The following is a 241,940-nucleotide window of genomic DNA, read 5'->3' on the forward strand; positions in this document are numbered from 1 at the left end:
AATAAATCTTTTACTTGGAAAACATCCAGTCTGGGAATAAAAAACAAGAGTCTAAGAGAATGAGTAATTGGATGGAGAAAGATTGTCGAGCAGATGAGGTCAGGGCATGCAAGGAGCACAAAGGAAGGACCACCAGCACAGGAAGGGTTTGGGAAAAGCCATTTTTGGGGAAGACAGGCATGCTCCAGCTGTCTCACCAGGATCATCTTTTGGAGGGGAAAGAACAAAGCCCTGTGCTGCCTCCACTTCGCACAGACCACCCTCCTACAAGAGGAGGAACCAGCTCCATTCTTCCCTGGGCTCTTCCATCCTAAAGCTCAGCAGAAAGCCAGATGCCAGGCAGGAACTGGGAGCTACTGGTAAAGGAAGCCCAGTGTGGAAGATATGGAAAGTCACTGAATCTGGGACTCAGTTTGGAGACAGCTACTCCACACAGTATCCTAACATCACAGAGTCCACCTCCTCTGAAATGCCCCAGTCCTTCCTTTTCTATCCTCACTCAGTCCCACCTGAATCACATCCTCCTGTGGCAGCAAGCACCAGCACAGGAGTAGAAAGGCACACCCTGTTTGCTCAGGACCATTTCAAGCACACATCATTGCAGGCACATTCCCATCTACTCTTCCAGTGCCCCAGGAGCCACCAGGAGCCAACACACCATGGCAGGAACAGGATGCTTTTTTGCCCACCCCAGTCCCAAGAAAGCATCACCATGCTTGATTAAAGCGCCAGACAAACAACGATCCAGGCCACGCAATCCAGCTCCAGACAGGCTTGCCAGGGATATTTCCCCATTACTGCTTCAGTGCCATGTGAGAGATCTGAGTCCTGCTGCATTAGAGGTGGTTGAAAATCCAATTTCTTTCCCCAAAAAATGAGGCATGTTTGCACCCGCCTCAACCCCCCTGCACCTTGCATAAGGATGGAGAGACCGGCTGAGCAATGAGTGCAAAGCCCACATGGCATTAATCCTCCATGTTCATATCAGAAATCCAGATCTCTAATTTACTTCATCCTGAAGTCACTTAAATGTAAGCATCACTCCTGGTCCTACTTCTGTATTTATTTTTCTGGTTGCAGATATAATTGTTATACTAAGGGTGCCTTAGTTGTGACTATAAACACCCAAACTCCCGTGCCTATGTATGTGCAGGCACGCATCCACACACATTCATTCTTCTACCTCTTGAGAAATGGGTCTGTTCCGCTTTCTTCTGCTACTGATAAAATATTGATTAGGGAATTTGAAAATTTGAAATGATTTAGGAGTCCCTGGATGGGAAACGTAATGTACTATGCCAGTCGCATTATGAGCCATCCATCACCTGTCAGCAAGCAGCAAGAAAGTGACAGAATCAATACAAACGTGTCTGAAGATGGGTTTAATTCATTTCCCTTCCCCCTAAGGCCACGGCTGGTGCATCCCAGCCGGAGGAGGAAGAAGCTCAGTAACACCAGCCCAACCTCAATCCACCCAAAGTGCAAGGGGGTTAACTTCTTCCTTGGCAGTCCAACCACACCAGGGCCGAGATGGGTGACCTTGGCCACATTCCCAAGGGAGCATGGCCAGGCCAGCCAGCCAGGAATTGCTAAATCAGATCCTGAGGGCAGCATTCAGCTGCCCTTGTGCCCTGGGGTACCTGCAACATCCACGTGGGTCACAGCACCTGCCCAGCTCTTACTAGAAGCTGCTTTGATTGACTTGGGCAGGTTATTATTTGTCCCTAAAGCCTCCCCATGAATGGTAATTCCAGTCTGTCCCAGCACATTTTATGCCATGAAACACTCCCACACATTAGTCTACTTTCAGGGGGACCAGACTGGCCAGCAGACAGTGTGAATCTCTCCTTGTTTCCCTACTTCCCTTCTGCATCACCCACCTTTAGTCAGCATGGCCTGATCCAGCTCCTCGTTCCTCAAGCATTTGTTCTTTTTGCTCTCACCAAGAGTTTTAAAATAAATTTTTTTAAATGAAAAAAAATTAAGGGATGATCAGAATCCATCCATAGGATGATACATCATCCTCCCACATTTTGCAGATGGATTCAATTGGCCTGTGATCCTATTTTGCAGATTCCCTTAGAGCACAGTAATTCATCCTGCAAGGCATTTCAAATGAGACTGGACAGAGCACCAGAGAAATGACAGGAGTCAGGTGCCCTGCCATGCTCCCCAGGAGCAGAGAGGGCGAGCAGGCAGGCTATTGCTCACGTCTGATTAGAGCTAATTATTCCAGGGCACACCACAGGAGGTGATGGCAGCACAAAGGCAGCTCAAACAAGACCAACAGAGTTCCCAAAAGCTGCTCCTTAAGCCAGCCCACTGTGGGCTGCGATAGGCAGCAGCACTAACCCTGGCTGTAGAGCATACGGTGTGGCACAAGGGATGTTCCACAGCACAAAACTTTTGACCTGCCAGCTGTGGGTGGAAGAGCCAACAGCCTGCTGGGTGGGAAGAGGAAGATCTCCAATCTTCCACCTTGACGGGCTCTTTGTCCTGACAGAAGCCTGACAGACATCCCTCCCCTCTTCCTGACATCTTTCAAGGCTTCAGGAAGGCAGTGCAGGCCAATGGATACAGGAGCAAGCACTCCTCTTCTGGGCAGCATGTTTCTCCTCTGTTCTTTGGCTGATGATGTGGCTGCAGGTAGGACTACTTGGACAAAACTTCCTCATTCATTTTGATTTTAATTCCATTATTTAATAGACTGCAAAATCCTTAATGTGGGAGTCTCAACTACTGCGACTATGCGATTCACTCCAGATGCATCCCCTCTACCTCACCATCCCTAACAGACTCAATAAACGGTTTCCAAATCCAGCAAAAGTGCTCTATTTGCTGCCTAGTATACCATATAATCTTTTCCAGAGGTAGTATTGATCTTATTAAACCTGCAGCCATTGAGTCCTCAAATGTGTCCCAGCATTTGCTTGCCTACAGCAAAGCAAAGTACCTCTTCCAGCCCCACAGCAGCATGCAGATGACAGCACCAGCCTACACTGACCCGGAGACAAGAAGATCAGTGCATTCCTGAGAACAATTTAATAGTCTGCAGAGCCATGGCTTTAGGGTATTTAGTCAGAAGCAATATCCCATCTCAAAAAGAAATGTCTGAGTAATTTTAACTGTAAGGGACAGAAATTAGGGACTAATTCAGGCCATAACAGGTACTGAATGCTGAGTCCAGAAGCAGCTCTGCTTGTGGCTAATGGATTTTGCACACTGAGACTGGCTCAGGGCTCTCAGCTCATCCCTCCAGAATGCTCACAAGATTCACTTGCAGCCTCTTTGCCAAATTTTCCTCACCCATCCATAAAGGGAGAAACTCATGAGATTATTTTCACAGTCCTCTCCAAACAAGAAACCCTTCCCACAGCACAGAAGCTGGCTCCAGATGAGAGAGGAGAGGCTGTAGGAGGCTGGGCAAAGAAAGCAGCATTAAGATGCAAGGCACAGAGTTGGAATTCTAAAAAAAACAAAACAGATATATAGCCACATCTGTATCTGCAGGTACATACAGAAGCTCACCATTTTGAGGGAACGCAGCACCACAGTGTGCTGGGAAGGCAGAGGCATAGAGCACAGTCTAACCAGATGTTTGCCTGACAGAGCCTCAGCACTGGGTTATGTTCCCAGGCTGCCCTGGCAGCGACATCCAAGGAGAGGACAGATGGCAGCTCCACAGCACAGCATTAGGACCATGACTTGTGTCTTTCTTCTAGACAAGGCTCTGGTGCCGCCAGCTTACAGCAGGCACTGAAGGAAGGGGTGATAAGTGGCCACTGTCTGGCCCAGAGGTGCTGGGGTGCCAAGCAGAGGGGAGAAGGAGGCCCAGCTTCCACCCCTTTGACATTGGTGCTGACCCAATTGTGTCAGCCCCGCTCGTCAGCCCATCCGTCACCCTGCTGGCTCCTGCCGGGGCCTCAGGACCTGCAAAGGTGGCTACACGTGTTGGACTATTTGTCTTCTCAGGTTCTTGGGACAAGGGCGCTGACAGCCCTATTAGTTATCTCACAAAGCAGAGCCCTAACACATCCCCAGAGAGGAGGACAGGGAATAACCCCAGGGAATGAGAGAATGTCAGAACCACATGGCTCCAAGTTTCCCAGGGAAAAGCAAAGTACCAGTACAGCCTGAGAAATTAAATCCTTGCAAGAAGTATGTGGGGAAGAACCCTGGAAGCTGAAGCTCTCACTCATCACCTACCATCTTTCCTTAGACAAAAGTAAGCTGTTTCTGTAACAGGCACTTTCAACACTGACCTATTAATCCTTGTCCTAGGATGTGCCCAGGCTGGGAGACCTAAACTACTCCTGCACCAACCCCAGCTAATCCTGCAGTTTTCAAGAAGGCACATCATTGCTCTGGGAACCAGCCACGCACTCACACACACTGCTATGAAGAGGAAGAAACACTGATCCAACAGCCCAAAGAAGCCAAACAAACCAACGTGATGCCCAGACATCCTGGAAGCAGCAGGTAGGGCCCTGGACCTCTGTGCCAGAGGAAAACCAGGATATATGGTTTTCATATATCACAACAACAGCTCATCAAAATGCTGAAAGCACCAGGCACAGAGGTCAGATGACAAAGAATTGTATTACAAGTCCTCGGAACACATCAGTGGGATGTCACAACATTTTATTCTAAAGAACAGCTAAAGAAGTGCCCTGCTCCCCACATTGCCAAAGCAACACTCCTCCAGCCAGTGCAAGTATTTCTAGTGCACACATACACCCAAGCCGTGCATCAAGGCAGCTCCTGACTTCCCTCATAAGCTGGTTTTTAGGTAGGGATCTCCATGTGAGTGATTATAGCCCAGCTTAACACTGTCACCCAAAGCCGCCCACCTGCCCTGCCAACACCTCCAGCAGAGCAGGATCCCAGCCTGCACCAGTTCCAGGATCTTCCCCAACCGTTCAAGAAAGAGCCAGAAGGCAGAGCCTGAGCCAAGGCTTTGTAAAATAGAGCATGCCATAGGTGGAGAGGAGGGGAGACAGCTCTTTGAGCAAGTAATTTCAATTGCCTTGAGAAAACAGGTTGTTAAAATGATAGAAACAAATGGGTTGTTTGAGCAACCTCAGAAATACTTTCAGAAAAAGCTTCCAGGCAGGAACATTGATTGCAAATACTTATTAACTGCTCCTTCATTATCAAAGAGATGTGATACATATGTTTACAAATTTTTATACATTTTTATACTTAACTGTTTGCTTCTCTAAACCTTCCCAGATGAACTGTCACCAAGCAGCTCCCTAAACACAGCTTCCATTTCTGCACAGGAAGGAGTGGGCACTGCAGGAGTCACTCAAGCATCTGCCTGTACCAAGGAACAAGTGGCACCAGTGTTTGACCCAAAATGGCCCTTTCGATCCCAGTCTCTCAAAAAAAAGAGGCTCTCACTTGAAGATGTGCAATAGGGTCACTCACCCACCTTTGTCCACTCGTGAAAGCCATCGGCCAAGAGATTGTAGGTCCCTCTAACTCAGCCTTGTCTCCCACAGAAACTGGGCTTGATGCTAATGGCAAGAACTGAAGAGAAGGTGGGAGTGTTTTCCCAGGATGATTCTCCAGATCCTAGCAGCCCAGCACTTACAAACTCCCAAGCTGTAAATTGCTTCAGGGTTGTGTTTAGGCCCATCATCAAGAGTTATCTGCCATGAAATTGCCAAATTCCTTTTTAAAGGTTCATGATATTTCTTGGCCGCCACAACATCCCAGGACAACACATTTCCAAGGCTGAATTAGGTCCCCACACACACACACACAGAGCATGTAAAGCTGTTTGATTTAAACCTGAAGTCCATTATTTTCTTATCCTGCAGGAAACAAAAATTACCTTCTTATCTTCTTGGGTGATTTTATCCACATCTCAAGTCCTCCTTGCTGATGCTTTACCCAAGCTGGTGAGTCCTGACCTAGGCTACCCTCAGAGGGAAGCTGTGACACCAAGTTATATAAAGCACGGCTCCTTGCTCTTGCCAACATCTTCTCCAGCAGCAACATCAAGTGTGAGCAATGCCCTGTGCTGAGACAAGTGTTCTCCTCTGGGGCTCCTCCCTGGAGCTTCTCTTCCAGTGGAGAATCTGAAGGTCTGTTTATTTTAAGCAGGCTAGAGAGGCACAGGCAGAAGATGGGTGAGGAGGATCCCTGACTCAGGTCACTGCTTCAACAAGAGACAAGATTTCCCTCCGATAAAGCCTGTGCCAGAGGGATGCACAGATTGTCACCTCCTGGCTACTTGGGCAGGAGTTTCTGTCCAGAGAAGAGGCATCGTGCTGATGGCCAGATTCCTGCAGGCTTCCACAGCCTCCATCAGCCTGTTGGAAGAAGGGGGTCCCACCAGCCCTTCTCCAGTAATCCTGCCTGAGGACTGCAATGTCCCAGCCAGAAACAATCCTCTGAGTACACAAGAAGCACAGTGATGCTGGTATGGTCTGCAAGAGCTCCACCTGCCACAGAGATCACAGCCAGTCCACCAACACATTTTGTTTTCAGAAGCTGAAAACCCTGGTGTGCTGCCAAGTCACGGATTCTTCATCATTAGCACCTTGCCTAAGAGCGCTTACAGCATGGCTGGGGTTTGCAGGAGAAAATGGGAAATATCCTCTCTCCACATATGGCTGTTAGAGAACACTTCATCACAACAGAAAACCCAGCAGGGCCCAAAGCAGAGACTCACAGGTACAAACCAACAGGCACAGTACACCCCATGGCCTGCGTTCCCCAGCAAACACCTCCTACCAGCTCAAGCCCTAGAAAAGCAGTTACAACTTTCTATACCCATTGCCTCGGTGTTGTGATTTTCATACCACTAAAGACAGTGGTGTATTTGGGCCTTCTGCACTGCTGCAGGGTCACAAAATGGAACCAAACTCTTTGCCACAAAAGCTCAAGTCACATAGAGGGCCAAACCCAGGCTTACGTCTCAGCCACACACCTTCCACAGGCATCTTTGCCAGATAAGGCAATTCATCAGTCTAAGAATGCTATACCCTGCATAGTTCAATCCTAATCCAGCACCTGCAAATCCCACTGAGGGGTGGAACAGTGCATCTCTGTGACCAGCAGTCAAGCACACACAAAGCTTTGGGCTTGTCTGTACTGCCCAGGCATTATTTCCCCCACAGAGAGAATGCAGTGGAAGGGCTTTTCAGACACACAGACCTCATCCCTCCCTCACTGCAACTGTGTGGTCCCAGGGGCCTTAATTATCCAGGATCCTTCTTGCAGGGAGCTGCTCTGTGGGAACATTTGCATGTTCGACTCCTCTGGACAAGTTCTGAGGCAGGCAGCTAATCCTCTCCCAGGTCTCAATGTCATATCAATTTTCCCATTCGAAGCTGAGCTCTCTCCATCAGGGGTTTTAAACTAATGAGACATACTGAGGCCTTCAACTCTGGGAATATCAAATGCAATGGGATTCAATTTCGTTTGATTTTCCTGTGGTTTTCCCTTTGTAATTAACACCAGACAGCATGCAACTTCTCTTCATCCTACCACTGGATACCCTCTCCTCTCAAGACAAACATGCCAGGAAAGGTGATGCTTCTGCCCTACACTGCCAAAAGCATGATTTTTTTTTTTTTTTGCTTCCTTCCCCCCAGCATGAATATAATCCACATCCTCAAGGTACTATTCAGACCCTTAAATCTCCAAGAGCAGTGGCACAGATCCCTCAGGGTTCACAGCCCCTCCTACTTCTTACTCATATAGATTATGCTCCAGAAACACCGGTGCATGAGCACAAGCTCTGAAAGGATTTAATGGGACAGTCTTTCTTAAAATCCTTAGAGGGCTAAGGATGTCCAATGTGCCCTAAAATCATGCTGTTCCTTTGCGTATCTATAACAGCCACATCCCACTTCTTATAGGGATTTCCATACCAACAGCCCAAAATGACCATTTCAAGAGATGTTGCATTGCATCTGCCCTCGCCCCAGTTCCACCTTGGAAAATATTTATGTTAGGAAATATTAGATTCATTAACTGGACAATTTGCCACCTGAAGCTGCAATCAACAAACTCTCCTGTACCTGCAGCACCCCCATGGATTTTTCAGGGATAACCCCTCCCCTGTCAATGCTCACAGTGCTGTGTCCCTGCTTTGGAAAACACCAGCCCAGCCTCTCACTGCTGTGCCAGGAGCCTGCAAGCTCCAAGTGTCAAGCAGCACCTCAGAGCAGAGTTCAGCAATGCTTTATTATCACTTAATCACAGAGTTCCCCACACTGCCTGGCAGCTCCAAATGAGCCCTTCACGCCGTGACAGCACCAGGACCACCGAGGTTTCATCAATATTCATGTCCCAGTGGCACTCCAGAGAGCAATGGAAGCTCGTTTTCACCAGCAGATCATTAAACAAAGGGAAACGAGTGACCTCACAAGACCAGCTGCGTCACTGATGTCACCAGGAGCTGAAGGGACAGAGACAGGGTCATCACCCAGCACTTCTTCTAATAAATAACAGCTCTAAATGAGCATGGCCTTGCCATGCCCAGCGGGACCCACGTGAGACTGGAAGCATCAGGGACAAAGATGCCCAAATGGCAATGTGCCTCCTCTCAGCAACCCTGGCCAGGGGGATGCTGTTGGAGAAAGCAACATCCACCAAAACAGGGCTGTAAATCTGAATTATATTGCTGTTTCAGGCACAGTTAGCCCAGTGCAGGGAACACACACAACTCCCTCCAAGGGCAGTAGCATTTAGGAGCACCCCAGGGCTTCCTGGAATGCTTTATCCCAACTCAGGGTGCTTAGCAGAGAGCTTCCCCAGGCTGCACTACAGCACTCCACATGCAGAGACTGGATTACAGACCCTAATTGCTGCCATCCGTCACATTAACAATTAGCATCATGTTAATGCATTTCCACTGCTCTCAGGAGAGGATGGAGAAGGAAAAAGGAGTCTTAGTCCCAGTTTACCCTGAGTTCACTGGGAGGCCACAAAAAAGCAACTCACAGGCAAACTTTCCACATACCCAGGTTCCTTGGGATATTCCCAACCTCTGAAAAAACCAAAGCCCCACCCATTGGAAAAAATCAGCTCCTTCAGCCCTCCTAATCCAAGCAGACAGCTGCCTTATCTCCATGTTCCCACATAAAGAAAGTAGCTAATGGAAAATCATCCTCCACCAAAAATGAGACACCCTTGGGTAGAAGATGCCACAGACTCTTTTAATACACAACTCAGGTACATCAGTTAAGGCTGATGAAGCCTCTAAACTCTTCTATGAGCCTTGATCTCCAACTGTCCAAATGTGGTATCAAGAGAGCCACAAAAAAGCAAAGAACCTTCTTTACCCCACGTGCATGGCTGCACAGCGAGTCTAAGGGGATTTGCAGCACACTCAACTTCAGAAAAGGTTTTCTATTTGACTCCTTACAACCTCAGGGGGGATGAAGTGCAGAAGAGGAGTAATATTTAATATATGTGCTTGAATGGCAGAGACAACCCCAGATCTTGCCCTGAACCCTTATGTAGCTCCGGCAGTGAGTGCCCAGGGTCATGGTTTATGGGATAGAAGAAGAGTCAGAAACCAAAAATCTGTGGAGCGAATCTAAAATCACAGAATTTATTTCTAAAATTACTTGCCAGATCTGCAACTTCCACAAGCAAGAAGTCCCCTGTATTTATCATTTTCCTCTGAAAAAGAGATTGCCTGAGCAACAGGATAGACTATGTTCAGACTTGGAAGAGCAGGATGTCTAAGCCCTGAAGTGAGAGATTTGCACACTCACACCCCTTTAAATCAACTCAAAGGACCATATGGCAGCAAAAAGCCTCTGCCAGGCCAAAAAGCAACACCCTGATTCCCCCCAAACTGCTGCCCAAAGCATCCTCCAGCTGAGACTGAGGGACATAAAGGTGTGTGGGTGCACAGCACACAGAGCTGTGAGGCACCCAGCAACATGGGGGTCCCTCCCCCTGCACCCACAGAGGCAGAAACATCCCAGATTTAGGTTTCCATCCTCAGGAAACCCCTTGGAGTGTGTGCTGCAGTCAACCAGACTCACCACGGGGCAGCATCCTGGGCTCAGCCAGTCACTTACAGGTCCTGGGAGCCAAGCAGCTCTGGAAGAAGAGACAGCCAGGAGACAGCACCTGGATCTAACCACGCAGGTGCCCCGAGTTTAAATCGGCCTTGATACCATGATATGAAAAAAAGGCAGCAGTCCCTGCGCTGTGGGTCTGGGGCGTTAAAGGCATCCACCGGCAGCCCTCGCAGCACCTCCCTGCAGGGGAGCCTGGGCTCACCGCACAGCCCGTCCCCAGAGGGCTCCAGCCCCACAGCCTGCCACCAACAGGGCTTGGATCAGTGGGGCACGAACCCCACAGACAACCCCACATCCCTTCAAGAGGGGATCCCCACCCACAGCCCATACCAGACAAGTTTTAGCCTCGCACTCCTTCAGATGGAGACCGAGTCCCCACAGCCCGTCCGGACAGGTTTCAGCCCCACCTCAGGCACAGCCTGAGGGTTTAAAATCAGGCAGGAGGCTGGACACCAAGCCTGGGTACAGCGTGAGGGGGCCAAAGTCCATGGGTCCCCTTCTTTTCTTCATCTCCTGCTAGTTTTGGAAGAATATCCCAACACTTTTTTGCTCTGGGACTGTAGATCATTCTCTACCAGGAAGAAATTTCCAGGGGAGGTTCTCGCTCCAAGCCCTCAGGGATACGTCGCCCTTAGGAACTGGCTAGGTCTAGGATAATCACGTCCGCCCCACACGTTCGTGCCCGCAGCTCCCAACGCAGCCCTGAGGCAGCGGCTTCCCCCCCACCATGAGCCTGCGCTTTAACCCTCACACGGGACACGCCCTCAGCCCCTTCCGACCAATGGGCGACTCTTAATCAGCATATAGTCGCGATGCAGGCTGGGTAGAACCAACAGCTCACTCTAAGTTCGAAGAATCCAAGTCAGTGAGCCTTTATATTGTGAAGGAAACGCACTGCGTAGTGTCTGGGGGAAGCTCACTGCCGAGGCCACCCACGGGGTGCGCGTCACCCGTGCCCCGCCTCGGGGAAGGTCTGAGGGAAGGGCCGCTCGCGGCCCCAACAGGGCCCCGCCCGCGACGGGCGGGTGAGCCACCAGCAAGGGGGGGCGCTGTGCGGGCCGGCCCGGGCAGGAGAAGCCGCAGCGGTTCTTTCGCGGAATCCCGGCGGATGCTCGTGGCCCCGCGGTGCTTTGAGACAGACTCACGGCCGGCGCGCTGAGTCCAATGGGTGAGGTGGGGCAGCGCCCCATAACCCAATTCAGACTACTCTCCCCCGGACACTCTTTTTTACTTTCACTTTTTCACCATTCTTTCTACCCTCCTTACCTTTACCCTTCTTCCACCTTCTTCTTTCCCCACACACCTCCGTGTTCCACCACCCCTACTTATTACTGACTTCAACCAACCCATACTTATTACTGACTTCACGGCCCCCCCCCCCCCCCCAAACCTGGAGCCCAGCAGAGGGCAACAAAGATCATTAAGGAGCATCTCACTTGTGAAGAAAAGGTGAGTGAGTGAAGAGAGGGGACTTCATTAAAATATCTATGTATAAATACCTAAATGTTGGTAAAGAAAGGTAAAAAGAAATACTGGACTAGACTTCAGGAACCACACATAAGGAATGACAATAATGAGGTATTCAAACCAGACCTAAATTATGAGAAAGAGGAAGGTAGAGGCCTGTGTTCCCATCTGAATCAACCAATTATTCACCAGCCTCACACCCCCATTTACTGACTTTTAAACTCAGGAACCTCCTGCTTATTTTACAACACTCTCCACCAAGCACGCCCAACCATTCCTACCCCATCCAAAATAACCACAAACACCATTTTGGTTAAAAAAACTGTGTAATTAGTCTCTGCCGTCCCCCCCTCACCACCTCACAGTGGGTTGGGGTAGCGATGCTGGGAAAGCAGCCTAGGTTGGGTTGGTCGGGCAGGAAGCTGGGAAACAGAGAGAGAGGTGGTGTGAGCAATGGGCTGTACCCCAAAAGTTTGATTTGCCATCATCAGGATGCAACCACAACCATCCTCCCTGTTTCGCCCATTCATCACACCCTCCTATCGCTGTCCCCCACCACTGATTTACTTATAAAAAACTCTTACTCCCACAACTGGTATCACCTAAAACCCCCTTCCCATAGCAGGTCACCTGAAATCTGGCACCACTCCAAAATCAGAAGCCACCCCAGGTCTTATACAGCACCACCCTCCTAAAAATGCTCTCACCTGAGCGACCTGGGCAGGGTTGAAGAGAGGAATTGAAGCCAATGGTGGGAGAGGTCCAGGGTAGCCAGCCTGGAAGGAATAAACAGAGAGAAACTTAAAAGATACCTCGAGCAAAGAGGTGTCCTAGACACCCCATCACACACAGATACACTTCCCTCCCCTCCTCACCTGCTGTCCTGCTGACTGCCTTCCATCCTTCTGCCATGAGCCCTTCACCTCTGTGGACACTGGACGAACAGCAAAGGTGCTTTCACCCTGCGTTCCTCCTAGGGTCAGCAAGCAAAAACAAAAGCCAACTTAAAATTAAGAGGAGAACTTGTGAAAGGGTGATGGGGGAGAGAGGTGAGGGGAACTGTGCGGTATTTACCAGGATTTCTGGAGAGAGGCTGAGCCAAAGGGTTTGTCCCAGCTGCCAGAGGGGCAATGGGTGGGGATGGTGACATCCGCTCCTGAAATCACATCCACCCATTTAGAGCAGAAGCTCCTTGAGCTGGGAGAAGACCTCTGCACCAGATACCACACCAGGCTTTTGGGGTACCCATTCTGCACCCTGCAGAGGTACCCCAGGATCTGCAGGAAACACGGCTACTGAAGGGCTACAGGGTCAGGGCAAACAACTCGGGCACAAAGCTAAACCAGCCTGAGGCTTCAAAATCAGGCAGGAGGCTGGACACCAAGCCTGGGTACAGTGTGAGGGGCCATGGGTCCCCTTCTGTTCTTCATCTCCTGCTAGTTTTGGGAGAATATCCCAACATTTTTTTTGTTCTGGGACTGTAGATCATTCTCTACCGGGAAGAAATTTCCAGGGGAGGTTCTCGTTCCAAGCTTCAAGCCATCAGGGACAAGACGCCCTTAGGAGCGGGCTAGGTCTGGGATGACCACGCATGGCTGCTTCCCCCTCGCTGCTGCACTTCCAATTAAAGAGGTTTTCCCTTCCCCGCATCTCCTAAAACCTGCCAGAGCAGTGCTGCTCACAGCTGCGGTGTTCCGCTCCAGCGGAGGGCGAGGGATCCCTGCAGAGTTTGCCAAGGGCTTGGATGACCTCATGGGTGAAAGAGGCTATATGAATTTACAGTTATTATTAATCAAGGATTCACTTCCAGGCTAAAAGTGCTCCCAGTTCCCACCTGCCCCCACACAGAATGGCCATGGTCCCTGCATGAGGACAGAGGGAGAAACAGTGGGTGATGGGTAGATGTGTCACCCATTCTCACAGCTGCACCCTGCATGTCACCAGGGACAAGATTGCTTTTTGTCATCTACCTGTGGTCCTGATGTGGGAGAGTCTGAGTCTGTCTCAGACTCAGCTTTGGGAGAAATTTCCTTGGTGGGTTTTGACCAAAACCAGCCAAACCACCTGAATCCAGAGCTCTGTGAAAGAAGGAAAAGAGTGGAAAGGAGTAAGAAGGGGCAGATGCCAGGTCCTCCAGGTGCCTGCTGGGAGTGGGCACCATTTTTCCAGGGGCAGAGCTGGCATCAGGGCCAGGCAAGCTGGTGATGGTTCTGGCATGCTTACCTTGTCCTCCTCTGGCTTCATAGCCTCTGCCTGCTCCTCAGCAGTGTCCTCACCTGCGCTGTCCAAGGAGGGCTGGCTGTCCCCCAGGGAGACAGTGGAGGTCTCCGAGAGAGTCCGAATCCTGGCTGGTAACTCCTCCTGCCATCAGACGTGGAAGCTACCATGTGCTGTTCCCACAGGAGCTGCACTGAGCACGGTCAGAGCCCCCCTGGGACTGCTCCACACCCACATTAGTGGGAAGCATCCCCAGGTGTTGTATTGCACTAAATAGTTAGACACGAAGTTCTTACACCTAGGGACCCCCACGTGCCTTACACAGCAAGAGCACCCACAGTGAGGCACAGCTTTCACCCAAGGGAACAACTGGCACCATGATGGGGAGATTCCATGCGAGTTCAGTGCATGGAAGGATGGGTCAACACATCCCAGATCCAGCCAGGACTCTCAGTGGGATGGTTTTTCTGGCTCTTCTGACTCACCTGCTCTGGGGGGATGGCTGGCTGCACCCCTCCAGGGGACAGCCTGGCACTCCAGGGCTCCTCAGCTTCTCCTGTGGAGCAGAGGGAAGGACACAGTCAAGGTTTGATCTGGAATTATCCATCAGAGGTACTTCCAGAGCTTCTACCATGCCCCTCTCCAGAGCACAGCCATCCATGTGGTGGCCAAGATGTCCCCCTAATAGATGCAAAAGGCTGTTCTGGTCCCTGTCCCTGCCAGCACCAGGGAGTAAGTGGTGAAGCTGAACTGGTGCATCTCAAAGGCAACTTCTAAGGAAGAAATTCCTTGCTGTGAGGGTGGTAAAGCCCTGGCACAGGATGCCCAGAGAAGCTGTGGCTGCTCCATCTCTGGAAGTGTCCAAGGCCAGGCTGGATGGGGCCTGATCTAGTGGAAGGTGTCCCTGCTCATAGCAGGGGTTTGGAACCAGATGATCTTTAACATCAACATCCTTTCCCAACACAAACCATTCTGGGATTCCGTGATTTTTGCAGAGAAACAAGGCTGCAGCACTTACGTGCTGGCAGAACTGGCTGTGGAGGGGGCTCAGCACAACCCCCTGCCAGAGAGGCAGGTGTCTCTTGGCTGAGCACAGGGGGCTGTAGGTCTCTCCCAACACTGGGCAGCGGCGATGCCATGACCTGAGCAGGTGCTGAGGACCTGAGGGACACATCCTTCTGGGAGCTCGGTCCCTGGAATAGCACAGGCTCAAACCACTGGTCATACTGGTAGCTTTCACTCTGGGGAATCTCATTTCCAGGCTCTTCATCTGCCAAAAAAAACACCACAGCTCAGGAGTTTACAATTTTTGTAACGTTTTTAATTCTATCAGGCTGTTGCACAGATTTCTCCCCTTTTCCATTAAACATCAGCAGGAGCTGGGGGAGTGAGAAAAGACTTCAGGGACCAGGCAAGGGAGGAGGAAGGACACAGCACAGCAATAGGAACCTTCCAGAGGTTTCAAGGAAGGTGGGCTGGGAAAGACTGGGGAATTATTTTTTCATCCTGGGAATGTACCTGAGGCTATAAATGAACTCAGAAGGGGAATGCTATGGAAGTAAAGAGCCCACAAGCAGCATGCACCAGCAACTCAAAGGAGGCTGAGGTCTCCAGCCTCTTCCCCCACTCCTACTGCACACCATAAGCAGGAAAGATTCAGCAGGTAGCTTTCATTCCTGTTCCACAGCAGCACCCACGGATGAGTTCCTTGCTTTAGGCAGATTTATTCAGGGTTGGGATTTTTTTGTTTGAAAGGCAAGTTGGGCGAGCAGGATTGGTTTTATTTCACACACACATTGGTCCCAGGTGTGTGTCCTGCTCATTCCAGCTCAGCAGCCTCCTGGCAGAAACACCGGGCACTGGGAAACTCCTCTCCCACTGCTGTGAGACATGGCAGGCCGGACCCAGATCCCATAGGGAAGGATTAGGGCACTTCTTGATGCTATCAAACCCTTTGCCTTCCTGCCAGCATCACCTCCAGCCCACTCAGGATTGGCTTCACACCCATGAGCTGCTCCCACATGGCCTGGAGATGCTCAAGATCCACAAGGAGGAGGATGGATGCTCAAACTCAAGCTGCCTGGCAAGCTCAGCTGGAACAAGTCAGGAAGGACCACGTGGATCCCAGCTTGGCACCTGATTTGGGCTTTGTCTTTCCAAGATGGATGGATTCAGCACCAATCCAGCTTTCTCTGCATGCAGGTCCCTCAGGTGGTGGCTCTGGATGGCCTTCACCATGAAGGGAAGGGCCAAGCACAGGGAAGGTGAGCTGTGGAGACCACATGGAGCAGACCTGGCTGCTCAGAGAAGCCAAGCCAATGGGATCATCATCCTTGCAATTTCCATCCAGGGAAGAAAGATCACAGTCTGAGTCCTGATAGCAGCAGAAGGCAATCAGGATTGATGATCCTTTTTACTGCCTGGGAAAGCTCTTTGAAAAGGAATTTGGCAGCAGCAGGGAAAGCTGATAGGAAGAAACGGCTTGAAGGAATTAGTTGTATTTCATCCTGTCTGCACCAGCCTCTGCTCTCTACACTTCACTGCCAGCATTCCCAATCAAAGGCAGATCCAAGGAGCAGGGGACTGTGCAGGAGCATCCTGCTGATGGAGGTGGATGTGAAGCAACACTGCCTCTGACCTCCTCAACGGGACATCCCAATGGATGTCTGCCCAGCTGGGAAAGCAAAGCCCCCCTGCTCTTCTCTTGACACCAGGGGATGATTGTTTCCCTCCTCTTGGTGTGTCTGGGCCCTCTGGGTGGGCTGGCACAGGAGGGGACTCTTGGGGTCACCAAAGGGTGAAGCAAAGGGATCAAAGAGGCAGCAGAGAAGGAGAAATGCTGAGTCTTCAGCAACAGGCATCCTGCAGCCTGGCACAGAGCAGGATGAGCTCCTTCCTGAATCCTTTGCTCTCTAAGTGTGAAATCCCTTTAGTTTAGCTCCAGTTTGCACCCTCAGAGGACTGCCTGGGAATGGGGCTGTCTCCCCTGAGGCTCATCCAGCACCCACCTCCAGCTCCTCTTCCCCTCCCACGGCACCCAGAGGGACCCCAAAGCTGTGGTAATTAGGCCCAATTACTCAGACTCTCTACAGAACCCTCGCTCTGCAGCCCATGCCTGAGGGATGCATCCAGGCAGGAGGAGCCTTTGAGCTCTGGGGGGATGCAAGGAGAGTTGCTGCTGGTAAAAACTCCAGGGATTGGGAAGCTGCTTCCCAGCCCATGGCAGCACAGTTCCATGCAGGGAGAACCCACTGGGGAGACCACAACCTGCTGCTTTGTTTTATTTACCTGCTGTTGGTAGAACAGCACAGGGCAGCTCCAGCTGAGCGGGTGCCACCTCTGGAGGAAGATCATCTTCCACCTGCAGAGGTAAAACATGGTAAAATGGATAGGAAAAAGGGTGAAACAGGACAAAAACTAAGGAAACCATGAGGCCAATGCAAAAGAAAGCACAGTGCTCGTGAATTTGGGGCTCATAGTCCACCCCATGCTGCAGGAAAGACCCACACCAGCATGGACACAGCTCTTTCCCAGTAAGTGAGAGGGGCTGTAGTACCCCTGAGAGCAGGCAGGAGGGGAAACAAGATGGAAAAGGCCACAAAACCAAAAGCAGGTGTGAAATCTGAATGAAGAGCATACTCCAAGCACCAGACCCTAGTTAAAAGACCTCAGAGTATACCTACAAGGTGACACCCCACCAGTGACTTCTACAATGTCCTCTCTGAAAAGAGAGACCATCACTCACCCACCAGCCCCTGCCTGCCCTCCTTGAGCCAAATCAGAGAGTTTTGCCCTATGTGAAGCTCTGCAGCCCTCAGGCACTGCAAACCCCTTGCTGCCACTGAATCTGCAGATCCCAGAGCAGAGGCCCCATCTCAGAGCTCACAAGCCAAAGAAGAGCAACAGCTTTTGAACCTCTATCCCCTCGGATTCAGGGAAGAGGAGGAGATGCTCCTGGAGATAAACCACAACACAGAGCCACTGTCCCACTGCCTCTCCTTACCTCCCACTCCCAGCAGCAGGCTCGGAGCTGCTCCAGCCAGTCAGGCTCCAGTGCCTGCTCCTGCTCTGGCATCTCCAGGAGCAGTGGGTCACAGAGCTTCAGCCTCTCAGCCAGCTGCAGGGCCAGGGGGACAGCAGGGATTAGTACATGTGTCAAATCCACAGGGATATGTCACACACAGCTGGGCACAAGGGCTTGGGAAAACAGCATCACTTCATAATACAGGGGTAAAATAACACCAGCCTCTTGTGCAGGATTTATTCCCTCTCCCACACCCCCACAGAGGTCCTGGCCCATCCTATGCCCCACAGTCTCAGCAGGGCTGGCTCAGCACCTCCACAGAGATGCAAAAATACTGTGTCAAAGATGCTCCTCGCATCAAAGAGATAGGTAAATATCAGCATCCCTTTTCCCCCCTGAGGAAAATGAGTGGCTTTAATCAACCCCCTAATAGGCATCCTGGGGCACTGGCAGGTTTGCAGGACACCCCACCAGAAGCCCTGGAAAGAGCCCAGCTCCCAGGGCAGCTCATAAGCTCCTCACCTACCCCATGAGGATGGATGGGAGCTGGTGTTTATCTGATCTGCATTTACAAATCTCTGAGATTTCACAGCCTCCCAGGCTTGTCCTGATGCTTGATGTCCTTAGAGCTAAAGAGTATTTTCTTAATATCTAAGTGAAATCTTCCCTACTGCAAATTAAGTCTCTCTATCCCTGCTCCCATGGAAGATGTGAGAGGAGCCAGCCAGCATCCCCCACGAGCAGCCTCCTGCATGCTGGAGGGCTGTTATCACATCCCTCATACCCCTTTCTCCCCCACCATATCTTGCCTAGAAGAAATAACCCTCAGGCCTCCTACAGAGGTCATTTCCCCCTCAATCTCTTATCACCCCAGCTCTCCACTCCCACACTCACTCTAATTTAGCCCTGTCTCCACATGCAGCAGCCCAAACAGGCCCCAGCCAAGACCCCTGAGACCCCAGCACGGGGGGATTATCACCTCCTTGTCTCAGATATGACAGTTGTACTCTCACAACCCAAAATAACACTATAACATTGTGGGGTTGTTTTTTTTTTTTCTTTTGTAACAGCATCCTGTTATGCTGCTGCTCAGTATTTTTTCCATGCTCCACTATCTCCCCCAGGTCCCTCTCTGCAGTATTGCTGCTGTGTGTTTAATTTCTCCTGCATAAGAGGGGTCTGTGCTGCCCTGCCTGCAGCTGACTCAGCGACTTGGGGCTCCAGCTCCCATCAATGGAACAAGAGGCTCTTCCAAGGCTACCCAGGAGTCCAAGGTGAGATGCAGGGCTCCCTGCAGAGCTAATTCCCTGTCTGAAGGAGGTGCTTAGATGAGGATCCAGTTTTAAGACAGCTGGGTGAGGGGACATGGCACTCTAAACACCGCTCTTCATCCACATCTTTACTGAATTTTCTCTTGCTGATATCAGCCCCTGATCTAGTGGAAGGTGTCCCCCATGGCAGGGGAGTTGGAACTAGGTGATCTCTAAGGTCCCTTCCAACCCTAACCATTCTAGGATTCTTGGGGATTTCTAAAGTTTCCTCTGGCTACTTCATGCTGCCTTATCTTCAATGCATTGCCACAAGGCTGCCACCTTGAGGGCCACCAAAAGCCACCCAGAGGTGACTTTGCAGCTCAGCCACCCTCCACAGCCACACAAGACTCAGCTGTTCCTTCCTGCACCAGTCCTAGCAGCCATTTCTTTCTATTCCCGAGCTTTTAAAACACAAACTCTAAACCAGCACAAAACACACTTCCCAGGTCTGTGAGTTTACAGCAAGGCAGGACCTGCACAACCGGACCCCAGCTTGGGACTGGGACTGGCCAAGAGAGCAAAGTAACCCTGCAGCCAACCAGGAGCCTGCACTACCTACTGTCCCATCTCTTTACAAACACACCTATGCTCATCCTAAATCAATCACAGGAAAAAGGAAACTATAAGCATGATTACTCCTAAACAGGGGAATGTTTAATCCAAAAGCTTATGTGCACTTTGATCCAGTATTAATGAACGAGCACCTGGTTGTATATCGTCCCCAGCTTCAAAAGAGGGGAAGTCTTAATCAAACACTAATGTGTATCATAATTTGTAACACAGTCTAGAACATCAAAGACAAGAGCATCTACGAATGCACTAGTTTTTCAGATGAAAGTGTTTTCTCCCAGGAGAAGCATTATCCCCGGCCGAATGGCAGATCTAAAAGGCTGTCAGACAGCAAATAGGCTTCGATGATGGGGTGAGGAAGCAGTGCCAGCCAAATTCTGGGTGAACTCAGCAGTACCCACTTCAGACAGGCATCTTGCTGCCCCTCACCTCACAGCACCATGGTTTTAGTGCCTTTCATAAAATCACAGAATGGTTTGGGGTTGGAAGGGACCTTAAAGCTCATCTTGTTCCACCCCCCCTGCCATTTGCAGGGACACCTTCCACTAGACCAACCAAAGCCTCATCCAACCTGGTCCTAAAGGCTGGAGGAAGGTGACAAGCAGCCTTAGCACTGCCCTGGTCTCATGAGAGCCCCACCTTCCCAGGGGACCTGGGACACTTGGCCTTGCCCCTCTCTGCCCCAGGCCCCTGCTCAGGAAATAGAGGGGCTGCACTTGGTGCTACAGGTTGGGCCATGCTCCCTCTCAGTGTCACCCCAGAACACACCCCTCAGGAGGTAAAGAGAATTGTAGAAGATGTGCTGGAGGGGAAATGTGCACTTAGATTTCACTTCTTAAGTCTGTGACATTTAGAAGTTCAGAAAACCCCACCAGACTTAAAAACATCCTTTGTTTCCAAATAACTCTGCTCCTACTTGGCAGTCAACATAAAACCTTTGTTTTCTACCCGAAATCCACAGGGATTAGAAACCCTGTGGAAGCTTTGGCTTTGCTGTACTAGAGAGCAAACCCCAGGGAGATGCTCAGAGCTGCCATCCACTCCCACTCCAGCAGTTCCTGAGTGGGTATCACACCCTGGTTGGGATGCAGGAGGTGCAGACTCACCCTCACCACTTGCTGGGCCAGGACGGGGTGCACGGCGGGGTCGTGGCGCAGGAGCGTGGTGGCCACAAGCTCACAGTACTGCAGGGCCTGGGCTGGCAGCCCGTGGTCAGCCAGGCGGGAGGCGTAGAGCAGCTTGTACACCTTGGGGGAGGGAGGCAGAGCAGCCACGGGTGGGAGCAGGCAGATGGACAGGTCTGTGGGTGCCCTGTGCCGTGGTACATCCCCCCAGTGTGGCTCAGAGCGCCCTGGATCGCGCGCCCAGAGGTCACTTCCACCCATCCCCATGGAGGCATCCAGCCCCCCTCCTTGAACCAGGGAGCTTCATAGAATCCTGTGCCCTGGATCCTGCACCCAGAGGTCACCTGCAACTTGGGGCCACTTCCACTCATCCCCATGGAGGCATCCAGCCCTCCTTCCTTGAAGCAGGGAGCTTCATAGAATCCTAGAATGGTCTGGGTTGGAAGGGACATCAAAGCTTATCTAGTTCCAGCCCCCTGCCATGGCCAGGGACACCTCCCACTAGACCAGGTTGCTCCAAGCCCCATCCAGCCTGGCCTTGAACGCTTCCAGGGATGCGTCCATCCAAATCTATAGTGCCCAAGGCAGCAGCAGCTGGGTGCTGCTTTGAAAACGGAAAAACTCACCTGTTAACCAGAGAGCAGGAAGGCAATGAGAGCTGAGCAAGCACTGATCAGACATACTGTGCACCCCAAAATCTGCCCTGAATGAATCCCTTGGCCAAGGCAACCTCCCCATCATTCCCAAAGCCCACTAAGGGGACAAGTCTCAAGAACAGCTTGAATTCCAGGCTTCAGGGAGATGGGTGCATGTTTTGGGGCAAGTCTGAGCTCTGCACGAGATGTAGTTGAGCATTTGCACTACCTGGAAGGGGAGCAGGAAGGATTCGGGCTGTTGCAGCTGCCGGCAGTACTCGAAGATTTCCATCCTTTGGATGGCCTCTGTCCTGGCGAACTGGGAGAACGCCTGGCTGCGGGGAGAGGGGCGGGGTCAGCGAGCTGGAGCAGAGCTCCTCCCCAAACAGCCCCGCACAGAGTGCACATTAGCAGTAGGAAAAGCCCCGACCAGGGATTGCTTTTGCATCAAAGTGAGATGCCAGGGATGGGGAAAACATGGGGCAGGTGACTCTGGCAAGAAAGCCAGCCTGCCGTGCTTGCTCACCGGTGGCTGCTGCCCAGCAGGGCCATGCGATCTGCCTTTGCCCCGAAGTAACCAAAGGGAACATCTGCCATCAGGTAGCAGAAATGAGCTGCTTCCACTGCTCCTTTGCTGGCTGGATGGAAAAAGACAAACAGTTAGTCTGAGACATCACCACATGGTCAGCTTTGCTTTGGAGGCCCCCAAACTCACCCATAAAATACAAACCCAACTGCCTCGCTTTCCTGGCCATGCAGACCCTGATCCCTCCCTTGTCCCTCTTGTTTGTCTGTTTTCCCCAGTTGCTGCTTTTTGTTTCAGGAGATTTCTGTTCAATGGTAGAGCTGGGTGAGCCTGAGCAAGGCCAGCGCCAACCCTTGCAGGGTGCATAAAATCCCACCACTGGGAGCAAGGCTCAGTCCCTGCAGTTACCTACACCTTCTCTGGGCCCAACTGCTCCAGGTGTCTTCACAAGAGGCACCTGGAGCCCCTGTTATGGCTGCTCCCACTGATCTCAGCTCACCCAAAGTGTCTCCCATGGTGACAATGGCTCGGTGGTTCAGCTCTGTGTCTCCAACCTTGTTGGACAGCATCACAGCCAGGTGGGGCCTCCAGTCACCCCACGTGGCATCCCCGCAGCACTGGAGGGAGAGGAGGAGAGCCAAGGTGAGCAGAGATGGTCACCAAAAGGTGGGTGTCACAGGCAGGTGACAGCCAGGGCCAGGCTCTTGCTCACAGACCAGAGCTGCCTGAGGGATCCTTCCTGACATCAGCTGGAAGAGGGTCTGCAGTGGGTCATTGGTGGCCAGTGTGCTGGTGAACCTGTGAGGAGACAGCAGAGAGGGGCTGCACCCCAGGACCCCAAACCTTCATTCACCTCCCAGAGCACAGCCCAAATGCCCCAGGAAACTGATGTCTCTAGGGGTTTCCCAGAGAATCCAAGAAGGGATTGAGTGGGAAGGGACCTTCTAGTCCAAACCTCTTTCCATAGGCAGGGACACCTTCCACTGGACCAGGGTTCTTCAAGCCCAGTCCAACCTGGCCTAGGACACTTCCAGAGATGGGGCAGACACAGCTTCTCTGGACAGCCTCTGCCAGGGCTTTACCATCCTCACAGGGAAGAATTTCTTTCTAACATCTAATCTAAATCTACCCTCCTTCAGCTCAAGCCATTCCTCCCTATCCTATCACTCCATGCCGTTGTAAATAGGAGGCAGAGAGGATCATCAGCCTCTGGGGGTGATGATCTGTATTACCTTCAGAGAAGGCAAGTCTCCAGGACAACACTGCATAAAACCTCCTTAAAAAGATTTGGGTTCCACAAGACAGAAAATTTCTGCTTAACTCTCCCTGAAGGGATCAACCCAATCCAGACTAAGCACATTAAATTCCACAAGAAAATGCTCATACTAGTGGGATGAACAGCTGGGACTAGACTGGATCACAGTGAAAATGGCTCAGCTCCCCCTGCCCTGTAGCTGTCTGCTAGGGCAGCATGGGCAAAGCCAGAGACTCAGAATAAATTCACCCTCCATCTCCAGGGGATGGCTTTCTTCCTGCTTTCCAGCCCCCCACCTGGTTTCTCCTGTCCAGTGGGAAGCCTGAAGGACTCAGGCCTGTTTGGATGGATGCCCTCTGTCCCCTTTGCCCCTTCTGGAAGGGCTCCAGCTGGAATCAATGCTCTTTTCCAATTCAGGGGGCACTGAAGGGATAGCAGGTTTGGAAAGCCAGCCATGGAACATCATACCCTGCTTGAGCTTCTCCAACTTACCCAGTAAGGACCCAGCTATACGTCCGAGGGTCCATCTTGCTAGAGAGGAACAGGGCGTGGCCCCACAGCTGGTTTCTCATGGCCCAGACCAGAGCCTCCTGCAGTTGAGGGGGAGAAGAAAGAGGGTTTGCACCAACTCTGCTTCCTCCCTCCTCTGCTCCCCCAGCTCAGACAAGAGTCACAATAACTGCTCTGGTTTTAACTAGGATCCTCCAAAAATCTCTTCCAGGTCCATTTGTCTTTCTACCCTGAAAATTTATGAGAACGTGGACCTTCAAAGCAATATTGTGTCCCCTAGATTTCCAGGTCTGTTAGCTGCCTGTTAGCCCTCAAAGCCATGGGATCCCAGTCTGGGTACCCAATCTGCAGCCCTCCTCTCTCTTCTCCTTGTGCTTTAGGTATCCTGTGAGATCACGTAGCTGCAAATGGGTTTGGAACAAGACGAGATTTAAGGTCCTTTCCAAAGCAAGCCATTCTAGGACTCTATGAAACTAAATGTGGTAGAAGTGCTGGTAAAAGCCTCTGCATCTCATCTTCACTTGGGTCTCCCATCCCAATTCCCAGCGGTGGGAAATCACTGCCATAAGTCCTGCTGTACCAACACAGCTTGGAGGGTTGATCCCACAATGACAAGTCACTTCATGACCACCCTTCCCTTTAAAACCTGCCTGAAGAGGCCAACAGGTCCAAGAAGAACAAAACCTTCAGCCCCACATCCTGGATCCCACTCACCACTTACTTTCTTCCTGCCATAGTAGAGGAGCTTGGTGAACTTCTCCACGATCTGTGCCTGTGTCTCCACGACGGGAGGGAGCTCCCCAGTGATGAGGTCCAGCGCACCCAGCTGCCGCGACGCCCACTCGTCGTCGGCTGGGCCCAGCAGGTTGGCTGCAGGCTCCTGCCTCTTGTACCTGTCCTGGCGCCTGCAGTCCTGCATCAGCAGCTCCGCCGTGTCCGAGCCCACCATGGACTGCCAAAGGGAAGGAAGGAGCCCCCTGGAGGCTGCCCCACTGTCAGAACCCAGGACATTCCTCTGGTTGCCCTGGGTGATTTGAGACCCTGGCAGGGGGCTCAGAGACCTTGGCACAGTGTCAAAAACACCCGTGCCTTTGATTTTAGCCCATGGAAAAAGTTACCAGCTTTGTGTGTAGATTTACAAGCCACAAGAGCTTGAGTAGGATGATAGTTAATTTGTCACAGGGTGAAAAAGTAGAATTTTGGGGATTTAGAATGGGGGTTCAAGAAGCAAGATGGAGGAATCTAGGTGTGTCCTGTCCTTCTTCTTGTCCTCTATCTTCTGCTGGGATAGTGACACTGTTTGATTGGTTTAAAATAGAGACAGACTGTCTAACATAGGTGATAGGTATTGGAAAATTATTGTAAATAAAGTACACGTAGTTCATAGTATAAAAAGCTAACACCACCCCAAGGGCAGTGACTGTGCCACAACCTGACCTGCTGGACAGATCTCAGCAGGGCAGAGAGAGAATGGAACAGATAAGAGAAAATAAACAACCTTGGAAAGCAAAACCAATGAATCTCAACTTCTTCTTCAGTCACAGGGCTGAGAAAAACTTTCTAATACCTCAAGAGTTATTTCAACCACAGAAACCTGAAACCCCATGTGCAAAGGCTGACAGCACTTCCAGTCTGCCCCCTTTTACACCTGCATCCTCGTCCCAGCATGTGGCCCAAACAAGATCAGCTTTGGCCACCAGCAAGGGGAGTTGGAAGGAAAAGGACTCAGCACAATTAGCAAGAGCTTCACAACACTCCCTCTGACGACCTTATCCACCTGCTACCAACAAGCAGCTGCAGACTGGATTGGGTGGATTTCAGTGGAATAAGGGAATGGCCCCCTTTTAAGTGTAAGTGCTGGCTCCTCCATCGCTGTTGGCCATTCCCAAGGACAAAAAGCAATCATGGAGAAGGATTTGCTACAAATATCCAGGCAGCATCAAACTGAGGAATAAAAATCAGATCCTCTTAAGGTACACCCCTTCCCCCCCAGAATAGCAACTGGATCAAGAGGCACCTAAGACATATTACTTGTCTCATGTCCAAGAGAAAAAGGGTCATCCTCTTCCATGGGATACCTACCCCATTCTGCTGGCAGAGGAGGACCAGGAGTTTCCAGAGGAGGGAGGAATCTCTGCCCCTCTGTGTTGAGAGATCACAGCCTGTGCTTATCTTCTGCTGGCAAAAGGTCATCACATCCACCTTGTGCAAATCTTCCCTACAGCAGCAGAAAGAAGCATCAAAGAAACCCAAGGCAAAGCAACCTAGGGCACCATTCAGGCTCAGTCCCCAGGTTCACTGATGGGGATGCTAAGGATTCCAAGCAAGAGCTGGAGGAAAGAAGATCCCCAGTACCAATGACTACTTTTAAATTCAAACACACGCAAATTTATTGTGATTCTTAGCAGATCTCTGCGTTTCAGGGACACAAAGTACATTTCAAACCCACTCTTTGCCCTCCTGATAATATTTTCCTCCATCCATCTGCAAAGAAACAGTTTGGATTTGCTGTGCTGCCATTACATCCATGGATGTCCAAGGCTGCAGAAGCAGGCACAATCTGTTGTGGAGGCAGAGTGGAGGGTCACTTGTGTGACCACAGAAACCCTTTGGGACTGAAATAGAAACCCTTAAGCTATGTGCAAGCCAGGCAGAACTGCTGCCATACAATAAAATAACCATACAGTCAGAAAGAAAGAGTGGATGAAACAGAAGAGAGAAACTGCAAGTGGAGATGTTGATCCTGACTCAGTCATTCCAACATATTATATGGAGATTCCCAATGTACCCCTTGGTAACCCAGAATCACAGAATGGTCTGGGGGTTGAAAGGGAGCTTAAAGCTCATCTAGTCCAACCCCCCCTGCCATGGGACCTTCCACTAAACCAAGGCCTGTCCAATTTGGCCTTGAACACTTCCAGGAGTAGAGCATCCACCACTTCTCTGGGCAACCTGTGGCCTTACTACCCTCACAGGGAAGAATTTCTTCCATATATCCACCTAAAGTTCCCCTCTTTCAATTTGCACTTGCTGCCCTTTGTCCTGTCTCAACAGTTCCTGACAATGGGACCATCTCTTTCTTCCTTGTAGCCATTTCAGCTACTGCAACGTGCTGTGATGTCTCCACACAACCTTCTCTTCTCCAGCCCCAACTTCCTCAGCCTGTCTGCATAGGGAGGTTTGTCCAGTCCCTTTATCCTCCTCTGGACTTGCTCCAACAGTTCCATGTCCTTCCTGTGCTGGTAGCACCAGAACTGTTTGCAGCACTCCAGGTGGGTCTCATGAGAACTCACAGGAGAAGCTCCAGATATTGCACCCAACTTCTGTGTATGCAAAGCTCTTTGGCTTGGTAAATGCTTTTTCCTTTTCTCTCCCTGTTTTGGTTGGGAGTGGCCAGAAATAGAGACAACCTGATGCAGCACCCCTGATTCAGCCCCAGGCTCACGCTGGATGAAGGTATATACTGGGTCTGACCCTGCTGTGGCTCAGCCATCTCAGGGGACAAAAACTTTAGGAAAAGCTAAGCCACAGGTTGACCCGGGGCTTCAGACGTCCAAAGAAACCCAAAAAAAAATCATTTTTCTGAGACAAAATGAGTACAAAATAAGGTCAGATGTACAAACCACACTAAACCCACATCCTATGAATATTCAAAAAAACCATGTTCCACAACCCAAACCAACCCAGACTGCATCAAAGGGGCTGGGCTCCCAGCCTGAACTTAGACATGGTCTTTGTAAACAACTCAAAACCACAGGTACCCTCTGAGTCTGCCTGGAGCTCACGACTTCTCATAAAGGAGAAAGCCAGGAGAACACAGCTCCTGGACCTGCCAGTGCTGCCATACCTGGCCAGAGGCCCGGGGAAGGCTTGCAGCTCCTCCAGCTCTTCTGTGCCATGAAGGACTGCCTAAAAAACAAAAGCAATTTCAGCAGCTGGCCTCCAGCAATCAGACCAGCCCCAGCTGGGCTATTGGGAAGCCAGTGCCTTGGCCAAGGATTCAACAGTGCCAATGAACCCTGTGCTGTCTTAAGGTAACCACAGAGCACAGACCCTGAGCTATCACATGGACTCCAGTGCTAAGGTCCAGTAAAGACATGTCTGCTGAGATGGCATCTGCCTCCTTCTGGAGGTAAAACAGGAGACTGGAATGCTGTGGGAGACTCAGGGCATGGACAAGGCCTCTGTATTGCACCTCGGGAAGATGAGTGGAGTTGTCCTTTGGAGAGGAACAAACCACGTCTGTCCCCATGAGAAGGAATCACTATGAGCATGTCACAGGTACCAAGGGTTACAGAGCTGAAGGCTGAAAGCACCACCCAGGCACAGGCTGGCATAATGGAGACTCAAAAGTCCAAGTGGGATGGACAGAAGATGGGAGCAAGGAATGGGAAGGCTGCTGAGGAGGCTTCTTGGCTTATGAACCATGTCTGCATCCCTCAGGGTGAGAGGAGCCACTCCAGGGAGGGGACGGGGGGGCCTGTAGGGCCAGCTGTGTCCTACCTCCAGGCTGTGCAGCTCGACACGGGGCAGCTGTCCCTCAGCAGGGTGGTGGGGACACACCAGCACCAGGTGACCCCCAGCTCCAAAGCACAGTGCTGTGTGCAGCTGTGGGAACTTGAGGGGGACTGCTGGGGTCAGAGTGGACACCGAGGTCTCCCCTGCAATGACACATAGGCCACTGTGAGCCACTCACACTGATCACACACCACATCCACTGTGGAGGACTTCACCAGTCCCAACCTTGTCCCCCAATTTAAGTGGCCCTTCACTGACCCCTCTAAGCAAGAATTGTCCCCCAAAGCAGCAGATGTGCACAGCAGCTGCTACACCTACCCAGGCAGAGATCTTGGACCATTCACCCACCCTGCAGCCCCCCAGTCATGCCTTGTGCCTGCACAACCTTCTCCAGGAGAGGACCCAGCTGAGAGACAGCCATTATCCTACCACCAGCCGTTTATTCCCTTGCTTCCCCCTTGTCAGAGTCCCCCATTCCACCTGACCTGTTTGTCCCACATTCCAGGACCCCATTCCAGGGTTGTAGTCATCAGCACTGTCACGAATGTACTGGCTGAGCTCATGGCTGCTGGAGCTGAGGCCTGACTCTTGGTACTGCAGGAGAAGGCTGGGCTGGCCCGAGGGCTGCAAGGGAGGGAGAGCACACAAACCTGGCTCAAAAACTAGGAACACTGCTGACTTCCTGCTCCCAGGCAGCAGAGCAGGCTCTGCTGCTGCAGGGAAGTGCCCAGCAGGAACAGCACAGCCAATTCCCATCCAAGCAGCTCACACCCTACACCAGCTTGGGTTCACCCAACAGCTTAGAAAAGTAATTTACATCAGCCACAGCTGTAGTCTGACAGCTTTCCTAGCCCTAACATGAGTTCCTCACCACAGCCAAGGAGATGGGGCTTGGAAACCCAATAAAGCACCACCCAGGAGCAAAATCACCCGAGCAACTTTGATTTGATCTTTTTATTTTCTCTTGGCAAAACCCAGCAGTCAGGACACAAGTGTGAATGGAGCATGACTTGGTGGACACAGAGCTGACAATGACAATCAGCTGTCAGCTACCTAGGAAGGCTGGAATCATGGAATCATGGAATCATTAAGGTTGGAAAAGCCCTCTGAGTCCTACCATTAATCCAGCACTGCCATGTTCACCACTAAATCATGTCCCCAACTGCCGCATCTGCATGTCTTTAAAATTCGCCCACGGATGGTGCCTCTACTACATCCCTGGGCAGCCTATGCCAGGGTTTGACAACCCTTTTGTTGAAGAACTTTTTTCCTAGTATCCAACCTAAACCTTCCCTGGAACAGCTTAAGGCTGTTTCCTTGTGTTCTGTCACTTGTTCCGTGGGAGAGGAGCCTGATCCCCAGCTTCCTTTCAGGGAGTTGTAGAGAGTGACAAGGTCACCCCTGAGCCTCCTTTCCTCCAGGCTGAGCCCCCACAGTCCTCTCTGCCTCTCCTCATCAGGCTTGTGCTCCAGACCCTTCCCCAGCTCTGTTGCAGAACATCCCACTAAGCCTGGATTTCTGTGCTGCTCCTGGGCTAAGCATGCAGCCCTGCACCTGGGGGAGTGACAGCCCAGCTGATGGAGAGAACACAAACACTAAAAACCCACTGTAACAATCCCCAGGGACTGTCAGGCACCGAGTGCAACATAGCAAAGGGGCCCTTTTCTCAGCTGGAGGGGGACACATGGATTGTTCCCAAATCTCTGAGAGATTCTTGTCCTCCACCCCTGCCCATCCTGAGGTTACCTCTTTGGACCAGCCACCAGCCTCCCCTGAATCACTGCTGAGGGCTCCTTCCCCTGTCCCTTCCCTCCTGGCAGTCGAGGTGTAGCTCTCCTCATAAGAGTTGTAGGTCTGTGTCCTGCAGGTGGGAGCAAAGGGAGACACACTGAAGGTCTGAGATTTTTGAACCACCCACAAACCCACTCATTTTGCAGCAGGTGGTTTCACAGGGCTGCACAGACTCCCCAGCTTTACCTGTCGTGCCCTGGGGGGCCCGTGGCCAGGTTTGGGTGGTAGCCCCTGTAGTAGTGCTGGTCCCGGTAACTCTTGCCATAAGACTCTCCCTGCCTCAGGTCTAGAGAGAATCAAGATTCAGCATTACCTCTCCAGAGCAACAATGAAGTTGCAGAAGAAAATCCATGACTGAGGCAATTTGCCATGCCCACTTGGTTTGCTTCCAAATGATCCCAACACACTGGAGATATGATAGTAATGCCTTGTGCACATTTGCCAACACACCACTGATGTCCTTTTCTCTTTCTCCCTCCTCTTCTGTTCAGTCCAGAAACAGCAAAGAAGAGGCCCTGGCCATCCTGATCACACAGCACCATCAAACTCAGGCTGGAACCAGGAATGACACAGGTTTTTAGCCGTGGTAATGAAGATCAAGCATCCCTTGGGTGCACCAAGCTCCTGCTCGCATTTCCTAAATGCAGACAGGGAGCCAGTTCTGCACAAAGCACCCACCACCACCCAGGAGTGTGGGCAGGAGAGAGCCCTGGATGTGTGCAAGCCTTGGGAGAAGAACCCATCCTGGGGAAAGCATCACCTCTCCTGCAAGCTGCCTCCATGTCCAGACCCAAAGGATGAGCCCATACCTCTGTCATCCTGCCATGCCACTGGCTGCCACTGGTGACTTTGGTAGGGGTAGCCATCCCTGCTGCCAGCTGCAGGATACTGCCAGTGGGGGTCTTCATAGCCCTGCCTGGAAAACAACACAACACACTGATCTGGGGGAGAAAGGGTTCCAGGGTCACATCTAGGGTCCCTCCTGCTTGGGACCTTTGCAGGCAGCAAAGGGGATGGAAATAAAGCCAGGTCCCCCGCTCTGGCAGGGCCAGGAACTGGTCCAGCATCATACCTGGAGGCAGCAGGAGGAGGTTTGGATGCTTTGCTGCCCCAGCTATAAGAAAGCTGTGCACTGCAGTTTTAGGTGATGCCCAGTTTTATAGAATCCAAGAATGATTTGGGTTTCAAGTGACCTTTAATGGTCATCTCATTTCAACCCCTGCCATGGACAGGGACACCTTCTACTAGACCAGGGTGCTCCAAGCCTTGTCTAACCTGGCCTTGAACATTTCCAGGGATGGGGCAGCCACAGCTTCTCTGGGCAACCTGTGCCAGAGCCTCACCACCCTCAGAGAGAAAATTTACTTCCTAATATCCCATCTGCATCATATGACCTCAGCACAAAACCCCACGTACTGACTCCATAACTCACTGAGGGCAATAACTCAGGCAAATCAACCCAGATTTGCTGGAAGCTCTTTCTGAGCACTGAGAACATCCTCCAGCCCACATTTTATCTGTCCACTCCTCACTGTTTCAGCAGCTGAGCTTGCAGGCTGCCTCTTGCTCCTATATTACCATTTGTATTTTTATTGTTCACCTTGCACTTAGGAAAAAGGAACTGCATTTAATCAAACTTGTAAGAAAAATGCACCTTGGGGCTGAGACGGAGCTTGTCAAACAGCAACCACAGAAGCCACAGTTTTAAGAAGAAATCAGAGCTGTATATGCTAAATATAGAAGCCTTAAATATAGAAGTCATGGGGCTGCTTGAATAGCTGGACATCACCTCCTGACACTCTGTGTCCCTGTGCAGTCACAAGGGCAGGACCTGTGAGCAGTGCAATGGGCAGTTCTTATTTTAAGAAGGTTTCCAGGAAGAGGGATCAAAAGGATCTCACCTGGCGTGGGGCTGGCTGGGGTAGCTGCTGTCAGCACGGGAAGACGGCCGGCGGGTGTCACCATGGGGGTGGTGGCCCTCATCCCAGGGGTGACCAGGGCCGTGTCTCCCGTGCCAGGAGCCGGGCCTTGGAGCCTGCCCTGCCTGCAGGAGGCGCCGCCGCAGCGGGGCCAGGGGGCCGGGGAGCCCCTCTGCCCATGAGCCCCGGGCTGCCAGCCTCTCCCGGGGCTGGGGCGGCTGGGCAGGGGCCCAGGGCTCCATCAGCAGCTTGCCAGCCAAATCCTCTCTGGTTTGGAGGAGCTCAAGCCCCAAATGGCTTTAGTGGTCTGCAAATGACAAGTCACAGAGTGTCTGATCAGCAGCTTTTCAATCCCCTCAAAGCCCCCTTTGAAGCCCATTGCCAGCTACTCTCTGCTTTTCGGGAGAATCCTGGAAACCCAGGATGCTTTCCAAAATACCCAGAGGCAAGGAAAAGTCATCTCTACATCCTCCTGAACGTGAAGCTCCCCTTAAAACACCAGGATGAAATGGTCTGCCTTTGAGAGCAACAGACATCCATCTCCTCCCAGAACAAGAATCTCAGAATGATTTGGGTTGAAAGTGACCTTAAAAATCATCTAGTTCCAAACCCCTGCCATGGGCAGGGACACCTTCCATTAGACCAGGTTGCCCAAAGCCCCATCCAACCTGATGTTGAGCACTTCCAGAGATGAGGAGTTTCTCTGGGCAACCTTTGCCAGGGCCTCACCACCCTCACAGGAAAGAATTTCTTCCCAATACCTAATCTAAATCTCTCCTCTTTCAGTTTAAAACCATCACCCCTTGCATTATTGTTGCAGGCCCTGCTATAAAATGTGTTCTTACCTTAAAAAGCCCTCTTATACCCAGGTAGGATCGTCCTGCACTCCCAGCTGCAAAGCACGAGCACTCACAGCCCCCTCAAGGTGTGAGAGGGTGAGAAATCACCCTCCCCTCTGTGACAGGCAGTGAAACCCCATTTGATATGCACTAAGGGAGAGAACATTGGCAAAACTTTGGGCAGGACAAGGAGTTTTGCTCAAAGAAATGAGGAGCAAGGAGAAATGGAGGTTTGTTCTTATGAGCTATGGAATGGGGTGGAAACAGGGATTTCCTCCTGCCTTTCAGCTGCAGCAAGAATTCCAGGCAGGCACCAGATTTGGTTATAGCAGTGCCATGCAGTGGAGGAAATCCTGAGGAGAGCCCAGGGTGGCACATGGGTGAAGCCCCAGCTGCCAGGGGGATGTCACCCTCAAGCCCCCCACGTCTCCTCTTGCAGCATCAGTGCCCCCACCACTCCAGGCCTCCCCAACACAGGGAGATGGCCAGATGCTGTCTGAACCCCTCCTCACTCCTCCCCCTCAAAGTTTAGGGCACTTTGGGGTTATTTCAGAACTGGAAAACACACAGGTCTGAACAGAGGTGGCTCAGTTTGTGGTTTTCTAGGTGACATCCAGGTAAACCCATTGCCCAAAATAGCCCCCAGCCACAAGCATCCAGCCACCCATTATTCCAGTCCCACCCAGGGCCCACCCCAATTTTTGGCCAGGGGTTCCCACCACCATCCTCCCCCCCCAGCAGCCACACACACCTGCTCAGAGGCCGCCGGGGCCCTTCCTCTGCTCCCTGTTGTCACTTCCAAAGTCCATTTCCACATGGGCCAGGGGGCAAAGGGCAGCCCCTGCTCCTCCACCCCGCGCCGGCCACGCGCTCGGCTCCCGGGGGGTTCCTGCTGCTCTTTGCATCCTGAGGGTCACCTCTCCCACCACTTGGGTCTCCTTCTACCCAAGGTAAGGAGCACACAGCCCTCCAAGCTCAGAAAAAGCCAGATATTTCTCCTGGGGAGTTTTTTAATGCCATGAAGTAAGTAGGGGCTGATAGTGAAAGGACAAAGGTGAACAGCTTTAGGCTGTAAGAGCAGAGACTTAGATTAGATGTTAGGAGGGAATTCTTCCCTGTGAGAGTGGGGAGGGCCTGGCACAGGGTGCCCAGAGAAGCTGCCCCTGGATCCCTGGAAGTGTTCAAGACCAGGTCGGAGGGGGCTTGGAGCAGCCTGGGACAGTGGAAGGTGTCCCTGCCCATGGCAGGGGGTGGAATGAGATGATCTTTAAGGTCCCTTCCAAACTTAACCATTCCAGGATACTATGAAAGGTCTGCCCTGATACATCCTCTCATCTCCTAAATAATAGTAATAATAATAGTAATAATAGTAATAGTAAAAATAAATAAATAAATAAATAAATACTGATTGGTTTCATTCAGATCCAGCCACAGGTCAAGCAAATAAGATCCATCCCACCATATCCTGCCCAGGGCAGAATTTGGGCAAGATGGAGCTGGGCTTCACCCCAACACTGCCTCATCTCAGTCATTACAGCACTATAATGGCCTTGTTCTCAAGTGACCAGAGATTCCTGTCTGGAGCCCCTCTCCTGAACTCCCCATGGCTCCTTGAAAATGGAGAAAATGAGCAAATTAAGGCAAATGATGTCATAGAAAACCACATTAAAAGTGAGATATAAGGTCCATCACCTATCAGCCAGCAATTTAGTGATGTCTACCTTCTTCCCTGTTCCCAGAGCCTCCAAATTACCCCCACTGTAACATCACAGCACTGACTGATTTGGGATTCACAGGCAGGAGAGTTTGCTTTGCATCATGGTGGCACTGTCAGAAACCCCCTCCTTTAATGATGTTGAAAGACTACATATATTATAGCTTCAGACCTTGAAATTTCCACCCTGCTGGGAGAGTAAGAAATTTTCCCTGGTGATCCTGAGAAATAAGCACTCAGTCTCTGCAGAATTCAAGATTTCAAGTAAAAAAAATATCCTTAGCACTCAGCCGTACAGAAATCCGACTGGGAGAAACACAAACCAGGGCAGAGCTGTCTTCGTGCTGCTCAGCTGCTGCAGTAGAATAAAATTAAGCATCTCCTCTTCATTTCACAGCTGCCCTTCAAAACTTCAGGAGGTTTTGAAGTAAAAGGTCTGTCATGGACAGATCAGGGCTCAGGGGAAGCAAGAAAGGATCCCTAGGAACTATGAGAGTCACACTTTAAAAATACACAAATTGATAGGATATTTCATAAATATAAATAACATAATTTCACTTGGTTTCTGGCTAATAATGTTAGGGGTTTTAGCCAAGAGGTGGCTGCTGGATGTTTGCAACCTGTTTTCTAGCAACAACACAAATCTATAGTGGGAGCCTGCAGGGCTCAATCAGCATCACATAAAGATGCTGAAAAGGGGAGTCCATTTAAATTAGATATAAGGAAGGAGTTTTTTACAGTGAGGGTGGTGAGGCCCTGGCACAGGCTGCCCACAGAAGCTGTGGCTGCCCCTGGATCCCTGAAGTGTTGAATGTCAGGTTGGATGGGGCTCTGAGCAACCTGATCTGGTTAAATATGTCCCTGCTCACTGCAAGGGGAGTTGGACTGGATGACCTTTAAAAGTCCTTTCCAACCCAAACTACTCCATCTCTGTGATCCTCGGGCTGCTGTTGCCAGCCTAACCTGGGAGGTTTGGATTACAAGGAAGATTTGGGAGCTTGTCTTGCATAAAAGCAGCTGCAGTTTGTGATGCTTGTGTTTGAGATGTGTGGAAACTCCATTCCTGTTCTTGCTAGGGAAGAAGAGGTGAGAAACTCTGCCACCAACACAAAGCTTTGAGCAGAAGTGGTTTAAAATGGATGGGGAACACCAACTTTAAGGCAAAAGCAGGAAAGTGCACTGGAAAAAGAAACAGCCAAGGAAAGGATCTGGGGAATGAAAAGTGACAGAAGAAAAAACAGAGAAAAAAGGCTCAGGTGAGCTAGAAAGAGGAGAAGAAAAGGATAACCTTTCAACGTCATCCCATTGAGCCCCAAAATGACTGTTTTAAAGGAGTCATAGCTTTCTTGGAAATGGAAGCCCTGCGCCCTAGGACTGCCATCAAGCTTACAGGACTCTTGCAATGCAGGCAGCAGATAGCATTTGTCACAGAGCTGAAGGGACACTGTTATCACGTTAAAACATCACATTTTTCTGCTTTAAAAGATTTCACTGGTGTTGTTACAGTAACAAGATTAGGTGGAAAACATTTTTCTTCATGCCCTCTGAGTGTTTGTGCAGCTCCTTGGGGCCCTGATTACAGACAGCCCCAGGCTCTCAGGTCAGTCCCCCACAGAAAACCCAACCTCATCTGAAACCTTTGTAACCCAAGAGAAGAAATTTAGGTGGCTACAGTACCTGAAGCTATTTTGAGGTGATTTATGTTGTTTCTACTTGGTTCTGAGATGAGGTTTATTTTTTTTCTAAGCAGAATTGATAGGAAGCTTTGTTAATCTCTGAGCTTCAGTCCCCTATAAATGTGAAAAATATATGCATGTAAACAAATGCTTTTTTTTTTTTTTTGGAGACATCTTGAGCATCATGCAGGGGAGAAATACAAGTTTCAGATGAGCTACATAAAATGTGAGAACTCATCTTAAATATTGTATACAGCAAAAAACACCAGCCCTGAACGCGCTGTCAGCTTTTGGTGGCCTATTTCATGTCACACAGAGCAAGAAAACAAAAACCACCCAGGCTCAGGTTCCCAGACAGGTGAACACCTGCACACATGGGGAGAGCCCTCATCCCCAATCAGTCTCAATGGCAGCTAATTAATAATTAGCTTGATCACCCCTGTCAGGCTCAAAGGGAAGGAGCTGTGAGAGGCCTTGCTCCAGCTAGGGGGTGGCATTTGGAGCTTCCTAGGCCACCGGCATGCTGGTGGGAGGAAGGTGGTGTCACCTAAAGCAGCTGAGATGGGGTCTGCTCCTACCTACAAGCCTCAGCACCATCCTGTGGCTGTGATGTGGCCATTGTGGGACTCTCCCTGTTCTCCTGCAGCCACTCTGTGAGCTCCAGTTCCCACCCATGCTTTTGCACCTTCCTTCCCCACGTGAGGTCGTTTCCAGCTTGGATGGACTAAGCTGTCCCTCCCCAGCACCCCCCTGCACACACACAGCCACGTTCAGCAGCTTCCAGACACGCCTGTTAATTTTTGGAGATTTAGGCAAGAATATTAATTGCATTCCAGAGGCATTCAGCATATTAGAAAAAGCATTTTGTACCCTGCCTTGTGTCTGGTGAAGAAACAGAGCTGCAAAAAGCTGTTATTTGTAAAACTCAAAACACATCCCCAGTCTGGATGCACCAGAGCCATGACCTCAGCCTTGTGTGGGAGCTCCTGTTACAAAACAAATCCCAAAAAACTTCCTAATCTTGGTCTTCATTCCCACTTCAGCCAACCCTCCTTAACTCTTGGCTGTGAATACTAAGTCCTGGCTACCTGCATCCCCCACCCTTAAAGGAGAGGCTATGCTGCTCCTGCATCCCTTCAAGGCTGGCTTGCAGCACCTCACCAGCCTGGTCCCACCACAGGGAGGGATTGGGATGCACATGGAGAGACAAGAGCTAAACCCAACAGCAGGGAGGTGGCCAGAGAGTTTTCAGTATTCAGGTCCTCTCGTTTTCCTGTGCAACACCCCTTATGTTTTCCCAGCCATAAAATTGATGTTTATCTCAGTTCTAACTGCCTTACAGAGATCATTACACATTGCAAATGCAGCCATTTGCGGATAAAACGAGCACAGGCAGCCTGGAGACTGTCACACCACCCCTTCCCGTGCCACATTGCAATGCCTTGCAACCTTTAAGCTGAAAATTAACATATAATACCAAGGGACCCAAGAAATATTTGTCAGGCAAATGCAAAAAACAACAACAAAGCAGAGGCAATTCTTCCACCTGCCCCACACCACCCCCTGCTCAACCAGGGAAAATTAATTTTTAAGTGGGACAAATCCTGCAGCTATTCTTGTGGCATTCAGTAAAACCAAGCCAAAAAAAAAAAAAAAAAAAAAAAAAAAAAAAAAAAAGCCAAGAGAAGGTTGTTATTCCTTGTCTAAAATCTCCTTGCTCTTAAATGTCCTTCCAGATCTGGGTCTGTTGGAAGGTGTGGAGGGCACAGAAGGCAAAGAGGGGATGCAGAGATTCAAAGAAGAAACCCCAGTGGCCACAACTGTTGCCACAACACCTCCTGATGTGTGTGCCATGGAGAAGCTGGGCAAAGGTGCCAAGCTCTGGGAAGCCCAGGCAACACCAGCCCTCCTCGAGCTGGTGCCCCCAGAGACTTCCACATCACCCCACCCATCCCCAGGCTCCTTTCCTGGTGGCCATTGAGGGAGGGACCAACCACAGACCCTTCCCCAAGGTCTCCATCAAGTGCCAGAGCAGGGAAAGCTGATCAGCTGGACATCTTCAGCCCCGGGAAGCTGCAGGGTGTCCTTTTGAAAACATTGCCATCTTGTGTCTCTCCAGACACCTGAGCAGTGCTCGAGGAGCTTTATTGCAGGCAATCAGGGGCAATAAAGCCCCGTGACAGTTACAGATCACCTGCCTGTGTCCTGTTCCTACTGCTGCCTTGTAAAGTTGGACACTAACGCATTTCCCTCATTTTTTTTCATCTCAATTTATGACTCCTCTGCCATGAAAAGCCACTTATGCCCTGCACAGTTACATACACCATATCCTCCAAGGCCACTAAATCACAGTCTCAAGTCATGTCAGATTTTGTGAAATAAAGCTAAATTGCAGTTGTATTTGAAGGCAAGAAGCTGCAAAATTGAGAGAGAACAAGCTCTGTTTAAAGCCAGAAACCCTGCTGGCAGCCTCCCATGGCTTGAAGAGGCAAGGACCACAAAAACCCCTCAGTGAAAGAGAAAATCGTGACAACAGGGAGCCCACAGGACCCTCTGTGCCACCCCAGGCTACCTCTGTAGGTCTTCTGTGGGATAATCCCAAGATTTAAACAGTCCAGACTCAGAGGATTTCACTCTATAAACTGAGCTGAAGTCCCTCACAGTCAAGACACCGGGAGCAGGACAGAGCCAGGCTCCAGCAGCATTTATTTATTGAGGCTTGGTCCTCAGCCTGAATTTGGGCTTGGAAAGAAAACTGGGAAGCTGATGGGGTCATTGTTTAAAGTTTTGGGGTTTGCTGGGGGGTTTTTTTGTGCAAACAGAAGTTAGAGAAGTACTAACACAGCAGGGCTTCACTCTGCTGAGCCCATCTGGGCTCACTCAAAATGCTGGGCACTGCACCAAGACCTGGGGAAACTGAGGACAAAAACACTTGACCCCAAACCACCCTTTACATTTTTCAGGGGCACAGTGACTTGTCTTTTCCCTTCTGCAGCAGAGTTAAACTTTCATGAAAGCTGAATTAACTTGGAGAAGAGCCAGCTCCAGGGACAGATAGCAACATGATGGAATGAGAGCAATGAAGACCCAGACCACTGCTGTTCCTGCTGATTCCCCTGCCTGCATCACACACTAGTAATTTCCAGGGGGCTCAGAATGCTCCATGCACTGCAGCTTCTCCATCTCACCATGACAGAACACCCAGTCTTGCAAAGGCACCAGGCACCTCTTTCACCATTTCTCAGGAAACCCTTGCAAAAAAAATCCTCCAAAAAAAAAAAAAAAAAAAAAAAAACAAACAACAACAACAACAAAAAAAAAAAAAAACAAAAACAAAACAAAAAAAAAAAACACAACCCCACTGCTATTTTGGAAAACAGGGTTTATTCCACAGTCTCAGCTCAGCAGCCTTCTTCACTTCACAAGGTGACCTCACAGCCCGTTGCACAAGCCCAGAACACAAGCTACAAGCTCTCCAGGTGGGAGAATGCCTCCCCAGAAAGAGAAAAGATCCAAAGTATACACACACACACAAAAGAGGGAAAATAATGAGCAGCCATGACAGAGACAAGGAAAATCACAAAACATCTCATGCCAGAATCTCAGCTGATAAAAACCCAACGTGCATAGCACACAGCTTCAGGCTGGGATACACTTAGCCCTCTCTGAATGTTTAATGGGAGTGTATGCATCAGTTAATCAGCAGCACAAGACACAAAGCGTTTTGTACCTCCTCGCCACGTGTTGTGCAATTAAAAGGCTTCTCATTCAGGCACAGAAAGAAAAGTCAAGGGACTTTGGCTGTGAAACATCCATTATTCAAAAGTATATCCATTATTCAAAGTTTTTCTTAAAATCCCATTGTCAGTTTGAAAGGAAAAAGAAAATGAGTTTCTGAAAGCTGTGCTCCGTTGATATTCCACGCCAATTTTTGCTGATTGTAAGTACTAAAACTCCAGACATTTTGAGGAACTAAACAAATCCTTCACAGTTGCTGAAAAAGGCAACACCCTGTGGGTAGTCACAATGTTCCCCCCCTCAGTTAACTCTACCTAGCAGGGGTGTGAAACACCCGGGCCAACAATGCCCCTTCCTTTCCCAAATTGCTCAGCGACCCCAGCGTGAGGCTGAGGAGCAGCTGTTTAGGAGGAGCAATAACAAACTGCTCAGCAGGCAGGAACAGACACCTCAGAGCTGACTGCACCCCTGGGAGGCACAGCCTTCCCACAGCACTCAGGAGCTTCCACGTGGGGTGCCAGGGCTCAGCCGCAGGAGCTCAAATGGGAAACAGATCCCAAGGGTGCCTCCTGCCATCCAGATGTGGGACAAGAGAAGCATCAGATCCCTCAGAGCGCCCCCCCCCCCCCCCCCCCAAGAGCCCCTCAGCTCTACCACAGCCCCTGCTGCCCTCAGGGGAAAAAGCACTGGGACAAACAGCACTGCTCCAGGGAAGATGCCACCCAGGAGCCACCTGGACGGTAGAAAATATTCAGCAAGAGCAACAAATTGTGATAAATTGCTGGCATTGGAATATAAAATAAGTAGCCAAGGTTTTACCTCCTCTTGGAGCTGGAGGAGAGAGTGCTGAGCATCCCTGAGAATGCAGGCATCAGGCACCTCTGTAGGGATCAAACAGGTCTTAAGTCCAGGTGGTCAGTCAGTCCCAGGCTGGGATCAGGTCCAGGGAAAGAAACATGCTTGGCCAGGCCCAGAACAGCAGGGTCTAAGGCCAGGCTGACTGCTGAGCTGAGCTGGAGATTAGTGTTGCTACTCAAGGCTTAGAGAGCAGAAAAGCCCTCAGGCTGAGCTTATTTAGAGCCCCAGCCCAAGGGTGGGGATGCACCAGAGGCACTTAGGGAGAGGTAGAGCAGCCAAAGGCTGCTGTGCTCTAGGGCTGGCTGCTGAAGAAAGAGCTGAACTGAAATTATTACTGAAGTTAGATATCAGATGAAGAAGTAGCGGCTAAAACCTGAAAAAAGAATCAAGAGTTATGAGCCAATAAAGGTGCTTATAACTTTAATTTAAATAAATATGTGAGAAAGAGGAATAGGAGCCTTAGAAATGCTTCTCTGTCCTTGAAAAGGTAAGGCTATAACATGTAGTAGTCTCTCAAGGCTCAAAGATTCTTTTAGGTGAGCAAAGGAAGAGCAAGCCAAAAAATGGCAGAGGAAAGCAGAAATCCCAGATAAATACTTGTTGTAACTGTAACACTATATAAGAATATATGCTATTAGGTATGCTTAAAATCTGCTTATTTGGGATTTCTGTATGTACAGTGTGTAACTGAAGTGTGGAACCTCCAGTGGTGTGATCTGAGCACAGCAAAGACTCAACTCCACCAGAGCAGATTGATGGAAGTGTGATGACAGACAACTAATAAATGCAGTAACTTGGGTGTAACCTATTAAAGCCCTTTAGCACTGCTGGAAGCTCAGTGGGTGCCACAGGGTCAGGGTCCTGCTCTTCCACCATCACACTGACTATTTTTCTGCTGTCAGACTACCAACTTTAGGTGTTGCCAATAACTTGGGGAACAATTTGAGTGTATAAAATGAAGGCATTATTCAGCAGCCTGTGCTGACAGCTATCTTTAAGCAGCACATTTATCTAAAGTACAATGATGCTTCAATAGTGGATACCTGTAGAGTGCTTCCAGGGCACTAAAATGAGCTGGATTTTATCTGCAGGAAGGCTATGGCTCACAGCTTATTTGGACAAATTCTTTGCTGCAATAGACCATTTTCTGCTATTACCTGTGAAATAAGCTAAACACCCACTTCTTTTCTTCCACAATGAGAAGCTGTGCGTGATGTGATGAATTTGCAAAGCTTTTAAAGGATGGATGGGAGTTAAAAAAACTTCCTCCAGGGTCTAAGGCACTGCCAGGCAGGACTGGAGTTGCAAAAGGAAGCCGGGAGGGGTATTGCAGCACAGGCAGTGCTGAAGTAGCTCGCGGAGCCAGAGCTGCTGCGATGCACGAACAGCAGGGCACAGCACAGACAAATTGAAGCACTGCCAGATGAAATGGTCTGACTGTCGTGACTCCACAGCTCGTTGTAGCTCAGGTTTCTCTCGTTAAGCTTCAAAGAGTAACAGCCAGCTCGTTAGTGGCGTCTCAGAGTCCCTTTGTTTGCAGTGGCTCTTTCAGAGGTAACAGCGTCTGTAATGGCCCCTCCTGGGACCAAGCTGGGCTGATGCAGGGTCAGGAGCACACTCACTCTCCCCAGGCAAAAATGCCTGGGAATGTGGCAGGCTGTGTGCAGGGAGGGCAGGAGAGCAGTGTCCCTTCCTTGCTGGTCACTGCTGGTGGCTGGATGGATTTCATTCCCTGTTCAAAGCACAGAAACCTGTGCCCTGCCATCTTTCTGATTTTGAGCCTCATTTCAGCTCAGACCTTTCTGTGCAGATGCTGATGGGACACTGCTCTGATACACAATCACTGAGTGGTTTGGCTCAGAAGGGACCTTAAGGCTCTTGTCCTACCCCTCTGCCTTGGGCAGGGACACCTTCCACTATCCCAGCTTGCTCCAAGCCCTATCCAACCTGGCCTTGGACACTTCCAGGGATCCAGGGGCAGCCACAGCTTCCCTGGGCACCCTGTGCCTCACCCCCCATGGCAGTGGCTCCCAAATGGGCACCAGTGGGACCCTGATCACCTCAGCTGCTCTTTGTCCAGCTCAAACTGGAAGAAGCAGCTGGAAGTGAATTGCTGCCATAGCCACTGACTGCAGCCCAGACACAGAACTGGGCTGCTGTCACGGGGGGAAAGTGGCCCCGAGCCTTGTGATGGGGCTGGATAAGCAGTGTGAGGAGCTTACACCTGGAGATGATGACCTTTCCTGTGGCCTTGTGCTGGAGCAGATGGTTGAAGGCTTCATTTAGCTGCAAATTCAGTCAGAGGTGTTTGTGGTGATGGCCATGAGGCTTTGCAGGGAAGGAAGCAGCAGAATGGGGTGTGGGAAGAAGTCTGCAGCTGAGTCTGGGCTTTCCACTCCTGGGATCCACTGTTGGGGTTGAAATAATGCAGGACCAGACCAGCTCCTGGCTATTCCTCTGCTCTACATCCTTGAGTGTGCTGGATGGTGGCTATGTAAATATTTGTGGGGAGCTCAGCCATTACCTAAGGATTAAAATGTCATTGAATAAGTTAAAAAAATTATTCAACACCTTCAAACGTGCTCCAGGGGGGAAATGCAAATGAAGGTGCATCAAGATCCACTAATCCACTTCTAAGGCATTATCCCAACACATTATTCTTTAAGAACACAAGCCCTTTGGTATGGGAATGAGTGGGTTTTTATGACATTGCCACTAAGCACATCACAATTCTGGCCTTGCAGTACCCAACCAGGAGTTAATGACTCCCTGGCTCCAACCCAATGAAAGAAGATTTAAAAGGAAAATGGGAAAATGAGGGATAAATGGCTTTCTTCATTTAATATTTTTGTTTCTCAGAGAACCAGGACTCTGATGCTCCTGTTCCAGGGGCCTAAATGCTCACAAAACTCTGTTTCTACCAAAAAAAAAAAAAAAAAAAGAAAAAAAGAAAGAAAAAAAGGGATATTTGCTAGAAGAATTCTGATAATTCTGAGGAATCTTCCCCATGCTTACCCCTCCTAGTTTGGAGAGTGCTCCAACACGGAGATGGGTATTACTGGGAAATGGAGAAGATAAAGGAAAAACTGGAAGAAACATCTTCCTGGCAGGGGCTTGGAATGCTCCCAAGGCACAAAAGGTTCTTCAGAAGCAGAAGATTAGGGGAGGAAGAGGAGGCTTTTTCTTCGTGCAAAACCCACTCTCACGTGAACCTGCAAGGAGAGTGAGGAAAGAAGATGCACCAGAGGTCTTGCATGTAGTCTTGAGGCATAACCTACATGCTGAGGAGGGCTTTTACTTCAGTGCAGCTCTCCAGAGCTTCCTTGAAGATGCTTGGATGGGATAATGGGAAAAAAATCCTTTACTGTGAGGGTGGTGAGGCCCTGGAACAGGTTCCCCAGGGAAACTGCAGATGCCCCCTCTCTGGGAGTGTTCAGGGCCAGGTTGGATGGGGTTTGGAGCAGCCTGAGAGAGTGGAAGGTGTCCCTGTCCATGGCAGGGGTGGAATGAGATGAGCTTTAAGGTGCCTCCCAACCCTTTCTGTGATTCTGTCCCCACTGATGGCCTCTGTCACTGTCATATTTTCTGAAAAATCCCTTCACCAGGATTTCTTCTCCTGGGAAGCTGAGAAGCCTCAGAGAAGAATGAAAACCATAATTATCTGATTTGCTTCTCCCGTGTTTTGCTGCTTTGGAATGTGGTTGGAGATTGTTTATCCAACAGGTGGTTGTTTGATTGGTTTCATGGGAATTGTTTAGACTGCGTCAGGACTGTGGAAGCAGTCATGAGTTTTTCTTTAGTATCTTCTTCAGCCTTCTGTAAAGTGTCCTTTCCCTACTTGTTAATATAGTTTTAGTATAGCATAATTAGAATAGAATAGAATAGAATTAATATAATGCCTTCTAAGAACATGGAGTCAGAGTCATCATTTCCTCCCTGCCACGGGGGACCCCAAAAACACCACAGAGTGGCATGGACCAAGGTATAGAAGTGATTCCTGCAGCCTGTCCCCTCCTCTGCTGCTGTCTGTCTGTATGAACCTCAGGACATTGCTTCATTTCAATGGCTTTGTCTCAGGATGTTCCCATCTTTCAGAGGAGTGGAGAACTTGGGATTTCAGCTGGCAGCTGCTGCTGAATATTGCAGGAGCTGGACACCCCCACTGCAGCTCCCTGGTGAAGGTTGAGTGCACAGACACAGCTGCTCACAACCAGAGCTGCTGCCCTGGAGCCCATCAAGGGACACTGAGCTGCTCTTTGGTGAGACAGCTTTGTGACAGGGCCAGCTCAGGATGCTCCCCCCGAGGGGAATGGGGAATTAACTCACCACTGCACGTGGCCTGTGGTGTTTCAGCACTGAACAGGTTCACCAGGAATGTCACATTCTGGGTGGGAAGTTTGTGCTGAACAGTTCTGAAGTTTGCACTGTGTCTGTGTGGGTTTGGTTCCTGCCTTTCCTGCAGCCCCTGACACCTTTAGACTGTTGTAATTCAACAGGTTGGGGCTGCTGATTGAATTTCTCACTGGCTGCATCTCAACTGGACCCTGTGCAATCCTCACCTCCTGGGGCCTGCATGCTTCCCCCTGCTTAGAGGGAAGGAAAATCAAGGTGCAAACCTGAAATGATCACCTCAGCTTACACAGATAGTGCCAAAGAGACAAGATGCCTGGTTTTTGGACAAATTTTTGACAGCTGAAATACCCAGTTGTAGGGTTGTGCTTCATGTGCTACCCCCTGAGCATCTGCTGCTGTTTGCACTGATTAAGTCCATGTCCAGTGGCCAAGAACCAGTGAGATTGTGCCACAGGTTGTTGGCAATTGCACCATGTCCTCATACTACACCTGCAGGAATCTGCTACAACACCTGCTTAAAGGGCTGTGACACAAGTAATCCCAAATATTATGGGGCCAAAGATCTGTTGAGCTGAACCCATGGTGGGGCTTGGTATTTGAGCCTGTTAAAAATACTGTATTTATACTGAGCCTGTAAAAATACTTGGTATTGGTAGTTTTTTTACATCTTTTAATAGCCCACAGTTAGGATAAACTTCCCTCGAACATCACACTCTGCCAAAAATGACAGGGTAAGGGAAAAAAGTAATCTGAGGATTGCAAGGCAGCAGTTCAGGCAGAACTAAAGCCCTGAACAAATGGGCAAAAGTCTTTGCAGTTTTGGAAAACAATGGCTCTGTATCCTCGCCTTCTGATCAACGACATGCTCTGCTGCCACAGCTTTAGTGGCAGTCACACCACTCACTCTGCTTCCCTGCCAAAAATCCCTCATTGGATGGGTGTCAGGAGAGAAATCACATAGTCCTGCTGTTCTCTCTGAATTAAACATTTGATTTCCCTGTGTTTTCAGGAAGAACCGTGAACAGCTCATGCTGTGTCTAGTAACAGTCCACTTAGCAATATCATTAAGTGAGTGTATTTACCCCCTTCCTCTCCTGAGTGTGGCTCCTGTGCCTGCTACATGGGCAGAGCTCGGCATCCCTCACCCACAACCAGGGTGCCAAGGCTTGAAGGGGGCACACCCCATGGCACACCCCCGGATCTCCACCCACTCTGACCGATGAGGGAATACGAGCCCGTTCCTAAACCCTTGCATCCCTGCATTTCCCTTACCTCCTTTTCCTCGACACGGGCCAAAAGCTGGGGAAGTTGTGAGCAGCAAAATTCCGGATGGGCAGAAGATGGCAGCAACAGCCCAGCAACAGCTCTGCTTCACTGGATAGGGATTTCCCTTCTTTGGGAATACCGGTGTGGTTTTGCAGAGGAGAGGAGACATTTTCACCCCTTTGGGTTGTGATCAAGGCACGGGAGACACCTGGGCTGGAAAACCAAAGGAGATGGCTCAGCATGAAGAGCTTTGTGTGAGAAGGACCATGTAAGCATTACCCAGGCATTGAAAGGTGTTCTTCCAGCCTGAGTGGATCATTACAGGAGAATTCCATGGATTTTAGATCCTTAGTGCAGGTAGATTTTCTGCATCATCTTCCTGATCCAGGTGATGCTGTCCCGTGGTTGGTGGTGGGAAATGGGCAGCAAGCATTGAGGAGCAGCAGTGCTAGGACAGTTTTGGATGGTTTTTTCTTTTGGTCTTTGATCATTGCAGGAGGCTTGTGTGGATTTTAGCTCCTGGGTGCAGGTACATGGGGCCTTGTGAATTTTAAGCTTGACATCCTCTTTCCCCAGTGGAAATATTTAGGAAAAATGAGAAATTCCCTTTTTTAGAGCTCTGCTTTTTCAAGAAACCAGGCAATTAGATCCTTAGCACTGCACTGTGGTGGGGGTGTAGGCTGGGATGGGCTGGCAGACACTGGAAGTGACATGTGGGAGAGGAGGGAGCTCTGAACATCACACTGCCTTGCATCCTGGATTAAGCTTCCTCTTTTCCTCCATCTTGTACATTTTTTGCAACATGCATGTAACTTTGTTTATTCCTGTTCTTAGGAAGGTTCACTGGGATGGGACTTAAAATAACTTTCAGCTGTGGGGCTCCTCCTCCTCTGGAAGATCTTGGCCGAGTCACCTGTGTAAATTCAGTGTCCACACTTCTTAAAGGGAGCCAAAGTCTCTTTCTTCCTCCTGGTAAAGAGCCGGGAGATGTATCAGTGAAGAGAGGGAACTTTTTCTTACCAATGCAGCATTTAAAGGGGCTGATTTGAAAACAGGGCTTAAGGTGTTGCCCAAATACTAAAAAAAATAAGCAGGTTCTTATGTTAAGGAGGTTTTCAGGGCAAAGGGACAGGGCAGAGGGTTTAAAGAGGGGGGCTGGAGGCACAGTCAAGTTCCCAGAGCAGGGCTTTCTCCAGGCTGTGAAGCTGGTGGCCACTACCCTGTCAGTGTTTGTAGAGGGGACAAGGAGGGATCCAAAGGGAAGGGGGTGCTGGAGGGGGAGATGATTGGAGCTGAAAGAGGGGAGCAGAGGAACAGCAAAGACAGGCAGGGCAGGTACAAGCTGCCTTGAGAAACATGACTTGATTTACTTCCCCAGTGACCCAGTAAGTGCCACACAAGCCTTTGCAGTCATCACTGTACTTGGTGGGGCTTTAGAGGAGGGCATGGGGCATCCCACATGACCAGAAGCTTTGCCAGTTTGGTAGCCTTGAGGATCTCCTCTTCAGGAGGCTTGTCCCAGGATGAACACCAGAGCCTGCAAGAGGGAAGACTCCACTATGCTCTTGCCAGGGCAGTGTTTCATAAAGCTCTTACAACTGAAGCCGAGGAGCATCTTTGGAGTGCTCCAAATGTTGGTATGGGAGCAAAGATCTTCAGTGCTGGGCTTGAAGGGAAAGCAAAGGAAGCCCTGCAGTGGGGCTGAGCTGCAGGCACAGCTTGGGGAGCCAGAGGGTGCTGAAGGGGAGAGATGAAGGATGGGGAAAAGAGAATGAGGAAAAAAAAAGGATGCCCTGCCCCAGCCTGTGGGGACTTGAGAGGCAACAGGGTCACTGCAGCTCCTGACAGTCCTGCTCCCAGCACAGCACCCCAGGGCAGAGCTGTGCATCCCCAGGGGACTGAGCACTGACCAGTGCTTTCAATTTTGGGTAAATATAAAAATTTAGGGTAAATATTTGGAGTATCTAAGTAGATATTTGCAGCTTCAGTAAACCACACCAGATGAAAACTTTGCAGAGGAGCATTTTGGCTTCCAAAAGCTTATTTTTATTTTTTAAATATTTTTTGAGAGAATGTGCCTTTGCAGAAGCCTGTGGTGGTTCTCAGCAGTAAAAAAGGGCCGTGTGATGCCATCACAGTGTGTCATCACACCGGTTTTCCCAAAGGGGAAACAAAACATTCAGGGGCCATGGGTTGAGTCAGAGCTTGCAGAGCCAGGGGATGAAAACCCTGATCTGCTGACTCTCCACCCCACAGTTTAACCACAGCTTTGTCCCTTCCCCTGGGGGATCCCACACTCCCAAAGTTGCACTGCCTCTGTGCGTGATTTTTGGAGAAAACTATTTTCAAAGAAAATAATGTGCTTCTTGGGCTGAAACATCTTATAGAAACTCTCTGTCCAGAAGGCAGATGGGAATGCATGTGGGGGAGGGATGATGTGACAAAAAGTTTAGGGGTGGAGAAATCAGTGTGGCTGTTTGTTACAGCTGTGACCCTAAGAGGAAGACCAGAGCCCATCCAGGACTTACTGCTCCACACAGCAGCTGCCTGACAGACAGCCAGAGCTGGGGATAGGTGTGGCTGTGCCAACGTGGCTGTCCTGCCTGTGTCCTGCCAGGTGTGGGGCAAACTTGGGTGGCTGATTGTTTTGGAGGCAGCTCCCAGCTGGCAGTGGTGATCACACCACCTGTGCATCTTTAGCTGGAGTGAAGCAGCATGTTTGCATGAGAGCACCCTTTTATCTGGCTCTCAGGATCAGGAAGAGAGGTGACCTCCTCTCATAAAATCCTACAAGAGCTCTAAAGGGCAAATGGAAGTGAGAGACAGGATCTGTGCCCTGTGCTCAGTGCCACAGTGTGGAATGCACAGTAAGTGAATGGGTGTGGGATTTTCTGTGTATCCCCTTTTTCCTTCCAGGATTAGCTCCAGTCGGTGGGATTTTAGTAGCTTAGGGAGAGAGTGCCTCTCTTACTAGGGTCATGACCAGTAGCCCTGGTGCCTTGTGGTGACATGAAGGAGAAGGGGAGCAGGCTCAAGCTGAGTGCTGGTACCATTTTTAGATACACCAGGTTGTGACTAGACATCATGCACAACTTGGATTGGAATCCTGCAAAAGGACCATGAACTGGCTCTTCTCTGGGGCAAGTGGATTTTAAAATATCAGCTGTGGTCATAGAAATGCTGAGACTACACTCCCATAGAAAATACAGAAGTGGGAGGAAAAATACCCAGTGCAGCTCCCAGATGGTCAGTATTTCTCTGGCAAAAATCTGCACCCATGCACAGGAAGCCCTAAAGATTTTGGACTGTGCCTGCAGAGAGGAGTGGGCACTGCACCTCTGGACAGGGGAGGCTTGTGGGAGCATTAGCCATGGCTTGGGAGCCCGGGCTCCTGGAATTCAAGCTGTACATCTGCATGGCAGTCAGGGCTCTGTGTACACTGCCCTTCACATCTGCCCTTGCCAGGCATCAGCCCTCACCTGTGAGCTCAAGTGGACAACTTGAAAAGCCTTTTGCTGCACTTTGCCACAGGCAGTCTGTCAGCTCATTTCACCCATCAAATAAGCACACAGCCAGCAGGAATTGCTCCTTGTCTCTGCTGTACAGCCCTGATTAAAAACCAAGGGCACGGCCACCAAGTGTCATCACTGTGGTACTTTCTGCCCAGAGAAGCAAATGCTGCTTCCCACCTGCTTCCAGCTTCCCTCCCATTAGCAAGGAAGGTCCCACCTGAATGTACCTGCCATGAAGGCAGATGCAACCAAATTGAATGTCTGTAAATGACTGTGCCCCTGCCCAGGATCACTGTCTGGGGGACAGACAGGTGTTTCTTGGCTAGCAGTGGAGGAAACAGGATGGTCAGCTCCACCTTCGAAGCAGCTCGGATGCAATTGAAATGAATCCCTTGTGGAACCCTCCTGGCTTCTGCTGACTACTACAGATGGGTCTGGCTCACTGAATGCAGCAAAAGCCACTTAATTACAGCAGTATCTCAATTTGTTTGTTTTGGATCATCTTTATTAGCCATTGCTGAAGCTTGTAATTAAGGGAAGAATAGGGACTGTAAAAAGAGTACCATCCTATGCTGCTGGATGCTGGTCTTCTCCTGTGCTGCAGCAGCTGAGTGTTGCTCCAGTCTGCTCAACACCTTCAATACTCTCTCCCCTCCTGTATGGATAGCACTGCTGTCACCTGTGCTCCAAATTGCCTGCTTTATTCCTGGAAAAGCATGGATGTATTTTTTCCATTGGACATTTGAATTGATTGGGTAGAATATCTGATGCCCCAAATGCCTGTAGGCACAGCATGAGCACCAGGTACCTCCTGGAGGTAAAATAAATACCCAGGTATGTTAGCAGTCTCTCACCCAGTAGGAGAGAGTATCAAAATCCTTGCAGAGATCCTGGCAGGCAAAACAAAGGTCTGAGAAGTGAGACCTGAGGCTCACATGGTGACTGAGGGAGCCCAGACCTTCTCCTCAGGAAAGAACACTGCTCAGAAACACAAAGCTACATCACAGCTCTCATTGTGGCTCTTGTCATGTGCTTAAATCCTTGTGCTCGGTGGAGGTGTAGGTGTTCAGGTGCTTCTTCTCAAGTGTCCAAGATGTTTCTGTGATTTCCAGCCTGCCTCTGCACCACTGTCCCAAATCTCCTCCTCACAACCCTACACCTTGACTGTACTCTTAAGGCTGCAGGGCTGCTGTGACCAGCACCACACAGCCATTTTCCACCATTCTTGCACTGAGACTCAGTTTTGGTTTGTGCAGCCCACTTCTGGAGTTCCTACATCTTATTTTAAAGGTGGCCTGAACAACCACAAGCATCAGCAGAAAGCTTTAATGATCTCTGTGTTTCTAACAGGGGCTGAGTATCTCATCCATGTTACTGTGATGCCTGTTCCTGGACCAGCACCCACCATGGATAAGCTGTGGGATAAGCTCTGCTCCCAGGAGCTGAGTGGCAGGGATGCATCTCCAACGCAGCATCTTTGCAGGTGCCCTCCTAGTGGGACACAGGGCTGGATTTCCTTTGAGAGCTGGCAGCTCCAGTCAAGCACTTTTGTGTGGTCCAGGAGGAAATTCCCCAAACTGGCATCCATGCCCTGTAAAACCAGGAGAAGCTCCAGTTTGTGATGCAAGGAATGTGCATCAACTGTCAGGGTCTGCTCACAGGACAGAGGAGAAGGCTGGATGTTGTATTTGTGTGTGTGTGTGAGCTGTTACAAGCTCCAGAGCAGCGTTTTTCCTTTATTCAAACATCTCAGGGAACAATAGGTTGCTGGACTGGGAAGGGAGAGAAGGAGTTTGCTCCTCCTTTCTTCTGAAGTCTCAGCATCTCACAGTGTCTTGATCACTCCTGTTTGGTGAATGATGCTGTGGTAAATGTGGAAGTGCATTGTGGAGAACCCCAGGGCTGTGTTTGTAATGAAGAGCCATCTCCAGGCTACACCAAGTGAGGTTATTTGTGTGCTGCTACAGCCTTTGTTTGCAAACAACAGCCTCTCTAGGTAACCACACAGCAGAGCACAAGTGCCTATTTATTTGCATCTGCCTCTGCTCACAACAGTGAAGGAAGGGAACCCATCTGTTTGGGCAAGGGAGAACAAAAATACAGCAGAGAGAAGTTGGTTACATTTGTAATACAGGCAGCCCAGAGAAAGAAGCCCATGATTCTAGAGATGGAGATAAATCCAGTGATTACTCTTTGCTCAAAGTTCAAGCCAAGTCATCTAACTGGGAACCTGACAAGAAAAATAGAGACAAATACATCATTCCTTCCTTACTGCCCTCATTTCTTGCTCAAAGACAAACCCCAAACCTCTTTGTCTGAGTTACAGTCCAGTAACTGCAGCCTTTCAGTGCCCCCATGTCCATCCCAAAACCTTTTCTGCACTGACTCATCACAGCATCTGCTGCCATCACCTCCCCAGTGTCCTGGGGACCAGCTTTATCACCAAAAAAAGGACCTGTTCAAAGGTTGCATTTTTAAATGCCAGTCCTGGGCTCCCTGAAGATGATCCAGCCCATGAAGACAAAGCTGGCAGGTTTGTCACAGTCTTGCCTTTGCTTGTTATAGTCAGTTGGAGAGTTTTACAGGTCTGTTCTGAAGGTTGCTGGAGGCTGGTTATTTTGTTTTAAAGTCAGGACAGCAGCAGACTGGCATCCACTATTAAAAGGAGAAATTTAAAAAAGAAAAAATCATTTGGGCTTTAAAGCCAGCTGACTGCTTTTGACAGGCTGGAGGATTTTTTATGTCTGGATATTCCTGACCTGCAAGGTGAGGGGATGTGTTGTCGTGGAAGAGGATTTGAGCAGCTCCAGCAGACAGAGAGGAACCTCCACCTTCTTTAACAAGGGCTCTGTGCTGACTTGTGAGAGCCTTTAATCAGACTTCAGGTACCCTGGCATGGCCACATCCAGCCATTCCTTTAGCTTTGTTTCCAAAGAAAAGTTCCAAAATCAGACCTTTCTATGCCAGCAACAGCTTTTCTTCATTTCCCTCCTCCCCAAATCCTATGAGGAGGGAAAAAAATTACATTTAGTGCTGCATATGCCTTCACATTTGCTTTTTATAAAGGGGCTGGGATGAAGGCACATTTCACCCTGAGAAAATCCTGTTGGAAGGATAAGGTGCTGTTATCTCAGGATGCTCCCTTAGCCTCCTCTGAATAGTTTTGCTTAGGTTGAGCGAACATTTCTCTGCAATTACATAGAAATTGGCTGGTTTGGTGCACTTCTGACACATTTTGCAAAAATATTTGATGTGCCACAAAAGGAGTGACTCAAATGAGGAAGAAAAATGTTTCTCAGCCAGAAAAGTCATGGAAGTGAAGAGCTCACATGGGTTCAGCTGGTGACCCCCTCAGCCTGAGCTGTCCACAGCATCACCAGGGTTTATATTTGGATGATGTTCTCCCAAGACTGAGTCATATTTCCTGCCTCAAGTTGCTCCAAAAGGCTGATGTTTCAGGCAGGGTCCACATTTCAGTCTGATTCACACAATAGGCAGGAGGGGCCCTTTCTGCTGCTTTCAGGTGGACTTGGATTACCCAGCACATATGAAAATTAGACCCGAGCTGAGTAAACAAATATTGATCTACTCAACCTCAGGTCACAGCTGAGAAGAGTGTTCTGAAGGAGTATATTGAAGGGGCAGGATCACATCAGAGGGTATAAATGCAGGGTGAAATTCAACCCTGCTCCAGGGAGTTTGCAACCTTAGTACAATCAATAGGAGCATCTGAAAATGCTGGTCTCATTCGGGTTACAAAAACCACGTGTCTCCGAGCAGTTCCTCCTTTAGCAGCTGAGTGTAGGAAAATAATGAACAGTCCAGAGCTGCTGAAAACAGGAGGGGGAGTGATGCTGAAATAGCTGGGTGCCAGGAGCACGTGGGGCTGTAAGGGGACTGGGATGGGAGCAGAGGCACAGCCTGTTTGAGGGAAAAGCAGGGCAGTGGGATAGACTTGCTTGAGATGATTAATGCCGACCCACACCCCTTCATCATTCAGGGCATGAGCTCCTTTCAGATGGTGACTTGCACTGCTGAACGTGCTACGTGGTAATTTTCCAGGTACTTGGCCATTTGACTTCAGGATTTTTTTAAACATGCTGGATGAGATGTGATGTCTTGTGAGCACTGGAGGGGAGGCAGCAGAGCGGATTTTTCCCACTGTGGTGAATTAAGTAGGACGAGCTGCCTTCCCAAGCAGAGTCCCTGACCTTCCCGTGTCTCTGTAGGGTCACAGGTTATTTGCTAACACCTTACAGAAAAGCCAGACCTGGCTGATCTTTTTCCAATAGTCTGAGCTTTCCTCCAAAATCCATATTGTGATTTCAGAGAAAAATTCAGACTATTGAGGTTGGTGTATTCAAACCAATAAGGCAGACTCACTGCAGGCCTGATCCCTGACCAGCAAAGTCTCTGGGATTACCAAGAAAATTATTTTCCATTTAAAGGATGGTTTGGGTCAGAAGGGACCTTAAAGATCATCCAGTTCAGCAAACTGTCTAGTCAGATGGGTTTTCCCTGTTTTCTCCCCAGCAGGATACAATGACAGGAGCAACCATCCATCAAGGCACACTGTCACCAGGGTGGCAGACAGCAAGCCCCAGGTGTGGAGGGGACAAGCTCTCACAAGCTCACATTTTTGGGCCTGGTTCCTGTTTCACGTGGCAGCAGGGTTGGCCTTGACCCGGTGCCTGCCCCAACAGAGCAGGACACGGCAGCTTGAAAGGGACTGTCGGGAGGAGAACAGCTGAGAGCCACAGCGATCCCGGCGTGGGTATAAATAGAGATGGAGCTGTTATCCTGATGAAATGAGACCAGATGTTTCTCCCAAATCCCTCCTCTATGCTAGTGAAAATTATAGTTTAGCAGGGCAAAGCGGGCAGCAAAATATTTTCAACCAACTAATGTTGGGAAGTCAAAAGGGCAAAATGCCTCACTGAGGTAGGGGTACCATGCCCCGTGATGCTGCAGGGATGGATCGGGCATGGTCAGAGTGGGAACCAGAGGAGTCCCTTGCTGCCTTTGTTCTATTTTTCTGCTTCCTATCCCAGTATTAATGGGCTGAGTTTTAAAGCCCATGCTGCGGCCGCTTTTGTGAGGTAGAAATTCAGTGTCAGCACATGTATCCTGGAGGCAGTTGGCACGAGATGAAGGAGGGACGGCAGCAGCAGTTAAAACTGGGCCTTGGCTCTTTAATATTTAACTTTCCCCAGTGCTGGGGTTTTTTTTAATCAGTTTGTGCATTATCTGCCATCCCCGTTCAAAGAGGGTTTTAGCACAGAGATTTCAGTGCTTAATCCCAGGGGCAGGGAAAGCAGAAGAGTCTCTCTGAAGGTTCCAGGGCTCAATCTGGCCTCAATTACACCAGCCTAAATCAGCAGAGTGGCCACCACGGACTGTGCTGTGATCGCATTGGGCTGCAGGTAACAAAATTAGGGGTCAGTCCCTTATCTCTCCAGGAGAAACCTCTGGTCCCTAAGGCTCCATCCCTAAGGGAGTTCCCAGGAGGATATAAACATTGTCAGACTGTCTCAGAATAAATGTCCACCTTGGGCAACAAGCAGGGCCTGGCTGTGGCCAGCTGCAGATGCTTAGGAAGGGATATCGGAAGAGGGAGACTATAAAGTGATCCTTCCTCCGGCATTTCCTCCTGGCTCCTGGTAATCAGCAGTTGAGGGACTTCCTAAGCTGGAGGTTGCATGAATTTGTGTAATCCCTTTTGTTTTTGATTTTTTTTCCTCATTCATTTATACTTTTGGCCTCCATGACATCCTGTGGCAATAAGTTCCATAGTGTAATTATGTGTTGTGTGAAAAAGTACTTCCTTTTGTCTGCTTGAGACCTGGCTCCTGAACATTTCTCTCCACGTTCTTGTGTTGTGAAGAAAAGGGAAAAAGAATTCCAGGTCCATACCAGACCTCTCCTGACCTCATCAGACTTCTCTGTCTTTATTTGCCCCAAGGTTTTGTTCTTCCAAACTGGAATATCCTTGTTTTTCTAGTCTTTCCTCCTCGTATGGTATCTATCCCATCACTTCCACTGTCCTTACCACCCTCCTCCGTGTCTCTTCTCATTTTCTTATTGCCTTTTTTTTTTTTTTTTTTGAGATAAGATCACTGAAGTGAGACTTGCTCACTTCTGAAGACATGAATTCATTCTCCTGGAAGAAGGTCTGCTCAAAAGCTTTCTTTTCTCAAGCCACACTGGTGTACTTTGAGTTCTTTAACAACACATACACCAGTCTTGGGCTCAATGAAAATATATGTGCAGCTCTCTTCAAATACTTGGATTTAACCTATTCTGAGCAAACCCCCAGCCCTAATTTAACTAGAGTCTGTGGGTTAAAATGACATCCACAAGTCCATCGACTAATGGGGCTGGTTTACACAAAGGGAATTTCATGCATGTGCTTATATTACTGCTCATTTATGCCTTCACAAATCCCCTGAGCACTACTGGTGGAGAAGACACCCAGCCAGAACAGCTGAACTGGTGAGCATGAAACTTGGGAGTCTCTGATTTCCAGGACATCTTTCTTTATAAAATAGGTCTATTTTTGCTCCTGTCATGCCCGCAAAACCAGCCTTCCTATTTTAGTCATCCCTGCTCTTTATTATTGTTTATGTTGCCCTGAACCCCACGAATAAAGGCTGGAGAATGGATTTTGTCTTCTGCTGCCATGTGAATTTCAGAAACCACACTAGCCAGTCCTTCCAGACCTTGCTGTTAGGATGGCTTGATCATACTTGCAGATACAACCAGTCCTCACTTGATGGGAACCAGTTGCTGCTGCCTTGCACTGCTCCTGTATAAGCGCTGTCCCAGGATTTTGTGGCAGCTTTTTCAATCTCCACTTTTGGCAGAAGCTTAGCAGCCACATCCTTCCCTCACTACAGGCCAGCTCCTCTCCTGTTTCTCTAAGCAGCTTCATCCCCCTTTTCCCCGTGTCTGCTTGTGTGAGTTTCCTGCAGCAGGGAAAGAGCCCAGGCTCATGTGAGGGATGGGGATGTCTCTGGGAGGCTGGCAGCAAGAAGGGGGCTGTGGGTAGAGCAGGAGGGGAAAACTTTGAGGAGTTTATTGGATTGTGGCCACTAAATGATAAACTGGGAGAATATGTACATTTTATATTATCAGGAGCATTGGGAATGAGCAGGGGAGAGAGCACGTAGGAGGGAAAACTGCTTTTCCTACTGCTTTACGGTATTATTATGGCAATTTATGCAGATGTCTGCTCTGGAAGGAGTATCCTGCACACCCTCAACTCCCAGAACTTTGGAAACCATGCTGCAGAACATGTTTTAGGGTGGGAAAGAGCAAGGAAATGCTACTGGGCGTCCCAGTTGTGCTGCTTCTGTGCGGAATCACCCCTGTCACAGTGGTGGAGGGTCAAATCTTCACCAGATTTCATCCTGGTTTAACTCCTCCTGGTTAAAAGGGTGGTTTTAAAGACCTTTTTTTTTTTTCCCCAGAGAATTGAGGCTAACACCATTAAACTCACTGGATCTTTCTTTCCCCTGGTCCTGTCTCTTACCTCCTACAACCCCAGGAAGTTCTGAACTCACTGGTTTGTTTTAAACAAAACAAGCAGAGGGATAAAGGTGCAAGAGCTAATCCTGGCTCAGTGAGATCCTACAAGCCTCTCTGCTGAGGGTGTCCATCCACTGCCAGGTATGAATCTGTAGGAAACTGGACAACACCAGTTCTGCCAATCATGAAACCACCTGACATTTGGAAGAAGGAGATTTCTTCACTTTCCAGCTCAGCCTGGAAGTTGCAGCAGGGTGCATATGCCCACCCATCCTTCTCCCTCCCAGCTGGGTAGAGAATGACCCAGCTGTAGGGCGAGATTCAGGTAAAGCTCTCAGTCAAGCATGAGACAGAAACTCACAGAAATGAGGTTTCATCAATTAATCATGGGGCTGGCAGGACCTTCTTCCTCCATTGAAACAGTTAATGCAGCTTCCATCACAGATACAACTATGTGGTGTGAGGGTACTCCAACTCACTTGGACCAGGAGGGCACTGTGCACTCCCAAGAGGAGCTTTTGGGAACTCCAAAGACAAACCTTCATGTTCAGGCAATGGATTGGGACCTGTCAAGCTGCAGAACTCACAGAGTTTCAGTCCTTCCTTTCTAAGTGAAGTTGCTGTTCCTCAGCCACAACTTGCTGTGTAAACCTTCTTATTCTGCTCTGCAGTAAAGCAAAACAAGATGACAGAAATGTGTTTAGAAGGTGTGGGAGCTGTTATCTACTTTAAAGCAGCTTTATGGCAGCATAACTGCTACAGGTCCACACTAAATCAACTGCTCTTTCAATAAAGAAAAAAACTGTTAGTGCCTCTAAGTTGTGTACAGAGGTGAGCCCCTGGAAACAGCCTATGCTAGTGGAGATAATCACTGGAGCTGAGCGCTGGGGTGAACCCATGAAGTCAATATTGATCATGGACAGGCACAGACTCAGTCCAAGAGATTTCAGGGATGGAACCCAAAGCAAGCTGAACCCCTTTGCCCACCTCCCCTGAAAATTAAATCATGGCATTGTGACTTGAAAAGACACTGCAGGATGCATGCTTTATTGACAGCTGTTCTATTCCAGGCTTTTAAAGAACATGTACCTTAAGCAGTGGGATATTCACCAAAATGCAAAAGGGAAATAGAAAACTGAAATATGTTGTACTGGGGGAGGTCAGTAAATAGACATTCAGGACAAACCAGCCCGCAAATCCCCTAAATGAAATGCACTTAATCAAGCCAGTTGCCCTCCTTTCCCTGCAGCACATCTCCCCATGTAACTGAAAGAAACAGCCTGTGTGAGTGCATGAAAGATTTTTCAGTCTCGGTCAGGCGTGCGAGCGCAGGTCTGAGCCTGGGGAACGCCACGGCAGCCGCTGTTTGAGAGGAGCCCCATCACCCGGGCGTGATTGTGAGAACGGGCCGCTGTGAGGGGCACGGGCCGCCGTGAGGGGCATGGGCCGCAGCCGGACTATCCCCATTCGTATTCCTTCGGGACGCCTCTCCCGAGCCGCCGCGAGGCTGAAGGGAGGAACCATCTTGAGTCCCCTCCGGGCTGCCACACGAAGCCCCGCGCAGCGAGGCGGCCTCAGTGGCAGGCGGGGGCTCCGGGGGCAGCAGGGGCACAGGCTCCCGCCATCGCCCCCCTCCCCTCAGGCCCAGGGCGGGCAGAGGCGGGGTTCCGCCCGCGCTGACGCGGAGGGCGGGCAGGGGCGGGCTGGGGGAGGGAGGAAGGGAGGGAGGGATGGAGCCGCGCTAAGGCGAAGCGGGGCCGGGACGCAGCGCGGGCGGTGGCGGCGCCTCCTCGTCCCCACGGCAGCATGGAGGCGGCCGCGGGAGCGGCGGCGGAGCCGGCGGCATGGGCGGCAGAGCCCTTCGCGGAGCCGGAGCCGGAGCCGGGCTCGGAGGAGCTGGAGGCGGGCAGCGCGCTGGACCGCGTCCTGCGGGAGTCGGTCTGCCAGCAGCAGGGCTGGGTCCGCGTCTACGGTAAGGGGCGCCGGGGCGGGGAGCGGCGGAAAACTTCCTGGCCCCAGCTTCTTTCTCCCTTTCTTTTTCTCCCCGCGGCCGAAGCTCCCAATCCCCGCGGCTACTTGCCTCCCCCTTCCCCGCCGGGCTCCCGGAGCTCCGGGCTCGCCCCGGCCACGCCTTCCCCTCCGCCGAGGTGCGGGATGCTCCGGTGCTGGGATCCGCGTCCGGAGCTTTTGTGTGCCCGGAGTCCCGGGACGTGTGCCCGGGATGCGGGAGCCGGCAGGGCTGAGCACTGCCGGATCTAATTAGTATTAATGAGCTGCGAAAGGCCTGGGAGGTGCTGATACCGTGGGTCCCGTCGCCCCAGACTTACTGGTCTGTGTTACATTGGCACCTTTGTAATTTACAAAAAGGATGTTAGGACCTTCAGCGGTGCAGGACGCGGGGTTGTTTCCCCTTCTTTGTCAAACTCTCCCTGGTATGTAACCTTTTAAAATTAGCTTAATTTATGTGGCCGGGCCTCTGGTTTGTTTAGGCTCCCAGCTGAAGTGCAGTCGGATTTTATCTCTCGATCAGCACCTAAATAGTGGAAATTCTGTTTTATCTTTCCCTCTTGTTTGTCTTGGTAATCTGAGGATAATTACTCCCACGTTTCAGAGTGAAGAGTACTGCAGGCATTATTTTGTTTTCCCCTCCTGTAACAAATTTGATGATCCAGCCTCGAAAAGGTTGTGGTGTGTGCATATGTTACCTTTGTCTGATATTATTATTGTTGCCCCTTTCCTGAAAGTGTTCAAGGCCAGGTTGGATGGGACTTGGAGCAACCTGGTCTAGTCGAAGATATCACTGCCCATGGCAGGAAGGTTGGAGCAAAACCATCTTTAAGGTCCCAACCCAAACCATTCCATGTTTCTATGATGTTGGAGAACCTGTAAAAACACTTCTTTATTGGAACTTTTTAACATGTCTTACGCTGGTGATTGTCCCTTTCATCTTTCTCCCCTGTCCTGAATCCCAAGGAGATTGTCCAGGTTTTCCCTGACCTGTAAAACTAGAAGCAAGTGCTCTCTGTTACCCGTGTCATTGATCTGTTACTGGTTGTGTTATTCCTGAAACACAACGATGACATGAATAAGTTATCTGCAACAACTCTGCTGCATTTCTTGGCTGATGGCAGGTAATTATTGTGAGTACCACCAGCCTGAGCCTTCACACATAATCAAATGAGGAAGAAGGTTTTCTGGAGAGCATGGTCTATTCAAAGACCTTTGTGTTTATTTTGGAAGCTTGAAAAGCTGGTGCAGTGGGATGAGGTTGTCTGTCTGCTTTCTGTCTGGCACATCAATGAGCGAAGTTATACTTAGCAGAATTAATTGTAATAGAAGTTTGAGATTTTTAGTAGTTTGCACTGTTTGGCCTGCTGCTTCTTGCTTACCTTGCTTTTGTTAATCCCAGCCTAGAGCTCAGACTATAAAATGCAGCCTTATGCAAAAATATCTCGCTGCTGTTGTCAAGAGGAGTTCCAAAAAAAGTCATTTGTCTTCAGATTGTTTGTTTGTTGAGAATACTTTCTAAAGGTAAAATGAGAATGTACTTAAGGAGAGGATGTCTGGCACCAGCCTATCTGATTGTTACCCAAGGTTGTATCTTCCATGAGTGGAAGCAGGAATGTGGTTTCAAAATTAGCCACAGTGAGGAACATTGCTTGTTGATAAAGTCATATGTTGTGATGTGCTTGTAGTTTGACATTAACGTGTAGATAAATGGGGGGAAATCCACTGTAACAGGGCCCAGCTAGCTCACAGGCTATAAAAACCAGCATGCGCTTCAAGCACATGAAAATACATCTCCTAGCCCAAGGACAATAACTAATTATTCCTAGTCTGTGTTTAAAAACAACTCATTATCCTTCTCCCTCATAAGGAATCTGATGTGCTAGTGTCTTCTCTCCTTCCCTAAGAAATTGCAACCGGATTAGCTATTATTTGTTTCCTCCTGTTTATTAGCCTTTTTTTTTTCCTTGCATGAGCACATCTGGAGAAGTTTGCAGACAATGAATCAAGCTGAAACTGTGCCATGTGCACTGTGTTTGTGCACAGCTAAATATGGGTTACAAACCTATGAGTGACAAGTGTTATTCATAGGATTAAAAGTAAAGCCTTGCACAGTTGTTTGAGGAACCACAGCAGCATAGCGAAAGAAAACAGGAGCAGAAAGCTTAGCCTTATTGTCTGATAAACAATGAGAACACTAACACTAATTATTTCACCATGAATGGCTGGGGGAGGGAAGGAATACCGAGCACATGAAAAGTGGAGAAGCATTTTCTGGCATGGTGAGAAATACAGCTTTTGATGTCACTGCATTTCATTTCCACGTGTCTCTGTGAACCTGAACCGCTGTGTAGGGGTGTTGTTCCAAATGAAAGGTGACTGTCTGAAAAGTGTCCCTAGTAGTGGAGGCATGTATTTTAAAGAAAAAGAGCTCAGCGGCCACTTAAAGACAGACAACTGTTTATTTCTGCGCATCTCTACTTGGCAGTGGTGTGCCATCCACTTTGTCTCTGTCCAAAGAAGTAATTACTGCCATGAGAGGAGCTGGTCTGGTTGCAGAGCCTGTAAAACTTCATCTGCTAGCACAGAGAAAAGGATTTAGCAGTGAAGTCCTGTCATTGCTGGTCTCTGTGGCTTGCCAGCAGTATGACAGTGATGTGAATACAGTAGGACTTTACAATGTCTGGGATGTGATTTCAGTGTGACACTGAGGTCTTGTCTGACTTCACTACGAGATCTAAATCACAGTCTGGCTATTTTTGCATTTCCTGCCTTAGCTGCACTAGTTCCAAGGGTGGCTGTTTCATTCTGTGTTCTGGAGGTTCAGCAGCTTCTGCTTAAGTGAATTAGCCAGGACATTATCATGGAAATACAGTTTCCTTACCCATGGACAGAGTTTGAAATATAATTAGTTTCCTCTAACCTGATGTTTGAATAGTGGACAGGAGCAGCAGATTTGCTTGTCAGAGTGATAGGTTTAATTGCTCGTGAAACACAAATCATGTGAGTGCTGTTAGATGATGTTTCCAAGAACTGGTTTTGACACACAACTAATGTTTCTGTAAAATATGTATCGACATGTGTTCTGGGTGACGGCTTCCATTCAGACTCATGGCATGTCTGCAAGGGGTAGGAGGGGGGAGGTGTCTTGCCTGGATTAATGCTATGATTTTTTTTACTTTTTTCCCTCTCTCTAAAAGTGATAACTGACTTTTCAAAGCATCCACCCATGTTTCAAGGTCTTTTTCTCTGCTCTTTGAAACAGATTTTGTGAGGAGGAGGCCGGGCAATAACTGAATAGACAGCATTTTCAATGCTAACTGTGGAAACAGAGCAATTACATTGCCTGGTGGGGCTGACTGAACATCCATGGATTTTGCAGGAATGAATTCTAAAGCCAGCATCGCAGCATTGGTGTTAAATGTTGCATGTGATGGGGGTAGAATCGTTTTTTGCCTGATGTACAGTCTGTGTCTAAACAGGTTGCAAACTTCTGTGATGGGATTGTCAGATTCATTGATGGTGTGCCTGCTCTAAGCTCACTGCAAAAGCTCCTGTGCTAAAATTGCAAAAGAAGAGTTGCTGAAATACGTGAAAAATAGCTCAGGGAAGAGTCTGTTCTTGAGTGCTCATCCTGCAAACAGACATTGTTGCTCTGGGACCTTATCTGGACTAGGAAATGTCTTTCTCTTTTAGCAGCAGTGCTAAAAGCTGATGGTGGCTGTACAAACTCGAGTGCAGATAGGATGTGGACTCTTTCATCACCTTGTCCTCTAATCCTGCGGGCAGTCTGGGGACATTCCTCACTGCTGGAATGACCCTCCTCGCCCCCCTTTCTCCTGGCAGAAGGAGAAGGCTCTCTAAGCATAGGCTAAAAGGGCTCCATGCCTTTTCATGGATATCAATCTGCAGACAGAGCTTTTAACTCCAGAAAAAGCCCTAGACCCTGTGCAACCAGACAGAAACATCTCTTGGCTGCCTCAGACCTGAGTTCCAGGCTTTTAAGTATTGGCTCTCAGAGAATACCAGACTCATGCTCAGGACTGAAGCCATGGTAATGTGCGTGGTGTCGTGCAGAGATTAAAAAATAGCTGTGGCTTGGGCACTGAGCAGAAGCATCTCCTAATCATGTGAAATTCAGTTCAAAAGCCCAATTTCTGTGAGCTATCTACTCCAGCAGTTTGTCCTCTGCCTTGCTCAGCTCTTTTATATCAATGATTTCAACTCTGTTCTGAGGGGTTTCTGGTTCCTTATGGCCTGCGTTGCTACGACTTTGAAAGTAGCTTTTTCTATCTACCTTTCATTTTTCAAACATTCCACTGTTTACAGTCACATCTGAAAAGACAAAGATCATCCATTTCCAAACAGTCCTACTTTGGATGAGTACCAACAGCCTTTGGTAACGAGTAGCATCTTGCTGTCAGCAGATCCTTTCCTTTCAGCCCTGCTCATGCTGCTGGCCGGCTTTTTCCCGAGATGTGCGTGCGGGGATGGGGAGTGTGAGCTCCTACCCTCCCTGCCCGGGGTCCCGCCTGCCCCCCGGCCTCCAGCCGAGCCCGAGGAGGTCCCACCAGGTGGCGGCATCTTCATTGCGCTGCTGCAGGACCCGCCGAGGATGCCCGGAACACGCGGGGGGATCCGGTCCTCTCCTCTCCCAAACATCGCTCATCTCCACCAGCTCAGTTACAAACTACTCCAGAGGCCTCCTAACAAGGGGGAGGTGGGAACGGTGTAGTTAATGTAAAAACCAAACAAAAACCCCTCGTAGCCAGGCAATCTGCTAGGTGAGATGGCTGTCACCAAGGTTTTCCCCTCCTTGAGATGTGTGCATATAGTCAGCTGGGCTGGGGTTTGTATCACGCTGCCTTTCTGCATGGGTATGGAGCTGCAATTCCTTGCAGGAGAACATTTGCTTTTAGGAAAAGCTTAACAGGACATAAGGTGAAGGTGCAGAGACCCTGGAAAGCTGAAAGGGAGTTGGAGAGCTGCACGGCGTCTGTGCAGCCACTCCTGTGTGGAAAGGAGAGAAGGCCAGTGTTCACCAGCCTTTCTTTCCCTTCTGATCAATAGGCTTATTTTTAACTCGCCCAGAAAGTTGGTGCAAAAGCAGGCTTGGAAGATAAACCTTGTTGGGCCGGGAAATGTCATTTCCTGAATGTTTGGACAATGCCTGCTGTGGTGGCATTTGACCTTATCGTAGCCTTCAGGTACCCAGTGAGGGACAGACGTTGAATGCCGACAGCATAAAGCTTTTGTTAGTTTTGTTGATAAGCAACAATGAATTTTAGTTGGAGCCGCATTGTAAAAGGCAGAGTTTAATCAAAACCAAGGTTTTAAGTGACTGCATTTGCTACAGATGAAAAACAGTCGAGTGTGCTGTGGGCAGAGATGCTGCTTTCCCTTGCCAGCCAGCAGCAGGGAATATCAAAAGATGAGTGAAGTGCTCTTACAGGTGATCTGCTCATGCCTGCTCTGTGACAGCTCCTCTAATAGCCCTTTTTGACTCCGGGGAATTCTTACAAGCACGAAGGGGCTGAATTACAGATCCTCTCTGCTCATTCTCCTGTGCAGTGACAGAGGGGACTTGGAGTGGAGCTGAGGGCTGGACACAGCCTGTTTTCTCCTTGGTTGCTTTACTCTGAAATCTTATTGCATAATCAGCCCTTTGACATTAAAACTGCTTGCCTTTCCTCTTTTTAAGAAACACTGACAGGAGTTTATATATAAATGAAGTTTTAAATTTTTTGTGGGGAGTTTTTAGCTGCACTCCTTCAGCTGGCTGTGTTGTTGCAAGTGTTGCCTAGGTTACTAATTTATTAGGTCACTTAAATATTTGGAGGCATCAACAATACTAGAGTATGCTGGGGAAAATGAGGATGACAGTATTTTAAAACACTGGTTTCCTGACTCCTGTGTTTCAGTCACACGATTTATCTCTGGCTGAACATTTTCATGTGGTGCTGTTTCCTATTTTTAAACAATAGGGGAAAAAAAGGGAAGATAAGAAGGGCATAACTGTGACCCGTTGACTTATTATGAGATCATGGATTCCTTTTAACTGATATTTATAGATTTTTATAAAAAATAGCTGAGACTTCGGTATTTTCTGACATATATGCCTTTTTAGCCTCAGGGTCAGAAGTTAAGATCTCATCTGAATTCTTTCAAAATCCTCTGTGAAGACACATAGTAATCATGGAAATACAAATTGTATCTGCAAGGAAAGTAACCAAGTGAAAAGAAATATTGCTGCACTTTGGTTTGTAAAGTTCTCTCAAAGCCCTTTGTGAGTTTTGGCACCCTCCTATCTCAGAAAACCTTTATAAAATTGATCAGGAGGGAATAGCATTTGTTAATTCTCTTTAATGGGGTTTCCAAAGGTCACAAAAATGTAGAAAAGCTCTTCTCCAAGAGTCAGGATTATTTTCAATTGTAAAGCAAGCTGGAGCAGTGCAAGCGAGGAGCTCTTGGAGGTGAAGGGGTCTTTGCACTTAAGTAAATGTAAAACCAAGTCCTGGATTTAGATCCTTTATTATCTAAAGGGATTTTTTTTTCCAATTGGGAATACCCCATTAGAAATTAGCTCTTACACTGCAAGCACTGGCAGGCACTTAGTTAAACACATTAATTCTGCAAACTGTGGGAAAACGACACCCATTTCAGCAGATGTGCGATGCGTCTGGTGTAGATTTGCATAAGAATGCATATGCTTCTCTGTGAGTTTCTGACTTGATTAAAACTTGCAGGCACCTTTTCTCTTCTTCTATTGCTGTGTCTGCATTCTTGGCTATTAATGGTTTAATTGTAAATACCCCGGGTTTTTCTGTCTTAAGATAATTCATTTTATTTACACAGTGATGCACTGTAGATGTGCTTGGTGCTGTATAGACAGAGGCTGCTTTGCTTGTCTTTTGGAATTTGTAGCCAGGACCAGAGAATAAAAGATACAGCAAACATGAAAAATGGCAAATGTGTTTGAAAGTGGGTGGTGGATTACACGGTGGAGTATCAAGAGCTGGGAGGGGATTGTGAGCATTCAGTCCCAGCTTCCAAGGCGATGTGGGAATGGAAATCGGTGCTGTGATGAGAGGAAAAGAAGTGTTCAGGAATCTGTGACTAAAAATGATCTCAGACTTAATCCCTCCCAGCCTTAGGCTTTCACAGTAACAGTCCGAGAGACTGAGCAGAACCTCTTCACCTTAGTCCTGTTCTCAGTGTGGATGGCATGAAAAGAGTGTGGGAAATTTCCGCAGGTAGATCATACCATTCAGTCTGGGAAAGCTGTCTTAACTCTGTTAGCAGGGGATTGAAGCAAGGTACTGGGAGGCAGGGTATTGAAAAAGAGGAGCATTACTTGGGTTTTGACTTGAAATTTCCAACAAGGAGACAAAACTTCCTAGGAATAAGCATTTTGTGTCCATTGTATCCACGTAACATGATGTAAGAAATGCTGGATGCCCACTACCACCTTCTAGGGCTTCAGGAGGAGATGTTTTGGGTTTTTTTCCTAGGGCTTCAGGAGGAGATGTTTCATGTCAGGAAAGGGAGAAAGCTTAAAGCAGTGGGGTCTGTGGGACAGGCACTGGGTGGCAGTGAGCCAAACTGCAGCAACAACAGCTTCATGCTCTCCTGAGAGAGCTCTGATGTTCCCCAGCTCTGGAATAGCAGTCTTCAGGGTTAGGCTGAGTAAGGTGGAAAGCCTGGAAATTTATGACACATCAATTTTTTGGGAGATCCCTCACAGAAGAACTCGAAGTTACTACATGAAATAGAACAGTAACTGCATTTCTCCTCTTGGGATATACCTCATCCTTTGCTAGTAAGGGCTTGGAGGAAATATAGGTGGGTTTGGCACTTTTGGAGGGATTTCTGCTCCCTACTTGATACTTTTAGGACAGAGTTAAAAACCTGCTTGCTTTTTTCAGGATCTCATTACTTGAGTCAGTGGATTGGCTTGAGATAAGCGGAGGTAATTCACACCCTCATTTAGCTGACTCTTTAGTGCACTGATACTGGTCTCAACAAGACAGGGGACAGATGCTGCACTACTCAGCACAGTGTGTGCTATGAGGCCTCCAGGAAAATGTGTGCAAAGCAGCAGAGGCTGGGAGGGCTGACTGCAGTTCTTGAATCTCATTTGGAAATTAAACGATCACTTTGCTTCAGTTTTCTGTTCCATTTTGTCTCGACAAATGGTGACTGCTTTATTAACAATTCCATCAGGGTTAAACGAGGATCAATTTCACTGACTTGCACCATTCATTGCCTTGCTGTATGAGTGCATTCGAAGCATTAATGGTTTTATTTAAGAGGGCTGCTCTGAGCTGAGAAGGTGAGGAAATGAGGCACAAATAGGTCAGATAACTTGTCCAAGGACATACAAGAAGCTTGGCAACAGAAGCCAGATCTCCTGAGACACCTACAGTGCTTTGCTTGCATGCCTTGGGTTGCACTGCTTTGTGTTTGGGGTGCCTCCAAGCCTGCTGCTTTACTTGGAACCTCTGTAACTATTAATAATCCTCTCAAATACCCTATTAGCTGTCAGATTTGTAGGTCAGCAGGGCAAGATGCCCTCAGAGGGAGGGACTTCCATTCAGGTGATTACATTTACTTGTTCCTTTTTTTTTTTTTTTCTTACTCCCCAAAAGCCAAAGGTAAAGCTTTGTTGACCTTCAAAATAGAATAAACTTCTCTCATTACAGTGATAGCAGGCTGGACCACTGGTATGAAGGTGTTGGATAGCCAGCACTCGTTATCTTTTCCTAATTTTAAGCAGGGCTGGGTGGTGCCTGAATCATTAATTTCAGGTAGGTAACTCCCCCGTGCTGACTAGGAGAAGCAAATACTTCACAGATCAAACCTGGAAAACCACAGAACAATGGTTAAACCCCTTTGAGCTCTAACATCCTTCCTGTGGCATTTGGGAGCCAGTGCCAGTGCATAACACAAGTTTGGTTGGCTTTGCCAGCACTTGACCCATCCATAGTAGTTTTCCACGTTAATTAGGTGTTTTATCTTAGGAGTACAGTGCGCTGCAGGCTCTAGGAAAGAAGAGGAGACAAAATGCTTCCTGAAAAGATGTTTATTTACATTATGAAGTTATACCTCAAGCTGTACAGACAAGCTGCTGCCTTCCCTGCATTTCCTACTTGCTCAAATATACTGGAACATGTACATCACGCAGCAGAAACACAATGTGCTCACACTTGCTAGGAAATCATTAGACTTCCTCATCCAATAATACTAGGTATTTCCTATTTTGAGGTATGTTTCTGTAATTATTTTCCTTTTTTTTTTTTTTTTGTTCAGAATGGTGAGTAGTTGATAGGTATCTTGGAAAATAAGAAGTTGGGAAAGAAAGCAACATCCTTCTAAACCAGGTTTGAGAAGATTTATCTTCTAACTGGCATTGGTTTATGGGGTCCCTTTCTCTCTTGCTCACTGGCAGCACTTTTTTAGGATGTCAGTGAGGTGTAGGGTGATTAATTACCCTGTTGAATAGGTTTCATGGGGTCCTTCCTTAACTCCTTCCATTAGCTCAGGCCTTGCTCACTGAAGTTTTCAAAGAGCCTTAACTCCCTAGAGATAATGAGTTTTATATCCCATATAGTGAAGTAGCAAAAAAAGTTTTATGGTCTTGCCATAAATATTTATGTCAGTTTGCTTCCACATACCCGTGGCTGGCGACTCCTCTGCTTAAAGAAGCTCCTGTGGTTGTTCATGTCCAGTTCTGTAGGTACTGTCAGAGCAGGGTGAGCTGAGGCCATTTCTAATTAAACTCTCCTCATTTTGGTGCCAGTAGTTGCTAATTTCTCAATTTATAGCCATTAAATCATTATAACCATTAAATCAAATTAGGAAGAAAGCCTGTTTTATTTTTTTATCAGCCTAGACAAGCTTTACAGACAGAAGTTAAGCATTTTCTGCTCTAATTTTTTTTTTTTTTGGACTTGCTAATACGGAAGTTAGGAATGTGAAGTAAATGGCCTCTGTTTGCAGAAATGATGAATGTACAGGATAAAAGGAAGGATGATAAAAAGGAAGCAAATATTTTTTTTATTCCAGACCGGTGCTAGAAGTGGGGTATTTGCATGTTGTAAAAGTCAAAATATGTCTAAAACTTTGCTGAAAAAAAATTGAGAGGAATGAAGTAATAATAGTTGAAAACCTTATTGATATGAAAGGGCATTAATCTTTGCAGTTTTGGCACAACTTGCTTTCTGCTGTTTTATTTTGTCAGAATACATTGCTTTTTCCATGTTAAAAATCAGAAAATGGTGAAAATACAAAACTGTCTGAAAATGCAGCATGGCTGTCAATGATAAATATGTTTGCTGTGAGAGCAGCATTCACCTGAATCATCGTGTCTCAAATGTATCTGGATCCTGACTTCAGCGGGGTGTTTGCCCAGTTATCTCAAGTTGTATATTTTTGGTAATTTGGGTTAGCTGGCTCTCTTGGCACCTTTAACCTGCTGCTTATATATAATGGTGATCTAATACTGGCCATCCCTAATTTTTACATTTGGGAGGCAGTAAGCAACTATGAATTGTACATAAGCAACTAGAAGGAGGCTCTCTCCTTAGTCCTATATTTTGTCTTACACATCTTTATAAAATAGATTATAGTCCCTTTCTTTATGAATAATTTGACGAGCAATAGCTGTTAGTATCAAAAGACAGTAACTGTTTTCTTTGTCGTGGTCCAAATATCTTCTCAGATTGGGTTGGAAACCAGACAGCCTGGGACACAGCAAGTGCTCTGGTAGGAGTTAAGGTAGTTTCCCCTTTTATAGGTGTTCCTATAAAAAGGAGCCAAGAATGAAATCAACCTGCTGCTTCTGTGCTGAGGAAATACTTGTTTTGATTACAGATTACATTAGCTTTGATGTTTCACTTAATTTTTGGGGGGGGGGGGGGGGAGGTGAGAGTGGACTGCTGGGCTCTAGTTTTCTGTGTGTTCAGGCTGATTTTACAGTCATCTTTGCAGCATTACCACAGGTATCTGCTGGCCAGGCCATGAGATCTCTTGGCTGACATATGTAAAACTGTAAAACATAACCACCACATCTGTTTGCAGATCAGTCTCTACCTGGATGGCTCTAAAAAAAGCTTTGGGATGAGTCTCAAATGAAAGCTGTGGTGCCAGAGGGGTGTTGGGAGGTTGATACCCAGGAACATAAATCTTTGCTGCCAAGACTGCTATTGTTGTTGATTGAGTTCAGAAAGGTTATCACTAGTTCAGTCTAAAAAGCATGCCAATTAAGTTTAAAACTCAGAGTAGCTTTGCAGGAGTCTTACAGAGGAAAAGCTGTAATGTATCACTTGGAGTGTTGTTAATCTGTTTCATCAGGTTGCCAGTTGAGATGTTCTAGCTGTACTTTTGATTTCCATTTATAAGAACCACCCAATTCTGTAGCTGACACAGTATCCCTCCCTGTTTTGTTTCCAGACTTTATTGATGTGGCTTCTTTGTGACCTACTTTCCCTGCTTTAAGGTTGCTTTTTTCATTCCCTTCCAAAAGGAAGTGCCTTCCATGAGAAATGCTGGAAGCTCACTAGACAGTTTATGAAAACTGGACCAGCCTGAGTGGCCTTCTGCTTACCCAGGGCAGATGATGTAACTGATTTTTGAGTGCTTTCCTTACTAAGTTGCTGACCATTTTGAGACCCTGGAGGTGGGTGTTTGGAGAATTAGGAAAGGAAATGCCTGTGTTTCCTTGGAGCTCTCATTACTCATGATGGAACTGGCCAGCCCTGTGACATTTACAGGCATTGTGTTGGCCTCTTGTCCTTGCAGGGGCCTGCAGTGGGTCATGTGCTTACTACTTAAGCACTTGCACAGCTGGAGGAAGCAACATCCCAGTTCTTATTCCTTTTGCTCGTTCTCGGGTGTTCTTAATTTGTGTTGCTCCTTGTGGTTTTCTCTGTAGTTTCCACTGGTGGTGATTCAGTTTGAGGCTGAGCTGTATCTCTCTTCAATTAGTGGTGGGTGCCTTTGCTTTTAATCTGGGGCACGAGGTATGTGTTTACTTCTTTGTGGGGGCACTTCAAAAACAGTGTGATGCAGAAGTGCAGTTTTCAGCAGATATGTAGCATTTAGCTAAGTCTTTTGGGGAGATTAATACCTCATTGAAAAAAAAAATTCACTCCTGTCATTTCCCAAAGCTGATGCAGCATTTGTAATCATCATCTCATAAAACTGCTTTTCTCCCTGCTCCATTTCACTTGGGTTACCCAAAAGAAAAATCTACTCCACTCCTTTTTCTGGAACCTTGGTGGCTTTTTGGTTTCCAGCAAAGATTAGCCAGCTTTTTGTGTGTGTGTGTGTATGTATTTGTTATAAAATGAGCATGCTATTAATTTTAACTACACAGTTTTTGCTTGGAACAGCAATTCAAGCCGTGAGGGAAATTGTTTTTGTGTGTGTCAATGTCAAAGGAATTTCAACAAAGGTGACATTCAGCTCCCATTGGGGTCTGGAATTGAACTTGTCTTTGCTCATCTGGGGTTGGGTGCAGAGTGCCCTTAAGCCTCTTAGGAAAACCTTTACCAGAAGGAGAATGGAGAGCTTGAACCAAAAGAGATGTTCACCAGTGCTGGAGGAGAAACATGTTCTGGTAGCCACTGCTGTAAGTCAGAGCCCTCCCTGCCTCCCTTGCTGCCTTGTGTCTAACCAGCTGTGGGCTCGTGTGCTGCTATAAACATGAGATACAGTTATGCTTGTAAATGGAGTGCTGGAAGAGTCTGGGGGCTAAAAATACAGCTGAAAGTAGCTGCAGTGGAGTAATTTGCCTCAAAAGGCAACCTCTGGCATTGTGCTGAGTGTTACCAGGGCTCTGAAGTTAAAGGAGCTCCGCGTGACGGGGGAGAAAATGCAGAATTCAGCAAGTGTGGGGGTGCCAGCTGGAGAGACCCAGTGGTTTTCTGGGTACACCATCCATTTCTCCATGATTCTTGCCAGCAGGATGCTGGGTGAAAGTGGGGTGGTGCTGTTTTTGTTGGAAGCAAGCTTGGTACAAGAGGCCATGCTGGTCCAGAGGCATGGCATGTGAAAGCTGTTAGTGGTTTGGGGCTTTTTAGGATGTTCTTTTTCTCTGGTTGAAAGATCCAGCAAAGCAAGTGAAACATCAGCACCCATGAGGGATAGCTACTGAGTTTCATACCTTGGGGTTTTTTTTAATCTCTCCCTTCATCAGCATATAGGAAACAATGACTGCAAATCTGTTCCCCAACACGTGCAGAATATATTTGTTGCTCGGAATCTGAGCTGGGCAGGAGCTCTGAATTATCAGCATCTGATTCCAGAGCTTTGACAATCTGCAATCTCCTTAATATTCTGATGAGCCACCATGGGTATTATTCCTCTGTGGTTTTTTTCACTTTTTTTTTCCTTGAAACTCATATTGCAGTCTGAATGCTGTTGGTTTAGGATTAAAAGAGATATTGGCTGGCTCTGTGCTTTGCACAATTTTCCTGTGACAGCAGAAAGAGGGAGAGTGGTTAGTATGATTCTCTTTCCTCCACAGTAGTACAAATGAAGCCTGAATTAGTAACAACTTTTAAAATTGAAGAGTTATCTCCTGTACATAATTGTCTCTCTAATACTATGACTACAAAAGCACATAAATTATTCATGCAAGGAAGAAATCCTCAGAAATTTTTCCTGGGGAATCACAGGTCTTCCAGGAAAAAATCTTTTTGCCTCTCAAGACACTTAGCAACTCTGTTCTGGATCCTCTGGCAAAAGTATTATTCCAATTACAGCTTATCTTTAGAAATAACTGCAGATTAATTTTAAAAGACACGTGTCTTGTAAAATGCAGCTTGCTTACCCAAATGGCAATTAGATTCATCTTAATGGTAGTGTAAATCTGGAAGTAGCTCTCCAGCCTAAGGGCTGGTCATTTTACTGTCCAGCTGTTTTCCAAATGGTTTATTTCATTTTCCTCTTTAGTTTCTTTGCCTCACCCCTCAGCTTCACTCTTGCTGCTTGTAGTACAGTGAGGGAAGAACAGCTGCACTTAGCAGCTACAATAAATTACTTTATTAGTTAGAATTGTGTCTGCATTACACTAATACCAAAGGTCTTAGTTCATCTTGTAGCCTCTAAAACAGTTTGTCATCATTTCCACACTGCCTCCTTTCATTGGGGGAAGGCAGCTCTGACTCAGCCATTGGATAAATGGGAATGCAGGGAAGTGAGTGCTGCTGCCAGACAATTTGTTCAGACTTTGTCAGTGGCTGGAAATGTCTTTCTCCCTACTTACTGTAATGTTGAGCATAACATGCAGGAAGACCACCTGCTTTACCACAGCTCAGGAATAAGGATGAACTGCCTTTCTGTCAAAACGATATAAAAAAGTCCTTAATCTTGAGGATTGAATGTGAATATTTAGAGGACAGCACAAATGTTATCCTAGGACACAGCAAAACCAATGCTCCATCTGAAACCTGCAAATTCTTTGGCATTCCTTGCTGACAGAAAATAAAATTAAAGACCTTACACTTTTCAGGTGTTCAGTAAACAGGCTTATGAGTAGGGAGTTGCCTTTTTTTAGTTGAGAAGTAGCTCACATTTTGTGTGGCAGGATGGAAATTCCTTGCTGCTTCTCCTGGTTCTCTGAATTTCAGAGCAGTGGAATTACATGCCAAAAGACACAGCAGAGTTCTGTGCCATGCCAGGGAAGTCACGCCTGCAGTGTCCTCGAGATGGAGCAGAGCAAGTCTCAGAGGTCAAACTCAACTCCAAGGTCCATATGAAAGATCTGAAAGATGAGGTGGGGCTCAATGGCTCCTGGAGAGGCCTCACAGACAGACTGCCTTGCCTGGGAGGAGCCTTCCATTTGAAATTCTACCTCTGGGCTTCACTTTGAGGCCTCCCATCTTTTCTTATCTGCTGAACCAGTGACAACTGCTGCTTGTATTTGTCTGGTCTTTGCATCAGGAAAGTCTCTGCAGAGCACTGGAGCATCACCCCAGTGCCCAAGGGGTGTAACTCCCAAAGGTACTAGGAAAAAACATTTCTTCTTCTGCATTTTCTAATTTTGTGTATACTATCTATAGCTTGTTATTTTTCCAAATTAATCTCTCTGCTGCACCTGCCATGGCTCCTAAACAAAATTTAGATGTGCAGCCCTGACAGAATATTAACACCTTTCTCATTTATTTTCTGAAGAAAGGGCTAAAAAGGGAGCTGCTTGGCTCAGTTGTCTTGTCAAACTTGTTTAATGTCAGTACATAAAGTGTTTCACTAGAACATTTCTACCTTTACTCTTAGTGAGTGGATGTTTTTTGTGGCTGGTACATACAAGGTATGAACTTCCATTCACACATCTTTGCCATAGCTTCTTTGCTCTTACTCAAATACCAGTTGTTTCTTTTGAGTAACTTATATAGTGGCAAACAGAATGGGTAGAAAAAATGGGGTTTGATTCTTATCTTTCTGAAGGTGTGCCTTTGTCTTGAAGAAAAGAGAAATTGTTATTTATAAACCAAATAATGTATTTTCAAATGCAGTGTGTGGTTTGGAGGTTTTTTTTTTCTTTCATTTAACTGTTCTACTTTTAACTAGAATTCTGTGGGTGAAGTGCTAGAATAAAACCCAGCAGCAGCTTGATGCTGTGCACCCACTTGGATGGTAAAGCAGACAGAAAAATACCAGGGAAGCTGGGGAAAGGGGCAGCAGCCCTAAAAATCTAAACTTTTCCTAATCTGTCTCTTAATTGTGTTACTGCACTCTCAGGAGTTCACAGGCAGCCTGAAAGCAGAGACCAAAGTTCTTCATGGGAGATTTGACAAATCCACCTGTCAGTGTCACCTGACAACTGATTTATCATCTCTGACAAGTAGAAAATTGCTTTGACTTGTCTGCAGGACAAGTAAAATTTAGTAACAGTGATGGGGCATTTTAAAAATTGTCATGATGATGTAAATCCTGTTATCTCTGTAACCCAAGTTCTGAACTGTAAAGTGACATTAACTTGCTTAAAAACAAATAATTTAAAAGGTCTCATTTTAACAGATAACAGGACATTTTTCCCCCTCAGTTCATTTTTACATCCTGTTGCCTTTCAAAGGCTGGCACTTCTGTCTTTCAGCCCTATTTCTCTGGTAATAGAATATTGAAGATGTCTTTTAAAGAAAAAAACCCAGCATGTAGCTATATCACATCAAAAAATACAAAGGAAGAAAGGCTGCTTAATCTGACAAAGCATCAATGTTTAGGCTATAAGCTCATTATGAGGCTTGTATAGTGGGAGCTGATTTTTTCAAATTAATTTCTATGATTACCATAATAAACATTTTAATAGCCTTTCCTTCCCTCATATCCTCAGCAGCTGAATATTTCAGTAGGTTATCTGGTCTTTCACATCAGCCTTTATCCCAATCAGCAATGCATGATCTGTTTACAAGAATGCTTATAGGTATTTCCACTATAAATTCATGTTCCAGGTTATGCTGCTTCAGCAGCTTCTCTCAGTGCATTTGGGGTGTTCCCAGAGAACACTCGGGGACTTTTGAGAACTTTGACTACCAAATAAAATTAGAAATTCAATGCAAAGAAGTCACATCATATTCTATTTAAATCTTTCAACTGTCTGGAAAACAATTTGCTGTAGGAAACATGCAACACCTTGAACAACAAGGCTGGTGCTGCAGCATTTGGTTTGGTATGTGTGTTATTTGCTGACAATAAGAACTAAAGCCTTATGTTCTGCCCATGCTGTGACTGAAAGGCTGAGGGAATCTAGAAAGTAGGAGTAGAGCACTGTTAAATGGCAGGGATTTGTTGGGATTAGGGATCTGTGCAGAGCTAGCTGCCTTCTGCTGTAGGGCTCCAGCAGGGGAAGGATAAGGACCTGTTGGAGTATCCAGAGTCACCAGGATGATCAGGGGGATGGGGCAGCTCTGTGTGAGGAAAGGCTGAGGGAATTGGGATTGTTCGGCCTGGAGAAGAGAAGGCTTTGGGGTGACCTCATGGTGGCCTTTCAGTGCCTGAATGGTGCCCACGTGACAGATGGAAAGAGACTATTTACATGAGCATGGAATGATAGGACAAGGGGAAGTGGGCTCCAAATGAAAGAGAGTAGGTTTAGATTAGATGTTAAGTAAAGTAAAAATTCTTCCCTATGAGGGTGGGGAGGCCCTGGCACAGGTTGCCCAGAGAAGCTGTGTCTGCTCCAAGGCCAGGTTGGATGTGGCTTGGAGCACCCTGGGATATTTGAAGGTGTCCCTGGCCATGGCAAGGGGCTGTAAGTGACCTTCAAGGTCCCTTCCAGCCCAACCCATTCTATGGTTTTATAACTCAAGACTACTGCCAGCTTCTTGAAGCTGGTGGAGTTTCAAGCTGTTGCACCACATAGGTTTGAGTCTTGCAACTCAGCATTCTGATATTGCTTTTCTTCACTCACAGCTCAGGAGTGCCACCAGAAATGTCAAAAAGTGTTGTACTGCTCTAGGCATGGTCACAGCATACATCCTCTGGGATCCCTCATTTGCATCCAAGACCTGTCCTGGCTCAGTTTCTATGACAATCTTCTGCTCTGTATGTTGCCCATGATTACTCCAAAGCTCCTGCTTCCCTAGTTTGTTTTCCATCAGTAGCTTTGAATATCTGTCCTCGTGTCTGGAGCATTCCTTCTCTCTCTCTCTCCCAAGCTCACTGTCAGCAAGCAGAAGAGTAGCAGCAGTTAGGAGATCTGAAAGCTGTATGGGAGGGCTAGGTGAGCATTTAAGATCAAAATAAAATCTACCAGGAGAATAGTGGCATAATCAACAATTCTAGTGTGTAAAGCTGATTTTTTTTTCTAACCTGTCCATTTTCTGCACAAGGTTCCCCCTCACCTCCCTTTTTTCACTTGCCCCTGCTGTTTGGGCTTTGGGGGTGGGACACCTAATTTTAAAGATTCATTAAATGCATTAGCAAAATTTACTGAGCTAAGACAACAGCACAAGAATAATGTAATAATTGTCAAAACCTCTGTAACAGAAATAAAGAATGGATAAAATGTATGACACTTGTGAAGTAATTTCATTCTCTAGTACTGAGGAGAGACAGCAAAGTCTAGATATTGTTTGATTTTATTATTTTTCTTTTTTGAAACTACCTGGTTGCTGGTAAGTGTCAGCATTATTGCTGTCTTGAGGCTTTTCCAGCGACAGCTTATTAAGAAATTGAATACTCTCAGAACTGCACTATTTTAAAAATAGGGGGTTGGGGATTGTGTGCAAATGAGGGAGTAAACAAAGAGGCTTTAGAATTCCAGTCTGGTGCAGAGGAACAGATTCATTGCTGCAGGAAAAAATGGCTTCTAAGAAACTTTTGGAAAAAAGGAGGTAGAAAAGAGCAGTGCTTAAGCCTGTGACCTGCTGCACACTTTTACAGTTTTTCAACATCAACGTGGATAAAAGTAGTAAAGATGGAAGATAGGAGTAAAAGCACCTCTCATGATAAGACCAGAAGAAACAGGTTTTGCTGTAAAGATGAAATGCTCCTTGCACTTGTATTTTAAGCAATGTTTTTGCTCTTTTAAAAGTGTTTGAGGAAGACAGAGATCAAGCAGGAGACATGATAATTACATGAAGCTCGTTTACTTCTGACATGTCATGCCAACCATTAAATCAGGAGATGTGATGAAAACAGGTTTAGAAGGTTGTTTTGCTAAGCTTGAGCTGTTAATTGTTTTTCCATTTTAGTTTAGTTGCAATTTTGTTGTGTAAAATCAGTGAAGGCATAAATATATACAAATATGATGGCCTTTTAAACTTGCCATGTTTCTAACAAGTGGTGTAGGAAACTGCTGCTGCCTGTTGACCCTGTCCTTCTGAACATCAATAACAATATGTTTATTTTTCCCCATCTCAAATGTTAAGTTGTTGATTTCAGTGGTTTTGACCTTCATTTCTTGTTGGAATGAGGCTTTTCTCTTTTTTTCTGCTTGGATTTGAAGGTTGACCATGAGGAAGTAATATTTTTTTGCTTATTTGAAGCTATGCAACATGTACTCATTCTGTGCTTTTTCTGTCCTTGGTTTCAACTTGTAGTATCTCAGCTTCTTCCTCATTTACTCCAAACACATCCAAAAAAAGGGGCTGTCTTTCCTCTTGCAGGCTCCAAGCCTCTAGTAACACTGATATTAATATTATCAGCAGGCTGAAGTTTATAGGGTGATGCTGAAGTGAGAATTAGAGAGTGTAAAGGAATTGCTTTGTTGTTGTACTCAAAAGATTTTTCTCAAGTGGAAAAATAAAACTCCCTGTTAGAAGTTCAGCAAGATGCTATCAGCAGGTTGGGGTTTGAAGGTGCACAATTAGAAAGCAGACTGACAGTAGGATACAAAGAAGATGCACAGCATCTCTCATGCCTGAAGTTGTACAGATTCTGTTCAGTAAACCTGGTCACTTAAATTTTACCCTAGTTTTACCTGTCCAATTAAACATTTTAAGTAAGTTTTGGCAGCTGCCTTAGTTAATATACATGTGATTGGTTTCTTCATGTCTTCATTTTTGCCCTGCAGCCTTGTTAGTCTGATCCTTCTTTCAGATAGCATCTTCAAAATACTGGCTCATTAGAAAAATGTTTTTAACATCATCTTAATGTAGCCTCGTGCCTCTATTTTTGTAGAAATAGTGCATGCAAGCTTGTCTTTTTTTTTTTTTTTAATATTCTTTTGTTTCTCTTTCCCGCACTGTATTAACAGCTGTGGTAGATGAACCAAGAGCTGGGACCCCTGCATTATGTTGGGACTCCACTTCAGTGGTGCCTTATCTGAAGCCTTGCCTGAGTAATGGCTCTGTCAACCTTTGCTGGAGGGATAAATTTGGCTTTCCTGGTCACAGAGTACTAGTCTGACTTATCTGTTAACACCTTTGACTCTTTCTTTGCTGGCTCAAAAAAACCCCAACAGTTTAAGTGAGCTGTAGCCAAGTTGGAGGTGGAGGTACAGTGTATTTTAATCCTGTCTTCATTTCAACAGTATTTTGATTATATGAGATGGAAAAGTTTAAGTTACTCTTTGTGTACTTGGTATCAGTAAATCACAGACAGTGAATCACTGTTAACATTCTAAAGAAAATATTTTTCAAATTTAACTTTGAAAACACTTTCCCTCTATTTCTTGTGCTTGTGATCTGAGAGATGTGAGCGTTTTCTCTCCTGCTTTTCCTCCTTTTCCCCAAACTTTTACTTAGTGTTTCCAGACAGAAAGAGAAATGAGATTTGTCAAAAACTTATATCAGGTTTGTTTGCAGTGACCTGCCAGACTCTGTGGACATTGCTTGGTATAACAGCTACCTGGGAATTTGGGTTCCCTCTTTCAGGATGGACCCATTACCTCCCAACTGCTCTGGCTCACTGACCTTGAATAGTGTATTTGTGGTACATCCATCTTCATGAAGCAAATGTAGATCTAGTAGATCCCATGTTTCCCAGCACGAGGCTTTCTGTCACTCTAATTCCCTTATCACAACCATAGCAAGTTCAGTTCTCCCTGAATCCTGGCCCATCTGGCTTGGATTTACTGGAGTAGTATCATGGTTTAAATAACATTGCCTCCATTTGTGGAAGCAAACATTTATTGTTTTATCTGTGTGCAGAATTGATGAATATTAGTGTTCGCAGGGACAAATGGCATTTTATCTTGGACTTCTAGCAATATCCTACCTGGCTGCATCTGCTGTTGGAGACAAGGTACAGGGAAAAGTGACTTTCACGTGGACTTCCAGGCCCAGAGGAGACTGGAACCCTCTCTCAAAACTGTTTATAAGTTACTTTTTTTCCCTAATTTCAGCTCTGTTTAAATTTTGGATTTTATTTTTGTGATCAAACTTTGTCTCAGCTCCTTTTCCTGACCAGTCTCAAGGATTATTTTTTCCCCCATGCAGAATAAAGAATGATAATGCGCTGCAGCTTAGGGCATATTTGTTTGAGTGCTGTCCCATTTGATTAAGCATCCTCAGTGAACCAAGCCCACTGATTTTTTAACCCACCTAGCATGGAGCTGAACTTGGTTTCAGATCGGAATCTCTGGTATTTGTACTGACTTCACAGATGGTGAATCTTTATTTTCCAATTTTACAAGCTGATTTTACAGATATTTGGGGAAAATCATCCTGCCTTATACCTAGCATGAGTAAGCATCAAAACTTTTCCCTTTCTTTCATTTCTGCTGACATTTTTTTCTTGTTACAGTGCCTTTTGCAGTACTTTCATATCTATTTTATTCCTGGCTTGTAGCAACTGTGAGAAATCTTTTAATTGAGGACAGTTGTTAGTGTGTGTGGGTTTGAGAAGTTATGAATTCACAGCTACTTGAATGTGCAGAAAGAAATAGCCTTCTTTTTCCAGCCTTAATGATTTGAGGATTTTTGGGAGAGGGCAGGGAGGGGTCACTAATTTCTACAGTAATTTCATTCTGGTGGATCCCTCTGCATCCTACAGCCCGTCATGGATCCTCTGAAACTGACCCACCAGAGGATGGGTCAATTTGCACAGTGTTGGAAGGCAGTTTATGCACATACTCTGCTGTGTTGGAAAGCTTCATTAATTAGAGGCTTCTCATTTTCTCCTTGATATTTTACTGCTCTCACACTCGCTGATCCCAGGGGGAGGTGGTTCCCCAAAGACACAGCCCAAGGCACAGCCAGAAGGAAAGGTTCTACTAACCTGGTTTAGTGCTGGGCAAAGGGCGTTGTGAATTTCCTCCATTTGTTGATTTGCCACTCTGAAACAAATGAGTAGTCTGTCCTTGTTTGGATCACCTGATTACTAACCAAAGTTTAGGAATAGACGGACAAAGTAGTATGTGTGCTGTCGAAGTAGCTTCTAAACATTTGATTATAGGGTTAGAAAGAAAATAATATGACAAGAAAACGCAAGTACAGGTTACACATGAGAGCAAGATTCTTCATCAGCTGCTCTGGGAGCCTAGCAGCACACTCTGCTGCTCCTCAGGAGGCTCCATGGCTCTGGGACTTCTTCAGGCTTACAGTTCTCTTGCTGAAATCACTAAAATAAAACAGCCTAAAATAAAACAGCCTCGTACCTGTGCTCTGCCCAGGCTGGGCTTTGAGAGTTGGGGGTGAGCATGGGAGCAGAAGAGTTTTTTTGAGCTGTGCTCTCAGCTGGGATAAAAAACAGGGTGAGAATCCTTTCTTCATTTTTCCACTTAATTTGCACATTACTCATACATCTCTTGGTTTCTTGCAGTATTCTTGGGTCTTCTGTATGTCTTCGACTGTTTCTCAGAGTTTGGGGGGGACTTTGGTTGTCCACAGACCTGATGAGCTTCTACCTTCCCTCTCTCTGTGAGCACTGCACAAAGGCCAAGTGTCACACATAAGACAGGTTTGCCATTCCCTGCTTTTTTTTCCCTTTAAGCTACCTTCCTTCCTTTCCCACCACTTCTTTTTAGCATTTTTAGCTGCTGCAATGTTTCTGCTATAATTAGCTCTGAGCATGACTGTTGTTATCTTTCCAGAGTTTAATTTTTAAAAGACAGTCTAGAGGAAGTAATGCTCACTTGGCTGAAATCCTTTTATTGTTTTAGCCAAGTGGCCAGCTTGGTGATGGTTAATACAACAGGCTTTTAAAAAAGGTTTCTGCTTGTCCTCTTCAGGCTCCCAGTCTGGAAAAAGGACCTGAGGTACCATGTGATGTACAACTTAAACATTAGACACACACTCCCCCCAGTGCATGTGCTGGTTTATTTTGATTTAGTCTGGATTTGTATAATTTGTCTATTTAGGTCATAAATGAAAATAAGCTCAGGGTATTATATGCAAAACAAATCTGATTTTTGACTTGTTCCCTCCTGAAGAAGAGTTCTGTGCAGGGTGTTGATTTTGCAGAGTCTGAGGCTTGAATATATGGAGGGAAGAATTTTTCCTTGCTTTGAAGCTTGTGCCAATTAAGGCTGAGCTGGTGAGGTGGTGGAAGCTGTGCACCCTTTTCCTTCTAGCATATGAGTGAATTTTGTCTCCATATTTGCTAGTGTGAAATTTAAAAAAATAATAAATTGAACAGGATACAGGAACAGTAACTTTGACTTCACCTTGCACCATCTTGCAAACAAATCAGCAGCTATCGTCCTGCCCTTCCCAGAACTGGGTGTGGTGGCTGAAATAAAACATCTCACAGAGAGAACACAGCCCTATTGTTTCAGGGCAGCAGAAAGATGACTTCTGAAGGCTGAAGTGAGGGATTTGGTGGTTATTTTTACTGTGGGTGTCTTTTTCTGTGGGTTTTATTTTTTCAAGTAGGATATTTGTGCTGGTCTTGACCCTTTGTCTCCAGTCATTATTATTTTATTGATTACCTAAATAAATAAATTTTACAAGGAGACTTCAGGGCCACTCTCTGTAATTTGAAGCTTGTTTCAAAGTATCTGCTCCAATTTAATTGATGAATTTCAGTGAGTGGGAGCTTAGCTTAGAAGTGTTCTTCTGCACCAAGGAGGGATTGCACGAAGGAGAATCTCCCTCAACAGTTGCCTCAATACTTGACCTCAGAGAAATGTTCTTATCTTTTTTCTTCCACCTCCTCATTGTTTTACACTCATGCTTATAGCTGTCTTGAATTTCATTTTTAGTTTGCAAGCTGAAATTTTCCTTATCTATTTTATGAAGGCAGTGCCATGCAGGAGTCAGCCTTGTACCTTAAACCCAGTCTAGATTTACTGCATAACTAGGAAACAGGAACAAAAAGCATAACTGGTATAATTTCTCTTGCTGAATAAACCTGTTCTTATGATTATTTCTTTACTGGCAGCAGTCCCAGAAGGTTTCTGACTGGATGTTCATGAACGCCTGTGTCCTGTTTTGTGACTTTTTTCCATGCATGGGGTCTGAAGTATCTCTGGTGTAAGTGTGGTGTGTATGTTCCTCCTGGAGAGATGTTGGATACTGAACAAAATAGCTGGACTTGGCCCAAAGGTGACTAGTGGAAAGCTTGAGAATTGTATTATGCAGAAGAAAAGCCTAATGGACTGTAAGAGAGTCCCTGGGATCTTGGAGTGTGAGTCTCCCAAAGAACCCTGGATGGTGGTGCAGCAAAACTGAAGATAAAGGGAAAACCATGGGTAATAAAAGTGTGATTTATGATGGTGTCTTCTTGTGCCAAGTAACTGTGTGTGGAGACTGTTGTTCTCAGGAACACAAGGAATGGTCTTTGTGTTCATGATGTTATTTACTCCAAACACTAATTGACACTGAGTGTATTAGAAAGGAAGTGATTTTAGGGTGGGCTTTCTACCTGACAACACAAAGGCAGAAAGAAGCAGGAGCTTCTTTCTTTGCAAGCACCTGCTGCCATGGGGCATTGAGGTGTCAGAGCACAGCCCCAAGTGTGACATTTCTGCAGGTCTCTTACTGATGAAGTGACACTTGACAATGTGTAGCAACATTTTTCTTTCAACTTTTGTTTCCGTTTACACTCAGCATTGCTCAATTAGAAGTTTTCCCTTTAAGATCTGCTGCTATGCCTTTTATATCTGATCTTCCAAACATATTCCTGTATGCCTTTTCCATCTCCTCTATGTTTCTGTTGAAGAAAACCTCATAAAAATAGCTGATTAACAATTATAATTTAAGTATCCTGCTTTACTACAGACCTGATGATAAAAATTTTAGAACATGAATATCTTTTAAAAGCAATCATTTCAGTTTGCTTGCTGTGGTGGACTGATGTTTGATCCTTCAGTCACATTTGGAAATATAAAATTACAAATTTTAAAAACTTCCTCTCCATTTGAGACTGAAGGCTTAGACTGCATAAAATCCAAGTAGGACAGAGCAACATGTGCTAGTCAAATGAGCAAAATATTTGACATCCTTCAGCTCTGGTAACAAAAGGACCATAGTCTGGAATCCCTGATGCCAGCTGTGTTGAAAGTTGCTGACTTGGCCTGTGGCTGTTCCCTGCTCATACAGAATTACACTTTCACAGACACAATCCAAGCTGTGTGCACTTTTCTTTCTTTTTCCTGAAGAAAAAACAAACATATGCTTGAATATAAGCAGAGAAGTATGTCAAAGGTGCAAAATAAAAGGCAGGCAACCAAGTATGTTTATTTACAAGAATGTCTTTGTAATTTTGGTTTCTGACTAGGGTTTGCCACGCCTTCATTTCTTTATCCCCTTTTCCTTTCATTCATCTTCAGAAGTACTGTAGCTTTGCCTAATTCCTTGAAGAGGAATGTAATAAAATGATAGTATTTCTAAGGAATGCAGCACCACATCTGACTGGGCAGCCTTCCTTCTGTCTGCTCTTTGACTTTTTGGGCTCAGCTACATGCAAATAATCCTCCTCTTTAAAGGGCTTTTCCTGTGTGTTGCATAGAATACAGATGGGAAAAAAATTTAAGAAGAGCAGCTTCTCTGTGCTTTCTCCCTGTTCTAATGGGGAGAGGTTAGTGATGGAGAAGCATTTCCTTTTTTTCTAACCGTGGTTTAAAAACCAGAACAATCTATAACAAGTCTAGGGTGCAAGTAGGGCTGCTCTTTGTGAAGAACGGTATGTTGTGCCATGGAGGGAGGGTTTAAACAGGGCTGAGAGCCATGCGTGGATTTGATGACATCTATAGTGGCTACTTGCAAAAAGAAGAAAGTGTGATGTTATTTAGCAAAGTTAAGTATTTCCCCAAATATTTTCTGTTTTACAGAATCGTGGTCTTTAAGTGCAGGACTATGATAAAACAGAAATAATCTGAAGTAGTAGAAAACATACACATATTTTATGTGATTGATTTTGGTAAACTTGACCTCTGAAAGTAAATACCTGTTTTACAGTGTTGTTTACACAAGAAAGCAGTCAGGACCATGTGTTTCTTTGAAAGATGACTCTTTTGGCTACAGCACAATTTTATTGGGGGCTCTTGGGATCAGTTTGCTCTGCAAAATGCATTGTACTCTCGTAGTTATTCTCCCTGTCTGAAGGAGGATGGCTGGTAGGGTTGAGTATTAAAGAGCTGTTGGGCTGCATAATTCCCTGAGACATCTTCCTTACTGCAGGAGAAGCTCCCTTCTAAAGTCAAAATCATTTTCCCAACAATAAAACTGTTAGGAAAATCACAGTTCTGTGATTTTCACTGTGCTAATGCAGCTGGGAAACTCTTCACTTTAGAGGCAAACTGAGAATTTCTATTGCTAATCTGCTATATTAAGGCAAATTAGAGTTAACTGATGTGCTTCTAAATGTGGTCTGTGTGAAATGAAGTTCCTTGCAGTATGATGGTTTTTTCTTTTTTTTTTTTTTTTAATAGCACAATTTATTACTCCATAAGTAGGTAATTCCTCTTTGCTGATAACCACACGTCTGGTGTTCCCTTCTGCTGTTGCAGTTCCCTTGGAGCAGCACTGTGCCTTTCCAAGTGCCAGTGATTGAGTTGGAGCCCCTTGAGGGGCTGTATTTAGACTGGCTGCTAACAGATCAGCTCCTTCTTGTAATTACTGAGCTCTGACAGAGCAGCTCAGTGCCCATTATTGCTTTTCATTTGCTCTCTGAGTTGCAGGACAGCCCTTCCTGCTTGGTGAGGAGTTTGTGCCTTTAAAAAACAAAGCAATCATTTTGTAGCTCCCAGCAGCCCTCTCAGTAAACATCAGCAAGTTCTGCTTATCCATGACATAGTATAAAAATATTTGTCTGTCTGATTGTGCATCGTGACTTCACTGGCTTGAAATGGCACTTTTGGAAGTGCCTGGGATCTCCTGCTGGTATGCTTTGTCTTTGGAGTGACAACTCCCACCTGTGTCAGTCATGGACTTCACCACTGTGAAGGAAGGATCCTCACTTCCATGGTGAAGGATCCTCAGTGAAGCCACACCTGTCTTTGCAGCACCTCTGTTCCCTTGACTGCAGGGAATACTGGAAGGTGTTGGAGATGGGATTATTTTCCTGAGGCTCTTCTGTTGATTTTAGTTGTGTTTCAGCATTATGGCACAGGATGAATGAGTGGTGCAGAGACAGGGAGAAAGGCTTTGTGGTTTTTATTAGCAACAACTGTGCAAGCAGACTTAATTTGGCATTCTGAAGCCCGCTGGTGGTGTTCCAACTTTACCCCTCAGCTGTTGCTCGCTGCATTGCAGAGGCCTCTGTAATCTAGCAATTTCTCATTGTCTCCAGCCCCTGCCATTTATAAGTGGGGACTCAGGTTGCAGAGCAGATTAAGTGAGCATTCCCTTTTATTTTTAATTTTAATATAAGCGTTTCCTCAAGTCATAGGAAAAATACACCTGGCACTCACTAGCTGGGGGATGTGTGCTTATTGGATGAGATGGAAAATACCTATATGGTCTTGTCCCCTGTGATTTTATAGGAAAGAAGCAATAATGTGCACTTTAATTATGACACTTCCTATATTTCATCTTTTCTTCCACTCCCAAAACAACCAGTCTGGTTTATTATTTCTCTTCTTCCTCCTCTCTCATTTCCTTCTTCTGTAGTTCATGGTATTTCTCATCCTGTCTCTTTTGTCTGTGTGCTTCCCTTCCTTACTGCTGCCCCATGTGCAGCAATAGTGCCATCTTGCTCATTTTTACATTAAAATTCTTTTCCTTTTGAGAGGGATATTTCTTAGGACATCTTTCATCTGCTTTCTTTTTCAAGTTGTTGCAGAATTGGAAAGGTTTGCAGGAGCTGCCCCAAAGCACCCAAGCCTTCCCTTCTCTGCATGCCAAGGGGACAATCTCTACTGTCCCCTCACTAAAATTCCATTATTGTACTTTTATTTGGGAGAGTAAATCCCACAGGATTTGTGGGCATCACTCACCCTACCCCTAAAGACTGTGAAAGCAATCCTTTCACATAAAACCATTTTGCACAGATTATTCTAGGCAGTTATTGACATGCCAGTGGTGAGTTTGCATGTGAAACCATGCTCTGGGGGGTACAGAGTGCCTTTTGCCTTGCACAAAAATGGTATCCCAGAGCCATTTTATGCTGGTGGGGAGGGCCTCTCTCTTGGGAGCTACATTTTTGTCTGCCTGTTGCTTGCACTGGTTGCAGTCCAGCAGGCTGTCAAATGTCTGACTTACCCCCCTCTTAGAAAAACTTGAGCAGCTTTGGCATAACCCTCAGCTGAGGTTCTGCAGCCGACTGGTGACTCACAGTCCCACTCACAAGAAAGCAAGGAGTGGTTGGGTCAGCTCTGCCCCAGTAAACAAGGCAGCTATTGCTTATGCTTAAAGGTATTCCAGATTTCTGCAGTAAAACTGGCATCTCATAAATGCTGCTTCATGCTTTCCTCCTCTCCAGACAAACGTTTGAAAACAAGGAAAGAGTCGAAGGTCGGTGGATTTTTTTTTTCCTGCCTGGTAGCCCCTTATTGAAGTTCTAAAAAAGCACAGGATTACCAGCACATAGGAGGGATAATTCACAAAGTACCATTCAGCAACACACCTGGAATCTAGTGTGAAGATGTGATTTGCTTTTTTGGGCTACCATATCTTGTAGCTTTTTTTTTTCCTCTCATCAACATTAAAATACAAGGGCCATGAGGAAGAATTGTGCAAAACAATGAAAACATCTGTCTTTGTGTTCTGCTAAAGAAAAAACAGTTGCTTCACTAGGCTGCCTGTTCAGACTTTCACACAGCCAACGTGGAAATCCACGAGTTATCAAAAGGGGCAGATTTGATTCCCACGATGACATGGGACTGAAATGCTCATTTGAGGCTTTTTGAGGGAAAACACATTCTTTTGCACGTGGATTGCAGTGGGCTTTCAGGGTTATTTCAGAGAGCAAATTACAAGATTCTTCTGTGGTTCTGAACTCCTGTTTTCCTTACTGATGTGCCCAAGTTTAGGGATTAAGTGTAGGTTTCTGGCAGCTGTCTGCCAACAGCAAAAGCAGGACCTTGTGTGCAGTCACAGCCATTAAGCATGTCTGGTCTGTGGTGGGGGAAAAGGGAGATTCCAGGAGGAGAAAAGAAGAGACCAGCAAACTTCTTCTGCTGTTATCGAGCAGGACCTCAGCAGGCTGGCCTTTAAGATTATAAATTCCTGCTGGGAGGATCACTCCAGGTGGAGGGTGGCTCTGCACTGTGCTCTCCCACAAGTCCACAGACAGAACAGTTGGTTCTGTTTGTTTTGTGCCGGATTGGTTTCATAATATTCCTAAAGCAGTACCACCTCCTACTGAAAGCAGTGTGACCTTTCATTGCCAGCCCTGTCCCAGAGAAAGGTGGGGGGTTGTTTTGTTTGTTTGTTTATGTTTTAAAGTGGTCATTTTGGTTGGCTGACCTTCTTGGTAAAGAAAACCTTTAGTTAAAGATCAATTTCTCATATTTATTGCAGGTGCCAATGTGATAAATCTCAGACTTCAAAATTATCAATAAAGCCACGATGAATAAATTTGATAGCACCGGGGGTGAGTGAGAATGAGGGAAATGGGTCCCTTTGAGTCTCTTGTACCTTGCAGAATAGCCAAAGCTGCAATTGCTGTCAGTTAACTGTATGTTCTGTTACTTACAAAGATAAGATAGTTCACTAACAGAGTAATAGCAGTATTTTGTTATTTTAACTTGGCAGCATCTTACAATAAACCAGAAAATTTATTAGCATACTAATGAATGATGTACTCTTTCTGTGGTGCACCAGGCACTTGTTCTTTTGTCTTTGTAGCATAGTTTGGCTAGAAATCCTCCTCTAAAACAAGAGGTGCAGGGGAGGCTGAGATCTGATGTGCTTTTCTTTGCACTGCTGCTGACAAGAAAATCATTTATCTCACCTCCCAGCAGAGCTGGTGGCAAACACTGGGGCAGTGCTGTGGTAACAGTGGTCAGAAGTGAGATGAATGTTCTGCAGGTGCAAACAGCATTTCTTCCTTGTGCTGAGCACAGGGTTATAGAAATGCACTTGTCTGATATGTGGCCCAGCATTTTTTTTTTTCCTGGAGAAATGCCATCTGCATTCCCAGCTTTGCTCACTGGGTGAAGGACTGCGAAGTCCTGTGTGAGGACCCAGGAGAGTATGTAAAGACTAACCCAAGTGCATATTTCTTTTGATTTTGCCCCATTTAATCTGTTGTAGATAGCTCATTTTATTTTAGCTTCCCATCCTCAGTCTCCCTGACTTCCCCTTTTTCCTTCCCTTTCATCTTTAAAAAGTGTGGTTTGATTAGGAAGCTGTAATCTTTTTATAGTTACTTTTCATTTAAAAGCACATTAACCTGCAGAATGAGCCACTGGCTGTCTCTTGTTCAGTTTCCAATGAATTTCCTGTTTGTCTGGATGCTGAGTTATTCACTCACCAGTTAAGGGAGGCAATTAAGCTGCTGAAAGCTCCTTGTGGCTGAGATCTGCCAGGCTGGCACTTGCTGCTGTGGCTCAGCCACAAAGGCTTTACCCCTTACTGGCAATGGCATCACTTGTGCAGTTCTTTTTCATCTTTTGGCTCAGATTTCCCATCTTCTGAATTTAGCTTCTTGTCTTTTTTTTTTTTTCCTTCTTTTTTTCCTTCTTTTTTTTGTCTGGCTCAAATTGCAGCACAAAAGCAGTCTTTAGTATGTCTTTCCTGCACGTTTATGTAGAAAATTGCCTGTGTCCCAAGGGAGGGAGAGCAGTGGGAGAAGAGAGAACAATCTACAAATTCTTCCTTATCAAAGAAATTGATTGAAACTTCATGGTTTTTGGTTTTTTTTTTTTTTTGGAGTGCACTTTAAAATACTGTATGAACTCCAGCAAACTTAATTTGTTCATCGAGATTGTTGTGTAAGAGGTGAGAAATACTTGTCCCTGTGTATAGCTTGTATTTTGGGGGAATTTTTTGCCTTATCCTTGCAGGATTTGAGTGGAGGTAGAACAGACACTTGCAGGCAGTCATGGACTGCCTGTCTTGTTCTGCCACCACGTGTAGCTGCTGATAGGACAAGGGAGAATGGCTTCATGCTGAAGGAGGGTAGATTTAAATCGTGTATTAGGAAGAAATCCTTCCCTGTGAGGGTGGGGAAGCCCTGGCACAGGGTGCCCAGGGAAGCTGTGGCTGCCCCTGGATCCCTGGAAGTGTCCAGGGCCAGGTTGGATGGGATTTGGAGTCACCTGATCTAGTGGAAGGTGTCCCTGCCCATGGCAGGAGGGTGCAATGAGATGGGCTTTGAGGTCCCTTCCCAGCTAAGGACATGAGACCCCCCTCTGCTAGACTTGCAACTCCCTCTGTGAAAGGACTTTATCTCCCTATCCTCCTCTCTCCTTCTCTTCTTTATCACTGTGAATTCTGCAAACACGGGTAAGATGTTTGCAGAACATTTTGCAGGAGGAAGGGGACTTCTTCCAGAGGATGTGCATTGCTGGGGAAGAAGGGGACACCTGAGTCAGGGAAGGAGACTGAGGTTAGACAAAGTTGAGATAAAGCAGCCTTGGGAACCTTGGTGAAGGCTGTATGTGTTCAGACCTCCACAGCCAAGGTGGATGGTATAATTTGTTATTTTTGAGGGGAGGGTGAACCTCAGCCCTGCACTGAGAAATTGCAGAGCAGCTCCTGGGAAGTTTTGATTTTTGCAGAGACTTTGATCTAGTAATGAGCTGCATTGTAGAGAATTCCTGCTGCCAAAAAGGGTGACTCCATGTTTGTGACTTCTTTATGGTGGTTTTTTTTTGTTTGTTTGTTTTTTGTTTGTTTGTTTGTTTGTTTTTTGGTTTTTTTTGTTGCTGTTGTCTTATCAAGAGTTGTTAGAGACATTTGATTTTGATGTCTTGGATTCAAGAAGACAATATGTCATTTTATTAGCACATTTCTGGAAGGGTATGTGGTTCTCCCCACACCCCCTATCCTTGCTCTCCATGGCCCATAAAGCCTGATTGTTCTATCAGTCATAGCAGTGCTGGTGCTGCCTGCAGTTACTGATAATTTTCACTCTGTTTTAAATTTTGCTAAAGCAAAACAGAGACATGGAATTGCAATTGGCATTTATGCATAGTAAATGAATAAACTTCTGCTCCCAAATAAAGACTATCTCTGGAGACAAATTTATAGTGATCTCCCATGTAGTCTCAGTATTCTTTTCTTTTCCTATCTTAATTCCTAGTTAATGTGCAGAGAGAGACATGGTATTGGAGATGCTTAAAATACGGAATTTTTCAATTAGCTTTTTCCAGATGGGATGCAGTTTGTGGGGATGGGAGGTAGGGAGTTGGTGAGTATCTGTAGAGATAGACTTTAAATAAATAACTTAGTAATTTTTTCAATAATAATAATAATCTGTGGTATGTTTGGGGTTTTTTTTGGTTGGTTGGTTTTTTCCCAAAGAGAGGCTTTGAATGCAGACTGTGCAAATACTTTGAGAATGATCGAAGCTATTAATGCATCATTGATTTCCTCTATTGACTTGTCCATTAGACATTTAATCTCTTCTTTGTAACAAGTGTGTATTTTTCTGTTTCAAAAGCAGCCTCCCACTGTCCCTTGCTTGGTGGGAAGCATCTCCTGCTGGCTTTCTGTCACTGTGCCAGCCTTGAGACTTGGCTTCAACGCTTTGGACTTATCCTGCCTTTCTGCTGGAGCTGGAGGAGTTGGGGAGCAGATTCACTCATGGCATGGCCACCCAAGGCAGTTTAATCTGTCCTGCCTGAACAGTTCATGCTATGATTCTGTGGTTTTGTTGGCAGGAGCTATCTGAAACAAATCTCAGCAGTGCCCTGGATACTCGCCTGCCCTGTGTGCTTTCTTCTGTCCCTCATTTTTCTTAGGCCAGTTGTAAGAATGTTTTGTTAGATGGTCACTGGTGATGAGGGTTTTTTGTAGTAGCAGCTGCTGTGAAGAATTGCTGAACTGCATCTGTTTCACAGAGTTCCGTGAAACTCTGTTTCTAGGAATTCATTCTGCTTAACCCCAAAATTCACATAAAAATGAGGAATGATCAGCTGCTCTGGGGACTGTAGTTCCAGCTACAAAGGGACTGTATTTTGCTGTTCTGAAGCAACTTGTTGAGCTGCATGCCTGAGAAACAAAGTGATTTGACTCATGCTTATATTTAGTATCATTACCTACTGCATTAGGTTCCGTTTTCTTCTGAGCACTAATAGTTTTGCTCAGGAAGGTTAACAGGGAAAACGCCCAGCAGAAGGCATTTTTGTGCTTATCAGAGCAAAAGCCTGGAAAACATCAGGTCACTGTGCTGGGTGTCAACTTGTTGGGTGGTTGTTTTTTTTTTTTTCTTCTTTTTTGTAGAGTCTGTAGAAGGAGCAGTATCTAAGGGTGGGAAGAGGAAGTCCTTCCTTTTTGGTAAAGCCTGTAAAATTAGAGAAGTTGGTTCCTCCTTAGTACAAATGTGATCTGAATTTGCAGCACCCTCTTTGTTGTGGTCCGGTATCATGCATCATAAATAGGAGATTCCAACTTTAAAATATACCTTGTGACTCTACCTACCAAAGGTGATGATTTTTTCTGGTTTTGAGTATATTTGTAACTGAAACAAAAATTCTAATTGCTGGTTTTATATGTAATATTAAAAATAGGTTTGGTCTTATATTTCTGTTTGGAACAAGGTTTTACTACAACTTTCTGTAACTACATGGGAAGCAGAGGGGAGATGCACAGGTTTAAAGTGCAGCTGGTGAAGCTTTAGTCTAAAGTTTAAATCTTTTGAAGCCTGTTTGAAAACCTTTCCTGCCAAGAAAGCCAGGGCTCAGCTCAGGAAATTGCATGATTCCTGGTGCTTCTGGAACCAGGTGAGGAGCTGTAATTGACTTTTCACCAGTGAAGTGCAGAACATTCTGTTCAGTTGGTGTGTAACAGGTGAATGCCCCAAGCAGTGGGGAGGTGGGGGGAAGAGTTTGAGCATGGCTTTGCTGGTCTGAAGCCTTTATGCTGCTCTCCATTCTCAAATTGCCATCTCTTATGTCCCAGAAAAGCTCTTCAAGGGCTTAACTGACCAAACTCATCTTTCTCTGTGACCTTAAATGGGTCACAAATTTAAGATTGTTTTTGTTCTCCTTATGGGCTGTGAGAAGCTGCAGAGCTGCTATCACATTTTCCTTTCTGAAGCATGAAGGGCTTTGATTCCTCAGAGTGTTTTCTCTCCTTTACTCCCAAGTGGTCTCATTCCAGGGCTTTTTTTTTTTTACTACATGGAACCCGTCCACAACCAGGCTGAGGAGCCTCTGCTGCCTGAAGGAGCTGATCTGTACATTGGTACAAATCTGAAGTGTCCTGCAGTATCTCCTGAGATTCCCTGTGATAATCACATCACCCTGCCAAAGAGCCCTGTTAATATTTATGTGGCAATTGTTTTGGTTCTTGGCAGAGATAAGGGCATTAATGTGAAGCCTACTTTGGCTGATTAAAGAAATTATTTATGTTTTGTACTGTAGCAGTGATTTCATTACACTTAAAGAATTAAATTCTGAATGTCTTTTGGTAGATGTGTACATAAAAATCTGTATTGAGGCAGTTAGCTGGCATGTTGGACTACACCAACCTCTCCTTCATAAGAAGGATGAGGACCTGTTGGTGCAAGTCCAGAGAAGGGCCATGGAAATTATCTGGAGAAGAAAAGGCTGGAGGGCCTCTCCTGTGAAGAAAGGCTGCCAGATTTGGGGTTGTACAGCCTGGAGTAGAAAGGGTTCCAGGATGATCTTACAGCACCTTCTGATACCTAAAGGGGCTTCAAGAAAGCTGTGAGGGAATTTTTACAAAGGCAGGACAAGGGGGAATGGCTGACAGAGGGCTAGATGGGATATTGGGAAGAAATTCTTCCCTGTGAAGTTGGGGAGGCGCTGGCACCGAGTGCCCAGAGAAGAAGTGGCTGTCCCATCCCTGGAAGTGTTCAATGCCAGTGCTGAGGAGCAACCTGACCTAGTGGAAGCTGTCCCTGCCCATGGCAGAGGGCTGGAATGAGGTGATCTTTAAGGTCCCTTCCAACCCACACCTGCTCAAGTGAAGGGAACAAAGGTGGAGGGATGTTTGCTTAGTCCAACTCTTATGTGCTTGCAAGTTTTACCTGCTGAAATGGAAATGAAGGTTTGAAAAACTGCGTGCACTTCTTCAAAATGAAGTGCTGCTTTTCAGGCTTGGAGGGTGGAATGAGGAGAAGGAGCCCTTCTGCAAAAGGCCACTGGGCTTTCACTCTGCTTTCACACTGCTTGCGCTGTGCTCCCTTGCCTCTCTGCAGCTGTGCTTCTCTTATGTGGAGGGTTGTTGTGAAACTTCTCCACTGTACCTGGAAAGATTCATGTGAATTCTCTGGTTTTGAGAGCAGCACTGTTTCTTTTTTGACTCAAACCCCTTGATCTCGCAGTTAACATTAAGGGATATGCGCAATTTAATTGTACTTTTATAAGAATTTAATTTCTTGAAAAACAAGGTGAAAGGAGAAGGGGAGAAGAATCTGCTGTTGCCTCATTAAGAGAGTAAGAAAAAATGGGGGTCTTCAGTAGCCAGCTTTGCAAGATGGTAATAAACAGGGTCTTTGAATAGTTGCAGATCTCTGTGTTCTAGTTTAGATGTTAAAAAGACCTTTTATGAGATAAGTGGTCTTTGAGAGAAGGACAAATAAAAAGCACATCTGAAAACACATAGGATGGCAGCTCTTTCCGACAGGCACTTCTCATCATCTTGAGGCTGAGGCTTGCCCAGCTCCTGGCTTTCTCCTCACTCAGCCTTTTGTACCAGCCACAGTGTGGCTTGGCCCCAGAAACCACATGGAGGTCAGGCACCTTTGTGTTTTCAGGGAAGACACTGCCTGCTGAAGGTTTCAGACCAAGAACTGCTGATACCCTGGTATGCTTTCAGAGACAGGAAGAGTCTCTAGTGCTGCAAAGCCTTTCCTACCCCAGGTGGTTGGGGGAAGTCCACCTTTGGACTGGCATTTTCCCAGCACTGGATTACTGTGTGCAGAAGGGCTGCTGTGTCTGTGTCCCAGCAAGGTGAGAATGGTCTCTGTTTGGCTGACCCTCAGGGATGGACCAAGGCTCTGCTGTCCATCCTCCTTCCTCTCTCCTTCCAAGGATGCTTGGATGTGGCAGGTTTCCTTGATGGCAGCAGACCTGCAGCTTTGGAGAGCTGCTGAGCAAATGGGCAGAGTCTGTGTGTATCTCTCTCCCTTCACACGCCAGGGAGGGCACTGTCCAGAGCCACCCAGCTTGTCACAGTCATGAGTGCAGCACTGGACACAAATGGCTGCTGCTGTCTCTCTCATGGGCTCAGCTTGCCCTTGCTCATCATGCCTGCCAAGTGCACAGACCTGCTGGGAAGCCAGTGGAATTGTCAAAGAAATTAGCATCTTCCTTTGGAGCATCTCGGGTCAGTAGAACTTGACCTGTCTGCTCTCTTCTCCATCAACAGAGCTTTTTTTTGCCAGCAGTGGAGCAAATGTTAGAGCCCTCTGGATCTCTACAAAAGGGTTTGATGCATGCTGGTGTGTGCTCTGTTTGCTCAGATGTGGAGATGCTGTGAGGGAAATGCCACAAAATTGTGGGGAAGAGCCATTGGAAGCTGAAGGAGCCTGAAGCATTGTGTGGTGAGGTGGGGATCTCCCAGAACACAAGCAGGCTGTGCTTGAAATGCTGTTGGGGAGGATGTATTTGACTCCTGCCAAATCCCTGCACACGCTCTCATTTCTGCCAGGCTGACCTTGTTCCTGGAGAGCTGGCGTGGGGGCTGGCTTATGGGGCAGGCTGGTAGCCAAAGCCATGTGCTCTGACCCACACACAAGCTCAGCATCCTCCATTGCTCCTGCGCTACGGGGTGCAGCAGCTGTAGCTGGTGGTGCCTCTTCTGGGAGCTTGTTTCTACATCTGCCTCCCCCTTCTTTGCCTTCTGTCCCTGGAGTGAGTGGAACTCTTTTCATGAACACTTTTTGACCAGGCACTTGGAATGCTTATGGGACACTTCGTCCTGGAAATCCAGGAGACCTCTCCAGAGGAGGAAGCAGCATCTCCTGTTTGTCTTGAGCTACCCTGTCACAACAATGGCTTCAGAATCTGCCTAATTTAAAAAGCTAGTTTTAATCTGATGGGAAGATGTTTGTGTATTTAAAATAGTTATTCCTTGCTGGAGCCACTCCCTTCTTTTGTCCTTCGCTGCTAGACTTTTCAGCTTCACTCAGCTAATGTGCAGTGCTTGTTTACGGCCCAGATACTGGAGCATGAAGAAGGAAGTCAGTCAGTTTAACACTGATTCAGTCCCAGGCTTCCTGTGCGTGTGCATGCACGCGTGTGTGCTCAGCCCTGCTGCTCCAGTCTCTGGGCAGCCTCTGCAGGGAAAGCCACGGCGCTGTCAGACACAAGATGCAGGTGTCTTTTTTTTACTTCTTCCACCTGGTTTGGGCCTGAGCAGGTTTAGGCAACACGGGTAAAAATTCCAGTATGGCAAGCCTGATGAGGAAGATGCTGATGCAGGCAAAGACATGGAGCGGTGAGTACGGGAAACATCTTGTCTGATGGGAAAGATAACTGCTCAGAGGGATTTGGGTGCCTGGGAGGAGAAATGTGGCAGGAGCTGTTGGGTATTGCTGTTGTTTTCATCTCTCATCTCCAGTGTGAGATGGCAACAAAATGCCAAAGCATTGTCCGTGGAAAAGATGGTTATCCAGGTGAATGTGTGTTTAAAGTCTGTTTCCATTTGAAATCTGTTCCCTGCCCTGAGATTTCTGCCTTAGCTTGGCTCTCTAACAGCAGCACTCTGTCTAATTTGGAAGTTTTGGAGGCAGTGAGGAGTTTGCAGGAGACAGGCATCTCAGGAGCATTTAAACTGTTGTGTCAGTTGTGACTGCAGCAAAAGATGAGGTTGAGAAGAAAACAACACTGATGAGCTATAGAAGAAACTATTTTATTGCCTTGTCCCTATTCTTTTGATTTGGTGGCAAGTATCTCTCTGGATTTCAGTAAGGTGCTCTTGTGTTGCGTGGTTACAGAAATTGTCATCAGCAGTGTTGGATAGTTTGGATTTTAAAATATTCCAGTAGCAACACCAGCCTGTGCCTGGGGTTTTTAATTTAAATTTATGGTGTTTATCAAGCTCTTAATTGTGCAAATTAGTGTAATTATGGAGTGTGATTATATGCATACCTGGTGACTGGTTTTAAGATGCTGTCTCAAATGTCAAGAACTGATTTTATTAGCCTTGTGGCTCTCTGGTGCAAGCACCTTTCTTCATGCTGCTGCTCTGCTAAGCAGACATTCCAAAGTGCCTCAGCAGGAAACAATTTCTGCAGTGCCATATCTGTGGGAATGACTCTTTAGTAGGGCAGAAGGCTCTTCAATGACTCTGACTGATTAGGACTGATTAGGTGAATTATCAAAGACTGAAACAGCCCTCCTGAAGCAGGACAACTTCTTTGCTCTGGGCTGGGATAAGGATAGGAGGACACAGCCTGAGCCACATGTGGTAAAGTTTATCCAAGTGCCAACTTTATCAGTGTGTGAATTTTAATGAAAAGTTGCTCTTTGAAATTAGGACTTTTTGTGTGAGTTATTGGCTGCTGCCCATCCCTCCCAGGGCTGCAGCTGAGAGTGTGGAGGGGGCAGTGTAGGCATAAGCACTTCTGTGCAGAAGTTACAGACTGGATGTGCCAAGTATTGTGTTGCCTTTTGCTGGGAAGGAGGTCTTGTTGGCAAATGCTAGATTCCCTTCTAGCCCAAACTTGCTGATCTCTCCCTACTCACTCAGGACTTCTCAGAATTCGTGGCTTTCTGCCTTGAAATATGACTTGAAACAGAGTAATCTTGATTGCATTGTGACCGATGCTGTGTGACAAATACAGGAAGCTGTAGAGGAGCTCTCCTTGATCTCTCTATAAATAGCTTGAGGCTTTGGGTAAATTAACCAGTCTTTACAAAAAGAAGCTGAGTGAAAATAAATGTCATAGAACCATGGAATGATGTGCTTGGAAGGGACATTAAAGATCATCTCATTCCAACCTCCCTGCCATGGGCAGGAACAGCTCTAGACCATGGGTCTAGACCAGATTGCTCCAAGCCCCCTTCAATCTGACCTTGAACACTTCTGGGGATGGGGCAGCCAAAGCTTCTCTGGGAAACTGGTGCCAGTGCCTCACCACTCTCACAGGGCACAATTTCTTCCCAATATCTGATCTGACCCTGTCCTCTGTCAGTGTGAACCCATTCCCCCTTGTCCTGTCACTACAAGCTCTCGTTAAAAATCCCTCTCCAAGTTTCTTCTAGGCCCCTTTTACTTGCTTCAGGGTTAAGGAGAATGGAATTATTCTACTTGAAATTTCACTTAAAGTCAGTCTGAGAATTAATATAGAGAGGTTTTTTTAATAGGCAAGTTTAGCAAGTATTAAGTGACTAGAGCACACATTTACTTTGTGTACATACCTTGTGTACATTTCTTCAGAGAAGTTTTAGTCAATCAGTGTTTGAAGGCACAATTTCTTGTTGAGGGAAACACAGCCAATAGGGCAACATGTAAATAGCCTTGGCTTTGATAACTTTCAGCATTATTTCAGAACCCCCGGTAAGCTGTGCTGCTTTGGTTTTGGTTTTTCCCTTAAATCTCACTGTTTTCACTGTGGGGAGGTGTGTTAAATGGGTTTTTAAATGCCTGCAGGATGTTAGGAAGTTGAGGATGCTGGGAGAATGAGGTGAGGGGAATGTGATCCTGGAGCAAGTGTACCCCTTGAAAAAGCACTTGGAGAGGGTGTGTAAATCCAGGCACTCCTTCTGCCCCAGGGAAGGCTCGTGCTTGAAGCCCGTCTGGTTGCTGCATTTGCAGGGGGCTGAGTGCTGGGACCTCAGTTCTGGTTTGTAATCCCAGCCTGATGCCCAGGAATCCATTCCAGCCCATGGATAAAAGGACCGCTGCAATTAGCAGTCAGATGGAAAAAGAAATGGCACAGGAAGGAAATATTACAAAGAAGCACAAATTACACTTAGAGTATTTATTTTCCAGTGTTTATGGTATGGGAAGCAGCAAAAGTACAGATCTATACCTTATTCTGTGTTGCCTCATTTAATTTTGGCAGAAAAAATCTGCTGCAAAAGATGCTGATTTTATTTTTACTAAGTCTTTGATGACCATTCTTCTTTATTTAGTGCTTCTCATGTAATTAAAAAATAATATTTTCTTTCATTTTTAGTTGTTAGGGAGAGATTTACTTGAAGGAGATCTGAAAGTGATCATGGGTTTGTGTGGTCCCAATTTATGCATTTGATTAGCCACTAACAACTTACAGCAGCTTTCAGAGATTTCAGGATTAATGAAGTACATGAAATATCAGACTTTAAAAGGGACTTTTAAGTGGTGACTTTTGTATAAGAACAGATGTGGTCAGATACTATTTCAGCAGGATTTATATTCCACATACCTTGAGACAGTAGGTTTTTTTAATGACCCCTTTAGAATGCAGCATTTAATTATAATGAATTATTTTTAATGACTCCTATTAATGTATAAATATGTTTAAGGTTGGTTAAGGTAGAGAACTTGAGAGCACTTTGTGAATTGGTGGTGAAACTGAACATTCTAAGGTTTTGATCTTTATTTAAAACAAAAAGGTTATAAAATGTCATGGTCAAAATCAGCAAATGGCATTTTGCCAGCCTAACAAATGTTGCTGGATTTATCTCTCCTCTCTTGAGATCCCTGCTACTTTTAAATACCCTTTAATTTGCCTGTCTGCTGGTGTACAGCTGCAGAGAAGATGCAGACTGTTGTTTGGATTTCGGGTAAACTGAAATAAGATTGAGCTGTGCCCTCACTGAAGAGACTTTTAAGTCAACTGAAATAGGTTTTCTTGAACATAATTGTTTTTCGTATATAAAAATACAAACTGAATGGAAAACTCAATACATTAAAGAACAGCAAAGCAGCAAAAACTTATTGAGAAGGACTTAGCTAAGCAGGATCCTTTGTTTTCTAACTGTGACAGCTGCATCACCACAGCTGATGCTGCCACATCACCTGCAGGCTCTGCAGGATGACAGTGGATGCAAGGAGCTGTTAAATGAACTTTCAAGTTGTCACATCAAAGCTCTCAAACAGCAGAAAAGTAACAGCTTTAATGGTTGCACCATCTTTACATTTCTGTCTGTTGGCAGGTAAATAATGGTGGTAACAGGGATCTTGGGTAATTTTATTCAAGCATCAGGAGTATTTTCTGTCTGAGAGTGCTGAGGATGATAAATCAGGGATCTTCACCTTTATATGGAGCAGTATGGATTTAAGGGTGGTAGCCCCTGAGCTGTCATATCAGGACCCATGGCTAAGGGAGTTTCAGTGTGGATTTAATCACCTGAGCGCAGTGACATTTATGCTGCCCCTTCAAGTGAACATGTTATAGAGCATATTTACCCAGAAAAGCATCTCCTTTAATGACAGTCTTGCAGCACAGGTGTCAGAAATATTCAGAATTTGTTCTGCATTTAGCAGTGCTGCATTCCTCTGTCATGGAGCCATCAGAATCCTGTCTGCAGAAAGGCTTTTAATATTTTTAAAAAACAAACAACAAAAAAAAACCAAGCAAGAATCTGTTTAAAGATAACCTTGTATATTCATTGTCCTTATGAACCTCCTCTCCAGGCACAGAATGTTGTGTGCTATTTCTTCTGCAGACAGATAATTGCAGGAGGGAGAGGAAATTGAGCCATGTAAAGTAAAAAAATCTTAGCAAGTTCCTATTTCTGTTTGCTGGGAACTTACTATATATTTTTCTTTTAATATTTTTTTAAAATAATGAAAACATTTTATGGATTAGTAATAAATCACTTTGGCAATAAAGTGTATTGTCTCTGAAGGTACCTTGTATGAAAAGTAACCTTTTTCCTCTTCTTGTATCTCTGTATCTTCTCTTCAGTAGGGGACTGCTACTTGTATTGTTCCAGTCACTTTCCTTGTGGAGGTAAATTTGCAGTCACTTCCTGACATGACAAAACACTAATTATTGCTGCTGGTGTAAACACTGGAAGTATTTGGGTTCACCTGTCAGTGTATTCAGTTATTATTGTGATTAAATTTGTAATCCTGAGGGTTGTTATCAGGTAACAGTAAGAGAATTAATTTTGAAAATGAGGTTTCCAGTCTGAGAGGAGAGAAAAAATTAGATGATAGCTTAGGTAGTAGGAAGAGTGAATTTAAACTGAGTTTTGTGGATACTGAAAGTAACTCTGGGGCTGAAAGATATAATAAGTCTAGTCAGAAAAAATACAAACAATTATTTTCTGATTGTGTCTGTAGATTTTGAAGTCTTGAAAGTCCCTGTATGAAATTTTTGCCATGGCCAGGTATTTTCTGGGGCAGTCACAGGCAGTGGCCTCTTCTTTGAGCTAAATCCAGCTTTTTCCTGAGTAAGTGCTTTAAATAACTATTCTTGCTAAATTGCAGCTTTCTACCTGTCAGATTTCAAGAGCTCCACATCAATCCTCAGATGTGTATGGCGAGCTAATGGCAGTGTTAGACCTGTCTGTGTCACAAGCTGCTGCACTGGAATCTTTTTGCTGCTTCTTCACTCCTCCTGGAATCTCTGGAGTCAAGCTCTTGAGATAATGAGCACGTTTCTTCCTTCTCTTCCCTTGCCCTTCCTCTCTCTGTCTTGTTTTTCCTCTTATTTCTGGCTCTAAGTTTCTGAGCTTTAAATACGCATTTATTCATCCTTTAGTGAGACATTGTGTTCTGTGTCACTGTTTTCTTCTGTATTGCTGCACAAATTCTGCCTAATTTTCCCTGTAGTGTAGTTTGTGGTGATTGGCTTCAGTTATTTTACAAGGAACACTTGCATTTAATTGTATTGCATTTAATAATAGGAAAAGAATGTGAGAGCAGTGATTTCCCTTCCCCCTGCCTTTTCCTGGCTTTGGTGGGATTACCCAGCAATTGCCACCTTCTGGTTCATTCAGAAGTTCCCTTGAAATCTCTCTAGTACAAAATTTAGATGTCTTAATGATAGAAGAGCTGCAGCTTCTATTTTAATATTCTTTCATTGCCAGCTTTAAAAAGAGAAAATGTAAGTTGGTGTTGGAATAGAAATTTTTTGCAGTATTGAATCTATTGAACTGTGATTCATTTGATAGTCTAGAGTTGTGATTATAAGAAGGACTTGCAAAAATAGGCTGAAAGCAGAGAGATGCAGGTGCATGAACCTTCCTGTTCAATTCAGTGATCAGTCCCTGTAAATGGGGATTGGATGGATGTGGACTATTCAGCTGTGAAAAGTACAGTGACTGCAGCAGGAAAGCTTGTGGGATTTAATCCATTTATTGGCTGTGTTTGATAGTGTGTTGCCTGGGAAGAGCAGAGGAGAGTAAGTGGGAAAAGTAACTGAAAGAACCCAGTAGGGGAGAAGAATGAAGGACAGAAATAAACCCAACTTTATTCCCAGTGAATGTGACAAAGATTCTGAATAAGAAATTGATGTGCAATCATCTCTGCATAAATCATGCACTATTTCTGGAAAACTTCTTGCAGACTTCAAATTCCACTGCAGACTGATTAGTTAACAAAGCCAGTTTGAGAGGTATTTGTGGCCTCCCACCTTTGCTTACAGGTTCCTTTGATGACCGGCTTGAAACTGTGGAATTGTAAAACCACAAGCACCAAAGTGAAAGGTTTTAAACAGCTCAGAACAACAAGGTGCTCCTACAAGGCCAGCCCACAGCCAGAGCTCCTGCAGGGTGCAGGAGCCCAGGGGAAGCTGTGAATTTTGGATTTGCTGGCCTTTGCCTGTTCGTCTGAGATCCAGTAACTGTTGAGTTGTTGATTCTCTCTGGACTTCACAGGCTTAGTTATCCTTCTTTTGTCAAGACGACCATTGCAGCTTTTCAAAGTCATTCCCTGCATACCTGAATTTCCACCTAAACCACTAAGAAATGCTAAACTGAGTGTACATTCTGCCATTTAAATGTGGTTTAGTGGCTTGGCAGGAAATGTGAATTTTTATTCACTTGATAACAGAAGCTGTTTAATTTAGGCACAGTAGAAGTTAGCAAAGAGGTTGGGATTTGGGGGGAAAGTGCTGGGAGATCTTGTACCCTGACTTGTGAGTACACAGTGACTCATGGTGTTGGCTCTGGGAACGGAGCATTCCACTTCTCAGCTGCTTGGGGAAGATCATCTGTGGATGATGGGGAACAAAATAAATAAGAAGATAGAGGAGCCCATGCCCTCTGTGCATCAGAAATATGGCCAGCATCTGATCTTTAGGGATCCAGAAGGGAAAGATTTGAAATGCAGACTTAAAAGAGAGCTTGTTAATATAACTCTTTATAGACTGAATCAGAGTTATTTTAGATATCAACAATTAAATTTTTCTAAGTGTAAAAGCAACTGTGTATTTGCTGTAGGACAGCAAATATCTGTAATATTATGAACTCTTTTGAAGCACCTTGGTATCAGAAATTTCTTGCTCATCTGTGAGAGTTAAAATAATCCAAAAGTTAGGTGGCAGATGTGCAGTTTCCCATGGTGTCGGTGCTGCATCTGGTAGATGGATTTATCATAGAATCCCAAAAGGTTTGGGTTGGAAGGACCTTGAAGCTTATCTTGTTCCACCCCCCTGCCATGTGCAGGACACCTTCCACTATCCCAGGTTCCTCCAATCTAGTCCAGCCTGGCCTTGGACACTTCCAGAGAGGGGGCAGCCACAGCTTCTCTGGGCAACCTGTGCCAGGGCCTTACCACCCTCACAAGGAAGGATTTCTTCCCAATGTCTAATCTAAACAACTCTCTTTGTGCATCTAAGTTCAGTGAAATTTTCTATGATACAAGCTGAAACCTGAGACTTCTTTCTAGTTAATTATTTAATATTCAAACCCTCTTTATTGAAACAATTCTCTCAGCTGTCCCAGACTGTCTTGCCCACTTTCTCCTCTGGCTGCTGTGTTCATCTGGTGTAAGAACTTCAGAATATGTTTGACAGGCCAAGTAAATGCATTAAAGATGCACTGAAAAATCCCCCAAATCCAACCACAATTTATTAAACTCTCAAGGTGATTTGTTAAGGCTTATCTTGAGGATTGGCTTTTTGTATTTAATTGCAGTAAATTATATTCCTTGAGGGGTTTATATTTTAGAGAAGATAAACTCAGATTTGCCCCCCTTTTTTTTTTCTTGTCTTCTACTACAGTTTATTCCAGAGTAATAATCAGTTTTCTTATGTCAGTTTTCTAGACAGTCAGGAAGGTAAAAGAAGGACTTGATATGCTTGACAGCTTTTCAGACAGGAAGAGCTTGATTTTGTTTTGGTTTCAGTTGTCCCTAAACGTGTGTTTGTACAGGGAGGTGAGTTTTGGCCCCTTATGCTGGACATCATGCCAGTTGCATGATGGTGAAACCACAGCAGCTTCTCATGGGTCACAAAATTGTGTCAATCCTGAGCCCCAGCACCTTTTAGTCTAAAGCAGTTTGTGCCTGGCACTCTGCTTGAGTTGCAGGAGGGCACGGCTGCTCCAAAGCTGTACCTTAGGCACAGGTTGGAAAGGAGGCTTTTATTTGTGTTCCATCACCTTTCCTACTTTTCCATGCCTGGTATGAGCAGGAGAAGCACTAACTGGGCTCCTGTGTCCCCTCCTTTCCCCTGCAGCAGTGGGGAAAGGGTTGTTCTGAGCTTTGGGATCTTTTCCTTTCCTCTTTCCTTCCTGTTTAACCATCTCTACCCCCAAATTCTTCTGGCTGCTGATGGTCAGAGAAGACACTTGTTTTACAGGAAACTAGGCCAGCTAATCTTTGTTCCAGAGATGAGAAGTGTAGGAGGAGCTTTAGTGACTTTTAAGACCTGACCTGTGTTTTCATAGTTAAAAAAACCTGGATGCATTACTTTGGAATAGAAATAAATAGAATAACCCAAATTTGGCACAGGGTTGGCTTGCGAGCTTCTTCTCTGTTTGTAGAAGAGTTGTTTGATGCCAACTCCTGACGTTGGCATTGTCCTGTTCTGTCCTCACTTGCTGTGAAATGAGGAGGGAACAGGAAGTGGGGACCTTGTGTTCATCTAAAGAGGTGGTGTTGGGAATGCCAAATTCTGAGGATTTCCTGGCCTTTCTTGTTTTTCTGGAAAGAATAAAACAAAAAATAAAATCCTTGTCTGTCTGCCTCTTCCCTTGCCACTCGCTGCCACTTCTGCCTTGTGCACTGCCAGCCTGGGGTGGGATGTTTCTAGGCTCCTTTTTGAAGATATTTATAAATAAGTTGAGGTCCATATGTTTGTTTTTCCCCAATGATTTCTTTACTGTAAGTCATTGTATTTCTGTGTAATTGATCTATGTGTGGCAACTTGCATCTAGGGAGGGAAGTCACAAATGGGTTGGGCCTGTGCTGTGCAAACGTGGAGAAAGGAAATAAAAAAAATAGGTTGGCAGTAACCCTAATAATGACAGCTGGGGACCGAAACTTGTTAGAAAAATACAAGTTAGTTTTAACTTGCTTTGGAAGAATAAGAATAAATGGGATGCATAACTGTTACAGACTAAAATAGAGCAGGGAATAGAGGGCAGAGATTTCTCTCCTCTAGCCTCAGCCTGCCCAACAAAATTTGGCTTATAAATATCCATAAATCAAGAAGGGCAAAGACACTTTAAGATGTGAGTATTTTTAGCAAGAAGGAAAAGCATTTCAGTGGTGTTCCTTCCCATACATTATGGTTATAAATCCCATTATCTTGGTGTACTTCACAACAAATCAGGATTTCACCTTTGGTGTCCTCAGTATGTAGATTTTTGTTTCCAAACACAAAAGGGGGGAATTCTCCTTGTTTTTTACATGCTTGGGGGAAGAGAGGAAATACATGGCTGGATGTGTGCTGCAGGCAGGAATATCTGGTGGAAAGATAGGAGCCACAGCAGGGCAGGGGGAGCAAATACCCTGCCAGGTCCCATGTAAGGAGATTAGGTTTAGACTGCAGCCTGGACTGAGCAAAAATTAGAAAGGATAATGCTGCATTAATTCACCCAGGTTCTAGCTTCTGTAGCACAGTGACAAAACAAAATTAGTAATAGTCTAAAAAAACAACCCTGAATAGAACTTTCTCCTCCTCCTTTTGCCCTGTGCTCCCTCCTCCCCTCGTTTCCTGCTTGGGCACCCAAAGTTGGAAACTCAAGAGTGGGTTTTGAATGGGATTTTTCTTCCTCCTCCCATTTGGGAAAAAAAAAAAAATTAAAAAAAAATTTTAAAAGCCTGTTTCTGTAGCAGTGACTCAGTCCTGCAGTGCCTATCTGCCTTGTGTCAGGCATGGGGCTGTCTGGGGGAAGCAGTGTGTGCACATACCCAAACTGTGAGACAAGCTTTGAAATTGCACCAAGTGCACTCGCAGCATCGAATGTGCCGGAGCACGCTGCGATTCCAGTAACAGCCAGAGCTCCCCTGGCTCCCACTGGGAAGGGGCTCACGCTGATCCAACAGGGGAGAGAGGCCAAACTGCACATTCATTTGGATAATTAGGTAAACAATAAATAAGAGAAGACTTCTTCTGCCCAAACTCCATTGTTTTTTCCTGAAAGTCTATATTTAGATTTGGCAACTAGATTTATCACAGTGATTGGTGCATTGTTTGAACAAGGTCAGCGATGTGTGTGCGTGTTTATCTCTGCTTAACTGGATTGCTTATTTGAAGTAGAAATACCTCCAAAAATATTATGCAGAGCTCTTGAAAACTTGTGTACTCATGCCCCAGAGCACATGGTCTTTATTAGAAAATAGATGCAATTATTCACGTTTGGTTTTGCAGCTTAAAATCCCGAGGGATTTGTACATAAAACTGTGGAGATTTGATTACATCCCGATTTTATGTCTCACTGGTATATGAGTGTTTCATATGTGTAAAAACCTTTTTATAAGGCAGAGATTATAACAAGTTCCTAAGTGAAGCCAGACGGGTGCTGTCCTGTCTGTTGGAATTGGAATACACATGCTCATTAATTTAGTCTAACTCTGGTGGTTGCTTGTGTCTTTATACAACCCAGAGTGCCTTTGTGTTTTATATTTAGAGCAAATGTTCTGGACTTGTTGGCAGGTTGGTTTGAGACTTCAAGGTGCAATTTCAAAGTCAGGCTTTATTGTTCACAGCAGTTTCATGCTGCTTGGTGAGGATGGAGCATGGTTTACTAACAGTGCTAGTGTGGTTAAGGTAAAAATAGCAGATATCAGCTCATTTTCCCTTTTACCCATGAAGTGAGAAAACAAAAATAAAAGACACTTCAGAAATGTCAACTGGAGAGGATTTTGCTCTAAGCAAGAGCATGCAGTTCTGGGAGGCTTGTTTCCTTTGTTTTTTTTCATGATTCTGTTAAACCTTTTGGTTAAAATTTCATTTTTTTGCAATGAAGATAATTGAGAATGCTAAACTGTGGCTGCCTACTGAAAGTCCTGCTCATACAGACTTACAAATGGGACTGTGCTCAATTTGGGAAGGATTGACCTCAGAGAGAGGCAGTTCCAGTCATCTGGTGCTCAAACCTAATGAAACAAAACCAGTTATTTTGGAGCTTGAAACAGAAGTGATCTCTGGTACCATAATGATGAATGAAAAGACACAAAAGAGATGAAGTGCTTGTGCATGGCTTGCTGAAGGATGGGCTTTTTTTTGACATAGTGGGGCTTAACCACACAATCTCAAAAAAACCTCATTTCCTCTCAAACCACGACAGGCTCCATGTGCAGCTGACACCCACAGCAGTGCTGGGGGTGGCCCTGGTGGCCTGGGACCCTGCCTGGGATGCAATGACTCATGCTTCATGCAAATTCTTTTCCACAATATCCACTTTGTTTTGTCCTGTGGTGAGGAAGCGTGTGCACGTGTCAAAAATTAGTTCCTCAAATAGTCTGTGAAAGAGAAATGATCTTCTTTCTCTTCCTCCCTCTTTCCTGTCCCTTCAAAGGTTGCAATTCTCCTGTATCTCTCCCTTTTGGGGAGAGAATCTTTTTGTACACTGAAATTCCCAAGCCAGTGCGAGGACACACAGGTTCATCTCAGAAATCACACCATGTGTCACAAGCCATGTCCTGCATGGGACATCTTTAATCATTCTTTAAATTGCAAGCACAGAGCTTCAGCCAAATAGGGTGTGCTCCTTTCTCTCTCTCCGTGCTGTTTTGGTGCCTGCAGGTCACCTTCCTTCATCCCTTGGCTCTGTTGGCAGGGCTGGAATCTCCTCCAGGCCTGGCAGCAGGTACATCTTCATCACTGTCCCTGACATGTGGCTTCTGCACTGAGTCGAGGCTGTTCCTGGCAGACAACCTGTGGAGAGAAATCTCTGCTGCTTAGAAGGTCATTTACATTTAAGAAATGCTCTTTTTTATTCCCTGCCCCTCATCTCTTTTTTTTTTAATTTCTTTTTGGGTTTGTTTCTTTTACTACTTTCTAAATGCAGTGCACCTGGAATTTTACACAGACCCTTTTCCCATGCTGCTACTAAGTGTTTTCATTTCAGATTTTTGGCATTTTGAGACACCAGGATGTTTAATCTTTCCTCTCTGGCATTTATTTCTCCATTTAGATGAAGGTTTGATCCTAAATTCCAGCTGTCACTGATTTGTTGTCAGTTGTTGCACTTTAATTTGCTGATATTAACACAACGTTCCACTGGGGCTGCAAGGAGGGTGTTAGGATATTTCTCATCCAACTCAAGGAATTTTCCTACCTAAATTCAGAGCCTAAAATAATTCTGGATTTATAAATTCTTCCTTGTGTTTTGCTGTCTAGGGACATGGCTTAGTGGTGCTCTTGACAGTTTTGGACTCATGGTTGGATTCGGTCTGAAAGGTCATCACAGCAGACAGAGTATTTCTATTACTGGTGGTGTTTACATGATAAATGCAAGAATTTAATTATGCATGTTGCTAAAGTTTTTTGTTTATATGCACTGTAAGAGTACACTCTCCAGTGATTTTGAAGTGTTGTCAATTAGCTGGTGGTTATCTTTTGCTGCCAGTTGGCTCTTAGAGTGGGAATTCCAGGGTTTGAGAAGCTTTTAAAATATATTTACATTTTAAAAATTATTTACAAAACTAGTATTGTGTGAAGGAGTTGTTGATAAAAAGATAGTTTATCTAAAAAAGGATAAAATAAGATAATATATAAATTATAAATAAAATAACAGAGTACAGCAACTGATTTAAAAATATCCAGAATGAAATTATAAACCCAGCTCCTAACATCCTTGGTGGAGAGTTGATAGGTCTTATTTTTGCAGCAGTCTGCAGTGAGGAAATATTCCTTTCTAGTTACATGAAAATAAAGGCTGGAAAGTTCAAATAAATGCACCTGGTACTTGGGCAAGGTTACCAAGACCATTTTTGGGGTGTTTATCCATTATGTTGCCTCTATATTATAACTGTATTTCCTCCCCTAGTAGCTTAGGCTGTGATTGGTTTGATGAACACAGGAAACACATCTAGCAATAAAACTGTGTTTGGCTGGTAAAACCCTTGCTTTAAGATTGCAGCAGTAATGATTTATTTTTCCCCATTCTCTCCACAAAATTCCCAGACACTTCAGTTGGGAATGAAGAGGGGTGATGGGAAGTTAATTTTGCCTGCTGAAAACCAAGGCCATTACAAACTGAAATGAGCAGCTTGTGGATGATATTTCTGATGGTACTAAGCCCAACCTGTAATCATTCAGAAATGGATGTCAGGCTGGGCATGAGCTTTTTTCTTTATGCAGTCCATATTTATATATTTATATAAACATACTGATTTATTTGTCGAGTTGCAGAAGTTGACAGAGAGGGGTAGGTCAGTGCAGCTGTGTTTCTCCAGGGGCTCTGCTTGGTGATCTGTGACTCCAGAGGGTTTCCCCCCAGCCTGAGCTCCCTCTGTGTGCCCCAGGCCAGGGCTGAGGGCTCCTCTTCCTTACAGAAATCCCTAAATCTCCCCAAATTTCTGAGGGGAGTGCCTCCACTCCCTCCACACAGGTCATTCTGCTGTTACAGAGTAGTTGCCAGTGTGTTTACCTCCAGGTCATGCATTTATTTTATTTATTTATTTATTTATTTATTTGCTAAAATCCTTGGCTGGCTGGGGTGGCTCGCAGCTGGGTGTGGGCTCAGCCACTGCCTGTGTCTGGCTGGCTCTTAAATGTACATTTTTATGGCCCTTGAAACTTGGCACGAGCTGTGTTTGGTCGTCAACAACAACAACAAAAGATTGCTAGTGAAATCAAAACCTGGCATCGCCGCTCTCCAGGTTTATTCGCGATGTATTGAAATGGGATTTTCTTGCTAAGGTTTTCTGGCATCCATCCAAAGCCCAGCATCTCATAAATTTATATTATCTCTGCTCTGCTCAGTTGACAAGGTTGTAGCAGCTTCTCGTGCAAATCACAGGAACAGCAAGGAAAAATGAAACCAGGAGACTTTCATGTGGGGAGTTTGTATCAGCAGAGAAATTGTAGGGGGTTTGCCAAGGAATTAGAGGGCAGAAATCACAGAATCACTGAATGAGTCAGGTTGGAAGGGAGCACAGGGTGTCATCTGATCCTACCTTCTTGCTCAAGCAAGGTCATCCCAGAGCACAGAACTGCATCCAGACAGGTCTGGGATATGTTCAATGAGGGAGACTCCACAACCTCTCTGGACAATCTCTCCCAGTGTGTGGTCACTGCACAGGGAAGAAGTTCTTCCTCATCTTCAGGTGGAAGTTCCTGTGTGTCTTGAGGAGTTTTCAGTACTTGCCCTCAGACACTAGACCATGGCAAAAGCAGAGCTGGGTCAGGCTGGTTTAGTGCAGCTGTAGTGGCAGGTTGTGCTCAAGAGTCATGGGGCAGGGACAGCAGTTACAGCCTGCTTGACACCACAACTTAGCTGAGGTGCTCTGAGGCATTTAAATGCTCTTCTGTCACCATTTAGCTTGCTCAGAGGCACTTCAGTCTCAGCACAGTGATAGTGGAAACAGCATATCTTGATTGATATGGGACAGGTGTGCTTGCAGTGTGATCACTGAAGGCTTGGCCAGCTCCAGGCTTGTGAGAGGCACGTGGGACAGCTTTGCTCTCAGGAGCTCTGCTTTGGGCTCAGTAGGGGATCTCTGACTTCCAGCCATGCTAATTCCAAGCCTCACTCTCCCAGTCACTCTAACCCCAGATGGAACAATTTCTAAGGTGCTGTTTCATTTGTCCTCTGTGTAACTTCTGAGCATTAATTAGCCTTAAATATTAAGAGGTCAAGTAAGTCAGGTGCACTGGTCTGCCCTGAGCTGAGGAAAAGACATCCACCTGCAGGAAATGTTGCAGGGGGGGAAACAGATGCATCTTGGTGATAGGAGATGGGAAGGGGATGTTAGGTCATTAATTACTTAGCCTTGCATAAACAAAACTTAATATTTTGAAAAGTCTCTAATTTAAAGGGAAGGAAAAATCTTTCAACTTCTGTGCTATTTAACTACATGTCAAGTTAGGTCAATTAGGAAACTTTTGTGTTCATTCCTGCTTTATATATTGATTACTCCTCCATGAACTGTTCCAATGCACTGAGCTAGTTTTAAATGAGTGAAGAGCTAAGGCGAGCTAGACTGCTAAATCCAGGATCCCTGACCCTCTGTATTCCTTCTGGATTCTCTAGAGAGGATACAGGGTGCAATTTGTTTTACTTTTCAACAGGTTAAAGCTTATTTGATGGCTGGTTGTTGGGGACTTAAGCTGGGATCTTTTCAGAAGTGGTATTTGCTTAGCCTGCTGATTTTTTTTCTCAATTAAAACAGAGGATTTGTTTGAAACCAAGAGTGGTGAATAAATATTCAGGGTTTACAAGGGATCTTGATGGTTGTGTGGCGTTTTGGTTTTGTTTTCTTTCCTCTTTTAACTCTTCTTTCCCCTTTTTCCCTCTGTCTTGGTAAAAAATGAGAAGCTGGTAAGTTTTTTTGGTCCGAAACTAATTTAGAATGGTGCAGTTCGCTCACGGGAGATTGCAGCTCTTCCTTTTTTTACACTATAAGCTATGAACTCAAATTTTACACTTTGTAGTGTCTTTACTCAAGCACTAGACAGCTTCAAGAGAGCAAGCAAGCATTAAACATTAATTTGTAACATCAGAGCCAGGTTCTCCTTCTTCCAGCTGCTTGGCAATGGTGCACTTGGGGTTTTCTGTGGTATTGCTATTTTAGTTTTTTAATTGGCTGGTAGTATTTATTAAACAATATTAAACAACATACTCTGAGAAATTGCTGAAGCTCCTTGCAGTCGATCTGGGTAGTTTTTTTTTTTTTTGGAGAGCTGAATGGTGGAGAGTAGAATTCCCACACAGGAGGCCCTTGGCAAAGATTTATCTTCATATGCTCGGTGCAAATGTAAGGCTGCTTGTGTATATTTTCTGTCAAATGTTATAAAGTTAAGAAAGATTGTTTTCCCAATACAATCTTAAAGCTGAAATACAGTTACATTCCAACATAGCAAATCTGCATTTTGTGCATAAATTACTTAAATATCTAGGAGTAGTGAAATGTAATGCTGTTAAACATGTCAAATGTGATGATTAAGTGACTGGATTGTTAGGAAGAAAATAGTAATTTTCTCAAAAGCTAAATGAATGATTTGGCACAATGAACTGCAAACACTACCAAAAAAAAAAAAAGAAAACTGAGAAAAATTTGCTGGTGGAGGATCACGTTTGTAGGCAGTTGGTATTAAAAACAAGAGCAAAAATATTTCAGATTTTCTCAACTTAATTGACAAACTCATTTCTTCCCCTGACATTATTTTACCTGCTGACAGCTGCGTGGGAGGCTCAGTATGGCTGGGATCTCACATCACTAATACAGTGGCAGTCACTGCTGTAAGCTGATTTCTTTGTGATGCTGAGACAGGAAATGCTTCCCAGGATAAGCTGCTGCTCTGGAAGGGCTGGGCTGGAGTCTGAGTGACTGGCCTGGGGATCAAGGAGAAAGTTCTGCCTTCTGGATTACTTGCTGCATGTTCTGTGAACACAAAAAATGCTGGAGCCACTTGAGACAAATTTTAACTCAGTGGCACTGAATTGTGTAGACAAAGGGGTTTTTTGAACATCATCATTGCTGCTGCTGATGTGTGTAAGGAAGGGAGAGATCAGTTTGACTTGAAGCCCAGGCTAAAATTTTTGAGTTAGCTGTTTTAAAGAATTGTTGTTATTGGTAGACTAAGCAACTTGTCTATCAGTGTTTTTATGTTAATAAACATGTAAACCTTGTCTGCCTTTTTAGAAGCACTTTGAGAAAGACCCTTTAACCCACTCTAGAATACACTGTGAAACCTCAGCTAGGCCAAGGATAACGTTCCTTTGATCACAAAAAGTGTTCTTCTGAGCAGTGGTAACATGAAATAAAAAGTGAAACCAGAAGTAAAAAAAAGTAAAAAGCCTTCTCAATATTATTCAAACTTAAACTAAAATGTGACTTTGATGTTCTTGGGCTCCATGTAGAGTGCTTATTGAAGCCTTTCTCTGTATTGTTAGGTCTGTACAGAGCTGTGGTCCAACCCCTGGCCACACCAATAAAAATAGTTTTGAGTAGCAGTTAACCCATAACTGGTTTTGCACGTTGCTTTGTGCTGTAACTTGAGACGTGGTTAATCTTTCTGTGTGTTCCCTTGCTGAAATGGGTGGTCTTTGTGAGTCAGTGATCAATGCAATGCCAGCTGTATTTGGAAGGGGGTAGAGGGATCTTTCTGTACAGTCAGGGGTCCACAGGATGGTGGTGGAAAAGGAGGGGAGAATCCTGGTGGTCGTCTCTGTCCTCATGCAGAGACTGGTGTCTTGCCTGAAGCTCTGCCCTGTCCAGAATGCTCTTGTGCTAAATCCCTGCCCTGCTGCTGCTGGGTTCATGTTACCTGAGCTGAGTCATTCCTCAGGGGTACCAAGTGTTCCAATAGGGCAGGTAAGGGCTCTCTAAGGGCTGTTTCAAGAGTCTGTGTGGGTGCCCAGCCTGGCAGAGATTACAAAGCACACTAGAAATCCACTGCAAGCACCCCCAGGAGGGTTTCAGCTCCTGCACCGTCTGTCTGCGTTTTCTGTCCTCTCCTGCCCTTCTGTGCTCCCAGCCCAGAAGGAGATGTCAATGTGTTAGTGGAAACTTGTGCAAACCCAGCTTGCAGAGCTGACCAGAAACCTGCCTCACATTCTCAGCTTTCCCTGCTGATTATGGCTTGTGCCATTGGAGCCAGCCCCATCATCATCTGTCGGATTTATTTGTACTCCTGACGTTCCACAAAGCCTGCTTTACCAGCCTGCCTCATTCAAAGCATTTGGCCAAAGCACGGCTGCCACATGAGCAGCAAAAGGCTCAACAAGGAGAAGGAGGACCTGTTGCTTGAAGGGGTAGGGGACCCAGTAACAGTAGACCCAAAAAAACCCTGGGGTTCTTTGTGCTTCTGGTTTTGCCTCAGTCTTGAAAACATGGACACCTGTGGCCTCTGCACTTGGTGAAAGGGATCAAGGAGGGGAACAGCCACCAGCAATAGATGAGGGTCAAGTCAGGAGTTACTTTGAAGAACCTGTGAGTCCATGGGGACAGATGGGCTGCAACCAAAGGTGATCAGCAACCCTTGGGGTCAAAAAGCAGAAGACAAAAGCCAGCTAACTATTTTCTGGTCAAGTCTGTGTCTCATTTTCACGGGAGTATCTCTGTGTTCACTGCTTGTGCCTCTTTGAAACTTCATCGTTCCGGATGGAAATTGTAGCAGAGGTGTGGTATAGGTACATTTTGTCATTCCAGAGTAATGCTCTGAGCAATGTGATGTTGACAAAGCACAAGAGGCAGCATCATTATTTGATGCAGAAACTGCATTGCAGTGTCCAAGCTGTTTCTGTTTTTGGGGTTATTTTTTGTGACTTCTTAAGCATGGTCATTTTTAGATGCTTCTGTTGTTTAGAATTGAAAAATCTAACTTGCTACTCAGTAGAGGAATTATTTTTTGATTTGAAGGAGGTTTTAGGGTAACTCCCTCTGTGTTCTAGGGAGCAGTGGTACCCTTTCCCACATATACATGTAAGTAAGGAAGTTTTTGCATCTGCAGCTGTCAGGAATGTACTTTGGCTGGTGACTGCAGCCTAGCTTTAAGGAGGGATCCCATAGTGGGTCAGTTAAGCTTTATTGGTCTGCCAGACCAGATTATCATTTTATTTAACCAGAGGAGTAGTTTTCATTGTTACTTTATTGCCAAGGGTGTGTCAGCATTTCCATTATAAACCCCCTATTTTAAGGGATTTGTGTAGACTTGAGATTTAAGTGTTCTGGTCTAAAACTTGGCAAGCATGCTCTTCGTTCACCAGCGGATATTTTCTTTATGAGATTTTAGAACGGTCAGCTGTTTCTTAAATTGTAGTGAAGGCAAGAGGTTTTTTCCTCTTGGTTAAGCAGATAGGACTATTTTTTCCATCTCATTTATTGCAACTAGATTTATGAAAAATAATCCCCTATTCTGCTGTTTAAAAAGGGAAGAAAAAAGGGGGAGGAGAAAAAGGAGTATCTTCCTGCTGCCCTGTTCTGTTTGCTATGCCTCAAACCCTTCCCTTTGGTCTGTGTTTGGTGAAGTCCCACCCACCCTTCTCTCCTCCTCTTTACTTTTTTCCCTTCAGTGTATTTACACTCTCACTGCATTGAATTGCAGGGTTTGTTCTCCTTCCTCCATTCCTCCTCTCTGCTTTCCTGTCTCGTGCTTCCAGCACTTGATTCTGATAAATCTGTCTGTATTACCTTTCTCCAAAAGGCAGCTCTGAGGTACTCTTAAGTGATACAACATACCTGTGGTAAAGAGAAACTTTATACTTCACTATATATATTAATATACTTTGCTCCTTAACTGAAGAACATGTGCATGACTCTTAGTTGAGTACTGCAATTTTTCAACGCTTTTCTGAGACGTTGCTGCGTCTCTAGAGCAAAGTACTTTTGCATTCCTTTTTTTTTTATATTTAACCAAATCTTTAATGTAGACTGAAAAAAGTGAAGTGTGATTGGTACAGAGCAGCACTGTGGGTTTTCATTGCTGGGCTCTTTTAGTCATTTCCTGAGAGCTTGGTGCAGAAATGTGACAGGCCAGGAAGCGATAGCAAGCTCAGCAAGGCTTTGTGTGCTGTTAGAAGTTGGTGTGCTACAGGTGAGGGCACAACCTTCTTGTGGGGATGTAGGAATACCCGGTTCTGGGATTGGTGCTCAGCGTCTTCAGGAAGAGCCTCTGCTGTTTTGCAGTTCACAGCCATGAACAAAGTAACTGGGGATGTAAAATGGTGAGTGAGGAACTACAGCTACGTGACTACTAAGCAACAAGGAATGTAAGTGAAGCGTCAGAATCCAAAGGGTGGAAAATGAGTGCTTTCAAAAAGCATCATAGTCTTTCTCCCAGGACCTTCAGAAGATCTTTGTCAGAACAAGATGCTGGCGCAGCTGCCTTGAAGGACTATCATTTTTACCACCGAGTGAAAAGCAAGAAGTTGAATAAACAGATGAGTTTTGACTCAGAGAAACCTCTTGGAGCATACAGGTGGCAAACGCATCCTTGGCCTCCCTGGAGGGTGAGCAGAAGAGCAGACTCCTCCAGTTTGAAAGGGGAATGCAGTGACCCAAGTCTTGGTAAAAGTTCTGTAAGCATAGATGCTACCAGTGCTGACAGTCTCCTGGAGGACCCACCTGAGCCCCTCTTCCCGACAAAGAGCAGGCTGGGGCGGGTTCCCTTCAGCCGCTCGCTGTCCGAGCCCCACGGGAGCGGGACTGCGCGGCCATCCCTGCCTGCCGAGCCCCAGGGCTACTTCATCCAGGGCATCCTCTCCTCTCTCTCAAGTGGCTTTGCAAAGATCATGAGTCGCAAAGGGGAGCCTGTCAGTGAGTGCATAACTGCAGGGAAGACAGAGGACAATCCAATTGTTTTGAGTACAGGTAATGAGCTCACTTTTGTTTGGTTCTGTTTGTGTAACAGATGAGTGTAGTGAGACACACCATAGTTGTTTAAACTGTTTTGTTACTTGTCTTTATTAACATGACAGTGATGCTCTGATGTTCTATCTTAACTTTTAAAAAGCAACTGAAACACGGTCCTTTCCTGATAAGGAAGTGGTATGAGATGTTTCAGTGTGTGCTTTAAAACTCGGAGGTCCCTTTAAAACAAGCATCTCCTGGTGGTAGCGGTAGCATTTCCTTCTCAAGTGTGTGGTACATGCAGTCCTGCAGGCACAGTATCTACCCTCTGTGGTGTTGTGCTGCCCTGATTGAGATATCAAGCCTGCTCCTGTCAATGAAGTAGCAGGGAGAGAGAGAAATTAAGCTGTCTTTTAAACAGAGTTCCAGACAGTGGAATGGATCTAGTTCCTCATACCAGATTCTCCATTTCATAATCAAGCAGCTGGATTGGTGTCTGCTCTCTGGTAGATGCCAAGGACAGGCGTGTTGCAAGGATTTAGCCAGCTGGGATTGAGGTCAGCAAGATGCCAGTCTGAGATTTCATTTAAATCTACCCTGTTGATAACTCTCTTAAGGCAGGGTGGGGGAAAAAGGGGATAAGCTTGCCTTTTTTGCTCAGGCTTTTCTGAAACTTTCTAGTGGGCTACCCAGCTTGAATCCAGTAACTGATGATGATGCCTGGAAAAAAAATCCACAAACTTTATTTTGGGTTTTATTACAAATTTAAACGTTCCTTCTCCCCAAAACCTCAGCACTTTGCAGAGTCCTCCATACTATCATGTTAAAAACCTGATAACATCTGGATATGGTTGAGGCTGCTGGACAAGTCATCAGTAGTCCAAAAAATTCAGTAATAGTAGTGAAAGAAGAATATACTATGTCTGCAGAGGTGTTCAGTCTTTCAGTCACAGTGAAATGTCCCTGACAGGCTTGTGTTTGCTATTTGGAAGCTGTCACCTTGCTTTAAAACAAAAACAAATGACCAAAACCAAGAAATAACTAAGAAGGACTGTATCTATTCAAGCCTATTTATTTACAGTCACTGGTTCATTTCTCCAAGACCTTTTTCAATAGAAATTTGGGTTGATGATGCTTAATGAATTGTGTGGGACACATGAGGGGGCAAAAGCAAGTAACAGAACTACTTTTCTTCTTTTTCTTTTCTGTTGATAAGGAGTTAGTTGGGTTTTTTCTCTCATCTGAATTTATTCAAATTAGGAACAAAGATTTCTACTACAGGCTCTCACTGTTGTTGAGACCTTCTGGGAAGGTATTCTATGTGATATGAGCATTTGGATCAAAATGCCACAGTGTATGAAGGGCTGAGCAGTCTTCTTTCCTCTGTTCTGGTGCTCTTTGATACCAAATGGTTCTCTCATAATTCACAGGTATTGCCAGTCTCTATTGTGTTATTGGGGTGCTTTGCTTTTTACTAGCATGTAAAGTAAACAAAGTAAAAGGATTATTTGTGAGAAAGCACCAGTTGGTAAATGCTTTGTGTCACTTATGGGACAGTGACAGAGCCTTTTGGCTCTTTTTTGGGTAGGCCAAACCTCTGTCTGAGCCTGCCAAAACTGGTTTTGCAAAGGGAGTCACAGTTCAGGAACAGAGAGGAAAAACAATGGGTCTCTAGATTAAAAGTCAAACTCTCTCGAGGGAGGAAATTGTAGCTGAGAAGGTGTTTGGGGAAATAAGTTTGATGAAGTCACCCACAAAATCACTTGCAAAAGCCAGGTCCTGCTTGGGCCACTTCATAGGAAAACAGAGCTTTTGGTGGGATGGGCAGTCTCTATGGGGTTTCTTTTCACCCTTTGCCATCACAAACATTCTATCTCTGATCCCTCAGGTGGATGACAGCTTGTGTTTAACAGAACTAGTTCACCCTGTAAGAGGTGCAGCTGTGTGGGATATACAATCAAAGGACAACCAGTTACCCTCCACTGGTTTTATTTTTCCTTAAAGAAGTGCTGCCTGTGCCATAATTAGCTGGAGCTGCTGGGCAGAGGCTCCTGCCCTGTGCAAGACTGCAGGCTGAGACCTGCTAAAACAGTGGTAAAACTTGTGAGCTCCTGGGGTTTAGAGCTGAGGTCTGTGGGAGGTGACTTGAAGATAAAAGGGGTGAGAGAAATGTCTGTCTGTCATGTTCTTCAGCCACAGTCTGGATGCTCAGAAGAGATCAAATCTTGTGTTCTTCCAAAAACCACCCTAGTTTAATTCAGTGGGGGTCACTGAATTGTCCACTGACTGTTTTGGTGCTTGGGTGGGCAGAGGGTGTCTTTCCATGCCTATAGTCCTGTTTGCTGTTCAAGGAAAAATCCAAGAAAAGGGATGTTTTCCTCTCCTCAAGAAGCAGAACTTGGTAATCCTCAGGCAGCTGAGATCTGTGGTGAGAGTGCTCAGGCACTCAAACTAACCACAGGATGGTGTGAGACATGGGGTTTCTCCAAAGTATGCAAACAGCTTTACACTGAAAAGCTTGATCAAAAGTGCCCCAGGAAATGTCTGTTTGGACAGAAATTCTTGTCACAATGACTGAAGCCCAAGAGACCTTTTCTGTGTTGTGAAATACACAGTGGGAGAGGCACACGTTGGACTTGGACCAGGAGAACCCAGGGGGGCACGTTCCATCCCTCTTCTGTCCACAAAGCCAAGCCCTCTACTTCCACAGCCTCACTCAATTAAAAGTATTTCCACTTTCCTCTGAAATACTTTTTTTTAAAAAAAAAGTTTGTCTTCCTTCTAATGCTTGCTTGGCCCCTTATGTTTTGCTTCATCTCTGTGCCAGAATGGCAGAATGGTTCCCTTCTTCAGGAAATGCTTAACTCCCAAAAGAGGACCAATTGCTTTAATGGCAGCTTGAAGAGGGAAGTGAGATTTAAAAAGAAAAGAAAAAACAAGATCTGGGTAAATATTTTCCAGTTGTCTCACAGTCTAGGAAGCATGTTCAGACGCTGTTTCATCAGTTCTTGGCTGTGCAAATCCCTCCTGGATGGACTCACTCATCCTCTTAGGCGATGAAAGGATGCTGAACCCCAGGAGAGCTGCGTCCTTTGGCTCTGCCCAGAGCCTTGGCTGGCTGCAGAGCCTCCCCAAAGTGCATGGCAGGCATTCTGCACCCCACTGCAGCCTGGCTTTGGGGAGAAGGGCACAGATGGAGCGGGCACTCAGCAGGAATAGCAGAGCTCTTTCCTGGTGTGCTGCGTGGGCTCTCCCAGGAGCAGCCTGGGCCGGGTTTGGGTGTGAATGAAGTGCTTTTGGTGCATATCTGCTGATTTCTAACCACTCCTTGAGCCAGGCATTTGGAACCAGCATTTCCCCTGGCATGTGCAAAGCCTGAAGGTAAAAGGTTTTATACTCACTGCTATTATTATTACTGTTATTTACTATTATTATTTAACACTTTTAGTCTATTGTAATTAGGAAATAGTTGGCTTCTGATGGTAATAGCATGGATTATAACATCAGTATTGTCTCACTCTTCTCATGAGACTGAAAATAGAATAAAAATTTTTAAAGCACCTCTCAGTTGCCCCATCTCTGGGTCAGGAAAAGACTTAATCTGGCAATTTACTGCTTAAGAAATCTAAGATCATGTTAATTTCTAGTATATATGTTCGCTTGAGGAAGGAGAAGTGTCATTCTGATAAACTTGTTGATTGAGAGCATACCATGATATGTGTAGAAAGAAGAAGATAAGGAAGGAGCTATGCAGACAAAGCCTTGGATCCAGGGTTGTGGGTGAGCAGCTGCACCTGTTCTTATTATTTCTGAGTATTACCAGTGACCCTTTCACACTCTTGAGAATGGGTTTGTGAGAGAGTTCTCAGATAACATTTATTCACTGTTGCTTATCTGGATCTCAGGGTGGTGTGTGTTTAATTGTAGACTGATGACAAAATAATCCTCCAGTAGAATATCTTACCTGTATCTTCCCTGGGTATCTCTGGTTTGGTTTGAGGGGGTGAGGATAAACACTGGTTTCTTTTACTTAGTGTGTGTTTGGTTTTCACAATCACTCTCTTGTTAATGTTTTTATAAAGACAGTTCTTCAGAATTCCTTCCTTCTCTTTTGTCACCTAGATAAAGATATGTTTCTTTGGTCTTTTAATTTTGATTTCAAGCTTTCATTCATTTTGTAGAGGATTTTTTGTGCCTTGAGTGAGAGAGTATCTTATATCCTTGCTTTTCCAGAAGTGCTTGGGTTTTTTTATTATTCACTAAAGTAATTTGAACTCTATACCCCTTTTAAGATCTTTACGTTGTAGGTTTATTAAATTACATTTCATACATATTTCCATATAAACTTATCTAGAGATTTGTATTTTCCCATTTATAACTCAAAACCAAGGCAGTTCCCTGTTTTGTTTCTTTCAGCAATTCCCAAAATACAAAGCTGTTTCTTCCTGAGTAGGAATTTAGTATTTATTACTCATTGGAGCAGTTTTTCTGTATTCATGTTTTTAAAACCACTTGCTCATTTTAGAAGCCCTTCTACTGACTCATGTTCCTCCACTCCCAAATATCTCCTGCTCTTAAGTAGTTTATTTTTGGTGGGGTTTTTATTAGGGAAGTTTTACACAATTGAACTTATTCAAGTGTTCCTTTAAATGCTATGCAAGTGCCTTGTGCTGTGAAATCTGATGTTGTTGTGGAAAGGTGTAGTCTTAATGTTCAAACTCCTGCACTTTTAATTATCAGAGCAGATTTGAGATAGCTTCTTGTACAAAATCCCTCATTGTATTAAACTGTAGTTTTGTGTAGTTATAAATATAAAAATAATTGTGTAGTTATAAATATAAAAATAACACATTGCTGCCTGATTTCTCTCTCTTTTTTTGAACTGTAGTGTGGTCTCATGGTAGTAAATGTTGTGTTAACATGGTATATTTGAAATTACAGTGATCTGAGGATGCACAGGGAACATTTCTGGCATTTGACAGCTTTAAGTATCACTTAAATATTCCTGCCACTACTTCCTTCTGCCTGGTTCATCCCAGGCATTGTAATGTTTAATGTGGGCTATAGGCTAATGCTGCACAGCTGAATATTTATGAACACAGAACAAGATAATTAGCTGTAGTATCTGAAGCCAATAAAATTATGCTTATCTGATTTTGATTCCACTTAACGGACAGTGTCTCTGTGCAAGCAGTTGCAGTCATTTCAGTGTTGATTGGTGATTTTCATGTATTTAATCCCCAGACCACTTTGTCGGAATCCAGAAATTCACATTCAGTGGGATGAATGAGGATATTTATATTTGTAAGAGTTCTTTTCTGACTCATGAAATCATGGCAAGTGACTGGCAGGGTGTTATGTTCCTTTTTGCCATTTTTGTGGCCTGTATCTGTAGGACTGTTGGGATGTTGTACTTCGTGCTGCTTGTGCAGAGTAGTATGACAGCTGGTGCATGCAGGAATATTATCTGTGATTACCTTGATCATGAGAAATTATTGCATGGGAATTATCTGAGGAGAGGGTAATCGTGTCCTGGAGACGTCTTGTCTCATGTGTTTTCTTAGCAGGGAGAGCGGGCTTTGAAGAGATGCAGCTTTCTTAGAGGCAGCCAAAGAGTGGAAGTGTGGAGATTAGGAGAAAGGGCTCCCGGTGAGGTAAAGCTCTGGGGTTTTGGTGAGAGAAGCTTTTCCTTTGATAACAGGCCAGACAGGGTCAAAAAGAGGTGGCTGGAGGAGGAAAAACAGTCTTTGCTTTCCAAAGGAGAAGCTGTGTCTGGAGGATTTGGAGTCTCTGACAAAGCTCTGTGTTCCAGCTGTGGAGTCTCCAGAAAGAGAAGCTTGGGCTGTGAGACCCAGCAGGGAAGGATGTCCTGGATGGCAGCAGGAGATGCTCATGGCCCAGGGCTGTCTGTGGGATGTCAGCATCTGCCCCACAGCCCAGGAAGGGCCCAGACTGGTCCTTGCCAATCCCCTTGAGGGGTCAGCAAGCCCAGGCTTGAGAAGTGTGAAAGAAACTGCATAACACTCTTCTCAAAATTCTGTGTTCTTCTTCAAGACATCCCTAAATCGCAGCTGCGAGACGGTACTGAAAAGGGAAGTGTACCCAGCGGTTCAGTTCCAGCTAAGCTTATTTGACACTGGAAATGGGAGCCTTAACTCTTCCTGACACACATACATTTGGGGCCTGCAGTGAGAGGGTAACTTCTGCCGTGGTAAGATTTTCTTCAGGCAAAGCTCCCTGGTTTGCATTTGCACAGACGCTGCCCGTGATGGAGCTTGGCGCGAGATGAGAATTGCCTGCGTGCTTACAGAGAGAGCACTTCTGAGGCACATTGACCCTTTTTTCCTTAAAATAACAAACCCAGAGGAAAGTATTTGGGTTTTAGGCCTTTGGTTTTTTTTCCAAATAACGAATGGTGCAGATTTGCAGTGCTAACAGTATGTGATTTGGGACTCAAAGCAATGGCATTTTAGAAGTAAACATGTGCAAGATTATCTCTGTGCACTTATTTATCCCATTACTTTGCTATAGAGTTACTTGATTGCCTGCTTTAACTAATTAACTTGTGTTATCATTGAGCTTTATGCTTTCTGTGGTGATACTTTCTCTGTGGTAGTTACTCAAGAGACTCTTTATAGACTCTTCTGAAATAAATACTTCATAATCCTGTAAAACATCACTTGTTTAAAGGAAACTGTTTATGTAAACAATAGGCTAATGCATGAAACTCTTGACATGTTAGCATCGAAACCAACTGACTCTCCTTTCCTCTTTCTCTGAGGAAAGCTGAAGCTCGACATCTGCTCTTCTGTGGGCGAGAGAGCTTTTTACAACTTACGGGACCACTTGTTCAAATGAAGTTAAAAAATATTTCCTACAGAGAAGGTGATAGAAAAAAAACTACCAAAATAGCTTCTTAAAGAAGCTCATGTTTTAGAGAGTAGGCATTCCCTGTCTTTGTGCCTTGTGGGGAATAAGCTGGTCATTTTAATCTGTGCATTTGGTATAGAAGATCTTTCTCAAAATATGGGAATTTAGTAAGGACATGTAGTGATAGGATATGAGGTTAAGGTTTTTAACTGAAAGAGGGTGGGTTTAGTTTCCATATTCAGAAGAGATTCTTCCCTGTGAGAGTGATGAGGCTGTGGCACAGGGTGCCCAGAGAAGCTGTGGCTGCCCCATCCCTGGGAGCATCCATGGCCAGATCAGGGCTTGGAGCAACCTGGTCTAGTCAAAGCTGTCCCTGCCCATGGCAGGGAGTGGAACAAAATGATCTTTAGGTCCATTTCAATCCAAACCATTCTGGGGTTCTATGCTTCTGAGAAAAACCACTTGTCTGGAAACTGCTGCAGAGAGGAGTGACAGTGATGTGTGAGACCAGGAGTGAGCAAACCCACTGCTGCAGTCAAATGCATTTATTTGTGTCAGCTGTCACCACACGTTGCTATTGATGCTGTCTATAGGTTTGAGACTTGAAGGATCAGAATTATGTGGGTTTTTGAGGTTTGAATTCTAGTTCCTGAAATTTGTTAATTGTGCAAAGATCTCTGATTCTTTTAGCCCTTCCTTGCCAAAGACAAATCCCTCTTTCTAAAAGGTGCAAGAAAGTACTCTGTCAAGTCCAATGGCAAGTTGTAAGCAGACTTGCTTACTCATTTTAATTGTGACTTCAGCTGCTTTTGCATGTTTTATAGGTATTGAAGAGCTTTCCTGTATCCCATATTCTGACTGATCCCAGGTAAAATCTTCTGACACTATCAGATATTTCTGTGACGATAGTATGGTCAGAGTTTTAGCTGCACCTCACTCATCCTAAGATGAGTTGCTGTTGATTTTCTTCTACTTACACCTATGAATTTACAACCCATTTTCACAGAGAAAAAACAGTAGCCCTTTTGCTGTAGATACTCTTAAAAGCAGTTTTCCTCTAACAGTCATTTAGTGACACAGATGCTTTGGCAGGCAGGTTTGGCAGATTTTGACACAGTGCTACAAAAAAATCTGCCAAACTTCAAACTCTGGCAGTGTGTCTACATCTACCTTCTCTCTCCTATTAGTTCTGGCTGCACTTGCACACAAGAAAAGGCTTTGTTGGCAGCACAGTGCCCCTGAGAGAACTGCCTGTGAAGGGAAGAAGGTGAACACATAGATCTGAACAGCTCCCAGTTGCCTTCAGTTATCTCCACTCACGCAGTGCTTTTTTTAACATTACTGCTGGGTTATTTTGGCTGTGTCCTGTATAAATAGCCTCTCTCAGTAACCATTTCCTCTGCCAGCTTTGTGAAGCAGTGAATCTTTGCATGCCTGATGTACTTTGGTGCTGCTTTTGCAGGCTGGGCTGGCTGAGCGTGTGGTGCTCAGCAAGGGGAGGATTCTGGCTGCACTGTGGTTTATTTGTAGGTTTCCTGTCAGCCCTCCTGTAGCTGATAAAATGTGTGGTTCTAGCCACTGATGTCTTGAATGATAGCCTGTTCCTTTATTGACGTAGTACTTAAATGATACTGAGACTTACTCTTACAGAAATTGGGATGAAGTTTTGAAAAGCAGTGGGGAAGAAAGGGATAAGTGTTCAGTCTTTTGTGGCAGAGACAAATCATTGTCTTGATGTTGATTTTCGTTATTTCCAACTGTGACTTCCACCCCCACTTGCATATGCAACTGTCATGTGATAATTTGGCTCTTTGCAGTAAAACAGTGTTAGGGCTGACCCGTGTTGGTAAAATCCTTTCAGTCCAGAAGAGTTGGTTGACAGCACAGGGCATCTAGGAGAGTGTTGAGTACCCTGGCAGGTGAGACCCTTGTGCCTTTGTGGGGTTGGGCATCAAGAGGTTTGTATATCTTTTCTGTGTCTTTTTTTGTAATTTTACTGTTTCTACATAATCTCAAGAAAATGTCTGGGGCGGTCTCCCTGGTACTTCAGCACAATCAGTCTCTGTGATGAATACTAAGGAAAGAGCAAACCAACACATGTCAGGAAAAGGTGGTGCAAAGTTTTCTGCATCTTGGCAGTGCAGAGACAAATCCTGAAAAATCCAGCATCAGGCTGGTGCCCTCCTACACACTCAAGTGCTGCTGAGCAGAGGCCAGGGCTGGGGTTCTGGGGATGCTGTGGGGTCTGCTAATGCTGTTGTCCCCCTCCTCACACAGACACTGCTGTGGCTGCTGTGTTCACTGCTTTAGCTGTGCTAACAAGGTATTTTCAGCTGCTGGACCCACAGCAGCAGGGAGCAGGCTGCCACCAAACCTACCCGAGGAGCTCATTATAATGGCAGTTCCTCAGCTTCTGCTTGGATATACTCTAAAAGGGGAAGACTTCTTTCCAGGAAATCTGATTTCCCTTCTTCACTGTGGAGTTTCTTTTGAGCTTTCTGTGACTGCTTCATGCCTATAAAGAGAAATGAAGGCCCTTAAATATAATTGTAAAATGCATTGTTATTATTTTTCTGTGGGAATTATATGTGTGGAACAGGAGTTTTGAGTTACTTTGATAAAAGACATGAATGGCTCAAACATACTAATTGAAAAATTTCTGTTTGCACAGGAACCAAAGCAATTTATTGGGTGCATATGTAGCATCTTGTAGAGCCAGCAGCCACCAAATGCAGGAGTCTGGCTGTGCTGTGCAGCATATGTACCCAGACTTCTGACACCTTCCCACTGTTACTGTGGAAACTATCATTTCCAACACCGCCCTGAAACAGGGGGTTTTTATCTGCAAAAGGGAGCAGGGTCTGCAGATGAGAAAGAAATACTCCTGTGCAGTGTGAAGCCAGCTGGGGCACTAACTGTGCTGGATTTGCATGGCTGTGCTTGATGTGGAATTGCATGATCAAATGGATGCTGATGTGCTCATCGTAATTTTAATGGTAGAAATCCTGGTAAATGGTGTTGTAAATGCAATGAGACATATGGACCTAAGGAGACCTTCCTGAGAAGTGGAAACTAGGGAATGCAAGGGAAAGAAAAAACATAGAGTCAGACATTTCTGAATTATCAGGTATGCAGGAGGAGAAAAGTGACAACAGAGAGGCTCATCAGACTCCCTCCCTGCCCCCAACAGGCCCAGCCTGAATTAAAAACACATACAGCAATCTCCACTCTGAATAATTTCTGCGTGGCTTTATAATTTCAAAGAGAAATGCTTTCAGGGTGATGATAGGTTTTGTCTACATCTGTAATGTCTCATTTGTCTGTGGATACCCAACAGTCTTCGCTTTGTTTATTCAGAGCTAAGCAAACATGAAGCTGAATGTACTTCCCAATGATCAATGTAAATCAACGTGAAAAATGGAAATCATTATTAAACATACACAGACATATATATTTAGTAAGGTTTGCTAGATTGATTGCTCCTAAACCTAGAGCTTGGCTGCTCTTACGTGCAGAGAATTCACAAAGAGACAGCCATAGCCCAGGGACAGTGAAGTGTGGTCACTGATGGATAAAATAAAATTCATGTCTGTTTGCATTTTAATGGATTTTAATCACATGAGAGTTTGGGGGAAAATATAGACTTTTTTTTTTTCTTTTCATCATTGTGTCTGATTGCTTCAGGGCTAACAAAAGTGGTCCCAGGTACTGAGGTACCATTTTCAGTTCTTGTGCTCTTGTTAAAAAAGGCTTTTGCAAAGACAAGGGATGTGCACAATCATCATTAGTCACTGAGAGCAGGACAAATAGTGCTGGACTGTAGATGTGGCAAGGAAAGCAGAGCTTGAAGTTTTTGGCCAAGTAGTGAGGAGGAAATGAGCAAGATGCCATGGATAGTTTTTATCACCAGAGATTTACAAAAATAAGCTTGACATCCATCAGGGGTTGGGGGGTAGGGTACCATCCAGCTCTAACCATGTGGAAGCAGCACCATCTGTCTCTGGCAAACTAAAAGTCTTGAAGAAAGGGAGTTGTTCCTTAGTCTTTCACTCTTTGGGGCTGCCTCTCATCTGTTTGCCATTCCTGCTCTCTGTGACATGATCTTCGTACGTATTTTCAACATTCTTGCTTTGTGCAGCTGGCAGGGACCAGCTCTGCCCAGTTCACCACTCCTTCCTGCTGGCCCTGCTGCTGCTGCCTCATTCCTGTTTTGTCAGCTGCTTGTTTCCTCTGGAACTCCATCCCTCCAATTCCATATTGGGTGAGATTTATCCCTCAATCCCCAGAAATATTTTTTTTTGTTCAGGAGCACCATTGCTTAGGCAGCTAAGCCAGGTATTTTGTGCTAATACTGTCACTAAAAAAAAAAAAAAAAAAAAAAAAAAAAAAAAAAAAAAAGAGGCAAAAAAGGGAAGAAAAAAGAGGAGCAGAGTTTGTCTAAAATGCCAGGCTGTTTTATGAAGGACACAAAATAGAGAAGCTCAAGCTTTTTGCCCCAGATTTTCTTTTGTTATGTCACTAAGTGGGATGTTTGTGTCTGTTTATACTCTGATTTCTTGTGTGTTTTGAAATCTCATTGTACTCAGTGATGGAAAGTTGGCTGCTTAAGTAAAGGCATGTTAAGGACAGCTCTCTACAGTAGCTGGAAGGAAATGCTTCTCAAATGTATTGTCCAAGTTGGTTCTAGTTACTAGTCTCCTGGGTATGTGAACTTTCCTTGGCTCCTCCACCCATCTTCTGGCAGCAAACAGAATTCTTAGCATTTCAATTTAAAAATAAAATAATTAATAAAAATCTGTGCTGCCCTTCTAAATTGTTTCCCAATAGGAGTGAAGTGTAATTCAGTAATAACTCATTAATTCACTTGTGTGGGTTGATTATTCCTACTGGGCAGGGGATCCCCACAAAACAGCAACATAAAGCAAATCTCTTCAAAAATATTGTAATTATTGTGTTTCTATAAAAATTGCCCTCTCCTTTTCCCCCAGTCTGATTGGGTTTACTGTTATGAGATGCAATTGCTCAGCAGGACTGCTAATTAGATGTTACCAGGCCTGCTTCTGCAAGGTTGTGACCTATAAATTACTCTTTACATTGCTGTAGGACAGACATTTTCTCTCCAATGGTTATTATTTATCCTTGCTGAGTTCATGTGCTCTCCTTCTAGGATTTTGGAGAGGAGTCCCTTTCAGATAGAAGGGGGGTTTGGATTTGCCCTGGGAGCTTTGTGCTGTCAGTTTGCAAAGCATACAGAAGGGAGGACATTTGGGGACAAGTGCATGTTTGTGCTTAGACATTACATGTAAATATAAATTAAAATATAATTTTAAATATATATTTTTTTGGTATAAAAATCCATCTTGAGAATACAAATCAGCTAAAAAACAGTGTAATGAAGAACAAAAGATTTGTCCTTCGTGAGCTTTATATTTTACAAGTTTTGAGGAACAGAGCAGGAGTAAGGAAGAAGAAAGTCAGAAGGTGAGGGCTCTGAGTAGTGAGTGTTTGGGACAAGGATGTGGCCTTTATTTGTCACAGCCTAAGCTACTGCAAGGAGAAGGAAACATTGAGTTGAGGGAAAACCCAGCTGAAGAGTACCTGAAATACTGCACCCTACCTCCAGATCCTTTTAATTAGCCAGCCCATCCTCAAAGGATACGTTAATCATGCTGCTTGGGGTTTGCCAAAAGCGTGGGGAGCCTGCTCCACCTGTTCAGGTGGCAGCTCGGGAGCTCAGCATGGCGAAAATGTCCAGACCAGGCTGGCCTGCAGGAAACATCCTTCCCCTGGCACAGGGTTAGCTCAGCACTTGCAGTTCTCTGCCTGGCACTGTTACTTCTTCCTGTGTTGCCTCTTTCTTTCACAGCTGGTTTCCCACAGCACAGAATCCCTAAGGAGTTGGGGTTGGATGGGATCTTGAAGATCCTCCACTTGCAGCCCTCTGCCGTGGGCAAGGACATCTTCCTCTAGACTGGATTGCTTCCAGGCCAGCCCAGCCTGGTTTTTGAAACTTCCACCCAGCTTCTCTGGGCAAGATCAAGCAGAGTAAGCAAGAAGAAAGAAATCACCCACTGTATTCTGAAATTTTGGAACAAAATGAAGCTTGGTTTGCCAATGCCGACGCTGTGTGGTAATGAGGAGAGTTCTGAGTCAGGAGGTTCCTGAGCCCTGATGCCAGCCTGCAGCTCAGTGTCCTGCTTTGACCATCTTGGTGATGGCCGCCTTATGCTGAACCAAAGGGGATTTTTCTCCCCAAGCTGGCTTCCCTCCCTAAACCAGCTGCAGTAGCTGGGTTAAATTACATAGGGAAACCAACCTCACATAACCTTTAACTGAAAGTTAAAGGGTAGAGCTGATGAAAGAGGTACTACAGGTCATTGCCATACTGCATTAAATGTGGGATTCAGGTTATTTGCCACAAGACATCTCTTTGCATAAATGTAAATATGGCTCAGGATCCCCATTGCACTTTTATAAGATCCAGTCTCGTTCCTTTTAAGTTTTGTGTCATAATCATAAAATGATGAAAAAAGTCCCGTCTTTTGAATATTAGTGTTGATTTACTGAGCTACAGAAAGGCTTTTCAGATGTTAAGGAGGAAAATGGAATGAGGAGCGCTCTGGTGCTTTTGCTTTTAAGTAGGTCAAATCCACAAATTCATGTGTAATAACCTGGTGGTTGCAGGTTCTTCTGAAAACATTTTGAAGATGCCAGAAGGAAGCAGAGTGGGTCTGTCTAAATAGCAGAGGGAGGACTGCAGGGCTTCTTGTACATGATATTTGAATCCCTTGAGGGCGTGCCTTACTCAGTCATTTGTTTCAAGTGGTTAAAATACAAAAGCTAACTTTAGCCTATATGCCTGAACGACCTGCAAAATATGCAAAACCATGCACATTATTGCAGAAGATTTTAGTGTCCTGTGAACTCTCCCTTTGACAAGGGAAATAAGCTTCCCTCTATGAGACAGCAGCAATGCTCTCAAGTCCTCTTTTTCCCTTTTCCCCGTAGTCTGTTGTGGCAAGAAAAAGCCCAACCCAAAAGAGACACCTAATAGCTTGTGTGTCTACCCAGAAACAGTTAAGAAACATTCAGACTGAAAACAGCTAAAACTGTACATCAGCAGCTGGCTGTGCAGTGGTGGCAGCGTGAGCAAGTGTTTAAAGCATCATGTGAGATCTTTGTGGGGGATTTTTTTACATATTATTCTTCATTTTTCCCTTATTCTTTCTTGTCATGAGCACCACCACACACAGGGAGGGGTGGTTTGAGGTAATATAGGGTGTGTTTCTCTTTCAGAGCTGGGGAGTTCAGCATTCCTGCCACTGCTCTGAGAAATGAAGTTTATAGGGTGACATCAGTGACCATGAAAATACCTGCTTTCTGGAAATAAAGCCAAAGGTGAAAGCTTCTAAAAGAGACAGCCTGCATGGTGTAGTTCAGGCTGCAAGGAAAGACAGCCTGTTTGGTTTTCAGTTGTTCATCTGGAGCTTGTTGTGGGCACTGTCTCATCACTGCTCCCTTCCTGTGGCTCCTTCTTGTCTCTGCAGAAATGCTTCCCTACCTTTGTCCTTCCCATACCTTCCTCCTTGACAGAAAAAGCAGAAGGGTCCTGCTCTTTTGAAAGTGGCCTGTGACAGAAGAATGTCATCTGGCTGATGCCTTCTTGGCAAGGGTGGGAGTAAAGCAGTCTGTGAACTTTGGTACTGGTGCTTTTGCCAAGCTCTGGGCACTGCTTGTGCCACACATCTTTAATTTTGACCCCAAGTACACTGGTACATTTTTCTGTGTGTGCACCAAAAATGTGTGCAGGAACTGAGCAGCTTTTGCTTTTAAATTGTTTTGTTTTGTTGGGTTTTTTTTTTTGCTCAGCTGCCTTGGACCAAGGTCCTTTTAAAGTTCAGGAGGATTTTTCTTTTGTCCTCTTCCTGCACTGCTGCACAAACTAAAGAATGAAGAGGGAACAGCCCACTCTGGATGCCTGGTGCTGAAGAGGCTGTGAGATGGAGATTAGGGGTTGGTGAGAGCAAGCACTGCAGAGGACAGAGCAAGGTGAAGGGCATAGAACTGGATAAGAAAAGGACCATGCATAAATTAGGAGGAAAAACTGCAGACTTTTTTTTCCTAACAAGAATAATTAACTTTTGTGCTATTCTCCATTTTCTGCTTTCTAAACCTCTCACGAAAAGCCTCTCCTTGCTTTGGGGAGAAGTGTCACTTGAGAACCTTCTCAGAACTTGGCAGCTATGTAATAGAGGCATGTAATCTTTTATAATCCTCTCTACAGGTTTGTAATAACCATTTCTGTTTTGAGATTCCAAAGTGTTTTGTAGGTCAAGTGGGAATTTAACTGTGAGAGAAAAATGTACTTAATATTCAGGAGCAAAGATGAGTGGTCCTGGGCAGGGAATGAGACCTGAATAAGAAAGAAAAGAAACCTGCTTGAGTATTGAAGGAAGGGTCACAGCCATGGCTTCAAGCGACTGCGGGTTATTTGAAATCTTAGTTATCCTGGGAACCAAATTGGTTTTTTACAGGGACAGCAGCTTGTGTTGCGGTGATGTCATGAGATTTACGAGGCTGCACAAAGAGCCCCTTGTTCGTGGGCGTGCGGGGAGGCCGGGCCGAGCGCGGGGCGCACCTGCATGTTTTGTAAAGTCCCCACCTTGGCTGGGCTGTGATTTCTGGTTCCACTTGTTGAGCCACCAAGTGCACGGTGATTGCCTGATTGGAAGCTGCTGGCACTGATCCATCTGAGAAAGTGCTGATGTCTCCTGACAGGCACGTCTTGCATGCTGTGTCCCCTGAACCGGGCTGGACAGAGCCCAGGAGGATGGGGACAGAGAGCAAGGCGAGGATCAGTTACCCTCTGGAAGTTTAACATTTAGCAATCAGCTATGCAGCAAGTAAGAAGCTTAGAGGAGCTCAGTAGTGTTCAAGCTAATTGGTAGCTTTAAACTGCTATTAAGAGCTTTCCACACCTTTTGCTCAAAGAAGCTGCTTGATGACAGCAAGCTGCTTGGTGCAACTTTCTGCTTTCTAGTCAGAATTACCCTGTGAGCTTTATGCCTAATTTTTGCCTCTGCTATTAGCTCCTTAGCTCTCATTTTTTAGGACTTTGCAAGAAAGTTTGGGACTGTTGGCACACTCAGCATCTGCTCACTAAACTAGTCGTAAGATTTTAAGACATGTGGTTTCTTTTTTGGAACAGCTCCATAATTTTTCCTTTTGAAAATAAAATCTCGGTGAAACTGCTCGCATGGTTGTGGCCTAACTGAATTTGTGCTCTCAAGCTTCTGCAGAGCCCTTGGGTACCGGGGAACACTGAGGCCTTTGAGGAAATGTCAGGGGCTGAGGGTGGCAAATGTGTGAGCACAGGCCTTGGGAAAGGTTTGGGTTTGGAATTGCGTGTGTTACGGGGAGGTGAGAAGGGAAATCTTGGCTGATCTCTGCTGTAGTCTCAGCCCTGGTGTGAAATCTGCCGAGCTGTAGATAGGCACAGTGGTGACGTTGCAAGAACAGGGCAGATGTATGGACTTGGGCCCAGGGGAAGTTGGCAGAGCTGTCTGGGAGCTCAGCTGCAGGAGGGAGGCTGCTGTACCTTGCTCGCCGCCGGCTGACTCTTGCACAAACAAGTCAGATCTCTCCTAGGGAAGGAATTGAAGGGGTGGCAATGATGTCAGCCAGAGATCCCATCCTGCTGGGAGATGCCAGGCTTGTTGAACAGTAGCATTCTGTATTTTGTCTCCTGCTGGTTGCAGAGGAGACAGCCCTTGGCTGCTAAGGCATTCGCTCATCTGATGGTTTATTCCTCCCCACTTAAAAATTGCTTCTGACGTGTTTTCTTGGTGCAGAAAATCCTTAGGAAATTTAAGAATCTGGCTGGCAGCTCTGGTAGTAGACAAAATGTTGATTCTCACTTTTGAGTTTTAAAGGTTAATTTTTTGTCCTTGGTGTCGAGGTGAGACTGCTGCATGTGAGAAATTCTGAGCAGCAAGGTGACTCTTCTCCCAGCCCATCACAGATCTCAGCAAAGCTTTCCAGCAGCTGCTAGGGAAAAGCTATGCCTTTTCCTGAGGGCAGAAGAGACACACAGTCCTCATTCAGAGGAAGGGAAAATCCTTCAAACCTCACCTGTAAGCACTGAACAGCAGACACCTTCAGATTTCCCATCTCTCAATTTTAAGAGATTCCTTCTCCCAGAGCTGACATACTGTGGGAACTCAGCACATCACTCCTGATGTCCAGAGCTACCGAGAGAACCCTTAGAGAGGGCTCGGGAGTCTTGGAATGTTGCCAAAAGCACTTGGTGTCTTGATTTTGATCCATCTAGGGATGTGCCACCGATGTATGAGGAAATGGAACCTGCGAGAATCACTCGGGTGTGAGTGGTGAAGGGAAGACATAATTATAGGGTAAATCACAGATTTTGGGGTTTTGGTACAGGGGGGTTATAGAGACAAGATGGAGGAATCAGGGCGTGTCACAAGGCTCTTCTTTCTTCTTCCTGTCGTCCATCTTCTGGAGTGGTGTTGGCACTTGTGGATTGGTCTGGGGTGAGGGTGCACTTGGTGACGAGGGTGATAGGTATTGGGGATAAAAGGTAAATATGATATACATAGTTTTTGTTATAAAAGATGCGACCGCCTTGGGGGTGGTCAGAGTGCCTTTGGCTGCCGTGCTGGTCAGATCCAGATCGGGCAGAGAAGGGGCATTGTAGATAAGAAACAATAAACAATTCTGAAGACCGAAAAAACCTAGAGTCCAGACTCATCTTTTGAGGCCCAGCATGCAAAGAACCATCCTAAGTGTGTGTGGGAGCAGAGACAGACAGCTGAACCCCATAACATACTGATGGTAGGGAAATGGAAGCATACACAACAAGCACGAAGATTGCCAGAGTCACGTTTCTTTGAGGATATGGGACATGAAAACTGCACCTGACTGAACAGTTTTTACTTTAATCTCCCTGTGGTTCATGAGATTCTTCACTGGGAGAGTGGAAAACCAGTCTTGAAACTGTGTCTGATCACTGCCACTCAATAAAAGAGCAGTGGAAAGTTAATAGGTTAGATTGGCAAGATTGGCCTATACTAGAAAAATTAAAGATCTTGTGAAGAACGTGTGCTACAGTGCCAAATACATTGGAATCTGAGAAAGTCATGGCACTGGTCATGGCTTCTGCCAGCTTCTAAAATACTGTTTTCACCTACTTAAAGCTTTTATGACTTTATTCTGTGCAGAATGGATTTTCCAGGTAGTGTTTTGGCTGTAAGCGGTTGGTGTGAGAGCTTCTGAGATCTCTGAAACCTGATGGTTTGACTAAGCCTTCTCTACCTCCTACCCAGGATATTAGATTTCCATCTAAGAATTTGGTGATCATTGCCTGCAGCTGCTGGAGGAGAGCAACTGGATTCAGCTGAATTGAGGGCTGCTAGTTGCATGTGGACTGAACTTTGAGTGTGTCTGTGATATGTAACGGGAAGAATTCACACCAGATACTTACCTCTGTAATAACATCCTACATGAATGGCATGCCTCTCATCCCAAAGGATCTGCTCACACTTTCTGCACTTAAAATGCCACCTGCTACACCAGGGATCTGTTGCTGACCATGAAAATGTAGGCACCTCTTAGCTGAAATGGAGCTGTGCCACAGAGTGATTTAGAGGGGCAAGTGAGCACTGCTGGATCTCACAGTAGCTATGGGAAGTTTCCTAGAAAGGAAGCCCACATTGTGCTTTGAAACAAAATGGCAAAATGAGTGGTGGTATTTCTAATGTATGCTGGTCATATTTCTAAGTTTGTTGTGATTCAGAGAAAATTAATCAACCCTGAGAGCATCGTGTTTTCTCTGTTGCATGGCAGTCTCTGCATTGCCACACAGTATGTGCTGAATTTTCCTAATATTATACCCTGAGTATTGTGTTTTCTGTGTTGGGCAGTGTGGTGATTGTCTGTACAAACTTGGAGGAGGAGAGTCCTCTTCCAAGTCAATTTGGGCATTGTGATAGGTTTCTCTTTGAGTTGTTTTTGATAGTGTCTGTCTGCACTGTTCTGGTCTTGGCTGGATCAGAAACCATTGCACATGGCTGGGAGTTGGTTTGAGAAATAAGAAATGCATACAAGAGCTCTGTATAGCAGCATGAGAGAAAATAGAAGTTGCCTTGGTTGTGCTTTCCCTAGCAGCCCCTCAGTGGCTGACCTCTTTCATCCTCTGCCCTGTGCAGATGTTGAGAGGTTGCCCCTCTGGCAGCTGGGCCAGGATTGCTCCAATGCCTGTGCAGATCTTCACCTTCAACAGTGTCACAGAGCCACTATTGCTGCTTATTTTCACTCCTTGTTCCAAGATTTGAGGGAATGGAGCATGTTGAGACATTGTGTATTTCCTTTTCTGCCACATCTTTCCCTTGAATCCCTTCATGATCTTTGAGATGGTGGAAGTTCAGTGGAAGGACTTGTAGTTCTTACTTCCCTTTGAAGCTTCCTGTCAGTAGTAAGGCTTGTTTCAACCTGCTTTATCAAGGTTGGAACTGAGGGTTATTCAAACTGGACTGTGTGGTCATGCACAGCTGGATAGGTTGGGGTTCTGACAAGCTCTCAGTTGACAGCACTTAACTAAAATGCTCTTCTCTCATCCTGTCTCTATGGTAAGTACATAAAACACTGTGGAAACATTGACATTGGGCAAGCAGACCTGTTGTCAAAAGGTGTTAGGGCTCCTACTAATCTCTCTTCAGGGGAAAAAAAATTCCTCCCAGCATACAAACTTGGCCACCACATTAGTTACTCAGCTGCTTGGCAGCTCCTTGCTGGAAATACTAGGAACAGAATACGGACCCTAATAAAGTGGAGGAAAATTTGGCAAGTACTTCAGTTAGCCCTTGATTTCACCACAGGAATAGTGCAGTTCAGAAAAAGGAGCTCTGAGGCGTGCCAGGGGTGCTCTTGTCATCACTGGGACGGAGGGTTATTTCTGTGTTTTTATTGATGGTGAGTAGAGAGTGCTTTTTGGCAGAGACTGAAGGCATGAATTTGCCTTTAATGTAGTTTTGTTGGCTTGGTTTCTGATAATTCTGTCTTTTTCACTAGCTCTGAGGAGAGAAGATGCTGCTTTTCTGGTTGTAGGAGAGCTGTTGGGGACTAAATGACACTGAATCACCCATTATCCCTTGGAAATAATTTTCTGCTTCTGCCCATTGCCTGCTTTTTGGAAAATATTCTCCATCCAGAACAGATTTGGAATTTTAAGGAAAATAATTGTTGCATGTTTGCAATGGAAGCTTTCAGAAATGTTCCTATTTGATAGGACTGCTCTGCTCCATAAATAATACTAAACTGCCATCAGTTTTCCTGAGATCTTTCCCTGTCTGTGGGGATTAGCTTGGCACTGGCTGCTGCTGCTTTCCATGTTTCCTCACCCTGCACCACTCAACACTTCTGTTGTTATGCGATTATGGAATCACTGCCCCTCTATTTTCCCCCTTCTTTAAAAATAAGCCCTGTACTTCAAGAATAATAAGGTACAAGTTGTCATCTGACTGAAAGAAAGGGAGCTTTGTGGATATTTATATCATGGCTAGTGGCATTTCAGAGCCCTGAGGAAAAACAACTCAGTTTCCAGTCTTCAGCGATGTCGGATGTGGCAGGAGGCAGCAGCGGCAGGGATGTACCAAGAAGGGGATTTTTCCAAGCTGTTACTTAACTGATATTAGCATTTGAAGGCACATAAGGCCTGACCTTTAATCCTATGTGTAGACTTGCTGATCTGCTTACTTGAATGCCTCATTGTAGTGCTGCAGAATGAAGCGGATTGCATCAGATCCGAGAGGAATCTTCTGTCACCAGAACTTGCCTATTTAGGTGTGTGGCTGCATGAGCCCATCCCACATGTAACATCTGCAAACTCAGAGCTTTCAGATGCACCTCCCTGATCTCTTCTCTGGCTCCTGTCTGAAGGAGTGATCATTGCATTCATCAGTGAGTGATCATTCATCTCCAAAGCTCAAGCCTTGCTGTGTGAGCCGACAGAGTTAAAAAAGACAATCCTGACCTGCAGTCTTTCCCAAAAGTTTTGGAGTTCTTGCAATTCACTTCTGTAGCAATTCAAAGCATGGTGCTTAATTAGTTTTATGGGGCTTTAGTGGAAGAGGTTGGTGGGTTTTATTACATTCACATGGAAAGCTGGAGCCAAGAATGTAAAATGAAAACCGAAGATGAAGAGCACCGGAAAGCAGAACAGGGTTTGTGAGGCGACCAAGCGTGCATGTGATACTGTGCAAAGTCCCAAAGAGTCTTCTGTCTAAACTGGTAACATACTTCAGAATAAATTTTGAAGTCACAGCTGTTGTGAGAGGCTCCAAAGATGTCAGCCATGCAAGAGGGCAAACTGAGGAATAATTTAAATAGGTGGGACTGAGGCACCAAAGCTACACTGGGGTCCTCGTTGCCATGAGTTTTCTGGGAAGGCGTGTTCCACATCCATGGAGTTTGCAGTGTGCTCACAGCACCACGCTGGAGTTATGGTGTCCCATGCTCTGGAAAACCAGCTTGCTGAAGAGAGGCTTGCAGGGGTGCTGGGCTGTGCCCCGACTTGTGTTCAGAAGGACCCCAATGCACACACAAAATGGTACCACTGTGGTGTTCTCTAGGGGTGACTGACAGCTCCAGACATGGCACGGCATGTCACTCTGCCAGCAGCCTGTGGAAAGCTGTTCTGACATAGCCAACCCACTTGGCAACAGAGCCATGGCTGGCTCACAGTGCCTGATGACTCAGTTAAGTCCTGGAGTTGTTATTGCAGTGGAAGGAGTCGTTCTGTTCTTTAATTCCTTTGTGCAGCCCATGGATCAGTTGGATGGTATCCTGCCAAGGCCTGTAGTTAGAAGAAATTATAACACAAAGATCTTTTGGGGCTGGGCAAGTCGTGACTGCAAATTCTGTGTTGGAGCTGACGGCCCGGGAGGGTTTTCTTTTGCCATCAGAACGTTTACCAGCAGTTCCAAATGCAGCTTCCTTGGTTAGTGCTCAGTGCAGCAGCTGGAGGCACTCTCACTGCCAGCCCACCCACATCAGCAGGACAGGGCACACACGCCTTCATCCTTTTCTCCCCTGCTGATTTATCACATGCTTTCCTTACCCAGGAGACCAGATCCCCAAAGCTCTCATCTTCCCATTTCTGTTGCAGACTCATACCAGGAGCTCATGGCTTCATCCTTCTCCTCTGCTCATGGCTCCTCTGCTCTCTGCCAGATTTGTCATGCGTAGGCAGGGGCAGGGCTCATGTGCTGCTTGGGAAGCCAAGGTCAAAGCAGGAGCAGCAGTGGTTTTATTTTACATCTGGTTTGCTTTTTGGTTGGACACCATGATAAATGTGAATTGCTGTTATGCCAGAAATCTACCTGGAGGGTTCATGTCTCTAAAATGGGCTAATACATAACTTGTGGGAGAGACTGTTGTGCTCCAGGAGTTTGCACAAATGCACTTTTGCTTCACAGAGCTTATGGTGGTTTCCCTTCATTATCTTTATGCTTAAATAGAGTTTGGGCAATTTTGAGACACACAGCATTTGTTGTCACTCTCACAAACTGAGTTGTATCAGAAGTACCAGTGTGTCATCAGATTCTGCATCTCAGCTTCTTCCCTCAATTATTTTACCTGACATTAAGGGCACAAAGGCGCCCTTCTTTGTTACTCAGAGCAGCAGGAGCCATGCAGCCGTCTCCTTTTTCTTGCTTCAAGGTTGCCTGTTCCAATCACTTTGCATCAGGATTTTTGTGATCATTCAGGATTGTGAGGTTGAACAAGGCACTGAAAAGCATCTTCCAAGTCTGACACACCCCTCGCAGTGCAGAGGCAAATCTACAGGAAGAGAGCATGAAGATGCTGCAGCGTTTTTGATAAAGAGGGGGCAGGAGAAGGGTCTGCAAGGAGGGAAGCGAGTTGGAGGGGTTCCTTAGGCCAGGTTTATCGCTGGCCTTTGGGCTGGCTCTCCCTGGAAGGTGCTGGGTGCTTGAGGATTCGCTGGCCTCTAGTGGTGACGCTGGGGAGAAGCTACGAGGAGCAGCTGTGTTCTCTCTGTGCGTGCTGCTGGGTGTGCTAAAAGGCAGGTAGTGCTGCAAAACATTTCGGGTTTGAACACCCACCTTGCTCCTGAAACAGTTAAAGGAGGTCCTGGACTCCTGTGCAGGAAGTCCCTTGATTTTTGCAGTGTCTGTTTTAGACCCTTGGGACTTGAGGGATCTACGGTGTCTAGAGAATGAATGAATGATTTTTAGATCATTGCAAGTAAATTGTGTAGAACTAGAATGTGAGATAAAAATGAAACTTAATCTTATAAAGCAATCAGAACTTAATATCAAAACTTTGTGAAGAGACGAATCATAGAATCCTATAAGGGTTTGGGTTGGAAGGGACCTTGTTAGTAGTGACAGGCACAGTGTCATACGCAGCTCAATCATGAGAAACTTACGGGAAATTGATTTTAAAATAAATTTTAATGGATCAGCACTGGGAACCAAACAAGTTGGGTTATGGTTTGGTTTGTTGTTTTTTGGGGGGTTGTTTGGGGTTTTTTTCAAGTATGAATTTAGTGTCTGTGGCTAAATGAAAATGCACAATTTCATCAAGAAGGTTCCCCACCAAAAGGTGCTAGTAAGCCCTTCTCGATTAAATGCTCATCCCTTTGAATTTTTCCTTCCCTTCTTCAGTCCTGCCTTCCTTGATCCCTGTCTTCCCTCGTATATCTCTCTATCCTTAGTCTCAAATAATCCACTTTATTAAGATTTAGAGTGCATTCGGGGCTGTACTCCTTTGAACCATGGTTTTGAGAAGGGCTGGAAGGCAGATTAAGTTTCCATAAGAGCTCCTGGTCTTTTCAATATATTTCAGCCTTTGACAAAGACATTCATATTCATCCCTGGTATTGCCATTTTTGTAAGTCATGTTATAAGTAAATAAATATTAGTAGCACATGGGTGCCTCCCACGATTCCCATTTCACCTTTTAAAATACTGAAACAGGCCCCACTCAGCACAGAGTGCAGTTTTGGTTCAGATCTCACTGCAGAGCTGTGAAAGCAAAGAAGGTGTTAATGCCACGTGCTAACAAGGTGGTGGTTTTCTGTTCCCAGATGTGAAAGGACCACCCACCCACCGACTGTCCTGTGGCCAGTCCCCCTACACCGAGATGACAACATGGGAGAGGAAATACTGCATCCTGACAGACAGCCAGCTGGTGCTGCTCAACAGAGAGAAGGAGGTGAGACAAGCTCATGTTGGTGCCTCAGTGTCTGCCCTTTGGGAACACGGGGGAAATGATGCCTCAGGTTTGAGCTTTTATGTTTTTCAGATTCTGTTCTGCTTTAGTGTGTGAGTCTGGGCTTCATATGAGGGGATGGTGAGCTCTCTGCACAGAGCAGGGAGACAAAACAATTCCTGCTCTAGCTGGGACCAAGGACAAATCTCAGGCCCAAGAGCACAAACAACGTGGGCTAGAGAGAGAAAAACAGGAGGGATGAGACTTCATGGGCCTAAGCTGTAATTGGAAAATTAGCTCCAATATGCAAATGGACCAGAACTTATAAAAGTTTTGTAAGTTTAAATGGACAACCTGTGACCAGTTGTCCATTTTGTGGCCAATTTGGGTTGTGCTGCCCAAGGTGGATCCACTGAGGCCTCTTAATAAATCCCTACTTTATTCTTTAGCTCAGTCTAGTCTCTGTTCTAGGTCAGCCTTCAGAAGGCATCAGCCTTTATTGGTAAAAGAAGAAGGCAGCTTTCTTCATCTCCCCTTTATTTCACTCACAAATCCTTTGAAATGTGTGTGAGGAGGAAAAGGGAATTTAAAAAGAAATTCTTTACTGCCAGAGGGATGAGACACTGGAACAGGTTGCCCAGGGAGGTTGTGGATGCCTCATCCTTGTAGGTGTTCAAGGCTAAGTTGGATAAGGCCTTGAGCAACCTGGTTTGGTGGGAGGTGTCCCTGCCTATGGCAGGGGGTTTGGGACTAGGTGATCTGTAAGGTCCCTTCCAATCCCTTCCCATTCTGTGAAAAGGGGAGATAAGCTATCCTGGGTGTGAATGGGGTGGTGCACAGAGTTATAATCCAGCTGGCCCAGATGCTGGTGGCACACAAGAGGTGACTTCTGGAGTTCTGCAGCCTGTGTTTGTCTGCCACTGTGTCTTCTGTGTTACTACTTCTTTTAATGGTGGTTAAAACCATCACAAGTATGTAAACCTGCCTCTTTATGGCAGTGCAGTCATAAAGGTAGGGAAAAGTGAAGGCTTTTTATCCATGAGTTTTAGTCTAATGCCATAGTTTCCTATATTTGGCGATGCCTCCAATTTTTGTGGTTTTTCTTGATTCTTTTGAAGCTTCTGTATTAAGGCTGTTACAGCCTGAGAGTGAGACCTGGTGTGGAACAAAATATTAGTCAGCTGTGCTCAGATTTATTTGCAATGAAATATTGCCTTGCATAGGGAGAGTGGGAGGAAATGGTTTAGAGAAGGACTTGAGTTATTAGAAGGGAACAGCATTAATGCTGATGTGTGGGAGAGGTGATCAAAAGCAGGCAAAATGGAAGGCCTATTTAATGGTATTTGTTTACTATGTAATTCCTTTTCTAGTCTGACAGGATTGACACCTGAGGAATTGAAGTATACACTGAAGAAACTTAAGGAGATGTGAGAATCATTTCTAAAACAGTGCTGTTCCAGCGTGGCTGGACCAAAAGGATGCATCTCATTAACAAATGTAATTGAAACAACACTGGCTCATATCACATATAGTTACCTGAAGATGGTAATCATGCGCTTAGGGGTTCTTATTTCCCCTACCACAGACAGCTGAAAGCATTTTGCTGGGAGTAAGATGAGTCTTTTGACTAGATCTGAGTAGTAAATGTGGGAAGTCCAGTGTATCACATCATTGTATTCTGTGTTTAAATACACTCATGTTTTTGTCAGAAGCTGAGGAAATTCAGTATCAGGCTATAGAAGGCCTAAGGGTAGCAGTAACCCCCCAAAAAAGCAAGCAGTAGTGTAAATTCTTGCAGTGCTCTTTCAAAGGAATCTTTCTGCACTACCACAATGAGAAATAGCTTATTTTGGGAAATGCTGCATGCAGATGGGCCAAGCAGACATGCCTTTGGTGCAGGTGTGACTCCACATGCTGATAATGGGATTTGTTTCAGAAGCCTGTAGCTGGAGTCAGATTTGCCATTCTGATTTTCTAGTAATTTGTGGCTACTGTGAAATGAGAGGAAAAAGGGAACTCCTTGCAGAACCATGAGTGTTCAGTAGGAAAATCAGAGGTTGGTGTAGTCTGGCTTCTGAGTCTGGACACACAGTCCCTTACAGAAACACAACATGTAGAGCTGCCATTCAGGAGAGAGACATAGTGCAAATCCAGAGTATCAGCCCCTTCTTGCAATTTTTCTGAACTAGGAGTATCCCTTTGCAGCCTTCCTGACAAAGGGGAGGGGAGGCAATGCAGTTAAATTTTTCTTGGCAAATCATTGAGAGTTGAAAGAGGCTCCATGAAATGTGACCTAGAAACAAGAGTGCACAAAGGCCTAAGACAGCAGTGGGGTGAGATGCTTGTTAAGAGCATGGTGGTGGAAAAGTGTGTACAAGGGGAATCCTAAAAGGATCCTGGGTGGGACCACTGGTGCAGGGAGCCTAAGCAAAGACCAGGTGAACAAAGAAAAGGGAGGTTACTTTAAGAAAAAAATTATTATGTTCAGAGTAAAATTATTGGAAAGGTGATGCTGGAGGAAGCGTTTTGTTGAAGCAAACCAGGCACTAGGGAACAGGAGCAGGAGAGATTCCTGCTCTGAACACAGTCCTTACTGATGGAGTGAGTAGGTCAGAATTCCTTTGGGCTGCTGAGGAGGATCTTAGAAACAGTGTTCAGGACAGAGGGACACTCACCAGTGAGGGAGAGGGTGCGGGGGAAGAAGGAAGAGAAGGGAAGGGCAGAGTGCCCTTGCAGCCCAGAGGGAGTGATGGATGCCTTGAGAGGCTGCCTGGAACAGAGGCTGGGCAGTGTTAAAGAAATAAAGTAGGGATTTATTAAAAGGCCTTCTAAGGATACACCATGGGCAGTACAAGAGCCTGGCTGAGGCTACACCTAAGATGGGTGATGAGTTTTCACACTTTTATAAGTTTTGGTTCATTTCCATATTGGGGTTCATTGTCCAGTTACAGCTCCAGGTTAGGCAGTCCCATCCTCTCAGTCTGCTCTCCTCAATTCCCTGTTCTTTAAATTTTTTGGGCCTGAAGCTGCACCAGTGTCCTTGGCTCTGGGGCTGGAAAAGGTTTGTTTTGTCAAACTAAACTGTGAAGAGAACTTGCTAAGACTTTTTATATGAAGTTCAGAGTTATATATTCATGCAGTACAGGATCTGGAAACATGAAAGCTGAAACTTAAAGCATCAGGAGCACTTGCGTTATCACAAGGCTGACATAACTGGAAAGGTGTAAGTCTGAAACCTCTCATTTTATTCTCTGTCCATCTGCTTTGTTACTTCATGGAATGAAATCCAAGAAGTTTGGCCTGTGTGAGTCTGGAAAGGAACAGAAATGTGTGTTTATACTGCTTTGTAAAATCCTTCTGCAGGTATGGTCCAAGTCAGAAAGTGAAAAATATATACAAAATGTAAGCAGGTAAATGGAAGAATTCTCCACTGTTTCAATTATAATGCTAAATTTGGGTTTTTTTCAGTTAGTCCTGCTAAAATACTGCAGATTTTCAAGACCAAGGAAACACTACAGAAATAAACATTGTAGTAGAGAAAACTCCTTTCTCATAGTGTCCCACCATTATGGATTTATTGTCAAGGCAGTTTGAATGAAGTGTATGCAAAAGAAATTCTGTGCTGTGCAAGAGTAGGTTGAAAATCTGAGGCCTTTTGAAGTGCAACTTGATCCAAAATTATCTGTAATTACTTAGACAAAAATAGTCTGGCAGTATCACCTTGTGTAGTGTAGAAAAACATTAATTACTTGACACCTTGTCAGCTTTATAAAATGAGAATAGGTGAGACTGAAGAATAAAAATTATTAATGAAAGGAAGAGTTCAATGCCTAAAAAGTAAGTAGAAAGAAAATTAATCCCTGTAGGAACATGGGAGACAACTTAGCAAATAAGGAGTCCTGAGTGACAGGAGGTGTGCAATTATTACACAGTGTGATAATATTTAACAGCATTTTCCAAGACAAGGAAAACAAGCCTAGATTGATGCCCATACAAATCAGGTATTTCTTCTACAAGGAAGAGTTTTCCCTGTCAGGAAGGTGTAGATGTTTTCATCTGCTCTGGGAAACCTGTTCCAGCAGGTGGGAGGGTCTGTGAGGGCACAGCAGACATGTCTGCAAAATCAGAGCCATTTGAAACAGGGAAAGGGAATGAGTGTTGATGAAGAGTGTTCCAGACACACAACCCTGTGCACAGCACTTCCACTTGGAGGCTGCAAGTGGCAAATGGCTGCACCTGGCTCTGGGCTGCTTTTCAGCTGGGCTTTGTCAGCAACTTGTCTGCAGTCCTGCAGAATGTTTTAGTCTTGTGTTCACTTGGAAATGAAGATGAACAACACTTTTCACTGTGTTAGACTCTTCTTTTTCTCCTCCCTGCACCCAAACCTCATCTTTCTTCTTGGATTTAGAGGTGGTTTTAATCAAGGGCAAAGGATAGCAAAGACCTGCATGCACTGTGACAAGATCTGCTGCTCACTGGTGCTGGTGACAGAGGCCAGCAGCACACGTGGCAGGTATTTTCCTACTCTTCCATCTCCTGTGACTGACACCAGTAGGGGTGTGACAGTGGTGATCCCAAAGGAGCAAACACTGCTGCATGGGGCCCTAGGGGAAGCTGTTCCCTGATCTCACTGCCCTCCTCAAAGGATTTGTCATGTTGGGGGTCTTACAGTAAACATGTTTCACCTGTAAATAAGAGTTTGTCAAAGCTGAACCCAGCCATAAGATAAGATTTGCCTTAATTTCCAAGCAAATTTAATTATTTAATTATCAAAAGCCCAGAGAAATGTTTGCTGTCAATATTTTTAAAGTGGATTTCCATGTCAAAATTTTAGCTAGCTTCTAACTTTCTAAAGGAAGGTAAAAGTTAAAATGCATTATTTAACTGGTTTTGACATGATTCCAAACTTCCTGACTGTTAGATCAGAAGAGTCTGCAAATTCTCAAGTTTGTCTTGAACCACTCTTTTCAATCTGGAAAAATCTTATCTGCAATGAAGACTTTTTTTTCATCTGCTTTTTTTTTTTAAAGAGACTGTCTTAGTTTGCCTTTAAGAGGCCTTAAATGCTTGGAAAGCTCTTACTCCTGTTTCTTCTGAAATTACCTCATCATCAAACTGCGGGACATCCCTAATACAGACTTTTTATACTTAAAAGGTATGTTCACTGGCAGGTGAGCTGGGATGCTGTTCAAGGATTTAGAGTCTGAGCTCTGAACCCATCCTCATTAAATTGTGAAATTTGCCATGAAAACGTGACCTGTGATGAAAATTGTTGAGATTGCTAAAATGATCAGCATCTGGACACTGCCCCTGTGTACCTTTTTATCACAGTTAACACTGCTCAGACTCCAGTCCTGAACCAGCAGCTTCAGCATGTCAGCTCAGGGTCAGAGAATTCCCAGGTTGGTGAATTCTCAGCAGGGAAAGAAGAGAATAAAGCTGGATGGGGGAAAAAGAAAAAAAAAAAAGAGCTGAAAGACTGAATCACCATCAGAGTCCTGACTTTGCAAGGCTGCGCCATTCCCTTCAATCCTTTGCTGGACTGCCTGCTGGGCTGGGGGGGCTACAGGAGTGTTGGGAAGGTTGCAGATGTCTGCCTTGCTCTTCACATGGTATTTATTTGTGCACTTCCTTGTGTTTTGGTGCCCCCCCATCCATGAATCCATTGTTTGACCACAGAGCACTTTATAGAACTGTTTAAAATGTGTCCAGTCCCAAGGGATGCAGGGCTGCTGTCCAAGCTCATTTTACATGTACCCAAATCTGTTGGTTTTTTTTAGAGCAGGCTGGTCTCATGCTAAGCAATGAATACTGGTCCTGCAGTCTTGGAGTTAGTTCTTTTTGTCAGGATAAATTGAGACTAAGGTTTTGGAGAAGTTTTACTGTAAATAACAAAGCTTTTTCAAGTCAGACTTAAGGGGATCTTTTTGAGTTACTTTGGTGGGGAAATCGGTGCTGCAGTAGCTGGATTGGTCTAGAGCAAGCAGGTGGGTGTGGTGCAGTGAGTTCACTGTGACTGGAGTGTGGCAGGCGTTTAAGGAGTGCTGAAGCAGGTGGGGGGTGTGACTGGTAATAGCTGATCTGGAAATATGGCTCACAGCATCCCACCAAAAGATTCTCTGAAGGAAATCAGGAAAATCAGGAGAGGCAGAGGATCAGGAGTGTGTTTTAAAGGGAATAAGACTAAATGGAGCCTCCAGATGAGAACCAAAAATTTAATATGTGAATTTGATTGAACAAATGTGGCATAAACTAACAAAATTAGTCTCTGTTTAACTTACCAGTGTGCTTTTGCACAAGAGCTTATACAGCTGTAAAAATCACCAGAGAAGACAATAGTCTGATCAGAATAAGCGCCAGGGGTTTGGGAAACTTGTCTTGAAAAATGGGCACTGTTTGAAGGAGACAAATAAATCAGGATAGTAATAAATAGCATTTAAAATGACCTTAAAAGAACGTTAAGTGCTTAGAAATCAGGAAATGCCAGAACTAGTTTTGAGAGCCATTGTAGTGTGCAGCCTGTTTCTAAAAAAATGCAGTATCTCTGAGATCTTTTACAACCTTCAGTGCAAATGAATGATAGCTTTTTGTTTGCTATTAATACTCATTTTTCAGAGTTGATGGAAGATACAAAAAGAGAAGCAGCACAGGAAATAGGAGAGGGGCTTCTATTTCTTTTCTATTTCTTTAGCTGTGTGTTATGTAGCCACATGAAAAGAAACTGCCATGCTACCTGTACTGCAGTTATACTGCTGGAACCAAAGCCCTCATCAAAAGTTCACTGAGACATTTTGTGCCTCCTTCCAGCTCCTGGGTGCTGAATCTCCCTCATCCCTGAGCTTCCTTCCAGCTGTGGAAGATTCAGGGGGGCCCTGCCCAGGCACAGGTTCCAGACATGGTAACAGGCACCAAAAGCTGTGGTGGCCACCAACAGAAGGTGTGGTGGCCAGCACCGAGCGGTGCTGTTGCCTGCACGCTGCAGGTCTCTCTGGGTTGGGAGCAACCACAAATTCACCAATGGTGGTGAAGCACAAATTCACCAGTTGGTGAACCAGTGGTTCACCAACACTGAGCTCAGTTACCACCTGAGCATGGCAGGACCTGCTGGGCCGTAGCCATGAGCTTGCTGCTCGGGGTGAGGCTCTCTGCAGCCCGGGAGTGCCTGTGCAGCGCCGGTGTGCACCAGGTAGCTGTCACAAGTTTTGCTTTCTCCAAGTTTTGCCTGGAGCCATCTGAGCAGCAGTCTCTGCCTGACTTTGCCAACGTGGAAGCAGCCATGGTCTGGCACTGGGGAAGCAGTTTGGAAAGGCAGGAGTGCTTTTGGTAGTCAGGGGGTCAGAGGATGCTGACACCTGCTTGTGGCCATCGCTGGGCTGAGTGTGCTCTTCACTGCTGCCATGCTTTCCCAGGGAGCCCCTGGAATTTTGTGTTAAGGCCACAAATGCCAAAATTCCCAGGGAGCCCCTGGAATTTTGTGCCAAGGCCACTGTGCCCGAGAGCTATTAGCAGATGAGGAGAAAATGAAGTCCCCTGTGGTATTTTCGGGGTTCCCAAGATGAAGGAGGAATTGAGAATTTGACTCTATGTTCTTACAAGGCTAATTTATTATTTTATGTACTTATATTATATTAAAGAATACTATACTAAAACTATACTAAAGAAGGGATACAAACAGAAGGTTATAAAAGAATGATAATGAAAACTTGTGACTGCTTCCAGAGTCCCGACACAGCTGGCTGTGATTGGTCATTAAGTTGAAACAATTCCCATGAAACCAATCAAACAACCAATGAACAATCTCCAGACCACATTCCAAAGCAGCAGAACCCGGGAGAAGCAATCAAATAATTGTTTTCATTTTTCTCTGAGGCTTCTCAGCTTCCCAGAAGAAGAAATCCCGGGCAAAGAGGATTTTTCCTGAAAATATGGCAGTGACAGTCCCCTCCATATCAAGATGGCAAATTAACAGGTGGCCTGGTGCCGAGCTAACAGCTGTGGCATGGTTTTTCCGCAGGTGCCTACAGAAGGGATCCAGGAGCCGCAGGATGCCTCCCGCGGGCGCTGCCTGCGCCGCACGGTCAGCGTCCCCTCCGAGGGCCAGTTCCCCGAGTACCCGGCAGAGGGGGCCGCCCAACTAGGTAAGAGAACCACGAGAAAGAAAGAAATAAATGTGTCAGGGGAGCTGAGAGCAGCGCCCTGCCAGAGCAGCCTGACTAGGTGGGTACCACCGCGGGATGTGGAGGTCGCACAGCCCGGGCGTTGTGGGTAAATGCCTCCAGCAAAGCGACTGCCAAGCACCAGGATTTATCCAGATATCAGGGAGGTGGTTAGGGGATGCTGTGTTTTTAAACTCACTATGCAGCCCTGGCATTTAGATGTGAGAGCTGTTGGATGTGGGTCAGCGGGAATGCAGCTCTTGTGGATGGCTCCAAGTGGTTCCTGCTGGTTTAGAACTGGTAGCTGGTTATGTTTTACCTCACCTCTGGAATTTCCTTGGCTTCATATTTTCAAAACAAGCACCCAGTAACAGTAGCTTACCTCATGCCTGTTCAGGATGCTGTTCCTAAAAGAAGCAGCCATCTACCTGCTGGTTGCTGTAATTATACATGTTGAAATTTAGGCAAAGCAGAAGAAAAGATAGGTTTTAAAAATGACAAAGTTGCAGTGGTTCCCCAAGTCCAAGTTTGGCCCAGTTCCCCCTGTTTTCCACCCCACCTGTGGCTGCATAAAGAGCACCATTCCAGCTCTTCTCAGAAAAGAAGGAAGAGGCAGCAACCCCACACTTGAAATGAGCTCTTCTTTCTCTTCCCAGCCTATGCAAGAAGCTTTCTTTTGCATAGGCTGGTGAGACTTAGGAGTAGTTCTTCCTGGTTCAGCTGTGAAAAATGTCACTCCTGGGGGAATGAGCTATGAGGAATAAACATGGATCTGTAAATAGTAAAGCAGCCTTGATAGCTGTTATCCAAGGTAAACAGCAGATAAGGTATTTTTCATTTCACAGCCTCAGCTGGTTATTTTTTTTACTAAGTATTATATTTTGTGAGTATATTGCACACAAGTAAGGAAAATCCCACCCTTGTAGATAATTAATTAACGCATTGTACTATATTGCTTATTTATTTGTACTTGTCAATAGCACTGTTTAACTCTTCCTTATTTGAGGAAGGCAGATAAGGTTCTTTTTTTTATTTCTTAGATTACCAAGTCTGAAAATAAACAGGGCAAAGTTGGGGATTTAGGAGGAAAAACTGCAAAATACTTTGAGATGAGTGACATGAAAAGAGCCCTGATTGGATTTTTTTGTAGAGTTTCAAATGCACCTCTAAATGATCACTTTGTTTTGCCATATGAATAAATGTTCATTCTTGTTTGGAACTAAACCTGGTATTAATCATCTTTACATAGTGTTGTAGGCAAAATACTTATTCCAGGTATATGGCTAGTGAGAGGAATAAAGAATTGTATTGCAGCCAGTCTGCACTAGGCTCTGAATATTGTTTATAGCTTCATAAGCTAGAAAGACCTTTAAAAATTTAAGATTTAAATACCTTCTTCTCCTATACCCTGTACAAAAATGAGGGGATTTTCTAGACTCTTCTGAGCATCTGAGTAGCTGGAAATCCCAGTGTTATGTTTTTATATGAAACCTTGTAACATTCTTAATTTTCCTTGAAGGCCACAGAGAATGGGTGACTCTGCTATTTGGTATCTACCTTGCTGTGTATCTTGCTTCAGGTTTAGATGTAAGTGGCATCTTGTAGGGTGTTATTTGATATATGCCTGACAAGAATATATTAAAAGTACAAGATACATGTGAGAGCTACAGCTGTAGTGAATACAGATGTCACAGAGTGTGTGGGTAAAGGAACTGGGCATGCAATGAGAAGGGAAAAATTGAGCAATGACCTTTCTGTGAGTATGAATGAGAGTGGGGAGAAGGTCATACATAATCTCAGATGGCAGTGCCCTAGGTAGTTCCCCTGTTCTCACATCCAGGTTAAAAATGTCTCTTGTCATGATTACAGAATTCCTGCTAATGAAAAAAGTGGGTTGATAGCAAGCAGTGGGAATAGCTTTATGTCAAGATGCTGAGCCAGAGGACACATTAGTGAAGGGAACCATTGCACATCTTTATACAGAGAAAGAAGCAGATGGTGGCAGCCAGGACATATCACAAGCAGTACAGATAACAACTGCACTAAAATAGCTTTGGAATGGACACCAAAAGCTGAAAGGCACAGCCGAGGCAGCTACAGTATCTGGTAGAGAAATTGCTATGCATAGCTGTTAAGAATATCAAGCTTGTCCCAGGGAAGCATGGGGATAACATGGTAACTGCAGGCCATGCATCTGACAGTGATATCTGAAATTGCTCCCTGCAGAAGAGCTCCTTAGAATTGGCTCTAGTGCAGAGGTGAAGGCATTTGCTCTCTTGTGATTTACTAATTATTGATTTATTTATTTATTGAAAATCAAAAGAAGGGATAAGGTGATGGGGTTCTTTTTCATTGGTAGCAATAAAGTTATAACTTGTATGAGAATCTTTTTGTTAATGGAGCGAGTGGAACAGTGTGTGTTATTCAAGGGCTTTGCATCATCAGCTGTAGCACCCATTCTGCAGATTTCTGTGGCGTTCTTTACAGAATTATGCACTCATCCGTGTAGCACATTCCTAGGAAGTGTGTGGGAGACAAACTACCCACGTTGCATCTGAGAAATGGGAGCAAGAGATGTGTAACTCCCCAAAGTTCAGCACTAAGTCAAGTGTGCTTCACCCAAGGGCTGCTGAAGTCATTCTCTCAGTCTCTTTCATTTTCCCCCTTGCTGCAGGGTTGGCTCAGCTGTTTGGGAGGCAGCTGCTGCACCACTGTGGTTACAGTCCCTTGTACTAAGATAGACACCAATTTCCACATAGTTCTGTACGGCAAGCTGTAATTTGTGATGGTTCAGCAGCTGCCAGAGGAGCAGCTGAGCCATCCCTTCTGAGCAGGCAGAAACCACTGTGGTCACCCTCAAATGGGGGCTGGAGGGGCAGCACAGGAAAAAAAGCACAAGATAGAAAGTTACTTGTTTAAACACTGAAAACTAATAAGATCGTTTAAAAACTCTAACTCCAGAGCCACTCAGCATCTGCTGCTTGCTTAGCAGCTTGCCCCCTGCTTGGAGGCAGTGGAGAGGTTGTTGCTAATGCTGAGATTTTTAATTCCTGTCTGGAAGATCTACTGTACACTAAGTTGTGTCAGCAAGCCATTCGTTAAATATATGCCCTGAAATTTCCTTGGTGCATGATCCCTATCATTGTAGTAATACCTCTGTGGGTGAACAGGTACACTCTAAATATGTTATTTGCTTGCTAGGATTTCATCTTGGCAACCCTTACTCAGAGGAGCCTCCATTCAAGAAAGCTAAAAATGGAGCTGTAATTTCTTTGTAACTCCAGCTTGAACTCTAACCTTCTTTCAAGTGTTATTTGCAATGGGGTAGTTCTGTTACAAAGTGTGATGCAGGCCCTAAAGACCAGCACCTAAATGTCACAGGAAGAGGAACTCAAGCTGGCCCATCTCTGTTTTGCCTGATTTCTCTCTCAGATCCTGCTCTTTTTCTAACAGGTGTATTTTTTCCTGTTAGGGAGATTACATCCTTTTAGAGGATGGTTGTTTATAGCAGTGTGTTGGAATTAGCCCATTCATACAGTAAAAGCATGATTCAGAGTTCCACCATTCATGCTGTTTGACAGGCTAGTAGCAGTTACCACTTCCTTTCCCAAAATAATTGTCTTCTCTCTTGCTCTGCTTCCTTCTTGCCACCTGCTCACTCTAAATGAGAGCTGTTAAGGAGACTACACAGCAAAAGTTTGGATTCTGGCAGCTTTGTGGCATTAGTAAGAGATTTTTTCTTTTGCCTGCATGTGTGAAAATATCAAGAGGAATTGAAAGTGAGGAAAGGCTTTGGGGTCTGGTTTTGTTGCTGTTGTTTGTTTAAATTTTCAAGTATTAGGAAAGAGCATCATCAGTGAGAGTTTTTGAGATTCTCTGATGCTAATAGTGATGCAAATAAATCTTTTTATATTTGGAGGTGAAATCATCCAAGAAGAAAAAAAAGACTGTTTCACTTGTTGAAACAAGTTAACCCTGCTTTTTCTCAGTCTGAATATGCATCTCTTGAAAAAAGGTTGCTCAAAGGAGGTCAGAGGTGAAGATGCGCCATGCAAATTTTAGTTTTGTCCTCACCCTGAGTCACTAGCATTGAGAATGAAGCCCAGATCTGTTTTGATGCCAGGCCTAAATTGCATTACTACCAGGTGAGCAGTTAGCTGGGCAGAAATCCTGCCTCTGTGCTCTTCTGAAAATCCAGAGGTTTTGGAATTGGAGTGAGCATCAGAAGATGAGTTAAGCAGCATCTGGTTTCACTGCTGCATGCTGTGTGCCTCTTAGAACAGCTCCTGCAAGTCTCTGCTGAGCCCTCCTGCCTGGGGAGGATTGCTCCAATACCCAGCCCATACTCTTCCTTCAGGTAAAAACCTGGCAGGAGAGAGTAGACAAGAGCCAAAAAGATTCCTGGGGTGATTTTAATAACTTCTTTTTCTAAGACAAAGTTGTTTACAACTAAAACTATCAAAGCTGAGCTTTGCTTTCTGTATATTCCAGCTGGAATGAGTATTTGTGATGAAAGAAAAAATAGATTTACTCTGTTCTCACCACATTATTAAGATCCTTATGCAGTAACAGCTAAGATAAATGCCTGGAAAGGGTTACTAGTTTTAGAGGTGGGGAGAGTGAGACAGTTAGTTTGTTTTGGAACAAAAAGGATTGTTTGTGACCTGCTCAATGGAAGAGAATCTGCAATGCACCAGTTTTTACACTCAGTAAAGGTTTTTATGTTCAGTAAAGATTTATTTAGGAGATATCCAGGAGTTTGATATGATGGAAGCCCTGTAACTTCTAAGAAAACTGTGTGCCAACAAGAGGGCTGTCCTTCAGCCTCCACCACTCAGCTTGGCCTACAAAGAATATCTGTTAGAAAGCAGGGATGAAAAAAATGTACTTGCCAACTCCCGGTATCTCATCTGTAGGGATCTGTCTTGGTGCAGTCATTTTCCCAGTAGCCCTGTCTGCTTTTTCACCCTGCTGCCATGTGCCAAATACCCATGTACTGCCAACTGTTATGCATGGCAGGGATACAAAACAGGGCTTGGGTTTAGCCCTCAGACTGAGGGGTGTGTTTGGCAGTGTCTCTGGCAGGAAGATGGATTCAGATGTGCTGACTTGACATGTTTGCAGCTTTCTGGGTTTGCCCAAGCTGGGCTTGCACGAGCCTGTTTGTGTGTACCTGCGAGAGACTCCCATCCTCCTCTCTGCAGACCCAGGAGAATCAGATGCCTTGCTGCCAGTTCCCTTTATCATGTAATTTAGCAAGCCTCAGTGAGTGGTTGGGGATCTTCTTTATCTTTTTGACCTGTGCTTTGTACCACAAAGCTCAATTGCAGTGCCCCCAGCAGCGGCGAGGTGATGCTGGACTGAGGTGGGACAGGGAGCAGGGTTCTGCACCCTGGGATGTGACACCACTCTGTGTTTCCACAGGCTGCAGGTGCTCCCATGCATTTTCTGCTTCCATTCTCTGATTCCCTTCAGCCCAGACCTGCCAGAGTTGCCAGAACCCATGTGTGGGAGCCTTTAGCAAGCTGGGATCTGAAGCCTTTGGCTCATGTAATTACACAAACAAGGCTTTGCTGACAACCACAACCTTTGCCTGTTTCACTGTCTGCTGCCTTGGGTCATGATCTCTTAGTGCTGTGACTTGGGTATGAGGAGTAGGGAGTGTAATTATGCCAAGATCAATTGAAATTCTAAAACTTTCAAGTCTTTGGATGGTATTGTTTACCCATCATGGTCTATCCCAAAATGCAAATGCATACAAACCATGAGTTGCCTTTTAAAAAACCTCCTGTGAAATCCAGGACATCTTGAACATCTTTGCAGGCTACAGAGGGAAACATCCTACTGTGTGAAAAGTGCCCTGCTATCTTTTGCATCCACAAAAGAGGTTAGGAAATTTTGGGAAAAGCCCTCAAGTGATCTGAAATTTGGACAGTGTACAGTGCAATTTGCCTGCCTTGGAAGGCTGGAGAATTTAGGCAACTCTGCTTGAAATTAAAGCTGACTCCAGGGAGGCTGGATGTAACAAACAGGATGCCTGGATCTCAGTGACATTCCCCTGGGCAATTGGAGCTATTTGTATACAGAAAATTGCCAAGCTGCTATCTTTCTTCTTCTATAACACAAGCGAAGCCAAAGGATTTTGGTTTGTTCTGAATGCTGCTGAAACTTTATTCCCCTGCACATAGATCATCTGTGCTGAAAGCTGAGTTTCATCATAAAGCAAATTTTATCTGTTTAGATCTTAAACCTTTTTAGGGCAGAGATAAAGGGTAAGAACGCATAATCTCAGCTTTCTAATATTGACACATAATCCATTAGGGCATTTATTTTTTTTTTCCCTTGGAAATGTATATTACATCCCTGCCCACTGCTTCCAGAGCATACACAAAAAAATCACTTTAGTGATTTTTTAATTTTATGTTGAGAGTATAAAGAACACTGTGTAAGGAGAGCATGTTGTACAATGTAGTAATTTCTAAGACCTGGTGGCTCTTGGGCCATCTGGGGCAGGTTTGTTCCCTGTGTTCTAACCAAACCTTGGTTTGTTATGAAGGACCCTGTGATTTTCCTTTCTTTTCTTGGGAACAGCAATAAAAAATATTTTTTACATTCTTTAGAGAAATCTGCCTTAAATCATACATGAACTCACTGTGGATTGTTCAGTTTTGTAGCTTCTCTTTTCTAGTTGTTTATCTTGTGGCAAAAAGTAATTACACTTCTCCCAACCATGTATACTTACCTTTTCTCCATCAGTAACAGCTAGCTTAACACTTAATAGAAAATTAGCCTTCCTTCCTACTGCCTGAATTCCTTGTCTTGTCTAGAGTTAGTTTGAACTGTTGAGCTAAACTTAAACATACTGATCTGGTTCAGAGTTGGGTATTAGTTTACAGAATTAGCTGTTGATCACTTTATTGCTTTAGTATAAATTGATGCTCAAAAGTGCAGGTATTGATGAGATTGGATTAGGTGCATCTAGTTTGAAATTCAGTGTACAAGGCTGTCTGTGCTGTGCAGGGGTGTGACATTCCTGTCTCCCTGCTCTCCCACCCTCCTTGGTGCTGCTGCTGTCACTTGCCAGGGGAATGGATTCAGCTGCATGAAGAGAAGTCGTGCTCACATCCTTGGTGTGGTGATGGGCTGGCTTTGAGTGTGACCTGGGAGATGTTCCAAATTACCCCCAGCAGCAGCCTGGAGTTAGAGGAGCTTGGGTGTAATACAGAGCTGCTCTCTGTGTTGGCTTTGATTTAGCCAGTGCTCTCACAGTAGGAGTGGAGCCATGGCCCAGGCGTGTACTGGGGATTTTATTAACCTGCCACCCTTTGCCAGTGATCCCTCTTTAAAGGCACAAGGGGAGGAAAGGATTAGAACTGTGATTTTTATCTGCAAAATGGACAAAAAAGCGTTTGAGCAGCTCAGCAAAGAGAGATAATTTACTTAAAGGAGAAATAATAAAGCCACAGAGGAAAATTGAACTCCTCCAAGAGGAAATTGGGCTATTGAACTCCACTGGAGTTCATCAGGAACTCTTCCAGCAGGCACCTCTGTGCTGCAAGCTGATCCTGGAGTCCCAAAAGCAGCCTTGGAGCTGGAGAGGACTGTACATTTTAGCAGTGATTAGTGCCCATTAAGATAGAATTGGTGTCCAGTCAAGTGCTTTTGGTTACAAACTAATAATTCTTGATTTTTGAGGCTGCTTGATCTCAAGCATCACCCAGTAAAGGATTTTTCTGCTTTATTTTTTTGTCTCAGTTGAAACTGCAAAAATTTCCTTGACCTTTCAGTGAGCTGGATGCAATTTAGCTGAGGATCTGACCATTGGAAACTCCAGTCATCTCACTTGTTCCTCCTCACCATTGGTCTTTTCCCACTGTTCTGTGCCATGGACAAGCTAAAGCAGTAGCATAAAAGTCCTATTATTTGAACAGAAGTAATGTAATATTATCAGGGGTTTCTGGTAATTTTTATTGTGTCACAGTCTGTTGGAAACAACTTTTATCCCTAGACTTTACAAATTGCATTTTGAGTTTCTGAATCTGGGTAGATTTCTAGAATAATTCCAAGTACTTGTAATAATCTGTCTTTCCCACCCCTAATTTATTTATTTATGAATTGCCCCATTCACTCTTTCTACCTAAGTATTCAGCAGATGCCTTGCTTGAGTCAGACAGATTCTTCAGCATTTCAGAAATCTTTTTTTGAGGTCCATACAGCAAGTTGTAGGATTGACAAAAATAGCTACCAGGATGGAACCTTCCTGCATCACTAAAAATGGCTTCTTTGGGAGAAATAGGCAGATTATGGCTGTATTTCAGAGATGAATCTGAAGATTTAACCCTTCTGTTAGAACCTCTGTTAAAACAGAGAATTCCTGAATGATGGAAAAAGAAAAAAAGCAAAACATGGGAACAAATTCAAATGATGAATAAATAAATAAAGATAATAAAAATTTAAAAGAAATATAATAATAATAATGATGAGTGATAATTGTGAAAATAATTGTCAGAATAATGGTAATAAAATGGTAATATTGATTATGATGATGATAATAATAATTTTAAAAAGCAAGAAGTCATGATTTATTATGTATATTATGTTACTCTGCTGTTAGTGACAGATTTTTGGGAGAGAATGCCCTTTTTTTTTTTTTTTTGAGCTTCTCTTCTGTTCCAGTGCTACTCTTGGTGCAGGATCCCTGGGTGTAATTTAGTGAATGGTTCTAGAGGGCAATAGAGCAGTAACAATTTTTTATTATTTATTTTGCTGTCAGTATTGTTTAAGCACACATTCAGTAAGTTTTTTTTTTTCTTTCCCAGGGAGTTAGGCTTGCTTTTTTTCACAGATTTTCCACCTGAGCCTTGGCAGAGGCAGGGTGACCAAAGCTGTTTCTTCTAAGGGAGACGCTGAGGGTGTGGGAAATTGTTACCTGAGACAATGTGCAGGAGCTGTTTTAAGTAACCCTGCAAGAAAAAAAGTAGTGGGAAAAAAAAAAGAAAAAAAGGAGTGAATCAGAGGTATTGCAATCAAATGGCAAAATTAGACAAAATTAGGAAAAAAATAAGAAAGTTAAAAATAAACAGAACACTTGCTCTTGACAACAACAAAAAGCAGCCCCTCAGTTCTTGGTGAGCAATTTTAGCTTGTTTAGCAACAGGCTGAGCAACTTCACATTCTTCTTGTGTGTGTGTGTGCTCTGGTGCCCCTGGCTGGCAGGTGGGACCTGCTGGAGAGCAGGCTTTAAAAACGCGCTTTTAAACATGACACTCTCTTTGTCGGGGTGTCACAACGTGGTGGCAGCAGCAACCAAACTGTGTAGGCTTTGGCTTCTGTGCCTTAAAGAGCTATAAATAAATAAAAATGCTATGCCTGGAAGTTCAGCTCGTGGAACTTCTAAAATAAATTTAAAAAAAAAGAACAGAGCTCAGGAAAAGGCAATTGGTATCAGACTTCACCATTTCACTCCCAAAGCCACAGATCTTTGAATTTATAGACAAAAATAAAAGGCAGTGCAGAAAACAAAGAGGGGGGAGGGAAGTTTATTGTTTGCTTAAGTGACTCTTGGGGCTTTTTTGGTGCTGTGTATTTCCTAAGCTGTAGAAGCATTTGAAGTGGGAAAACATCTTCAAAGGAAGTGCAGTTTTTCAAGCAGATTCAGATAGATTTCCTGGTCCAGCTCATGAGCTGTTTTCATGTAAACCGGCTTCTTGCACTCTGGGCAGCGTCTGCAGTGATATCACCCTCTAAAGTTTCCCTGTCGCTGATTTTAGCCTCGGAGCCAGCTGCTTGAAATCCCTGAGTTTTCTCAGCATCGGGCGGCTTTCCACAGGAGCGTCTCCCTCTGCCCACACCCCTTCCACCCCACCCCTCGTTCCTGCGCTGCCTCCCGGCTCCCTCGGCACGGGAGGAATGGATCGTGTGCCCCTGCCGGCCGAGTCGTGCTGCCGTTTTTGGGGAGCATCCGTGGTGCTGGCAGGGCAGGCGGCTCTCGGGGGGCGGCTCTGCTCCAGCCCGAGCCGGGCAGCTCCATAGGGAGCCTGGGCTGGACCGCTCCGGCTCCGGCTGCGCTGCGTTCCTGCCCGGCCGCGGAGAGCAAAGCGCGGAGGCTCCGCTGGCCCTGCTCGGCATCCTGGCGGGACCATGGTGGAGCTGGTAGGATCTCCACAGAATGCAGTGCACAGGTGAGACAGATCCCTCCGGACACGGCCGCGTTCCTGCCGTGATCCCAGCGGGGCGGGGTTGGCTGGCAGGCACAGAGGTGTTCTGCTGGAGGTTTCAAATGACTTGGCTCAAAGCGACTAAAAACTTGCCGGGGTTTTGTCCCTGTTGCATGTCTGTGCATTTTCTGTTCATTTATCCAGTTTCCCTTTATTCCTTGTTTCAGCTTGATGCAAAGGTCTTTAAAGAGATGCATTCCTTTAAAGAGATGTTTACATTGGTACTTTTCTGCTCACTGGTACTGAAATTAAGTGTTAGTATTAGAACAATGTGTAGGTGCAAAGATGAAGAACAGGTTTTTGTAAACAGCTTACAATCTGTTTTATTGCCATTAAAATCATGAGGTTTATTTTTCTCCTTCTCACTGAAAGCCCTTGCCTAAGCCCTTACCTAAGTTAGTACATTTTTAAATGACACTGGATTTCTGGCTAAGGCCAGACATCATCATTCAAGGGCACCCTGTGGGAACATTTGTCAGTGTTTACTTGTGGCTGGCAGTATGTGATGTTTCCAGCATAGGAAGGATGTTGCCAACCTTGTTTCCTGTCCCCCAGAAAGTGATGGTAAATCAAAGCAGTTCAGGGAATCCTACAGGTTGCACATAAAAAACCAAGAAGATTTGGTTTCCTTTCAATATAAAGGACACTGCCTTAGCAATGCCACTTGCTTTTCCAGCAGCTTTTGTCCTAAAATGTATTAAGTGATAGCAAGCTAGAAAGCATTTAAGTTTCCTGCCTTTTGATATGGTTGAACAGTTTCCAGTAGGTACAAAACCAATAAATGTTGTCTAAGGAGCCGAGGAATGGAATCTCCTGAGTCAAATGGTTTCTGCCTTGGAAACCTCCTTTAATAGGTGCTGATTACAACCTCCTCCTTAGTCGTTTTCCTCCTCATCCATAGACAGGGTGAATACTAATTTACTAACTTGGAGAGGCTGTTTTTGTTAGCCTGAGCCAATGGGCTTGTTCTGCAGCTGCTTTTGAATTACATGATCAGAAAATGAAAACCTTCTGCCTCAGCCTTTTTTTTTTTTCGGACAAAGACGGGTTTCTTTGAAAAACAAGCAAACTTTTGGCAAACTGCTCAGAAAAGTTCAAGGCACCACAATGCCTAGTCCTTCCAAATTTAATTTAGATTATTTTTGGGGTAGTTAGCATGAGGTTGCCTTTAGAATTTTCTGTCTCTTTTTGGGGCTCTTTCATATGATTAACATGTTAATAGGGTAGAGAATTAAGAGTACAATATGGGGGAGCTGTGGAAGGCAGATGTGAGCAGCAACTTACATTCCTGCAAATTCTTCATGTTGTTGCTCAGCTTTATCTGATACTCTGTGGGTATTCTTTCTCTCTTTAAAATCTCCAGGGAGGGGAAAAAAAAGTGTAATTGCAATGAATACTTGAGATGACTTGTGTCAGAAAGATCTGTCATGGCTCTTTAAAGCTCATGGGAACAAATCAGCTTCATTTGTGCATGAGCAGGAGGAAGGGACATTCTGCTACACTGAGCCTTAACCTTGCCATTTTCTGATATCTGGGAGTCAGTGTAATGTGTAATATTGGAAGTCAAATAATTTGGGGATGCAGCAAATTACAGGGTGTGGATGGCATTTGTAAATGGCTTGTTGGCATCAAGAGACACATTCATTCTCCAGCCTCGGGAGGTATGTACCTTGTCCAAGCTTTAATTCTCCACAAAGGGAGAGCTTCTTTTCATCTAGATTTCTTGGCTAGTTGGCATCAGACAACACAAATGGTTTTTAGGAGAGCTAATAATGGTGGGATTTGAAACTGGGCCAGTGGCAGAAGGGAGACCTAATGATCCCCTTCCATTTAATTTTCTTTAGCTATAAGTGACTGCTTCTGGTAAGGGAGAGGGAAATCTGCACAGGAAGTCAGCAAGCAAATGATGCAACTACAGGCAGAGCTTATGGTTTCAGCACTATCACCTCCACATGTGAAATTGTCTACAGGCTAGGAGTGTGTATGTAATGGGAAATTGATTTAATGGAGATGGTGGTGAAACTGTCATGGTACACATGACTGCAAAAATTGGGTTACAGAGGAATGGCTGCTCCTCTGAGCAGGTGGTGGCAGCTAAGAATGGCTGTGGTGACTCTATGTGGAACCAGAGAATCATTAAGGTCGGAAATGATCTCCGGGATCATCAGCTCCAACCGTTACCCTGGCACCTCTGAGGCCACCACTAAACAATGTCCCTAAAGGTCACATGCACATATTTTTTTAACACTTCCAGGTGACTCCACCACTTCCCTGGGCAGCCTGTTCCAGTGCTGGACCACTGTTGCAGTGAAGAAATTGTTCCTGATGCATTCTTGCCTAGCAGAACAGTGCTGATCCTTGAGCTGTGGGTCTGCTGTGGTAACATGTGATACTGCATTTTTCTTCTCCTGCACCTGCAGTGTGCTGAACAGGGACTTCAGGAGGGCAATGTTGTGGTGTGAACACCTGCTAGAGAAGTAAAACAGCTTTGCCAAAATGTTTCCTTTGAGTTGAGTCTGGGCAGCCTTCAAAAGTGGCACTAACCCACAAGCATTGAAAAATCAATGTTTGGCTATAAAAGAGAGGATTGAAACTAGTTTTTTCAATTTCTTAATCCATTTTCCTAATTGTTTTGATCCGTTTTGGAGTAGGCTTCAGTCAGATTTTCAAGCTCAGTCTCACTGAAATTGTTACAGACAGGTCCTTTCTCTAGAATAGGTGTTGTAGTTGTCTCCACATCTGTTTGGTTCTAGGGGTAATGGCTACAGAAGAATGCCAACTATACAAAAGAAAGCGTAATTTTAATGCCAGCTTTCACAGCATTCATGCCCTTAAAGCCCTGGCCTAGTATGTCCCAAGGTCACTCCAAAATGTCAGCTGTATTTTCTCCATACAGAGTGTCCAGGAGGAAGCTCTAAGATATTGCATCAGTCAGAAATTAAGGTCATGTCCACAAGATGGAGGACTTCGAATGTCCTTGTAAAAATTCCTTCAACTATGCAGTCTCTTCCCTTGCTGTGCTTCCTTGCTTCAGCACCAAATCTGGTCTCTAATTTGGGAACAGATTAAAAATCCCCTCCATATGCTGCCTTTCTTGCACCAATCTCCAGTGTTTGGCAGGGCCTTGGGCTTTGGCAGTTGCTGTATTTTGGTGCCCATGAAGAGATTACCATAGTCTTCCTATAAACACAGGTGAAACTGAGTGGTGAGAGGGAGGGAGACCATGATTCATGGGCAGGGGTAGGCAATCATGTTGCTGGTCACAGCCACTCATTCTCTGGAATGCTCCTGCTTTTCTGCTGCCTACCTGGTGCCTTTTTTTTACCTGGTAAGTGCCAGCCACGTGCTTTGGGGCCACTGCACACTGAGAGCTTTTTGGTGGTGGTTTTCTGTCTCCTTATGTGGTGTTAAAAATTCAGGAAACTTTTTTTTTCAGTCTATGTCAGTCATGGAGAGTTCAGCTCCCACCTGATGGTGTTGGCAAAACTGTGGTTTCTTGATGCATAAAGGGAGCAAGCAGTGACCTGAGGGTGGAGTAAAGCTCCCTGCTGGCACGGCACCCTCAACCCTGCTCTGCAGGAATTGCTGGTATTCAGGTTGTGCTGAAAGCAACAAGTTGGACTCGTTGTGAGAGTGCTAGGTAACGCTGTTACCTGGAGCCAAACATTGGAGGAAGAGGGTAAATAATGCTTCAGTTGATTGGGCAGTTCCTGTGTGATCTGGCCAGAAGCTTAAGTGTCATGGTCAGTAGATCATCACATTGGTCATGGTGAATGGCATCCCACAGCACTTGGAAGCATCTGTGTGGGTGTCAGGCATTCTGATGGAACCAGAATGGTGCAGACTGAATGATAAGGTACTTATTTCTCTCTCATATTTAGTTCTCTGCCATGTGAACTCTTTTTCTCAAAATTCTAGTTCTGTTATTCTGTGGAGTCATAAAGGACAAAAGACCCCAAACCAACCACCACCCAAACCCCAGCCCTCACTAACTTGTTCTTTCATTTGTTTGCTTGTTGGAGATGTCATCCAAATGAGTCTAAATATGAAAAATCATTCCTGGGTGTTTCCCAGCTCTGGTTGAGCCTCTATGCCCAAGGAAAAACAGTAGGTCAGGAAATAATAGTACAGATCAACAGGAATGGTGGAAGCATGCCAAGAAAACTGCCTTAATCAATTATTTTCACCAAATACAGCACTTGTGAAGACATGAATTGTGCAAACTATGTGGCCTGCAAGGTGAGCAAGAAAAACTCCTGGGAAAAATGTCATCTTGTGAATGCCAGCATCAGAAAAGAAGCACCCTTTACATTCTGCTCCTCAGATATATAGCTGGGTGTATTCATACTTCAATACAAGATTTCTGTTGACATGAGGCATATGGTTCACAGTCTGGAAAGGCACTCCAGAGTGGATGGCTCTGTAAATAATATCTTGGCCCTAATTGGGAATTAAATTAGCTTAATATTTTTGGAGTGGTCATTAATAGGTACTTAGAAACTTCCTGTCCTGCTAGAAGTGTAACTTAGCTGAATCCCTTGGCTATTCTGAGGATACCAAGGAAGTTGAATTGAGTACAAAAATGTAATTAAGTTGGTGTGGAAGTGGGAAAAAACACCCCATGGCTGTTCATCAGTGAAGTTCTGAAAATCCCACAGTTCTGCCCAGCTGAATTACCTTTATGATTATATACTACAGAAGTTCAAGGTTTGTTGTTTTTCTCACCTTCATTTTCTGAGCCTTTCTGTCCCTATTTATCTTTCCAGGCTGTCAGCAGGCACAGCTTTCACTGCCCCTGGATTTCTCTGTGCTCCAGAAATTGTTATTTAGGAAATTCTTTTTTTCTGCCCTCCCTCCTGAGTAACCACTGGTTAAGGTCTCTGATCTGAGCTGGGCTGGGAAGGCTGGTGGTGCTCACCCTGGAAGGGAGGAGAACAATTACCCAGCTAAGTGACAATATTACATCAGTGTGCAGAGGTTGTCATCTGCAGCTGGGCAAGAGCTGTTGAGAGTAAGTGTAGAGATCAGTGACTGTGCTAAAATCACTTCATTAAGCAATCTGAAAGGATAAAACACTAGGCTGTAATGTGTATGTGTGGGCTGGCACTTCATCAGCAGGGTTTCACTTTCCACAATAAATGAACTGGCTTGAAGAGAGACTTGAGTGTCCATCCATTTATATATTTTTTTCTGATTAAAAAGGGCTTTCTGTGTACTTTGCCATGCTCCAGTGGGGCTCCAGACATCTTCTCATGTCTGACATAAATCTGCTATTGATTTACACTGCAACAGAGTTATTCTGCTGGTAGCTTGTTCACAGGATCCTGCCATAGCACTACTCACTGCTTTGGCTTAGGTAGCTTAAGCCAAAAAAGTTACCTATGTTCCAAAATAGCTGTGAGTACTCCCATCATGATTTCCTAATGCAGACTGAGTTACTCAGCCTTGTCCCCTGGGATCCTCTTGAACTAGATCACAGCTTGGTTAGGAGGCTGTTATATTGTAATGCTGCTCCTCAAAGCAAAATTACTTTCATTATAGATAGGCACTTAAAATGATTTAATGAAGGAAACAGAGCCTTGTGCATATAGAATTGACATTTTTAGGTGTCTGGGAAAGTTATTTTCAAGGCAGCTGCTTGTTCCATGCTGTGGCATTGAAAATAGGATTGGAAAGTTAGTACTGCTTTGCATTTTTCTGGGGCAAAGTGCTCAGATAACTCCTGTTATTTCCTGATGGGCAGGTATGAAGGCGAGTAGTTTGCCTGACACATGACATTGTTCCAGGGGTTGGAGAAACAAACACTCATTGTTTCTTATTCCCTCCTAAATGATCTGTAAGACATTTTATTGAGAATGACTTGGGTGTACCATATCTAATGTATATTGCTGTGAGGACATCATCTCCTGCCTAAAGCAATATCCATCAGTCAGTCTGTCAGCACCTGTCCCTAGTGCATGTAAGACCCATTTTTCCTCCCCTTGAAAATGCCTCATGCAGGGAACATTAATACATTATGATTTATAATACCACACTGACTATGTGCTTACAAAGCATCTGCATCACAAGGCATCTTTGCTCCATTATTTGCATATATTATGAATTCTCATTTACTAAAAATTCCTGTAGAAAACTCTGAGACTCATGCTTCTGGGTAGTTTCACTGATCAAGAAAGCTGATTTTTAAATTCACAGGATGGCAAAGCTGCTTAGCTTCACAGGTTTCAGACTCATAACTTCAGGAGAGTGACATTTGTGACAACTGCAGAGTTCAGTCTGTGGCTGTAATGCAGGAATTACGAGGGAGGGATGTATACAAGTTTTAAATTATTGGTTTTTGTAAGATGCTCCAAAGCAGAAGGGCTTGGTTTAATTTCCAGGCTTGAGAATTCATCTGCTTTTAGAACTCAGGGGTGAGGGAGAAACCCAAACACTTTGACCAGATTTTCTCATGTCCTCACCTGCTGTTCTGTACAGCTACTGGTGCTAATTTTGGAAGGCAGTCTCTCAAGACAGATATTAACTGCTTCTTGTCTCTGCTTTTTAATTAGTTGTTTGGGTTTTTTTTAATTACTACTTTGCTGACCCTTCCCACCTCTCTATATTTTAATATTTTCCATACTTCTGCTCTGGTCAATAGAGCCATTTGTATCTGGATTTGCATTGGTTCAACAAACTCCCAGTGTAAGTAGGTCCCACAGCATGAAAATAAGTTAGTCATGTTTTGAATAGTCTTCTCATGCTGATTTGTATTTTATCTTACAATCTGTCTGTCCTGGAAATTTTGGACAAGACTTTTTTTATGGCTTTTGGAAAGCTTCAGAGCACAAGACCTCCTTTAAGACAAATTTAAGAAGCTATTCCCAATAAAACTTCTGCTGTGACCAGCACTACATCCCTCCTGCAGCTGTGGAGTTCTGTCTCTGGCTTTCTTGCACAGCAAAGATTTTAAAATCAAAATCAATGCTCCAGAGGAGTCTGAAGATATGTTTGAAGGGATTGTTTGAAACTAAATATTCAAAGGTGTAAGCAGAGAGGACATTTCTGATAGCAGTGTTTGATAATGGTCTGTCAAAGCACATAAACCTCAGCCAGAGCCCAGTGGTTGGGAGATGAGGCTTGATAAATTCAGTCTTGGAACTAAGGAGCAATTTGCTAAGCAGAGTGGAGTTAACCATTGGAACAGCTTACAGGGGATCAGACAGGCTCTCTGTGTCTTTGTGAGGGTGGTGACAACTGGGGGTCCCTTTTTCTGGAAGCCAGGTCTTTGTTCAGAGATAATTCAGCAAATGGATGAAGTCACTGGGGGGTGTTCTGAAGGTGTTTCAAGTCAGGTTAGATGGTTCTGGTGTCTCTTCTACATCTTTTCTATCACTTCAAATTCCCAGGATTTCTAGGGGAACTGTGTTCATGACTTACTTTCTTACAAGGACTTCTTAATTCTTGCTTTTGTTCTGATGTCTGTCTCCACCTCCTGACAGTCCCTTGCAGGCAGGTGACTGTTGTATTGCACTGCATGTTAGTGTGACCTGTTAAACCACACAAAATGAAGATAAATAATAGGGATGCATTTATGCAGGTTTTCCCCTCTGTGGGTTTCCCCAGGAATGGTAATTACCAGGAGAAATCTGCTTATCAAAAACTTCACTGTCCTTTCAGTTCCTAGTTCCATCCTCCTGGCTGAAGTCTTTGCCAGTTCTAGCTCCATTTTTAACAACGTTTTTTTTATCTTCCCATATTTTAGAATACTCCAATAAGCCAGTTTTGTATTTGATATGCAATATTGGAAAGGATTAATAAAGCTAAATTATTACACAAGATGAGGCAGCCAGGGAGGAAAGCAGGATCTGTATGTGATTTGTACTCCTAGAAAGGATACAAAATTGGTGTTCATGGGGAATCAATGCTCCTAACTCTGTTTTCTCTAGAACCTTTTATTTAAAGAGATGGTAGTTCATATTGCAAGTTTTTAATGGAAAGACACCCAGGTGATTGTGAGTACAGTATTTGATTAGGGAGCTAAAAGAAAGAAGTTGAAATTTTCATTTCATATTGACCAACCAGATAAACCAAAATAACTATTTCATCCTTTCTCTAAAAGTTCTTTAATTCTATTCTTATTGCAAGTAGATTTGCATCATCAGTTTGCACAGTCTTCAAGAAATGGTTCTACTTGTAGAAGGTGGACAAAATGTGATCCTCCCACACACAGAGGGAAATCTGTTGGAACAGTTCATTAAAAACAATAATCAGCTCTTTTTGCACAGGTGGGAAATCTATCTATCACAGGATTTTATATGATATAGGGAATGTTTCTGGATTTCCATCCCAGACATGGGATACAGATGCACTTGTTCAGTGGGAACAGGAGGACAGCTCTGCTCAGTCTGGCATGCTGCTGGGGTACCTGGCTCCTGAACTGCCTGTCCCATGTTCCCTCATTAACTGGGAGTTCTGTAGAGCATCTGCCCTGCTCGGCAGGTGTTTTATGAAAATATCTGTCCTGCACAAACCATACTTGTTACAGTTTGTCTTAGTAATTGAAATTTTCTTCCCTGCTGGGAATTGATAGCTTTTTTTTTTTTCCCATTCATTTGTTGGTTGGTATCTAATTTTTTGCTTTGCTGATCTAATGGGTTTTTGGTGTAGCTTGGGTTTTAGTCAGTGGTCAGCAAATATCCTTGTTTGTAATAGGGACTGGCAAGTGTATAAATTATTTAAAATAAAGACAGGTTCAGAAACTGGTGAGCAAAAGGCAGCTGTCTCTTTAAAGAGTGCAGTTTGATCAGAGCATTAGCCCCATCCCCTGAGGACAAAGGCAATTTTGATTTGTGGGGCCCGGGAGTCTCTCACTTACCAGGATTCGTCACTGCTTCTGCATGTGTAAACCTGCAAAACGCTCTTTTGTGTAGAATAAACCTTCCACTGTAAATCCTGCATGATTAAATATGACCCTTCATAAAGTCACAGCAAAGAGGCTTCATGCACAGCAAGCTCAGTGTCCAGGCAGGGCAGAGTTATTTCCCATGGAGCTTGTGTTTAGTTTTTTTAGATAAATAACCACCCATCAGTGCTGATGGCTTGGTTATAAGTTTTTTTAAATAAATAACCACCCATCAGTGCTGATGGCTTCTTTGAGCCCCCAGGTTTGCTGCTGTGCCCTTACCTCTGTCTGTGGCAGTGGAGCTGAATCCAGCAGGGCTGTGGTTGTGCTCGGTGCTGAGGAAGAGGAGGAATTCCCCCTGTCCTGCTGCTCGGTGCTGAGGAAGAGGAGCAGTTCCCTGTCTGTGCCGCTGTTGGCAGCCAGCAGCAGATTCCATTCTTGCCGATCAATGCCGCCGCCATGCAGGAGGAGGGGAGAGGGAGGGGTGGGAGCTTCCTATTCACGGATTGATCAACCTGCCATTGCATGAACGAATGCATTGCAAGGAGGGCTGGGATGCTGGAATAATAGCTGGAGCAGGAAGGGGCTTGTAAACAGGGGAATGCAGACTCGTTAGTAGTGGGGAGGGGATTTAAATTGCCTCTGAGCTTGCTGGGTTTTTTTTCCTAGCGTAAAGCACAATACCTGAGCCTTCAAACAAAGCCAACACTGTGAGGAATGGTAGGGCTACATTGCACTTAGCTGATGAGCTATTGTGCTGGCTTATTTGAGCTTCTTCAGCATTGATGTGTTTCTACTTTTTACTGAAGTTGATTCTATCATAACCTGCTACCTCTTCTGGATTTTGAGACCTCAGTGTCCCCTGCTTCCCTTTTTTGCCTTCTTTCTGTTCCTGCTTGGACTGAAACCTGACACAAAGGGACAAGTCCAAATCCCAGTTACTGCTCCCACCCATGCCTGCCGTGTCAGAGGTAGGGTTGAGAGAACAGGGCAGGATCACACTCCCATGTTTGCCAGTGTAGACAGGAACTGGAGTACTGGAATCCCAAGACCATCAGCTCCTCCCCATCCTTCCTACCCTGCTTCGTTCACTTTCTGTGTTCTGTATGGAAAAGTTTTCTGGCTGGAGAATAAGTCTGCTTTCTCCTGGGCATGTGGCTGAATGGCTGGATAGCAGCACAGAAGATGAGAAAAGCCTTCTCTCGTTCCTTGGTACGGTAGGGTACAAACTGTATTTTTGGGGTTTTAACACTCTACTGGGAAATCTTTACGACTTTGGTGCTTAATTTCTTCGGTTACCTGACCTTATTTCTTTTTAAAAACTTTTAAGTGGTGTGCAGGTTTAATTAAACTTGGTTACGGCCTGTTTGAAATAGTTACAAACACACTGGACAAGGGTTACCTTGTAAATGGGCAAGTGCCCTGCAGCCAATGAACTAAACTGGATTAAACAATGTTATTTACTGCTCTGGTTTTCTTCTCTGTTACTTTTGACAAGCTGATCACTGGGCTCAGTCCACTTCCTCTCATTTGTCAGCTTGCCTGACTCCTGAACTGTGTGATGGTAGCAATATAAATCAGAGGAGACTGCTCAAAGTTTTTCTTAAGAGAAATGCGAGGATGTTTTTAGAATAAAAATTCCTAAGTGGTGTCTTAACTCTGGGACCAGGTTTAGGGCTCACTGGCACCCCTTGGATGTCTGCAGTACATTGTGTCATTTCCTGTGTCCATAACAATAATTCCTTCTGCTCAGGGACAAAATCCTGCCAGAGAGCAAGAAGTGCTGATGCTGGGAGCAGCTTTCTGGGCCATGGAGAGGATCAGGCAGGAGCTGTTGAGCTTTGGTGTGTTCTAGAGCCAGTGAGGCTGTCCCAAAGGATTGCTTTTTAGAGAATGTCTCTATTCACAGCCCTTTTATAGACACTAAAAAGATTGGTTTGGAAAGCTGTGGCTCAAGGCTGTTGTTTAATAACGAGGACAATAAATATTGATATCATACTAATGTGTCTTTAAGTCGTAAGCCTCTAAACAAATTAGGCTGCAGGAAGAAGTTACCATGTGTCAGCTGATCAGCATTAATTGTCTGTGTGCAATCTCTGCAGCAAACACAAGGTAATTTGAATTAGCAGGGGCAGTCCAAGATCATTAGGAACTAACGAGGACATCAGCATCTCCAGGTCATGGCCAGCAGCTCCTTGTCTCTGCTTTTGTGTTGGCCCTGCTGTCCAGGCAATTTGTTTGGCCGTGTGTGGAGTCAGCCATTAAGGGAGGTTTTAGAGGCTGCTGCATGGGGAGGTCAAAAAGGAGCAACAATCCCCAATTTTGTACAGCCAGGCAGAGGATGTGTGGAGCAGTTCAGGGATGTGCATCTGCTTCATTTCTGACTTGGTATGCAGAGCTGCAGGATTTGTTCTTCTGCTTCAAAGTGAATGCATCAGTGTAAGAACAGGTGATGCTGTACTCACTCAATGCCATGTACAGTTTCCTCTGAGCTTTCAGGGAAAATAAATTGTGGGAGTTTATACTTGAAACCCCCAAAATGATCTCTCCTGCAATATCTGTGCCTTTTCTTCCAGCCTCCTCTAGTGTTCCTCTGCTTCACATGTTAGGTCTTGTCTTTCAGACTGTAAAGTCGTTTAGGAATCAATGACTTAAGAATCTTTTAAGTGACTTTTTGTGTCATTGAGGTTGTTTTCTATGCACCTTCCATACTGGACAATAATTCAATTACACCTTATTTTATATGCCAGCACAATGCAAGTGTCTAACACCCACAGAATTGCCTGTCTGTAAATTAAAAATCTTTTATAGTTACCTGGATCATCTTCCAAGACTTATCTGATCGACTCAATCCCTAGCAAAGCAGCACAGTAACTTCTTTTCAAACTCCTGCTAATGGACTGGGAGAGTTTTTGATCATAGTTTGTATCTAGCAGTTGTTTGATGCTGGAGTTCTACAGCCAGTGAGCTTTGCAGGGTTCCCTTTGTATTTCCCTTTCCAGCCTTGGCAGCTTTTGTGCACTTCAGTGTCCTGAAACTTGGTTGCATTCACTCTGATGTATCTTCTTGTGATTTATTTTCCCCGTCTGGTTGCCTTGATAAATGTGGAAAAACTATCTCTGCAAATTTCCATTTTTCCCTTTAAGTTATACCTTGCAGGATTTGCATAATGTATTTTAGTCAGAATACAAATTTGGACTTCAGGACTTAAAAGAGATTAGGGGGGTTTGCATTTTCTTTTACCTTAGGTTTCTTGTACAGGCATTTAATGAAATTTTTATGACAATCTGTGGATTGGGCCTAAGTCTGAATTCTCCCCAGGTGAGCAAAATGAGAGAATGCTTACTGCAAGATAAAACACTAACATTTTTATTTATTTTCATATGAAGCTTCCTATTTCACTAGGTAATCCCCATCAGAAAAATGCTGTTGAGACACTTCTTCCTCTTCGTGTTCTTCCTTCTCTATCTGTAAATAATTCCTACCTGGTGTGGCTGTCCCACAAAAATGGGAGGTTTGTTTAGTGTCTGCTTCTCCCACCTGGAGAAAAAGCTCTTCACAGTGAAAATACAAATTTCTACCACAGCAAGTGTTTCAAGTGGCCACAGCACCCAGCAATAGGAAATTTATGTGAGCCCCCAGAGCCCTGTGGTGACCAGAGGGCACTGAGGCCACACCACTGTGGCAGAGAGGGTTCCTTTCAAAGGAGGGCAGCCCTCACCACTGCTCATGTATTAAGTGGCACCTGGCTTACACAAACCTTCCTCCTGGCCTACAGAACAAGCTTTGGTGTTGCTGAGGGTAGAGAGTGGCTCAGCAGGATGGGAAAAGAGACCTACCTGCATTGTATCCTTGGGCAGTTCCCTCCTCAGAGGCATCTGCCACTGCAGAGTAATTGGCTCAGCTAATTAGGAACTGACTGTTGCTATGTAGTGTGTAAATAGTTATTTGGATACTTATTTACATAAGTATTACTGATATCACCAAGATCTCAGGTGATAAAAGTGACCCATTGGGATGTTTACAACTCATTTGTTTGATGGTACAGTGGAAAGTGTACCTGCCTGGATGATCTTTAAGGTCCATTCAATCCCAAACCATTGTAAGATTCTACAATTTTTTGTTGAAGGTTGAAATGGGGAGAAGCTGTCAGGTGGGTTTTCTTCCCTTTTGCCCTTTTTTTTTTTTTTTTCTTCCCAGAAACAGACGGGCTGAAAAGGCTTTGATGGAGAAACAATGTGATCTATCTGTAGCCTTGGCCCCTGAGAGTGAGCAATGCAGAAAGCACTTGTAATTTAATACTAAGCTGATGAGAGGTGCATTGATTTTTGCAGCAGGTGAAGATTATGCAAGAGTAGCCTCAAGCATTACTAGTGGAGCAGGGGAGGGAACTGTCTAATTTTTTGCCTGGTGTTGACAGTATAGATTTCTTTCTCAAGACTCAGCAAAAATACTGTTCTGCAGGCGTCATAGCAAGTTGCTTCAGCTTTTGATTTCCAGTTAATATATCCCGACAATTTTGCTGTATCTGGGTCTTCCTTTTCCTAGGGACTAAGTGTGTCTATTTGCTCTTGTTTTTTAGAAGGAGAAGAGAGGGAAAGGTAGATTTTATTTTTAGTTCACTGCAGGCACCTAGTGAATATTTCATTTTCCTTTCCCCATTTGGTACACTTCTGTGGTGGTGTGAGAAAAGAAGAAATTCATTTTACTGATGAAATGCCAACATTTTATTTACAGAAAAGTTGGATTGCTGCTGTGGGGATGGTGGGGAGGAGAGGGAAGGCAAGGAGAGCCAGGCACATTCCTTGTGGTAGCTTTCCAACTCCATTCAGTTTAAAGTTAAGCTCTTCCCCAAACTGCCCCTCCTGCAGAACGTGTTGTGGAAAATAGTGGGGAATTAATGCTGGTGTTTCCATTTATGACTCAGCAAAGTTAACAGAGTGTTTTAAATTACCGGGGCAGCTTTGATGTGATTTCCTGCTCGTGACTAGTGGAGGAAGCCAAAACCTATTACGTTACTCCTTCCTAGTCAGAGTGAGATCAAAGGTGCTCACTCTAGCCCTGATCCAGTGGAATACATCAATCCGGTTTGCCTTTGTTACATGGACATGGGAATGGCAGAGACAACTCTTTATATCCTTCCTACCTAACACAGCTCTGGGCAGAGCAGTACTTACAGGTGCTGCAGAAAATAAAGTTTCCCTTCATCTAGGCCAGGGAGGCAGCTGGTGATATGAAAGTGCACTGTCAGGCAAAACTGGCAGCACTGCCAAGGCTCCTGAGCTGCTGGGACTGATGGACTCAAAAACCTTGGGCTGGACTGGCCCTGCTCCAAGTGCTTTGTTCTCCAAGGGTGCCCTGATGGGGACTTACCCTGCAGCTCTGGAGCAGGTGATGCTGTAGCAGAGCCGGTGCTGCTCCGGAGGAGGAGGAGGGCTCTCCCTACAGGGCATCTCTCCCTTGCGGCTCCCGCTGGTTCTGGTGGGCCGGGATGGGCTCGGTGGGTACGGGCAGGGCTCGGGCATCGCCCCCACAGCCGGCTGTGCCTCGGTGGAACACCACACCTGTGTGTGCTGGGCTCTGCCCAGTCCCCAGGCTGCTCCCCCTCTTAGCAGTCCTTTCCTCAACACTGAGGAGCTCGATGGCAGCAGCGTGCTTTTGTTAAAAGATGAATATCTACCGAGTGAGACACTAACTCTGCAGGGTCCGGATTCCTTCGCCTCTCCTCTGTGCTCCATTTTGTCAGTCTCCAAGCATCCATGGGAGAGACGTATCATAACTCTGCTGAAATCAAAATCCGCCGTGCGAAGGTATCACAAGTAATGCTATCCCTGAAGAAGGCTTCTCTCCTTTTTTTCCCTCGGCTCTTTGGAGGAAAACGCCGCTCTCGTGGCACCAGCTGGCTGTCTCTCCCCATAAACCTTGCTTTTCGCTGCTGCGGATCAGGATGCTCAGGGAAAGATTCGGTAGTGGAGGGAAGCCGGCAGTTGGGCGTCTGTTAATAGCCTGAAAGTAACTAATGAGGATGTGCAGCCGGAGCGATTGATTGAGGAGCTGCAGTCAGTCCTGTGCGCTGCTGCTGCTCCGCTCGCTCCCCGCCAGGGACGGAGGGAGGGCGGTCGGAGGCGCCCGCGATCCCTCCGGTGCGAGTCACGCATCCCCAGGGCCGGCAATGGAAGTTGAAGCAGCATCTGGCTCTTGAAAGGAGAACGGCAGGAGTCAAAATGTCCCTGCCTGGATTCACGGCTAGCTCCTGTTCTTTAAGGTTCAGAAGATAACAATGGACTTTCTGCTAGGAAGTGTTTTTTTCCCTCCCCGTGTCGGGGGGTGTTTTGTGAAGCTGGATTCCTTAAAGTCTGGCAATTGAGCTGGAGATGGGCAGCACTTGTGATAAAGGTATCTGTGTGCATACATGTGCATATCTAGCTCTATATAAAAATGCATATATATGTGTTTGTGGAGAGATTTTTAATGCTGTGTGTACTTTGTTATGCTGTTATTCCAGTATTTGTACTAGTCAAAGACTGGTGCAGCTTTTATGAATATTCGTGCTCACCAGATCAGTCTGCATGGATTTAAGATGCCAAAGTCGTATCTTAGTAAGGTCATACAGCCAGAACAAGGAGAAGTTGGCCTATTTTTTTTTTAATCTGCAGAGATATATATGTCATATTACTCAGGCACTTATAAGTCTTCTGCTGGTTGCATGCTTTGAGCAAGTAGTTGGATCATATGGGACCAAACTTTGACCTTTGCTGAATTACATTCAGCTGGGACTAAAACTGAGCTTCCCTGGGTCTTGGTTGGAGTTTTCTCTTAATTACTGCACTGTTTACATAAAAAAATTCAATCTAAAAGAAAATAGATTTAAGTTCTCTGAATACTGTCTCTCAAACAGTAGCAGAATATTAAGTATATCCAGGTATTGATCTTTACCAGCACTTTTTATTTTAATCTTCCCCAGTCAAATCAGAGTCACAATCTTGAATCTGCCAGTGAAAATGCCATTGTAGGTTAGTAAGTGAATAAGATACAGGTAAATAGGAGTGGGTTAATTTAGCAGTTTAGTAATGCACTCAAAACTTTCCTGAGGCTTCTGTCCTAGAGAGCACAAAGCCTGACTATTCCCCACCCCCGGGCACCCATTCACCACCTTCTTCTTCTCTTCCTCAGAGGTCCCAGCAGAGAGATCTCCTCGCAGACGGAGCATCTCGGGGACCAGCACCTCTGAGAAAACCAACTCCATGGATGTCCCGAACACTTCTCCTTTCAGAGTACCAGTAAGTGTGCCTTCCCTGCACAGGGGCATTTGTCTCGTTGGATGGGAGGAGGAGATTCAAATGTCAAGTGTACAGCCAGGCTGGGGGAGCCTGGGGGCACAGGGATATTTGGTTAATATTTCCAGTTGACCAAGAGGTTTTGCTATCAAGTGTCATGTGTTATCAGTAAGATTCCTGATGTATCCCTAACTTTCTCCTTTTCATTGCCTTGGTGCAAAGTTGCAGATAGAGAAACATCAGTTTTAATGTAGGCAGCGACCTATATAAATACTTTTGAAGTCGCCTCCAGGGATTGCATTCCATATTCAATCCTGACAAGGAAACAAGTTCCTTTAGGTTGGTTATTTTTCCCTCTTGCCAGTGAAGTACATAGAAAATTGAAATGGTTTTATAGTTTATTCAGAAGCTGATGAAATTTCTGCAGGTGTGTTAATTCCTCTTTAGCTCTTTGGGGTTTGTCCTGAGTTTGGTTGGCTGTGGGTGTGCATGAGAGTTGTTCAGCTACAGCCTGGGTTTTGCTTGGGCAGTCTTTGGTCAGTGTGTCCAGGAGCACAAAGGCATTTCTATTATTAGACTGAGGACAAATCATCAAGTTAAAATGAGGTGCCCAGTAGTTTTCAACAATATTTGTTCATGTTCTAAAACATCTAAGTTGAATATTGTGAACGTTTTCATGCCCTCCTGTACTTTTGGCAAGCAATCTTTGTGCTTCAGAATAAATCTTGCATCGTGTAATTTTAAAACTAAAATTTAAAAAACAGCCAGAAGATGTAATGAGAGTTATTTAAATTATTCAAGTATTAAGGTTGGTCAGAGTGTATAGAATACATGGTGTTTAAAGCAGCCTGAGAATTCATGGTGTATTGGAGTGCAGAAAGGGACCAAGGAAGCAGTGAATACAGTGGGTATCCTTACTTGGGCCATTTTCAGAGTCATAGAATAATACAGATTGGAAGGGACTAGACAATCTCTGGAGGTGCTTTCCCACCTGAGCTGTTCTGTGAAGGATCCTCTGTCACTTCAGAGAGCTGTTTTCTGTATGGTTCTTGGGAAAAAAAGGACCTTGATCTAGTTGTATGTGAAGCTGATACAAGAATATTCTGTTATGTCAGGTTCTGAGATTTTGATACCGAGTCCATGATTCACAGAGTTCCAGGAAGATTTCTGAACTCTGAGAACCTTCAAAAGTCTTATCCATGTCTTCATTTATCAGAAATTCTGTTTTCTTTGCCTTCATCTATAAGTAATAGCCCAAGCCTTTAGATGTATATGTGCTTTGTAGTAGCCTTTGTCTAACAACTGCAAGCCATGTGTCAGAAGTGTTTGATGACTATCTGTACTGTTTATTTTATATGCCTCCTTTTTTCCCTCATTTCATACCATTCCTTTTAATGATGATCCTATCTCTTAAGTAATGTTTTAATGGCTCTCTAATAGTTCTCTGATATTTTTTAGCTCCCACTCCCTTTCAAAACAAGAACCCTGCAGAATGTTTCTCATTTCCCCTGGTGGTGTGTTGTGCTTTTAGGACTCTGGCAAACAAGCCCAGGAAGCAGTACCTGGCTGCTTTTCTTGGGCATAAACCAGCAGAGAGCTAGAAGCTATTTGTGCCATGTGGAGCTGGGTTCTGCTGTTCTGTCTGCCTGACCACCTGTACACCCAGGAGCATAATGCACCCTCCTGTCCTCCTCATGGGGACAAGGCTTCTGGCTTTGGAGGTTTTGTTCTGAGTAACCCATTTATACCCTGTTACTCCTAAGTGGGGGCTGAGATCATCCTGTTTTAAAGTTTTTGAGCTGTTTAAAAGAGCAAGCTGCAATTAGAAGTCAGCTTTCTTAACAATACAGATGAGCTCAAGCCAAAACTGCTGAAACCAAACACACTGTAAACTTGGTAGATTGGCACACACCTAATAGGTGGCTGAGAAGTTGGGGAGGAGTCATGTTCCTGCCTTTGACTGATAATAAGAATTTCCCAGCTCTCAGAAGAAGGAAAGGTGACTTGGGTGCCTTGTGAAAGTCTCAGTTTTGGATCACTGATCTGAGAAGAGCAGCAAGTGAAGGATGCCAAAGAGTGCTTCAGACTTGTGTCTGTGAGGTTGTCCCTAGTTGACAGGGATTTTTTCTGCATATAAGGGAGATTAGTAGTAGGAGAACTTGCTTTTTTGTTTTTCCAGGCTTTGTCACCTACAGCACAGGTTGGAGGGCTACAGGCAGCTGCAGCATAGTGCTGTCTCAGTGATTCTTCCCCTGGCCCTGACTCTGTGCCATACCTTGTCTACTCACTGCTTGGATTTCTAACACAAAGCAGCTTAAGGCAGGGGACAGCTTAACCTTCTTCCATCCTGATGGAAAATTATGCTGAGACTTTCATAATAAGTTGCTTTTACAGCTTTTTAAGTTTGTCAGAGCAAAGCTGACTTCTCAATAGGACAGTAGCTTCCAGCATGTTCTGTGCAGGTTTTTCTTTCAAGCACAGGCAGTGGTACTCACTCAGAGCAAGGCATCTGTTTTTTTAGTACTGCTAATTGGCATTGCTTTAGCATCTGGAATTTTGATTCATAACAGCATAATTGCCTTTAAGCAAACATTTCCTTGACAATGTATTTTTTAAGTAGTCTCCTCAGTGGTGGTGGTCAATGAGGGATTTATGTTTAAGGGCTGATGTGTAAAGTTTGGGAAATTTGCCTTTTTACCTCCTGCATGGGCGCTGGAGGGAAAGATGTATATTTAAATTTACTAGTGTGTGAAAACAGAATTTCAGTAGTTATGCTCTTTCCTAGGATGAACCACTACATGGACCAGCATGTCCTACATGTTTGTGAGGGTGGTGAGGCCCTGGCACAGGCTACCCAGGAAAGCTGTGGATGCCCCATCCCTGGCAGTGTTCAAGACCAGGTTGGACAGGACTCTGAGCAACCTGAGCTAGTGGAAGGTGTCCCTGCCCATGGCAGGGGGTTGGAATGAGATATCTTTGAGGTCCCTCCCAAGCCAAACCATTCTATGATGCCATGGTTTGTTCTGGTTATCTCCCACCGAGGGGAGTAAAGGGTATTCTGCAAATGCTGACACTGCCCAACACATACAGAGAGAAGAACTCTTGGTGCTTGTCCTTTCTTTTTCTTCCCCATTGCCTCAAATTGTCTTATCTCCACTTGAAACATTAGTCTCCATATAAGTTCAGCTGTGTACTTTGATGTTTGACAGTTTCCAGGTGTGTCAGGAAGAAATGCCGAGAGAGAAGGGAAGGGCACCAAAGGTAGCAAAGCAGAGATGAAGAAATGTGTCTACTCACATATAGGCAGATGTGTGCTGTTTATAAATACACATACAGACAAAGTCATAATTTTAATAATGGATATTATTTGACTGAACAAACAGGGAGGCAGAGGGAGCTGGCTCTCAGTAGGCTCTGTGACGCATGGGTGGGCGAGAGAGCAGCTTTTCCCTTCCCACACACACCATGTCCTGGCAGTGCCTCCTCCTCCCTGCATCCCCTTCCCTGCTGTGGCACTGTGCAGCCCCAGCAGCACTGCTGCAGCCTGGCACATTCCCTCATTGCTCTGCAGTTGGAATTGGGTAAATATGGGACTGTCCACATCCTCAGACCTCCTGCAGGATGGAGAGGCATCTCTAAACTCACCCTTCAGACTCGCACTGTGCTCTCCAGTTTTGGCTCAGAGTTGTTATTACAAATAATATGATTCATCCATGTCTGCTGGCTAATGGGGAAAGAAAGATGAGAAAGAGGCAAAGGAACAAGTGTGAATGAGACAGGAAAGCCAGAGCACAATCCTTGAAGTAAATACAATGATTTTTATAGGAACCCTGATGTAGGATACTTGCAGACTGCCTTCCTTGGTTTGTTTCTGGCTGAGGGTATAATTGGATCTATGGAAGTGCTGTCTGCCTCTTTGCTCTTTAAGAGTACTGCTAAATGGAACAGAAGACAATGCAGCCAGCCCAAGTGAAGGTCAAAGCTTGATGAGATCTCGTGGCTGCCCAGCCTCATCTTTTATGCAGTCAGCAAGATTGTTGCTTCTCCAGAGCACTGCTCTGCTCCTGCTGTGCTGCCAGGGTAGGACAAGGCTGAGCTGTGCTGCCTGTGTGACCCTGTGGCATACAAATACGTATTTTTAATTCTGCATCAGCACCAATGCAGAGATGGAATTGTTGATTTGCATCAGCGTGAGGCACCACAGCATCCCCCATGAAAAATGCTGTGCTCAAATCTGTCCCCTCAATAGAAATTTACATTTTTCCTTCCACTTTCTATTCTTTACTTCTCGTGACATGTTTGTTTGACTCTGCTCCAGTTTTTATCTCTTGCCTGTGCTGTGATGCCTTAGATGAGTTGGCTATTCCATGAATTCTGTGTCAGAAAGCATAAATGGGTGACTGACTATCTCCAGGGTGCTCCCCACACTTTCATCCATATATTTATTCTGGGGTAGTGCTGTTCATAGGCTCTGTAACCTTCACAGTGTCTTGCTGCCACAGCAGATTTGTTCATTACATCAAACTTCAGTTTTGCATCAGATGATGGGGATATCCAGGCTCTGACACTGTCTGGTGGACCCCAACAGCACGAGCATTATTCTCATGTTTGGTGTAAACCTGACTTTATCCAATTCCTTTTATTCCTTAGTTAATGTAGTGGAGCTATGAATGTACACAGCTTTAAACACTGCTCACATTCCAGTTGTCCTTGGCTTAGTAGTATTTAAATATGCACCAACTCATTTTATTCTTCACCTCCAAATCATGACTTAGTCAAGTTATGCAAAGTTTAATTAATGCATCCTCTGCAAATGAATCCTTCTGGCCCTTTTATCACTTTTCTTGCTCTTGTGTTTTTAATTCCCTTCAATTGATTCTCCAAGTTCTGGTACTGAACTTCACAGGAATGTGTGTTACCAGTTCCTAATTGCTCCTAACCCTTTGTGTTATTTCTCTGTCCTCCCTGGCCCTCCCTTCGCCTCCTAATTTAATATAGCTCAGTGTAATTAATGTGCTGTTTAACTTTTCTTCTGGATGATTAACAAGGATGTTAAGCAGAAGCAGTCGGGCCACTATCCCCACCACATCCCACTGGACCCTTCCTTCTGCCTTGATACCTTATCACTTGTTGTAATTACTCTTTTTAGATATTCCTGCAGCCATTCCTCGGGTTCATGTTATGAGCTTCACCAAAGCTCATTTTCAATAACTTTTTTGTAATTAGCCTGTGTGCTGCATTATCAGAAGGTGTTCTGAAGTGTTGGGCTGCATGCCAGGGAAAGAGCCAGGGTCAGGAAATCATTGCCTGCCCTTCCTGACAGGCTCAGGTGACCTGTTTCTTATCATGTTACTTTTTTATCATTGTTTCATTGCTCTCCAGACAGACTTTTTACCTTTATTCCTTAATTCCTGGATAGGGGCTTTTTAGGATGCTTCTTCCATCTGCTGTCCCTGTTGTGGGCAGCTCCCACAAGGGCAGCCAGGTGCTGCTCCCAGTTGTGTCCATGCTAAACACTTTGCTGAACTGGGATCTGAAAAGCTGATGTGGCTCTCTTGGCTATCAGGTAGCTCTTGCTTCTTCATGCATTTTTCAGTATAATTCCCAGTGACTTTGGGATTGGATTCCTGCAGGACTTGTGGCTGCACATCGTGCAGAGTGCACGCAATCCTAGGATGCATTTTATTAACAGGTGTATTTTCAATGTACCCTTGTTACAGTATCCTCTGCATTTCCTTGGGTTTCTTATTACTGTTCCCAAACTTGTTCCTCCTATTCTGCATCCCTCCTGTGGCTTTAGACCATCTTTCATTGAAAAGCTGAAATTGTTATCTGGCCAAATCTGCAGTGCTGTCCCATCAGGGGAAAAATATCTTTTCTGATCCTTGCTGTTGATCAGCTTGTGTCCTGAAGCATGATTATTGCTCACTCTTGTTATTTTTAAACCTGACTAATGCCGCTACATATGTTATTCTTCCTTATATAAACACATAATCCTTTTTTAATCTTGCAGAAAAAAAATTTGTCTGCATAATATCTTGTGGTGGTGAATTGGATGGGCTCATTTATAGATAGCATTAGGAGAGGTCTCCTGACAATCTGAAACGTGCTGCTTCTCATGTTAAATTGCCCTTTGCTTTTCTTATGTAACAGGGTGCATGAGGAGCTTAGGTAATTTCCATTCTATTTGTTTTATACATCTATAATCCTGTCTTGCCTTTGTTCCCAAAATAAATAGTTGGTCTTTAAAATATATCATTTGTAAATCCCCCTCTTGTCTGCCTGTAATCAGTTTATACTTCTGCAGTTCTGTTTTGTTCTAGCTTTCTTGCTGAGATGAGAAAATCAGAAGAGTGATGCATTAGTGTGAAAGCTACAGCAGATTTACATAACACCACTCTGCTTTTATTGGGCTTTATCCTCTGTTTGGACATCCAAACATGCTTTTTTATTGTTCTGTGCCTGTGCACAAACCTCCTCTTCAATGATGTAGTGCCAGGTTTTTGGATGAGTAGATGGTGGAACGGGGCTGTTCTAAGTCCCTGTCTTGTTCTGTATATCCCCTCCAAAGTGTATCCAGGGTTGTTTTCACCTGCTTCTCTGCTGTGTGAGTGGTTCAGAGTCCTTTCAAAGGGAGTCACTGCTAATATTTTAATGCTGACTGTTATTGAGCTCATAAGCAAACTTCACCTCCTGGCTAGTGAAATTGGCCTTCTGCCAAGGAATAGCAAACTTCAGCATTTTGCTGCTCATTCCTGGAATATCCTTCTAGTTTGATCTTTCCATTTTACCACCTGGCCCTTTTCCCCTGCTTCTTTGCCTTCCCATAGCTGTACAACATTACTGGCACAGGACAGTGTTTTCACTTGGCTATGACACTGGTTTTTTCCTTGATAGCTGCTTGTGAACAGCTTAAGGAATAAAATGCTTCATGTCCTCCCCATGTTTGTGGGGAGGCAGTTCTGCTGTCATCCACAGCCACTTGAGGGTTATCTTTGTACCCATCCAGCCCTTCCCCTCAGAGAAGATGAGTCTCATGGCTCTGTAAATGAAGTTACCCACCTGGTGTTATTAATAATGCATTGGTGCTCCTCATCAAGAATTACAGATGTTCAAGAAGCGTTGCAAGGCTCAGATGCAGTGTGTTTGTCCCCAGAAAGAACTAGTGGAGGTAACAGCACTGTGTGTAAGATGGACCTTTTTTGCTGCCCATTTTACCCTACTTTTAGTGCTTTCAAACTTCCACGGATACCATTGCCTTTTCTCAATGGCTGATCTGTGTTATGGTTATACACAGTTGCATTTGTTCATGGCTGAATTCACCTTTCCCTTTCAAACAGCCAGGACAATCATTATTTATTATGCATGGGCTGCTCTCCCTGGAGTGGAGAATCATCATGTCCATAGGGAGCAGCAGTTCAGGAGTTGAGTAGCTCATAGTTGGGCTGTCTTTGAATTTGTCAGACAGTTCTGTGCTGCCCTGCTCAGGTTAAGGACAAACAGCCAGTTGGCATCTTTGTCTCAAAGTCATCTTTTCCTAAAGCCTAAGCTGCCCTCAACAGCCACCACCCCTGGGCTGGAAATACTTGGGGGTGAGGGTTTCTGTGCTTTCCCTGTGCAGCAATGAGGGGAAGTTTCCAACAGCCTGCTGAATTATCCCTTCTCCTGTGGAGATTGGTTCTTGGCAGAGGGGGAGAGTCAAGTGGCTTAACTTCCAAATGAGATGCAATAGAATTCTCAGTGGGATTGAATTATTTTTAGAGGTTGTTATCATTGGGTTTTCTTAGGCCAATGTTTGAGGCTTTTGGATGAGGTGACAAACCTGCCCTGCCCTGTTCCTGATTGTGTGTGTGGTTGTGCACCATAGCTCTCTCCCCATCTCTCTTTTCCATTCCTGTTCCCCTAAACCTGTGATTCTGGGGGCAGCTTGTACCAAGCTCCATCTCATCAAGTGTGAACCTCAAATCTGTCTCTTTTCAAATTTCATCCTAGCTAGTTTATCTTACCAAATATTTTGTACTTTTTTTGATTAAGAACATAGTCTCATCAATTTGGGCAGTTTGGGTAATAATTTACATCTTTTTGTCTGAGGGTGTTTGTTTAAACAGTAACATTCTCACTGTTTTTAAAGAAGCTCCATGATGATTCTTAAAGCTCATACACTCTGTTACATTTAGGTATAAGGACCAAACAAGAGTCAGTTTTGTGTTGAAATAAGTATTTAGGAGAAATACCTGCACAATAAGAAAAGCAGTAGAGGTGGGTTTGTCTTTTTAATGGTGCAGGCTGCTTTATAAACATTGGCAGGAATTTCTTATCTATAGCAGTAAAAGGAAATAAAACTTTCAGTTAGGTGGTCTTGTTGCAGATAGAAGTTTATTTTTCATCACTACATTTTTATTTCTATCTGCATTTGGTATTTAAAAGCATTTCCTTTGGCAAATGGAAGTCAAAAAACTCTGCTTAGTTCTGGCACGTGTGAATTTTTCATGCTGCTCCCAGGTTGTCCATCTGTAAGCACTGGCCCTGCATGAACTGCCAGCACAGAGCAAATATTGCAAATGTTTCCAGCTCTTTTGAGGATGACCAATAAGCACACCCTTTGTTTGAATAAATTTCTGTCTTTAAATGTTCTTACCCTGTTTGTTTTTTGGTTTTGTTTTATTTTGGTTTTTTTGTATAGTCAACTCTGGCTAGCCTTATTCAACTCCAGAGAGAACATTTGTTTCATTGGGGTATAGATTATGTTCAATTAAACCAAGAGCATGTTCCATGTGAAAGCAGTACCAATTTAAAACTGTACATGCACACAAAAATAAATATTCACCAGCCTTCTCTGAGTGGGATTTGGAATTATTCAATATAAATACTTCTGGACCCCTGCTGAAGTGGGTCAGCTTTGTCTTATTTGCCCTTAAGGGGAAAAAGCCTTGTTTTTTCATGTTTGCAGCTGGATTAGACTGGGAAGTACTGGACTGAATCCCTGTGGCTGGGTTTGTTACCTTTTATGCTGAGAGGTCAGAATATACAAAAGTGCCTTTGAAAGTGCTGTGCATCCTCTATTTGAATTCCAGCAACTGCCCCAAGAGAAGCCCAGGAGCATCTACTGATTACAGGGGTTTTTCAAAGGCACTTTTTCAATACCAGGACCAAGGGAGATGCAGCATCATGGGCAGAGTGAGCAGCACACACAGCTGAAAACACTTCTTCCCTTTTGACAGGACCGTTTCCCCCAGCACATTGGGTACATTGGTGGGGTTTGGTTTGTGTGGGTTTTTTTGTTTGGGCTGTTTTGTTTTAGTTTTTTTTTTTTTTTTTTTTTTTTGGGGGGGGGGTTTGTTGGTTTTTTGTTGGTTTTTTTTGTATTTAGATATCAGGCCTTTTCTTTTCCACTTTATCAGGAGAATGTAGCAGCTTTCACCCCTGAGGAGCCTCTGGCTCAGAAACTAAAACTGAAGGGCAGTCTTAAATGTAGCACTGCGTTCAGATGCAGAAAGCAGATTCCCCTTCCTTTGTTCCCTCTGTCTCCAGAGGTTTTCAGTACTTTGCTAGACCAAGTCAGAATTAGGCTGACCTAGTGTTGGCAGCACACTCCAATTGAGCAGGAGATGATCCCAGAGGCTCCCTCCAACTAACATGGCTTTGGGCTGTGATTGTTGGGTGAAAAATTGTAGTTTTAAGACAGAGTCTTTGAAGATTTATTTTATTTTTAGATCCTAAGCAGATTTTTGAATTGAGCTTTGCTTCTTACCAATATTATAACTGATATCTGGAGCCACTGGTGTGGGAAATGCTTTGAAATTTTCTATTCTGGCTAGCCAGAATATTGAAATCATGAATTATTTTAAGATTTAATGTGCTATATCTCAATTTAAAAAGCAAACCTAGCTGCAATTGTGGGCTCAATAGAAGTTCATAATATAAGACCTCTCTACTTTTAAGCTCGCCAATAATTAAAAACATAGCATGGAGAGGGAAAGTAGGAACAAATACTGATATTGAAGATTGCTCCTTTTTAAATGGTAATTGTGGGGTTTGGGTGTCTTGTATAATGGTTGGAATCCATTGAAGTGCCCCAGTAATGTGAGTAGTGCTAATTATTGCAGTTGAGGCTCTCCCCTCCTGGGACTGTCACTGCCAGCCCAGCCCTGCCTTTCTTCCTGCTCAGAGCAGTCCCAGTCCAGCTCGTCCTGTGACTGGCATCAAACCTCTGTGTTTGGGCTCAGTGACAGTGCCCTGAGTGATTCCTTACTGGCACCAATTTCCCTGTTTCACCTCTGCACCTTCTCATTGCAGGGCTTCTTCAGCAAGCGTCTGAAAGGATCCATCAAGAGGACAAAGAGCCAGTCCAAGCTGGACAGGAACATCAGTTTCCGTCTGCCCTCTCCCAACAGTTCTGAGGACAGGTAAGGTGCAGAGCTGACACCCAGCACGTGAGTGCACTCAGGGCTGGAGGGCCAGGAAGGGGATTTATTGTCCAGCTGGCATGAGACGGGTTTGTGGGGCTGCCTTTGTACTTTTAAGCTTAGTGTGCAGTGTGCTGCTGATACAGGATGGGAAGCTGCTGCTCTTCACAGCTTCAGGTTAAGCAGATGGACTCCAGTCCCTTGTCCTGCACCTGTTTCAAATAAGCTGCAGACTTCCAATTTGATGATACAAAACCAAGGGATTGATCAGATGGAGAGAAATTTGGCTTGCTGCATGCAGGGCTTGCCTGCAGGCCAGTGAGATGAGGAGTTGAGTTGGTGTGAGCAGGGTGATTCCACCAGTGCTGGCACAGCCCAGAGATGTGCAGTGTAATTCAGGCACTCTGAGGACCCTTGCAGTGTTGGTGTTTTGGTTATTGCAGTGTTACCACAAGGAACAGATGATCTGTTTTTCAGAAGACTGGAAAACTCAGTGATTTCTGACCATCTTAATGCTCCATTTGGTTTATCTTTGCTTGTGTAGCTTTTGGCTGGAGAACCAGGCTGTGGGAATGGATTGTATGTGAGGCAAGCAAAGGCTCGTACACACAGTGTTTCCTAACTGTTTGCAAAGTCCCTTGATTGTTTTTATTAAACATATTCTGTGTTACATTCCACAGTAGCCCAGCAGGAGAAGTAGATAGAGTGAAAAATAAGTTGGCCTGTACTCGAGGCCACGGCAGGCTTCTGTGATTTGACATTGTTCAATGCCTTTTCCCTTCTCCTTTAGCTGAGCTGAATTCATTAGTTGTATCTGTCATGCTGTGCTGCTTCAATCAATGGTGCTGCCTTCTCCATCTGAAAGGCAGACCATAAAATCACAGAGATAGCAAGGCTGTGGATGTTGGAGGTCTGTTAACATCAGGAGTTACAGAAAAGCCTGCTGCTTACCAGATGTGACTAACCATCTAGATGGCCTTGCTCCTGTAGTCCACCCAGGCTGCTTTGATGCAAGTTTGCCTATAAATCACTACTTTCAGGGTGTTGCAATGTGGCTATAATAGCAACTCAGTGAGCATAAGCATCTTGAATAATGCCACCAGGCAATCAAGTACCTGTTATTTTTACCATTGTTTGAAAGCAGCTTTGCTTAAATTTTTGTAATGTTAAGATTTTTTTGCCATAAATAATCTGGTTGTCTTTCCTGAGCTTGGTACTCCTGCTGGATACTTGCTTTTGTAGTGTCGGGGAAGCACTGTTGTTCTGGGAAAGCTAATAAATGTAGCTATAATTAATTCCTACATCTTTGGTTTAAGACATGATGTAACACACAGCAAAGCTGCCTTCTCATAAAAAGCAGACCCCCTTCTACTTCCTGCCAGTGTGGGCACAAATTTTCAACTAGACTGAAATGAAATGTGAATTTTCTTTGATGAAAATTCGAAAAATTTCATGAAATTCATGAAAGCACAAAAGCATAAAATCCAGGTACTTTATCACATGGTGGCATTATTGAACATAGAGCTGACTCTAAGTTCATAAGGAGGAATTGCCCCTCTCTCACCTTCTGTTCCCCCCCATTCTCTGTCAGCCTCTCAGTCTGTAGCAGTGAGAACTTTGCTGTCCTGCCCTGGTGAGTCAGCCCTTTCCCATTTCAAGCAGGTGGTTCTAGGTGATGTCATGGTGTTGCACAGGTTTTCAGGGCCAGGATAACTGATAGCATCTCCCTTTTCTTGCTCTGACAAACACAAGAGCCCTGCCTTCAAAGAAAGTATTATACAGCTTTAGAAATTAAAACTCTGCATGGATTAGAAGGAAATAGAGGCTGCTGTCACACTGCCTTTTCATGCTTTTGGGGTGTTGGGGACCTGTCAAGAAAGTGGAGATTTTACAGATAAATACCCCTAAAATTCTGGACTAAGGAAGATCAGTTATCCTGGTGCACATCAAGATTTGGGATACTGTAACATTGCATGCCATGCTAGATGATGACAGAGGAGGGATGCTGTCTGTTCAGAGTTGATTTAAAACAGAAGAGAGTCAGGAATGCTGTAGGGAGCAGGGATGGAGATGGATTGCAGATTTTTTTGTAATCAGATTTTCTGTTTCAGCAGAAAGCAATTGGCCAATGTACCTTTTCTGGTTTTTAACTTTATTTCAGTGTGTTTGGGTTAGTGGGTAGGGAGAGGAGAGAGTTCTGGTGCCCCTCTAGAAACATGGGTCAGCATTCCGGTGTCCTGTAGGAGTAAATCCATGACCTCTCAGTCTGTAATTCACATCCCTCCTCTTACTCAGGCTCAGGCTGTTTGCTGGTGGCTTTTTGTACTTGAATATGTTGTCTTTACAAGGCAGTACTTAGACTGTGCTCCTTTGTGAGCCAGGGCAGGTGGGAATGAGGCTCTTTAATGTGTGGCCAGTGCAGCATCTCACCAGGTTGCCAACAGCTCTCACCATGAGGGGACCTGGCACCGTGTCACTGTGGCATCTTTCACAGCTTTTCCAGCCTGTTTCCTCCTGCATCCTTTGAGCTTTTCAACTCACACATTTGTCTGTAATGTTTTCTCAATGTCCATACTATATAAAACATGTAAAAAAAGCATGAGAAAAGACTTAAGGAAAATTTTGTTTGAAAGGAGAGACCAAATGAATATTTCCAGTTTGTGGCCAGGAATTTGAGAGTATCTCCAAGAGAACCAGCAGTTTTGTTTACAGAGAGGGAGCAAAGATGATTGTGACTGGCTGCATATGGTCTCAGTGACTGCAGCAAAGCTCTGCAGACAGCTGAGAGGGCTTTGCCCTGTTGGGATTTACTGCCACGTGGGAATCCTCCTGCTTTGCTAGAAGTCATTTTATGGCATTATGAGCCAGTGGCAGCGGGGCTGGGAATGGGCTCCAGCGGGGCACAGAGAAGCAGGTAGCCATGGCTCTGGGCTTCATGGTCAAAAGGTACCACTCCTCCAGCCACAGCTTCTTCTACTTGGGTGAGTTCCTGTTCCTCCCTCCTTGCCTCTTTGCAGTGAAAAAATAGCAGGGCTGGTGTAAATCATAGAAGCAAAACCTGCCGTGTTTTTCAGGTTCGCTCTAATTTAACGCCGGTTTTTGGAAAAAAGGGTGGGGGATTTTCACCCTGATTTAGCTGTCAGGATGGAAGTCTGTGTTACACAATGCCTTATTAAGGCTTGACTCACTCCCAGCTTGCATTCATTCAGCATATCTGTAGCTATCAGCACACTGGAGTGTGGGGAAAGGGGAGGGAGGAGTGGTTTGTTTCTGGAGGGACGCCTCACTCCTGCTTTGGTGAACTTATTTCTTTCAGCAGTTGTTTGGTTTTTCACTGAAAACTTAACAAGACCTCAGCATTTGTCACAGACCTTCCTCTTAATGCTGGGCTACTCTCTCCCACCTGCAAGCTCACTTGACCCCTTTATAAATAGATATTTCCTAACTGCTGATGCTTCTCTGCAAAGCCCAGGCTCCTCCATGAAGCATTCACCTCGAGTTTAGCAGGGAAATGAAACTGCATCGATTAAGCATTTCTGGTCCATCAAAACAAACCAATTGGAAACGTTAATAGCAGAGACCAGAGGAGAGAGGAGAACTCTCCTGCTGTGAAATTCAGCAGCCGGCTTGGCTGAACCCTGAGAGGTGTCTGTTAGAAAAGCTGTGATCTGCAAGGAGAGCAGGCAGGGAAGGGCTTTGCAAAGCCAGGATTCAAACAATGAAGTTTGGGTAGGACCTTGCCAGGAAAGACCAGAATCTCAGTGGAAGATTAGTGCAATATACTCAGAAAAACCCAGCATTTAATCACACCTGAGTGTAACTTGCAGATAAATAAGTTACCCTAAGTTTCTGATTTAAAAAAAAAAAAACAAAAAAACTGGTTAGACTTGCAGAATTGTTGACCAAGTAATAGGATGTTCAGATAATTGGCAGTTGGAAAATGAAGAGGGGTGTGGTGCCTACAAAATGAGCATTTGGACAGGGAAAATCCTGGTGCTGCAGCGCGGGCAGAGCCGGGTGAATTGCAGGTGGTGCTGGAGAGGGTAGGGTCCCGTTCCACGGGGCTGGGAGCTGGGAGAACAGCAGAAAATTCTCTGCAAGACAGTCCAGGCTCTCTCCTGTGACTTTGCAGAGTGGCTGAGTATTGAATTTGACTTTGTGCTCTCTGGGAGTGTCTCCCAGCACATGGGGATTGCTGGAATTATTTGAAGCATGCAGACGAGCAGCTTGGTGTAAGGCAATTTGGAGACTTGGCTGTAGCTGGGTGCTTGGGCTGAGTTCTTTCCTTTCACACCAGTTTGGTAAAGCAAAGTTCATTTTTAAACTTTTTTTTTCCCCCAAATCTTTTGGATTATTGATGTCCACAGGCTTGTTTTACAAGTAATATAGAGCTCTCCCTGGTAAGCTCGGTAATTGGAAGTCTTTTGTGCCTTGTAGGTTGGCTTTTAAATAGATCAAAATCAGCAGGAGAGCTTCATAACCAGAGCAATTAGGATTTTAACCCTTTATTCTACGTGCCTTATAGACAGTAGAATAGAACAGAACTTTGCTAATAGGCTGCTGTGTGCCATGGGCAGCCACTGCAAGCCAGAGGTTTCCAGTTCCCAGCTTACAACCGAGATTTTCCTGTCATGGAAAATTACTGAATTATGGTGTGCAAGGAGAAAGGGTCAGCTTGGGGCTGGGCCAGCAAGATGGGGCGGTTGGAGAGCTCTTTTTCAGTGGCAGTTGCATGCTGCTGCCAGGTCAGTGGTTTAGGGCATTGTCTGGGCTCTGATTTACAAGGAAGTGATGCAGCTCTGAAGACCAGTACTCCAAAACATGTGAAAAGAGGTGAGAAGTTTAAAATGCTCCCTGACATGCTTCTCCTCTGCCTGTTTTTCCTATGGGAAAGAAATTATGGAGAATGTGTAAGAATTACTTGTGCTTTGCTAACTGTTTGAACTCCCATGTAGTTCCTTTGCAATCTCTGTTGTTTACAGACATAGACAGACAAAGCAACAGGATAAAAATTTGATCACTTGAGGTTAGTTGTAATTTAAAACAGGATTTGTGTTGCTCATGGAGCTGTTTAACAGAAACAGATTTGTACAAACAACCCCTCCCCCACTTTTTTGCATGTGTGATCTTCCTGTTTACAGTAATCTGCTTCCCTGGGATTACCTTTCTGCTGACAGAGTCTGAGCAATATTCATTTTCCCAGTAGCTTCCTACCTAATACAGGAAGGACCCTGTTAATCCAGCCCCTTTGCTGGGCACTGGGACATGAATTAGTGGCATCTATGGCAAAAGGAAGCCAGCAAGCAATTTTCTTTCCTTTTTACAGATTCAGCATATCAGATGAAGCTCTAAAGCAGCAGAGAAGTATTATTTCTGTATAATTATTGCCTGTATTGATTGGGATGCTGCTGATATAGGCACAAGTCGAAGATTTGCTTTGCAGATCTATCAATAGATGAAATCTATACTGTGGTGCTCACAAATGCATGTACTTGTGTTTGTAAATGCATGTGGTCGCATCTAACCAACAGCTTTAGGATGTTCTGATGTTTGTGGAAGATAAAGTGCCAGTTCTACGCCACTTCATCAGTTTATTGAGCTGTTTTAAATATGGTAACTTCAAAGGATTGCTGGAACAGACTGACATTTGTCTGCCATGGGACCCTGAGTCAACAAAACCACCAGTGCTCCAGCTGCACTGCAACAAACCCTGATGCTCACAGCCCTCTGGTCAGAAGAGCACTGGAGCAGCAGAGTTGCTCCTAAAAGGTGTGGCTTGCAAGATGGGATGTGCAGGCTTGGAGTACATCTGCTGTGTGTACCTGCCTTTGCCCCTGCCCTGTTCCCAGAGGCTGTTTGGAGGCTTTCTTGGAAGATTCCATGCTCTCTCAAATTGCCTTTAATGTCTGGATCTCATCAAAGCTGTAGGAAAGGACGAGGAGGAACTTCTCTGTCTGGGAAGGTCACCTTAGCCACGCCTGCAGAGCGGCCTCCCCTCGCCTGCTGCCTCTGCTGGCTGCCAGCCCCCCCTAATCTCCTTAGGGGATGCTGTGCCTTGGCAACCCAGGAGCAGGCAGGAGCCTCTCCTGGCACTGTGGGGTGGGAGCAGAGCTGACAAGGAGGGAGCTTTCCTCACCAAGGAGGGAGCTCTCCTCACTGTAACTGTGGCTGCATTCCTGGCCCCAGCCTATCTGCCTGGCACGGTGTTCCTCTGAAATCTGTAACCCGAGGCTTGAGGAAGAACTCCTGCTGGATTTGTTTGTGCCTTTCTTCCTCTCCAGGCAGGATTTGTTGCCTGAGATGTAGCAGGAAGTTTGGAGGGAAGGGCTGTGGCATGTGGCACCGCTATGATCTGGAGATGCTCTGCTAAGTGGCTCTACAGTTGTTTCGTGTAGGTCTGCTTGCCTTGTCTTGCTCCAAGTGCAGCCTCTGCTTAACTGGAAATTGCTACATATCTTGTTTTCTTTTTTTTCCCCCTCTTTTTTTTGGTAATTATTTCTCGTTCCCTCCTCTTCCCCCTCTTTCTGCTCACTCCTTGCTTTCCTCCACTGAGTGGGCACTGGCTGCAGGCTCCCAGCACTTTGTAAGGACAGGAATTGCTCAGAGTTTGAGGCAGGGACAGAAGCCAAGTGACCTCAGCAGTGCTTTCTTGAGAGGAGAAATTAGAGAGGATTTTGCAGAGATGACATTAGAGTGGTGTATTGTGGTGTGTTTATTTTAGGCTTGCCCTACCTTAACTGCAGCAAGTGCTCAATTATACATGGCTGAGGTTTGGGTTTGCCTTGGTTCAGCTGCTGCTGGAACCTGTTAGAACAAAGCACAGCACAGCCAAGGCTCCTACCAGGGCTGCTGCTTTGCATCTGAAATCTGTCTTTGGAATATTCCTCCCATCAAAGGGTTTTGCTGCCTGCACTTAGGTCATTCAGTATATTAAATGGTAACAAAGTTCTCCCTCTCTGTTTAATAAATCTTATCGTGTGTGAATCTGCTCCAATACCTTCAGTGTTTCATTCCATACAAAAGAGCAGCTGGGTGAGCTCTGCTTGTTGTATTGCCTGGATTCTTTGTGGTACCCAAGGTTTTGTTAAGCAGCCTTCATTCAGATGTCTTTTCCAAATGTTTGGGGTTTTTTGCCTCTGAGTTCCCCTATAGAATTGCTCACAGGTAGGAGGAGTTTGATTTTGCTAAGGATAAAGAATGTGAGGAGCTTTTTTTTGTGTGTGTTTGTGAGGGAAGTGTACAGAAACTAATTACTTTTCAAAATTAGGGAACTGTTAGAGGTAGTTGTGCTTTTCTTTCCTCTATAAATAACAGTTTTTTAAATTTTTCCATTTGATACTGGGGACTGAATCAAAGAGGAAATACTATGAAAACAAACACAGGAGCACTGTGTTTCTCTGAGTGATGTGTAGAGAGCTGATGCCTCTCTGCTTCCACATCTGTTCCTTGTGCCCAGTCACACTTGATGGATGGGCAGCCACATTTATGGACTTGCCTTCAGGGATCACTGAGCACAGGGACTTCAATATCTCAACAAAAGCTAGACCTACCAGGCCAACAGCTCCTTCTCTGCTATGCTGGGACTCTGTGCTCTTCCTCTTTGCTGGTCAGCTGTGAAGGATGTGACTGAATTTCTGACAGGAAAAATAAGATGTGTCTGCATGGGATCTTTACCTTGAGATGCACGCTGTGCCTTAGGTGTTATGTGACTCTTGCAGAAGCCTGGAGGGCAGGTGTCAGTTTGGAGGCAGAGGGAGAAGCCACATCGCCTCTAAACTGAGCACATTTTGCAGTGCTGTTTGACAGCAGAGCTCCCCACTATGCACAAATGTTGCATTAAATCCTATTGGGAGAGTACAGAAAGGGTTAAAACACATTTGATAATGTCACTGTTGATTGTCAAAAGCTGTGGAATAGTGCAGGGAGGGAAGTGTCTTTGAGAAGTGTTCAAGAACTGGTAAGGACAAAGAGAAAACTGCCTTGATAAAAAGGTGCTGTGAATGTGGGAGAGTTCAGCTCTGGTGGAGCTGGGGGATTTACAGGACAATCAGCTGGAAAGGAGAAGCAGTATGTGATAGTGAGAAGTTAAAAGAGAAAGAAAGTATCCAAAAAAATTGGAAATTCAAGTTGGAAGAAGCAGCTGAAAAGGAAAATGCAAAATGACTGATTTGAGCAATCGTGAAGTGGGATGGAATTTGTGTATTTGACTTTAGTGTAAAGGATTTGAATATTAAAAATCAAGTATACTGGAAAGGGTCATCTGCTCTAATGAATATTCCTCATTCTGCATTGGTTACAGATTTAGGGATCCATGTGCTCTTTGCTGCTAATGCACAACATCTGTCTACTAATCTAGCTACTAACAAGTATTTTCAGTATTATATCCAAAGCTACCTATATGGGCTTTTTAAAAATTTCAGCAGTTAAGTTCTGAATTTTTTGCTGCTGTTCTTTCACTGACAACTTGGCAGCTATAATTTCTAGGTCAGTGGGAATGGACTTCCTGGGCTGGATATTGCCTTGGGAGTCTGGGGTTGCTGGCCTAATGTTATTTTCATAAGGTTTGCAGACTAATTGTGAAAGTTGCTCTGAATAAGCACCGAGACAAGCTGCAGCTTTGTCTGGGATCTTGCCAGCTCTTTTTGGTAATTGTGAGAAAAACCAAGACATTTCCTTTCTCCTTGTCCTCCAGACCACGTGAGCTACCCAAGCTGAAGGAGTCCCGCTCCCATGAGTCTTTACTGAACCAAGCCAGCACCATAGAGACTCTGGACTTTGCAGCAGAAGAAGCAGTCTTTGTCAAACCACTTCACAACAGTATCCTTGGACGAGACTTCTGCTTTGAGGTAGGGACAGGCTCCAAAACAGGCAACTGCCATCCCCCTGAACCCTTGGAGAATGCTGCTCCAGGGCTGGCGGACTGGAAAACAGAGCAGCAGCCATGCCCTGCTGAGGTTTGGGTGGGGGCTGTTGAGCCACCATGTGACTTGAAGTCCTTGAGGCTAATGGCATCAGTCACTGAAACAGAGAGAAATCTTTTTCTAATTGAAAAATCTCTTCAGTTCGAGAAGCATTTGTAGTGTGCATGCAAATGTATGGTTGATACATACAGCACAATGGATATGCAATAGTATGTACATTAGCTGTGTGTTCACCCCTCCAAATTCACCTAAAATTGAATTTGGAAAATTGCCTGTAACCAATACATGAGTTTTCCAGTCAGAGCCCCATTCCATTAGCTCAGAGCTTTCAAGTTGGCAAAGGAGAAGCCTCAGTGGCTGTGGACGTGTCCATGGCACCGTGAAGCAGGATCCAAAGCTCCCTTTGCTGTTTCAGGAGAGGCTGCAGGCTGTGGCTCTGAGCTCTGCTCCAGAAACAGAAGAGACTCTGTGTGTGTGAGCTCAGTCCTGCCATCACAGCTCCAGCAGTGGAGCCCTGTGTGTTTGCATGCAGCTGAGGCCACATCACCTGTCGTGGCAGGGCCAGGTCACTCTGTCTTCAGCAGGATTAGTCAGATGTGTCTGAACTTCTGCAACAAAGATCTGTTTACAACCTGGAAAATTCTGGCAGTAAACCAGCATATCAGGCTTTTGTCCCTCATGATGCATCCAGGAACTGTTCCTGTTTGCTTCAGCCTCATTCTTCTGGTTGGAAACGCTTTGCAGCTTGCTTGGGCTTGGGGAGTTGGGTGGAAAACACTGGCAACAGCTTAGCTCCGAGGCTGCTGCCTCAAACTTCTTTGTAATTGTGAGCACAAATGAATGGAAAGAGTAAATGAGGCTTGTCAGGCCACATAAGAAGGGAAGGAATGAGGTGGTTCCCTGGTGTGGGAAAGCAGAGCTGTCAGGCTGGAGCAGACACAACTCCCTCCGTTTGTTTAGGCTGTTGCTGCCTATATGGACCCCTGGAAATATTTTGTATTTACTGAAGTCAATATGTCCACTGTGTTTTTCCTTATGCTAATGCATTGCCAGTTCTGTCTGTCTTTACACTGTTAGTAACCAAATCCTGTGCCCCTGGGCCTTCACAGGGAAATCAGCAAGCTTTAATAGCCACAGATCCATTAACAACTCCTTAAAAAAAGAAAGATTAACTAGCTGATTAAAGCTTGGTTTAAAAGTCTTTAAGAGGAGCCTCAGGTGCTCTTAATTTTATGTAAATGCTTTAGTTTCTCTATTTTTATAGAACCTCAAACTTCTTTTGCTCTCTGCATTTTGTGGGCCTTTTATCCTCTCTGCCTTCTAAGCCCCTGTATTTTTACCTCCCTGTATTTTTACCTCCCTTTTTCATATTTAGTTTGTTACTCAAGCATTGTTTATCTTCCTCCTTGCTTTTTCAAGCCTCTTCCATGTCTCCTAGGCTTGCCTGAACTCAGTCTGTCATTTATTCATTCCAGGTAACCTACTCCAAGGGCAGTAAATGCTTTAGTTGCTCCTCTGCAGCAGAGAGGGACTGGTGGATGGAAAACATACGCAGACTATCGCAGCCAATGAAGGTAATGGGAACTGCAGAAATGAGATTAGTGGGGGAATGGAGGTGGGATGATTGGATTTTAGTCCAGTGTACCAGGGCTTCCCACAGATGCATCCTCAATTAATTTAGTCTGGGGAGCCGTCCGCTCATCCGTGTGTCTAAAGCTGCCGTGTGCTATTCCAGGGAGGTCAGACCTTTAATGAGTAAACACACACCAGCCTGCTTCCTGATCCCTGCCCCAGTGCCAGCTTGGGATGCAGGCTGGATTCCTGAGGCCATGCACCTGGGAAAGCTGGGGCACGCCTGCATAAGGGTCATGTTTTAATCTAGGAGCCCAAAAAAACCAACATTAAAGCAATTGGAGCTGGAGTGAGATGGGGAGTCAAGTTATAGATCGGCTGGAAATGTCTGATAAGTCACTCCATAGCTGCAGTCCTACCTCCCAGGGACAGGCTAGCAGTGCTCTGGGATTCCCCACCAGTCTGGCAGCTTTGGACAGGCTCTTGTGCAGAGTGTTTGTTTTCTAAAGCATTTCAAATACAGCTTTTGAAGAAGAAAAATATTCTAATCCCCGACACTCTTGACATTCAAAAGACAGCCCTTTGCCTCTGCTTTAGAAAATGTCCAGTTTTCTAGAGATTCCAATTCTCTCTGGATCAGAGTATCTGATTCTGAATTCTGACTCTGTCCTTGCCTCAGACAGAAAAGGCAGCACCTTTGCTGCTGCTTCAGAAGATTAAATATTCAACTGTTAGGGGTTTGGAATCAGAACTGATCTCTTCTCCTGCACAGGACAATTGCCGTCGAGCTGAAAACGTGCTTCGCCTCTGGATCATAGAGGCCAAGGACCTGACCCCTAAGAAGAAATACTTCTGTGAGCTGTGCCTTGATGACACCCTCTTTGCCCGCACCACCAGCAAAGCAAAAGCCGATAACATTTTCTGGGGGGAGCACTTTGAGTTTTACAGCCTCCCACACATTCAGAGCATCACGGTTCACATCTACAAGGACGTGGAGAAGAAGAAGAAAAAGGACAAGAACAATTATGTAGGGCTGGTCAACATTCCCACGGCCAGCGTGACCGGCCGGCAGTTTGTGGAGAAATGGTACCCAGTCAGCACCCCCACAGCCAACAAAGGCAAGGCAGGGGGGCCCTCCATTCGCATCAAATCCCGCTACCAGACCATCACCATCTTGCCCATGGAGCAGTACAAAGAATTTGGGGAGTATGTTACCAGCAATTACACCCTGCTGTGCTCCGTGCTGGAACCTGTGATCAGTGTCAAGAACAAGGAAGAGATGGCTTCTGCCTTGGTGCACATTCTTCAGAGCACTGGGAGAGCCAAGGTAAGCACAGGTGGCTCCTGCTGGAATGACTCTGGCTACTGATAAGGGATTCCTGGTGGAAACTGGGGGGCCCAAGCAGCAGCAGCCGATGTTTGTTACCACATTTCTCTTCACAGAGAAAAGCAAGGCACAATTCTTCCCAGGGATTTCGAAGATTCACATTCTCTGAACCTCAGAGAAAGGGAAAACACAATTCTTATCACTTGCTGTGCCTGTGTTGCGCTGAAGTAGAATGCAATATGGAGATTGTTTATCCAGGGTGTTGGTGTTTTGTTTCCTTGGCCTATCCCACACTGTGTGTGTCAGGACTGTCAGGTGACAGTCATGAGATTCTGGGCAGTGTGAGCAGTTGTGTGCAGAGTGAGTGCTTGGCAGATTCAGTTTAGATGAAATGTATATAGTATAGTATAATAAAGTAATTAATTAGCCTTCTGATATCCACAGAGTCCTCCTCATCATCCTCTCCCCTTCATCAGAGTCACCTTTGATTTACAATAGATGTTGTGTACAAAGCAGGACTCTGTAACTTCATGTTATTCTGAAAATCAGCACCTACCTCTGAGTGTTCCCTTGCATTTCTAAAATCAGGATGTAGGTTAAGAGACGAGTGAACAGGAGGTTGCTGAACTGGAGAAGTGCTTCTATAAATAAGCCTGTGAGCAGTGAGCAGCGGGTGCTGGCGCTGAGTCAGCGCTGAGTCAGCGGATCAATGCAGCATCGATTTGGTCAGCGTTTGAGCAGCCATTTGGGGGATCCATACCCAGTTAATGGTGATCCCACCTGCCCCAAGGATGCTCTTAGGACTTCTGGGTACACACTGGTTCCTTCAGATGGGTTGTGGATCCTGCAGGTCGTGGGAAGTTCTGGGAAGCATTAGCATGCATTGATCTCTCTGGCTGCTGCCAGCTGCTGTGTGAGTAGTGACACGCTGGAGGCACCACCATCTACAGCAAGTAAAGCACAAATCAGAGGGATAGAGAGGTGGAAGGATGGCTGTAAACAACACCCACGGGACAGCCTTACCCTAACTATTCCAGAAAAGGTCCTTTTCTGCTTGCCTCTTGCGAACTGGTGCTCTGTGACAGTGTGTGTGACAGGAAGATGTTCCTTAAGTGATCTGATGAGAGAAGCTGGTAGCTAAGATTATGTTGAGACCTTGCTAGAAAACAGGCTCCAGATTGCTGCAGTGCCTGCTGCAACAAGTAGATAAATTAGTGTTATAACTTTGCATTCCTGGTGTGTGAAGTTTTGAACCTCTATTTATGGGAGGCACCAGGTGGCTCAGGCTGCCATAAAGCTCCTAAGAGGGTATTTCCAGCTTGTACTTCTGCTGATGGGGATACAGCTGGATGTTCCCAGTTTGTGCCAGGTGAAAAGAATTCTTGTGGATTTTGTTGAAAAGAAAAAGCAATAATGGACTGAAATCCAAGAGTACTAGATGTTATTTACTCACATAAATTTACCACTTCAGGAAATAAGTATTACTGTAGAATTAGACCCTATATCAAGAGATTATTCTCTGTATCAAGGCTTGCTGACAGTTCCTGCCTGGACAATCTAATACAGTTCAAGTTAAGCCATGCAGATAACCAGCAAGTTGAATGTTAACTTCTTTTTTCCCAAATTCTAAAGCACTCTTGGTTTGTGAATTTAATTTGTTAAGCCATTCTTCTTATTTAAATATCATCAAGCTGTATTAACTTGTGTGTCACTTCCAATTTGGATTTTTAAATCCATGTTTCTATGGAATATTCCTTATAAAGATAAGGACAAATATAATAGCACAGTTTCTTTCAGCAGACAAAGCCTCTGATAAACAAGCTGCTGAGAGGTTCTGTTCTGGAGCTAAACTGAAACACAAGCTTGACTGTAAAGGTTTTTAGAGACTTTTGCTTCACCCTTTATAATTTGTGATCTATATCATCCTACAAATATAATAAAACTGAGAGGAGACCTGGCTATTTCCTCAGTCCTTACTTCATGTCGCAGCTGCACCCCTTGTCTCAGGCTGAGAAATTATTTATTATCCTGAAAAATCCTTTCTTCTTGGCTTCTGCAGTTAGCCTGGCACAACTGGGCTGGTTCAAATCACCTTTGCTATTTGACCTTTTTCTCTCAGGACTTCTTGACAGACTTGGTGATGGCTGAGGTAGATCGTTGTGCAGAACACGATGTTTTAATCTTCAGGGAGAACACACTTGCTACCAAAGCTATTGAGGAATACCTCAAGCTGGTAGGACAGAAGTACCTCCAGGATGCACTGGGTAAGAAACCCCCTGTCTGCCACCTGTTTGTACAGCAAGGGCTGACCCTGAGCTGTGTCTGCAGGGTGGCTGCGGCTGGGAATGTGGGATGGGAAGGAACAGCCTCAGCACTCAGCCTGAGTGTCTCATACACTGTCCTGCTCTCAATGCCCTTCCTCCATGTGGAGAAGGGTGCTCTTTGGTGCATGCAGGAATAGCACCCAAGGCAAGGCAAGATTTGATGTAGCTGAGTCCCTCTTTAAGTTTGTATTACCATGTTCTGTTTTTCTGGGTAACTTTCTTTTGCGTCTCTAGCATGATAAAGAGGTATAACACTGCAATTTCTTTGTGTGCAATGGTGCTTGTTTGATCTGGTATACAAACAGGCTTGAAAAGGGAGTTTTGACACATGGTCCTTTGAGAGACAAGGCCAGGGAGTGAGGCTGCAAGACTGCTGAGCATCCCAGGACAGGAGGTCAAGATGCATCCTGTCTGGGAAGCCTCTTGCCTGTGTTTATCCCAAATGCTCATTATTCACTGACTCATTGAAACTCTCTGGTCATCCGGGGATCTCCTACTCCATTCTCCCCACTGGGCTCTTCATGCCCGCTGTTACACGCCAGGGCGGACTCTGATCATTTTGTTATTGTCCCCCCTCCACCAAAAGGTTCTGCTCTAGTCATAACCCAGTGCCTGGGGAATTCCCGGCCACACAAAATCAGCAGCAAAGGGCACCAAACCCGGGCTCGCTGCCTTCCACAGCCTCACCACAGTCGGGTTTCAGCAGCTCCACACAACCTTCCTTCTCCACGGTTGCACAATGAGCCACCCACCCCCTGTTGTTTCTGGGATGAAGAAAGCTTTGGAAATTGATACAAGAGAAACAAGATCAGGCCAAAGCCAAGTCCCACACCACATCCTTTCGCAAAAAGAGAAAAAAAAGCCAAGCTGCTTGCTTTCCCAGCAGAATCGCTTGTCCTCAGCAATCCCAGATGCTGGCAAGGCATCAAGGAGATAGCTGGCTAAATGAGTGCTCCAAGGGTCAGTGTAGTCAGCTCTGGGATTACATCCAGTCTGGCCATTTCTGAAGTGTAATGAGCCTGTTCTGGTAGTCTTATTCTCCTGGGTGGGACCACTGAGTGTAAGTCACAGTTGTAGGCTCTCACCTGGTACAGAGAAACAAGCAGCCTGGTGCTTTGTGCTGTGCTTCCCAGCAGGCTGAACATCAGCTGTGGGACCACTCCATTACAGCTGACTGCAAGCTCCTTAATGTGCAGTAATTGCATAAAATATTCTAACATTAATGACTTCTAATACATCATTTAGCTCTGAGTGATAAGATGGTAAATCACAGGCAGGAGAGATGGAAAATGCCCCTAAGGCTGTCCAGCCTGTCTGCAGCTCAGGGCAACTTCACTCATGACAATATCCCCATCTAATTCTTTGTCAGGTTTTAAATGTCATTTTACTCAGCTGCCCTGTTCTTTGAAAGGATTAATGAAACTGTGGTTGGTGTTAGCAATGTAACATGTCTGGGAGGGAATCTTATATCTGAATCTTTGGACCACAAAGAGTAAGCTTCAAATATGTTTAAGGATAAAAAAATATTATCCAGTAAACAAGAGTTAAAACAGAATTGGCTCAACAAAAGTGATGCCAGCAGTTTTGCAAGTAAGCAGAAATTAAGAAAATGTGGTGCCTGCTTTGCTTGCAGCAACACCAAGCTGAGATTTGGGAAGGGGCTGAGAGGTGTTTAAGGGGTTTTAGGAAAGCAAAGGCTAAAAACAAACCCCTTTTCCACAAATAAGCCTTGTGTTAGCTCAGAGCCAGTGAGATCATCTGAGGAGATGAACTTGAAAGACATTGAATCATTAAACCAATGAATAAAGGGTTTTTCTTAGTGAACACCCAACAGCTTAAAAATCACTTGGAATGCCTGCATATAGAGGAGGGAAACCACTGTGTAGCTCATTCCAGTCTGTCAGACAAAGCCAGCTTCATGTGGTTTGTATGTGAGCAGTTTCTGTTGGGATGCTGAAAGGGAAGGGTGACAGAAATGGCAAGGAGCTTGAAAGATGCAGGCCATAAAAACACTGTAAGGTGTTGATATAAGAGGCTGAGAAAATTAGCAGCATCTAGCTAGGGCTTAGGTATTACTCTTATTCAAGAGCAAGATGACACTTTTTAAAAATAAAGAGGCGGATTTAGCAATAATATAAATAAATATCATTGCCAGAGCATTTTCTGGGGAAATTATGAAGACAAATAGCATACAGCTTCATTGCTAGGACTGTGGATAATTTCACAGTTGATAACACTGTTTGAATACCACATCAAATCCTCTCTAGGCCATAAGAGAAGTGCCTGCAGGGTTGTTAAGCAGAGCTATCCTGTTTTTGCACCTGTGCTTGGGGACAGCAAGGGCACAGGAGGCTGCAGCATCAGAGCCCAGGCTGTGCTTTGTTGGGGAAGGGCTGGGAGGAGTCGCGTCCCCAACAGCTGGTGTCTGGAGGCTGAGCTGCAGACACCCAGAGCAGGACAGGCAGTTGCCAGGCAAAGACATAAGCAGGATTTAAAGGTGTGTCAAGTAGGCTTTTCTTGTAACCACCCCGGTTCCTGTTCCTTCCTCTTCCCTTTTTCCAGGGGAGTTTATCAAGGCTGTGTATGAGTCAGATGAAAACTGTGAAGCAGATCCCAGCAGGTGCTCACAAAGTGAATTAGCAGATCATCAGTGCAACCTGAAAATGTGTTGTGAGCTGGTCTTCTGCAAGATTATCAATTCTTACTGGTAAGGCATCTTCCTTCCCTCCCTTTGTCCCTGTTAGCTCAGGGGTGCCTGTTCCTCCTCTGAGGGCGAGGGAGCAGCAGTGGGACAGGGAAGGAGCACAGCCCCTTCCATCTTCCCAGGCTGCCTTTGTCCCCTTTCTTCACTGCCTTCCTGCAGGAGGACTGCAGATTGCAGGTGGAACCTGTGCCCAGACTGAGGGGTCCCAACCCACAAACCACACCTCCCCAAATCCCCTGCCAAGGGAACACAGCCTGTCTGGAAATGGCTTCACTTAACACATATGAATAAGGGGTGCTTTAAAGGCTACTTAAGTGCCACCAGATTAAATGGGGATCTATGAATAGAGGCTTAATGATATTACCTAGCCTAGAGAGAAAGAGGGAGAAAAAGGGGAGGTAAAAAAAGAGCTGATGTTTTCGAGTGACTGATCACCAGTTCAACTTTTTGCATCTCGTTGCCAGTGCAATTTTATTTCCCTTTTTTTTTTTTTCCCTTTTGCTTTTCAGCGTGTTCCCTCGTGAGCTGAAGGAGGTGTTTGCATCCTGGAAGCAGCAGTGCCTGAACAGGGGCAAGCAGGACATCAGTGAGCGCCTGATCAGTGCCTCTCTGTTCCTGCGCTTCCTGTGCCCTGCCATCATGTCCCCCAGCCTCTTCAACCTGATGCAGGAGTACCCTGATGACCAGACCTCCCGCACGCTCACCCTCATCGCCAAAGTCATCCAGAACCTCGCCAACTTTGCCAAGTAGGTGCTGCCAGGGAAACTGAAACCTGCAGCGTGCCCCATTCCTGGTTGTGCTCACAGGCAGCTTGGTTCTGTGGCAAACTGAAGCCAGCTTTAGCACAGGGGGAATCTTCTCACTTGGATGTGGGCACTTGAGACACCTCAGATAAATTCTCCTTACGTGCAGACTGGAGTGTGCTGAATTCTCTGGAGGGGACACAGCATAAAACCAAGAAGAGTCATGCACTAGCATGTTAGTGTCTGTGCTGTTTCAAAAGGAAAGAAGATCCTTGCTGTTTCAAGGATCATGATTTTCATGTTCTCTCCCTCCAGAATTCTCAGCTGAATGATCCAAAGGGCATGGCACGTCTCCTACATGGGAGGAGAGAAAGAGTATCTGTGGGAGGGAGCAGGGAGAGATGTGATTTGTAATACAAACAGTGAGGTAGTAGTATTTAAGTAAGTACAACAAAGCCGTGAATCTCTTAAATTGTCCGCGTGGTTTTTTTCCATCCAAGACTTCAAAATCTGAAGATTTTGAATTTTTATTTTTGTTTAACTCTAAATCTTCAGAAAGGCAGGTCTGAAGTAAAATGTTAAAGTAATTGTCTGTAAGCACTTGTGCTCTGTATATTGTGTGGAGATTATTGACTGGATTTCCCCCCACCTCCCTTTCCTGCAGGTTTGGTATTAAGGAAGAGTACATGGCCTTCATGAATGAATTTTTGGAACATGAGTGGGGAGGAATGCAGCGTTTTCTGAGGGAGCTCTCTAACCCAGATACCATCTCCAACATGCCTGGATACGACGGCTACATTGACCTGGGCAAAGAGCTCTCGGTGCTGCATTCCCTCCTCTGGGAGGTTGTGTCCCAGCTTGATAAGGTAAAGCTGTTTGGAGGCCTGGGAGGGCAAATGCAGGGATGGTTCCATGGCAACAGTAAACACTGGGGAGCACCAGGGAAGGCAGGAGCTTTGGAGGGGAATGTGTGATGGTGCTGTTTCACAGCTGCTCCTTCCGTGATTTCGGATCAGGGCCTGCGGCAGGGTGTGTGAGGTGGTTGGGCTTCAGCAGTGCTGCAGACACTTTGCAGAGCCTTTAGGAAAGTCAGATGCTGAGGGCATTGCTTGGAAGTGGACCTGAAATCCCTGGGCAGCTGGTTCTGTCTCATAAGTGAGGCATTTGGACAGGAAAAGGCCTTGTTGCTGTGCCCTCTGGTGCTAAAGGAGGTGCTTTGCTGCACAGCCGGCCCAGCCCTGGTTCTGATGGAGGAATGAGTTGGCCCTGTGGAGCTGTTCTCATCAACAGCCTGATCCAAAGCATGCTGAGATGCTCTCATTTCCGTAGCATTTGATTTTGGCACACAAGGAATGCCATGTAAGAGGCTGGACCTGCTCCGAGTGCCATCCTGTAGCAGAACAAGATGCTTTCTGCTGTGCCCTCTGCTGAGCTCATGGGCAGTGTCCAGATTCTGTTCTTCTGATCCCAGCAGACACCACCAGCAATGAACACTGCTTCCTTTTAGCTATAAAAGCAGGAAAGGCAGAGCTTTGATCTTCCTTAGCTATGTGGGTTTGCAGGAACCAAAATCATTAAAATCTTGATAGCAAAGGTAGTTGATAAGGCCCAGAAAAGCTGAACTGTGAGTCTTTTTTTTTTTTTTTTTTAAGTGCTTGGAACTGTTCCATACTTCAATTTTTAGAGGTGCATTATTTTGTCCATGTTCCATATATATTATTCTTTCTTTTGAAACTGGAGAAGTAAGATGAATAGCAATGCACTCAATTTTTATTGCATTAGGGTTTGCCAAAGTAGTTACTGGTTGTGTATCTATTTTTTCACTGTACATTACTTAAAAGAAAAAACAAAACTCTGAGCTTGTTGCATCAGAGTAAATTGAAATGCCCTTGACTCAAAAAGACTGTCTGTATATTAATCTTAGTTTGATAATAAGTTATGATGTTCTTTTTCAATTTACCTCATCCATGTAGACAGTGTAGATTCCAAATGTATGGATCTGCATACCCTTTCTGTAGGTTAGATGTATGGATCTATCCTAGCAGGCCCTTGGGAGCTGGTACAGTGGTTTCCTAAAGAGAGAATTAAGGGGTAAAGTTACATGTATTATGGCTTTACTGTAGGGAATGGCTGGTAAATAATGAGAGGAGCCACCTTGGAGATTTTAATAGCCACAGTGCTGTATGAAAGTGTCTGTAAAGAGACCTTTCTCTGGAGCCAAACTGGCTGAACACCTGCTTATGGGAAAAACAAGGGTATCTTAGTGAAGAACATTGTTTTTGTAGCAGAATTTTAATTTTTTCATAAATCTGCAGCTCCTTCACCTTCTTCCTGCAGTCCCAGGAGCCTGGAGATGCCTTGTAGCTGATCTCCCAGCAGTGGCCCAAAGGGGTGAGAAGCCAGGGCCTGGAGGAGCAGCCTTCCTTGCTGAAGGCCAGCTGCTCTTACCCTCAGCCTGGCCAGCACTGAGCTAACCTGTAATTGGAGCCACACATTTCATCCCATGCTGATGGGGTGATATTGGGATGAGGATCACTGATGCTCTCATGCAGTTATTTTTCAAGTTTGAGTAGGGAAGAATGGCTTAATTAATTGTTGATAATGGTGCGGAAGGAGATGGCATCCATGTAGGATACCAAAACTGAAAGGCTTATGAAACGAAAACCTTCCCTTTCCCCATCACCCTCAACCCCGGCGATCCTCTCATGATCCCCCTCATCTGTTGGCATGCATTTCCTTTACCACATGACCCCCTTTGCCTGGAAAGTCCCCCCCACCAGCTGAATCTGTAGCCTTTGAATGCCCTTCAATGAGCAGATGCCGTAGTTTTCACTTTGATCTCACCCGCCCAGGACCCAGTGTGCTTTGCATGATAGTTTTGCATTGGAATGGCAGTAGTTTTGTTTTATTGAGCATGATTTTTATTTTTGGGGGTCAATCCTAATTTCTTTTCTATTTCCTTTTCTTTCCTCATTGTCTGCTGCACCCCGTTTCGTCTCCTCCATCCATCTCGTCGCCGTCGTTGCGCTGCTCCATAACACTGCATTCCGATCCTGGCACACCCGCACACAACCACCCACCCTCCTTCCTTCCACTCCATCCCTCCGCCTCTGTGCATCGGTACCAAAAAAAACACAAACCCGCCGGATGTCGTGGTGCTTGTATCCAATTAGGGTGAAAATTCCTTCCTACAGGCAACCGTGGCAAAACTGGGACCTCTCCCCCGTATTCTTGCGGATATCACAAAATCCATGACCAGCCCTACACCCATGCAGCAGCAGCTGAAGCGTTTCACGGAGCACAGCTCCAGCCCAAACGTCGCTGGAAGTCTCTCCTCAGGACTTCAGAAGATAACTGAGGACCCCAGCGATGGGTACGTCCCAGCCAGGGCTCGAGGGCAGCTGTGGGGTTGTTAAAGCTCTGAAGAGTTGGTATGAGATGATCTTCGAGGTCTCCTTCCAGCCAAACCGTTCTGTGGATCCGAGGGTTGGGGGCTTCATCGCCTGAGCTGTGGAATGGGGCCTCTCTCACAGGGAATAGACCATCCCAGTAAGAGGTGCACAAGGTGGCACTGGGCACCTGGAGCTTTGGACTTACCCAGGACTCAACCACATCTCTGGGAGTCAATGGCTTGAGCTGATAAAAAAACCAGTTCTGTGATTTACTGCCAGCCAGAATGCACGGTCAGCCATGGTGTTTCCTTCTGGCCATCAGGCTGCTAATGGAAAAACTGAGCTGTAGGTGGAACTTATTAGCTGTGGAACAGCAGAAATAGTCCTTCCTGTGATTTCTGCAGCATTTCTCACGCTGTAGTAGCTGTTAATCTGGAGCTGTGACATGGCAGAGCTGCCAAAGGGCTTGGCTGCTGCAGTACCTGTGCTGTCAGGTACAAGGGGCAGTTTGTCACGTGCCCCCTGAGCTTTCATCCAGCACTGAAGGAGCCTTCACACACCTCCTGCTGAATTTTAAGACCTCCACAATACACAGAGTCATAGAATCATTAAGGTTGGAAAAGCCCTCTAAGAGTATCAAGTCCAACCATTAGCCCTGCACTGCCAAGGCCACCACTAAATCATGTCCTCGTGTGCCACATCTAAACACCTTCCAAGGATGGTGACTCCACCACTGCCTGGGCAATCCTTTGGGTGAAGAAATGTTTCCTGGTATCCAATTTAAACCATCCCTAGCACAACTTGAGGCAATTTCATTTTGTCCCATCTCTTGTTATGTAATGGCAAAGGGTTAAATGGCATCTGAAGTGTTGCTAGAGACAGAAGTGACTAAGGGGGGGAGGATTTAGTGGGAATGGTTTAGATTTCACCTGTAAAAAAAAAATAAAGATGAAGGACTTCTTGAATCAAACACCATTCTCCAAGATAAGCGGTAATTAAGAAAGAGTGTGTTCTGACTTGCACACAAAGAGCTCATAAAAGGAAGTCTGGCTCCTTGAAGCTTTCAGTGGGGGGAGGTTAAGTGAGGTAGAAAGACTTCTCTGGGACAGATCTCTCGGGGTCTTGGCTGCTCAAAAATTAACCAAATTCATTTCCACTCCACAGTGACATAAACAAGATGAAGTCTCCAACCCAGGAAAATGTAGATGGACATTTTAGGGGCAAGACCTTACTGCTGGCTCAGCAGGCATCCACCCAGAGCATGACTTGCTCAGATAAGGATGAGAAGGTAAGTGTCTTGCCCAACGGCCGTAGCATCTCCCTCATGGACCTGCAGGACCCCCACGCAGCTCACAGTGATGCCGCTTCCATGATGCACGACGTGCCTTTGCGCCTGGTGGGCAGCCAGCTCTCCGTCACTCAGGTGGCCAACATCAAACAGCTGTGGGACACCCAGAGCACCCCCCAGAGCGCTCCCCAGGTCCGGAGGCCGCTGCACCCGGCGTGGAACCAACAGGGCAGCCTCCGGCCCCTCTCATTCCAAAACCCGGTTTACCAGCTCAACAACCCGAGCCCCCCCATGGCCAAGGCCTCTGTGGACTCCAGCCCGGAGAACCTGAGCACCGCCAGCTCCCGGAGCCGCAGCAACAGCGAGGACTTCAAGCCCAGCGGGCGCAGCAACAGCAGCCTGGAGGAGTCGGCCAAGCGCAGCTCGCAGAGCGAGGACTCGGCGCGGCGCCCCACGGGCCCCGACAAGCACGTGCCGGTGGTGCTGCCCCGGCAGAACAGCAGCAGCCAGGCGCAGATCCGCAAGATGGACCAGGCCGTGCTGGGCACCAGGGCCAAGACGCTGCACACGCTGACGCACAGCCCCTCCCTGCGCAGCACGGGCAGCGTCTCCGGGGCCTCGGGGGCCCTGGGCATGGAGCCCGTGCAGAACGGGAACCGCTCCCGGCACCAGTCCTCGTCCTCCAGGGAAAGCCCCGTCCCCAAGGTGCGGGCGATTCAGCGTCAGCAAACGCAGCAGGTAAGGAAGTCCTGCTTCCAAGCCTCTGCTTTGGTGTTCGGCCCTTGGCCTCCAAAGCTTTCTTGACCTCTAAGCTGAATCAAGAGTAGCGGCGCTTACGCCAGCGGCCAGTAGCAAGTGTAAGGAATAGTCCTGCTTGTCAACCTCACGAGCTCGGCAAGCCACCTTATCTGTGCCACTGGAATGCTTTTGTACTAAATCTGAAGAAAAAAACAACTGTTTTCCATTTACTAAGGTAGCAGCAAACCTGCTAAAAGAAACAGAACTGGAAAATTTCCCTGAATACAAAGGAAAAAAAACCAGGAGCAGCTTTGTAGTGGTAGTTCAGATCGCCACGTGAGACTGCATTTGCCCTGTGGTGCTAATTTAAAAGCAGAGCTGCCTCAAAACAGGGAAATGAACAAAGATAAAACATCACAGAATAACTGCTGCCAAAATAACAAATAAGCACAGTTGTCTAAAGTGTGGAGAAATCCATATTTCACCATGATGAAGCAATCACTTGCTGTTCCTCAGAAAAGTGCTGCTTTTTCATTAATCATCCCAAACTATGAATAATGCAAATTTTTTGTGGAAAGGAGTGCTTATATCTACCGACTCCTAATGCACATTATCAGTTGCTCATAGGCAACTATAAATCAAGGTTTTCCTGTCAAAAAGCCAACATTCTTATAAAATTTTTTTTAAAATAATCACAATCCTGTTGTGAATTGCTGTGTATGAAAATATTTTCCTAAATTAGTTTAATTTTACAGAAGAAGTGAGTATTTCAATGCTATGGTGAAGGTGGAAAACATGATCTGCAGGCCAGAGCTCTTGCTGGGGGAAGGCTTTGGGCTGTGAGGTGAAGCTGGCAGAACAACCTCTGCTGTGCCCAGGGTTTTCTTGGTGTTCCCTGACAGTGGAGGTTTTTTGGCAAACTCCTGAATGTTACAGGAAAACCTGGATGATGCCTGGGAACCCAGGAGCAATCAGGGCTTCAAAACTACTTTGATACCTCAAGTTCATTGAAGTATGAGATCAGAAACACTGAATCACAAGGCAAAGCTTAGTATGCCAAGTTAGTAATACCCAAAGAAGTCATTGTTTGTTATTTGAAGTGTGTGTGTGTGTTTGTGTCTCCCTGCAGTGTGTGTTTTACAGTGGGGCAAAGGGGCATGGCTAGGTGAAGGATTTTTTGTGGAATACAACCAGACCTTGTGTGGTTCTGGTTGCACATTTTAGGCCAGTAACAAGGATAAATGTGAAGGGGATGTGCATCCACTTGTTTTCCCACTGTACTTTCTGTACTAATTGTTTCCACTGGATTCATTAGAGTACTTGCTCCTGCTTTATTCAGAGAAATCAATTTGTTCTCTCCTTCCCCACACCCATGAACAACATCTCAAATGGTGCCAAATCAAGTGGCCAACATTTTTTTCAAGGCAAATTCCATTGCACCCTTTTAATTGCAAATCTTGTTGTGGAATTCTGTTCTTGTTTAAAAAAGAGAAAGAGAAAAGAGAAGTTGGGCATGTTCTTTCTGGGCATGTTCTTTCTAGGCATGTTTTGTGGGCGTTATAATTATTAGACTCTGTTCTCTACAAGTCCCATTTGTTTCTGAATATAGAGCTGGGCCCTTTGTTTGCTGGGAGAGGTCACTATTTGCCTTCCATTTCCATTTAGGAGGTAGGTGGGAACAGAAATGTTAGTGTGTTCCTTTGGAAGAGAGGCAAAGAGGGGAATTAATACATGATCCTAGCAGACTAATTCTTTTTTGCCCTTTATTAGAGAATAACTTGTAACCCATTAGCATGTGTGACTTGCCATCCACTTGGTCTTTGACAGCTCCACAATTTGGCTGCTGGAAATATTCTGTCCTACACTTGGAAGCTTGTTTGGCCAGGTTTGCTGCTGCTCAGCAGTCTGGTGCAGGGCTGGGGATGTACTTTATAGTCACCTTTCTGCTGTCTGAGAAATTGTCTGTCTGGAGCAGCCCCTGCAGCTCCAGAGGCTGGCGACAGTGTTCATCCGTCCTGCTCCTGATTTCTCCAGCCATTCACAGCCATGCATGGGCCATGGTCTCCCTTGCTCTGGCTGCCTGACAGCAAATGCCATCAAAAAAATCTGAATTACTGAGCTTTGCCAGGCTGCCACACCACACCTAAGGGGCTGTTAGCTTTCTTGTTGTGAAGGCTTCCTTCTATGCAAGAGGCCTTTGCCTAAATCCAAGAATTTTTGCCTAATTCCTATGCCTTTTCTTTGCCTTTACACTTCAGCTGAGGCTTCTTCCTGTGCTGGAGTATCTATGGCTGCTCAGGATAGCTGAGCTGTGGGAGCAGATCCAGCACCCTCCAGCCCTGTCTTCCTGAGCAGGAGAAACGCAGCAGGAGGGTGACATGATCCCTGGCTTCTAAAGCAGCTCTTCTTCCCCCATGGAGAGCTCCTGGCTGAGAGTGGGACTTGAGAAGCTCCAGCCAGGGAGCACAGTGCACTTGGGTGCACCACTGGGCCAGGCAGGGAGCTGAAGAGCTGCTTGGGCACAAAAAGAAGCTGCAGTTGGGGAAGTTGATCTTTTGCATTTCTCAAAAATATAAGACAATGTTGCTCTTTCAGGAGTAATTATGCTAATTCCTGTGCTTATAAACTTGTCTTTGTCCGTGAAAATTGCTTGGAATTTATAGCAAGCCATGTTTTCCCCAGCCAGGCAGAGAGTTTCTTGTCTCTTTTCTTGGCTCCCTTTTTAGATTCCCTTGAAGAGGGGAGAGAGAGCCTCCAAAGAGGTTGGACATTTCTCCCAGTCAGCACAGCTGGCCTCGGCAGGGCAGCTATGCTGCAATGGACCATCCAAACCTGGCAGGCACTGCTGGGATCATGTCACACCTCCCTGCCACATCAAGTCCTGCCACGCTGTGCAGCCCCATGCTCCACTGCAGTCTGTTCCACCCTGGCTGAGGAAGTTGCTCCCAAGTTCAGCTCCTCAGCACTCCAGGGAAACCAACCTGTCTCACCTGAGCACACTGCGAGCAGAGCTCTGTCACTGTGTGTTCTCTGTGCAAGAGGTGGCAGGCTGAGAACCCTTTGCCACGCTGTCAGCAAGGCTGAGGTGGATGTGAATGGGATTCGGAAACAAGAACATTTTCAGAGAGAAACTCACTTTGAGAGGAAGAAAAATTTCTAAAGTGGATGGTTTTAGAAGGATTCAGGTAGGTGCTGTAGGTCCAAAGTCAAGGGAGGATGGAGTATTCCTGCAGGAGGCCTTCAGGGGATGCTTTGAGGCTGCCAAATCCATGGGTAACTTTCTCCTCTAGTTGAACTGGATGTCAGAGCTGGTTAGTGTGCAGTTTCTCTGGTGGATGCTAACACCCAGGTGTCTCTGCCCCAGGTGCAGTCACCGGTGGACTCGGCCACGCTGTCCCCAGTGGAGAGGACAGCGGCGTGGGTGTTCAACAACGGCCAGTATGAGGACACCAAGAAGGACACGACTCAGAACCTGGATGAAGTCAAGCACGCTGAGAAGGTAGATTTGATTCTGTGTGCTGTGCACCCCATAGCAATTTCAAAGGGACTTTCAGGCCCTGCTGTCACAGCATCACACATTCTCACACAGGTTATATTGGTTACAGTGATCGCTAACTCTGTAAATAAAGTACATCAGGATTGTTCACCCCACTGAGCATAGCTTAGGACACACACAGGGACTATACGGGGCTGCAGCTCAGCTTTCACCAGTAGCAGCAGTCACATTTTGTCTTGGGCTTCTCCTGAGGCAAGTGCCTGTCACCCAGGTACTGCAAGGTTTCTGAGCTGCACAGAAATCTGCATGATCTGTTTTTGAAGGTGTATGTGTATGGGAGTAGATCCCATTTTTCCAAATACAGTCACAGCCGTGTGTTGCTGTGGGGATGGAGTTGTTGTGTAAGAGGTCTGGTATTTTGAGAAGGCAGGCAGTAAGGAGAACATTTAGTGGACAAAGAAGCAGAAACATAGGATTGTTAGGAAAGGGGAATGAACCCAAAACAAAGCAATATATTGAGATTCATGGCACTATTGCAGAAAAGATTGCCCAGAGAGACAAGAAGAACAAAAACTCATCCAAGTAAGGCTCTGGATTGCAGTGACTGGTTTGCTCTGACCTGCCCTGACTGATTAGGTCCTAAAGAGTGAGTTGTTTGGGTCCTACACAGGCCTGGGTTTGTAAGTTTGGGCAGCCCAGGCCATTTCTGCAGTTGAGCACTCTTATCAGCATCTGCCTGAGAACTGCTGGAGTCTGGAGTAAGGCAGGATGTGACCAGTCAGGGCTGAGGAGCCATGTCAGAGCCCTCTGACTGCTGGAATTGGGCTGCAGTGTGATACCCCAGAGCGTGGGAGCAGCTGGATGTTCCTCATTGGTCACCCCTATGTTGGCTTCTCACTTCCTTTACTTCAATCAGCTTATTTTTCACTAAAAAAACCCCAACACTCCCCTAAAGAGCAGCAGAGCATTATAAGGATCTGATCTCTTCTTTTTTCTCCTTTGCCCCTGATTCCCTGGCACCCCAGTACGAGCAGGAGATCGCCAAGCTGAAGGAGCGCCTGCGTGTGTCCAGCCGCCGGCTGGAGGAGTACGAGCGGCGGCTCCTGGTGCAGGAGCAGCAGATGCAGAAGCTGCTCACAGACTACAAATCTCGACTGGAAGACAGTGAGGACAGGCTGCGCAGGCAGCAGGAGGAGAAGGACAGCCAGATGAAAAGTATCATCAGTAGGTGAGGCTTCAGAAGGCTTGGGACTGGGTTTTCCAAATGTGACAAGCAGCACCCCTGTGCAACTCCATCCTTAGAGCTGAAGAAATAGAGATGCAGGTGTGGAAACTTGCCTGAGATTGTCAGGAAGGTAAAAGAAAATATTTAGGAATTTTTACCTTAGGTCTCTGAGTCTAGGTGTTTATTTTTGTTGTTGTTTGGAATCTGTACATGAAATTAGTTTTTCAGGATAGTGGCATTTTTGGCAATGTCCATTCTGAAAATAACAAGGTTGGACAACTGTCATGTGGAGGGATAAGCTTTCCTGAGAGCAGCAGAATTCTTCTCTTGGAGAGCCAGGAGAAGCAGAGAAGTCAAACCAACAGGCCAGAGTACCTGAAATTCTTGGGAATAATATTAAACTGTCCTAATTTGTCCCTCTCTTTGCTCATCAGACTCATGGCTGTTGAAGAGGAGCTGAAAAAGGATCACGCTGAGATGCAAGCAGTTATTGATGCAAAGCAGAAAATCATTGATGCACAGGTAGGTAAAGAGCTCAGGATCTCCCAGAACCTGTGTGTAGAACCTGTTCTTAGCCCCTCTCTCCTGCCCCAGCACTGTTCTCTACCTTCCAAGCCGTATCAGCCCCCAGGGTCACTTACTGCCTCTGGGAGACAACTATGGGCTTTATTTAATACTGTCTGACCTGGGCTTTGAGGCAGCCTGGCAACAAATCCCAGGACTGATCACATCTCCAGAACCTTTGCTGCTTTGTGAGATCCCAAGGAAGTAAAGGATTAGCAGTGCATTGGGTAGATGTTGTTCCAAGTGTGGGCCTGGGACCTGTGGGAAAGCTGTGCCTCACCCCAGCATAGTTTAGCTGCCATGTGCATGCATCTCAGCTGTGCCAGCAACAGCATGGCTTTGGACAGTGGAGTCCAGGAAAGAGAATGCTGCAACAGAGCATTGTCCTGGGAATGTCACCTGTGGCATTTCACCCACTGGCCATCCCCAGCAGTCCTGGGGAAATGCCCATTTCCCACAAACCTGCAGCTCCCACCTCAGTCACCCTGGGCAGCTGTGGGGAGGGGAACCCAGTGGGAAGTGCATGTGGGTGTATCCTGTGGGGTCATTCCAGCTTTTCCTCTGTGTCTGTGCTGATCCCACAACAGAACCTGGGACTGGTTTGTATCTGCCTGCCGTGTTGCGTTTGTGGTATTTGCATTTGGAGGGTCTCTTTCCTGCTTCTGGACTTTTCAGTAGTTCCATATGGAAACTTCCTTTAATTTTTTTTCAGGAATAACCGAAGTTATTCCCTACACAAAGAGTGGTGGTGGGAGTCTCAGCTGAACACAGTTAAACATGGCACTGGGGTATTAGAAATATTTGAACTCCTGTGGAACTGTAGGGAAAATGTAAAGCAGCAAAGAGCTGTGTTTTTTGGAGATAGGCACAGTCAGGGCATCTCGGTGTTACAGACATGGAATGGTAGCTCATCCAGGCAGCAGCCTGGATTCTGTAATGGGTGGATGTGTTTTTCATCTGCCTCAAGAAGAAACTGGGCAAACATGCAAAGTGATTTTTGGAGGGGAGAGATTGTGACTGAGTCTTGTTACCTGTGTGCCAGGAGGCTCTTGACCTTGGTGTTGGTCATGGGCTAGCAAGGTGGAGCACAGACCATTGTGATCCCAGTGTCACCAGCTGGCAGAGGGGACCACTGCTGACCTGTGAGACCTTCAGACCCTCAGGGCTGGAAGGGTGCAAGTCCTTGGCCACACTTCATCAAGTGATGCAGCATTTATCATCTGTGGTGGAAACCCGTGAAAAAACAGGAGCAAAACAGCAGCATTAATGATTTCTCTTTTTCTTGGTCAAGCAAGGTCACTGGCAAACCTCAACTGCTTCACTGTCAGGCAGTGCATGGGGAAAGTGCAGTTGTCACTGTCCTTCCTCCAGTACCTGAGCAGAGGAGGAAACTCATGAAAGATTCAGAACAGACTCACCAGGGGAGCCCAGGTGTCTGCTGGGTTCTGTAGCAATCCCTTGAAGTCCTGCTTGGAAGATTTTATTTAGTCTGATTCCTTCAGTGGTTAGAAAAGGAAAGGTGGTTTTTTGTGTGAGATTCATCGTGTGGGGCTGGAACCCAGCTTGTTGCCCCAGCTGAAGAGTTAAAGGTTGCCAGGAGCAGCAGTGACCTGGGATCCTGTGCTTAGAGACATGGGCCTGGGATGGTCTGAGGGGTGCAGTGCAGCTCCCAGCACTGCCCCCATGCACACGAGCTGTTCTCCTGGCTCTGGAGCCTGAGCAGGGATAGGTCTGGCCAGACTCTCTCCTTGGAGCGGCGCAGCTGCAAAGAGAACTGGCCCAGTTGCTATTGCAAGTGACATCTCCGCTGTGTTAAATTACAGGTCATAAATGGGGATGAGATAATTCCAACAGGCAAGTAAACCCAATCAGTTCTCTAGCTGAGCAGTACCCAGTCCTGGCCCAGCACACTGACCTCCTACCCATTCCAGCTCCTCCTGCTCCCTGTCCCCTGAGCATGTTACAGAGACGTGCCTGGTAGATCCAATTTTCCTTTCAGTGAGAAGATGCCTCTACTCACCAACCTTGTGCTTTTCAGATTGACTTTTCCAAGTGTGGATTTCCAGCTGTTTTGCAGACTGGCTCAGTGAGTGCTCAGCAGTGTCTGTAAACACCCAGCCCTTCATTCTCAACTCTTTGGAAAGATTTTTTAGAAATTTTTCAGGAAAAGTTTCAGAAGGAAAACTTTCATTTTAAATTTTATGTTCCAGGTGAAATACAGTTGGAGGAGTAGGAGCTTTGCCTGGCTGAGGAGCACATTCCTTCTGAGGCAGTTGTGTTCTGCAGGGCTCATTTAAGCCTGGGAGGAGAGGCCTGTAACTCCTTGGCTCTGTGTTCTCCCTGCTCCCATCAGCTGGATTGGGATGAGGGCTAAAGCAGGCTGTGCCTCGTGCCTCCTCCTCCTCTGTTGGCTTTACACAGAGCTCAGCATCTTCAGGGCTGTAACAGAAGCAGGACTTAAATTCTGTTTTGTTTTTGCACCCAAGCACTCAGCCCTGTGGGGGAGCCCACTGAAAAAAGCAGACATTGCTGATTAGTGCTGTAGCACGCACTGATGTGCTGAGAGCTGAATCCCAAGGGGCTGTGGTAGCACGTGAGTCTCCTGAGCAGTGTGTCTGAACTGTTCCTTCATGTTTATGCCTTCTGTGCATCATTTTTCCCTCCATTTTGTTTCTCAATGGGCTAGACTGGGAAGAGTTCCCACTTGCAACTTGTTTTGGTTGAGCAAATTAGACATTTTCCCTTCTCAAAGAACAAAAGCCAATCAGCTGGTGGCATGAAGAGCACAGTTACTTTCCTGCTATCTCTAGCACTGCTTTCTGCAGCTGCATTATTATTGTTTTTTGGGGTAAAGATGGAAATTGTCATCTCTGATTATGCCAGCCAGTCCTTGGCTTGCCCCTCTAGTGCTGTATCCCACTGCAGATATCCCACTGTTAGCAGGCTGGGTCTGGGCACAGGTTATGTCAATTTAGCAGCATACATCCCTGAGCTGTCTGCTCTGAGTGGAGGCTGGCACATTCTGTGCAAGGACAATCAACCATGCACGTGCATTCGAGGAGCCCGGGAGCCCCCCGAGCTGGAATGGGTTTAGGAGCAGCGTGTTCCGTGTTTGTTCTTTGTGTTCTGTCGATGGCATCTCCCCTCCACCCACAGTGCCCTCTCCCCCTCACCCTCAGCGTTAGCTTTGGCTGCTGCTTCTCTGTGTTGCTGTTGCACTGTCGCCACAGGCTGCCATTTTCTGCTTTTTTTTTATTATTGTTTATTTATTTATTTATTTGTTTGTTTCAAGCATCCCATGAGTTTACTCTGAGCACACTCCATCCAAAGCACAGAGACAATGGTCGGCAGATACCACTTGCACTTTTCTCTGCCAGATGAAACTCCCCACCATTTTTATTTTCTGCTGCCTGTTTCTGTTTTTCTAACATACTTCTAAAATGTAATATGGAAATTGGCTACCATTGTTATTAACACTGACCCACTCCCACTCCCCTGTGGCAAAACCCTGCCTGGCTGGGTGGAGCCTCCGTGCCTGGATCAATTCCCTGCTGTAACTCGGATTCGTCGCACAAAAAGCCCTGGAGGGCCGGAGCGGCCGCAGAGGAGCCCGTGGCACCCCGAAAACAGAAAGAGGCAGACAGCCCATCTGGCCAGGGAGCGCTGGCCCAGCTGCCTCTGCCAGAGCCCAAGCTGCTCGCAGCAAGGGCGTGCGGCAGCTCTGACGCTGTGGGGTGTCTTTGCAGGAGAAGCGGATCGTGTTCCTGGACTCGGCCAACACGCGCCTGATGAGTGCCCTGACGCAGGTAAAGGAGCGCTACACCATGCACGTCCGGAATGGCAACCCTCCCAAGCTTTCCATCACGGAGAATGGTGAATTTAAGAACAGCAGTTTCTAATTCTGCAGGTGCTGCCAACCACCTCCGTGGAAGAGCAAGACGGAGCAGAGCCAAGACCCCTCACCGTCACTGATTGTTGCACATAGTTCTTCTGTAAAAGGAAAATTATATTGTTTGAAGATTGTATTGTTTGAAGATTGTTCTAAAATTGTTTTAGAGTTGTATTTTAAAATTGTATTTTAAATTGTTTTAAGATAGTATTGTACATTCAATAAAATTGGAAAAGCAACTCGGAAGGGTGGGCTTTAATTCCCCACTCAGGGCCAGGAGAACCAGGCTCCCCAGAATAAGTCCTTGTGGATCACTGTGTAAATAGAGGGAGCTCTTGTGTTGTGTACAGAAAATGCCAATGTAATATACCAAAAGGAAGTGAATACTGTAGATTTTTTAATTATTGCTATTTTTTTTATTATTATTATTATGTTGTTGTTGTTGTTGCTGTTATTGTTGATGTTGTTGTTTTTCTCTTGTTGAAAGCACTGCAGTCCTGGGAGGAGGAAGAGGGGGGTGTGCGTGCGTGTGTGTTGTGGGTGAGAGACGTGAGCAGCGGGTGGACCCGAGGCAGCAACCGGCTGATCAAAGGACATGAATGGAGTGAAATGAATTCCATAGGAAAACTCACCAGCTGGGTTTATTCCCCTCTTCCCCAGCTGGTCTTTAGCTGAATGCAAACTTGATAGCAAATGTTTTAGCAAGAGAACTGGCTCCTGCTGTGTCCTGTACCTACTTCCGATAGGACTCTGTCATAAAACAGTCTTTCTGAGGAAGGTACAAAGTGGAAGCAGCAAGCTGGATTCCTGGAATTTGCACAGTCAGGCTTCCTGTCAGACAGAGCGAATCTGCAGGATTTTGTGGTAGGATTCTTTCTTTTGTACCCCAGTTCTGATGCAGTTTTATATTTTCTTCTGTTTGGAGGATTTACAGACCTGTAAATACCTTTTTAATGATTTCTAGCCAATCTTTACTGTACACCCCCTGCAGAGGCACCCTGAATTCCCTCTCTGCTCTCCATCAGGAACAGACAGGTTAATCCTCTCGGGAAAGGGCTAACCAAAGGGTGCCCATGCCCAGCACAAGAAATTCCATATGCAAAAGTCCCTTTTTCTAGAGGATTTCTGTATTTTAATGCTTGCTTATTTTCACTATATCAGCCACTTGCTTAGCCAGTGTAGAACCAATGAAAGGTGCTTTCTGCACCTTTGTTGAAAGATCTTCCATTTCTGCTGAAATTTTCCTTTCTCTGGATAATTTAAAGGGAATTTTTTTTTTTTTTTTTTTTTTTTAAAGTTCTGTACACTGCAGTTCTTTTCAGGAGTTTTGACTAAGCTTTTGTCTCCAGTTTCTTTCAGTTGTGTTTCTTAGAAGCATGATTCCAGATTGTGTGTGAATGGGATATCACTCAAAAGTGACCTTCTCCTGGGAGACAGTGACATTCACAACCTGTAACAGATGAACACTAAATGGCTTGGTATTGTCAATTCTTATGATTTCATCAAGTGCCACAATATTTAATCTGAGAGAGAGTTTTGGTTTTTTTTTTTTAAATCTCAGATTCTGGAGTCAAGTGTGAATTTTTACTTCCAGCTTGTGCTGCACATTTTTACCCCTCAAACCCTCACAGTAAATGAAAGTATTGCAGCACTGATTGAAATTGTTAATTACAGAAACATACTGATAACAGCAAGTGTGATTAACCATTCTCACGTGCTGTGGAAATTGGAAAAGTTTACTTCAATTTGAGACGAAACCTTGAGAGGTGCCTCAATGTGGGATTGTCTCACGAAAAATGCAGGAGTATCTAAGCCAGTTCCCTGCACATGAATTATTGGCAATACCAAGACCCAAACCTGGTGTCTGTTGCTAAGTTTGCCTGGTTTTTGGAAATGAATTCATCCCAGCCCTGTGGCTGATGCAGGAGGTGGCAGAGCAGTGTGTGTGCTCTGGTGTCACGATGCTCAAGCTACCATCACCACCCCCATGTGTTCTGTGCATCAGTGCAGAGATCCTGTGCTGTAGGATGTGTGTGCATCAATCCTAGCCAGGCCTTCTGGAGCACAGCAGTAAACTGGGATTGGGATTAATGCTTGGCTCTTTGGGATCAGAGCTGCTCTGGCTGCTCAGCCAGGACTCTGTGCTGGTGGCACTGACACACCTGGGGTTGTGCTCTGCATTGGCTCAGGAGTGATTACTTTTCCATACTTTCCAAACTGTCTTCCAGCTCTAGATCCTTGCTGACCTCTGATATTTTATTCCTCAAACTGTGCCTTTGAGTTTCTCCTTTCTCCCTTCAGGCATTGCAGCTGTAGCAACTTCTCCAGTTTGTGTTGAGCTGTCACGTGAGGGCCTCTTTTACACAAACCCTTTTGTGGGCTCTTTCTGTGGGATCTGCATGTCCCTGTAGCCATGTACTGTAATTTCACAGCTGTAGCATGGGGGGATTGTGTTCCCATCCCTTTTGGGATGGGCATGTGAATGCTCCCTGTGGCACAGTGCAGGTGATGTGAGTGTGCTGTGAGCGAGGTGTGAGCGAGCGCCCGTGGGGCTGCACTGACAGAACAAGGCAGAAGCAGATGTGTTGTTCTAGGAGAGTTATTCCAGCATTATTTTGGGAAACACCTTTCTCCAGAACTCCTCAGTGCTCTGGTAATGTCAGAGGTCGCTGGCTGACCTGCGTGGTTTGATGTTGAAGTGTCCACTTTGGTTTCTGCAGTAGGGGCAGCATTTCAGCCTGGATTTTTAGAGGGGAAATAATCCCTGCCCCACTATTGGTGAGGTCTTTGGTAGTGCATCACTCCAATACTGTACCTTCTCCTGTGTGTTTCTCAAGCTTGTAGAATGCTTGGAGGAAGAAGCAGTGGCTCTCTCAGAGCCTGACCCCTCTCTGTGGTCTCAGAGCTCATTGCTAGGCTGGTTGTTTCTCTGCTTTTCCAGTTTCTCCCCTCAGGTGCCAGGCATGCTCCTCCAGTTCTGCCACCGAGGGGTCACTGCCTGCAGACCCTGGAGGGGTGAGGTTTGCAGAGTCAGTGCTGCTAGACTGGAAATGATCTGTTGCAGCAGAAAGCACTGCTCCGGAGTCCTGCAGGCAGCTGTCTCTCCTAGTTTATTACCAAGCAGCCCAGAAAACTTTCAGCCGCCTCAAGCTGACAATATGTGAAAATGCCAGTTTCTATTTTGTCCATACTGATAAAATCCATGCTCTGTTCAGGAGCAGGAGCCCTGCCTGGGCCTGATCACATTTGGGTTTAGACTCATGGCCAGTGGGCTCTGAAGGAATAAATGGTGCAATGTGTGATGGGGAGCTGGCTTTGTGTTCACACTCTGAGCAAAGGCTGATGGCTGTGTCTAATGCTGTGCAAGGAGCTGCTGCTCTCACTGGGGAAGAGATGAAGTAGTGCAGGAAAAAAATGGATAGCCTGGAGGAGGAATACTCATGTTCCTCAGACTGAACAGGAGAGTCACCCCATCTTGGTGTCTCAGTCCGTGCTGGCCCCATTGGTACCGTTCTAGGAGGGTTCTCTCCAAACCTCAAAGTCACCTGGGCTTCTTGAGTGCTCAGGAAAAGCTTGAGGCCAGCACAGCAGGGCAGAGAGATGGAGCAGCCTCTTGTGTGTGGCCTCTTGGCAGGTTGTGTGTGGTGTCTTCAGGGTGTGAGGTGAGCAGAGAGACAAGAGACAGGCTCTGAGAGGACAAAGGGAGCACGGCCTTGGCAGCATCCTGTACATCCCTGTTCTTTGCAACTCTAGGAATTCAGGCCTTTTTTTTTAGGGGAAATAGGTTTCACATCTAGGAATTACCAACTGTTACTTCCCTGGTGTATCCAAAATGGGCAGCTTTTTACAAAAGCACAGATCCATACAGCTACACATTTTGCCACATTCCTCTCCAGTGGCATAACTCAGGCAGGGAATCTATAGGAGCATGGAAAGGGATGTGTGTATTTTCTAGTTAGACAATATGAGGTGTATCCACTAATAAATTATTTATCCATCTAATAAATCAAAGAAATTGAGTTTATTTTGCATTCATGTAATTGCTTTGGTTTGGCTGTGAGTTTTTCCCCCATGATATATGAATTTCATGTTCTGATGTTTGCATAAACCCACCAGCTTTTAACTTAGAAGTCCATGAATTTTACAGCCATGTCCATGGAATGTGTCAGCAATACTTACTTGTATAAGTGATGAATTCTGCTTGTGTTCTGCAAAAATGTCTGTGTTGTTCCTGGAGAACAATTCCTGTCCCAGTTGAACCATGACGTGCATTTTCATCAGTGGTGGGCATGGTCTGCCAGAGGAAAATGGGTTAAATTTAGGGTGATGTTTTTAAATGTTTCCTTCTCCACAGTAAGTTAACCCCCAGGAGAGTGAGCATGTCCTTACAGATCATACCTGCCAGGAATCCTACCTGCAAAAATAGATTTTCTGTCTCAAGGGCCTTAATAAGAGTGTTAATACACAGAACTCTTCTACAGTGATAGCTCTAAATAATTTATTTTTTATTTCAACAAAGTACACCTTTAAAAAGGAATAAACTTGTTTTTCAAGCCGTATTTTTATGCTTGTAGCACTGGACTGTTTGGTCTCTGATATCCATTTCTGCATTTCATTGCCTGGGTTTGTTCTAAAGAAGATTTATTTTTGTTCTGTGAATAATTTTTGAAGGTTCTTGTAATATGTACAGATATAGATACATTTGAGGACTTTTATTGATATTCCTACAAAGAATACAAATAAACTTTAACTTTAAACAGTTTGGACTCTGTAAACTTACACTGATTTCAGGTCCCCCTCTTTTCTGTGCTCGGGTTGTGTTTGTGTAAGTGCAGAGGGTGGAGGGGAAGGAATTCCCACTGGGACAAAATGTTTGGGACAGAGCAGCTCCCACCTGGAGCAGCCTGAGCAAACCAAGGGCTGAGGGGAACAGGCTCAATTCCTGCCTCCTGAGGCTGGGAAATATCTGGCATTGTGGAGTGAGAGAGCGACAAGCTGTGGAGACACAGAGAACTGCTCTCTGCTTCTTTTAGCCGTGGGTTTTTCACTGAGTGGTGAAAAGAGAGTTCCCATGTATTAATTACCATGGTTATTCTCCTCACCAAAACAGTGAATGTGATCAGCCTGGTTTTCCTGTTCAGACCATTCCTAAATTACACATTCTCACACAGTAACCCAAAGCTGCAGAGTTGGAGGCATGAACATGCAGAGGGATATTATTTATAGGTTCACATCAAATGCTGGATTCTAAGATATTTATATTTATTCTTCATATATGTATGAAATCGTGTGTATAGTGAATGGGAAAACCTTCCCCAGTGAACTTATTGAGTGTAAAATCCATACTCAAGGGGGTGTTTTGGCAAAATCTCTCTATTTGCATTTCACAGAATCATTCTTTCTCCATAGTTTTGAAGCCTGCAGGATGCCCACAGTAGACCCACAGTGCCCTGGGGCTGGCCCTGCCCCGGTGCTCTGCTTCAGCCCCTGCATGGCACTGGGATAATACAGCAACAACTGGGCCACCTCTGGGCTTTTCTGTCCCAAGCCCAGGTGTTCTACCCTGCAGAGGGCTTTGAATTCCACTTTACTCCACTGTGTAAAATTGTGTATGTGAATGTGCAAATTCTTCTCCCTTTCCAGCCACTCTGGACAGAGCACACAGGGCTCTGGAGCCTGTCCTGCCACTCTTGCAGTTCCCTTGGGAAATTCCTTGGGAGAAGCTCCCCTCCAAGAGTCCTCCTGCCCGAAGGATGCAAGTGTACAACGTTGACTGATTTCCAAGGATGTGTGCAGCTACTTTACATTAAACAGCAGCTGCTGCTTAGATCCATTAGCAGATGGAATAGCAATTTGCTTACTCTGAGATATGAGTGTCAGGAGAAAAGAGTCCTTGGTCTTGCTAGGACACATTGCTGCCCTTCACCTTTCTCCTGGTCCCACAGATTAAATATCCTCATGTCTCCAGAAGATGTATTAAATTTCTGCTTTTTGCTGTAGGGGCAGATCAAATATCCTTGTTGTAGGCATGAGACCTGGCTACCTGTCTGTTCTTCCTGCAGCCAGCATGAATTCCTTGTCCTTACTCAGCTCCATCCTGCTGATGCAATTGGAAATGAGAGTTCTGTGGACCTAAGCCCACTTTTCAAGACCCTCCTTAGCCCAGCTCAGTAGCAAAGCACTCGGGGCTGAAATAGAAGGAATTATTACTAATACTGCAGAATTCATGGTGGCTGCCAGGAGCAGGGCATTTGGGATGGATGGTCCCAGCACCCTCCAACTTTTCCCAGCTTTCACACTATAATGGGACCCTAAGGGCTGTTGTGTCGCAAGTGGAGGCGGATCAAAGGGACAAGGGAAAAATACTCAGTGCTGATCCCAGTGAAGAATGACACAGTGATGACAGAATCTAACTCAGAGTGAAAAGTGACCTGCACAGAGATGAGTGACATTTCTCACCACCTTTTCTCTGCTGTCCAACCTTCTTTTGGCAGCAGTATGCAGACAGTGGGAGCAGTTCCTGCTCTGCATGGCAAGGTGCAAGTTCTGCCTGCAGTGAGGGAGGAGGAGTTAGAGCTGAGCTGCAGGATGCAGTTGCTGCAGGATGCAGTTACTGCAGGATGCAGTTACTCAGCCCTTCCCTCCCCTCACGAGGGTCTGACATGGACCATCCATGCTGGACCCTACCTGAAACTCCACTATGGATCGTTACTGTTGAGGGCTGTTGTGAGGATTTGCCCTTCCTGAAGCCCTTAGAGGACAGGGCTTGCCCTGCCCTGTCAGGCAGCAGGGCTGCGACTCCCTGAGCATTCCAGAGCTGTGCAGAACATCCTGCTGCAGAGCCAGCAGTGTCTCTGAAAGGAGGAGCTGCCCTTACCAGGGACACAAACTAGGAATGTCTAGTAAAAAACAGCTTCTGAAGGCTTTGAAAAGTTGCTGGGTGGACTTCAGTTCTTACCAGTGAAAGTGTGGCCTCCCAGTTAGCTGCAGTGCCTGGGAGCACACATCTTTTTGGGCATGGGGTTGTACCTAGAATAAGTCCCTTTTCCCTGGACCTCAGGTGTGGATCATTGCTGTGTCTCACAGTTCAAAGCTCTGTTCCTAAGTGACACCTCTGTGTGCACTGGTTCCCTCAGCACTTTCAAAGGACTTTTTCCAGGACTCAGGACTTTCCTGGTAGGAAGGATCGGTGGAGGATTGACTTCCCTTTTCCTCAGTACCAGAAGGTACTGCAAAAATTTGGTTTATATTGTTGGATAGTTATTAAGATTAGGAAGGCCAGAAGAACTTGGATGTGATAGAGACTGTCGTTACTGGGATTAAGTAGAGCCTTTCAGATTTTTCTCATTCTTTGGGAAGCTGATTGGCAGCTCCCTATCATGCCAGGATCTGTACTCTACTGGGGAACGTTTAGAAAGTCATTGCTGCAGCAAACAGTAAGGCTAAAAAAGTAGATAAAATACTTGCTATCTCCTCTGGGGTTGACTGAAGGGCAGACAGATTGTTGCTCCCTCAGTTACATATTCTTTGTCATGGGTTTTTTGTTGGGGTTTTTTGGTGGGTTTTGTTGTTGTTGGGCTTTTGTTTTGTTTTGTGTTGAGGTTTTTTGCTTTTGTTTTTGGGGCTTTTTTTTGAAAATTATCCCTGTGGGCAGATTCCAGACTGTGGCTTTGGGAAGACTGGGCTCTTAAAATGGAAAGTCCATCTGCCCCAACTGCTGACTTGACAACTGTGCTGAGGGAATCAGCTATGTGCCTGAAGGGGAAGAGGGAAAGGCTGAAGGAAGCCGTGTCCTCGGTCCCACTCACAGCTCACCACATCGATGCTCTGCTCCCTTGTGGCTCCCAGGTGTTGTGAGAGCTCTGCCCATGTGCTGCTGTCTGGAGGGTGTTCCTAAGGGTGTTTGTTGTGGTGATATGCTCTGGAGAGCTGGCATCATGTCCCCAATTGCTGCTCCCACTTGGCTGCAGGGTTTCTCTTGCCCTGGCCAGGGACAGAGGCTCAGGGTTATCAGGGGCACCTGGGGAGTTCACAGCAAGCAGCAGTGGTTATCCCAGAGATCAGAAATTCTGGGGAAAAGAACAATTTATTGTCAATAGTGGCTTTCCAACTGTCTTTCAAAACTACTAAAATGACCTCATCAGCTGGTAGCTGCTGGGCCCCTGACTGCAGACTGCAGCCACTCCACTTCCAGAGGAGCTGGGTGGGTCCCAGCCAGGGTTGGTGTCCTGTCAGCCAGCTCTGGTGGGAGCACAGCTGCTGCCCTGCCCTCAGCCCAGGGCAGGAATGGCTGCAATGCTGCTGGGCAGGAATGAGCTGCTTTGGCACATTTGTCCTCTGGGAGCAGCTTGGATAGTCCTTGGGTCAAAAATGCACAGGCATCTGATTTCAGGATGATTTTAGGATACAAGTATTTGGCTGGTTCTGGATGTGAAGATTTGGGCTGGTGTTTGCCTGGTGATTTGGCTCTGTGCAGCTTTCCTGGATTCACAGCTTTCCTGCAGTTTGCCCAGGTGTAGGACTGTGCTGGTACTGATTTATTCTCTCACTGGGGCAGGCATGGTCTCACGCTCATGCTCCCTAACAATAGATGCCCTTCCAGATTGATACTAACCTGCCCTGCCCCTGGCCCTAAACATTAAAAGCAATTTTTGCTCCAGATATGCTCACTGCACTCCTTAGCATGAGGTAAAAGTGGAGTTATTGTCTCGCAGTCTTTGGAGCATCAGCACCAGTACTTTGGCTGCTGACCCACCCCCCAGACACACAGCAGGATGCAATCAAATAATTTGAAAATTTTCAAGTGACAATGAAGTTTTTACACCTTTCAATACAACACTTACAAGTGACTTTGATCAGGGATTTGAAGGTGCATCATCATAAAGAGACCATCCTGGTGAGCTCATTAGAGTGGTGATGATTTTATCAGCTGATAGAAAACCTGGAGGAGACCAGTGACCTGGAATCTGCTTAACTTGGATCTGGCCCAGCCCAGTTTGTGGCAGGCTGGCTGCTTTCCCCATGGGAAAGGAGAAAATGCAGTGAATCAAAAGTTTTGGCATTGTTATTTCAACCTGCCTGTAGTTCTTCCATGTGGGCATTGGCATTTTCATTGCCAGGTCTCCACAGGGAACCTGCAAGTTTTTAATTTCATTTAAGTCTCTTTAATAGCTGTGTGAGTGGTGGGTGAGTACATACCACGCTCGAGCCCAGTTTTTCCTCATTTCTCACTTTCCTCCTGCACTTTTTGGCTTCTGAGCGTCACAGCTATCGGAGGGGCCTCTACTGGAGTGAGTCTGGAATGAATTTGATAAATGATTCCTACACAGGCATGACATGAACACACTCATTGCTACAAGTGTTTCCTTAACCACTGCTCCCTTATCAGCATGAAAAACAAGTATGTGGAGTATCTTGGGCAAATACACTTGTGCAGATGCTGGAAGAGCTACAAGCCTTATCAGCAAACAGGTTCAGTAACATTTGCAATGCAATCCACTTGGAATGGCTGTCAGTAGAATGCTCATCTTTCCTGAAATCCTTAGGTCATCCCTGCTAACTCCAGACCTCTCTGAGACCACATGAAAATCTGTTACTGCGAGTGTCCATGGAGACTTTCCACTCATGCTGCCCTCTAATTTGTGTCCCACTAAAGAACTAGGAACATAAAAAGCAGGACAAAGCAGATGCTGCCCAGCTAAACAAATCTCTCCTTCCTATCCACAGGGTTGGGCTGCAATATTTCTCTTACTGAAGTGATATTTATTAGGAAAAGTGAGCTAATGATCAATGGCTGTGCAATAACACACTGATGTAAATAAAAAGCCTGGCATGAGAAGTGGACAGAGAGCAATAATCACAGGCTTTGCTTGTATCCATGGGGATGAGCTGGAAACCCATGTCTGTGCTCACAGAGAGCAGAACAGCCCATCTCAGCAGGGCCCCGTGTAGGGGAAGCTGGCTTTTAGGGACTGTGGTGGAGGATGTCTCTTGGGCAGTCAGGCAGCTAGCGCAGAATGCTGTGGTTCACTCTGAACCTGGGCTCTCAAGGAATCAGATCTTAATTCTGGAAGAGGTGACAATATTGGTGTCTGTAGCCTCCATGTTTGTATTTCTGGAGGCTCTTCAGCATGGAACCTACTCCCCCTTGGCAAATTCTCACCCCAGCAAAAAAGATCAAGCGTTGAGACTGTTAGTAAAGAGCCTCAAGTTTCTGTGACTGAGGGGTGGTAACAAGGAATTATCTCCTGTTTGGGAACTGGGGGCATTCCCTGTGAGGGATATGCAGCAGATCTTGCTACTTCAGCTTTGGACAGATCCTGGATAAGACATGGAAAGCTGTTGCTTTAAGCGGAGGTCAGAAGATTACTACCAGACTGGAAGGTAAGAATCTCTCTGGAAAGGAGGACAGTAAATTGTCATAAAATGAGGTTCCAAGACCTTGATTTGTAGGTAGACAGTTTGGGGTAATTGGGAGTGGGTTACAGCTGTGAGAAGCAGGTGAGCAGCACTGACAGCAATGAGCCATGGAGTGCCCAGGTGCACTGACCAACCACCAAAGGGAACAGAGGGCACACAGGTGCAATGTGTGAGCATGAGGAGTATAAAAGGTTGGGCTAAAGAACAAAAAGGGAGATGCCTGAAGCCTTCTGATGTGGTATGGTGTTACTCTGTGTGGGCAAATGCTTAAAACCTTTGGAAGTTGTATGGTGAGTCCCAACTGTGACACTGATTAACATTTATTGATATTTGACCTCAGGATGAACAGCATAGATATGCCAACAAGACTTGAAGGATAATAATTTGGGAGCTATCCTCAAACATGTGAGGACCACAGCATCTTGGAAAACTAACTGAATGGGCTGGAATAAAAAGAACAGGGTTCAGGTGTGGGAAAAGGAAGGAGAGTACAGAGAGTTAGACAAGTTATGCAACTATATATAGCAATAATACTGTGACTGGGTTTGGATGTAGTAATTAGTGATTCACTGTGCAGAAATGCATGAGGGAATCCCACCTGGCCTATCAGCCAGACAGACAGCAGGCACAGAAAGGCTGTTCCACATGTAGCCATGCAAACCAGAGCAGAGCCGTGGCAGCACCACCCAGTTTGCATTTCCTTTGCAGGGATGGAAGTTTGTTACACATAGCAGGGATTTTGATTTCTCCCCAGTGTCAATAGAAATCCTGACAAGAATGAACTATTGTTACATGGGCTGGATGCTTTGCCCACTGCAAACAGGGCGAAGAAACAGGCTCAGCTTTTGTGCCATCTCAGGAAACTTTGGAAGGTGCTAATTGCACATTTCAGTGTGTTAGTCCAAGAGGGCGGAATGCTCTGAGGATTGGCCTTTGTGGCTCCATCCAAAATGTGTGCTAGGCAAGCAGGACAGATCTAGCCCTGAATGAAGGGAGTTTATCTCCATGTGAGAATTTTAATACCATGTTCCCAGCAGAGGCTTTGTAGGGCTTACCTTGGCTTCACGCTGAGCTACAACACCACGACTGATGACTTCCACCATGGAATTCGGTGTATTCTCTCCCTCTTCAGGCACCCAGTTTGCCAGGAACAGAAAACTAACAGAGAAGCAAAACTCAGGATTGTCTGGATTGTATGTTGTGAATTGTGGAGGCAAGAACTTGGGTAAGACATGTTCCTTCCCTGTGTTTCCTGCTGGCGGCTCTCTCTCTGTTCTGGAGCCAGACAAACCCCCTGTGGAGCTGGAGGCAGACATGAATAGTGCTGTAAAATCCCTGGAGCTCAGCTCTGACTGAAGCATTAGTGGTTTAAAGCACAAATTTATCACAGCCATCAGAGCATGCAGATTTGTGAGATGATGTAAGCAAATCCCAAGGGATACTGTGCTATCCCTGCACTATCCTGGGACACACAGCTGTGGCTGTTGGGAGCAAAACCCTTAATGTTTGGTTCAATGGAGTGTTGGAGAAGCTGTTTTGGTAATGTTCTGAGACACTAAACACTAAAGCCAACCCATTGCTTATGCTTTATGGTGGCAGAAACCAGTCCAGGGTTCATCATAAGTGGTGTAAGCCAGGGCCCTTCATCCCTGGCACACCCCCTAAAACTCATCCCAGGGAGAAAAAACTGGAAGGCCAAGAAGAACTTGGAAATTGCTGCCTTTCAAAACTGGCTATGTGTCATTTCTCTTGTGCCTGCTAACGCTGGGATCTTCCACAACAATTGCTTCTGCAAATCGCACCCCAAACAGGCCTGGCTCCCTTCCATGCTGCTCTTATTTGCATTCCCTGAAACAGGAGCTCCAACAATTACATCTTTTATATTTGCATACAACTTCTGAATGCTTTCGAGCTGATTGTAAAGGTCAGGCTGAGTGGAGAAGTGCAGGGAGTTTGAATAGATCAGTCTGTTTCAGATGTCTGAAGAACAAGAAATCGCTCTGGGCTAGATACCGTCCTGATACACATCTAAGAGTACTGGCACTGAACAGTGCTGTGGTCCAGAAATTTTGAAAAGCTGATTTTTCCAGTCCTCTCTTGTCCCTCCCCCACCTGTAATTTCAGAAGGCACAGCACACAGTCTCAGTCACTGCATTTTGCAGTCACCAGGCAATGCATGCAGGAGATAAGGATCATGTAGCCATACCAGATTTTGGATGCTTATGCCTCTTCCTTAACTCATGGATCTGCAAATAGGGATGGAAAACTTGCAAAGACTGAAATACCTGCTCCTTTTATCTCTGATCTCAAGGTAGAATGTAGATGTAGAACTGTTCAGAGTGAATCTAGCTCAGTTCTTTTTTTCTGCTACTAAAATGGTTTCAGCATTACAAGATTTTAGCAGGGACAGCATTGGTTTCATGCTCTCCAGCTCAGCTTTATGCTTCAGAGTGTCTGTTTTTAAAGATTACTGTTCATGCAATGTCAACCAAGTCACCATCACCTCTGCTGGCATGTGGAAAGTGTCAGTGGCAGCACTTCCATCCCCTGAAGCTGTGCTCTTCCTGCTGCCCTGTATCCCATTATCTCTGTGCTGACATTCCTTGTGTTTACCTGCCACGTTCCTGCCCTGCAGGCCACTTCTACAGCAATTCTCCCCAACAGCGCAGCCTCCAGGTGCAACTTCAGTGCTTGTGGTAATTATGTTTGAAGGTTAATGTTTCATAAAAATATCAAAGCATTTCTGCCCCTCATTTTGGTAAAAGCCAGAGATTTTTCTTCTCATTTGTTGTGGTCTAACAGTTAAATGCTTGGCAGCTGGATGCTTGTTTCTATCCAGGGTTTAATCTACCTGATAGAACTTTATGAAAATATGAACTGTGGGTGTGGTGATCTTTTGGAAGGTGAGGGGCTCTGAAATGGCTTTTTTTCTCCCTGAAAATTCCCCTGAGTGCTAAAGAATTATTTGGAGCTCCAAACACATCAGGCTGTATTTGGCCAAAGATTTAATGAAAGGCCAGAAATGAGGTGCTTGTGCTAGTGACTAAATGGCAAAACTCAAAATATTTATCTTCTGGCTTTGCTATATGAAATAGCAAAGGGAAGACTGAATCTAGCTGTAAAGTGAACCCTTTTTCTTAGAAATTTGCTTGTCATGTCTCTTGCAGTTTTTGTTTTACTTACACAGCTTAGGGGGAAAAAACCCCTACCATCCATAAAAACAAAATTTGTGCACGATAAAAATGCTTTCAGTTGACAAGAATCTCCTAAACCACCAACAGCTCTACCCAAAAGGGGGGAGATGGGCACAGATGGAGCCCATTATTTTAAATCAGAGGGTTCACAAACTCCCTTGGCATTGCATTTGTGCTAACAAGGGGTCAGATTTTGAGGGGTTTGGTGATAAAATTGCTGAATTCATATGGAACAGCAGCATCCACCTTTTCTTCACCTTCCTCCCTCTTCCCAGACTGGCAGTGGTAGGTGTGTGCTAGAGCCTCCACGCATTGCTTACTTCCCTTTCTCCTGCAAGTGAAACCATTGCAGTGCTGTGCTCAATGCATTGTACAAGTTGTTGCTGCATAAAAAGCTAGTTTGATCTGGGATGAGCTGAAAAATTAAATAGCTGCTATAAAATGCTGTGAAAGTCTGTTTTTACAACTTAGATTTTGCGTGGGAGAAGGAAAGATGGCTGCATTTTTTTTATGTTGTTTGTGTAACATTTCCAAGCCTTAATTGATGAATAGGATATAGTTTGATAGATAAACATATCAAACCAGTTTTGTGGTGAAAATATTATTAAAATGAAAATAAATATGGGCCTCTCTGTGTAGGTGAGAGGGAACACACAAGGGAATGCTTGAAGTGAATAGGTTTGGAAGCTTTTTCAGACTGGAAAAAATACACAGCTTTGCTTACATGCAACACACATTGGTTAAAATATATTTCAACTTTTGCATATGTTTTTGAGTGTTTAGCTAAAAACGAGGCACTGCATCTAATTAGAATCTCAAAACTCACAGAAGTGGTACAGGCTCAACGCTTTGAAATGTAAATAGAACCAGAGTAAAGATACTGATATGGGAGTATCAGTATGATATGGGGGTAATAAAGAGGTAAAAATATGACACACCTTCTGAAAAGTTGAGGAAGAGCACCTGGGGCAGGTAGGAGGGACCAGAGCAGTGATGAAAACTAGAATAAAGGGCTCTAATATTCTACAAGGACTTGAGTCTGTCTAACCTGGAACTTGCTCCGCAGAGTCACAAAGAGGCATTTCAGTGCCACCCCAAAGCATCCTGCATGACAGGGATACTGAGGAAGTTTTGTGGTGGGTGAAGTGAGCGATGGTATTTGCCTGAACCTCACTAGTCACAAATTTGTGCCTTAGAGCCTGAAAGTCGCTGATGTGTATTTAAGCATTAATTAGGTCAGACATGAACTATTTAATTTTTGGCCAACCAACAGAGCTGCAGCTAGCTTTGAATTTCTCAAGGTTCCTGTCATTAAAATTGCAAGTTCATTTAGAGAACCATTCCCTTCTTTAAAACTTAGGCAAGAAAAACATTCTTTAAAAGCATCCCCAATTCTAAAAGTTTTTTGTAAGAGTTATATCAGCAAGCAGTGTCTCATCAGAGAAATATGAAAAGTGGTTAAAGACAGGAAGATGAGGTAGAAAAGAGAAGTTTTACATCTTAATTGCTCCCAGAATCACTGCAGGGACAGACAGGGTCGTGGTGCTAAGCCCAGCCAGCTAGTTGGTTGTAAGATGGTGAGTGAAATGTTCAAATTTCACAAATCCCTAAGAGGATGGTGCATATAATCAGAGTAACGAATAATCTCAGTTTATTAAGGCACTGACCAACAGAGAAACACCTCTGTGGCCTGGAACACCTCAAGCTGTAAGACGGCAGTGCCCATCCAGAGGCATCCAGTGCTTCAGTTTAAAAATCCCGTGTGCTGTCCCGCCCTGGTCCCGGAGCAGGGGCAGAAGAAGGGTTTGGGAAACTGCTCACGACCACAGGGTGGAGCTGAAGCCCTTTTAGTTCGGGCCGTTCCTTCCGTAACTTGGGTTCCCGGAGAAAAGCTGCCGTTCGGGCTGGTCGCAGCCCTCTTTGGAGCGCTCATTGTCGCGGTGACCTCATTCCGCTCTCGGGGAGGTCAGGGGACGCATCTCGGGGGCTGAGGGTGCTCCAACAGGGCGCACTTGTTTGGAACTCCACACAAACAGCACTTGTGATGAATCTGTAGCACAGTCAGTCATGTGAAATCATCGTTGTCTCTGAGTGCCTGTAATAAAGGCTCTGACCTGAATAAATGAAGGGAAAACACAGCTGAGAGGAACTTATCGGGGTGAAGAATGTGTATGTTAAACAATAAGTTTTCTTTGTTTCTCAATTCAGCTTTTCTGCTCGGAATGATTTTGAGTGACAGCACCGGATCCATAAAGGACAAATGGGAGCTTGGATCGGGGCAGCCGAAGGGAAAATAGGACTTGTTTTGAAAACAAATTCCAAGCAGATGGGCCGAGCAGCAGGAGGGCAAACACGGTTGTTCAGATCACTTGGTGCTCATTATTATTGTTCTTTGTCCCGTCCTGCTTACTCGGGCTCCAGTTCCCTGTTTTCCACCTGCAACCAGACTCCCCTTATCTCACCGATTCCTCCTCTCCACTGCCCTTTTCCCACAGCTGGCTCGGAGCAGAGCCTGATCTCCTGACGGCTGGCCACGTGTTGGGGACTTTTTAAGAGCCTTCTGCCCTGTCCTGGAGGGTGCCTGGTGCCCAGCCAAGGTGGCATTGTCGCTGTTTCTTGCATCTCCTTGAGGAGCAGCTTCCCGAAGTGTGTATCCTGGTGGTCAGGAGCTCCATTTCATGATCCCTGTTGAATTTAGCTATGGTGGTTGAAGGCATGCCTACAGCATTGAGAGCAAAACCATCTCCAGAATCCAGCTGGGCCTGTGGCTCCAAGCTCTAGTCCTGTGAGGGTCAGCTGTGCCAGGAGGTGTAGGTGTAGATCTACCACTGATGACCTGCTGTGCTTTTATTACCTGGATCTTGTTCAGGCCATGAAAAGACACATTGCCAGCAGCTGTGACCTTAATCTCCTCTTGTACTTGTTAGGGCTCTGCTGGGGGCTGCAGTCCCCTTTATGTGCCAGCCACACAGACTGTACCCTGCCCCACCCCAGGTGAGATTTAAAGTGCTGATGAAAGTGGTTACAGCTCACTCATCTAGCTTTGTACAAAGTATGAGTGCCCACAGGTTTCTAGGGGTAGCTCCCAGCTGGCAGGTGCTGATGGGTACCTGTGAAGCAAAACATCTTGAGCTAGCTCAGCCAGAAGTGCTGGATAAGGATGTCTGTCACAGGCCTCGGGAGAATGGACAGCTAATCCAGCAGAAAAGCTCTCCTTGTTGGCCACATCCTAATAGAAGCTGACACAGCTCTGCAGGTAAGGGTACAGCTGTGGAAATATCCCTGGTTTTCACTTTTGAAATATTTCTGGGCATTTTCAAGATGTCTGAAGTTTTCCTTAAAGTCAGTAGCTCTCTGTCAGACTCCATCACCAATCCCACCTCCCCTCTCCTCACTTCCCCGCTGTAAACCCATGTCAGAATCAGCCCACCCGGTGCTCCCCCACTCCTGACAGCTTCTGGCTCCAGCTGGCACCACTCTTGAACACATTAAAGGACTGAGATATCCGTGATTTTGGTCCCTATTTCCCCTGTATATAACATAATATATCATTAAGCCATGGTATCAAATGCAAGTGTAATACAGCTTATGGATTGAAACTGGTGGAGGGATCTTCCAATACCATAAGAATGCTCAGGTGTGAGGGCCCTGATGTGATTGTAATCTTTGCATTTATTCTCTGACCCAGGTGATGATGAAAAGGGATCATTATTACACTCATTAATAATTTAAGAAGCTAAGCAACAGCACCTGGAAATTAGGTGTCAATTTTGTAGCATTTCCACGGAATGAATAAGGACGAAAAATAGGTCAGGTGCAGTTATACTTTTGTCATTTTGAAGAGGGGAAGGAAATATTTTTAGCAAGAAGAAAATGCTTTCTCTCCTGACTCTACAGCACAAGTAGGTGCCTGTAACTGATGAGGTTTCTCACATAGGATTGCTCCAGGCCTGACAGGTTGCTGATGATCTCCCCAAGCACTCACAGGAATTGGTCTGTGTGCTCCTGTGCTGGCAGTCTCTCTGTGAGGATTTCTGGAGTCATCTTCATTTTCCCATTTTGGCTCAGAGGGTTTGTAGTTCCACAGGGCTGTCTGCCATGGATTGGTGTCATTTCTGAGTCATCTTCCCAAGCCAGCTTGGGAAAAACACTATCTTAAAACACTATTTCTTATAATTTTTTTCCTCTGGAAAAGAAAATATGAGAGCAATGCTCACATACTCCTCTCTATGAGACAAGGGTGTGGTAGTGCCATGGAGAGCTTGGGCTGATACACAGTTGTAAAGGCTGGGAGAGATACAACTCTGAAAAGGGATGGAGTGCTGAGCTCCCTGCTGTCCATTCTGCTGTGGCTTTTATTAGGTCTGAAATAATTCTCTTTTGGTTTTTAATTGCCCATTTCCCTTCAGGCTGGTAGTGTGAATTGTGGGTATTCAAAGTTGCTTTCAACAGAGCGTTTATATTTAAGAGTATTATTTAAAATACAAAACTAAGGTATGACATTGGCTGTGCACGTTCAGCATCTCTCAAAAGTGATCATGTTAAAAAGGAAAACTTCCATTTGTAAAAATATATTACAATTCTAGCTAAGGAAAGACTACTTTTCAAATTAAATATGTTTAAATCACACCACTCAATTACTTTCCAGCATACAGCAGTACAATATGGATATAGCAACCAATTAATTGCTCTGCCTTATGTGCTATTTTTTTTTTTCCTGGATTGCTTGAGGACCTCTGCAACTGTTCCTTTAGTGGGGCTGTGCCAGTGGGGCTGTTGTGCCAGTGGGGCTGTTGTGGTCAAACCATGTGTTACCAAACCACTTATTACCAAAACTTCCTCACTGTGCATTCATCTCTGCACGAGCAGCACATCCACCTCTGGAGAAGTAGTTGGGAGCACCTCACAGGACACAGCAGACTCATCTCCTGCTCAGTTGGATTTGTTTTCATGCACCTCAGGTGTTGACAAGTCACTTTTCTCAATCCCACAACACCTCAGCAGTGTGAAGCTTGTATGTATTTAAGTGTCTGTGGAGTGAATACTTCTCCAAACACAGCTGATGTTGGGAGGGGTACTGATGTAGTAAGTTTTTACTCTTTACGTAAAATGGTGGCACAGTGACTGTAACTAGAGAGCTCAAATGCAAATAAGTGTGGAGACAGAGCAGGCTTAGAAGGTAGGCCAGGTCCTATCATCTTTCCTTTCTAGGCCAGGGGACAGTTTTCCTGGGGTAGAAGAGCACATCACAGAGGGTTTTGCCCTGTATCCCATCACCAAAACCAGTGCAATCCATAATTGCATCGGGAGTAACTTTTCCAGCACTGGTAAGCCTGGGTCACTTTATATGTCACGTTTGAGTTCATGGTATCACCTTGTGTTTCAGAAAGATATATTCTAAGTCATATTTCTAAAACCCCCCCATTTTTTTCCTGCAGCTTTGGGTTTTTAATGGGGATTATAAGGTGTTAGAAGTTGCTGTATTGCCACAGCTAGTACAATCTTTTCCAGCCTCAGTTCTGAGCAGCAGGAAGTGTTCCACATTATAGAAACCTTAGTTTTACATAAAGCTGGTGGGCAGGATTCCTGCTGGATGGGTCCCAGCACATGAGTGTGTACAATGATACAGATTTTAGGGTTGCTTTCTTTTTTTTTTAACCATACTGTTATTTCAGTGCTTTTGTATAAAATTTATGATTCTGAGATGCCTTTTAAGCTTCTAGAAAGTGAGTTGTGAGTGCAACTTTCACAGCTTCTCTGTTGAGAAGGATGTACAGGAATTACTCTTTATCCAGAAATACCAGTATTCCCACCTGGCCCTGTGAAGTAACACCCAATATTGGCTGGTTTTATTGCAGTGAAACTATGAACATTATTTATATGTTTTATTATAGGAAGCAAACCATTAATTCATCTGGGCAATATTTATATTTCCTTAATAAAGTCTCATTTTAGCATTTGGTCAACCACACTCCTTAGGTTAACTTTCAGTGCCAGCAGTGTTTACATAATACATAAATGCACTTGTACATGTAATCATGTTGTGTTTTACTTCCTGAATTCGTTATAGGCTCTTAAGCACTTAATCAAATTCCTTCAGATTATCTTGTGCCTCCTCTTCTGCAGGCAGGTTTGTGTACCACTTTGATCATCTATATCTGGGGAGTGCTTTTAACCTGAGCACATGAAGGACTGTTCTGCTCTTACAAACCCTGGGGAATTACATTTGCACTTGGGAACATGGCTTGCCACATGCTCATATTTCAAAGACTATTAGGCTTTCTTCTGTTTTTAAGTAGACCCCCAGTAAAATTTTATACTCTTGATACAATTACTCTGCATTGCATTGTAGTAGCTGCATTTCAGATTTCAGTTCGTTCCTGTTTATTTCTTTACATAGTTATAAAACTTTCTCTTTTTTTTTACTCTTAATTTGTAAACACTTTTGGATACCCAGGAAAAATGCTTTTTATTGTAAACAGAACCCATTCTGAATGTATTTGTTTTGGTCTTAAATTCCTTTCCAATTTGTACTGAGTGCAGTCCATTACTGCACATTGCTGGCTGTTGGCAGGCCTGACACTGAACCCCTTGTACTGCTCCTTTTCCATGCATGACCAAATTTTTGTGACTTCTACTGCAAAGGAGATCTTTTCCCTCTGTTTAGCTTCCCTTACATTCTGCCTGCATACATTGGTATGTGGTTTTAGCCAGGTACTCTGTCTTTCTCTTGGTTCTCCTTAGATATTTTTGATTGTCCAGCTTGCCACTGCAGCAGTAGTTTCTCCTGAAGTCTGTTGTGGCAGGATCAGAGCCAGCAGGAAATGAGACATTGTACATGGTACTCTGAACATTCCTGGAGTCTTTAACCTGTTTATTAAGAAAACTTAAGATATGAATGTGTAAGGAACATGAATGTATGTGTTTAAATTTGCACAATGTCTTGTATAAATGAGAAAAGGGGATCAGAAAATTATCCATTTTAAAGTCTCATTACTTTCAGATAGCCCATTTTATCAAATTCTCTGTCCTGTGATATTTTTGAGGTGTCAGACTTCTCTCTGTCACACAAAGGGCATGCAGCTGGCAGTTTACACATCTTGTATTGAGGTGGTGACTGCTGGCAGTACCTCAGGTTAGATAAACTAACATGCTCTGTTCATGTGTTTTAAAATGTAAAAAATGCAGCAAACAATTGGGACAAATTTTTGACTTCACATTAGTGAGCTGATAATTTCTCTGTAGAAACAGAGACTTTTTGGGGTTATGCAGCTTTTTTCTGTAATTATTTTTATCTCCTGTAAGCAGGGGGTCCAGATTAGACTTCATGGCAAATACAGAACTAGCCGAGCGAATATCCTTTTCTGCAACTCAAAACTCCCATTTTTTTCCTTGAGCATCAGCGCATCCTCTCAGGCTATTTGTGATTGCAGCTGCATAGCAGATGTAGAAAAGGGCTAATACCATGCAGTTGGGTCAAAGCCTTTGTATTACCATGCAGGTTTAGGGTCATCTGAAGGCCTAATCTTAACTGTGTTGTGATACCATGTTCTGGTTCTTCTTTGTTGCTGTTTTTGATCTATCTTTTGTTTAACACATATTTTATTTTTTTTTAAGAGTGCAATTAAGAAATCCTTAGATCAGGTTTAGAGGTGCTTTGATGTTTTTCTGTTTTTATAGATTCCAGGTATGTGAATCAGAACTTTGTGAAGCTTTTATTTGGATTTAAAAATGCAGAAGAAATGAGATAAAGAAATTTCTTCCTATTATTAATGATTGTAATTTTCTCTATATAATAAGCATTGAAATCTGGATTAAACCAAACTGGAAAACTCACAGGAGTGACCCACATAATAGAAAATCTACTCTGCCCTTCCTTTTAAGTTCAACATGGTGTAGTCCCTGTTGTGTGGATTCTTCAAGAACTGAGTGGATCCTTGGAAATCCTTAGGAGTCAGGTGTCTGTGAAACCTGAGCCAGATGAAGCACAGTAACCCACATGAGGGCTCAGAGTCTGGAAGAGAAAACCAGCAGCAAATTCCTTCCAAATTTGAACTCTGGGCTGTGTTAGCAGTCAGAGTAGGCAAGGGCAAAAGACAGTGGTTGTGAGTTTCTGTGGCAAAACTGCAAGGAGTGTTGCTCTCTACTGTTGTATGAGGAGAATATTTATATTCCTCTTTCATGGAAATGTTGGAAAATTTTATAACTTCACAAAACAAAAACCTGCAAAAACCATGTACTGTCTCCTTTCTTTCTGGTAACACCAGAGTAAGAAGCCAGGGGTTGCCAGGTGGTTTTGCACAGTTTTGGCAGCATAATGGCCACGTACATCCTGTAGCTGGATGCATGCTCAGCCCAGGACAGGTCTGGGCCTGCTCGGGAGCCCAGCCGTGCCTCCAAAGTTGGGTGTTTACTCCTTGGGAATAAAGCTGTCTTGGAGCTCTTGCACAGTAGCAGAGCATTTCAGTGCAGGCCTGGGTTGTTCCTCTGCCAGCTGCTGCCCAGACCATGGCAGACATCCCAGCTGTAATTCCTTTCCAGTGGAGATGTTTTCACTTCCACAGCTACAACTGCAGAGGTGCCAGGTGGGAAGTGGAGTTTGGCAGCAGCGATCCTGCCCAAGACCCTCGAGTACCACAGGAGAAAGCCAAGCAGTTGTAAACAGTTGTTCCTTTTGGCTGCAGAAGGATTTCCCAGGTGTCAGGGGAACTCTGGAAAGGGTACAGCTGTGTAGACAGCTGGGAATTACCCTCGTTTCTCTGACACAGGAAAAGGCATGGCTGGAGCGCTGCTGCATTCTGCAGGTGCCCTGGAGACACTGCAGCTAAAACAATTTTAATTTGTTCCTCGGGTCCCATCTGGCTGGGACATGAGGAATCAAGTAATCATTGAGAGAGGCCTGTCTGCTGTGTGGAGAAAGATGGGACAATGTGGCAAGGCTGGGTCATGAGTGTCTAGACAAGCACACTGATCTGCACTTGGTGTGCTCGGATTTTGCTCAGCAGGGAGGCTCTGCAATGCCAACGGGTTCAGAGGTGGGAAATTCATCCTTGGTGTCCAGCCTGCTCTTCTGAGCAGAGAGGAGAGTGACACTGAAGGGACAGCTTGATGGGTTGCCCAGTGAAATGCAGTTGCATCAGACTGGAGACCTCTAAATCTGATGGTCTCTTTAACAAGCTCAAAAACTATCAGCATTTATGGAATTGGGAAATTATTAGGTTAACACAATGATGTATGATCTGTGAGAAAGTTTTGTTGTTTGGAGTCCAAGTACTATTTGCATTTATTTTCTGGCAAGTATTAAACATTGTCATGGATAATTCTTCCATTTGAGTATTTCAAATGTGTCTGCCTCTCTTATTTGTACCATGAAATCCCTAGTTGAAAATGATTTAAAAAAATGGTGGTGGCTTAGAGAGTGACCTGCAAATGGAGCTGGGTATGTCCACATGTCTTCCAGAAGTGCCACAATACAGATCATCAACTGCTACTCATGTGAAGGTACATATAATGTATAATTAGCCAAGTGCCTTGTTCCAAACTTAAGTGGATAAGATTAAACCACTTTCACTGACTCTCTTATTTTACTGTATTGAATAATACAAAAGTTACAATTATCACTAGCAGTTTTCTTATGGGAAATCCTTTTGTGCAAAGGGTATTCATCAGAAAAAAATTGTATTAAAGACAACTTACTGAGAAAATTATTTGGGTAATTTCCAAAAGAGTTAATGGGAAGGAAGATTTCTTTGAATTAAGATTATATAGATTTTGACTTCCTAAAAATAATTTCATTTTCCTGTTCCACTTGGAGGAACTTATTTCAGACAGTCTTCTGTTCTAATGTGCAGATTCTCTTGGTTAGGATTGCTTCATGTCCTGATCACTCCTGATAATGTTTTCAATGCATGTTTGAAAGGTTCTGTATTTTTCTTTCCCACAGGGTTGAATAGAAATGGGTAGTCAATT

At 45.3% G+C, this 241,940-nt stretch overlaps 2 protein-coding genes across 9 annotated transcripts; one reads left to right on the forward strand and one right to left on the reverse strand.

Moving 5' to 3' along the window:
• Positions 1 to 11,829: 11,829 nt before the first annotated feature.
• SEC16B (SEC16 homolog B, endoplasmic reticulum export factor) lies at positions 11,830 to 32,225 on the reverse strand. Its single transcript, XM_059854613.1, has 25 exons — positions 31,907 to 32,225; positions 30,815 to 30,921; positions 30,192 to 30,291; positions 29,961 to 30,075; positions 28,700 to 28,838; positions 28,200 to 28,357; positions 27,544 to 27,605; positions 25,779 to 25,914; positions 24,418 to 24,648; positions 23,679 to 23,776; positions 22,648 to 22,729; positions 22,431 to 22,548; positions 21,932 to 22,043; positions 21,635 to 21,740; positions 20,753 to 20,893; positions 17,743 to 17,856; positions 17,028 to 17,100; positions 14,758 to 15,009; positions 14,225 to 14,295; positions 13,746 to 13,883; positions 13,493 to 13,600; positions 12,597 to 12,678; positions 12,398 to 12,495; positions 12,230 to 12,298; positions 11,830 to 11,944 (listed from the first exon to the last, which is right to left on the reverse strand). Exons 1-25 carry the CDS (start codon positions 32,164 to 32,166, stop codon positions 11,882 to 11,884), a joined length of 3,033 nt encoding a protein of 1,010 aa, XP_059710596.1. The 5' UTR covers positions 32,167 to 32,225; the 3' UTR covers positions 11,830 to 11,881.
• Positions 32,226 to 59,162: 26,937 nt separating this feature from the next.
• RASAL2 (RAS protein activator like 2) lies at positions 59,163 to 223,117 on the forward strand. Of its 8 annotated transcripts, XM_059854615.1 has the most exons (19): positions 116,294 to 117,133; positions 141,111 to 141,238; positions 149,250 to 149,373; positions 175,666 to 175,772; positions 186,066 to 186,175; positions 194,868 to 195,021; positions 196,572 to 196,670; positions 197,441 to 197,995; positions 200,115 to 200,259; positions 202,882 to 203,026; positions 203,533 to 203,769; positions 204,431 to 204,632; positions 206,940 to 207,139; positions 208,323 to 209,184; positions 212,549 to 212,683; positions 213,706 to 213,908; positions 214,340 to 214,427; positions 218,216 to 218,275; positions 218,377 to 223,117. In XM_059854615.1, the coding sequence occupies exons 1-19, from the start codon at positions 116,566 to 116,568 to the stop codon at positions 218,452 to 218,454; spliced, it is 4,200 nt and encodes a 1,399-aa protein (XP_059710598.1). In that variant the 5' UTR covers positions 116,294 to 116,565; the 3' UTR covers positions 218,455 to 223,117. The 8 variants fall into 8 exon arrangements, with proteins under 8 accessions (XP_059710601.1, XP_059710602.1, XP_059710603.1 ...); XM_059854618.1 differs by lacking the exon at positions 116,294 to 117,133 and adding an exon at positions 59,163 to 59,379 and having other exon boundaries at positions 218,216 to 223,117; XM_059854619.1 differs by lacking the exon at positions 116,294 to 117,133 and adding an exon at positions 59,163 to 59,379 and having other exon boundaries at positions 206,961 to 207,139; positions 218,216 to 223,117.
• Positions 223,118 to 241,940: the final 18,823 nt, after the last annotated feature.

Source organism: Haemorhous mexicanus, chromosome 9, assembly GCF_027477595.1.
Source record: "Haemorhous mexicanus isolate bHaeMex1 chromosome 9, bHaeMex1.pri, whole genome shotgun sequence".
Classification (NCBI taxonomy): Eukaryota; Metazoa; Chordata; class Aves; order Passeriformes; family Fringillidae; genus Haemorhous; species Haemorhous mexicanus.

Excerpts from the sequence above, each read along its gene's own strand:
- SEC16B (XM_059854613.1), bottom strand. The coding sequence starts at position 32,166 with ATGGAGCCCTGGGCCCCTGCCCAGCCGCCCCAGCCCCGGGAGAGGCTG. Across the intron at positions 30,292-30,814 it reads GGCATGGCAGGATGACAGAG|ACCTGAGGCAGGGAGAGTCT; the intron begins GTATGGGCTCAT and ends GATTCTCTCTAG. Across the intron at positions 20,894-21,634 it reads CCTTCCTGCTCCCCTTCCAG|GTGTACAAGCTGCTCTACGC; the intron begins GTAGTGCAAATG and ends CCCTCCCCCAAG.
- RASAL2 (XM_059854614.1), top strand. The coding sequence starts at position 116,566 with ATGAGTGCTTTCAAAAAGCATCATAGTCTTTCTCCCAGGACCTTCAGA. Across the intron at positions 117,134-141,110 it reads TCCAATTGTTTTGAGTACAG|ATGTGAAAGGACCACCCACC; the intron begins GTAATGAGCTCA and ends TTCTGTTCCCAG. Across the intron at positions 213,909-214,339 it reads ATGAAAAGTATCATCAGTAG|ACTCATGGCTGTTGAAGAGG; the intron begins GTGAGGCTTCAG and ends TTTGCTCATCAG.